At 40.3% G+C, this 264,884-nt stretch overlaps 4 protein-coding genes across 6 annotated transcripts; 2 read left to right on the top strand and 2 right to left on the bottom strand.

Annotated features, from left to right (window-relative positions):
* Positions 1-13,915: 13,915 nt before the first annotated feature.
* LOC134528224 (testis-expressed protein 10 homolog) lies at positions 13,916-37,097 on the bottom strand. Of its 2 annotated transcripts, none has more exons than XM_063361644.1 (8): positions 36,830-37,097; positions 35,332-35,541; positions 33,654-34,227; positions 24,730-24,842; positions 22,872-23,103; positions 19,742-19,949; positions 18,284-18,441; positions 13,916-14,538 (listed from the first exon to the last, which is right to left on the bottom strand). In XM_063361644.1, the coding sequence occupies exons 1-8, from the start codon at positions 37,010-37,012 to the stop codon at positions 14,348-14,350; spliced, it is 1,869 nt and encodes a 622-aa protein (XP_063217714.1). In that variant the 5' UTR covers positions 37,013-37,097; the 3' UTR covers positions 13,916-14,347. The 2 variants fall into 2 exon arrangements, with proteins under 2 accessions (XP_063217714.1, XP_063217715.1); XM_063361645.1 differs by having other exon boundaries at positions 18,284-18,438; positions 36,830-37,091.
* Positions 37,098-67,376: 30,279 nt separating this feature from the next.
* Positions 67,377-187,036, top strand: LOC134528222 (insulin receptor-like). Its single transcript, XM_063361640.1, has 6 exons — positions 67,377-67,632; positions 160,113-160,626; positions 166,640-166,952; positions 168,961-169,313; positions 179,285-179,525; positions 182,819-187,036. The coding sequence occupies exons 2-6, from the start codon at positions 160,547-160,549 to the stop codon at positions 186,008-186,010; spliced, it is 4,179 nt and encodes a 1,392-aa protein (XP_063217710.1). The 5' UTR covers positions 67,377-67,632; positions 160,113-160,546; the 3' UTR covers positions 186,011-187,036.
* Positions 74,967-79,151, top strand: LOC134528220 (myb/SANT-like DNA-binding domain-containing protein 3). Its single transcript, XM_063361639.1, has 3 exons — positions 74,967-77,630; positions 77,911-78,131; positions 78,278-79,151. The coding sequence occupies exons 1-3, from the start codon at positions 77,330-77,332 to the stop codon at positions 78,719-78,721; spliced, it is 966 nt and encodes a 321-aa protein (XP_063217709.1). The 5' UTR covers positions 74,967-77,329; the 3' UTR covers positions 78,722-79,151.
* Positions 186,932-254,494, bottom strand: LOC134528223 (ammonium transporter Rh type A). 2 transcript variants are annotated; one of them, XM_063361642.1, is made up of 10 exons: positions 254,456-254,494; positions 243,626-243,807; positions 240,347-240,536; positions 237,676-237,826; positions 233,471-233,639; positions 231,947-232,110; positions 230,426-230,563; positions 227,840-228,098; positions 191,005-191,171; positions 188,153-188,268 (listed from the first exon to the last, which is right to left on the bottom strand). In XM_063361642.1, exons 2-10 carry the CDS (start codon positions 243,801-243,803, stop codon positions 188,263-188,265), a joined length of 1,422 nt encoding a protein of 473 aa, XP_063217712.1. In that variant the 5' UTR covers positions 243,804-243,807; positions 254,456-254,494; the 3' UTR covers positions 188,153-188,262. The 2 variants fall into 2 exon arrangements, with proteins under 2 accessions (XP_063217711.1, XP_063217712.1); XM_063361641.1 differs by lacking the exon at positions 191,005-191,171 and having other exon boundaries at positions 186,932-188,268.
* Positions 254,495-264,884: the final 10,390 nt, after the last annotated feature.

Below are 264,884 nucleotides of genomic sequence, written 5' to 3'. Positions count from 1 at the left end.
TTACGCTATGTAAATATCTACGGTATATTACGTGAAAGTTGAAATGACAATGATGTTTCTCTAGCGAGAGTTTATTTTGCCGAAAGAGTCAAGACCACACCGAACCACTGGATCAAAACTTCTCGTAATCAGCTGACTGATGTTTACGTAACCCCAAATCGTATAAATAATTGCCAAAGCATGGCAGACCATGTTCCTGGCGACCTAACAGACACATTTTTTTAACTGTGTAATCTTATTTACAGCCATACGCAATACTATACTGAACTTTTTTTTTTTTTTTACAGATTTGCTATAATTATAAAAAACACTCTCAGAAGTCTATTGTGATCTCCAACAGCACGTAGACAAAGCTAAGCCCTTTGATGTTTATGTCAATGGATCGAGTTGCGTTACGATCATACGATGGCAGGAGGTTACCATGTTTGTATTACTAAATGGATACTGCCTGACGCCAATTTTTGTCAAGCTTGTGGTTTGCGCCATGTTCGCGGTACAACGTGAAACACAGGCTGAAATGTTGTGTTTGCATTGTGGAAAAGGTTTTGAAGGAATATTTGACGTGACGTCTAATAAATCGATGAACGCCGGCTGCACGCTCGAAAGTGTCCCGTTACGCACATTGTCCCGTTACGTTCATTGTACGCTTGCGCCGCATCTATCTCTCTTACACTCGATTGGAACAACCATCGATTTGACTTTTTCGATGCATATTAAACTTGAAACACTCCCATTCGTTTCCTACTTTTCCTATCATCGTCCTATCCTTAACAGAATAACACGGATTGGAAGAAGTTAAATAGCAAACATGTATAAAAGTTATAGTTAAAATAATCTCTTCGTTAAAGTAATAAACATATTTGAATTAATGAGTGCAAATAAAAGTAAATTTATCAATTAAATTGTAGATTTCATTTCACTCCTTCTTTGTATCAATACAAAATAGTGATAATTCAATAAAAGTGATTCAATTTTATTCATAAAAGTATGCAATCATTTCATCAATGTTTTTATGACGTCACGTTAAACTTTCGTCCGTAAACCGACTTTACAGACAACCAATTATTTAAAATGTTTATTTTGTTTTGTTATACAAACATCTATGTTCCCAGCTCGGACATGGGGTATTTCAGAACTGAATTGTTTACAAAAAAAGACAACCCCTCCCCCTACCCCCTCCTTTTCCATTTTTACATCTCAAATCCAATGCTCGCGGCATTAAGCAGCGGTCGTTAATTTGATTTGTAATCTTTACTGTTGTGCTCGAACAGTTCCAGGTACAGTAGTAACTGGGATGCACGCCCCGTCCATTTCTTTCCTCACTTGGTCATATGCCTTCTCTCGCGTCCTCTCTTCACGGATGCAAAGCGATCAAAAGCAAGAAGAAGAAGAAAAACAGCAAATGTTTGCTCGGACTGTTGGTCCAAGAGGAAGGCGGAACGTCTTTTGGCTTCTTCTTTTTCCTTGTGTGTCAACAGTGCTGCGACGCAGTTGATTACTCTGCGGATACGCGCGGTTAACCGAAGGACTATTAGCCCAGCGAGTGCACGAACGTTTATGTGCTGGCAGACGTTTCGACATCGCTATCACCAGCACTAACTCAGTAAACACAGTCTGCACGCGTTGAAGATGCGGATGAACGGTGAAGTGAAGGTCGCGTGAAAAAAACAAATCATTACAAAAACAAAACCAAAAAAGTGCGTGTGCTCAGGTACGCGCGTTTGAAGTCATACTTATTTTTTTTTTAAATTAATAGTTACAAAATACTATCGAAATTCGGTTACATAACCTTTGGCACAGAAACATATTTTGCAGCACAATGGATAGAGTTAATTATATATGATTAATAAATATATAAAACTGAATTACCCAACATTACCTCGGCTTTACGCAGTGTAAAAAGGTTTTTTTTTTTTAGATAGGTATAATCTAATACAAAAAAAAATTTTTTCAAAGATTTTACTTTTTACTACTGGTATATGGGGAATGGGAGTAGTTTCTTTTTGGCGTGACGTCTAATAAATCGATGAACGCCAGCTGCACGCACGAAAAAGGATTACTTATTGTCCCGTTACGCGCATTGTCCCATTACGCTCATTGTACGCCTGCGCCGCATCTATCTCTCTTCCACTCGATTGGAACAACCATCGATTTGACTTTTTCGAGGCACATTAAACTTGAAACACTCCCATTCGTTTCCTACTTTTCCTATCATAGTACTATTCTTAACAGAATAACACAGATTGGAAGAAGTTAAATAGCAAACATGTATAAAAGTTATAGTTAAAATAATCTGTTCGTTAAAGTAATAAACATATTTGAATTAATGAGTGCAAATAAAAGTAAATTTATCAATTAAATTGTAGATTTCATTTCACTCCTTCTTTGTATCCATACAAAATAGTGATATTTCAATAAATATGATTCAATTTTATTCATAAAAGTATGCAATCATTTCATCAATGTTTTGTTATGACGTCACGTTAAACTATCGTCCGTAAACCGACTTTACAGACAGCCAATTTTTTTACAGTAATTTATGTCTTATTTTGAATATCAAGTGTGCTAAATTCATCAATAAGTACCATAATTTCGCTAAAAAGGATGCGAGTTGGGGATGAGATAAAAACAACATATAGGTTGAATGCCCACCTAGTGTAAAATAACCAAACCAACAAACAATTAAATAAATCTAATAACTAGTTAAAAGTAACATAAAATATGAGGAAACTTAGCTACAAACTCATAATTTTAACAATTATTGAGTTACTTAAGGTTAATTAAGACTAAATATTTATTCCATACAAATAAATTAATTATAGAAGCTAAGACTTCTTTAAAAAGGTCGAGGGTAATATTTTAGTATGCGACAAAATGCGCGCGCGTCATGCGACGACAATTTTAACAGGATGAACTTCAGAGCGCATGATCCTTTCGTCCAGTTGTGTTCAAATGCAAGTTATACAACGCAGCACGTGGTTTATTTTCAAACGAATGAAAAAAAAAATGGTTCATGTAACAAAATAATTAAAAAACATAAGCTCATATATATATATATTTTTTTAGTTTTTGCACTAATATGTACGATTACTAGTGCTATTTTTAATGCTGAAACCAGCGAACACAATTTATGCTATTTGGTTTTCTTAGAGAAAACTGTGTTCGAACTCAAATGGCGTCGATGATATTCACCACTTTGTTGGTTCTCAATAGTCAAACACTGGGCTATCTCTTCGTTCTGATGTTTATTTATCAAACTAAAGTTTGCATTCCAAAGGTCACGCAGCAAGAAGAAGCAATTGAAGTAGATGCAATACCCACCGTCATAAAAAGTTTTGATACCTATTAAATAAATTAATTCTATTTTATATAAAAATAAATTATGTAATATTTTAAGACTTGATTTTTAAAAAAGTATTTATTTAATAGAAGTTTATTAATTGTATTTAATACCTCACTTCACTCCTTTTATCGTTCTCTTGAATAAACATTTAGCCAGGGGGTGGCCACATCTGTCTTATACATGGTGTCCATTTTTTACTTCAGTTTTTTTTGCGCCATATTTGTTAGACCCCCAAAACATCGGCTGAAGCGTAGTGTTTGCATTGTGGAAACAGTTTTAAATGACCATTTGTATGAAAGTGACTGTTTTTAACGAGATTCTAATTCAGACTTGCTTACCATCATCTGACGCTATCAAGCATCATTTTTATTTACGCAATGTTTTGGGGCGGGACAATATGGCGATGTCAAGGTTAAAAGGGACTTAAAACTACGTCACAGCATTCCGTCATCTGGCAATTCCTAACTCCATGACTTTATTGACTCCCAGTACATAAGTACGCACGTTTTTGCCTTTTGTTTTTTCTATTCATATATTAGTTTTAGTCCATTGGTAATTTTCTAAAGAACGCGTAATGATTTTGACAAAAACGAAATAAGGCGGAGCAGTGCTAAAGTACTGAACTTGCATTAGAGAGGCCACGGGTTCGAATCTCACGGTCAAGCTAGTCTGATTTCCATTTTCCGAGAGCTCAACGAAATCACTCCAGATAAATGCTGGCATAGTTCCTTGTGCCCAAACTCTTGTAAGTGCGGCGCTGGTGAACCTCTATTAGGATTGGACGCAAATGCGGGATAAAAGAGATGAATTCTCCCCTCCCTACCCCGCGGCCACCTTTCCAAAGGTATGAAAATATTTGAGAGTTTATATGAAGGTGATAGGTTATTTTGGGTGATGCAAGGCGAGATGTTACAACAACTGGAAACTACAAACTACACAAGAAGTGACGCACGTTGAGAATTATAGCGTAACGGTTTGGCGTAGGTTTTATGAAAACAAATTTTTTTCCCCTATTTATTTCAAGTGCCCTCACCCACTAAAAAACAATTTAATTGATAAATTTACGTTTATTTGCACTCATTAATTCAAATATGTTTATTACTTTAACAAAGAGATTATTTTAACTATAACTTTTATACATGTTTGCTATTTAACTTCTTCCAATCTGTGTTATTCTGTTAAGGATAGGACGATGATAGGAAAAGTAGGAAAGGAATGGGAGTGTTTCAAGGATGATGTGAAGGAAAATGGCTTACCCAACACCAAGATGCAGTCAAAAATAATATATTTGCGCCACGGACTCTGCAGCAATGCTAGGAGGAACGGGTTAGCAAAGAGAAATGTAAATGTTACATTGAAATGCATTAAAACAGAATTACGCCACGGCCTCGGTCGCAATGCTAGGAAGTTCAGGTTAGCAAAGAGCAATATAAAATGAGCGTAACGGGACACAGCGAAACGGGTCAATGTGCGTAACGGGACACTTTTTCGTGCGTGCAGCCGGCGTTCATCGATTTATTAGACGTTGTCACGTCAAAAAACTGCATTCGCCACTGCCTTTGATTCGTCCGGAAAACCCCAGGTTAGGGTAGGGTACGAATAAGTTCGGTAATCAATCGACAGTTCAACGGCCGAATATCTCTTTCCAGGCCACGCGAGGAGAGCGCAAACAAAGCAGCGGCTTCGTCACTGTGACGGAGACGAGACGCGACAGCACGCGCCAGGCACGACGAGAAGACGAGATTTACCGAGCTTTGCCGAGCTTTGCCGAGGCGCGGGCATGTCGTCGCTGCTCCGGGCAGAGGTCGCCGGCGCAAGAGACCCGGCAACTTCGGGAAACGTTCCTCGCTCTTCTTCCCCATTGTAGAAGCATGATGAGTGTAAACCAAGGGCGTAGCCAGGGGGGGGGGGGGGGGTTTACGGGTTCAACCCCCCCCCCCCTTAGCACCAAATCTTTAATTAATTTCTTATTCATCACTCAAACAAATTTCATATTAAAATTAATAAAATTTTTACCATTACAATATTTAAATATAAGTACCGGAAACTGCTAAAATAGCACCATTTTACTCCTTAAAATCCAAATTTTCCCGGGGGAGGACCCCCGGACCGTCCGCTTTAATACAAAGGGCCATGCTTCTTAACACCCCCCATACACAAATCCTGGCTACGCCACTGGTGTAAACTAACCGTAAAAACCGAGCGAAAAGAATTATTTATCAAAAAACGTTTTAACTTCAGGTTGTACGCCATTTTGTTGTTGTTTTTTTTTCGTTAAGTTGCTTAGAAACGTAAAACGAGATACCCGATAATGTAAATAAAAATTTTAAAATTTGTGCAGGCATGTCGATAATACGATATACGTATTAAAATCTTAGTTAAATTTTCAAGACTTATGTATATCGAAATTCCATTAATATACATTTCCATTAAACTTTTATCATGTAGGTACTTATAAAGTTATCGAGTAAAGCCAAAATAAAAATATCTATATAGAGCAAGCCTATCGTGCTGGTTCCTATGTATTACCATGTGAACCAGATGCACCAGACACTTGAATGTGGCACGCTGCTGCAGAAAAGTATAAAACGTGGCACGGTCGGACATCACGGCCAGACAGACCATAGAGAAGGGAGGGAGATAGACGCGACTGCGCGAATGTGGCAAGGGCTTTAAGCTCAGAGTCGAGTTTACACAGTGCCTTCCGTGAAGCGAAAACATTATCGCAACTGCGACGCCCGTTGTCCCATGCACGAGCTTGGCAGGTATTTGCGTTTCTACCTCCTCCTCCCGTCCTCCCCCCCTTCTTCAGAGAAGCCATCCCCCCCCCTCCTTGTGACGTCATAGTTTACTCTGGCACGCGGAAGGCCTCCTGTGGCGTGCAAGTAAACAAACCTCCGTGCACGAAGAATCAACGCGAGCCGTCCACACGTGGTTACTGCACGAGCCCGAGAAGTGCAGTTTACGCCCCGTTATACAATGACACGAAATCGGAGACGGATCACGTAACCGAAGACGGATCTCACGGAACAAGAGGTTTCTAAAACGGAGACGGACCCGTACGGATTAGCTTTGCAATGCTGAGCTCTTCCGTTAACGTTGCTCCGTGCGAACAATACCAACACAGTTTTTTTTTCTACGGTGGTAGCCATGTTATTAATGTTCTAAATACCTTTAAAATTGTTTCAAATACAAGAATACTTTGTGTTTTATTATTACTTTGTGGTTAGTTTTTATTATAGACATATGTAAATTCTGCCCTTGCTATGATCTCGCAACATAAAGTTTTTTTTTTTTTTTAATTAATATCTGGTAACCTTGAAACACAATATCATTGGTACCGATTAGATACGTTTCGTCGCATTGTGAAAGCAGCAAATGTGATAGTGAAATGTTCCTGGAGATCCGTCACTGTTTCTGAGCCTTTGTTTTATTATTATTTTAAGAATTTTGCTGCAATATTTTACTTGTTCTTGCTCATGATTTAATGTAATACTTAGGCCGAGTCCAGGAGCGTGCACAGTGATTCATTGGGAGGGGAGGGGGGGGGGGGAGAGAAAGATTTACTTATTCCACTGTTTACTTTAATATGCTTTCAAATTATTTCCAAGTGTTGGTGGGAATGATAGATATTTAAAGGATTTTTAGGGAGGATATATCTCCCAAATCTCCCTCGCCCCACGTATGCCCCTGGTTGTGTCCGAATTCAAGAGAACATTTGTGTACTTACGACCTTGCGTACTTCACTTGCCCTTATGGCGTACTTGACGAATATTACTGTGTTCAATTTGTGTTAGCACCCGAACAGGTAGTTTTAATTGTATTTTCTGAACAAATACATTTCACGGAAAAATAACATCATATAAAATTGTAAATTTTAACACTTCATTTGTGTCGCGCGAATTTACGGCATTTTACTTTATGATACTACCTTCGTTCCGTAGTTATGATCGGTATGCATGTACATGTATTTATTGAAACTTCCTCATAAACTTGTGTACTACATGTTTATTTTTATTTATTATATTAATAGCAGTAAAATATAAAGAAAACAATATTTAACAAGCTTTTAATCTACTTAAATATTACATAAATTACAACCCACAAAAGTGTTATTTTTCAAATGGTAACGTTTCTCTAACGCGAGGAACGTGAGAAGTGCCTACACAGATAAGTTTGCTCGCATACTTGCATTCTTCACTTACAGTTCGGACAGTCTTTGCGATACCACTTCCGGGGACACGTACGTGTGTGTAGCTAGCTATACGCCAGGCCAATTCGATACAACATTACTATTAAGTTTGTGAGTGTGTTAGTTTGTGCGTAAAAAGAGAACTCGAAAAATAACGGCACCAATTTCCAAAATTATTTCATTGTTATTAAGCTACATTGTTCCAGATGACCGTAAGACTATAATACGAAGAAAACGACTAAGGGGTCGTCCATTAATCACGTGATGTTTTTTTAGCAAATTTTTAACCCCCCCTCCCCCCTAGTGATTTGTGGTGAGGTTTTAGAATAAACACCCCCCCCCCCCCCCAATAAATCACGTGTATTATTTTTGGTACTAAATATTTTTAAAAATTTCAGAATATTATCTTTAAATATAGGTATAATCTAATTTAATTCTGGAAAATAAGCACAGCATGTATTCGGCGCCAAAATCACTGGCAAGCCGAGCTGGGTGGTTCATGGTGCGGCGGGCGGGGATATTGTTGCCTGGCTACGGCGAGTCAAGGTCACGCGTCGCTTTTCGATTTAGTAGAAATCGCGCGAAAAATTAAATACACATGATACATCTCTACACCCCTCCTCCCCCCTTGTGATATTTCGTGATTTTTACCGGAACCACCCCCCCCCCCCCCGCCCCTCTTTTCGAGCCTCACGTGATTAATGGACGATCCCTAAGTTGACTGTATTCTTGGCGGATTCAGGGGCATGCGCAGGAGGGTAGGTATATATTCACGCTGTGAATATTGAGATCGAACCCACGACGCCATGTCCCGTAAAACACAATTTTTACCACGGAGTTAGAAATCTTGAAGAGATGGCGTGCTCTGACGTAGGTGAAGTCACTTTTCAACCAAGCCATCGCCATATTGTTCCGCCCAAAACATTGCGGAAATGGTGCTTGATAACGTCTGAGGATGGTTAATAAGTAGGAATTAGAATTTTCGTCTTCAAACACAATCACTTCCATAAAAAAAAGTCTTTTATAACTGTTTCCACAAAGCAAACACTACACTTCAGCCAATGTTTAGGCGTCTAACCAATATGGCACAACAATTAGTTGCCATGGGGAGGGAAAAAAACAGCTTCACCCGGTTAGCATGTAATCATGCAGACATGGCCAAACCCTGACTTTTACAATCTTCTGGTCAAAGATGCTCTTGAAGATGGAGTACTGAACAGAATGGCAGGGAGTACTGAACAGAATGGCGGGGCTCACGAATGCTCGCGAGTATTTTGGGACAGGCGTGACAAGACAATCTTCCTCGCGGCGCGAAGGCCTGTGAGCTGTGACGGCTTCCTGTCACGAGGTGGCGAGTGTTGTCGCTCGCCCGCAGTAAGAGAATAAATAACTACTGCAGGGAACCAAGCATGAACGTGCCAAGCGGAAGAGACTCGTTGCAAATCACTGCCGTGGAGATGTTAAGACTCGGCCTGACACGTCATGTTGATTTCTTTCTTTAGTTTTTTTTTTAAATCGTTACTTTCTTTTAACGCCTGTTTCACAGTGGCACGAAAACGGAGACGGAGCTCCCGAATCATTCCACTATCGTGTCTGCTGCTTCCACAATGCATGGGAACATAACAAATGGCGACCAAAGTTACGAAACATTAATTTAATTTTAAAATTATATATATTATCTATGTTTAGAGATCATAGCACGGGCATAATTAACATATATAATAAAAAATAAACTACAACGTAATAACAAAACACTAACATTCAAACATGTAAAAAAAAGTTGAAAAATAATTTTGTCTTTAATTTCAGAATTTTTCAGAAATTACTTTTTGGGCAGTTTATTTCATTGAATAATAAATGTAATATGAGTAAGACGATTGTGGGAGGAAAAGAGGGGAAAGGGGGGGGGGGGGGGCAAAATTTTATGGTTGTGTGGCTTGCACAATCGAGACTCCAACCTGGACACGACTCAAAATTTATAAGCACCAATTTGGTATCTTTGAGCCTCCATGCAAAACCATTAATTGTAGAAACTACATCTATATGTTTAGCCTAATGAAAATTAGGATGGATGAACCATTGTGTTGCCTCGCTCTGTACGAGTAAAGTACATCCCAAAGTAGCATTAGGAAATAACATCACTGAATAGCACACAAAGCGTATGAACGTGCAACGAGTGTGGAAACACTAAGAGTTCTCCATCAATGTGCCTTGGTAACTTAAGTGTTTGGAATGGATGGTCTTACAGGGGAAATAAAAACAATGCATTCACAATAGGTGTATTTTGATGTGTAACATCTCTAGATCTATGTATAAGGCATTTAGTTGAGTGATTTCGTGAATGTGACAAAAATAAAGGAGCGTAAATGTGTAACAGATGGTACTGCTATCTATGGTGAATGGCGCTAACCAAACCTCACAAAGCCAATGGTAAACTTCATAGTATTAACTGTTAAAAGAATTTTTATCAGATGGGCAGTATTCATTGTCAAAAGTCAGGTACAAAACTTAAGTTTAATATTTTTCCAAGACTTTTTTCACTTTTATTGGATCCATTTCATCATTTAGTTTTAAATTTCTCTCTGGAAATATGATTCGATAGTTGACAGTGGCTAATTCTGGCAGCATTCTGGAAGGTGCAGAAACTATACATGATTCACGTTCAGAAATGTAGTTGGAAAATACAATTATTGTAAATTTATTATCACCTCGACATTTTAAAGCATTCTATGTTAAATTTTGTGTGCGTTTTTCGTATTATAAGTATATTTGCAACATGAGCACAAATGAATTTGCTTGTTACCGAGAGTGGATATTACACATCTCTGGCCAGTAATGAAAGACTCCCTCAGAATTTTTTTTTTTAAGTTTAGAAAACCTTTTTTAATATATTTTGCCTCTCAAAAAATATACTATAGTCCTTGAACCTAGCTTAGTAAAAACTATGTCCACAATACGAGAGAGGACTAATAATGAGAAGTTGAGACTAGTGTGAACCCCAAACAATTGTCTTATCATAGTAGCGTGATTGGGGCGATGCCATTTATATTGTTATATATTGTTTAATTGTTAATATATTTTTTAATAACTTTTTGTACCAATGCAAAAAATTGTCACATAATCAAATTGAAAAAAAAAAAATAGATTTTAGGTTCTTTTGTTTTTCCCATTCATTCATATTGTCAATGCTGCATTGACATCACATCGCCCTTCATCTTTAATGGCCTCACAATGTCAACGAGATGTTAAAGTGAATCATGACCCGCCATCTCGATTAAAATTTTTTTTGCCAAAACATGCTGTACAGATTAAATGTTATGGCTCAACAAATTGCAGGACTGAGATACAATTTAAGTTCGCCTTTGTGTCTTGTCATTGAGGTCATTAAGACTATATCAATCGACACAATTAAGATATTTGGGGAAGAAATCGGCCATGGCCTGCAGTCACAAACCATCCCTGAATACATCTGGAGTGATTTTGGGAAACCAAAGAAAACTGAAACCAGGACTAAACCTGGGTACTCTGGAGTGAATTGTTCAGTGTCCAAGTGTCTTACCCCGCTGCGTCACTTTGCTCCATACCGGCAGTTACACAATGGAGCTTGTTAATTAAAATCAGTTGATAATGCCATGAAATAAAATGTTTTAAAAGTTATTTTTCTTTTCTTGTTGTGCCAATATTTATAATAAATATTTCAAGGGAGAAATTGTAATAAAATAAATTACCACACCTAATTAATTCCATCGCTGAACCATGCACTGCAGATGCATCCAGCTGACGAGGCAAGAAGTTTACCTACACCTTCACATTGCACAAGCATGCTAATATATCTGTGCTGTGCTTGCATACACTATTCATGTATGCAAGTGTATACTAGTGTGTTTACAAAGCGGGCAGAGGGCGCCAGGAAAAACAAACACCTGTAAGCTGGAGCATCGTTGCTCCCACGCTCGCTCTCCATCGATGAATTGAAAATGTTGCAGAGCTGCATTCCTGGAGTGTACTGCCTTATGCCAAAACACGGCAGGGGAGCGCTAACAGTTGCGTCCTTGACCGAATAACCAAAAAGCTTCAGTGAGTTACGAGTAAGGCCTGGTTTGCAAGATGCATGTTTTTAAACTACGCAAGTTGCTAAAAAGCATCGCAAGCATTCTCCAACATAAGCTTCTTTTTTTTTTATATATAGCAATCTATCACACACACACAATTTCACTTATAAAACTACATTGACAAAATGGGAAAAAAAAAAAAAAAATGCTTTTAGTCAAATTAAGAATTTCACATGTTTTCATGAAAAACATTAGTTATGACGAGAAGCCAACTGAAGAAAATTTTTTCTTCAGTTTTAAAATTCTAAGTTGCAGGGTTGGTGAAGTCCTGCTACTTACATTTTTTTTATAAATTACCATAGTTATCTTGTGTTTGTTTCATGTTTTGTTCTTACCTTTCTTGCAAAGTTTGTAAACCCAGATACCGTGGGAATCTAGCATGACCTTGCAGCAAGGTGAATGATTTCAAGGTCAACTGCACTTTTTCCTCTGTACCTGGCAATTTGCTTTTAAGAAAATCGAGATGTGATAATGGGGTATTAAGCTTGCATTTATGTACCTTGCAAGAGATTAAATAAAGGTTGTATTCCATTTTTTTTACATCATATTTTGTTTTATATTTAATGTTCACTTGGTACACAGAATTTTGCAAATGTTAAAAAAAAAAAGTTTGAATACAAAAAAAAAAAATATTTCCAACAGCCCTAGTGACATGCTTTTTTCTCTTTTCCTCATAAATCAGGGATGCGAAAATTTTAAATGTTTTTGTTAGTTGTGAAAACTTATAAAGACCTGTACATGACAAATTTATGAAGACCAGTACCCGACTTTTAAGAACCTCATGAACAACAAGAGAAACTACTGGACCAAATTACAAAATGAAGAGAAGAAGCGAGTTAGACAGAATGTGAAGGAAAACAAGCATGGCAAAAATACAACCCTGCATGATTAACAACAATACACAGGTCCAGGAACCGACGACAGCTGGCACAGAAATATGTGAGGCTACTACTTTCAAAGTACTTGTTGATGAGCAGTCGATGGATGCTCATGCTGGAACTACAATAACGCGACGCGATGAGACAGCAAAATATTGCGTTACTGTAAACGTACAGTTTTCACCCGCACGACAACCAAAAATCAACAATTGTAAATAAAATGTTTCCTGCTGTTACAGACGCACCTAACATGCAACAGCCATCAATGTTTGCAGGTTTTTTTAATCAGAATTTTTGAGAGGAATTAGTTTAACATTCAATTGTAAAAATCTATGTGCATAAACACATCAGAGATTTTAGAGATTAATTTAGTAAACAAAACCTTAAAAATACAAAATTAACACTGCACCATTTGAACCATCTTTCAAAAAAAATAATTCTGACACACATTTTATTTTCAGTAATGCCACGGCAGCGACGCAATGGAAATAAAAATATCTCTACCAGGGAAGTCTGTCGCATCCACTGTATTTGTCATGCTGACATCACAGATTTATCCAACATTATTGGTTAGAAACCTTGCGTCGCCGCCATCACGCTATTGTGATCCCAGCATCAGAGTGTGGTTTCATTACATGTAGGACTGCCAAAAGTGGCCAACACGAATCAGTACAATAACTTAATTCTTAATGCCAAACCAAATTGTGTTACTGACTATGCACAAAAGAAGTCAAGTATGTAATATGTATTGTGATGCCTATACTACAAATACCTACTATACGAGCAAGTGATGGGCCAGATTTGGCAGTAATTTTATGCATATCCTCTCCTCAAGCAGATTTAGTTCCAGCCACTTTTGACTCTTTAAAAAATTAAAACCCTGTACGCTAAAATTGGCTAAATTATTTTTGTTCAGTTATTTTGTAAGTGAGAATTAAATGATGTTTGGCCCAGCTCTTTCATATTCCTCAGCAAATAGATGACGGTAGAAGATACAAAAGTAATATCTTTATCAACATTACACAGTACCTTTATTGGCTACTTAAATGCAGGTTGACATGGTGCCTACTACACTGTGTTACCCAAGTGGCATCTCTTGGCTGCATTCATTTGAGGAGTAGTAACAGCTTCTACTACCTGAGAATGGTGGATGCTATGGAACACTGACTTGTTAGGCACTTCGATGGGTCAACATATAACAATTTTGTTCAACAACATGAGATCGGCACATTGAGTGCAATGTTTTGATGCCGTGCCAAACGTCTACATATCACAAGGCAAACAACAAAATGCCAACACTAACACACTGACATTTAGTATATTAAAAAATATATAATGATTAGAAATTTTTTTATTAGTAGTGTAAAAAATATTGGTATTGTAAAAATAATTTCTTTTTTTCTTTCCATAGGAATTTAATTATTTAAATAGTATACATAGTGCCAAATTTTACATGGCAATCTCATGTCTTACACACAGAGAGTGACATGTCAGGGCCCAGATGTCAAAGTTTTACTGACGTAAAAAAGATGTTAATATTCAATTCAAATTTAAAATGTCGCACAGCCGTTCTTTAAAAAAAAAAAATTACTTTCTAAACATTAGTCACACCCCTCCCTCATGATGGAGGAAGGAAAGTGACACTTTTTTCTTTCTTCCCCCCATCCTTCACTGGTTTAAAAAAATTTGGGAACAGGAAGGCTAGTTTTATTACCTACTCTATACTTCTGAACCATAGGCTGCAGCCAGAAGAGGAAGGCGAGGTGAAGTGCAGTGAAACAAAATGCACAGCCAAAAGGGAAGGAGCTTTACTTCGGCGTCCTCACGGGACGCTCCGCTGCAAGCCGACGATCTGGGCCACGTAGCCGGCGAGGGCCGAGTCCCATCCCTGAGACGCGCGACGCAGGAGCTCTGCCCGCTCCCCGCCGTCCCAGCCGGGCACCCAGTACAGCAGGCCGGCCAACCGCAGCCGCCCGTCCTCGTCCCCGTGCACCTTCACCGCCCCCAGGTTCTCTGGAACCACCACGTGTGCGGCAACGCGCTTGTCAGAGCAGGGAGCGGCAAGGCGCACATGCGCACATGCACACATGCATACACAGATTTAAAATGAAAAATGAACCAGAACACAAGCACTCATGCTCACAAGTTGGTATTTGAAGAAAGAAAGAAAGAAGAAGTAGAAGAAGAAGGAAAAGAAAAAAGAAAGTAAAGAAAAACATGCGATTTTTAAAGGTGATGAAGAAAGAAAGAAAGAAAGAAGGAAGAAGAAAAAGAAAAAAGAAAGTAAAAAAAACCATGCGATTTTTAAACTACTTTCAGTATACATACTTCCACCAAGAGGCTTATGACTAGAGATGCTAGTTTGCCAGAAGAATAGTACTTTTGGGAAAAATTTCCCAGTAATTTACCGGAAAATTATCAGACTTATACTTTCACAAAAACACACAAAACAAAATTTAACAACTTTTTTTTTATAAAAAACTTTACCAATTAAAACTTACTTATTGTCTTTTCTTTTCCCATCTAATGGATCACTTAACATTTAAAGAGTTGAGTAGGACCCAACAGATAGAAACAAAAATTATTTTTTTAAATACATAGTACCTACCAATCTGCGGAAAATAAAATATTGGAAAGTGTTTATCAACCTATCTTAAACTATTGCAAATCTATGTTGGCATTGGAAAAACAGTCATTATATTATTCTAGAAAACTATTTGAAAGGAAAATTTTTTTCACTTACATGTCTACTTGTGACAAATGGGACATAAGCATGCATTAATCAAGGCGAAACTGTTACTTAGTTGGAAAAATAAAAATGCTGCCAAAATAAACAATTTTAGCTGCCACCAATTTCTAAAACCACCACTTTTTGTAGGACATCACATCCAGAAACTATTTTTCTTGACATGCTAGCAATCTAACAAGGTTTTAAACAAGAGTGTGAAAATTTTCTTTCACTCACAGTTTACAGGCAGTGATTTTTTTTTATAACTGTGACTTGACGATTGGTGGCAAATCTCAAATCCTAATCCCAAATTTAATTATTAAACGAGTGTTAAACTCAAGAGTCAGGAATAAAATAATATATGAGCAAAAAAAAAGAAACACCAAGTTAAAAAAAATGTTAAGTTTACATATTTAGAATATGAATTTTTTTTCTTGTGCCAAACATATCCTCTGAAGGGCTAAAAATAAAAATAAAAAATTACAAAAGCATTGTCGTTAGTGGCAAAAAGAAACATTTTTTGATAGCTTCAGTAGAAATAAATAATGTTGTCCTCGTCAACTCAACAGTGATGGTGTTTGAATTCCAAATTTCCTTCCTCAAATATTTTCTTGCAAATATTTTTTTTTTTTTTGTGAATAAAATCTTTCAAAAACTAAAGATTTTATGGGATTAGAAGCTTTAATTAGCCCTACTGTAAATATACATCAAAAGCATCAACCATTTTTTTCTTCTGTCAACCCACATATACACATAAGTGCAGCTAACCTCATCAAGAAAATGAAAATGGAGTAGAGGTTACAGAAAAGTTGTGTATAAACTAGTGATGGGTCAAATCAAATCCCAATTTTCTCAAATCCGAATCCCAGAGAGTACCTCGAATATGCCCCTCTAATCCGAATGTAGGTGTAAAGAGTCAAAAATAAAATTATGTAGGAGCTGCTTGGCTTCTGGGTTGTAGCCGCATCGAAGGCAAAGCACCGACATTTTGGACGTTGCAGTCGCCATCATCAGGAAGCAGTTACCTGCTGATGGCGATTGAAACGTCGACAGAAACGTCTGTATATCTTCACCTTCGACATGGCTACAACTTAGAAGCCAAACAACTTCAGGCAAAAGAACCATATCTAGAAAAATGGTAACAGGATAGGTATGACGAAAAAAATTTGATATGGTAAACTACATACGTACATTATGAATGTTGAGTTTTTAAATTTACTTTATTTCCTTCAATATTTTTCTTAAAATTTTTTTTCTCGAATATTGAATCATTAGAATAAATACTAAGGATTTTGTGGTACAGTCAAACCTCAATAATACAAAACTTAAGGGACCATAATTTTATCACTTTGTAATGAGGTTTGCAATAATAAAACTATTACTACATTTAATTTTTTTATATGATTTCTAAATCAAATTCAAATTAATTTAAATTTTGTGCTCAGAGTTATACTGCTGCACGAAATGTACTATTTTTAGGGATCATTCAGTACAATTTCAGATCATTTTGTAACGTTGCAAGACCCTGCCCTCCTAGCTAAATATTTTTCTTTTAAACTTCTTTTTAGTATATGTAAGTATTAATAAGTCAATGTTTTTTGAGTGATGTATATGTTGTGAAACAGTATAATCAGATGTTAGGGATATTAATATATGTTATTTTCACTTGCTGAGGGTTTTAAGAATGTATTCTGTATTTTATTAGACATTTTAAATCATTACTATTTTTTATGTAATTATTCACAAGTTGCTGTACTAGACTTTTGCCTGTTTTGGCCTACTTTTCCAGGTTTTTATAAATAAGTACATAGTTGAACTTTGTCAAGGAATTTGTATGTTGATTGCTGTTCTTAATTTTCATTAACGTGTTGCATAATAATTATAGACCATGGGACTGTGTCTGGTGTGATGATTAGAAAGAGAGGCATAAGAGGCCTGTAAGTGCGAGTGAGAAAGAAACAGTGGTTCCCCACCAACAGAGATAAAAGATGGGATTCACCACGGGTCGTGGGAAATGTGTGATAACTGCTATCTCACGGTGTGGGAGAGAGAAGGAGAATGTAAAGTCCCTAGCTCTATGGAGAGAAAACTGTTTTCAATGTGTGTTCTGTTTTCCTATTGGCTTGGGAGGTGTAGTGTGAATGAAGAGTGCATGCGATTGGTCGGTGAGGTCATGTGACTTCTCCTCCCTGCGTGGAGGAGACGGTGGCAGGACTTCAGTCAGTCGTCGGCCGATCGCTGCTAGGCAAGGCCGCGTTTCGGCGGCTCGCGGTTTTTCGTTGGGTGCGGCCCTGTTGGAGGTCGCACTGATTTCTGTTACGTTCAGCTTACCGTAAGATTTTACCGAAGAACTTAATCTACGTTATTTTTTTTATTAATTCTCCTCGCGCGAGCTGCGAGCATTTCTCGACGGGTGAATGTATGTGGAATGAGTGAACAACCTCTTTTGGAAGTGTTTGGATTCGTCAGTGCATTCTATTGTGAAAAAATAAAACAAAAACTAAAATTGGCGGAACATCTTTTTATTTTTGTATGTAACGAACTGTTACAATTTGGAAGAATAAGGTATTTAAATGAACCAAAGCAATGGAATCAGCATTATTTTAGTTGAATCTTCACACTGTTTCTTTTGTACCAACCGTTCTTTACTACATGTCATTGTTTACCCCTGGAACCAAAACATCTTTGTATTACAAATACTTTAGCACTACAACTCATATGTAATTTCTAAGGATTGTGAAAACACGTTTTATTAACGAGAGTTTTGTATTAACAATATTTTTATTAATGAGGTTTCACTGTATTTTAGGATTTGAGGATTTTATTTGCCCATCCCTAGAACACACAGATTTGTAGTCCCAATATTGAACACCTTGCTTGCCAACAGAGATGGAAAAAAAAACATTAACAAGACACGCCCATATCCACAAAAACACATTAACGTGGCATTTTCTTCCTTCACGACATCCGATGGCTCGACAGCGCGGATTCGCGCTGTGACCTGCGGGCGAGAGAGGGGCTGGCACTCACCCATGAAGTCTGGCAGAATCGACAAGAAGGCGTCCCAGAAGGCAGGCGCGCGCCGGCACGCCAGGCGAGAGAGGAATTCCACGGTGGTGCTCGATATCTCTGGGCGGGTCAGTAGCTGTGGTAGAGTTGCCAGCCACGGTGTCAGAACCTCAGCACTGCTGGAGCGACACACATTAGACATACCTATTACAAGACGTCTCTAACGTGCATCATAACCTGGCAGCAGAGTTAACTCCATAATGCAGGAGAGTGTCACTTTTTTTTATAGGCTCCAGTCAGATCACGGTTTCTGTCCTCGTTACACTTGAATGGGAAACACGTTGTTCACAAGATTTTTATAGTCTTTTTTTTTTTTTTGGGCATGTTAAATAACCTGCATTCGAATAACGGATGTCATTTAACTGTATAACAGATAGCAGTCCAGTCTGTTGCCAAAAAATAGTATGACTTTTGCAAGCCCCTACTAATGAGTTAACGTTATTAAATATCACAGTGTGTTTCTAGACCTTCACAGTCACACCTAAACTACTGACACAAAATATAAAACATCTGCCATTATTTTTAGATTACCTCCTTAGCGAAAACGTTTTGTTTCTAGTAACCCAAACCTACCTAGTACTTTAAAATAAGAAGTGTAGTAAAGACAGCACTCTTGTATCAAAGCAATGTTTAAAAATTATTTATCTTGAAGGAATGTAAAAGTTTCAAACTAGAACATGTTTTATGTGACTCAATAAAAATCAACTTAAAATTAAAAAAAAATTTTTTGGTAAATTTTTACAACTCTGACATCTGTTGAAAATTCTTGTGCCAGAACAAGAAATGCAAGAGAGGCATAGAGTTAAAATTTTATAAGTATCCCTTGGGAAAAACAAAATTAACAAAAAACAAAATAGAATGGCACAGAAGACCAAGTCTTAAAGTGAGTCAAACTTGGGCTTAGTAGTAACTCTGACAGAGGTTAGTACATAAGTAACATGCAATGGTGGCCGCACAATGGCCAACTGGAAACAGCTTCAGCACTAAGTCATTCGAGAACAGTATAGCAAAGTAGGTAAAATTTTCATCACTGAATGCATTCGGGAAGACACTGGTTCGAATCCTGGTCCATCCATCTTAATTTTGGAATTCCGTTGTTTCCTGAAACCATTCCTTAGAACAGGCCACGGTCGATTACTTCCACAAATTCAATTTTCCTGACTTGCAAATATGGGTTTGTATTTCTCTAATGACCTCATCAATGATGAAATGTAAATAATAATAATAAATGTTTGTGTGGCCACCACATGCATTAGAAATGACACAAATAAGCTAAACAATGAAAGTACACAATGGCAGTTCACAATTATAACAAACGTGGTAATGAAAAACAAGCAAAAAGAAGTCTTTAGGATTTGTCTGACTCTACACTGTGTTCGTTATTCCCTCTCCCACTCCACCAGTGTGCGCCTAACTAACCCGGCGGGGCCGCGGTGATCGGCGAGCTCACACAGCAGCTGGGACAGCCTCGCCTCCTCGGGCTGCTTCAGGCAGGCGGCGGCCAGCGCTCGCAGCGTCGGGGAGGAGTCGATGCCCACGCGGCGATCGTCCAGCAGCAAGCACGCCACCACCCTCAGCAGCTGCTCGCGGCTGCGCTCGTCCAGGGAGTGCCACTGCGCTAGGCTACCTGGAGCGATCCCCCCCCCCCCCCCCCCGGCGGTCACATCTGTCGCACACACTGCAACTTCGTTTGCAAAGATCAAATACTTAGGTTTGTTAGACAGAAGAGATGGACAGTTATTAGGGACAAGATTGTAAGGCGAACTCCAATACTACTGAAACGACACCGCGAAACACGCCAATACAACTTGAACACTTGAAATGCAAAGGGCACCGACGTCAGTTCCCCCCACCTCAACACCCTATGTGCTCACGGGACCTTGCAGGCGCCTGGAAGCCAGAGCAACCCGCCGCACAGCTATCTGCTCGCCACCCCTCTTGTGCAACGAGAACAGGGGTGAGTCAATCTAACCCGAGGCGTGCCGACCGCCACTGAAGACCTTCATCCCTCTCCTGCCACCGCTCGCCCTGCATCCCCCTCCAGCCAGGATCATATAAAAGGCCGCGCTCAGGCAGTAAACTTCGAGTCTGGGTCTCACCCTGCAGGCTGCCACCACGTACCGCAGTCTTGCGATACAGTGTGAGCAATGAGGCCTCTGTATGGAAGCCACCAACTGTGAACGAGTTTATCCTGCAGGGGGCAGACGGAGGTGTCCAGCTTGCTGAGATAACTGTGAATTTAATGAATAGCAGATCATGGACCAACCTCTATCAATCGGCATGAAAAGCAGCCTGGATGAAGATTGACATGTAGTTGACGAAGGCTCGCAACGGGATCTCAATGTGCACAAAGAGATGTGAAGAGTAGCTAACTGCAGGCTGGAGCCTGCAGACTGCGGAATGATGCATGCGCAAGAGCCTTTTAACCACTGGCGGATCCCGAAGGGGGGAAACAGTGGCATAGCCCCTCCTTGAACCCTGAATAATTTTTTAATTTTCTCCTAAATCATTATCATTGTTTACCAAACTTATTTAAGTATTATTTTAGTGCTGTGCTTCATATAACAGGACATTTATGAACCAAAAATAAAATGTATTAAATATTTCAATTCTAAATGTACTAAAATTGTTTTAGAAAATTAAATTTGACCCTCCCCTGAAACTCTGACTGTACAGCAGCAGAGAACTTTGGTTGGGGGCCAATGCAGGAAGAAGTGGCAGCTAAAGTGGCGTGCAAGAAAACCATCTCGGAAGATTTTGGAGACGAGGGTATGCGCAGCCCCCTCCCCCCAACAGGCTGTTGCCACTGGCCAATGGGAACACAGATCATCGCTCATTCATCTTTCCACATGCTTCACGCACGTACAAACAACTTCCTACTTCATCCCTACTCTAACCTGTAATTTACTGCAACTTATTGCCGCTTTAATCAATGGGCGATCTGTCACATTGCTTTTCCCAGTACCCTACTCTATTGTACTGGATGGCCATAATTCGTGCCGCATCACCAGACAGCCCTGCTAACAGCCGTGATGCATGCAAACTTCTTACAACTGACCCGCGAACTAGAGTATATAGGATTTGCTCCAAAATGGACTCAAACCCAAATAAACATAGCTATTAAAATGCATGTTGGAGGGTCCACAGAACTGTGATGGGGCTCAAGATGGCATAGCCCTTGAAGTCTAGTTAGTCGTTGAGGAGAGCTCTGCCTTTTAGATCACGGATGTCACCGCCACACTATAACCAGAGGCACGGCCGGCCACGCGACCTAGCAACAACCCTGTCGAAGAAACCTCTCCTGCGGTAAGCCAGCCAAGCCAGCTGCCCCGTGGGGGAGGACAGCACAGAAGAAAGCCGCCTAACCTCCACTCATTCACAGAACACCGACACGAGGGGTGAGAATGCTCTCCCCGAGAAACAGCTGCTGCACCCACGGAGTTGGAAGAGTGACAAAGTCAAACACCACTTAGCACTGAATTGTAACCAAATACATACAAAAATCAATCAGCAATTTGACAAATCTTAACACCTTACAAAAATTTTATCTTTAAATAAGGTAAATTAATTTAATGTGATTTATTTAGCAAGAAATGGATCTGAAAAAATTAATATTACATTGTTTGAACTTGCACATCTTATAAGTAACAGGTTTTTAAAGTAATTTTGTTGGCACATTTTCAGACACACAAAATTTGTTGATTTTTAAAAAAAAAAAAAATGAATACATAATATGTTTGCATTTAAAATGAGTTGTAATAAGCAGTTCAATAGAAAGAAAAATCCAGAGGAGCATTACTTTTTTAAAAAAAATGTCTAATATCATGTTGACACATTGAATGTGAGCTCTTCTTTAAAAAATCTTTACTGTAAGTACCTTGAAACATGAAATATAATTCACTATAAATTAGGAAAAACTGTACTGAAATGAAAACTAAAAGTAACAATAAACTCCGACATTTTTAATATAGTGCACAGTGTAAATTCATTGTATTTTCAAACAAGTTGTAACTTGAGAGAAATGAAAATACAGACATTGTGCAACGAACATATTAAAATGAAATTGGAAAATGAATCAGCATACCATCCCACCCCCCCTCTTCCTTGAGAGATTTTAGGAAACCATTTACAGACAGAGAACCCCGTCCTTTGAAATGTGAGTTCTATGTTTTATCATTGCACCAACCGGCTTAATAAAACATTTTGCAGCAACAAAAAAAAAAAATTAAAAACTACAAAAAATTCTTATTAATCCTATTTTTTACTATTGATAAACCTGGCCCCAGAGTTGTAGGAGGAGGGGGCAAAGTGCAAGATTAAGAACCAAAATTGCTGCGTAAAAATATCATAAAACAGACTTAACTGCTGTGATACCTCAAGATGTTTGTTTGTAATTCAGAGTTAACAGCTGGAAACTAGAGTTGTTTAAATGAATCGAAAGGAAAATCTGACAGGCTATAACATATCCTTTTGTAAAACAGACATAAAAAGTTACAAGTTTTCAGCATGCATAGATTCTTCCAATCATCATCAATACATGAATACTCACTCGTTATACACTTGGAGACCTTCCTGGCTGCCGGCCTGCTATGGACGGTGTTCAGGACCAGAAACAAGTAACAGACCATTAGGTTAGCGAGCCGCATGCTCGCGGGAGCATCCTTGTCACTGCGTTGCTCGTCTCGCCCCTTCATCGCTGCCCGCTCCGCTTGCGCAAATGGGAAGTCTGCCACGATGTAACGGTTGACGTCGTCTCTGTAGGTCGCAGCAAACCACTTCCTCTGGGCAACAAGAAACAATTTTTTACAGTTGCCTACATTATAATAGTCTAGCATGCGAACAATGACACTTTACTGACAGATTTGTGTGTGGTATCAACTATCAAGCCATTATCCCACATAAACTATTCCACAACATAAATAATTTGTTTTTCTAAGAAGAAGGTTATCCAACCATTTACCAAAGTTACCTGACATAAAAGTACACTTTTTCGTGAGCTGTACCAACTATAGACGTTTTTGTATGAATGAGTTTGCATGTTCGTGTGCATATAGAGAGATAAGTGAAATAGACAGCTATAATGGAAGATTTTAAAAACAAAAGCACTACAGTCATTCAGAGTATGACAGTTTTACAAATGGCTAAATGCTACATGTAAACTGACACCACTTAGAAAGTCAGAGAATGGCACAGTGGCAAATGAGGCTCAACAGAACAACTGGCAGCACAAGCAGCTCTAAGCAGACAGCAGTCTTGAGCAGATTAATGTGATAAGACGAGACTGTGCATTTAGAGGACTGAAATCAGAGTGGAAAAAAAAAAATTGCATCATCAATGTAAAAATTGTAAACATAATTTTTAAAAGTGCAGAAAGATAAAATCATAAATAGTGCTGATTATGGCACCCAGCCATCCGTTTGCTTAACCAAGATGAATGCCAGATATTTTAATTTAAAATTTAAGGTCATCCTATTATTATTATTATTATTATTTGCCCACCTGTTAAAGGATGCCCACCTGTTAAAGGCTCTGACTGTTGGTAGGCACTCAAATAATTATAATTTTATAATAAATTACGTATAATAATTATTATTATTATTAAATATTATTTTTCAACCCATATACTTATGGCCTTATGGGCCCTGAGCACCTGCATTGTGCAGAGCTTCAGAAGAAATCATGTGATTTGAAAACTGCTCAAGATATCCAAGTGGTGTCCATTTACGAAAAGCATTTAAGATTACGCTAAATGCATTTGAGTAGTTGTTTCCATATATAGCTTTTAAACTGTAATTTCAGAAGAGTGAAAAGGACTAAAACAAGTGTTTTCAGAATAATTTTTAGGTATGAAACAGCCGACAAATTCTTGAAAGCAATCAAGGGACTTGCATTACACCTTTATCTTCATTTCTCACAGTTACCATATGCACGACGAGAAGACTGCACACCAGTTCAGAGCCCTGAGCTTAGAGGAGATATTAAGCTAGAAGCACCAGTAGGCATCACACTTATAATCCTGCTCCACTAGCACATATATATCCCTATCTAGGTGGTAATGGAGAAATAAGTCCCTACAACTTGATTTTTCAAATATTTAGCTTTAGTTTGGATACAATTTTATATTACGTTTTGAGAACTGGAATGACACAGTACCTTACCTTTCACACTTATTGAAGGAAAATTTGTAACTGGTGTCATTATAATGATGGTTAAAGTCACTGTGTGAAATAATGTTATTACTTCCCAGTGGTGACTGACTGGAGAGTTCTGTTTAGTGTCAGATTGAAACAGGGCCTTATCAGGTAATAAATTTTGATAAATATATCAAAGTTTAATTTCAGCAAAAAAAAAAAAAAAAAAAAAAAAAACAATTAAAGGGTACTTAAAGGTAAAAATTTGATGCTTACCATTTCCTTACGCTTTGAATCTTCATGTTCCCCCAGTGACATGAAGTCGTACATTAGCAGCGTGATTTCAACAATCGTGATCACCACTTGGCTAGCTTCTTCATTAAATTCCGCTGAAACATTCACATCAGCACAGTCACAAACCATAACTACAGCAGTTGCTAGATAATCTTTATATTTAAAAATCATACTTAAATAGTAAGTAACTTGAAAAAAACCGATAAAAACACAAACTGTCATTTTTATGTATTCTTTAAAAGTTTATTGTAATGAGTAAATTTGTAATGAGTTATCACCGCCCATCACCGCAGAGCATACAGCCACGGACAATAATTTTAGTGTCACTAAATTAAAATTTTGGTAGGCCATGGTTCAGTCTCTGTACATTGGTTGCGCTGGGCCTACTTCCACTGGCGAAATGTGACCCACTTAGCTGGCCTGAATTATGATTATGAAATTTGGATTAGGAAGCATTGAACTGTTCTGAAACGACGGGCTTGGAGTTTCAAGCAGGTGAGAGCAATTGGGCAGGGCTCACTTGAGCAGGCCATGCCCCAGAGCAACGAGTCGGTAAATTGGTAGTTCGCGAAGCTGCAAAAGATGTTGATGTAAAGTACAAGTCGTAATGTTGAACAAGTGGAGTTAGGCTCACTTAGGAGAGAAGACAACAGTGGCAATGTGTTGGCAGTATGCAGAGGTGCAAGATATACCGTGCTTATTAAGCTCACTCAAGAGTGGTAACGTGTCAGTACAATACGGTATAGTTGAAGTTTGTTAGGGAGGCCAGTAACGAGTTGGGGATGGCAGATGCATAGTCGAAGATCTGTAGTCTGTTAGGATCACTCAGCTAGAGGCAGTTCGTGGGAATAAGTTTGTGTTTTAAGAGTTATGTTGTAAAGTTTGTTTGGCTCACTCAGGCAAGAAAGACCCCTGTGGTACTGAGTCTGTGATAGGTGTTTCAAGGTCCGTGGAGATGTTGAGTTCAGTTAGGCTTACTCAGGTGGGAAGGCTGTGGCAATACAGGCCACTGCCCTCCCCAACTTTGCAGAGCATTCTTATGATATTATATTTTCCAGTAAGGCTTATTATGTGATCGTGGTGACCTAGTTTCGTATATATACTTTACTGTTGTTAATAAGTATTTAATAGTCTCTGCTATCTAATTATTTTTATTTAGAAAAGCTATTTAATTAGGTTTTTACTGGTTTTCACATTGTTAGGTTACTATTTCTTATGCAATCATAAGTTTGAATATTTTATTTCACTTATATGTTGTTTTTATAACTGTATTTCTGCATGTGTACTCGTGCGCAAATTTTTATTACGTTTCTAGAACATTGAGAACTGTGCTGGTAAAAGAAAAGCCAAAAGACAGGTGAGCGAATTGGCTGCGCCAATTTTGCAGACACATTTTTAGTTGCCGAGTCGATCTGGCACTTTCTGCATGTATTCTTATGATGGAAAAATCGGCAAGTGTTAGCTCCCAAGGGAGGCCGCAAACTTATCAAGAGTTTTGTGCCAGCCAATCAGAAAGAACTTTGTGATTTTCATGTTAGTTTTTCTACAGAAACACCTTGATGCGAGGGTGTAAGAGCTGTGAAGCGAGGTTACGCAGCTGCTACTTCTCTGCATGGTTGTAGGTGATGCACAGCCTTGTCAGTCGTTGTTTAAGTGCTATGCCGAAAAGACGTGTGAGGCGGCGGCTCACCAAAAAAATATTATGAGAGTATAGAAGTGGAAAATATCACATCTGGGTGCCAGGGCCATGTCATAGTTAACTTGTACCTTTTTTCTTCATTTTTTGGATGTTTGAAACATAATTTTAGGCTCCAGGCGTGTGGCTAAGGTCTGGGTGGCCCGTTGGTCCATCAGGACTTAGTTCCCTCATCTTCAGGACCTGAACGATGAAGTCACTACGGACATTTCTTTCGTAAAGGCACAAGACTTTAAGGAGTGAGCAACAAAATTAATTTTTTTTTTTTAAATTTTCATTACGATACAGTATGGAATCGTATGATGGACAAGTTTTTTCGTTGGAAAAAGATCAAAATTAATTTAAAACTCTTTAATTAGAAATATATAACCATAACATTTTGAGTCATAGGAAGAATTTTACACACTACAGCATCCGATGGAATATTTTCAAAGTTTTTTCTGCATGTGCAAGGAAAGATTGACATCTTAGACAGACATGACTGTGTCTTGTCACAAGGCTACTGGTAACGAGTCAGAAGTAGCAGACCTGTAAAATGTTGAGTTAAAGATGTACACGTTACGTATGTTAAGTTCACTCGGATCGGAGGAGGCCTGTGGGAACGAGTACATTAGACAAATGTGTGTTCGACACGTAATCTGGTTTAGTTCTTAAATTAAGTTTTGATTTTAAAAATTATGATTCCCTCTTAAGATAGTTGATTAACTAGAAATTAATAACAAAATCTTACGTTGTAACCAGCAGCATATACAGAATTTCATTTCGGAGAGGGAAAGGATGATAGGACCACTTTGCCGGCTGTTTTTCTTTCAATATATATATATATAATTTTGTTAGGAATGATCCCCTCTCCCTATACCCCTGGTTGTAACAGAAAATCTGATGAATTGTAATTTTAAGCATTAGGTAAATTTGTAACAAATTATTTATTTTTAACTTAGCTTGCAAGTTATTTTAGATTAATGGAAATGTGCTGATCCTGCCAGACCTTAATTAGTGATTAAATAAGTGGGCGATTAACTCTCACATAAGTTTTTGTGAGTTAAGCAATTGTTCTTCCAACATAAGTTAGTCTTTATTTCTTTCAGACACCTCTTTAATTATTTCCCAAATTATAATGTTTACAATGTACCATCCCTCATGTCATGACCTCGAGGCTGATGGATTATTTCAGTGTTAGTAAACTGTACAACACAATAGAATACAATACAATACACAGTTCATACTTTTTTTTTAAAAATAAAAATTAAGGTGTTATTAAGGTTTTGAATGTTGTAAAGATTTACATGAATATCACTATTACAGTAGAGCACCCTGTATCCGGAATGGTCGGGACTTAGACTATTCCGGATAGTAGAAAATTCTGGAAATTAGAAAGTCACTATAAGGCCCCCTAATTGAAAAAAAAAATTGCTCCCGAAGTTTGTGAACATCCTGTAGCTGTAGATGAGGATGACAAGGGGGGTGGGGGTAGGGTGATGACAGCTACATCCGGTGGTGTGACCTTGCCACGGGCACGCTTATCAGACCTTGCCTAGAAGCACGCTACAGCTACGTGACTTTACCATGATGTCCGCGCGAAGCAAGCAGACGTAGGCGAGACGTTTGACATTCAATGAATTGTGTTACAATTACGTAATTTACATACAGTTTGTACAGTCATTTGGTGTATCCACATGTTGCATAAATAAAATATAAAATAATAACACATGGTACAGTTAGGTACGGTATATTACAAATAAAAAAGCACTTACCATGACTCACTGTAGGCTACACATGTCCCGCGAATAAAAAATAATGTCCTAGAACTTAGATAAACTGCATTGAAATAATCACTGTATACGGCCCCACTTGTCTGTGTGTAAGAAACATTGTTTAACAGTCGCATTAATTTAAATTTAAAAAGCTAAACAACAAATTACCTAAATCGTCACACATTGTGAAAGACAGGAGAAGTTAAAGTTAATCAATGTCACTGTCACTCTGAACGTAACTGTTTACGTTTGTGCCACTGGTGCCAGGTGTTGGATCGTCAATGTTCTCACTCGTAGTTGAAGCAGGTGTGGAAACAGGAGCTTTTTTGAACATGTCACTAATGCGTTGTTGCCGCACACGTTTCTGCTTCTCTTCAGTCAGCTGTTTTTGAAGCATATACAAATGCATAATTTGCTGGTCGTTGATATAACTTCGTTGCTCTAGGCCAGCTATTAATCGTTCAATGTGGTGAAGGCACTCATCTTGCGAGATTTTCTCCTGTGGTTCATCTTCATCGCTACTGCTTTCATTGTTTCCGTCGTCTTTGTTACACTTAACAGAGTCTAATATCTCCTTATCTGAAAAGTGATGCACAACGGGAACATTATCATCAACACAAAACCATTCCACAATGTTTTGTTCTTGCAATTGTAAGTCTTCTAGTTCTGGATTTGTTATGTTCTTGGCATACTCCAGCAGTTCGTTCACGTTTTTTTGTTCAAAACCTTTGAAGTCGGCTTCATTTCCCTTGTCATGAACCTCGTCACGATAAACCAAAGTCGGCCACAATTTAAACCATGCCTTGTGAAATGTTGACACAAGCATACCTTCCCATGCACGAGCTAGTGACCATATGACATCCTTTATGGTGTATTCCTTTTTAATTTCTGAGATCGTTTTGCCGCCATTCAGATCAGATAAAAAGTGCTTCATGAACTCCGTGCGATAACGACATTTTAGGGAGCGTAATATTCCCTGATCTTGCGGTTGGATTAGTGCAGTGCAGTTAGGGGGCAGATACATGACAGAAACATTATCCCTGTCTAGTGTTTCAGCTGCAGGATGCGCGGAGCAGTTGTCTAGCACAAGGATAATCTTGCAGTGCGGGTCTAAGCCTATCTTGTTACAGTGTTGCCGGCTCTGGCGCACAAAACTGTCAAACCATTCTGTGGTTATTGCAGATGTTATTCACGCGGTTTTTGTAGCTCGGTATTCAACGGGTAACACTTTAACACCTTTTAGCGCCCTTGGGCGCAAGCTTTTGCCAATTACGAGTAGCTTCAGCTTGTGGGTACCGGCAGCATTTGAACAACCAAGCACGGTCAATCTGTCTTTAGAATCTTTCATCCCGCTGTGAGGATTATCTGCAGTGCACAGCGTGCTTCGAGGCATACAACGCCAGTACAAAGCAGTCTCGTCCGCATTGTAAACTTGGTCTGCTGTTAAGTTGTTGTCCAACACATATTCTGCGAACTCAACAACAAACTTTTCCGCCGCCGCTGTATCTGCAGAAAGCTTTTCACCGCTAACTTTGAAAAAATAAATTCCATGGCGTTTTTTGAATTTATGAAGCCACCCTAACGAATAGTCACAATCGTATGTTAGATTCAGTTCGGCATGAAACATTTTTGCCTGTTCTATCAGCATCTGTCCAGAAATGCTAACACCTTCACTTCGCCGCAAACGAAACCACTGATAAAGAGCATTATCGAGGTCACATTGTTTTTCTGTTTTCAATTTCTCTCTTCGTATCACTGTCCGAATAAAATTTACACAGTTCGTTCTGTTGTTTCTTTATGTCGTAAATCGTCGAAATGCCGACATCATACGATTGGCTGAGATTTTTAACAGAAGTCCCAGCATCTAGTTTCTTGAGAATCTCAACCTTTTCTTTAATGGTAAGAACTTTTTTCCTTCGTTTACTACTCTTTTCCTCATCACCAGGAAGTTTATGTTTTGAAAACATCACGTGTCTGCAGAAACGTACATACTAGCGATTGCGCACCACAAGCAAGACTGACATTGAACGCACACAATACACCACTCCCCCTCCCCTACAACGCGTTATCACGGCGCGCTCACGTGTAGGCGGGGCCGCTGCCGCCAATTCCTGATATGCGCTCGACGCCCGTGCACTGCAGTCGCGAGACCGGTAGCCTTGGCTTCCATCATAACTCGCTGAGTGTTTATAAAATCAAGTGCACCCTGACTGACTAGACGGGGCGTGAACTGCGCAAACAATCGGTATTTACTTCCGCGGGAATAATATATATTAATATATATATATATTATAATTCATTTAAAAATATATATATATTTTTAAATTTTGTAAATTTTTTTTAACTCTCGGAAAACATCCGGATAGTAGAAATTCCGGTAAGTAGAATTACGGATACAGGATGCTCTACTGTATTAGTTTTTACTCATAGTTTACCGTATCAAAATAATAAAAAAATTATTTGAAAAATAATCCGCTGCTTCACAGTGACAAAATAAATGTTGGCACAAAGTGTATTATCAGAGGAGCTAAATAGTAAATACCACTTTGAAAAACACAAAGTGCATGTGCGAAACATTTGTTGACTGCCAGAGTCCAAATGTAAATAAGAAAAATACACAAGACACAATGTATTTTTATTTTGTATGAAACTTTAATAAAATGTTTATTAAGAAAGTTTATAGGATCCATAGTGAAATTTAAGGTCATTTAAGGGCTCCTGAGCAATAATAAAAATAAAATTAAGGAACTTTAGGCAATTAAGGATATATGTATATTAAGAGGATACACTACAGAACTTTAAGATAATATTTATTGGGCCTAACATCTTGTGGACAGTGCGGTCATTAGAGGAAGAAACAACATAATTGCAAAGTACACAGGAATTTTGGGGGAAGGAATTGGGAAATGGCCCATAGTAAGGAAACATCGAAAGATTTTCCTGTAGTGTTTTTGAGAAACCATGGAAGAATGAAATCAGGAAGGCCAGACCGGGATTCCAAAACACTGCATCCAGTGGCTACACCATCTCATTCCAAATAGTGTACTTAAAAAAAAAAAAAAAAAAAAAAAAAACATATACCATATTTACCCGTAAATAATGTAACTCTGAATATAACGTGGCCCTGAACTTTCCGAGAATCAGTTTATGAAAAAGTCTTCACGGATTGGAAATTGCAGTTCACTTGCATAGCACCAAAAATATTTAAATTATTAAATTCATTCCATATTTAATAGATGCTTTCTGGTGCCAGTTTTGTCAGTAGAGTGATTTGCATGGTCTCTTTTGAAACACCAAGCTGCAGTTAGAAAAAAAATATTGTTTTTTATGACTATGTTTCAAAACCGACAGCTATTCAGAAAACAAAGAATGGGGGTGATATAATGTGGTCGGGAAGGTGAAAGAGGAGGGGGAAGGAGTGACTTTGCCAGCAGCCACAGTGAAGAGAAGCAGAAACAACCCAGTGACAACACCATCTGCATCCTCTCCATCCTGCAGCTAGCATTTGCCACACTTTTGCTGAGGTTCAGACTAAAGTGGCTTAAGTGAAGCAGTTTACAGGCTGAGCCTGTAGTTTTTGAAGTGAAACTTCTTTGGACTTGATGGGAGTAAAAATTCAAGGTCGAAATTTAATGAAACATTTTTGGGAAACATTATTGTGAAACGATTGCTGACGCTAACAGGTTGCGGACGGTGCAGAAAACTAGTCGGACCATATGGCGGCATGCGGCTTAGGTTGAACCCTGCCACGCTGCAAGGATAGATGGGTCACGGCAGTAGGGACCCAACTGTGCCTGATGCCATCTGACTTGCCGTCATCTAGTAAGGGAGTATTTGGGCAGAGGGAAAAACAACGGGGTTTGAGCTTAGTCTTGTGACACGGGCCATATTCACCAGAAAATGGTATTCTTTCAAGTACGTATTGTTTTAATTACTTGCCTAATAAAATATTGTTAACCAGTGTTATATGAGTATTGTTTCAGCTGTGTAACTAAGTATTTATGCTGGTACTATAATGCTTTTCACGCTTTAGTTTGACAGGGTAATTATTTGTCACGAATTATCATTTGATTAACTAAATAACACCCCGTATTATAATTATCATCCCACGAGCGTGTAAATATGTTAAGTCCAACTAAGAATATTCTAGTTAAAAAAAAAGTTAAAAAAAATACTGTGCGTGGAATATTGTTTTTATTTCCACTTTGTAGCAATATGGTTATAATGTAAAGCAATACTGTGAGGAAGGTCCGTGCCGTTTAGTTTTCCGGTTGCGGAGCGGCGGACATGTTGTCATTGTTAACTGATTCGAAGGCAGAACATTATCAATGCCTACGAATGCATTGCAGTATTTCTATGTAGCCTATTGACAGCATCTGTTGCACTATAACTCAATGAAAGGTTATATTTGCAGAACTAAAAAATTAGATTTGAATCCTCAATCATATCTTTGAATATATATACTGTATAGAAGTCGCCAGCCCAGGTTAAAATTTCTAATACGGTTTTGAGGTAGTTGGTTAATTCACCACTGCAATCGCCACCATCTCTAGGGCATCGACTTGTGGTGGTCCCTAGCAGACAAGTGTCGAACTCTTCAAACACCCCTTCCCCCTCCTGTGGAACGACGTTGAGCTGCAGTGAATGATGGATGAGGGGTGCGGGGAATGACAGCGGGCGACAGCGCTGCGCTCTAACGTGTAAATAACAACTAAGACGATACAGGGCATTACGGCAGCGCACTGCAGCGGTGAAGTTCCCAAGCTGCTCATAATACGCTTCTGAAAGACGTAGAGTAAATCCTATCCACTCGCGACTTCTATACAGTATATATATTCAAAGATCATATCTAACCTATACATAATATAAAATTAAATTAATAACTAATTACTTATAAATAATCCTAGCTTTGATATTTACTAAACAAATATTCTTAATGGTGTAAGTATTTCAACATTGAGTAATTTTTATTGATAATTAATCATTATTGAGTGATCAATAATTATAGATATCCTGAGCAGATACTTAAAGTGAGTAATAATATTATGTTAATTCATGTTTATTCAGAAAATTGTCTTATTTCTTTGTCTGTGCTGTTTTACCCCTTACGATATTCTTATGGTTGGAGATTTGAATTGCCAAAGAAGTTTCACTTCTATCACATGTACTGAGTTACATGCGCTCTTTTTTTTACTAACCAAGTGGGGGTTCCGGAGGGCGTAATTTACAGCGGTCCAGAGTGGCATAAGTGACACACTAAAAAGGCAGAACCTGTAGTTTTTTAACTAAGCTCTTCCCAATAACAAGATACTGTACAAGTTTGCAATTATAATGCACCCTTATACTTTCAGTTTCAACAGTTTTGGTAAAAAAATCATGTCATATTATTCAGGTAAATACGGTAAGTAGGTGCATGAAGCATAAAAACCACGACACCTTGGGAGCAGCTCACAGACCTTTCTGGCCAACTGAGGTGGACGGCCGCACCTCCAGCCAGGTCTCGAACAGCAAGGGCATCAGCTCCTCTGCATAAGCCCGCGGGTTCGAGCTGGGTCCCAGCCCGCTGCTCACGACTGTTCTTCGGAACATGCTCGACAGATCGCACGGCGGCGACGGGTGTCGCGGGAACGCCGGGGCGTGCAGGGGTCTGTCCCCACTCCAGCGGTACACGGGGGCCCCCACGGCCGTCTCTCCGTCACGCGGCTCCCCGCCACCCTTCACCGCCGCCCGCAGGAAGTCCCGCATGCGGGCCAGCACCTGCCCCCTCCACCGCACCGTCGTCACGCTGCCCCCGAGGTCCAGGGTGAGGGTGCGGCCGGGCCGCGACTCCGCCCGCAGACGGGAGATCATGTTGAGGAAGCTCGGCAGGAGGTCCGGCACGGCAGACGCGACGAGGGACGGCGTGCAGGCCAGAAGGATGTCGAACAGGAAGAGGGAGTCCTCCTGGATCTTGGTGTTGATGTGCGTCATGGCGCAGGTCAAATGCCAGAGCAGGACTTTGAAGAAAGGGGCTATCTTCTCTGTAGACACCTAATGCAAGAACTTTGGTATTACAAACATGAATTAATAAATTGTTAATGTCTTGTTGACAATTCAGACACTAGCTAAACAATGAAGGACGGTAAGATTAAAAAGGAGCATGACAGAGAAGCAAGTTTTCGAGAATAGTCATCCTAAAAACTAAAATATATCTTAATTTTAGTAATTATGTGAAGTAGACTATTAAATATTACCTAAAGTTTGTGTAAGAAAATTTTTTTATTTCTTTTAACTTGATATTTTCTGAAAGTATTGAAAAAAAAAATTATTATAGGTACTTACATGTATTATACTTTTTTTTTTATTATAAATCCAGCCCTGAGAAGCTGAAATGGAAGGGTGCAGAGTATGTAATGGAGTCAAATTGTAAAATGGGGATTCCATTCAAGCAAAGCTAATTATCTTACAAAGAGTTCTGTTCTGAAATTAATGTTAACCAAATGATAGTAATTCTAAATCTCCAAAGTCACACAAACTTTCTTTAGAGATTATTTCGGCATGTGCAATAGGTTCTGTGAACCTTAAACTACCCAAAAATACTATGTCATTAAAAAAATGTACGAATTACATTAAAAAATAAAGGCAAAATTTGTATAATTTAGAGGTAAAAACTGCTAAAGTATATTTAGTTGCCAGATCAGTTTGTTTGATGTATATTGATTTATTTTATTATTTTTTTAGAAAAGCAGCTAAACTTCAGAATTAACCAGGTTTCACCTCGCAGGAAGTGAGGAAAAATAATTTTGTTTTTAATAGCTTTAATTTTTGTAGTCAGCAAGTCATAACAGAATAGACACAAAAAAAAATTATGGGAATAAGGAAGAAATAGGTCCTTTGGTAATAAACTATGACGCACCCGGGTGGCCGGATTTGAGTCAACTACAGACCAGTTAGATTTTTGAACCATGAAAAATGGAAATCCCAGATTAAAACCTAAGTCCACCAGAGAGTGAGTTCAGTGATTTGATCAGTAAGATCTCCCAAGGTCCGAGACGTTATTTTTGACATCTTGCGGAAGGATGCATTTAAGAAATCCAATCACTGCTTCCAAAGGGCCCAACCACACGAGGCCGACAAAACTGGTCCGCGACGTACCTGCGAGAGGACAGCCTGCAGCAGCTTGAGCGCCTCCCGCCTGATCTTGGTGGTAACCTCGACGACGATCATCCCGGCGAGGGCTTGAGCTATGGTGAGGAAGTGGGGGCCCAGCGCTTCGTCCGAGTGCCGTGACACCACCTCCCGGAGGCCGGCCAGGGCCCCCAGGCGGGCAGAGTCATTGTGGTGCTTCAGACGGGACGTCAACTCCTGAAGAAAGAGCAGTTGCTAGCACGGTACCTCAATGAATGGATTTATGGATTACTTAACAATTAAATAACAAATGAATGAAATCTTTACTGTTACATCAACATTGAGGTCGTTTTAGACAAATATGAAGTGAAATGTTGAGATGGATCTGCGAAACATTTCATTGGTGGGAGAAAAGGGAGAAATATGAGAAGCCCCGCCATAAATGTGCTTAGGACGGATCAAGTAACAATTGCAGCATACCATACAAAAAAAAAATTTTTTTTTTAATTAAAATAATTATTCTATTTATCTTCAAAAATTCACTGTTGGGTAAACATTTCACCCACTGAGATACAACACACTGTCCGTGATTCATCTAGCCATAAAAAGGCTAGCATGTGTCCCTTCTGGTTTATCTGTGTTAGCAGGATTAAATAATCTGTGTTCACCTGTCTCATCGTAACGCGTACATGACTGTTAGGTTAGGTTAATAGTGGTCCCTTGTGTTACACCCATGACTTGGCTACATTAGAAAGCATGCAAACATATAAAAATCTGGTTAAGTTATATTTAAGTTCAGTAAGGTAATTTTTGAGAGTAACTGCTGTTCTGAAAAAATATTAAATAAAATTCTGAAAATTGTATTTTTGAGTTTATATCAATCTACAGTATTACAATTTTACAAGTATTTTACTGGTAATTTACTGTGTTAACAGTTGGTTAGGTTAGCTACATTTAAAATACTGCACATTATTAAACAGTTAATTAACTTAGGTTAGTGACCTAAAATTCTTAACAAGAATAATTCAATACCATTTTTTGAATTTTAATTATTTAGAATAGCAACTACTCCAGGAAATTACTTTCAGATTACCTTCAGAAACAATAATCGTCAGTTACCCACCCTATGCTGGTTAGTTAAGGTCTACTACATTAAAATACCAAGGTGTCGGATTGTGTAGTATAGAAGTTGAAAAAGTAATAATGGAGGAGCTAAGTAGGAGCTTTGAAAGGTTTATTAGCCAATGAAATAATATTTATTAGCATCCAAATTAATAATTTGCTAAATAATTCTCTGTGGTGCAATTTCTTACAAGTTTATTTAACCTTTAAATAATTTTATATTCTGCTGGTTTATCTTATAACAACATATATTTATAGCCCTTTCAACACATGGTACATATTAGAACTGTTTTTCATGTTTAATGCCAATATATTCAGTTTTGTTTCGCAAATTTTAATGTATATTTATAAATACTCATTTTATCATCAGTTATGACTCAAGACATAAATGACAATAACTTACCTTAATATTCAGTTTCCTCTTAGAAAGAGGTTCGTTTTCAGACACTTCTTTCAACTGCGTAGGAATAACAATTTTCCTAACTTTAAAAGAAGTGTCGGTTACATTCTGAGCTTTCAACAGTTGTTTCTTTTTCAACTTTACTTTAGCTTTTTCGATTCGTTGTCTCTTTTTCAATTTTCCCATTTTCTTATGTAATTAATTTGATGCAGAAGTACATGTGTTTAATCGAATTTTTAATTCAAGCAGCAGACACCAATAATAAAAAAATAGCTCCAGTGACGCCACATCTGTTCAGTAGAATTTCTTTCAATCACGATATTCCCATTTTTGGTAAGGTTTTGTTAAAAAGATGAAACATGTATAAATTATAGCATGATGATGATAATGATGATGATGATGATGATGATGATGATGATGATGATGATGATGATGATGATGATAATGTACATACACATTACGAAAATGTATTAAAAGGCTGTTTTAAGAAAAAATATTTTGTTAATCACAAATGGTACAAAAACAAATATACACTAGTTACCAAGAGAACTTTTTCTCATGATTTTGTGGTGTTATTCCACGAGATCATACAATGTCATAATTTCAAATGCATATGTGCTCCTCTTTTGAAGATGATTGGCTCACGTTCTGTTCCTTACTCGAAAGTACGAACATGGAACATGCATATTCGGGTAAAATTCTTTATCAAACTATTTCCCTATACTATGACGTCGTCTGGCCGACGACCACCCCAGAGCCCGACCTGCACCCTCCAGTATACGCTCCCGCTAACGGAACACACCCCTGGCCATGGCTCACCCGAGTCAGGCGAGCCGAACAGCGATTAAAGGCAAAACCGCGAAAACCTGAGTAGACAAGAGAAGAACCGTACCCATTCCTCCTGGAACATTAAATTATGATTTTAGCGACAATAAAGTCTCTTCCAGACACACACGTTTGGAGTCTAGCGTAATGAGGTCAAGCCTGGCGCGAGAGAGGCCGAGCCTCCCTCGGACGCCATGCCAGTTCGGCAGTTCAGCGCAGCTCACGGACCGGGGCGGACCTACGTCCCACGGAGGGGCAACAGCCTTTGTCTTCATCGAAAGTAACGTCCGGTAAATATAGTCACTAATTAACAGAACCCCTTTTTTTACTTAACCTCTCCGTGAGTACCCGGTCCCTCTTTTCGGTCCAGGACCTAATCCGACCGCATCAATTTAAAGACACCCCGCACCACACTTGGTCAGCGGGGTTGATCTTTAGTATACGGCACGGGCCGCCTCCCGCAACTCACAGAACTTTACTTAAGGTCACGCGCACGGCGGTGACCACAAACCCGCAAGGGAACTTGGACAAACTTAATTGCGGTGCGTGTTTCACCACAGTGGGCACAACACCTGCGCAGAGACATTCGTATACGGGATTGGCCGTCTCCAACCGTCCGCCCCCTTAATTCAGTGTATTTTTGTGTCCCGTATTTTGTATTACTAACTTACGTTACCCGAGTAACGAGTGCCACGTAACTTGTGCGCGCCCCCTTAATTCAGTGTATTTTTGTGTCCTGTATTTTGTATTACTAACTTACGTTACCCGAGTAACGAGTGCCATGTAACTTGTGCGCGCCCCCTTAATTCAGTGTATTTTTGTGTCCCGTATTTTGTATTACTAACATACGTTACCCGAGTAACGAGTGCCACGTAACTTGTGCGCACCCCTGACGCCACCGTCAGTGCTCCCTCTGAGAGCACAGGCCGTTATGTGTCCTCAACACCTGATAAGTGCCGCGCCCCGAACGCGCCCGCGCGCGCAACGTAGTGCAGTGCCCCGAACGGCGTGACGTCAGTCACGGCCTCCTACGTGTGCAAAGCGCCCGGCCGGGTGTGGCACTGCGCAAGGGTATTGTTTTTCATGCATTCGAGAATATAAACAGAAACTAATAAATCTAAAACCATCAATAATCAATGTTAATGTAATAATCAGTTTATAAAGGGTTATAATTCACAACGCTGGCCGAAGTCATCTTCCCGCGCTCCGCAGTTTTCCCGCGGAATTTCCCCCCTCCCTGGCCCCGGCGGCCAGGGAGGTTAGTCAGTCGCCATCCAGCACTCGCCCGGGCCGGCAGCCCACGCACGGGGAGCCTTCAACTTTCGCGCCAACATTCTGTAACTGCAATAGGTAATTATAGTCCAATCGTTTTTATATCAGCTCCCCGGTCGGCCCAAACCGGCCGTTAGCGATCTCGCGCGGTCTATTAATAAAGTGTGTAGTCCATTCACGGACTTTCTATTTCCTACGTAATTAATTAGGTGACCCCTATTGGCACCCGCGCCTCACGCTATTACGTCCCACCTCGGGACATAGTTCTTTGCCCACGCAGGGCGGCACTGCGCCAAACGCGACCACAAACATTCGGACGAGTCATCAACTGGGACTTGCCACGGCCACGTGTACGATATCGTTCAAGATTCCCACGTGTCCGTACCCAGCTTAACGTGGCCCTCGCCACCACGCGGACTAGCCGCCTGTGCATATCCTCCTGTGCGGGACGTACCACAGTGATTTAGTGTAATGTGTTTTCATAAGTAAATTCGCGGGACCTACCGCCCTATAGTGTAATGTGTTTTCATAAGTAAATTCGCGGGACCTACCGCCCTTATAGTGTAATGTGTTTTCATAAGTAATTGGCGGGACCTATCACTCACGTACCTCGCGTTACGTCCGCGGACTTTCGCATAAACCAGGACAGGTTCATCGTGCGCGGAGCTTAGGTCGACGATGAAGCGGCCAGTTACGTGATCGTGCGACATGTAGAGTGTGCTACGCAATAAAACGACTACAAGTACGTGTGCATTTCATTAATCAGGCGTCCTGGGAGGCCATAACAGCCCGGGGAGTCCTTTGTCGCCGCATCCCTGCCTGCAGCCACGAGGCCAGGAACCCCACCCTTGAGATTCAAAATTAACCCACTAGTGTAAATTTACGTAAATTCAGATCAGGCAACGGGGACGGCGTCACCCCCTTAATTCAGTGTATTTGTGTGTCCCGTATTTTGTATTACTAACTTACGTTACCCGAGTAATGAGTGCCACGTAACTTGTGCGCGCCCCCTTAATTCAGTGTATTTTGTGTCCCGCCTTTGTGTTACGAAATTACGTTACCCGCGTAACCAGTGAGACGTATGAGACGTAACAGCGTCCGAGGCCCACGTAACGCGGAACACAAACAATACGGCGCCACGGAATAATGAGTAAACCCCCCCCCCCCCCCCCGGGGACCTCTGTAGAGTGTTGTATTGTGTACGACTCGCTCCTATGAATAAAAGGTACGACACCGCCACCTCAACTCCACGTCTCTTATTTAAACACCATCTCACGCAACACCGCCGCCGGCCCTAGTGGGCCACGCAGGGGCACATACATCCACGACCCCAAATTCACGACTAGAACTGAGCTAGTCTGGCGCCCACCCGGACAATACATATCAAGAACCGCCTTTTCCCACTAGGAGCCACACCGGGACTCGAGCCCGAGACCCTGGACGACGGCAACTATTTCTGCAATATTTTTTTCTAAAATGTTCTTCCATAATTTACGGCGTGCTTTGATTAATTTATTTGCACTTTTTTATTAACTAGCTACACATTAACTTATTACATTAGTGACCGATAATTAACTCACTAACCTAAAAGTCGTTTTGTTCTCGCCGCAAGTTTGTGTCATGTGACATCAATGCCCGAATTATTTTCGCTTCAGAATTGGTGCGAATGATGCATGAGGCTGACCGGAAGTTAAATGACATAGCACTTACATTCATTCCCTTATTTGAGTTATGGAATGCCTACCTCTAGGCAATGTGTATACTCATGTAGCGACGAAGCCCAGCTCTTGTTGTAGATATAGAAAGCCAAAATATGCACCACTCTGGACTATGATGTCTGTACATAAACACCATAAGCATAAAAGGCCCATCCATTTACCTGCAGCTATTTCCCCCCAATGTTTTAAAATATTTAACAGCGGAGAACGTTTATCAGGTATACCTTTTGCTTTATCCTTTGCGCTTTTTTTTCTCTCGCTCAAGTTAACACAAATGCACATCATGTAGACAGCAGATTTTTACTTGATCAGCCAATGTCTGCCAGTCTCAGTATAATCATAAAAACTTGCTTAACAATTTAGTGAAACAAAGCCTTTAATATCGGTACTCAATCTTATACTTATATATATATATATAATACACTTATATTACCTATGTATACCTATGTATCTAATGGCTTTTTGTATAACATGTTTAGGTATATTTCACAATTTTTGTGTAATTATTTATTATAATTTAGGCGACTTCGTTTGTAGAATATATATATATATAATTTAAAACAGAAATCTTTTCGTACGACACTAACTACAGATGTTTAAAATGTTTTAAAATATAATTTAAAAAATACAACATTGATACAAATGAGCACCAAAGAAAAAAATACAATCAAAACATAACCATTTTTGTGCATACCTTAAATTTTTTTTTGGACATAACTATGCCGGCACCCGACCTCTGATTAAGGCCTGGGAGGTACCTGACGGGCGCTACGGGCGTCGTGGTGCTGCTGATGTCCGGGGGGGCGCCAGGCTAGTGCGATACTAGGCCGTTGATGGTGGGTCGTGGATACTCTGCCCCCGCGTGCCCCGCCAGGTACGCGGCTTGAAACCTATCCTGAGTTGCGGCGCTCGGCCGTGTGGAGGACTGAAGGGTGCAGAATGACGGTAGACGACACAGTTTATATATTAAATGGTGTTTAATTCACGTACTTTCTGGTGGTACGTGTGGGTACCTGGTACGCCCTACACGTACACTACGCGGTACAAAGTCGCTACACAAACTGCGCTAATGTACTGAGCGGCATCTACGCTGTATTACATCTACACTTTAAAGCAAAACACAACACTACAACAACCCTTGGGTTTTACCGCGGCAGTCTCGCGGGAACGTGATTAATGTTTGCTGGAAACGGCCAGCGCCGAGAGTTAACGAGTCTGGGAGGGCTCGACGAGCTTGACCCTAAATTAACTGTAACATTTACGTGACATTGGAGCCGGCAGGCGTATGCGCGGCGAATTAACTAATAAACACTGTGAATGGAGTCGGCCAGTACCGTAAGTGGCATGATCCGCGACGCGGTGCGGAATCACTAAAAAGACGGTCGGGATAGGCCCGGTTCCGCAGAATACACGCCGAGTCGACGTGAGCAGCAGCGAATTAGAAGGTTACGTGATTACATTACTTACAGAAGGAGCGATCGGTGAGCACAAAGGTGAAGGCTTCTCACGGACGAACACATCTTGACCCGGCGCGGAGTGGTTCGAGACTGCCGAACATGGCCGCCTCGCAAGGGGGGGGGGGGGGGAACGTTCACTTCCCTTGTGAGACTGCGCCAAAAACTTATATTATATTAATTGGTTGAATTATAACAAAAACCACATTCCAGGAGCTTAAATAAAATCTAGTACCTGGTAATTGGGTGCTTAAGGCTTAACAGCTTTTTTGTATTATTTAATTATTTGAAATGTCGAACCAAGTTGGCGACTGTCAATATAGTGACAAATTGTCTCAATGTAAATTGTTTAGGTTGGATTTCTCCTAACCTGACTTGATCAGGTTCACAGGCACTGTAATTAAGGCCAGTGCCCACTCTGTGCGTGCAGTGCTCGCACGGATTACCTACGAAGCACTTGCTTAATGCTTATGAATAATTACTATTGTTCTAGTGTCTCATTCATTGATTGTTTTATGAAATCTAGTCCCCGGGGTCCTGTGTCCTGAAGTTTATTCGAGTTTATTGAGGTCACGCCCGGGGCGCTCGTTTGACTCATTCCGGCTGGGCTAGGGGTGCGCTTCGAAAACGGGATCCGGTACTGGTGGTGCGGAGCACGGGCTTAGAGGCCATGGTCGGTACGACGTCAACTATACATAAATTACCTATATTAAGGAGCATTACATGGCCCAACCCCATCTGTGGCTGAAAATCTGTTAGAAATCCTCTTCAAAAGAAAAAAAATCGGCACCACAGCATCTTATTGTTACGATTTACTGCGGGTTCGTAAAGGATAGATAAATTAAAGATTTTTATCACACACAGTTTTATTTATTGCCACTATTTGCATTACTAGCTTATAATCTAAAAATGCCAATTAATCAATTGTACTTGAAAAAAAATGTTGCTTCCTCCAGTCACTTGTTTCTCACAATCCACACGCTTCGCTGGGCCGCACCTCTGGCGCACCTCTCGCCACAGCACCCCTCGTGGTCCTCCGTCGCAGGACTCCATCGCCGCACTCCACCACCGCCGTCGCACTTCCCCTTTGCCGGGATCCCACTCGACGCCTCGCTCGTTACTCTGCCGCGCCCGCGACACTATCGCCCGGAACTGAACTCTTCGCCCTGGAAACTTCGTCCAGGGACTTCGCCACTCTACCGCCCGGAAACTCCACCGCGGGAACTCTCCCGACTTCACTCTGAACTCCACTGACTCCCGATCGGCGTCCTCGGGCATATATAGGCCCCGGCGCAATTCCAGAACTCACGAGAGCGGCCGGGGCCCGTCGCGTCATTCCGCGTCGACACGACGGTAGAAATCTCTCGAAACACGTGTCGGCGGCTCGCGTAACTCCCAGCTGTCCGGTGTCAGTTACGTGTCAAAGGCAGCGCGCCGTGTAGCGAGTGCCTGGGAGGGGGGGGGGGGGGGGAGCGACAATCCTTGTTATCTTCCCGGAGCGCGCGGTGCATCTTATGTTGCGGCAGATGCCAGCCAGCTCTGCACCTGCACGTGTTCCGGCCTTGCTCACATTCGTAACATTATGTACCAGAGGAAGCATGGTAAATTATAAAAACAAATTCCTAGAACAAAAACCGTTTGTCACTTTCGCAGAGAACAAAAAATGCTTGATTGCAGATTAAAACAAGCTTGCCATGACAAGCCATCAAGCTTGCAGCAACAGTTTTTTTTTCTGGCTAGTATACTCGCTTGCAGCAAATTTGATTCAAGCTAACTAGTCTCCAAGCATAAAATTCGCACGAAAAGACTTTCTCAGAAAGCAAGTCAAATTCAAACCTTCGGCAAGCTTACAGAACCTATGTTTGATTCAAACTTTAAATGTTATGTTGGAATAATAATAACGCTAGGGCGCAATGCGAAGATGGCGATGCGACAGAAAAATATGCTGTTTTAATCCACGCGACTACAAAAAAAAACTATTTTGTATAAAATGATTCTTGCTGTTACATTCCCAACAAACATACGTAAGTCATCAAATATTGCAGTTTTTTTTAATATATATGTTTGAGAGCGTATTTTTTTTAGATTAATTTTAAAATTAAATTGTAAAGATCACTACGCGCAAACATGTTTCAGAGATTTCACAGATTAATTTGGTAATTAAAACAGGAATAATAATAGACTTACCAATGCAACAGATTAACCATCTTTAAAAAACAAAGTTCTGACGCGCATTTCAGTTACGCCGCGTCTGCGACGCGATGGAATAATAAAAATAAAAATAAAAAATATTCGAGAAGTCTGCGGCGTCCACCATTTTTGTCTTGCTGACGTCATAAATGTGTCGAACGTGATTGGTTGGAAATCTTTGCTTCGCCGCCGTCGTGCTATTATGGTTAACTTTAGGCTTGCACGGCAAGATATATGACAATACTGATGCAAGCTTTCATCAGGGCATTAGCGAGGATTCTGTGAAGGAGGGGATACAGTAATACCATTTAAAAAAGTTATGAGTTTTTTTTAATTGATTTGTTTAATTGTCACACTAATATGTCAGGGAACAGTACACTTTTAGAAGTCGAACGTTCACACATATAAATTTAAGTAATGATTTTTCTTAAGGAAAGAAAACTGAACATTTCATATTTTGGTTTTTAATTGTTTTTAATACTTTTTCTTAAGTAAATTGTGTGATGTTTTCGGTGATGCAAGTCATTAAAACATTCTATGTGTTAATATTATTTAATACACGAAACACATGTCAAGTTTGTATGAATGACATGCTTAGAATTAACACGTGTGCAAACTGGCATTAAATATAGACTTCTCACAAAAACAATTCCTGCCACTTCTATGCATGCGGCATGTTGGGCTGGGTGCAGGAGGAAATGCATTTATTGTAGCCCATTGTAAGGTTTACAATAATCCTTTCAAGCGGTACCTTATGTAGCTAAGTTACTGTCATTTCCTCATTGTCTTCACTATTTTTGACGTGACAACGTCTAATAAATCGATGAACGCCGGCTGCAGGCACGAGAAAATGTCCCGTTACGCACATTGTTCCGTTACGCTGTGTCCCGTTGCGCTCATTGTACGCTTGCGTCGCATCTATCTCTCTTCCACTCGACTGTTTATAAAGTGAAGTGAAAAGTTAATGTGGTTTTCATTGCTTATTACAACAACAATTTCGGCAATAAAGGTTGATTATAGGCCTACTTGCATTTTAAAAATCTGATTACTAGTATAATTTCAAGTATTTATTCTTTTATTATTAAAATAAAAATGATTCAATTTCATTCATAAAGTATGCAATCATTTCATCAATGTTTTGATATGGCGTTGTCACGTTAAACTATCGTCCGTAAACCGACTTTACAGACAATCAATTTTTTTTCTCGTTTAAAGCCTAGAAGGTGGCCGCACCCTACTAACCTCCCCCCCCCCCCCTCCCCTTAGTCAACGTCACCGCATACACGCTATCCGGGATAGTGCTAATGATTTTCAAAACCAATTTAGTTGAAACTTATTTATAGGAATGTAATGTATGTATACATCTAAAATAAGGGTTTAAAATATACCATCACTAGAGTTATGTTCAAATTTTTAAATTTACTATTTCTAGGAAACAAAAGTATATAAGATTTTGAATTAAGCAGTGAGTTAGTGAACAGACGAACTATTAGAAAGTTTTTATATAAACCGAAATTATAGATAAGTCATGATTTATCTGCTTCGCAGAAATAACACAAAGCTTTGCAGGGATTTACAGGGTTCTTCAAAATATATAATGAGAGGAAAAAAAATTACTTGAAAATAAATTATAAATTTACCATATTGATATTTTATAGCAATTTAGCCACCGAATAAAATACGAGAATGAAATTAGTGGAAATCTACAAGATAAAAATTATTTGCCTCCGAAACTGCGCATGCGAAATAAAAAAAGCGTTAATAGAATAATTACTGAGAATTTCTAACAATTTCATCAACATAGTCATTGGTGGTCTACAACTTCGAAGGTTTACAATGAATGTCAAAATCAGCTAATGTTAAATGATTAGACAGCATAGAAAATTCCTAGGAAGGTATATACTCAGAAAATAAATAAATAACATCACATATAAATACAGTAGGCTAACAACCTGACAGTTGCAAAAATAACAGTAAATACAAACAACAACTGTTTTGTCGTAGTTCGATGCGTTCAATGGCGGATACACGTATTTATTTCATGAGGAAATTTCGGGAAAAAAATATAATAATTTTTGAATTTAACAAAACCTACGTCATAAAAAAGGAGTTTGGACATTGTCATTCTCAACGTGTATTACTTCATTTGAAGCTTGTGATTGATTTTCTGCCTAGGTATTTAACATTAGAAGAAATCAGTTGATTTTGGCTGTTTTCCTTGTGATTATATATCGATATTTGTTGATCATTCTTGAAGAATTTCTGTAAACCAGCAATGGCATATTTCTATGAAATAGTTTTAAATCAATCTTTCCCATGGGAAGAATTACTCAAAAAAAATGCTATGAAATATTCTAGGAACCGGCATACTGGATGGAATTAATGTATCTGCCTTGATCCATAACTTGAGACAACTTTATGAAAGATCGTCCCATTTCTCAATACATAATTTTTCAATGCCATGTATCACAGTCAGTGATTAAGACATTACAAATGTTTGGAGGAATCTTCACACGTGCAAAAATCTAAACCTCGGAAACATATATTAATGAAATTAATCCCCGATTCTACGAAATATGTACACATTAATATTAAATAACTGATCTTCGCAACGACTTACAACCATTCACAACATCCACATTTCAAACGACATACGAACGTCTTGTTCCAATTATATACGACATGGTGAAAATCATATTCTTCCATGAGCATGCAAGGAAACAATGCAGTGTTTTAGCTTTGTTATCTTGCAGAATGATTAGAAAAATGTCAGTAAGTGTGAAATAAAAACATTTTGGGATCATCATTGGCTTTTATTTTCGCATGCACCTCTCTCCTAAATGAATACAGTATAAATTATATCTTAATACAAAGAAGCAAAAAAAAAACCCAGATATAATGGTTTTTAGTTTCGTTGTGGTTATTGAATTTCATTAGGATCTTTCATTTTAAAATGCTAAAAGCTGGTCTCAAGTCATCTCTCCGGGACACTGCCATTCTGGAAAACTACCATAATGACAGAATTCCACCTGGCCTCTTCGAAAAAGGCGAAAAAGTACCATAACAGAAAACTGCCATAGTGAGACGGAATTCTGTCATATTTTCTTATACACTCTATGGAATGTGTACTGAAGCATTTCTCTAAGTTGTGTATAGAATACTCGGTAGGTAGCGCTGTCAACCCTCTAGCTGTTTCTCAGGTTAACTTTAAAGCCTACAGATAACGCGTCTGACTGTCATAGTTGCAATCACAAATCACCGTATAGATCGCGCACTAGTAGAAACAAATGTTTCCAAAAATGTGTTATAGTGAGCAGGACTGTATTATTATTACGATGATTTGTAAAAAAAAGTGTAGTTTTCCATTATGGCAATTTTCCTTTTGAAGGAGGAGATGGAAAAGTACCATAATGGAAAACTGCCATAACTTAAAAAGGACAAAGGGGAATTCTGCCCAAATTTCTTATACTTACATTCTACGGAATGTGGAAAACGGCCTTACTCGTAAAATCGTAATGTAACTAGCTTAATAGAATTTACATTATTGCTCACTGGAATAATTAAAATAATTGTAAGTAGATCAATATTTAATGGGTGCAAATCCAATGCAAATATTCAAGGGGTTTCTTATGTAATGTTTTCATTATTAGGGTGATAGAATTCAAAAATTAAGGTTTTTAATATCTATATTAAATTATTTAAAGTCTACAAAATGTAATTTTAAGATGCTGAAATATGAGGGAAATATTTTTGTGTAGCGTAGAAGGCACAGGTCAAGCAGCACAGGTGCTTTAGGGGAGAGGCAGGCTCGTACATCAAATGTTGGTGGGCTTTCCACAGGCTTGCAGTTTTTCAAAAATAAACTCTGCTAAACTTGAGTATTTTTTATATTAGGAAATAAAAACTATTACTATGCGTAGCATATTATTCTGCTTCATTAAAACTGTCAGATCAAATTGAAATTCAGATTTTTGTGCCTTGCAGTACCTATAAACGAATTATGACACATAAGATAACAACAAAAAACACATTAACACAAGACATACACTGATACATATCAATAACTTTACGACAGATAGATAAAGATTGATAAAGTTCATGTTAACTAATTGGTTACTTTGGTGTATACAAAATAAATATGTATATTACAAAATTTAAAATAACTTTTTGCTTAAGTTTTTTTCCAATGAATGTTTCTAGATTATTCAGAAAGAGTTATCATTTTTTCACACATTTTATAGTAACTAATGATAGTAGTGTAGGATAGCCGGTCCGAGATCAGGATGCAGGATGTGGAGCCGGAGCCGAGCCACATCTCTGATTGTGATGTCACGGCGGCCATCTTGTATGAGCGTAACGGGACACAGCGTAACGGGACACATCGTAACGGGACGCATCGTAACAGGACAAGTAGTACCGTGACCTTGACCTTGACCCCGGCGGCCATTTTGGATCCGCCATTTTGGATGTCGTCATTTTGTTTTCTCGAACTTTCCGGCGTTGTGTTTTCCGCGATTTTGAATTATGACGTCACTGTTGCAAATAATGTTACGGTCGCCATCTTTAACTTTTTTATTTATTATCCGATTTTAATGAAAAAAATTTAAAATTTATAAAAAAATACACTTAACAAATTTTAATAAAAATATTAAAAAAACATACATTTATGACATGGAGCTGGGAGTCCTCGGTTCAAACCCAGTGAGGGCAAAAAAATAAAAATGGTGACCGATCCTTCCCCCGTGGTGGGTGCTGGCAGACTGACCCCCATCACTTATTTCATAGCATATATATCGTCAGTTAGCATGAAGTCATGTCCGCCATCTTGAAATTTGGTCACCATCTTGAAAATCTTTATTTATTATCTGATTTTAATGAAAAAAATTCCAACATTCATCAAAAAATTAACTTATTTGAATTCTGTTTGATTAGATCGATTTACATCCTTGGTTCGACTCCCGGTGAGAGAAAACGGTCGATCCTTCCTCCATGAAAGCTACCTAGACTGATCTACCACCACCAATACCAAGGTACATATATCATCAGCTGGTATGACGACATGTACGCCATCTTGTCTTCATCCACTGGAGACCACCATCTTGTTTTCGTCCGCTAGAGTGTGCCGATACCATGTTAGTATAATTACCTGGTCACCATGCCTTTGTCCTCAACTGTTGACCTTGAAATTTGACCTTGACCTTGAACTTTGACTTTGACTTTGACCTTGAAATTCTGCTAGCTTGTGAACTTCTCATTGATGTGCAAAGTTAGAGTTCTAGTACAAGCCAGCATGTTTTTTTTTCGTTTTTATTTTAAAATTTTTTATTAATTTTATATCAAAGAAATCTTGTGGTGGTTTTTCTCTGTGTGCTCCCAATTATTCTTATCAATATTATGGTGGATTTCTCTGTGCGCTCCTGATTATTCTTGTCAATATTTTGATGGTTTTCTCCATGTGCTTCCGATTATTCTTGACAATATTATGGTGGTTTTCTCCGTGTGCTCCTGATTATTCTTGACAATATTTTGATGGTTTTCTCTGAGTGCTTCTGATTATTCCTGACTAGACATCTGATGGTTTTCTCCGAGTGCTTCTGGTTACTGATGAGAAATTTATCTCTGCATGAAGGATTTTTTTACTTAATGAGGCATGTCATTTTATTCAAGGTTGCATTTAATTAGTGAACTTCTGCTTCTTAATCAACACTAGTAATATTTTTATCAGGTGGAAATTAAAAAAAAATCATTATTCAGTCGAATAATAATAATCTTTGAGAAATCTAAGAAGCACTAACAGGAAGGACGAACTTCCTTCTCCTTGGAGTCTAGCGAAGCCAACCTTCCTTTGCGATCGATTGTGAGCATTCCGCATCCCGCATTAATGAAATATACATTATTTACCTGCAAGCAACATGTGGCGACATCTGTTGGTGACAGCCAGAACTACTTGCATCAATTTGCTTTGCATTAGATAACTTAACTCTCGCTGATGAAATATTTAAAAAATTCTATTTAAGAAATGGTTTCAATTGGAGAAAACTGACAGTTTGTATCTAACATTAGTCACAGAAGCTACCATGGATCATGGGTTGTTATCTGCAGCTGAATCGGAAGGAAGCCGCTGTAGATACTGTGGCAAGGATTTTGTCATGAGAAGGAATGCTAGACGTCATGAGAAGAATGATTGTGCTAAAAACCCACTACGCAACATGTTAAGCTGTAATCGTTGTAGCAGGTTGTTAACACGAATTGACAGCTTAAAAAGACATGGTAGAACATGTAAAGCCAAGACTACTTACGGCATAGAGGACATCGATGGATCCACTAGACTAAAGAAGAGTGATCTGCATTACGACAATAATTTTCCTTGTCCTGAGCGTGATGGTATTAGCATTGAATATGTATATACATATTCAATGGTATTAGCTCACCCGATCGTGACGAAGAACATAAATTGAAGGATGATGATGGCTTCGGGAAGACTGAAACTAATGGAAGTATCAACACCGTGAAAAGTTAGAATACATTCAAGCCTATATTCAGTAGATCCTCCATACTTTGTAAAAATGATGGACTCCTAAAAAGGAAGCATGAAGACGATGAAGACACTTCGACATCAACGATATCGAGTTCTTATGGAAATCTGGGTTAAGATTGCTACAGTGACTATGAAACTGGTGACGTAATCGAAGACTGTGCTGAAGCATCTAAAGAAGGCAAGATCGAAGACTGTGATGGTGTACTAAGACCGAAACGATGGAAACGTCGTGTTATAATAAATAAATCTGATCAAGCTTGTGGTGATAGCTGGCTCGATGATGAAAGTTACCCTGAGGTTGGTGTTAAAATGGAAGACACCAGAGATCATAATATTTATTATAAACATGCAAGGAAGATGGTGGTAGAAGAGATTGGTTACACATCATGGAAAGATCCAAACATATTGGTTGACCAGCTAAGACTGTTGGTGGCATCTGTTCGTAGAGGAAACTACTAACATATCGAGGAAGTATCGTCCATACTTAAAGAACTGCGGAAAGCTGGCTACATACAATAATCATTTGTTTAACTGTCATGTGTGCACTATTGAAAAATAAATGAATTATTTATATTAAAAAAAAGCATGTTTTATTTCTTGTATTCTGATTTTCCAACTAAGCCTGTGTGTTTCCGCTACTGTATGTGTGGTGATCATTCCGTTTCCTGTGTGTACTGTGTGTACGTTCCGTTTCCTGTGTGTACGTTCCGTTTCCTGTGTGTGTAAGTTCCGATTTCTGTGTGTACTGTGTGTACATTTCGTTTCCTGTGTGTGCGTTCCGATTTCTATGTGTACGTTCCGTTTCCTGTGTGTACTGTGTGTACGTTCCGTTTGCTGTGTGTACTGTGTGTTCATTCCGTTTTTTCCTGTGTGTACTATTTCTTCATTTCGTTTCCTGTGTGTACTGTGTGATCATTACGTTTATTGCACGTAAATTGCATGTATTGCACGTACATTGCGGTTTGGTAGCTGATGGAACTTTTGGAGCCGAGTAGACTTGTATTCTTGTAGCTTCAAAGACATGTAGTTTCGTAGCCACGCGGTCTTTTAGCTATGCAGTCTCGTAGCCATGAATAACTCGTAACCAGCTAGATTTTTTAAGACTCGTAGCCTTCTGGCCTCATTGTCTCTTAGACTCGTAGAATTCTAGCCGAACATATTTGGAGTTGATGAGACAAAAGACAGTTGGAGCCTGTGACTGTAGGAGCCAATGACTGATGGAGTCACTAGACTGATGGAATCAATAGACTGATGGAACCAATGAATATTGGAGCCAATGACAAATGTGCTGCCTTTTCGATGATGGTGCTGCCTTTTCGTTTTCGGTGCTTCCAAATGTGCTGCCTTTTTTATTATGGTGCTTCCAAATGTGCTGCCTTTTCGTTGTCAGTGCTTCCAAATGTGCTGCCTTTTATATTATGGTGCTTCCAAATGTGCTGCTTTTTCGTTGTCAGTGCTTCCAAATGTGCTGCCTTTTTTGTTGGATTCTTGGTCCTCTTATAAGCGTAAAAAACATGATACGTTGGTTCAATTGAATATAATTAGCTGACGATGAGGAAGGTCGTGAGGTTCGGAAATAACTGGTCTATACGTCTGACATTGATTATGACCTGGTCTCTCGGTCCGAAGACGCTTGGTCTATATGTATGTATGGCTTTTTACATGAACGGTTTAGAGGTTATTCAGATTATCGAAAAACTAGACTTTCATGTTAGGCTTATCGACAACGTATTTAATTCGTTGAACATTGTCATACATTGACTTTTTTTTTTAAAGAGAGAATGATTTATAAACTCCGCGAAAGGTAATGGAAAAACAGAATATTGAATTTATTTAATATTTAGTTACACTTGTCACTGTTCAAGTATTGAATCGAGGGCAGGAATCCAGCGATTCAATATGTAAATTAATGAGTGATTTTTTTGATGAATTTTGGATTTTTTCCCGAATTTCTAGCTAAATAATTACACGATTTCAAGATGGCGTCCAAATTTAAAGATGGCGGGGGCACCTCGGTAATAAATGTTTACTGCACTGTAGCGGGTTGGAATTAAAATATTCAGATGGAAATGTACTCTATAAGACGAGTACATGGACAAGATGGTGTACTCCAGCAGGTGGTAACTCTTGGTAGCATGTACTGAACTTAAAATGTTGGATCCATGATGGTTAACAAGGACAAAGTCAAATTAAAAGGTCAAGGTCAATGTCAAAGTTCAAAGATCAAGGTCAAAGTTCAAGGTCAAATTTCAAGGTCAACAGTTGAGGACAAAGGCATGGTGACCAGATAATTATACTAACATGGTATCGGCACACTCTAGCTGACGAAAACAAGATTGTGGTATCCAGTGGATGAAGACAAGATGGCGGACATGTCGTCATACCAGCTGATGATATATGTACCTTGGTATTGGTGGTGGTAGATCAGTCTAGGTAGCTTTCATGGAGGAAGGATCGACCATTTATTCTCGCCGGGAGTCGAACCAAGGTTGTAAATCGATCTAATCAAACAGAATTCAAATAAGTTAATTTTTTGATGAATGTTGGAATTTTTTTCATTAAAATCGGATAATAAAGATTTTCAAGATGGTGACCAAATTTCAAGATGGTGGACATGACTTCATGCTAACTGACGATATATATGCTATGACATAAGTGGTGGGGGTCAGTCTGCCAGCACCCACCACGGGGGAAGGATCGGTCGCCATTTTTATTATTTTGCCCTCACTGGGTTCGAACCGAGGACTCCGAGCTCCATGTCATAAATGTATGTTTTTTTAATATTTTTATTAAAATTTATTAAGTGTATTTTTTTATAAATTTTAAATTTTTTTCATTAAAATCGGATAATAAATAAAAAAGTCAAAGATGGCGACCATACCAAAATTTGCAACGGTGACGTCATAATTCAAAATGGCGGAAAACAACGCCGGAAAGTTCGAGAAAACAAAATGACGACATCCAAAATGGCGGATCCAAAATGGCCGCCGGGGTCAAGGTCAAGGTCACGGTACTACTTGTCCCGTTACGATGTGTCCCGTTACACTGTGTTACGTTACGCTGTGTCCCGTTACGCTCATCCAAGATGGCCGCGGTGATGTCACAATCGGAGATGTGGCTCGGCTCCGGCTCCACATCCTGCATCCTGATCTCGGACTGGTTATCCTACACTACTAATGATTTTAAAAGTGTTACTAATTCTGTAATTGCAAGTTGGAATTCTTAATCCCGACCGAGACATGTCTGAACCACCAAAAATGGTAATAAAATGTATATAATCAAAAGTGCATCACTGATTGAACGTCTAATAAATAGAAAATGTAAATTAAGATTATATAGGAATATATCATATTCAAAAGGAATTTATAAATCTGAAATTTTTAAATATTAATTAAAGAACCTTTTCTGCATACTTTCAATTAAATTCTAATTAAAATTAGTTGATGCAGAGAAAGTTTTAAATTTAATAAGACCTAAAGATATTCATGTGTTGCTATAATATTATCTACATGTTAGTGAAAAAAACCATGGCATCCAATATAACTCGAAGGCATAAAAGTGGACATCACGTTTAATGTCATTACTTACTGTGTAATAATTTTGATTAAATGAATTAGTTTTTTACTAAAGGTTATACAATAAATGCTATCATAATTCAGAGACGTTTGTTAACTTGAAAATTATATCTGGACTGATGAAAACTATTGCTGAATAGTTTCACAAACATATATCCCAATTATATATTTTTTCATCAAAATCTTTTCTTGATCATTTATTAAATATTAAAGAGTAGTTGAGATGAACTACAGCTTTGCGGAACACCTAATACCATGAAATTGCATTTGCAAATTTGACCGAAAAGCGTCTATTTGTAAGATAATTAAAAATATATACAAAATATACCACGCATTGCTTGGCAATGCCTAAAATTAATAATTTTTTAATTATGAGATTGTGTTGGAAAGTATGAAATGCTTGGCTCAGGTTGAAATACATATAATATTGTTACGAACGTGAGCAAGGCCGCGACACGTGCAGGTGCACAGCTGGCTGGCATCATGTGGCCGCGCAACATACGTTTCGCGCGCACCTGGGTCGCTGCTTCCCCTCCCTCCAGCCCTCCGCTCCCCGCGCGGCGCTGTTAGTTTGACATCCGAAACCTGACAGCTGCGGAGTTACGCGAGTCGCCGACACGTGTTTCGAGATATTTCTGCCGTCGGGTCGGCGCGGAATGACGCGACTAGCCCCAGCTGCGCTCGTGATTTCTGGAAAGCGCCTGGGCTGATATATAAGACGAGGACGCCGGCCTCAGAGAGAGAGTTCAGGCGGGAACTTTCCCGCGGCGGGTGCGGCAGAGTGGCGAAGTCCTTGGACGAAGGTTCCAGGGCAAGAGTTGCGGCCCAGCGAGGTGTGCGATGTGTGTAAACGAGTGACTGGGGAAGCATTATTTTTTTTTAAGTACAATTGATTATTTGCCATTTTAGAAGATTAATTGTATGTGACCATCAATAAAACTGTGTAGTGTGTAGTAAAATCTATTAATTTGGCTATCCTTTACGAACCCGGTAAATCGTAACAATATTTTATTTATGTCTGGATGGGTGGTGTTTCAGAAATAATTAAGAATAATATTCATGTACCTATAAATATATTTTCCTGGAAAACTTCTAAAATACCACATAACAAAGGTATTGGTCAATTGTGACTAAAATTTAACTGTCAATAATTCTTCAAGAAAATATATACCAATAAATGGTTGAACACACATCAGTATACAACCATGTCAGTATACAACCATGTCGTAGAAAAATTGGCACAGCCTACTATCGCCTGAATCCAAGTCCTAAATAAAAACGTACAAATTAAAAATATTAATGAAAACAAGGCACCTCTTAGATTTAAGTGAAAAAACTGAACTAATATATTAAGCTCGGCCTTTTCTCTAAAAAAAAAAGGCCTCAGCTGCTGCCACCCAGTGAAAAATAAATAAAAATTGTTGCTGCCACATTTTTAGTGTGCTGGCGACTACCCTGGGAGGTATATACATCTTTCAATTATTACATATTTTCAAGCAAATCAATGTGGTATTTAATTATAAATGTTTTAAAGTATGAAAACCCAAACAAATGGGTGAAAAGGCAAAGTGCGATTTTTAGTGTCTGTAAGCAAAGTATACGATAGTTTAATTTTTAATATTACAGATTTCATGTCTGTAAATAAATATAAAGAACAAATAACATATAAGTAAGCTGTTTATATAACGATTTGTGTTTGAAAAATTGAAATACAATTTATGATGCAAAAAATGTACAAAATTTAAAAATTATATTGAACTGTAATCGAAAAGCTTTATTAGTTTTAGAGAAATGAAAGTGGAAAGGCCTGGGTTTAATTTCACAGGTGGCCTCCCTGCGTTTTTGATGTCAGTGTCCTTTCAGCGAAATAATGTTTTTATTTGCCAAAATATTTACTGAAATAAAAAATTCTTGAATGTTGAAGTAGATTTTTTTTTTACATCAATTGGCCTAGCTTGGAACTTATAAATTTTTCACTACGTTCGAGCACTGAACAGTCTTGCCATGTTTTAAATGTTTGTTTGAGCTTTATTTATAACACATTGGAATGATAATGCTACAGTTACTAAAAACTAAAACGCTACAAAACTACAAAAAATATTTTTGCAAAACTCCGTTCCCCCGGAGAAACCCCCGGAATGGCCACCGCGTGGGGAGCCCAAGAAAAGAAACGGGCTCCCCATTTGGAAGCCACCTGGAAGGTTTTTTTCTGTTCCACCCACCGTTTCTTTGGTAGCCTGACTTGTTACAAGGGATTGTATTCCTACCAGAGAAAATGCCACCATTTTGTCTGGGCAATCCGCCTTGGAGGAGCCGGGGCGCGAACCCGGGTCCTACAAGTCACAAGGCAGGCGCTCTACCCCAGAACCAGAGTGGTAGAGCGGATACTTGCAATCTTCTTAACACTGACATGATGTTATTCCACAATTTACTGTAGTTTCGTGTGCCATTCATTAACACGTGCAGTACGTTCAGTAACATCTAACCTCGGTAACGAACAAATGTATGTGTTCTTATGTTCAGCATGAATTATGCAATTTCATAACAGTGAAATATAATTTGTATAGCTAGTCTGGAATTTTTTTTAGTTAATTTCCTGCAAACAAACTTACAGTCCCGCTGTACAATAATTATATAGAAATATAGACTAGAAAAAATTATGTAAGCTTGCACTGTCGATGGGAGTTATTTTTAAATAATAATGTAGACATTAAAAGAGCGTGTTCAGTTAAAATATGTTTGTGCTTACGATCATGAAGTTATTGTACAACCATTTTATTTATTTAGTTTTATAGCCACAGAAAAGTAAACGTTTATTTCACTTTCGGCATTAACACCTAACTTTACGGAATTATCTCCTTGGGTCAACTCAGTCACTATACACTCACGTAATAATTTAAATGCTATTGCAATTTTGGTAATTTGTAAACTGTGAGTTTGTGAAGCAACTAAAATGTGAAATATTTATACATAAATATCTCTGAACTCTTTCAATGATAGTATTGTGTATTTGCTATTTGATTAGATCGTTGTTTTGGCTGGTTGCAGTGACAATCTCAGAGTTTTAATTTTGATCTGTTTAAATGATGAAAACATTTTAACTTATGAATTTTAAATTTTTAAGTAATTAAAACCAAGATTAGGAACGATATTATTATGAGTTGTTTCTCTGTAATGCTAATTATATGAACACTATTATGCATTTATGTCATACATCGTTGGCTTAAATAACTGGTCGCAACTGCCTGAGGTGTCTGATGAGTGTAAATTTGATATATTTTCGTGTTTCAAATAGGCGTTTTCAAAATATTAAATTAAGTACTAAATATATCATAGTTTTGGAGATGTAAAACTAAAAGATACATTTTCATACTGACATCGCCAGAAATTCGGGTAATGATAGTAGTGACCTTAAATCGATCAGTTTGTGAAGAACTTATATTAAACTAGTTTTGTGAGATTGGCTTACTTATTTAGAAATATTCACATTATTTGAATACAACTATATTTTATTGGAACTTGCAGTGCTCCTGAGTACAGAATTTTTGGTAATAGCTTACCTCAAAAGTTTAGCAGAAGCATAAATGTTTTATTTTATACAATGAAACCCTCAGAAACTTAATTAAATCATCGAACTTCTTTCAGTACACAACCACAGAAAGTTTTTTTAACATGTTTGCACATCGCAATGATATCGCTAATTAATTATTTATAAATTTACTTGTGTAATATTTCTACGTGTAATAGTATAGAACATGTATTATGTTTTAAGTGTTACAGTATCAAAAGTTCATTTAAAGTTTGTGTATGTTATTTCCGTCCAAACAAATATTTTGTACAAAGTAAAATATCCTTCAATAAGACATTGTTGTTGTAAATTATTATGTTCGAAACTTTCCTTCAGTTTAACCACTTAAGTAGATATAATAATTTCGCTACGAAAAAAAATGTTATTTTATTATAAATACTTTTTTTTTTTAAAACGTAGGGGTTTCAAATACCAAACATATTTCTTTTCTTAATGGTTCTTGCAATTGGGAAGATTGATTATATATAGTTTAGGACATACGCCATTTCTGATTACAATGTATGACATAAGAAACCTCAATAACAGACAAGAAAGATAAATGTGCAAACAACTCACAGAATTTAATTTTCAGTACTTTTACAAAATATTCTATTGAAAAACAGTTAACAAGGAATTGTTTGCAATACTAAAGGAAATATATTATAACTTTGTACATAACAAGGATTTGGTTATTTTTGCATATATGAAATAAATAGGGTTTATCGCGGTATAAGTATTTATTACAAAAATTAACTAATAATTTAATATATTAATTGATGTGTACATTCTGCATAGTTTTTTTTAAAAAACATGGAAAAAATAATCTATTGTATATTAAAAAATTTGTCTTTCTTTTGTTTTACCGTGCTTAATATGCACAGCTAATACTGGAAAGATATTCAAACCACTGTTTGCAAATAACTTCAAATATTGGAGGTACTGGGGCAACATAAAGCTTAAATGGTAACACTAATTAGTAGTGATTCTGTTATTTTAATGTGAATGTACAAATTAACAAATGTGTAAGTTTACATGAATATTTCTGTTCTATTTACAAAAAAAAATTATGGTGCACAACGGCAAACAGAACAACTCAACGAATTGAAAACACAACGGCTACACAGAGACGCACAGGTGAACCCAGCGATGTGAATAAACAGTGACGACAACACAGACAAACACAGTAAGCAACAGTTGAGTGAAAAAAAACAACAGATATTTGGAAAACTATAACTATCATAGCGCAGACTAACAAAGTATCTGTTTTCTAAGACAACAGTTGGACGTTTCGGGAAAGAGATCTGTTACCTTCTTAAGACACAAACAGACTGAGGTTTGTCATGCCATACAGTTTAATGAGTAATGGACAATGGTGTATTTTCTAAACTACATCTTGAATTAATTTACTTATTATTTAAAATGTTGTCAGTTGAAATTTTATTTAATGAAATACACTGAATTTGTTGAAATTCACAAAGATACTGACTTTCTTTAAACAGATTTGTGTTTTGTTTGTTTTATGTGTATATTTGTTTACACTTCTGTTAACAAGGCACAGGTATTAGTGCAGAAAAGCTTATTCAAAAGAGTAAAAAAAAGTATAAAAAAAGGGGGGGAAGTAGGGTTGCCATATTTATTTAGACAAAGAATTTTATTTCACAAAATATTACAATGGCAGGAATTTCAAAAAGCACTTAAGGGATCGTGAACTAGCCTAAAAATGTATTTTCAAGTATTATATTTTTAAAAGAGTTTCCTGAGGAGGGACTGGCTTCTCCCCTCCCCTTCCGCAAATACTGGATACACCTATGGTAAATGTGTAAACAAAATCACACGTAGTTACACGCAATAGTACACTTTATACTCCAAACAAGTGAATTAAAATTTGGGTGACTGTAATTTTTGAAGAAAAAAATAGTAGTTGTATTTATAATATATGATATACTAATTTTTCAAGACATGTGATGATAACCTACATGGAGTACTGTAGTCTGAAACTTTGTATTTGCACTGTTATACAATGATCGTACACGCACGCCTGTAGCATGGGGCATCAATACAAGGCAATCTGAAGATGAGAAAAAATACACTATCGAAGGTTATGGACCGAGTCGTAAGACACTAGATTCATATTCCAGAGAACACAGGTTCAAATCCCAGCTGGCCATTGTCATATCGTCTAAAAAGTCTTAAAATTAACAGCGAAACATATAGGTACCAGAACAGTCGAAAATGTCTGTAGCATCTTGCTTTAATATTGTCCTAACTATATAGGCTTCGGCCTGAGACGCATTTAAGAGTCTTACCTTCCTAGACCTCCAAAGTAGGTAGGCCTACACTTAGTTTTAATTTAGGCTAGGAAAAAAATTCTGCTCAGTGTAGCTCCCGACTCAGACGTGATAGTGCGGTGATTCGTGTGTTTGTGTGTGGAGAACCGAACACACTGGACAGTACAGATTGAACGTTCACAAAAAAAAAAACAACTTTAATGCTGATATCATGCCTTCGAAAGCTCATATCACAGGCCAATGTTAAATACAATTTTCGTCTAATATTAATGTAAATGAATAGTAAGCTACTATTTAGTATCGGTTTTAAATTAAAATTTTTTAGTAAGTAGTCACTGACTCGTTTTTATTGTTTTTATTTTAAACCATTACACTAAAAGCTACTCCAAGCGAAACCAACGGCCGCGAGTCCCGATACAGCCCCACAGGTTTTTTTCTTCTGATTCCTGAAATAATTCTAGAAAATTGGTAGGATGGTTCCTTGCTGTAGATCATGGCTAATTCCTTTCACATTGTGGCTCTACTGTGGCGTTGTGTTTTGCCGTCTGCATTGACATAGCTATTAATCCGTTCACGGACAAGCAAGCATTTCAGAATAAGAAGAAATATAATATCGGAAATAGGCTATTCCTCTAATAAACATACATAAGAAGTATTTCAAGACTTTCATAAATTAATATTCTGAAATATTTTCACTTGACCAGCTCATTTGAGTATATCTAAATGATTTCGTAGTCATTGACGCAGTTAAAATATAGGCCTAATTTCACAACTAAATCAATAAATCTTAAACAGCAAACGTGAATCGTTCTCAAGTAAAAGTATAACCGATATTCCATATACACAGTTCTCAGAATGGAAATGTCGTGATGGTTTTTATCTATTCTTAATGGCAATTGTTTTTCTTTAGATCTATATGTTAAAATACTCTTCTAGTGGTTTTCTCAACACATGCTTAAAACATAATGCTGGAATAACTATACTCTGTGACAGCCCCCACACGACAAAAACTAAACCATGTTGTGGCAACTATAACTAGTTGGAAAACGGTTAAAGAAATTAGAGGCAGGGGTATGCAACCACAGTTTATTAGTGATAAACACAACATAGCTATCAATGGCAAGTGTTTCAATAGTACAGGTTGCGAAATGGCTCCCCTAGGATCCTGGGTAGGCTTGTACTGCAAACATACATAACAAAAATTACTGACACTGCAGAAACTGTCAACAAATATAATTTTCAGTTCGTTAAAATTAAAAAAAAAAAGCGGACCAAAACGTTAAGTCAATTATGGATAAACCTTAACCCGCATAAGAGTGTAACTGAAATATCGTTAACAGGGAAAAAACTAAACAACTAGACCAATACATTGTTTATATGACTAATCACAACTAAATGGCTCGCTCAGGGCTCAAACTGTATTATAGTTTATCCTCGTGTACTGTGCACTACTCCCGCCCTGTCTGCAGGGCGTAGATGCTAAGTCGTCACTCGCCTCAGTCGCGACGTCTTCTGCGTCCGGGCGGGTCGCCGACGACGAACCCCCTGATGACCCCCCCCCCCCCTCCCCTCAGGCTGACCCGGACACGTCAGCCGCGTCTTCGCCGCCGGAGTCGCGGGATCGGGACCCGGTGGCACCTCTTCAGGGGGTCGATTCCTCGCTCTGTCGCGACCAGGTCTCCGATGTGACTTTGAATATATATACTGTATAGAAGTCGCGAGTGGATAGGATTTACTCTACGTTTTTTCAGAAGCGTATGATGAGCAGCTTGGGAACTTCACCGCTGCAGTGCGCTGCCGTAACGCCCTGTATAGTCTTAGTTGTTATTTACACGTTAGAGCGCAGCGCTGTCGCCCGCTGTCATTCCCCGCACCCCCCAATCCATCATTCACTGCAGCTCAACGTCGTTCCACAGGAGGGGGAAGGGGTGTTTGAAGAGTTCGGCACTTGTCCGCTAGGGACCACCACAAGTCGATGCCCTAGAGATGGTGGCGATTGCGGCGGTGAATTAACCAACTACCTCAAAACCGTATTAGAAATTTTAACCTGGGTTGGCGACTTCTATACAGTATATATATTCAAAGGATGTGACGTCGCACCTCCAGGGCTCGAAGTCTCACGCGTAGAACAGGAGTATGTGAAGCTTCCATCAGGGGCACCAGAGTTCATCCTGTTTGCCCTTCCTCGAGGTTGTCCTGTAGGGTGACCAAATGACGAAGTCCACCCCCCCCCCCCCCCCGATACCGACGGCGTGGCTGGTGATGACTATGGTCGGGTTGTGGCGTCAGCGGGGCAGCATTACTGCCCCCGTCAGCCAATGTTGTCGTAACCGGGTATGTTCTCTCCTGGTCCCTCCGAAAATGTCCGACGTCTGCCTTGGGGGTTCCACACTGCCCCCTTATAAATGTGTTTAGGGAGTGATTCACTAACTCACGGCGAGGAACTGCGCTACGGATTCATTGGGTCTCGCTCAGGGTAGCTGTTTGTCTCGAAAAAAAAAAAAAGTTACCGAATGGTAACACCGGTAACAACCACAGCCATTAAGAAGTAAGGTCGTAGTGAAATCAGCCCACGAAAATAGAACCCCAACAGCTCATCAGAAACATAATGTGGATATTATTAATGATGTAATGTAAACATTTTTTTTTTGTGAAATCATTTATGATAAAGTTTATTTTAATGTTCTTTTGATAGACATGACGTAAAATCAAATCAAAGGAATTGCCACCTTAGTACCATAGATGGATATACACCTGATGGTGACAATATGTCGTGGTATTTTAAACATATGACATAAATCATGCAATATTTTACTTATTTAACCGTTGGTTGTCAGGGAATTGTGATTTTTGGTAACTACATAGATTGCATTTCATATACAACTAGTGACCTGGAGTTAACACATGAATTAGAATCACAAGACTTTGAATGCTGCTTGTTTCTACTAATTCTTTCTAAGATAACATACATAATTTATTCATGTCGTTCGAGTATTAGGACTATATTGGTTGCGTTTAACTTATGGTAGTTCTCCATTATGGCACTTTTCCGTCGCCCCCCGTCAAAACAGGAGGAATAGTGCCATAATGGGAAACTACCATATTTTTTTACAGATCGTGTTTATAAGTATACAGTGCTGTTTCCCATAACCCATTTTTGGAAACATTTGTTTCTACAAGTGCGCGATCTGTTGAGTTGATTTATGACGAACTACATTAAATCACCATCAGAAGTGCTATCTGTAGCCTTTTAAGTTAACCTAAGAAACAGCTAGGGGTTTAACAGCGCTACCTAGCAACGTATTCTATACACTACTTCGAGAGCAAAGCAGTTGTTCTCATTCCATGGAGTGTATAAGAAAACATGACAGAATACCATCTATTTATGGCAGTTTTCCATTATATTATTTTTCCACCTTTTTCGAAGAGGCCAGGCGGAATTCTGCTATTTTGGTAGTTTTCCATTATGGCAGTCTTCCGTCGCCCCATCTTTCCAGTGAACTTGACGGATGCCTACATCATGGAAAGGCTGTGGATGAAGGGAGTAGAGGGAATTGGGCGGGTCTGTGTTGGTATGTCAGAAGAGTAAAGGGGGAAGAGGGCTATCAGTAATGAGGGGTAAATATGGGCAGGAATTTCTGGGGGATCTGGAAAAGGAAATTAATATATGTGCAATACCTGTCTGATTTTGGCTGCAACATCATCCAGTAAAGTTTCAGCAGAACTGGACACACACATTAGGAGAACTACACGAGAGACTTCACACTCATTCACCATTGAAGTTTTGCACCATTTGTCATAGCTGATTAAAGCTTCTCTGTGGGTACGTATATGTTTTCATTTTTAATTCTGAATTTGAGTTCTTGAATTTTTTCCATGACAAACAGTGCAAAACTGCAATGGCGTATGTACAAGATATTGTATTAAATCAAAGTTCCCCATTGCATGAATCGATTAAAAAACTACATCCTCCTTTTCAAAGAAAAACTACATCCTATAATGCAGCGGTTCCCAAAATGTGTCACGGGGGTACTGAGAGACAGGACGAATGTCATATAAAGCAGCCACAATTATTGTCAAATAACTTTCTTTGAAGATGTTGGAGTTCAGCTAAAAAAGGTATGGTATTGAGCACAGGGCGAGAAGCCAAGGGGAGAGAGAGACCTGGAAATAAAGATAGAGTAGATGATAAGGGAGGTGGGTAGGCTAAAGGGGAAGAAGGCGGCTGGTCCCGACAGGATAGGAAACAGCGGGAAGGAGGTCTGTAGATACTTGAAAGTACTATACATGCAGCCACTGGAGGAGGGACAGCTGCCAAGGCAATGGAAGGAGGCAGTGGTGGTGCCTATTTTCAAGGGAGATGGAGATAAGGCAAAACCAGAAAATTATAGGCCTGTCAACCGAACGTCGAGGGCAGGAAAGGTGATGGAAAAACTGATAGTGAGTTATATGACAGGAAAAATTGGAGAGCTGGAATGGATGGATGAGAGACAACACGGCTTTAGGAAGGCTTTCTCCTGTGAGACGCAGATGGCTGGACAGCTGGAAGACTTGGTGGAGAAGTGGATGAGGGCAAACAGATAGAACCGCAATCTTAATTGATTTTGAGAAGGTGTTCGATAGGGTGCCATACAAGAAGGTGATGGAGAAGGTTGTTAGTCTCATAGAGGACAGTAGGGTGGTGAATTGGACAGGGGACTTCCTGAGAGATAGGAAACAGCGGGCGAAGGTGGGAATGGAATGTTCAGAAGAGGGGGATGTGACATCAGGGGTGCCGCAGGGGAGCGTTATGGGGCCCCTGCTGTTGCTTATCATGACGAACGATTTTGGAGAGGAATTGGATAGCAAACTGAGACTGTTCGCTGATAACTGCGTGATCTATGAAACTGTGGGGAAACTGCAGGAAGACTTGAAGAAGCTGGAAGTTTGGTCAAGGGAAAATGAAATGGAGATAAATATAAACAAAACGAAGGGTGTCATTTCACAAGGAGAAGAAAGGTTGCTAAGCAAATATATAGTTGGAAGAGGCAAGAGATTCATGAGGTAGGGGAATACAAGTACCTGGGAGTAACCCTACAGAGTGACCTAGGTTGGGTAAGCAGGTGCAGCAGGTGGAAAAAAAGGGGAGGAGGGGGCTGGGGCTGATTGCTAGGACCTTGAAGGGTATAGGACGGAGAGTAAAGGAGAAGGCGTATTCAATGTTGGTGAGGCCAATGCTTGAATATGCAGCGGCAATTTGGGATAGAAATTAAGGAACTGGAAAGGGTGCAACTTAGAGCGGCTAGATGGACGATGGGTATGTGGTGGAGTAGAGAAGGGGCGAAGGGTGAGACACACAGACCATCTGTGAAGATGAAAGAGCTGGGGTGGGACACACTGCACAGAAGGAGGAAAGTAGAGAGAATGGAGAAGTTTTTTAGGGTGACAAGCGGCGAGGGGGCTGGGGGACGCTCGGAGACAGGTTGAACAAAGGGGTGTATAGGGGAAGGAGGCATCATGGATGGAAGATTCAGAGAGTGTGGAGAAGAATGGAAAGAGGAATGCAAGTACTCATTGTACGGTAGAGGTGTAAAAGTAACGAAAAAATGTGTACCCGTATGTATTCGTTACTATAACAATTAGTACTCGTTACTTTCGTATCGTTACTCGTTACTTCTGATACCGCATGACATGGCACATGCTATGTTATGTAACAGCATCGAATCGAGTCGTATTTCGTACGCGTACAGTATGACGTCGCGTAAATAAAAATAAATCGAATATAAACAATTAAAAATATTTGATAATTAACAGCAGAAACAATAAACTCTCATTAGAGCGGCTTTATTATAATATATATTTTAAGATAAGAACATAAAACGTGAAAATACGCGATTATAAAAAACAAAAACATACATATTTATAATTTGTAAAAAATACTTTCTTACGTTGTTTCTGTTCGAATCTAAAACTTTGTCTACACACACAATACCTTTAATAAACAGTAAAAAACTTGGACGACGAATTTCCAAATTATACTTTTATTAATAAACAAACATCGTTCTTTGTAACGAATACGCGCGCGCATGCGTGAAACATACGAAAGATGCGAGTAACGAAATGCATTCGTGTGTAACGTTTCGTTACTCGTTACTAGATGCCGCACCCGTTACTCAGTAACGAATACATACGGTTTGCTACAGCTCTATTGTACGGTCAGGGCGGGATTGGAACAGGATTGAGGGAAAGATACTGGGTGTGAGAAGAGGAAAGGATTTCAGGCAGAGGATTCTGAAATTGGATGAATTGAGGGGGGGGGGGGGGGACTTCTTGCCATCGGGCGGAAACCCAATCGCAAGTCAATCAATTAATCAATCAATCAAAGACGGAGACGTTCTTAGTCACTGTCTTAATTTAGCATGTACTCGCCGGCTATAAAATAAGCCGCGGCTATGCCACATAAAATTCTATTTCAGTGCACACAACGGAAGAACGGTATTCAGACGATCTTCGTAACGGCCGCCTTGTGATGATTGCTTGAAGCTTGATATTGTTTTGAGCTGAGTGTATTAATTCTAAACAGAATTTTATTATAATGGATAAGAGCATGAAAAGCTTGTAGTTAACATTCCAGACGTGCAGACAATATAAATTCTGTCCCCTGACAGAATTAAATATATTTTTGACATTACAGCTTGTTGTTAAGTTACCGTAAGAAATTTTCTTGATTAAAATTGTAAAGCAAATTTTAAGTTAGTAGATTTTTAAATACAGCATTTAGTGGTTATCTTTTAAGAAACATAATCTGTGTGATATGAGTTGAATTTCATGATTTAACGGTGAAATTCATGTGTTTATTATCAAGAGTAACAATAATTTCTCTGACTAAGCTGATAATTTTCTTTTACCTTAACTTCAGCATTTTCGAAAACGTTTTTACGTGTAACCTTTCTTAAGAACGCGAACTTAAGTTCCTCACTAAAAAAATGAGTAGTTAAAACACTCGGCGAAATGTCGCTTGGTGTTTTTAGCGTGGCATTCCTCACATCGCGCCGGTGGAAAGTGAGAAAGGCCGATAGCTCCGGCGGAGGGGAGAGGGTTCTCGCGACGCCATTGGTCGAGATGTTGCGTGGCTTTGGCAGCGTGACTGGTGCGGCCAGACATCAGCAGACTCAGTCGAATGTTTGGAGTTGGCGCGCGCGTAACGGTTTGTTTACAAAACAGGCGGCGTATTATTTTTTTTTTTGTCGAGCGTGCTGACGCGTGTTATGTTGTCTCGTAAAATTACGTTCATGTACGCTCGTTGACATTGCAGACGTGGTTTTCTGTTTTGTATTTTTAAGTCAGTGTGATACATCCCGAGGACAGGCCACACTTGTTTACATTACAAGAGTTCAAGGTAAAAAAAAAAAACAAGAGCTAAAGTCTGTGTTGTAGGCTAACTTGTCTCAAATTTGACAGTTCTCAAAATTAGTGTTATCCATTTTCCAACCATTTGCAAAGCAAAGTACGATGTTGTTTAATAACACTGGAAATCACATGAAGTTGTTTACAAACACTGTTGACAGAACCAACAGTGGGAAAAGTATTCGTAGACCATTGGTAAGTACCTATTACGTTTGAGAACTGTCAAATTTGAAACAACTTACATTATTTATCGAGCCATTTTTCGAACAATGCATTAGTACTACAAATGTTAAATGAAAAACTCTTGTTCGATAACAGTACATTTATATGCACATAATTAAAATTATAAACTTTTGCAGTGTTCGGCATGTGACATTAGTGTGTGTGTGTGTATATACATATATATGTAAAAATGTCACGCGTGAAATATAATAACAATTAAAGAGAAACAGAAATATTTTAAAATTACTACATTTTAATAAACTGCCGGGAATTCGACAGGTAAAATAACCGATCTACTGCAGAGTTTACTTTAATACTTTAAAACAAACGTTTTGGATGTGTAGAACAAATGGAAAACTGCTTCTGTGTATGTAATACTCAGCGAAAAAATATTAAAATATTTATTTGCTGTAATGCGTCTTAACGGGGCTAATTGGGATCTAAATCTATTAATGTTGATAATAAATATTTTTTTTTGTGATCTTCAAAAGTTACTCGCAGTTGGTGTAACAAATTGATTTTTTTTCAGTACTATATTTATATATGTATATATATAATGTATATTAAATGCTATATAGGTGTATATATATATTTTTTTTTTGCTTCATTATTACTTAATTTGGAGTAACACACACACACACACACACACACACCTATATAGCATTTAATATACGGCCCGGCTTTGTACATTTGATCAGAAGTGTTTGCTGTAAAATAACGAGCAACTCCAGTTACTCCAAATTAAGTAATAATGAAGCGAAATGTGCGAATGAATAAGGTTCAAGTCCTGTAGTCATTGAGCTCGTTAGAGACGGGTGAGAGACGACAGTATGCGAATGGGACAACTAAATACAAACGTCCGCCACGTTTCCTACCCGTGAATAATTCGGGCTTGAATCCACTGGGAATTAGAATCTGGATCGGCAACATTATATATATTTTGAAATGGACTGACAAACTTGGTCTGCCGGTTCATAACGGCAAAATAGCTGAAAACATAACACACGACTTATGGTCTAAAGTTGTCTTTGAAGATGGGGCTGAACAACAATTTTATTGTCAACAATAGAGATAGTATTTATGATAGAACATTGATCGTCTGAATTATGTTTAACTGAATGATTTTCTACTGCTACCGCACATTTTGCCGCTGTAGTAAAACTTTTTTTTTTTGGAATAATGGTGAGTAACGCCTTTATTTACTACATATGATTGTTACATAATAGTACCTTTAATTATGTCAATGAAATAGTGGCAAAATACGTGGGGGATTTAACATAATCCAGACACTGTGTGTTCCATCTAAGTACTTTATTATTTACACAATAAAAATGGTGAGCTTCAAATTCAAGACTTATACCAATCTCGGGAGGCACTTTAAACCAAAAGTTATATTATATATATATATATATATATATATATATATATATATATATATATATATATATATATATATATCAACTTGTGATGAACCTGCAGTCGAAGTAAGTTCGTTGTTGGCTATCAGAGATACAGGATACATAATTTAATTTTAATTTATTACCTATGGTTTATTGATATTCATATCGAGTTGTTCATTTCACTTTGTCACTACCATTTAATTGAGGTATTTTCCTGTAAAATTATTTCGATAGCTCTTTTGCATGTGTTGTTGAATAATTTTGTTGCCTCCCCCCTCCCCATTGCCATTAGCTGTTATTCAAAGTAAAATTGTTTCAAATCCAAGCTTAAAAAACGGTAATTGTTCCTTATGGCATGTGCAATTTTATAACAAATTATTAAAACAAAGAAGTTGTGTTTGTTATGCAAAGCTGTATAATTCCCAAATTATTTTTGATTTTGAAATTATATATACAAAACTTTGAGGAACATTGTTCCTGGTAGCAATTGTTCTGTGCAACAAATCCAATTTTATTTTAACGTAAATAAAGTAAGCAGTTGAATGTGTTTGTGATTTGAAACTGTACAGGTATATTTTTGATTTTAAATATATGCATTATAATAATCTGTAGTATAAACTGGATACGCGATAGGGAACATTGTCGGTCTTCAAATAACAATAGATAATGATAAAAAAAAATGAAATAACCAATATCGCGAAATGATAGGTAACTAAATAGGAGTTGGCTGATCTCACCTTGCTCATAACAGAAGTGCATCGAATTTTAAATTTGGAAATATCTGTTACAAATTCACTTATTGTCTACTCACTATCGCGTCGCTTGAAAGATTGAGCTGATTATTAAATTCTGTCTAATTTTATTAGATGACGTTTGAAGGTTACAGGGGAAGTAGGTGAGGAGATCATGGTAAACAAAATTGTTTTCCGCGCACGAAGGATCGCCATTATAACATTGTTTACATAAACTTTTTTTTTCTTTACGTCTCGCCGACTGGAAGTCGTTACGAAGCACGATTCGGCGATGTCGGGTGAAGAATTGGCGAGAATCTGTGTGGCAAGGAATTTTCAGAAAAATTGAAATCAATGTGGTCTGGTCGGGAATCGAACCCAGGTGCTCTCCCTCATTTACGAGCCAGAGAATGGATGGCTTAAGGGGCCCGCCTAGTCAGGGGTGTATTTGCGTTGTGTGAGCCAGGATTGTAAGTGCGACGCTTACTGGTACTTCAGGCGCGGTGTCGCCTCTAAGCGCGAGGCAGTCCTTCCCGTCATGCGAACCACAGAATAATTTGTGTAGTTCGTCAGTCTGATACAAATGCAGGACAGTTCTAATATTTTTGTGTGACAAACCTGACGTCACATCAATCCGATAAAAGTAGAAATGTTTATACAAATTAACTGTGAAAACAAACGTTCAGTGATTCTAATTTCCTAATAGAAATGCAAAATACTTGTCGCCTTGTAGTAAAATACATTATATTACTGTTTGTTTAAATTATAGTGTTGGTTGAATAAATGTGTCAATTTTAAGGCCAAATTTTAAAATAGATTAGTTTGAACCTGACACTAATTTAAAAATAAGTATTTTAATGTTGATTTTTTAAAAATAAAATATACTCATTTAAAAATCTTTATATATCCGTGCGAAACTGGTTACATCAGTTATTTAAAAATATATAAATTGTTTTCCCAAATATCACAAACGAAAAAAAATATATGCTATAATAATATCGTAGGTACTCACATTTTTAAGGACGTGTTGCTTCAGCACATACACCTATAGAATACGCTAAAATGCGAGAAAAAAAATCCGTTCAGCAATTGCAAAGTTATGTTATATGTTACTATTTCACATGAACTATACATTTTTTTTTTCGGGATGAAAAGTTTCCTATGTCCTACTACAGAACCTAACGAAACTAACTATACACAAAATTTAATTTTCATGAAAACCCGTTCAGCCGTTTAAGGAGCTGATTGTGAGTACATAGTGGTAACAAACATACATACACACACTTTCGCATCTATAACATTGGTAAGGTTATTGCAGGGTCATACATTGCCGTTGGGTCATTTGAAAGCATGAAGCTGCTGCCATGCATTTGTTTCTGTAGTGTTTTGGTTCCCAGCCTTTAACACATTCCGTCTACGCCTACGCGGGGGGGGGGGGGGGGGGGGGGGACTTGCTCCCAGGGTCTCCAGGCTCGAAGCCAACGAACAGGAAGCCTGTGGACAAAATAACAGAAAAAAAAATCCGTGCGACCCCTTCCCCCTCCTACTTCCAATTCTTCCCTTGCCTTTCTCCTGTACCCGTTCACTAGCCCCTCCCGTATTCCATCCCCGTGAATCACACGGCAGCTGTTGCGCTCCTCTCCAGCCCACAGTCCTCCTCCCCTCTTCCCTTTTACCCCATTTTCCCCTTTTGTTCTCCGCCAGGCATCTGGGGAGCCTGCACCCCTCCCCCTCCTCTTCTCTACTCACACACCCCTCCGGGAACCTCGGAATGAAGTGTGCCAGGGACTAAGGGTCGTACAAAATACAGGTTAGTCGGGTTGTTCGTTTGTGCCACAAATCTTAACCCACCAGCTATTTACCAAACGTTATTTTTTCGATCTTTAGAAGGTAACACTGATCGTGATTATTATGAACACTTAATGATACTAGATTACATTAAAATAATAACAATTAAAAAATTGTGCACGCGGAGTCCACGCACGACAGAAGTGAAAATTCTTGCTTTTTAGGTAGGTATAGATACAGATGAATTATTTCCATTTTCGATCAAACTATCCACATCCAAATGAATGATAATTATAAACTCAATTGCACAATTCAATAACTCTTTTCCACACGAATAAATAAATTGTAGATTCTTTAAATAAAATGAAATTATTATGGCAGCTTCAATCGTTAGCCGTTTACGAAAACCGAGGAGTAGACAAACACAAGCAGCGTTACGAGAATTCCGTAGCATCACCGCTGCGTCATTTCTACCTCGCCCCTTGCCGTCTTCTCTTCCGGCCGTTACAACTAGCATTATGTCATGCTACGCTACGTACCTATCCCCCATTAGACCGCTAGCGCATGCGTTGGAGTGGCATCGCCGCCGACGCATTCTCCTCCTGTACCGGTTCTCCCACCACGTACCTACCTGACTGCGATCGGAATTTTCGTAACGCTCGAAAATTGTTGTCCCCTCAGTAGAACAGTTTCACTTCAGAAATAACATTTATTGAGAAGATTTTAAACGGAACTCAAAATGCAAGAGTGCTATCGTAATTAATTTACAAAAATAGCCCTTAATTATAGTAATGACAAGAAAATGAAATAACAAACGTGGCTGGTGAGACGGAGCCTTATAGGCAATATTAGTAAGTTATTTGTTTAAATGAGCCATCTTTTCAAATAACTCTCTAACTAGCGCAGTAATTTTCTTTACAGTATGAATAGTCAATTTTTTTTTTGCCGCATAAGTTGTGTAAATAATTCCCTCCCATGTTTGATTTTTAAATTTTTTTTATTTTGAATTGTTATATTAAGGCTATTCATGATTGCGTGGCAAAATTGTGGTCACAGCTTCTCATGATTTGGTGCAGGGTTGGAATTTTAAAACTTTTGAAAAATGCCTTTAACTCATTCAAAACTATAATTAATTGGCACATAAACAGTTCTCTGCTTAAAGTCGAGTTCTGGGGCATTCTGTGTGATTTTTTATTTATTTTTGCTATCTGTGATGGAAATACAGGAATGATATAATGGAAATAATATATTAAATATAATGAAATATATTTCCTCAAACCACTTGATATTATATTTATAATATTCTGAAATTGTGCGTGTGTTGTGTCCGACGAAGAGGCTACAGGCAATACACTCACATGATAAACGCTTGTTAGTTATTTCAGTAGATCTTTAATTTGTATGGGTCTAATTTGTAAACATAAAACAATAAATAAAAAGTTGAAACTTAGACGAAATATGTTATTTTTAATTACGTTTGCTATATGTACTCTTAATGCAGTTAACACACATGATATGCATGCATTAAAAAAATCTTTGCAAAAGTTTTGGAAAAGTTTCGTACTTAATAGTTTAAGTACTTAATTGCTATAACTGAAAGTTTTACAAACTATGTTAGTTTACCAAATAACCCAAGTACGTATTCAGATGGACAGCTCAATATGGTTTTATAGTGACTATCTGCCTCGTGGGTTTCACACAATTTCAGAGTAATTTTAGGTTGCTTAGCTCAGGGAGTAGAACAGAAGATTCTTGTAGTTCAGGACCTCTGGCCCTGTCCCTCGTTGATTCAGGACATCTGGAACGAAGCTAGGAAGGTGACTATACCACTTCGACTTAGGTGACCAAGCTATAGTCTTGAAAACTGCGGTCTTCTTTCGGATTGGCTGAAAACTCCTAAAATAGGATAGGTCTCACCGACGATGACATCAGGGAAATGTCTCAGGTCTGAAGAATTCTTGAGGCACTTAACATCGACCAACGCAGTACGCGGTTGTATATTAGGACCGTGACGACTACCTAAGTATGATTAAAATGCATACAGACGTCCTACACTTGGACTCCAGATGAAATCTAGTTTAAATAGTGGTCGTCGCTCATATTTCCTGTCCCTGGACCATCGGGACCGCCCCACGCACGGGAGACCGTCTTGCCACGTCCGAAGCCTAATTTAATTTCATTCGCTGGCCAAGGAACAACCATCCTAACAGAAACCATGGAAGACTCGGAAATTCCTACTTGGCGAGCTTAGCAAAGGTGTAGGTGAATATAATGACATGTGGATTGCTGCGTAGCATAGCTGAATACGTAATATTTAATCAAACAAGAAAACTACGCAGAGTAACGAAAACCAAAGATAAATAATCAAAATGGAAAGTTTTAGATAAAACTTGTCTGGCTAAGTACTGGGTCGCTCAAATACAAAAACTCAATACTTACTGTGGCAATATAAATTGACAAGTTAACATATTCAAGATGCAAATAAACACAGATTTATGAAGTACCAATAACAAAAATAACACGTGAACATGTCCAATGTTTACATATTTCAAGATCTTTATGGAAAAAAAAGTTTCAAATGGGACGAGAGAAGCAAATTTGTATACATTACCCAACGTATAATGAGTGAACATGACACAGTTAGTCGAGCAAAAATTTTAATTATGAACTATTTATCTGACTTTTCACAATTAGCAGATAATTTGTTCCATTCACCTTGTGCAAAATTTAGCAACCACCTTGGAGTCCTGACAGTTAGACCACTGTAAAATAACTGGACATAAATGTTTCTAACATTTATGGAGAAATACATCTTACCAAACTTGGGCAAATGTCCTCAAAAATAATACTCATCTGAAATGAAAATAAAAAGTAATAAGATCAAATCTCACACAATGCAAAATTGGTTCTTTCAATGCCAGATAGGTTGAATTAATGAAAAAAAAAAAAAACTGAATTGTGTATGCACGCTCTTCGAAGATCGAAGAAATACAGACTGCATAATAGCTTTTTGAATTGAGAACGTATTTTCTACACATTTAGAGGGAAATGTTTTGCCATATTATTTTTTTTTATTTTCGTGAAAAACAACGAAAAAATATCCACAAGTTTGTTAACTTATTTAATTTAGAAATTGTTAACTTTTATATATTTTTTCTACGAACATATGTTCGTAAAACTTAAATCCAACTGTGAAATGATTGTGTCGAATCTTTGGTGAAATCCTGCGTGATGTTTTTATGCTGCGTAGTAAATAGGTCGCCGTCATTGCAAAGGGTCAGCGGAGGTTTTAAGGTCAAGTAGGCCAGGTCTCCGTGTCAGTAAAAGTATATTCGACTGGCTTTCCAGTCGTTGACTGGAGGGGGCGAAAGGTTAAGTGGGACGATGATGAATGCATTTGTTCGGAAACCTGTATCTCACGGTTGTTAAAGTACACGTACGTACTGTAATCGAATTGGACGATGAAAGACTGCACAGCGGGGCGTTGACGAAGGTACCCGAGGTGACACCAACCGCGAGTAAACCCAATGATGAACCTAAACAGGTATTACGGACAACACAGACCAACACATACAAACTTAAATATCGGACAGCGTAAGAATTCCATTGAAGGAATTTAATCATGAAAAAAAAAAATAACAGCACAGTGGGCTAACAACGACGATACAGTTTCAACAGTAAATGTAGGCAGACAACAAAACCTGGAAAACGCAGCAAATATATGAACACAACGATGAATAAACAAATATTATGGACAACAACACAAACCAACATAGTAGGTTTCCTATGACAAAACAGTTTCAAACAGTTGCTTGCTGCCTGTGGGTTTATGTTTTAATTTTTATTTCTGAATTTTCGTTCTTGGATTTTATTGTATTAAATCAAAATTCCCCATTCCATGAATCATTTAAAGGACAACCTGTCAAGAAGCCAGACCCTAAATGATTACTGTTGGTGGTCCGTGAAGTTTATCAACAAATTCAATGACAATCATTTTGTAACCGTCACAAATTTTCGCAATGTTTTGGACTGTGTAAAATTTCGATGTTGAGGTAAAAATTAATTTCAACTACGTCGCAGCGTGGCATTTCCTGACATTTCCTAACTCAAATCACTTTTCATAAATACTCCCTCCCCCTTCCTTATTGCGTACCGAGTAACAAATACATGTTGCTGTACTTTGCAATAACACAGCAGATTAAGTAAGAAGTCTCATTCCTGCAGGCATTGCAGTTCATTTTTGTTTTCTAAATCATTCTTTGCAGAGAAATAAATAGTACCACCAATTATTATAAACATCAAAACTTTTATCAATCACCTCAACGGAAATAAAATCGAACGAAACATGCGAGATATTTAGTTACCGGTACTGCACATCACAAAGTGTGCGTAGTATGTTTTAGTAATTCGGTACCTACTCAATAAGGAAAACACACACAAAAAGTGACTTAACAGTCTTTTAGTTACGAAATGTCAGGAAATTCCACGTCATTTTGCAACAACCAAAACATCGCGGAAATGGTGCTTGGATCACATCTTATGAGGAATAAGAATTTCGGTCGTTAAAAAACCGCTACTTCCATAAGATACAGTCCTTTAAAACCGCTTACACAACTTCACCCAATATTCTGGGCGTTCCGCGAGCATGGTGCACACCATGAGCTGGACAAAAAGCAGTGTCACACCGCAACCATCTACATTGTTAGAAACTACAGTAAATCTACGAACTTTTCAACGTAGACCTCGAATAAACGAAGAGTTCTTCGTATTATAAAATAACAGAATCTTCTTAGAAACCACGCCGTATTTTGGTTTTCATTGTTGTATGTTTTGTTCTAAACAAAGATAAACTAATACGTGGACATAATAAGAGTATTCTTAACATGTTTCTGAAAGGTTTGTTAATATACCGAGAATTATCTTTTGTTTTCATGTCCAAAGACAGTGAATTCATTGATCGTAAATTTATGAAGATCCCTGGATAATGTGTAACCAGTGTTCTTCAGAAATTGAAGGTGAAAATTTTAAACAGTGCAATCACATTGGTTACAATACGAATCACAATCGTCCTTGAAGGAATGTATCTGGGATGGCTCTGATACTGTTACCGTGATGGCCTACCGTCTTTATTGACCAATTCCGTAAAACCTAATGCGGTAATGCGGATATCAAGGAAGACTACCTACTGCATGTGCAAGGTACCCATATATTCTCGTTATAAAGTTCCTGAAGTTAATTTACGAGTGCTGAGCTTGTCGGAGCTGTTTAACAATCGCGTGTGTTCGGGCAGCAAGAAAAGGTTCAGCTGGCAAAACCGTGACGTCTTAGGGCCGGTTTCACCAGTCGAGTTGAAAATCCCGATGATGTTATCGAGATAAAAAGTTAATCTTCCATTTCTATCTCGATAAAGTTATATGTGTTTCACCACATATTATCTTTCTCTGAGAAAATCGAGATAAGTTTAACTCGATCTTCTGAAATTATCGCGATTTTCTGTTTGTAAACACCTTTCGTTATCAAAGTTTGGCTAGAAATTTCGTAGGCTATTATGGCGAGCCAAGGCTGTAATTTGTCAAAGAAGCAGAGAAATAAAAATACATCGCAGCAGGAGAAATACATTCTTTTAGATTTAGTAACTGAACATTTCAATATCATTGAAAATAAAAAAACAGATGGTGTTTCACAGCAACAAAAAATGAAGCAGTGGCAAATACTTGCAGATACTTTCAATTGTATGTCTGGAGAACATCACAGGACTGCAGAAAATTTAAAAGCGGTGTGGGAGAATCTCAAAAAGCACACGCGAAAGACTTCTGCTGATCAACGAGTTCAAGTATTAACTGGAACAGGTAATATATTTTTTGTCTGTATATCCTGGTACATTATATTTAGGTACAGCAATAAATATTGTATGCATTTTTATCCATAATGCAATTTTACGAATTGTAAACATGTGCAATAACAATTTTTTTAGTTACTTGAATTAATTGTAATATATTAAAGAGGTATCTTGGGTGGAGTTGGAATCAGAACTATAACCTTTGCACTGTCAAGAAGACACTTCGCACTATACCACCAGTGGATATGAAATATACACCACATAACTAAATTAATTCTGTATTTTTTCAGGTGGAGGTCCTTCAAAAACAGTTAGTAAGGATCCCATTTGTGAGAGAGTGCAGAGCCTAATCAAACCGACTATCGATGGTGCCAAGAATCCCTTCGATTCAGATTCAGATGCAATAATATTACCATTTGATGCATCAAATAGGCCTACTGATGAGGATGACAGCATTCAACTGGATGTCGGAGCAGAAGTGGATGTTTCTTTCGTGGAGACGGCAGAGACAGTTAGTAGGCCTACACTTTATTTTGAGAAAACCTAATGGATGTGTCACTGTGCATAGTTATGCTTATTAATCATGTATAGCTATAGCCTATGCACTGTGTTAACTTTATTTCTCTCACATAATGTTCAAATTTAATTTTTCCACAGGTAACTCTTCCAAATGGCGACTGGACGCATTATACTCCAGCCATGCTCAGCAGTCCTGTGTGTTCTGCCCTTCGACACTCCAATAACAACTCGGCTATCACAAACACAGTGCAGACCAATACTACTGATTCATGCAGTGCAAGTAGTGGGAAGGCAATGCCTCCTAGCAGTAGGGGAAATGCTTCAGTGCAATCTCCCTTTACTAGCAAGCGGCGACCAACCCCGGCCACCAAAGTGAAAGAAGTAAGTGCTGTCAATGCAGCAAAAATCGAACTAATTGAACTTGCAAAAAAACATGCAATCGAGGAAAAAGAAGTTATGAAAGAAATCTGGGAACTGCGGTTACAACAAGAACGAGAAAAAGTAAAGCAGGAAAAGCTGCAAACTGAACTTTTATCTTTACAAATCTTGAAAATAAAGAAAGAACTAGAACATTTGCAGTAATTTAATTGTTCTTATGTATTAAACATTTGCTCAACTATCATGACATAATTGTTATATATTACATGTATATTTACAAAGTGATATTCATTGTGCCTATTAACAAACAGTTTCAAGTACAAATGTTAAGAATTATATAAAAGATAATACATGTTCGCTTATGTCACATTATTTTGTATGATCTAAGCAGTTGTACAATGCAAATGTATTAAAATATTCCATACATCTTGCTATATGTAGTTATTTTCACCAGCAAATCTTCAAGTTGATGGCATCTCTGTGTGACATATAGATCAGTATGACCTACAACAAACTGAAAATACACAGAGTGATAAATAATCGTATCTTAAATAAGTATTACAACACACACACATATATAGGTATTTAATTATAGGTATATGTAAATTTCATTTACCTCCTGAAATAGTTTTCAATCAGTAAATGCCTGACACTGTCATATCTGGGCCTTCTGTTTGCATTTTCGTTGTTCTGCTGTACATTTCCTTCCTCAAGCAACTGTTGCCAAGGGAGGTGGAGATTGAGGTTAGGGTCGTCTGGAGGGAGTTCTTCCCCAGTTTGTCGCAGGATATTATGCAGCACCCCAGTCGCTACAATGATGGCAAACGAATGTTCTAATGACACTCTCAATCCTAAAGATAAGACTGGGAAACGTCGCTTCCAGCAACCGAATGTTCGCTCTACAGGATTTCTTGACCTAATTTGCGACTCATTAAATAGGTGTTCCTGTGGACTTCTGGGATTATCTAATGGAGGCATTAGATATGACCTACAAGCATAGCCCGCATCAACAAGTAGTACAGAATCACCATACTCCCCTCTCTCAAAACATGCCCTTCTGTTGCTATTGTTGAATATGGTACTATCATGTGAGGAACCAGGCCATCGTGCAACAATATCTGTAATTTCCAATTTTGTATTACAAATTACTTGCACATTCACAGAGAAGTAACCTTTTCGGTTACGGTAGAATTCTGCATTGTTTCCACCTGCAACAAACATAAAACAAGCTTGTATGTGGATTGCAATGTTTAATAAAAAGGTAGCATAAAATCAGTGTTTAAACCAACCTGGTGACTGGATTTTTACATGAGTGCAATCCATAGCACCAATAGCCCTGGGAAATTTAGCAATTGCATAGAAATCCCTTTGTGCTAAATTCAGTTCTTCCATCGTCTCTGGGAATTTAATGAACTGCGGTCGAAGAGATGCAATTGCGGAGCTAACCCTATGTATTATTCGGTGAGCTGTGGGTTTACTAAAGCCAGCATAATCCCCAATGGTTAGCTGGTTACAGCCTGTAGCATAAAATCGAAGTGTAGCCAGCAGTTGGTTCATTGGCGACACTGACATATTCCTGTGAAAGACGAAAAAAGTATTTTGAAGGTTGTAATGTAATGTTCGTATAAATGAGTTTTATTTTACTTGTCTATGATTTCATATACATATTTATTATTCTACAGAAACAATTAACATTAGGAAATAATATTAATATAAACTTACTTTTCGGGAAACTGTAGTTGATTTTCTATAAGTTCCAAAACAAACATAGTCGACTGTTTTGAAAGGCGAAAATGTATTTTAAAGTCTTCTTCATCATACATTTAAAAATAATCGCTTCTATCTCGCATCCATCGTGGCCGACGAACAATGGCATCTTCTTCATCACTTTCATCTTCAAAAATCAAATTGTACATGCCTCGAGCCATTACAATTTTTAAAATCTCCTCTCGTCACTTCGTTTTACAATATTATCTCGATAATAAGACTTTAACCACGAAAATCGGTGGTTAAAATATTTTATCTCGATAACACTAAAAGATCGAGATATTCGGTGTGGTGAAACGGGATATTCAGTTAATCTGGATAATTCATTACTTTATCGAGATAATTTCGCTTGGTGAAACCGGCCCTTAGCAGATTCCATTTGCTCACGGAAACTTTGTTTGGGACAGCGAAAGCACCGAGGCGTTGATTCAGTGGCGGTCCTATGAGAGGTGATGGGGGCGATCCCTCTCCCCTCCCCTCCCCTCCCCTCTTCTTTCTTCATCAAAAACCCCTCACAATAAAACACCATAGAGAGAACGAACAACAAATAAGCTACTTCATAGCTTTGATAATGAATTTTTAAATGTGTCAGAAATGTAGCATATTGAAAATTTTTTTTGATGCTTCTACAATTTTTTCTAAAATTTGGATTTGCCATTTCACGGGGAGATATTTACATGCACACGCTATCCTCCAAGATTTGAAGCGTTGTCCGCCTTTGCGTTGATTGAACGCGAAAGGGCAACCCTTTCATATATTTTTTTTTATAAATAAGCACGTGAATAGTTTTGCAGGGAATGTTTTTAACAGTGACATAATTTTTATTGGAAGAGTAACATTGAGATATGGTCATCTTATATCCATTTCATTAAAGAAAATTTAAACATTCTACAAAAGAGACTCTAAGCAATAAACTTAAAAAACACATAGGGGAGAGATAGAAACCGAAAAGCGCCATCTTGGTTTCAAAGATGTTGGACCATAACAATAATTTTATATCCTTCGATTTTCAAAATTTGCCTTCAATAAAGCGTCCCATATAATTTTATGGGATTCCTGGAGTAATAACGTTAGGTTGCTACACGTAGGTTACCCTGGGAAGTCATTGGCGTTCAGTGTTTGAATGAATGTTTTGGGGATGGGTCACCGCTGTAATAATACCGTTGATAGGTGCTATGTTTTGATCTTTGTTACTCGCGTAGTGTGTAATCACTGCTTAAGGGAAACTTTCAATACTAAATGATAACATTTTGTTAGGACATAAAACTATTAAAATTTGTAAAGTCCTTTTGATTATTATCTCACCCTCATAACGAAAATTAATTTACGTAAAAAAGAAGTTAACCAGTTCCAGCAACTGGTGATCGTGCGCTCGTAAATATTCTAACACCGTCCACTATTCAGGCGATTACACAAGAGCTCTTAGCTTCCTCATTGCCACAGCGGATTATAGAAGCGCCCTCGAGATAACAAACAGTGTTTTCAACAGTTACGTTTCCACACCTGATCCACTGCTGTGGAAACAACTTCCTGGTCCGGAGTTTCTGCCCGCTCCTGTGCTGTACTTTTTTTTAGTTTCGTCGCAGTTTTCATTCTTCCCGAACTGAGTGAAAAGCAGTTGTATAAATTTTAGTAGCCATGCTTGCAGCTTATTGAATTATTTTTAAGGACATTTTTCAGTTTGTTGGAATGATAAAATAAATATTAAGTTGCGCGGCTCAGTATTGCCAGCATTTCCATACTTTTTTTTTTCTGAGATGGGCCAATAGGAATACTCGAACTCTCGAGTACTAAAGAATCTTGAGTATTTGAAGGGGGGGGGGGGGGGGAAATTGATATTCGAGAGAGAAGATTCCAAGAAAATGTCGGAGGAAATGTAATAAATTAAAAAATTCAACACCGACTACTATGAAGTTTATTACATGTTTTTCTTCGTACCTATTCGTTACATAAAAATTAACGCTATGGAAACTTATTTCATGCAAATAATATTTAAAGCCTTTAGTTCTTTTAACACTGTAGTTAATGTATTTTATATTTATGTGGATTATTTTATTTTTTACCCTTTAGAGCTAGATTTAGTTCGAGGGGTGTATTCGAGGTATGGATCCGAGAAAATGGGGATTGACCTAAACCAAAATAAGTGTCTTTTAGTATTTTGTTTCTATTTTTTTTCTGAGTTAAGAAAGACTTAATTGCGTATCAGACCGAAGCCTCTACGCCTAATAATGCTAGGTTTAACCCATGCATAAAACGTATCGTGCATAATTTGCTTCGTTTGGGGGATTGGCCAGCCACGGCAGCGATTGATGCCATGATTAAATCCCCTTCCTTAAACTCTAGATTCTAACCAGTTAAGTTGGGTCCAGGTAAAAATCTGTATGGACAAAAGTGAAAAACCCTGGTCACATTCATGCGGGGTTATAAACTATTGCAAGCATTAAATCAGGCAGGTTCAGGTACAGGACAAGGAGAGTGGTCCAGGAAGGAGAAGAGTTTGTCAGGGGGCAGAAAGTTTCAACCTTGCTGGGGTTGGGCGCTTGGGCCTTGCGGCCCGCATTCATGTTTGTGCGTGTCTGGATTGGTACCGGCGGCGCATGCGCCCCTGGCGGCGGCCGACTTGATTAATCGCCCCTTCGGGCTGGCAGCCAGCAAGTGTGCTTAGACCAGCGGTTCCCAATTTTTTTTTATTTTCCGGCCAGGGGACCCTATCATCGACTTTTTCTTTTTGGCGGAAATCCCAACTCCTTCAAAGAAAGTTATTTGACAGTAATAATCGTGCCTGCTTTGTATGCCATTCGCGGAACCGCTGCGAGACCCTGCCAAAAAACACCTTTTTGGGAACCGCTGACTTAGATTACGGAAAGGAAGCTATTGACGGGGCGGCTGACTGCGATAACGAGCTGCGCGCGGCGTTGCCTGTCGTCTGGTAACGAGGAGAGTGGATTCCTTGAACCGCGGCTTTCTCGCCGGTGGGCGGGGACTTACGAGGGCGTGCCGCAGGAGAGACGATTTATGGCGGAAAAACCTCGCTCCGGCCCGCGGAAACCCGTTCCGCGCCGCTTGGCTGAATACGTAAGGTCGTCGGCGTCCCGCCCGTGGTACGTACGATGCATCCGGAATAACGAACGGCACACCGATACGATACAATCGCTCGTTTATATTTAAAAAAAAAAAAAAAAAAAAAAAAAAATGGTTGACTGTAAAGTCGGTTTACGGACGATAGTTTAACGTGACAACGTCATAACAAAACATTGTTGAAATGATTGCATAGTTTTATGAATAAAATTGAATCATTTTTATTGAATTATCACTATTTTGTATGGATACAAAGGAGGAGTATAATGAAATCTACAATTTAATTGAGAAATTTACTTTTATTTGCACTCATTAATTCAAATATGTTTATTACTTTAACGAAGAGATTATTTTAACTATAACTTTTATACATGTTTGCTATTTAACTTCTTCCAATCTGTGTTATTCTGTTAAGGATAGGACGATGATAGGAGAAGTAGGAAACGAATGGAGTGTTTCAAGTTTAATGTGCCTCGAAAAAGTCTAACCGATGGTTGTTCCAATCGAGTGGAAGAGAGATAGATGCGGCGCAAGCGTACAATGAACATAACGGGACACAGGGTAACGTTTCAATGTGCGTAACGGGACAGTGAGTCTTCCTTTTTCGTGCGTGTAGCAGGCGTTCATCGATTTATTAGACGTTGTTACGTCAAAAAAGGTGAGCCGTCTTCAGGGCCATCGATAGAAACAGAGAGTCTGGGAGAAATTATTTTTGTTCACTACCCCCCCCCCCTCCCCAACCCCCATATTTTTAAAATTTTCAAACTCCACAATGGAGACTGTGGCCATAACTGTAAACGTGATTTTTTCGTATCGCATTACTTGTATAATTTTACTGTGAATTTGTTTCCAATAAAATTTTAATTTTCGTCCCAGTCAGGGTAAACTCAGGTATTGAAAAGTAAATAAAATAATGACGAAACTCAATTTGGGGTACCCCTGGGGATATTGATCCCCCCCCTCTTCACCGTCATTGACCTTGTCACTCGATGGCCCTGACCGTATTCGAATTAGCAGATTTTTTTATATATAATAAAAGGTCAGTGAACAGGTATTTTTGTACGAAAAACGAAGACTTTCATGTTGATTTCACAGTAGATTCAATTTATTGTCCGGGAGTGGGGAGGGGGGAAGGATTTGCAACTACTTTATTCCCGTGCGGATGTTTATTGTTTATTGTTTATTGTTACGCCATGTCTCGGAAGGAAACAATTTTGTAGTTTAAAACGTATAAACCCAGAACGCCAGACGAATATTAACTGCGCAGTTGGAATAAAAGCATCGTACCTTGATTGACGATGATGTCATAACATTCTGGGCCGGAACCTTTTGGCTCATGTGAAAAAAAAGTGTTATGTCGACTTAAACACGCGCATACAATAATTTATTTTGGGATGGGATTTGAAAAAAAAATTGTGACAAAAATTTACAACCAAAAAAAAAAACGGAGTTAGGACAGTTACATTATCGTTCTCAACATTCCTTTGTGATTTCAGGTCACCTTGCATCACTCGAAATATCATTCTGCATTCTTCGCCGAGATTTTGCATACTTTTTCATTACTTCAAGATGGATGTACCCCCTTATCCGTACCCAGTATCCGCCACTGGACGTTAATATGTTTATTATGACGCAGTCTCTACAGCGTAAGCGATGTACAAAGAAATAACGTTGTGTAAAAAAAATAAGTATTTTCGTACATGTCTAGAATTCGTACCATTTCTCAGTTTTTTTTTAAAAAAATATTCTCTGGTTTTGGTGGAAGTTGAAATATTGATATTGATATTCTTGTCATCGAATGACATGTGGTACATAAGACTCAATTAGGAGGGGGGAGGGTTACATGTACCATAGTGACGGTACGTCTAACAACCCTGAGGCTCAGCAGCGGATTGGAAAGGTAATTTGTTCTGCACGCGGGATGGTGAGGGGGGGGGGGGGGGTTGGTGGTTCCGCAACCCGCTCGCACCGGGGTCGAAGAACCTAATTTCCTCGGAACTGGTCTCTATAGCTGCGCCGTCGAGATGCGCAGATTACTACAGGGTGATTCGAAAGTCAAGGTGCGTAAGAGGTGTTTAAAAGTTACCGAACGTATCAACCCTGCACCAGATTAATTATTAGTTACTGTGACTAGAAATTTTTGTCACGCAATCGTGGACAATCCTACTATTGATAACGATTCAAAAGAAAATCACACATACCATACTTATGAGGGGAATTTTTTCCCTCAAAAGTTTAGCATGATTTATTTAATTTAATTTTTTTAATCAGTAGTAGGGTTAGCCATGATTGCGTGTCAAAATTTTTGTATTAACTGTACCTAAAATGTAATTTGGTGCAGGGTGGGGATTTTAAAACTAAAAATGAGCCTACAACTCAAAAATACGACATTAATTAATTAATTCTTAATTCATAACTAGAGGCATGTATATTTCGCTAGATAATAAATCGCACATTATAGACTGCAATGAGGTAGGCCCGAAGCCGTCTGCAAGAGAAGCCATCGCCCTATATGGTCGGACCATTCAGGACACGTTTGCTCCCGCACTGGACGGCTATGATTGGTGCGCTGACAATAGACATGCACCTGAAATAAACCCAGCCAACCACGAAACACAATGATGCAAGGTTTTAGTACACAGAGCTGGTCTGAAAATCTTTTTTCACGAAAAGTACATGACACAATTCAGAACAGTAATTAATTGGCCTGTTTTCGGCGTGACTTTGAGTTCTGGGATATTCTTTATGTTCTTTCATCCATAGCGCTTCTCAGCCTTCAATTGTAGTGTGCCTTTAAGTGAACATTTACTTTCTCTTTCCAATACACGTTATTTGCCATTAGCGCTGTCCCAATTTCCGCGTGCTGTTGCCAGATTTATACCATGTAGGGAAAAAAATTTCAGACATAACTTTGTAAATTAATAAAAATTATTTAAAAAGTATCTATATAACATTTTATTGTGTAAAGTAAAATTTGGAATAAGAAATTGGGAAATAAATTTTCCAGTTGTACTATTAAGAGAATCGTCTGATTATATATATATATATATATATATATATATAAAATATTTCTAAGGAGTCGTAATTGAAAGGCGCCATCTTGGTTCCATCTGTTTGTGTCATCAAACTTTTGTATAGCATTTAAAATTAAAACTTTTTTACTGACAGAATTGTATGGAATGCTCTTTTTTTATTAACAGTGACCGACTGCTACAAATAAATGTCTCCTGTGAAATAATAATTTATGTTTAGCATTGAAATTTTTTTCCATAATGACGAAATGTAATAATGTCAATATACACTAATTTATGGTCTTTAAAAAAAATCAACACATACTAGAATTAAAAAAAAAAGTGGCAGTCTGTAAAGTCGGTTTACGGACGATAGTTTAACGTGACAAAGTCATAACAAAACATTGATGAAATGATTGCATACTTTTATGAATAAAATTGAATCATTTTTATTCAATTATCACTATTTTGTATGGATACAAAGAACGAGTGAAATGAAATCTACAATTTAATAATTGATAAATTAACTTTTATTTGCACTCATTAATTCAAATATGTTTATTTCTTTAACGAAGAGATTATTTTAACTATTACTTTTATACATGTTTGCTATTTAACTTCTTCCAATCTGTGTTATTTTGTTAAGGATAGGACGATGATAGGAAAAGTAGGAAACGAATGGGAGTGTTTCAAGTTTAATGTGCCTCGGAAAAGTCAAATCGATGGTTGTTCCAATCGAGTGGAAGAGAGATAGATGCGGCGCAAGCGTACAATGAGCGTAACGGGACAATGAGTCATCCTTTTTCGTGCGTGCAGCCGGCGGTCATCGATTTATTAGACGTTGTCACGTCAAAAAAATACTTATTATATAATTAAAGATGATATACAAAACCAGATGTTTAATGTCAAGAACCCGGGTAGCGTCAATCTGGCAAAAAGTGTCCGCCATTTACTCTGTGCTGCCATTGAAACGTGGGACACCCTATATAGCTCGAACCTCTCCGTGGATGTCTCTAGCGAGCAGAACCCGAAGGGTGTTCACGAGACACGAAGAAGGATGCAGTCACGTCAGCATCCCTCCCAACCGCCATGGGAATAGTGTATCGTGACCGTGAACAGTTCATTTTTTTTTCCCTGTGTCTTTTTTTTTTTAATTTATTTATTCTCGACCGCAGGGGGGAGGGTTTGGAAAAGGATGCGAGACCATTATAGCCGTGGAGGTAATTTCCGGACGAGGGGACGCCGTGGAATGTGGCCGGCTCGACGGGGTCTGGAGACGCTTGTGCCGTCCTTGGAGGAGCGCCCAGGTTGTGCACAGAAACAAAGGAAAAGGAGGCAATCAGCGTTCCGTATCTCGACTCTCGTGTTTTGGTAAACACCACGGAGGTTTGCGATGGAATTCCCTGATTTCATTTCGTGCATAGTTGATCTTTCTCTAGCTCTTTTTTTTTGTCTTCACCCTATACCAAAGAGGGGCTTTATCCAGCTGAAAACAGAAATTTAAGGATTTTTTTTTAAATTCAATTCAACCTATGCAATACAGTAATAACCAATAAGAAAAGAACGTCGTCACACATGACGCGGTGTCACTATTTCGTAATCAGTTTAATTCAAAATTGTTGAAATACCAAAAGTTTTTAGTATACTTCTTCTTCTTTCCTTCCCCCCCGCCCCCCCCCCCCCCGGTTTTTTTATTTTTTTTTTCCTTTCTCCCCGCTATCTTGGATACGCCCTTGCCCTGGACTGATATTTCTTCATTTCTTTCGCTTGCTTTGTATTCATTGAACGTAAAATTAAACACTGCAATATTTTATTCTGTAGACTGGCTATGAATAATTACAAACAGTCGAAAAAGTTACAGAAACGTGCGAAAGAAATGTTTTTTGACAGTGATGGGATCACAATAGCGCGATAGACGCGATGCGACAGCACGATATCGCGTGATTTATGTGAATATGTGGTATTTAACCGCGTGGCAAACCTCGGAAATACCTGAATGACTGTGTACGAGTATCTGTACTCCAGTTTAACCATAGTCGGCAAACAACGTCCTGACTCTCTATTCAGTAACTACGTTCCCGCGACGCGAATTTTTTTTTATCTTTTCGTATTGACGTCATTGTTCGAACGTGATTTGATTAGAAAATTATTTTACTCTCTCCGTGTCAAATCGCGTCGCGATCTCGTCGCTTCAATGGCCGCCCGTCGCGCACCCGTTAAAACTGGCATTGTTGCACGAAGAAATCTGTATAGGTTTCTGCCAGTACTTTACCGTAATTGAATCGTTTAGTGCAAAAACCCGTTAAAAACCAAAAATGTAGTTTTGAGATAATAAAAAAAAATACATTGTATTAACTATAAATTTATTTCAATGTTTTATACAATTTGGTTGCTGGAAGTAACCATTAAATGAATGTTTGTTATTGCGAAATAAATATTTTTATATTACCCATATGTACATAAGAAATTTTTGAAATTATATTACATGACGGGTTTTTGCACTAAACGATTCAATTGATCGGAAATTATTCTCGGACAGCGTGTGTTGTTTGGATGTCTTAAGGGGCCCGCCCGCTTCGTCAGGGGTGTATGTGTGTGAGTGAGGCGGGATGATAAGTGCGACGCTCGATGGTATTTCTAGCGCGGTGTCGCCTCTAAGCGCAAGGCTCTGAACTGACGCGCAGTCTTCTCGTCGTCTCAGGATAGACTAACTGTGAAATTTTAGCGGTGACCGCAACATTATATGGCCGATAAATGAAGATAAAGGTGTAATGCAAGTCCCTTAACCCTCCGTCGGGCGCAACTGATCTGACAGGCACAGGTCATATGTTTTAGTTCGTTTAGATGCCAATAGATGGCAGTGTGGGTTGTGCTCCTCAGTAGCTGTATATTTTTCATTGTTCTTTCAGTGTGTATATGTGAGTTAGTGTTAAACCAAATATTATGCTCGCATGTGGCAAAGTGGCCTGAGAAGCACATTACGCCCGAACTCATCATAATTTGTGAAGTGTGTACTTTTCAATTATATATAGTAAATTGATGATTTTGTACATTTTATAAGATATTGCACTGAAATTTAGTGTTTGTTATGTTTATTACATGCATGTTTTTGCCCTGTGTTTGTCAGACACATTGCGCCCACATATGATATACATTTTATTTTGTGGCAGGTTTTCATGAAAAATGTCACTAAAATTCTATGATTTGAATAACCCTGATCATTGGAAAGAAATTACGGACTATTTGCTGGAGGATGATGATGAAAGTAATGAAGATTTTGGCGAAAAAAGTGACATTGCATCTGAAGATGGGGAGGAAGAACGCGATTCTGACTCGGAAAGTGAGCAGGAGAATGAAGATGAGGGTAGCAGTGATGAAGAAGATGACGAAGGTACTAATTTCTTTTGGGGGAAAGACAATCAGACAAAGTGGAGAAGTACTCCTCCTAAGAGACAAGTGCGAAGGCCACCACACAACATTGTTACTAGACTGCCTGGAGTAATAGGGGATGCCAGAAACGCAAAATCTGCTGTTGATTGTTGGGACAACTTCTTTTCTGATGACATGTTAGATGATATTGTCAGATTCACCAATCAGCACATTGAAAGCATTACAGAATCATTTTCGAGAGAAAGAGATATAAAAACAACAGACATAATAGAAATGAGGGCTTTCTTTGGACTCGTGTACTTAGCAGGAGCTTATCGAGGGAATCGGCAGAGTTTGGAAGAATTGTGGGGGACTGATGGTGACGGCATCGAAAAATTTGGAATAGTGATGAATATAAAAAGATTCAAAACTCTAGTTCGTTGTGTAAGATTTGATGATCGTAGTACTAGATTACAGAGAAAAGCAACAGATCGCCTTGCACCGATTCGGGAGATTTTTGAAAAATTTGTGAAGAATTGCAAGAGCAGTTATTCTCTTGGGAAGAATGTGACAATTGACGAAATGCTTCCAGGATTTCGTGGTCGATGTCCTTTCAGACAATATATACCTTCCAAACCAAATAAGTATGGCTTGAAAGTTTTTTCTCTAGTTGATGCAAAAATGATTTACACCCATAATATGGAAATCTATCCAGGAAAGCAGCCGGAAGGGCAATTCGCGCAAAGTTATAAGCCAGCTGATGTAGTGACAAGATTGGCTGAACCCTTGTTTGGTAGTGGACGCAACATTACGTCAGATAATTGGTTTAGTGACTTAACTCTTGTCCGCCAACTGAAAGATAAGAAACTCTCATATGTTGGTACCTTGAAAAAAAATAAAAAAGAGCTCCCGCCTTCTTTCGTCGCTACAAAAGGGAGGAAAACACATACCAGTGTTTTTGGATTTTGTGAGGGAATGACTATTGTATCATATATTCCAAAACCACATAAATACGTCATTCTTGTTTCAACGCTTCATGATGACAGTGCAATAGACCCAAATTCTGGTGAACAAAATAAACCAGAAATAATAACATTCTACAACTCAACAAAGGGTGGTGTAGATACGGCTGACCAGATGTGCTCAACGTACAATGTGGCTAGAAACACCAAAAGATGGCCAATGCTCATTTTGTTTTTTATGCTGAACATAGCTGGCATCAATTCCCAAGTTATTTACCTTGGTAATGGCCTTGCTGCAATGAGGAGAAGAATTTTTCTGAAACAACTGTCACATGAGTTGGTGATTGGCGAACTTCGTCGAAGGAGTGTAAAAACGATTGGCATGCCCTTGGATTTACAGCAAAGGCTAAAAAGATATCGACCATTGCCAGATGATGAACCTGATCCATCACCTTCAACATCATCATCATCGAAACGACGACGATGTTCTGCATGCACCGCAGAAACTGGAATAAGAAGACTGTCAAAGTACGAATGCAGAAAATGTAAGCGGGCACTTTGTCTGTCTCATGCAAATTATGTATGTGATACTTGTTTTTCAGCACTCAGTGAGTAACTATCATTGCCTTAAGATGATAGGTGGTTCATGATTGACTGAATATTTTTGTTTTCCTAACTCGCTTAATTTACAGAATGATTTTGTCAGGTAATATGTATTGTAAAGATTTTCTGCTCTATAAAAAGCATAATTTGGTAAAAAAAAAGTGATACATATCCCTATTCATTGCAATATAAGTCTTATGTAATGCATTAGTGTTTTATGATGAATAAAATGATTATGAAAACATTGAAAGTGAAAGACAACTTTAGAACTAAAATGTGTGAAATTTGGGTGCCATCATTAGTGACAAATAAACAGCCAAAAACTGCCTCAAATATTAAGTGATTAATTGTTTTCTTCCATGTATGTCTTATGTCTTCCTGTATTTTTTTTAAGTGAGAGGAAAAAACAGCAAAAACATAAAACATGAAAAAGAGAGTTTTTAGGAATTGAAATATGTAGATTGTGGTTGTTATATTTGCTGCTAAATTAGAAGCTAAAATATGTAAGTTAAGTGATCCGTTGTTTTCTAGTGTTACATAAATGTATTATGTTTTCTAGTAGTGCTTCATAATGAAATAAAACGTTAAAAAATTATTATATATGCAAGACAACATTATATAGATTTATTTAGGAACTGAATCCTGTAAATTTTAGGTGTCATCTTTGCAGATGTGTAGAAAGCCAAAACCTTTTTAAAAAATGTATTATAATTTTTTTGTGTAATATATGTCTTTTTTATATCTTCCAACTACGTTTACACAGCAAAGAATGTAGTTCAGAAATAATAAAATAAAATAAAATAAATGTTTATCAATTTATGGTTGTTGATTAAATTTGTTATTATGGCCAACTTATTTTACATCCAAGACTTGGCAAATACGCGTATACGCATTCTAAATATGTACAGAAACAGTTTTGTAAAATAAAAACATTTTTTTCACAGCAATTTATTATTTTTTTTAATGTGTGCCTACTGGGCACATTGCGACCAAACTCGCGACTCCCGACATTGCGCCTGACGGAGGGTTAAGTGCTTTTAATAATCTGTACTGGTTGTTTTACGCCTAAAAATTACTCTGAAAACATGCGTTTTAGCCATTTTAACTCTTCTAGAAATACAGTTTAAAAACATGATCCAAAATTAAAAGTACTTTTCGGGCCTCAGCGAACTCTTTAATTCTTTTCGTAAACATACCCCACTCGGATATCTTTAGTAGTTTTTAAATCGCGTTGTTTTTCCTGAAGCTCTGCACACCGTCTGTGTGACCAGGTAGGCGGGGCTGGTCACACAGACGGTGTGCAGAGCTTCAGGAAAAACAACGCGATTTCAAAACTACTCAAGATATCCGAGTGGGGCCTATTTACGAATAGCATTTAAGAGTTCGCTGAGGGCCGAAAAGTACTTTTAATTTCGGATTAAGTTTTTAAATCGTATTTTCAGAAGAGTTAAAATGGCTAAAACGCATGTTTTCAGAGTAATTTTTTGATGTAAAACAATCAGTACAGATTCTTGAAAGCACTTAAGGGACTTGCATAACACCTTTATCTTTATTTCTCCGCCATATAATGGTACGGTCACCGCTCAAATTTCACAGTTATCCTGAGACGACGAGAAGACTGCGCGTCAGTTCAGAGCCTTGCGCTTAGAGGCGACACCGCGCTAGAAATACAATCGAGCGTCGCACTTATCATCCCGCCTCACTCACACACATACACCCCTGACGAAGCGGGTCCCTTAAAGCTTTTTGTCTGCGTTGCTTTGTACGTACATGACTTAAGGTGGAATTGCAGTAGTCTGTCGCCTCCGTCCTCCATCCGTCATACTGTCACTTTCGTCCGTCAACGCCACGCATGTTGCCAAGCGATCTGCAACTTGACTTCATCCGTCCGTCGGAATATTTTCCCAACAAGTGTTGCCAACAATCCGTGTTTTTTTCTCTCTCTGAGATTTATTTAGATGTTGTTTGCTACTTTAGTCGTTTTTATGTTCATATTGTATATTAGCATTTCCCCTGAAAAAAAATTCAGAGTCGTTATTAAATTGTTTGAACATCAGCTTTAGCAGGGACGTCGGAACAGGTGGGGGGGGGGGGGGGGGGGGGGTCAGCAGGGGGGAGTCTCCCCCGTGCTGTTATGCATGGGGGCGAGAGTAGCATTTTGCCCCCCTTCCTTTTCCCAGAATAAATGTTTGGTCCTAGTAGTATTTTTCTCAACCAGTAGTTACAAACGTTAAAATTGGTGATCACATTGATTAGAAAATCAAATTTATGATTGTCAATATAATGTAAAATGATTGCAAATTCCTAGATGGTTTTTATTTAAATTGTATTAAATCTACTGTCAGAGTAGTATTTAATACATACTACGTCATCAAATTCTTGGAATGGTATATTTAATATTTTGGTTCGGAAACTCATTAAATAGCACAATTTTGCATCTAAAATTCAAAATTTTTCAAAACATCTGAACGACCTACAAAGGCCTGTGTTCTGGTAACAATCGACTGCCGCGGACAAACCCATAGATGTAATCCATCCGTCCGTCTGTCAAAAGTTATAGAGGTTTCCAAGCTTTTGAAGGACGGACGGATATAATTTTTCAGGCCATCCGATTGGCTGTGCAGGTCACTTGATCGACGGACGGAGGTGACGGGCTGTTGTAATTCCGACTTCATGTGACTTGTTTCTTCGATTCCACAGTGCATGGCCGCAGATTGCTGGCACTGTTAATACGACTCCCACGTTGCGACAGCAGCTTACATTACAGAACCTCCCTCACCAGCGCTCCGGATTGTATTTTAAGTCCCATGTTAGGCCTTGTCACACTGTCTAAACTTTCGCCTTCCAACTCCTTCCAATACGTTTTGTCAAATAAAGTTTGAGGATTATGACGTCACCGAGAACGTCACTAGTGTAGCCATGATCGATTCACACGTTGGATTACTCGAGTTTCCATAAAATATTTTGTTATAGCCTATATAGGACAATTTATAAAATATGTTGGAAGGTTGGATGCAATCAGCCAATCAAAATCGTGCCTAGCGAAAAGAAAATGACGTCCTTTTAATCACAAAAATGCTTTAAAATTGCGAAAATAGAAGTTATAAAAGTATTATAATATTGCTACGAGTGGGAAAACAGGTTAGAAAAGGATAGCAAAATTAATTAACTACTGTTTTATTTATTAGCTACTATTTGAACTATTAATTTTATCACATATATTTTCTATCCACAAATTAATCACTCTTTCATCTAGTCCACAGTGTATTCTCCCCACTGGAGCTCGACTCGACAGTGGCTTTCTCTACTGCTCGTCTCTTACCTCACATCTCTGTCCCAACACACTGCCTCGCATTGCTCACTCGTTCGTCGCACACAACTCAGTCCCGATGCACCAGTTTCTGTACACGAAGCCCGTCGCTAGTCGCCAGCTTTCGCTCGCCAAGGGACTCTCCACTTCACTTCCTCGGAGTCTGGCGTCACAGTTTCTTTTATACCCCCTCAGTATCCTTCTGGAACGGTCTCGCACCCCTTCGAAGTGTGGCGTCATCAGGGTCGACTTGACATCCGAAGATCCCAGAACAATGGCGTTATAGTTACGCTACTGCACGCAAGCGGGGCTCTGGGAACGTACCGATACCCTCCAGAGCTATGGAAAGGGGAAGCGTTGGGAAGAGGGGTAGCGAGGCGCCGTTGCTAATCCGATTAGGCGTGTAGTTCTAATGGACCAGCTGGTCTGTCACATGGCCCCGTCTGCAGTATATTCGTAACAATATGAATGAATGAGGTTTGCGAAATAATTTTATATGTGAACAGTAATTTATGTGGCTATTAAGAAAACACTGAAACGTTTTATTATATAACGTTTATCAATGCAAGTTAAATTTATAGATGTTTTAATTTTTTTTAAATAAACTAAAAGAATAACAAGTTTAAAAATCCATCCAGTAATGTGATGCGTAGTTTAATTTCAAATATAGATTAAAATTGAAGAGTTTGAGATAGCTCAGACCAAAATTAAACTTTGATTGTGATACATGATTTAAAACATTTTTAAGGTTATCTGTCCAAATTTATTTGATGGAGAAAATTGGATGCCTTTTCACGCCCAATACTACCCCATCCAATTCGATTGTCAAATATAGTAGTAGACAAGAATTTGACAGTGTGACAGGGCCTTTAGTGACAAAAACTTGTTCCCCCCCCCCCCCAACCCTGATAATCTTGAACAAATTCGGAGTCCTGACCGCTAGACCGCTGCACACGATACCTAAACGTCAAAGTTAATGTTGATTATTTTTAATGAATTATGAAAACCGCAATCTTGACGCATGATTGTTCATTTAACAGGAAAATAACTTATGGGAATACAATTTATAGATATTATTTCAAAATCAACGCAAAATACGCAAAAACTGAAATAGTTACAGTTCTGAGGTTTGTTCAGTTTATAAAAAAAAAACTACTAAGTCGCGATGAGGCGTTTTTTATTTGTACGTTTCGCGCCCAAAACACATTGACCTTGGGTTTTACAGATCATACACAGTAATCTCATGCTTACATTGCAGTACGCACAGAGTAAATGGCGACCACTGTTGGCAGATTGATACCACTCAGTTTGTTAACATTAAACATATTAATTTCGCATACTTTCTTTAATTTAATAGTTAAATTTGTGTTTATTGACAGTATTGCAGTTGTAGTCATTCTGATAAAAAAATAACTAAATGCTGAACACCAATTATTATTTCACAGGAGAAACTATTTGTAGCAGTCAATAAATTATAGTAACAGAAAGTTATTGTTATCTTTAAAAGATTTGTGCAATGGGAGTGCATGACTTGATGTAAGTTTTTGGACATACGCCATTGCTAAGAACTTTTTCTGTTGAAGAAAAACTAATAAATAAAATAAATAAATAAAAATAAAAATAAAAATTCTCAAAAAAAAGATACAAAAAACACACAAAATTAAGCAAACAATTGCTGTTGACAACAAGGATATGAACACCACAAAATATTCCGAAACAGGAATATGGTCAGCAAACAAAGAAAAAACAAAGAAAAATGTACTAAGAGAACGAAAAAATCCCCACAAATGATGACAACACAAAAATATTGAAACCCAAAATAATTCAGCACAACAGTTGAAGCGAGACAAAAAACATGACAAAACGAAAAAACAAACAAATACAATAGTTTTACCTAAACAGAAACAAGCGACGTTTCGGGAACTGCTATCTGCTCCCGTCCTCAGGCAGAGACGCACATGGTACGGAAACACAGGTGCGACTCAATATTTTTGTGTTGTCATCATTTGTGGGGATTTTTTCGTTCTCTTAGTACATTTTTCTTTGTTTTTTCTTTGTTTGCTGACCATATTCCTGTTTCGGAATATTTTGTGGTGTTCATATCCTTGTTGTCAACAGCAATTGTTTGCTTAATTTTGTGTGTTTTTTGTATCTTTTTTTGAGTATTTTTATTTTTATTTTTATTTATTTATTTTATTTATTAGTTTTTCTTCAACAGAAAAAGTTCTTAGCAATGGCGTATGTCCAAAAACTTACATCAAGTCAACAGAAAGTTATTACATAAAAATTATGTGGTATGCTCAAAATGATATAAAAATTGTTGACGAAAACAGTTGTAAACAACATGGCTGACAAAATCAGTTGTAAACAACATGGTGTTTTTCAATTTCGACTCCTTAAAAAAAAATTATCAGAGGATACTCATCTTGAAATACATTAGGAAAATATTGACGAATTTCTCATTCCAAATTTTACTTTGCAAAATACAAAGTTTCAGATAATAATAAAAAAAATTATTTCAAAGTTGTGTCTAAAACCATTTTATGGTATATATCCGGTAACAGATCACACCGAAACATTAAGCCAGTTTTTTTTTTCTAGTTGTTGGTCGCTTAATCGAACCTTGGAAAAACAACTAAAGTTGTACCAGCCACTTTATGATACTCATATTTCGACATTTTTTTTTTTTAAATATTTTCCTGGTTTTCTCCGTAAATGAATTCTCAAATTGTAATTAGGTACTTTAAAATATAAAACATGTATTTATTTTTGTTTATTTTTGATCTATAACATCTTAACTCTCGGTGTACGGTATTTGGTGGGAGTTATTTCGTAAATGCGATGAATGTAATGCGACGGGAATATGTACAATACTGCTGCTACCTATTGCCGACTGGTCGATCGAAATTTATCAATGAGAAAGGGAAACTTTATCGTATTAACGTTTTGACGTGACAACGTCTAATAAATCGATGAACGCCGGCTGCACGCACGAAAAAAGTGTCCCGTAACGCACATTGTCCCACTACGGATGTCCCACTACGGATGTGTCCTGTTGTGCTCATTGTACGCATGCGTGGCATCTCTCTTCCACTCGATTGGAACAACCATCGATTTGACTTTTCAATCATGTTTTCGTCGTTTGAATTATTAATATTATGTAATTTAACGATCGTCCACCGATTTTCAGCACAATCGGTACGGTTATAAATTTCCCGCCTACCACTATAAGAAATATAAATACGGCGCGCGCGACACTACAAAAGTAATAAATATATTTAAATTAATGAATGCAAATAAAAGTAAATTTATCAATTAAATTGTAGATTTCATTTCACTCCTTCTTTGTATCCATACAAAATAGTGATTATTCAATAAAAATGATTCAATTTTATTCATAAAAGTATGCAGAGGTAGTTTTTATCATACAAAATATAGAAAAATTAAAAAAAAAATCTTTCTCAAAGAATATAATATTTTCAATGCCTAAATGGTTTGGTTGCAAAAACCTATTACGGCTCAGTCTCAGGCCCAATATCATATTTCATTTTCTTCTGGATCAATCATTTCATCAATGTTTTGTTATGACGTTGTCACGTTAAACTATCGTCCGTAAACCGACTTTACAGACAACCAATTTTTTTAAAATGAATTTTAACAAGATGGGCAGTATTTTAAATAAATTCACTTGTCTAAAATTAAGTCCAAAGCTGCGGTTTGGTTTTAAACTTTTATCGGAGCCGTTTCATACTAGTTTAAAATTTCTGTCTGCTAATAGAATTGTTCGATGGTCGACTTAACTGCTCCGTCTGCGAATTCTAGTGGCGGGTGCGGAAACTAAGTGTGATACGCGTTCAGATATGTAGTTGAAAACACAGTTTGCGTATATCTATCACGCTCGGCATTATTTTTAAAGAAATTGACGTTAAATTTGGTGTCTGATTTTTGTATTATAAGTTTATTACCAACATGAAAAAAAAAACATGAATTTGATCGTTACCGCGGTTATATATGAAAGACTCGTTTTTTTTTGTATCCATCACATGTTGGACATGCATCGAGTAGTTGAAATGTTTGTGAAATAAATGTGAATTTGCATTGTCCTGTGTGTAATACACAATTACACAAGGAAAAAAAAAATATTGACGTGTTTTTCTTCTTACCTCCCACGGCGATATTAGTTAAAACAAATGATACCATTTAAAAATAAAATCGGGACCGACACTTTTAACTATTCATTGCAGCTTCATACATACAGTTATATAGTACATACATGCGTAATTAGTATTTTTAAAACATGATGACACTATGAAACAGCATTCACGTTTGATTGCAATTTTGCATAACGAAGCTGAAGTAAAAACAAAAATGCGAAGATTGAATATCATTTGAATGTTCTCTCTGTACCAGTGAACTGTATTTACTATGCAAACATCACCATCACCAAATGTGCTTGTTCCCGTTTGAAAGGCGAAGGGTGAGTGCGCTTGTGTGTAACGGGGTTGAGAGGGGCGAACCCTGACGATTACGTAACTAAACATGCAGTTGTTGAAACCGTCCGGGTGTGCGAGCGTGACCTAATCTCTCTCCCCCTTCCCTTCATCCACGTCAATGTCATAACTCTTTAACCTTCTTCCACTTCCCGTTTCCTGTCCCCTCCACCGCCCCTCCTCCCCCCTAGTTTCCGCGTGGCGTGTTGATTCTACGCCGCGGGACGAGAGAGAGAGCGCGCTAAAAATACCGGCCGCGCCGGCGAACTCCCGCGTGTCGCGTCGCGGCGCGACCCTGGGTGTCGCCGCGGCGCTGGCAGGTGTGTCAGACGTGCCATAATAGTGGCGCGAGTACCGTTATCGAGTCATAGCAGAGCACGTACGTACCATGATTAAGCAGCCATGGTACAGCCATGGTACGCAATTGTACCGTTATTGGACTGCAACGTTAATACACAGCGAAATAGGCTTTTGTGTGTGTGTGTATATATATACACATATATGTATATATATACACACATATATATATATACACACACACACACACACACACATATATATATATATATATATATATATATATATATATACACACATACATGCACACACACACACACACACACCAAACACACACACACTTTTTATTTGTAGATTTACCTGACACCAAAAATACAACTTATTAAAAACATACTTAAGAAGTAATATAAATTAACTTGAAATCTTGCTGAGTTTACAATTTTTTTTTTACAATAATTATTTTGAATGTCATGCATCCATCGTGTAAACGTCTCAAATTTGTCACTTGGAAATCACTCCCATGATGTTTTTGTTTACGGACACTTAAAAAAACCACACGAAGTTTCTTGCAAACACAGTTGCAGAAGTATACTGCAGTCCACTGGTACTGCTATCCGAGACCTGTAAAAATTAGAGACAAGGTACACGAGAAGGACTAGACACTTAACGACGTGGTCCCAGTCGCCGCCGCCGCCGCAGCTTTCGACGCAGCTGGGGTTAAGTCCCAATAGACTAAAGATATAATAGACTGCAGTAGACTAAAGTTGTAATACAGGACGATTATTTTCTTTGGCTCACATTTTTCCGTCAGAGCTGTCGAAATCAGCCGCTGTGAACGTTACACTTGTCTTTTTTTTTTTTTTTTTTACAAATTACTACAAAAGAAACGAGTTTTTTTTCCGAAAAAAAAAATGAATTTTAGGTTTGTGGTAATTTGACGCGGGCCCATTAAAACGTAGAATATCAGACAGTTCCTGATTTCAAACTTAGACAGGAAAACAGTTTACGGAATTTTGTAACGCCGGTACTGCCAACCAGCTGCGTCCACCATAATTCACAATATTTTGACAGCCATTTGATTCCAGGCTTAAAGCGGACGCACAGTAAAGAAAAACATAAGCGAGTGCATAGCAGACTGGGCATACGACCTGTGCGAAATCGGTTCAGAATTTGAAATCTGACTGTTAATTTTATGCAATGAAGTTTCGCGATGTATCCGACTGACATCTGACCAGTAATATGTGAATACAGTTTTTTTTTTTAAAAACATATCAGTTAATTTGGGTTACCTTTTTAAAGTTTTGAGTAACAATTCTACCCACAAAGCATTTTAATTTTTTATTTAAATTAATTGCTGATATTTTTTCATTAATAATAACATTAATTAATTTTTAAAGCAGGAATTACACTTCAGCATTATAATATCGCAACAAAATTCTTGCCACAATATGATCGATAAAAAAAATTCTATAGTCCTGCCAAAATTGCATCATAATCTACTCTCATGGGCTGTTACGCCATGCGTCCGTAACATATATGCGCGCGCGATCTGTCTCCTATGCACACGACCGTCCTAGGAGTTTTTGTGAATCAGAAGGTTAGGGAAACATGGTCGAGTTTTTTGCGCACGATCTACTTTTACAGTTGTGCACAGTAGAATGTAAATGTTTCTCCGAGCGCAGGCTTCAGGCTGTGGTGCCGGTAGTGTCGACGGCCATCTTGGTTTGTGACGTCACTGCGGTCATTTTTAACGACCTTGACCTCGATGGCCATATTTTATCCGCCATCTGGAAATCGAGCGGACATGTTGTTAGAATCGAAAAAAGTGGCTGTGGCATCAGATCCAAGATGGCGGACATGTTATTAGAATTCAATATGGCGGCCGTAACGAGAACTGCAACCAATGACGAAATTGGTGAGCTGGGCGGTCAAGGTCATCCAAGATGGCCGCCGTGACGTCACAATCCAAGATGGCGATTGGCACCATCAGTTTGAAGCCTGCGCTCGGAAGAACATATACATACTGCTGTGCACCCAGCTCAAGTATTTCCCAGTGCGCAGCTTGCGCGCGGCGGTCTACATGCTGGTTAGTCTACGGTCGAGAGCTGCAGAGACCCACCTGGCAGCATCGGGTGCTGGCGACCCACTTCGCTAACCCGTACCAGCGCTTCCCCATCTAGGCCAGTAAAATAAAGGTTTTGGTGACGAATAATTAGAGGAAAGCTGGAATCTGTTTTAATCGACGAAGTTCATTCGTAGTAAGAGTATCCTAAGTTTGCCCCGATTTACGAGTGGAGCGTTGGCCGCCATGTTGAAAAAACTGTAGATTTTTTCATTTTTTTCTGATTTTTCTCAAATTATCCGAAAACGAATTTTCCAATCAAAAAAATTGTTCCGAAGATAAATGTAGCGTATTAAATTACGATTCGAAAGAGTACAAAATACATTGAAATGGGTTATTTTGTAACTTAATTAACAATTTTTGAAAACCACCTTTTAAAAGTATTTTCTAATTATTTAATTTTTTAGTTTTATTACTAGCAATATATCCAAAATAGTCCATCCTAACCTAAAAAGTAATGAAATAAAAGTTGAAGAACATTTTATTATGCTTTTTACGAACACTGAGTTTTATTTAGTACACATACATTTGTATATATAAATTAATAATTGTAGCCACCATCGCAAAAAGGTTATGTTTTGAGAAATCTTTCTTTTCGAGTAGATTATTTTTGATAAGCTGATATTTATTTGGTCAAACATAACATTTACTATCTAATTATATTTAGTAGGAAACACAAACTTAATACAACATAGGATTAAAAATACTTTAAAAATTATCACACATGCTAAACCACTTAAGTGATATAAACTTTTCTTTTACTTCATCTGTTGTATTGAGAATAAGAAATGGTTTTGTGTCTTAATAAATATACATTAATCACTGAATATAAGGTAATCAAAATCAATGGAAGGCCTGGTGCCGACAAAGGTAAAAAATAAAATAAATGTTTCCTAATCCGAAATAATTTTGACAATCGAAAAAGTTTTATCGTTACTAAAATTTAAGGAATAATATACATACTTATTCGTTTACACACGATACATACAATCCATTGAAAGTTTTAGCACTTAAAAATTATCATACATGATGGATTTATTGGATACTCGTAACATACATACTACCGGTACCGAAAATATAGAAACACAGGGATTAATAACAGCATTAAAATGTTTTACCAGTAACTTTATAAATAAACACAACATAGTGATTATCAAATATAACATTATAATAAAACAAAAAGCTGGAAGCTGGTTCTTTAAAATATATTTAATATAATGTACTATGGCTTTATCAGTCTCATGACAACATTATCAGAAACTTGTTAATATAAATTAGCACTGTGCATTCGTGGAAATTAAACAGTTTCTCTTTAAATAATAACGATTCAAAATTAAATATTTATAACACAGAGAATACATTAAACACATATGATAATGATTTAAAGACTGGCCAGTTAACTCGACACTGAGAATATATGACATATTATTACTTACATAACCACACATGTGATTTAAACAAAACACAAACAATATGTTTACATATTTTCAAAATAATATCACATCAGACAGGTATTTGTAATACATAGTGCCTCTAACTCTGTAGATTTACCAATCTCCCTTCTCATCTTAAATCAAATCATGATAATCAAGAGACATTTCATTATCATTTATATTGTACAGTTATAACAAACAATTTTTACAAACAAAACAGTACATAACATGCGAGCTAATAAATCACTTTTTAAGTACATAATACACACACTTATGTTTTCTTTCTTTTAGAACAAGGTAATTCAGGTGGCTACTCTAAGATCTCATTCTCATAGTTTGATAAACACTTGTCTTCTTGGAGGTCTATATGCTCTTCGTTGCAGACGAAGTTTGGTTGAACAATGTCGTCTACTGGGGAATTGGCGCACGATAGGCCTTTGCAATTCTTGCAGATCGTTGTACATTTCAAATTACTTTTTCGGCAAGAGCAGACTCCATTACAGCCTTTGGCACACCTGCAAGACACAGTTCTGAGGAGCTCTTCGGGTGCTGCATCTCTATTTGTTGTAACAGGGACTAGACCATGTTTGGATGTCTTCCAGCCCAATAGCAGTGGATCGGTGTGGTTGTTGCTCCACATTTGCACTTGCAAATATGTTCTCAAGGAATGCTGGCGAGCAGCTGCTGGAGTTGGAGGCAAAGAAGCGGGGTTAAATTCATTTCTTTGTAACGATTTCTGAAACATCTCGTAGCGTATTTCATCTAGTGGTATATCACTACATCCAGAGTATATTGCCGCAATGAATTTCAGTCCTGCCACATCAACCTCATGTGCAGTAGTTTTGGCTTCGTTAAACACCCTTACAGCTTCTTGCAACTGACTCTCTTTCTCCAGAACCTTAACGAATTTCAGTTTTCCTTTTCTGAAAAAAGCTGATGTATTTTCGCAACCACTGAATGCATGAAGGAATAGGATATTATCCTTAGCAGGTTCGGATGAATTGAAATTGCGTTGACTGTAAAGTGCATTGCTATGTTGACCCTTTCCTGGCTTCAATAAATATATGTTGGGGGAGTCTGGAGCTAATACAGTCAAAATCACCAACAGGTCAGTGTCTTCCCCCACAATAACCACACAATCAGCATGCTGGGCGATGACAATTGCACTGGTCACAATTAGTGTCAGCATCCTCCTTCGCCTGCTTTGCAACAAACTGTTCTGCTTTAAAATTCTCAGTCAACATGGAGATAAGACGGTTCTTGTTATGTTCATTTGATAGAAATAATTCTTGTGGCATTGTCACCGACATTGTCTCATCAAACATAACATTTGCTGCTGCCAGCTTATTGCCTCTTTGAAGTCGTTCCGCAGATTTTATACCCTTCGCACTTGTTTCATCTGGATATCCATCGAAAACAATGGTTGCACCTTGTCCAAAGTAATGTTTAACATACTCGACATATTTATTTAATATTGACGAAAAGGTTTCTCGGGCCTGCCACAACACACGGTGTAAGAGGTAGCCTCCATCTATGACGTAAGCAGAGTTACTCATATCAATTGAATCCTTTTCAGGAGTAAACAGGTCGTAGAATGCTGATTTGCGTGTTTTACGCATACCAACTTCGTCAAATAAGGACAACTAATACGGAGCCAGCTCAAATTGAAAGTATTGTTTCAGTTGTTCATTTGATTTTTTATGAAATGAAATTCTGCGGAAAATCGTATCAGGGTTGACTGTAACTTCTTCCTTGTGAATTTTCACAGCAGAATTAACACATCGTAGGGGCATCACTCTTTGTTTTCGCTGAAACTTGTCAATACCAAAATTACTGCCAATCATCCTCGAAATGCTGGAATTTCCGGCTTCATAAGCTAGGTGGCAGTTAATCTTCTCTTCTCCTGTCAGTCCAGTACTTATGGACATTACTTCTTCCTTAACTGGGAATGGATCATGAGAGGTAAACCAGTCCAGCAATTTCTGTACATCAATGTCGTCTCTTAATATACGTCATGCCCTGGCATCAACATGCTGCTCAGTTGTCGCAAATGACACTCCACAGAATGTTTCAATTTGGTCTAAAATCTCAATAGCAGCCGGCATTGAAGAGATTAACTTTGCCAGAGTACTGTCTGTAATACCTCTTACTTGTACATGTAAATGGTTCCCTAATTCATAACATAATGAATATCTAATAAAATCAAATGTTTCATATACTTGATTTTAACCTACATATGTACGATGAATAAATGCATTCATTCTACTGAATTATCTATAAGTGGGAAAAAACCAAAATCATTCACACCTCAACATGTAAAATCTCATACACCTGTTAATGTAAAAAAATATTAAAATAATTAGGTTTTGCTAAATATTGAAATAAATTTCCTATAAATGATGTACCCCATTTTTTTTTTTTTTTTGTTTAATTATGAGCCACTTCAGAGATGTTGAACGTGCAAAACCGATAGATTTGGAATTTCCCACAAATCTAAATAAATGAGTAATTTTCAAATTGTCTTCTAAAGAAAACGCAATACCCCTTTTCGTATATATGGCATTCATTTGAAGCGAAATTCAACTATCTAAATTTAACATCTTTACATACTTTTTGATTGGTCGCTTCGTTTTGGAGAAATTTGAGAAAAACCTCAAAAACAAACAAAAATATTCAGTTTTTTCAAAATGGCGGATGAAGCTTCACTCGGAAATTGGGGCAAACCTAATGTGATCATACTAGAGGTATGCTGAATACATTAAAACAGTTTCCAGCTTTCCTCCAATTATTCGTCAGCACTGTCTTTTTTTAGTCTAATTTTACTGGCCTAATCCGGGTGGCGATTGGGAGAGTTTGCTCACGGCCCAGTCGCGCGGGTACGCACAATAACGCCGAATGCCAACTTGACTACAACGCCGACAGCTAGAAAACTGCTGTGTACCACAACGCCGAATTACCACAAAGCCTAAATACATTAACGCCGAAAAATGTCATTGCAGGACTGCCACAAAAGTTAGGTTAGGTTAGGTAAGGTTAGCACACAAATTCATTCAGTTGTTTTTCATTTTGCTCCTGTGGCGCCCCCCCCCCCCCTCCTCCTCGCAGCAACATTTTTCGGCGTTACTGTATTTCGGCGTTGTGGTACACAGCAGTTTTCTAGCTGTCGGCGTTGCGGTCAATTTGGCATTCGGCGTTATTATATTCGGCGTTATTGTACGTTCGGCGTTGTGGTATTCGGCGTTGTGGTAACGACCCCAGTCGCGCTCTCGGATATTCGCCTCCAGGCATATTTGACAACAAAGTTTGAATGGCAACACTGCCCCGGATATGGCTTTAGATTTCTCCATCAGTTTAAGTTCGACAAACAACTCGAATCATGTTTTAAATACTGTCGCACTATCATAGTTAATTATTTGATTGATCTAGCTCAAAATTTTTTAATTTTATTTTAAAATAAAACATTGCATCAAAAGTGTTGTTTGAGCATACGATCTTCGTATGATTTTTGTGCATTTCTTAAACTTTTAAAACATCTGTAATTTTAATTGAATTGTTAATAGAATGTTCTGCGATCTTCAAAAGTTATAGTCACGGTCATTTGCAGTCAAAAGAAATATGTTTAAATTACGAAATTAATACTACAATTATTACTTTGATTATTTTACCTTTACAACATTTTTTATTCATCCATGTTTCAGACGCCATTTTAAAGATATGCTGAGTTCGAATCGCAAGCTGTTTCCGTTTTTGCTGGGCATAATTCGAATATTCTGATTCCGTCAAACATTGAACGTATTTTAGAACCAGTCCTACATACGAAAGATTTTATTTAAAAAAATAACCAAGTTGTCCAATGTCTTTGATAAACATGGTTGCGATAGTGACGTTTTCGGTATACATCATAACCCGCCATAATTATTTCACCAACTTTATTGGAAAGTGAACTTGTTTACTGTATTAACTCAGCGGGTGTTAGATCACATCACACCGGGCGAGTATAACTCGTTTACTCGTTCAAAAATAAATTTTACATTAGATAGGTTTTTTTTATAGTAATTTCTTTGTCATAACAGGGTATATTTACGTCCCTGCATTATGCCGGGAAGGACACACCTTACAAAATCATTACATAAAAATACATTCCCGTACAGCCGACTTTCGTAGTGCAGTTGGTTGGACGCCGGCTTTCGGTGCAAGGGGGTCTGGGTTCGAGTCCCGTAGAAGGAATGGGTGTAAAATATTACGTCTAAATTCGTCGGTAAAATGTCATCAGAAACAGGAGGCGGTAGGTTCGTCTGATGAAAATACGAACGAGACAAACATAAACGAAAGAATGAGATGGGGCATGGATTCTTCAGAATCGTCAGGGATGTATGTGTGTTGGAGAGGCGGGATGATAAGCGCGACGCTCGCTGGTATTTCTAGCGCGGTATAGCCTCTAAGCGCAAGGCTCAGAACTGACGTGTAGTCTTCTCGTAGTCACAGGATAACTGTGACATTTGAGCGGTGACCGTAACGTTATATGGCCGAGAAATGAAGATAAAGGTGTAATACAAGTCCCTTAAGTGCTTTCAAGAATCTGTACTGGTTGTTTTACGCCTAAAAATCACTCTGAAAACATGCGTTTTAGCCATTTTGACTCTTCGAAAAATACAGTTTAAAATCTTAATCCGAAATCAAAAGTACTTTTCGGCCCTCAGCGAACTCTTAAATGCTTTTCGTAAGCAGATCCCACTCGGATATCTTGAGTAGTTTTGAAATCGCGTTGTTTTTCCTGAAGCTCTGCACACCGTGTGTGTGTCCGGGTAGGCGGACTAGTACACGCCGAAGGCGGATGAGTTTCCTTAACTGTGTCTTTAGAAGAGTGAAAGTGGCTAAAATGTCTGTTTTCGGGTTATTTTTGTAGGCCTGAACACCCGGTACAGAGTCTCGAAAACTCTCAAGGGACTTGCGTTACACCTTTACATTTCTCCGCCATATAATGTCCTGATTACCATTCGAATATCGTAGCTGGCCTATGTACGAGGAGACTGCTCGCCAGTTCAGAGCCTTGTGCTTAGAGGCGACACCGCGCTAGAAGCATCAGCGAGCGTCGCACCTATCATCCCGCCTCACTAACACACACACCCCCCCTGACTAGGCGGGCCTCAATTATTTGTCCTGTTGTTAGGGTGGGCCGTTTCTGAGGTCTCGACGGGCCAAAAATTGCCCACGGATTTGCTGGGTTAGCCACCACTGCCCTACAAGATGAAGGGACCTCTTCTAGATTTACACAACAGGTATTCATTTATGTATGTATTCATTCGCTCGTTTATTCATGCTTGATAGACAGTGTGTCAGCATCTTGTATACTAACGCAGCGCTTTTTTTATTTATTTTTTATTTTTTACTGCGCACCAGACGGCTTCTAGGTGCTGGGCCATCCGGGCTTATTGGGGGGTAGGGGGCAAAATCCCTGCTCACCAGGGAGGCGTGGTTGACTTTCGAGCTTTTATTTTTTTACCTGAGTTACTCTCATAGCAGGATGAAGATTACAAGTCTATTGCTAATGCAATTCATTGGAAACTTTTTAAGTAATGCGATAGGCGAGGATCTCAACGTTTACAGTCAGTCAACATTTTTTTGTAGGGTTTGAATGTGAGGGTCCCGTCACACTGTCAAAATTTAATCTTTAACTACATTTGACAACAAAGTTTGAGAGTTAATACAGAACGAGATATGGCTTCCAGTTTCCTTCATGAAATAAAGTTGGATAAATAAGCCTCAAAAATGATTTTAAATCCTTTCACACGATCAAATTTTACTATGGGAGTGAGATAGCTTACAGTTTTCATGTTTATATTATTTTAGAAATAAAATATTCTATCGCAGTGCTGGGTGGAAAATTTGAAAGTGTTATGATTTTTGTGTGTTTCTTAACCTTTAGAACATCTGTAATTTTAATTCGCATTAATAATCTTTGAATGGTGAAATTAATGTTCTGCGATTTAAAAGTTACAGACATGTAATTTTGCTTTTCACACATTTATTTTTTGACATAAAATAATTTTAGTTATTTTACCTTTATTACCTCTTTAATCTCCGGGTTTTTTTCCCTTCGCCATTTAAAAGATTCTTTGAGACGGAAATGCAAGCAAAAAATTGACTTGTTCATTGGGCATTATTGTGATTCATTGATTCCGTCGAACAGTAAACATATTTTGGAACCAGTCTTATGTACAAAATATCTTATGGAAACTCAAATCAAGCAACTTGTAGAATACACATGGGCGTTGTTACTAAAACCGTGGTACTTTTCGATCATTCAGAATAATATCTGATGTATTATTGCTTGGTCATTGGAAAAGTTCATTTAATTAATACGAAAATGCGTGTTGTGCCTAATATTAGTTTCTATTGTTTTTCACGAAGCTACGCTGTGAACATGAGGACGCATTTATCAAATGGGTAAATATATATTTATGCTTTTAATTTTGTGGTTTTTAATTGTTAACATTAATTTTTTATTATTACACACTGCTCAATACGGAAGAATTAATTTATTACGAAATAAAACCAAAAAATTAAACAAAAAAATGAGGTATAGTTAAGTCCATTGTAGTAGGGCGTTGAGCTTGTTTTGTGCTGTGTAAAGTGCTTATCGCGCTCATTTTCCATGTGTGAATGTTTGTGTCGATTGTATTGCAGCCTTTAGTTGTTTGTGAATTGAGGTTATTTGAGAAAAAGCATTGTAACTTTCAACTGATGAAGTAATCTTGTCGAGTTCCCAACCCTATTTATTCGGCATGTAGTGGTTCTGTGCTCGTTCAAATATTTGTAGGCCTCTTCGTCTTTCTGCTGGAACAACCATTTTGCGTTCAGGTGCACAGAGCTGTGCTGATAGTGGTATCGGCACCAACTTCCTGCTGTTCGGCAATCACATTTTTTAAAGGCAAAGAGCGAGTGGTGGTGGTAAGGAGAAATGGCATTGCCGGAAACGTACTAGCTCACGAAGATTTATGTAGATGTTCCTAGTCAGATAATGATAAAGAGTGGTATTACGTAACCAGTTACAAATGCGTGCTACAACTTCAATCCACCATCATCATCGCTAACGCTGTGTTGATTCAAATTTATTGAATAAAATGTGGGCATTTCAGGAATGCGCATTTTCATTATTCTGCACTATATATGGATTGTGGGCGAAGGGGCGTCGTTACTAATTTACAAAAAAAAAATAAAGGCGTTAGTGACCGTGGTCATTTTTTCTAATAAATTATTATTTATATATTTGTTTTTGTAGGATAAATCACCAAGGGTTTGCCCTAAAACTGAACTCATGAACGTGTAACAGCGGATTCCAAACGGGACGTGTTTACACGGTCTGCGATAACAATCGAGCTTCAGGAGCCATCGCCGTGGTTTTCCAATGCGGTTTTATTCATGGTCGCGGGGGAGCCTTGACTGAGGGGACGGAAGATAAATATCGGATCGTTACTCGACGACGTGACAGACTGGCGCGAGGTGATGTGGGGGTCACCTTGCGCCTCAACGAACACACCTGACACACAGTCCGGACCCGACCCTCGTTTACGCCCGCGCGCAGATGCTTGCGAATGATAACAAAATCGGGTGGATACAGTTTGGTGTTGCAGCTACATATCTATCATCTCCATACAAAATTTAATTACACCACTGGATAGCTAAAGGATCAAAGAGTTCGTTACGCTAAGTGAGGACTGTGACGCATCGCGCTCTGTGGAGGGGGGAAGCGCTGCCATGTTGAGGTCATTTTGCTGCGTTTCGAGATTTCCATTTAGTATAGCTTTCGACTCGGAGAAGCTACGACGTTCGTTTACGTTTCAACCGTCAGCTCTCGTCAAAATCTATCGATTGCATATATAAAACATTGGTGTAAAATAGTTACAGTGAATATATAAGGCGTTAAAATAAAATAGCGTATTTTATATTTTGTATAGAAAATATTACCGGTTACATACACGCATTCACGTACAACACACGGTCGTGTCTCTAACACAGCCACACCCCATTTTTTTTATAGTCTTTTCGTTCTTATTTTTTTAAATAACTATTTATACAATTTTAACCAGACCCCTTCCTTTAATTTGTTTTGCCACAAAAATTTTCTACAGATATTCATTTGTGTAAAAGGACACGCAAGTCTTCGTAATATCTTCACTCGTGAGACACTTGAAACTTTGTGTTTGCGCTCTATTAAAATAAAGTGATATTAAATGAAATAATAATTATAAACGGTGTCACTTGCCACGCTAGCAGCGAACTTAAGAGGCCGTGTCAGTAAATGTTTATTTCCAATATTCTACTCTAGAAGTTCTCTCTTTTAACAGTGAGATTTAGTGGCTTTTTCAACCGAAGGAACTGTAGCCGCAGCGCGTGATAAAGCTACTATACTCTTATCACAGGATTAGTGGGAAGGTTGACAGCTCGAGTTTACTCGACGAAAAATGTATCTGGTTCCTCGACAATCTGAGAGGATGACAATCTGACCGGCGCACAGTGGAGTATTTGTACCGAAATCCTGGCCAAAAATATATTTTTTGATTATTTGAAGTCAAACAGTTTAGACGACTTTTTGTGAACTATTTTTGCAATAAAACACTTAAATGAAGCTCTTGTGCACCAAAGAACAACTGGATTCAGCAATAAAATAAAAGCAAAGCCTATTAAGTGGAAAGCTATTCACATTGCTGATTCATTTTACATTTACTTCTGTATTCATACCAGTCTTTATAGATGATAAGTTATTTACAAAAATGAGTTCAGTTTATTCTCAGCCTTCATTGTAATTTCTTGTGTCTGTACGATGAACGCGCGCTGTGTTAATCCGAGTCTTCGGAGCTACAGCTACGGTTCTCCTCTGCTTCCTCGTAATTACATTCAGCTTCTTCATCGCACCCATTTTCGCTTCTTTTGGTAGAACGAATTTCAGCCATCTCTGGCAGAAGAAGCTCCAGAGTCTCGCTGCTATATGGCTTAGTTGTTTTCCTTCGCCTCTGTGTAGAGCAGCTCAAAAAAGGATCACTGGTTAACAGCAGCCTATTGAGGACATCTCTGTTGCACACTTCTCTGCTAAATTTTCGGGAATACTTCGTCCTGTACATCCGGAAATGTTTGTTCCTAGCCTCAGCAGCTTCTTCTGATAGCTGGCCTATAGGCAGAATAGCTTCTTTAATAACTGCAGCTCCGTGAATCAATACTTTGTGCATTGTTGGACTCATGGGATGCCAACTATAGAGGCTCACATATATCTTGGCTGTTTCATAAGCATACTTATGAAATTTCGTCTCATCAATATGGTGCCCACTTGAAATAGCTTCCAATATTACTTTTAATCTTTTAATAAGTTCAACATTCACGCCAGTAATTCGTGATGCAGTGTCTGGTTCTGCAAAGAAGCGTCTTGATGTGTTCCCATCATTCGTAGTTCCAAATCCTTGCTTTGGAACATCAACCAATAATCCAAGTTCGTCTTTAAGCATTTTTTGAATGTTCTTTTTAGTATCCGCAACAATTCTCTTCTGTTCTTTACTTCTTGCTTGCCAAATGCTAATTGGTATTCTGTATGACAAACGCAAAATTGATTCCAAAAACCTGATCCGTGTGTGCAGAGGGGACAGTCCAAACGTTAAAGTATTGGGGTTTTCTGTGAAATCCTTACATAATTTATTAAAATCTTTTGATGTAGATCCACAGATGTAACACCTCATTGTCGATGTCGTGCCAGTTGCAGCATTGCAGACTTTTCCGTCAACCATTGTTAACAGTAAAGTGTGTCGAATCTTCACAGCTCCATGAAAACTTGGCACTTCTGTTTCTTTCAATGTTTTTATTTGTTCCTGAATGTACTTAATTTCATCAAGAGTAACATCTGCAGTTTCATGTACAAAACGGATGCGAATTGGCCTACAGAATCTTGTGGAGGAAGGTGTTGGGTTCTGCCATATAATTTTTTTCTCTGTATGGTTATTAGCAATTAATTTTATGGGCACACATGAACTTTGAAAAATATTGGCATCACTATCAGCTATGTTTTCAAATTTTTGTTTGAACTGTGTTTGCTGAGAACCATCGCACCCCCATTTTGAGATTAATTCCAAATTTTGTTTTTCTTCTGACGACAGTACCTGTAACACTTCTTCTAAGTATTTGCATAACCTTGAAGAGGTGTGATCCAATAAAGACTGTAACTTAACTTCTGCTTTTGTTTCAGAAACGACAATGGAGTCTTCGCTTGGGTAACATTCTTTTTTTGCTTTTGTGAGCAGTGAATAGCAAGGGTAAACATTTTTGTTTGCACTATAAATTACTTGATATTGCTGTTTTGTTAATTCCGCTTGAACAAAAATAGACAATGCTTCTGAAGGGTTGTGTTTTTTTACTGAATTTCTGTTTGACAATAGATTTGTTTTAAATTTACTAGCCCTTGTTGGAGTCTCAGTGATTTTTTTCATTAAATCAGCAGCATCAGAATTTCCTGAAACTCTGTGATTCATTGATGCAGCATATGTTAGTTCTTCAGGGGTGAACTGTTGTCTGAGTTCTTCTGTTTTCCTGCGTTTTGTCCTCTCACTTGACTCAATGAAGTCCTTCGTAGGACGACCGCGACCTGAGGTAGTTGATGAAAAGTTGGGCACCTTAATGGTATGCGATAACCATTTACCATTGTTCTGGAGAAACCGTTCCTCTTTGTTATTAGCTAAAGACCACCTCTTCTTAAAATCAGCTTTAAAATACCTGAGTAAGCGACTTAATGACTTTCTCTCATCTTCTGGGCACTTTGTTATGTCAGCTACTCTGTGTTCCATAAAATGAAGCTTTTCAACAATGGACCTGTTTGGAGATTCCCGGAGTAGTTCATATAATGACATTCTTGTAAATTCCTTTTCCATGTTCTGAACCTAAAACAAAATAAACTAATATTTATGACTGTAATTAATTATGAAATAAAGTTTATACTTACATATTATTTAAAAAAATTATCTAAATCTTATTTACGGTTTATATTAGTATAACGTAGGCAATCACTTAAAAACCGATATCTTAAATCTTATCTATATCACGATAAATATAAATGTATAAGATTTTTAATAAATCTGTGTTAACAAAACCACATTTCCTATCACATTAATATCTGGATAAGAAGCATGATTGGGACAAAGAAAATAGTAAACGCACAGAACTTTGAAAGTGAATGTTGATGGGAATATGTCCACTCCGAAATTAAGAGAGGAGCATCACATAGGGTATTTTCCTCAATTTATTTTCTAATTCCCAGTCTCCAACACGTGCATATCTCAGCACTGATGAATCAACTGGCTCATAATATTAATTTAAGCACAAATATTGAATAGCAACTTGTACCTAGTTCTGTAATAGTTTTATTAGAATTTACTAGCGGTGGAAAACGTTTGGTAGGGACTGTAATGTTATTATTTCTTATTTAATAATGCTGGCAATGTATTACAAATACAAGAGCTATAATAAACCAAAGTAAAATTAGTTTTTCCGGTATCCTTTGATAGGCAACAGTCAAATTTGTTAATCTGAAAACTATTGTAAAAATCCACACCAATGTTTAAAATTAGTGTTAAATAAAAATGGCAACTACATGCGGGAAATTTATCTTCTGGTATTGAAACTTAGTGGGCAACGTATTAAGAATATGTTAAAACGACAGCCCGACAAGGCCCGACACACATTCAAAAAGTCTCTTGAAATCATAAATTTTTTCTAACCTTTCGAACACACATTTTGTCCTAACATTGTTATTTTTTATTACGGCACTTAAATAATTTTTCACAATAAAATATACATTGAAATGAAACAGTTACCTTATTTAACAGCTGTACGAAATTTCATGACAATATGTCAATCCTAACAGCTAGTAGAAACACGTATGTTGAAGAACACGAACGGTGAACTCTCTAGCACAAGCACGTCCGCACACATAGACATCAACTCTTCAACTAAGCGTAGCAGTCACCGGATATGACTCATGGTACCAAAATAGACCCTGCTCGACGCGCATGTGATTAGGCAACAAGAAAATACCATTTCTGCTGTGACTAAACGAAATATTTTTTTTTCTTTTTTGGCCAGGATTTTGGTACAAATACTCCACTGTGCGGCGGCTCACTAGGAAATTGCAGATGCAGGGATTCAGAATCAAGAAACCTCACTTTAACAAATGTAGTATGAGTCGTATCTAAAACTAAAACTAAAAATTTTAATACTTTAAACGTATCGGAATACAATTAATCTTCAAACATGTGGTAATTATTCTTTATCTGGATGTAATAGTCCGTGAAAAATAATGTTAGTTGACATTAAAAAGTATACGAAATTCATCATGTAACGTTTTAAAAGGATAATAACATAAATGCATATGCTTAGATATTGCATATGCATCACACACAATCTAAATACAATCTCACTTAAGTCAGACTACCTAATTTTTTACAATGCACCATCATACAGTTTAACAGAGGTAGGTGAACCTCTTATCGACGTTGTTTCAAAGAATTTAAATTTACAAATATTACTATTTATCTTAATACGATATGTAGCCTACCTTTATGAATACGAACATACAAAAAAAATATTGAATTTATCACATTACACAAGACTAAAACACTAACAAAACTTAATTTTATACATTGCTGTAGCATATTAGAAGACGAAATAACTCACAAGACTAACATTAAGAGGGCTGCATTACAAATTTACTTTACAGAGAAGAAAATATCCTTTCAGGATATTTCATTACCTCATTGATTACATAATACTGCCGTTGATGTGATCGTAGATATAAAGTATTTAAAAAATATATTCCATTATGTTTATGTAAATATTTTGAAAACGTTATTGCTTAAAGATGCTCATTATTTAAATAATAACGAATCTTTTACTTTTATGTACTGAACAAACAAAATACTTATAAGTTAATAAGAATAAGCTTAGTTGAGTAACATCTTCAATTTGTATTGAATTCAATGTACATATCGAAAATCATGTACAATGAATGCAACAGATTGAATTCAATAAATATTTGATCTTGTGAAACGGCCATAATATTGATGTAGATTAGGGACCGGAAAAATTCGCGGTTTCGACGGCCTTCAGGATAGACTGCACATTCCCCTGTACACTCGGGCAAATAACGGCAGTTCATTTGCTGCTGACTTGTTAGTCGTCTCAGCTTGTTTGTCTGTGATTCGATCCTTCTTTGGTTGGTGTTTTATAATTGGTTGAGATTCGTCCAGATGAACAGTAAGCCAATAGCAAAATCATCTAAAAGGTATATGTATTTGACTTCTAGCCTATCGCCGAATGAATCCGCGAATTTTTCCGGTCTCTATTAATTATAGATGCTCACATGCATCGTGAGAGTCCGTATAAAGCCTATTACAATTCTATAAGTATACATTAAAATGCTTTTAAAATATACATGTGTAATATAATTAAAACTTGTTTAAGTAAGATCATCACAAAAAAAATGAAAATCCTTCAACAGTAAGTGATGTTTTATAAGATTTTAACAAAACACATCTTACAATAAGAGAATACTAATCATACCACATAATTCAACACAAAATATACATTCCAGTAGGCGCTACGTAAAAACAACTTCTATTTTTATGCTGATTACTCTGCATTGTTTTATATATATATCATTATTTCTAACTTTTAATATTCTCTACACATTAACTGAAATTACTTATTTACAGAGTCTTAGCTAATGTTGGTCTGTACCACATACAGTTCGTACGATATCTCTACGCAAAACACATACAGTTCATTATTAGTAATATCAATTATATTTCATGAACATAATGAAATTAGTATAGGCCCTAGGTTGTTCACTGTTAATTGAGTACTTCTGAAGTATTTTCATTGTGAGTTAACATACATACCAAATGCCATTCTTCCAGTAAAGTTACAAAGAAGACAACAAGATAATATAAATATGTATGTAGTACCATATTTTAAACTCCTATTAAATGAATAATAACTCAATCTCTATTCTGGACTATTAAGTAATAATTTTTATTACTGTTATTTATAACTTAAATAAAATGACAACTAACAAATTAGTAAAAAATAGAATTACGTGCGATATAGTGTGACATTTGTACTTGGACGGCAAACGAATATAATAAAATGTCTATGACAATGTTAACTTTACTCATTATTATGGAAAGAAACAAAATGGGCAGATAAGCATATTCTACGCTGACATTTAAAAATGCTCAATTCAAAATGAACATTCCCTAGCAAGAAAATTTATTTTATATCACCACAAAAAATCAAACTGCGGCGTCATTTTCCCGATGACAAACAAAAAAGTTGTATGGTCGCGAATAATACATTCGTATAGCGTCACATCAGCGGAATATTCCCTTGGCATAAATGTGTGAAGTCTGTGGCACTTATGGAGAAGTAAACCTTCGCTCGAACACAAAAACAAATGAACGAACAGCTTTTTTTTTTTTGATAAGATGTGCAATCGGAGACCCCTGGGGTGGTTGAAGAGTGTCAGGTCCGTCGCCAGACCAGATAGTAAAAGCTCAGGGGCTGAGGATAGAAAAGGCATATCTCCAAATTATTAAGTATAAATGTTGTCATGCAATTGTTAAAGACTTGATTACACCCAGGTTTATAAACCCATCATGATCATGAAGACACTGATCGGAAGGTAATGTGCAATACATTTCAATGGCGTTTTCAGTTTTTGCTAAATAATTATAAATATAAGCAAAATTTCAATGTATCTGGACAAATCAAAATATTGATAATATTATTTTCATCACAGAAATAATATATGATATGATAACTAAATTTGAAAAAAGCGGTTATGTTAAATGTATTGTATACTTTCAGTAGGCAAAATTTCCGGCCCCTACCTCTTATAGACTTTGAGAAAAACTGCCTTTTAAAATAACATTGATATAGATAGGAGCGCAAATTTGTGACACGGCCTCTTAACACAGAGGACGGCTTTAACACAGGGACCACAAAGGAATTCAAACCTGCGTCGTAAAGTTTCGAGACTGGCGCGCTGCCATCATGCGGGTGAAAAAAAAAAAGGGGGGGGGGGTAGGACCCCCTCCCTTCCAATCTTCACCCGTGAGTATCAACACTTTATTTATATTTAGTTGGCACCGGTGACATTGTGTGGGCTTTGTTTAAGAGAACTTAATTTCACGCAGCTTGGAAGAGCTTTATTGTCGACTGGCGTAAAAACAACCTCACCTACACATTGTTCCAAGTCGAGTAATTTTATGCACGATAGTATATTTATTGTTTGAAAAATTTACATGTTTAGTTGCCAAATTCACAATTCTAAATTTTCTGTGATGTACAGTTCCATTCTTCACCTTCCCTCCCTCCCCCCCCCCCTCCCCCCCCAAAAAAAAAGAACTCTTACACGAATGTCGATACACGCCTAAGCTGTAATTATTTATTTGGAAAGGAAACAGAAATATTCATGTAAAATTACAGATATTTGTATAAAAACACTCTATCGCTACTAAATAGTGTTAACAGTAATATTGGGTTCGGTTTCTTACCTGGGGATTTATGTTTTGTGTTGTTGCTGTACCTCCAATAGTTTTTTTGTAAACCGTTCACTGAATAGCTTTCACTATTAACTGCGCCCACAATAATCATAATATAACAAAATTAATCCAATTATCGAATATTCGATTACCTTTTACATTGTTTAAAAAATAATGTTTTAGCAAAACATCAATGAAAATATAAAATTATGCGCCAATTTTTCGTATTATCTCTAAAAAACGTATTCCACGTATGCAAAAGTAACCAAAGCCACGTGTTTTACAAAGTTACAATATATTTCTTGCAGTATTACAAACTATTTCGTAGCGACTGGTTTCCAAAGTACATATTTTTTTTTCCTTCTCTGTAACGCTTTACAATTGTAACCATAATTAGGATGACCATCAGAACGGGGATTAGGGTAAATTTGTAATAAGCGATGGATTTTTTTTTTGTTGCAAACCACCAGTGATCAACTGGCAAGTCAAAAACCTTGGCCTCTATACCAGTAGTATGTACTGGCTCTCGTGAGTCAGTGAAAAGAGTAATCAGAGTTTATGCATTACAATAAACCTGTAATAATTATGTTTGGCGTTTGTTAAAATTATTAAGTGATTTTGAGACATCATGTAAATGCTACCAAATTATTACATAATTAAAATTTTATTTGAATGTAATTCTTGATGGACTAAGTTATTAGTAGTTGTGAACATTCGCTGAGACGATTTTGAAAAAGAAATTAATAAAAAACTTGGAATTATATTCCAGGATATTATCTACCCGGAAACAAAATTAATTAATTAATTTCTGAAAATTTTTTTTCTAAGTAATTAATTATTTTTTTTATTTATTTTATTTTCTCGCACGAGAAATAGCGAATGTATCTCATTCTTTATCAGTTCCAGAAAACCCACTAGAGAATTCTTTACACCAGCTAAAGCTTTGATTTTTAATATTTTATCTGCAAAGGGATTTACAAAATTGTAAAAAAAAAAAAAAGACAATCGCAGTGAACTCTCTAACTAAGCTTGCGTCACGAAGAAAGCTTCATTGCTATATTCCAAGACCACAGGTACGGAATGGAATGTTATGTAGATATCTTAAGGACCCCGCCCACCTAGTCACACATATGTTATGATATTGGATATATTATATATATATTTAATGGTTATGTAGAGTTTCAGAAGGCAAACAAAACACAGGCGATTTGAAAAATTCAAGATATCGGAGTGGCGAAATTGTTATTTTACAATACTAGTTATTCTAGTTATGGTTCCAATTGAATAACTGGTTATTTAGTTGGTTAACGGAGCCAGTTATTGGACATGACAGTCTGTTTCCAATTATTCCCTATTCCATTGTATGCATAATTACGAAGAAATTTCTACTGATTGAACGAATGAAAGACACATTATGTATAATTTAGCTCATATTTCGCTTAAAGTTGACGTGCCGACACTATAGCGTATTGACGCACACATGAAAATACCACTTCCTGATACATGCCAAATAACCGAGAATTGGGTTAAAATTTCGATCGCGAGCAGAAAACCGATTCCCTCGATCGAGAACACACAACTGCTGAAATCAGTCTGTAAATATTTCCTACAAACAAACATTTACCTTTTTGAGCATATTAAACATTAATATAAATTTTAATTATATTTTAATCTTATTAAAAATGTAATTTTTGACGTGACAACGTCTAATAAATCGATGAACGCAGGCTGCACGCACGAAAAATAATGACTAATTGTCCCGTTACGCTCATTGTCCCGTTACGATGTGTCCCGTTACGCTCATTGTACGTTTGTGCCGCATCTATCTCTCTTCCACTAGATTGGAACAACCATCGATTTGACTTTTTCAAGGCACATTAAACTTGAAAGACTCCCATTTTTTTTCTACTTTTCCTATCATCGTCCTATACTTAACAGAATAACACAGATTGGAAGAAGTTAAATAGCAAACATGTATAAACGTTATAGTTAAAATAATCTGTTCGTTAAAGTAATAAACATATTTGAATTAATGAGTGCAAATAAAAGTAAATTTATCAATTAAATTGTAGATTTCATTTCACTCCTTCTTTGTATCCATACAAAATAGTGATAATTCAATAAAAATGATTCAATTTTATTCATAAAAGTATGCAATCATTTCATCGATGGTTTGTTATGACGTCACGTTAAACTATCGTCCGTAAACCGACTTTACAGACAACCAATTTTTTTTCTAGAAACGAGATTTGAACCAGGCTGCTGTGCCACTGAGACCAGTGATGTAATGCAAGGAGAGTATGTATTATTACCAATGTAATTCCGGTTTTATTTTATGTTTTAAAACTTGAGAGCACTTTTTACTATTGACTATTTTAGATTACCAAATATATTCCAGGTGTAGTTTCACCATCATAAAAGTTTCATTTGGCACATACCAATACGTTTGGTATGCACCATAATGTTTACGAAAGTGTTTAAATACGGGTATATGTTGATACACGCGGGTGTCACATTTCAGTTCATCGACTTGAATTCCATTTTCACGGAAATTACTCATACCAAATGCCGTATACTGAGAGCTAAGATATTTACACATAAAAAAAAGAGGAAATTTCCCCGAGGAAGTCCTAAAATTGGTTCATAAGCTATTTGTAGACACCCAGGCATAAAATAAAATTTGCAAAAGTTGGGGGTATCGTGTGAACACATCGCGCAGAAACGTCCGGGGTCCTTGTTTTATAAAGGCTCGGGCAGCAGTTGTGTGGGGAAGCTTTCTATCGGAGAGTCTGTGCAGAAACAGGAGTCTGTGGCACTGCGGGCTTCGAGCAGGTCACTGACACTCTGTGTTTGTGTTTGCCGTCTGTCTGCGCAGCCCCGGATTAGCCGCACCCGTGTTTACAACCAAGGGCGCCCATACCCGGGGGCAGGGGGGGGGCCGTGGCCCCCCCCTAGCTTTCAGGGAAGGAAAAAAATATAGTGTAGTCAGGTGTTTTACTTTAAAGAAAATTATTTAAATTCGGTATTATGTAGAAGTGATTCAACACGAAGATATTATTGTATATCGTTTTTTACATGTCTATTTCATTTGTTATGTTAGTTCAAGCATTAGTTTCTGCTGCTGCGATATAAGGTGTTGTGTACAGGGAGAAAACGCTGTTCAAGCGCAACGCCCGTGGCGAGTCATTCCCCTTCGTATTCCTACCCAAGCTCGCGCGATAACACAACACAACAGATTTAGACCAGTCAGAGTTAGACGACGCGACAGTTGACATGTGCTTGTAGACGGCGAAATGTTTTGCTACTTTTTCGTCATAATAATGTGTATGTTCACAAATAACATCTCAAAACAGAGATTTTTCAATAGTCTTTAGGTCTACCTACAGTTTTATGCATCTGGTCTAGATTTAGTTTAGTGTATTCAGTCAGTATAAATAACTTAAGTGCAAATAAATAAGTGAAAAGTGTAAAGATAAAAACCATTGTTATTATGTAGTGTTTCTTAGTTTTCCTCATTCGTCACATCCGCTCAGAATATTCACAATTTTTAAGGTAAGCTAACACCTTTAAAGTTACTCAAATAAGAATTATTGTTCAGAAAAGTCTACAACGTAAAATTTATGTTGGAATTTTTAATTTAGAGGAAAACCACTTTTTCCCTTCAAAAGTGTTTAAAGGGATAAGGATTCCGCTACCTTCAGTAGACTCGAAAGCAATTTACACTGGAATCTCGATTTTACGTATGCTCACAGTCGCTTGGATTGCATTCGTAAAATCGTTATCTTCATAAAATTTCAAACACCCCACCCTGTGAAGATACATGTTATAATTTATTGAACGGAATATATATAATATTAAATAGTAAAAACAATGACTGCTGTCTGCCCTCTGCCCTCCCCTTATTTTTTTTTTTAACATTCCACAACTTGCTTCATTGCACGAGTGATATAAAAGCGACATCACAGCGACTAAACACAGTTGCACCACGCATTGCATCATGTTAACTTTTGTGTGGTGACAGTAGGTTGTCCGACATGCCTTTCTTGGATATCTTTCCTTTTCGTAAGACGCGTGTTACTAAAATAAATTTATATTTGAGTTTGCAAACTTGTCCACTCCTTGCCAGAGACGACTGAACACAGACGAGACTATCCAGGGTCGGGTTGATGAGCTGGAAGAATTCCCTGCCTTGCATTTTTATGGACTTCACCTTATCATATTTATCAGTTAATCTTTAACAAATCAGCTTGAAAAATATTAATGAACGCACTTTTAGTAACATAATCGAGGAGAACAAGCACACAGTTCAGTGTACACCTGTACTGTTTCATAAAAGTGATCATAGGTAGGGACTGGAAAAATTCGCGGTTTCAATGACCACTAGGATAGACTAAACGATTCTCCTATGTACTCTGGCAACTATCACATGGTCATTGGCTACCGACTCGGGGAAACTGTTTACTGCGATTCTTATGATTCGATACTTCTTTTGTTGAGTGTTTGCCATTGGCTCAGAGTCCTTCAGGTAAATTGCGGTCCAATCACTGACGCAGCATTAAGCTAAACGAGTTTGGATTCCAGCCTGTCTCGAAAGGAATCCGCGAATTTTTACGGTCTTTAATCATAGGCTTATTTGGTGAAAAAAAACGCTGCTCTTTAACGACAGACATTCATTAAAAACACAGTACATTTTAGTGCGAGAAGCCCTTGAATTTGTGATAGCCATAGGGAATTATTTGTTTGTATAGTAAGTTAAAAAAAAGCTTAGTTGAAAATCCGCTCGTCACGTCTACTTGCTGCGTCACTTATACCATTTTTGAGCGTTTTTTACTGGGAAACCGATGCAGCGAAGGTAATTAATGCGAAAATTGTCAAGATAATGCCTAATGGCTTGGGTTGCTGGATATTAGCGGAAAGGAGAGGAAGTAGCTACTCAATATCGTTTCTTTCTCTCACGCTTCTCAAGGTTTCAAGCTCAGTTGCTATGTTCACGAGCTGGAAATGTTGGAATGGGTAAGGAATGTTGAGTATAGTTCATTTGCGGTAAAATAAATATTTTTACAGCCTTGGCATAATTTTTCAATCTAAGAAATTTCGAACTTTGCGACAAATAAAGTGTACCTAGTCCATTTTTTTCTTTTCGATTTTGAGTTTGATGCCGCAATAACTTATACAATATTCACTAACGGTAAATGGCTGTTGTATTAGCTTTAAAATATGAATACGCTGTGCATTAAAAATTAATATCTTTATATGTTTTCATAGTGTTTTTTTAATTTTTTTAAAAATATATTTTGGTGTCAAATTTTCCGAATTTTAGATGGTTCCTGAAAAAAATGTATTCGTAAAATCGCGGCTTCGTTCAGTCCGGGCTCCGTAAAATCGAGGTTCTAATGTACTCTTAATTCTGAAGTTAAGTTCTGAACATGTTATTTAAGGGTTTATCAATGCCGTATTTACGCGCAGGCTATCTAGGCTGTAGCCTATGGGCCCGCACCACAAATGGGGGCCCGCACCACACGACACGAAAAAAAAAAATTATACTGCGATGTGGATCTTCTTATATTCTTAAAATACGCGTCGACATAGTATGTCCAGTTGTTTTGTGTGGATTAATTGCGCCGAACTAAACTCTTCTGTGGAAAGCTGATATATGAGTTATGTCAGCATTTAGAAATTTTCGATTATTTTCATTGGTTTTGGTGTCACTTAATTCCTTAACATCTAAATACTGTTTGGTTAAATAGTCTAGTTTAATAATAAACTAATTTTTTCTGTGCTTTACTACTGAATCCATCTGTGCTAATTTTAAATGATAAGCAATTATGATTCATATCGAAACATAGTAATATTCATTTAATTGTGAAACAATTTTTGACTGTAATTATAAGCGTAGTTCAGGTGTTACATTTAAAAACAACTGTTTTCTGACTGTGATAACATACTCAAATCGTTTCTCTCCCAAAGTTGAATCTTTTGATCAACACGTTTTAAACTTTATAATTATTTTAATTTAATTTGTACGCGACATTTATTTAGGGGTAAAGAGAGCAATTAGTTGAAGGACTGTATTCTTGATATCCGTGTACCCGAGACGCTTCAAAAGTATAAGGACTCTATTCCTGCATTTGTGTTTCTAAAAATTCATTTGTTTCAATAAAATAGTTAATATTTAATTAATAAAGTAGCCAATAAAGATTTTTTTATGGCGAATGAGTACTGTGGTCTATTATTTTAGTAACAGGACAAAAAATTTTAACAGGGTCAGAACTGGAACTATTTTATGGCTAGTAACAAGCCGCAGTTAAGTCTTCCAAAATATTAAAAATACTTAATACCCCTAAGTCTGGCCCCCCCCTACAAATTATCATATGGGCGCCCTTGTTTACAACCTCTCCACGAGACCCGCGCGCGCCGAGCTACGTCAGCGGGCGAGTTCGCTTCATTCGCTCAAGGTCAGCTGGCTGCTTGCGCGCGCCTCTTGCTCTGTAGTACCGGGGTCTCCACTGCCGGTACTTTCGCACTAGATCTAGTACTTTTAATAGAATTTCAGTGTTTTTAGTACGTTTACCCTCATAACTTTTACATTTTTCTTAAAGTGGGAAAAAAAAATGGTGCCTGCAAAGTCGGTTTACGGACGATAGTTTAACGTGACAACGTTATAACAAAACATTGATGAAATGATTGCATACTTTTATGAATAAAATTGATTCATTTTAATTTTAATAATAAAAGAATAAATGCTTGAAATTATACTAGTAATCAGATTTTTAATATGCAAGAATAATTAACCTTTATTGCCGAAATTGTTGTTGTAATAAGCAATGAAAACCACATTAACTTTTCACTTCACTTTATAAACAGTCGAGTGGAAGAGAGATAGATGCGGCGCAAGCGTACAATGAGCGTAACGGGACACTTTTTCGTGCGTGCAGCCGGCGTTAATCGATTTATTAGACGTTGTAACGACAAAAAAAAAAGCTGTAGCAGAGAAAATGCTACCTCTTTTAAGGGGGGTATGTCCCGTTCAAGGTAATTATTTTATTTTTTACGTTTAGCTCGGTTAAACGTAGCCGGGTTTTGAGTAGCCGAACTTACACACACACACGCGCAGGCACAGAGAGAGAAAGAGAGAAAGAGAGAGAGAAAGAAAGAGAGAGAGAAAGAAAGAGAGAGAGAAAGAAAGAGAGAGAGAAAGAGAGAGAGAAAGAAAGAGAGAGAGAGAAACAAAGAGAGATAGAGAGAGATAGAAAGAGAAAGAAAGAGAGATAGAAAAAGAGAGAAAGAGAGAGAAAGAGAGAAAGAGAGAGAAAGAGAGAAAGAGAGAAAGAGAGAGATAAAGATAGAGAGAGAGAAAGATAGAGAGAGAGAAAGATAGAGAGAGAGAAAGATAGAGAGAGAGAGAAAGATAGAGAGAGAGAGAGAAAGATAGAGAGAGAGAGAAAGATAGAGAGAAAGAGAGAGAGAGAGTGAAAGAGAGAGAGAGTGAAAGAGAGAGAGAGTGAAAGAGAGAGAGAGTGAAAGAGAGAGAGAGTGAAAGAGAGAGAGTGAAAGAGAGAGAGAGTGAAAGAGCGAGAGAGTGAAAGAGCGAGAGAGTGAAAGAGAGAGAGAGAGTGAAAGAGAGAGAGAGTGAGAGAGAGAGAGAGGTAGGTAGGTATATATAGCGTACTTTTTGCATATTAGCTGGCAAAATTCAATTTTTAACTTTTATTGTGCAGTGTAAATAAGGAAAACCAAGTGGAATAAATAACTGAAAATTTTTGTGTTTAAAGGTAATGCCGATGGCTACTGCGTGGTATGATTTAAAATTCTTTCAGAAATTTTTATTTAATTTTATTCAGGTTTTTAAAATCATAAATGTTCTGATGATTTTAAAAGACCAGATAAAATTAATCATTTTTTTTGTGAAAGAAATTAGACCATATCACATAGGAGCCAATAAAATTGACTTGAAATTAAAATTTTCCAGTTTAATATTCCACTTCAGTCTTCTTATCCATTCTGCAACAAAAAACGTTAAAAAATGCAACTTTACCAGGTAATAATGCAAAAATATGCGTATTGAGTATTTTTCGTTTCAGCCACTCAAAAAGTCGGCAGGTTTAAACTTGGTACGTAAATATAAAATAATGACCTGGAACGGGTAATACACCCTTAACAACGTTAGTCAAAGCACTTCTGTGCTTTCCTCTTTCATAAAGAGGCCAAACGCTTTCTTCAACAGTGACATTAAACATAAGTAAATTACAAAATAAACGACAATCTATTTTGGTCATATTTACTACTTAAAAAAAACTAATTCAGTGAGCTCAAAAAATTACTTTTCGTGTTTTTCTCCTGAGTTAGAGCTCTATGAAAGAGTAAATATAATATGCATTTTAAATTATTTTAAATACTATAAAAGTATTATTTTGAATATTTAATGCAAGAATTTCAGTTGGGACATTTGTTTCCGAGAAAATCATAGATATTTTCAATTCGTAAGTTGAGTTTTGACTTATTTATTTTAATGTTTGTTGATAGTCCAGTGGCTTTATATTTTGAGATCATTTGTACGAGCATAGAATTACCACAAAATTGTCTAAATAGTGTAAAATAACAGAAAATAACAATCTAGTACTTTTTCTTAGGATCTAGTACTTTGTCCATGCTTAAGTTGGTACGAAATATTTTTTTTTTTTTTGTGTGATGAAGACACTGCTTTTGGCGATGTCGCAGCCGTGAACCAAGGTGGTTCTCAACAATTTTTCTTATCAGGGTTCTACGCGTCACTTTTATTTTTGACGTGACAAAGTCTAATAAATCGATGAACGCCGGCTGCACGCACGAAAAAGGATGACTCATTGTCCCGTGACGCTCATTGTCCCGTGACACTTATTGTCCCGTGACGCTCATTGTCCCGTGACACTCATTGTCCCGTAACGCTCATTGTCCCGTTACGCTCATTGTACGCTTGCGCCGCATCTATCTCTCTTCCACTCGATTGGAACAACCATCGATTTGACTTTTTCGAGGCACATTAAACTTGAAACACTCCCATTCGTTTCCTACTTTTCCTATCATCGTCCTATCCTTAACAGAATAACACAGATTGGAAGAAGTTAAATAGCAAACATGTATAAAAGTTATAGTTCAAATAATCTCTTCGTTAAAGTAATAAACATATTTGAATTAATGAGTGCAAATAAAAGTAAATTTATCAATTAAATTGTAGATTTAATTTCACTCCTTGTTTGTATCCATACAAAATAGTGATAATTCAATAAAAATGATTAAATTTTATACATAAAAGTATGCAATTATTTCATCAATGTTTTGTTATGACGTTGTCACGTTAAACTATCGTCCGTAAACCGACTTTACAGAAAACCAATTTTATTTTTTTACTCGGGCTTGATGTATTCTCGACAGCAACCGAGGAAGGAATCGACAATATTTGTCATGGTATGGAACCACTCCGTATGGCAACGTCCGTCATGTTTCCCACTTGCAAAATAAAATTTGCTGTCGACACCATCGCCCATGATTGATTTGCACCCGGATATCGTTTCATGGGAGGTACGTGAATCAGCCACTGGACCCTCGTCTGCTGAGAGGCAGCATACACACGGGGTTACACGTGCAATGTCCCAAATTGTGTGCCTTTTGGACACTGATCGCAGATTGGTCCACGCGACCCTCTGACGTCACGGATGGTGTGGGCGACGGCCCGAATCTCCCTGGTCCGAATACATTCGTCAACTTGAATGAACTTTTTTTTTTTTTTTTTTTTTTTTTTCCAATCTGTGTCCTTTGGTAGGATAGAAGAATAATTATTTCCGATTCCCGTTTTCAAAAAGGGTAGACTTTCAAAGGCCGAACACTCGAATTGTTTTTTTGGCTGTGTGCTTAGAGTTCATTAATTAGCATTTACTTTTGCCCTAAAGAATAAACAAATATTATTGAACTCCCGTAACCTTCACAAGTTATTAAATATTCAATAACTTAGCTGCGTACTCATTCATAATGCATGAAAAAAATAAACAAAAACAAACAAAATTATCAGAACACGAACCGCCCGCAGGTAGGGAATGTTGTAGACGGGCCTTTATGCACACAAAGCTGTAACCCAGTTTTTTTTACAACCACCTTCAAATAAGGCACGTGTATTCTCAAACATCGTGAAACCGTATGCGCATGTACAACGTAAACAACCCGTAACAACACACTCGAAACATGAGTATTGGCTCACGTTTATGCAAATAAATATTTTTAGTAATTATGTTTCAAGAAGGGGTTGAAGTCATAAGAGTGTGTTGAGGGGAAGAAGATCGGAAGAGATGCACACCACTTCTTAAAATTTATGGCACAACATATATTAAGTACACGTTACTTAGTTTACATGGAATAGTAGGATAAACTGCTTTGAAAATTGGTATGAAATTTACTTAAATGAATAATCATACACACGCACACACACACATATATGTATATGTATATATAAGTATAAATGGCAATAGGTTCTATCAATTTATAGCTTGCCTGTTTTCATTTTATGAATTGCTTTGGTAAAACATTTTTTGATGACGTTTTTACAAGTATGTTTCGACAAACGTACCAGTTTTTAAAATAAGTAAAAGTTTTCAGTAGTAAAAAAAAAAAGCTCTGTAAAGCTTTCACGTCGTGCTACAGGCGCAGGTTTTGCTAACTCCGGAATCACACCTGGCTTAATTTAGCTGTGAATGAATAACTTTCGGTCGTTAGGTTCGTGATTTGTACGCATGGCTGCATTCTGTGAAAGGGATCGTTGATCCTCGATGTACCGCCATTGTTAGCCGGCACCATTGTTTGACCTTGGGAAATGGTTCCATTACGTTTGCAAATGATATTCCTGTCAGTGTTGACGTCAGTGACAAAACGCCGGAAATAGTTTGGCTTACATGCACTTGCAATATTAAGGGCCTTGCCCACCTGTACACACAAGGTGTGCAGAGATTCATAAAATACCACGCGATTCGAAAACTGCTCATGATATCAGAGTGATGTCTGCTTACGAAATACGTTGAGGGCGGATGAATATTCCTATTACCCTATTTAGTTTTTAAACTGTATTTTTAGAATGGTGAAAATGACTAAAATACTGTTACGAACGTGAGCGAGGCCACGACATGTGCAGGTTCAGAGCTCGCTGGCGGCTGCCGCAACATGATATGCGCCGCGCGCGCCTGGAAGATAACAAGGATTGTCGCTTTCCCCCCCCTCCTTCCCAACACTCCCCGCGCGGCGCCATGCCTTTGACACGTAACTGAAACCTGACAGCTGCGGAGTTACGCGAGCCGCCGACACGTGTTTTGAGAGATCTCTGCCGTCGTGTCGGCGCGGAATGACGCGACTGGCTCCGGCCGCGCTCGAGAGTTCCAGAAATGGCGGCTTATATATAAAATGAGGACGTCGGCTTCAGCAAGGGAGTTCAGAGGGAGAGTTCAGGCGGAGGCCTTTCCGCGGCGGAGCTTCTGGGGCGATAGTGCCGCGGGTGCGGCAGAGTGGCGAAGCCCTTGGACGAAGGATCCAGAGCAGGGAGTGAGAGAGTTCAGTGATGTCGGGAGCTTTCCCGCGGCGGAGTTTCCGGGCGATAGAGTGGCGAAGTCCCTGGACGAAGGTTCCAGGGCGAAGAGTTCAGTTCCGGGCGAAAGTGTTGCGGGCGCGGCGGAGTTCCGAGCGAAGCTCCGAGCGAGGCGTCGAGTGGGATCTCGGCGAAGGGGAAGTGCGACGGCGACGGTGGAGTGCGGCGACGGAGTCCTGCGACGAAGGACCACGAGGGGTGCTGCGGCGAGAGTTGCGCCAGAGGTGCGGCCCAGCGAGGCGTGTGGATTGTGAGAAACGAGTGACTGGGGGAAGCAACATTTTTTTTTAAGTACAATTGATTAATTGGCATTTTTAGATTATTAGCTAGTAATGTAAATAGTGGCAATAAATAAAACTGTGTGTGATAAATATCTTTAATTGGGCTATCCTTTACGAACCCGCAGTAAATCGCAACAATACTTTTCAGAATAATATTTAGACATGGAAAGTCCGGTACAGATTCTTGAAAGTACTCAAGGAACTTGCATTACACCTTATCATCATTTCTCATCTTTAACTCTATGCACACCGAGGAAAATGCTCTGCAGTCCACAGCAATGTGCTTAGAGGCGATACTGCGCTAGAAGCACCAGCGCGCGACGCACCAACACTAATACATCCCACACTAGGCGGGCCTTTTAAACTGTGATATTTTAATCTTTTTCATTTTGTTTTTACGCCTCTTCGACAAGACTTTAGCAATAGCCAGAGTGTCCAGCACCAGGGAAAACAGAGAAAACCCGGAGTAGTCTGGGAATTGTGAATATTTGTAAAAAAAAAAAAAAAAAAAAAAAAAAAAGAGGAATAGTCAAGGAATTTTGAATTTCTGTAAAAAAAATCAGAGAATATTCAGGGAATTTAAATAAAATGATTATATAAATGTTCAGCCAGTATAGCTCTACTAATTGTTCAGTGCATATCGTTTTTGGATTCAGACTTTTATCTATTGCAATGTTGGTGTGCCAAGTTTTTTTTGTCGGTGATGGTGCCTCAGATTATGACGTGAGACAGTACTTTTTTTGCACATTTTCTACGCTTTTTGTTGTTGTGGTGTCTTCAGCAGTAGTGGCCCTATGCGTTGCTGTGTCTTCAGCAGTAGTGGCATATACGTCGCGGTGTCTTCAGCAGTAGTGGCATATACGTCGCGGTGTCTTCAGCAGTAGTGGTCCTATACTTTGCTGTGCTTCAGCAGTAATGGCCCTATACGTTGCTGTGTCTTTACCCTTAGTGGTCTTATACTTATAATATACCTATACTATACCTATATTTATATTATAATTTACTTTTATAAAGGAACTCCCCCCGGAAAATTTGAAAACAATTTACTCTTTCAAACTACATTATTAACCCAAACTGTAACTTAAAATTCGACGATGGTTTTGCTAATTTATCTTATGATGCCATATTTTTTGAGGAGGTGATTCTTTTCGTGGACGGTATAAAACTCTCAAGTCTACAGGATTTGCGCTCTTCATACCGCTAAATAAAGAGGTAAACATTGAGCAATCGCAGTAGCTAAGGACAAAATTATGAAATTGTGCGAAGCACTTGCCCAAATTTCCCACCCCCTTCTGGTGGGTGATATTGTAAAACAAAATAATCAGACCAATTCTCTATTTTCAGTGTAAAATATGTTTGCAAAAGTTCACCTTCTACCGCTTCTGTGGATTCGGTCATACACGTTGCCTGAATAATGTAATTGAATCTAAATGCTTATTTAGTGACCAACTTTTGTGCTGGCCCTAGGTCTCCGTCGCTGACAAGTTCGTACATAACTGGTCAAACGCCCCAATAGGGAGTAGCCTTAGGGTCATACAGAGAGTGTAAGGTTCATTCCCTCCCAATTATTTTTATAAACAAGGATACACCGGCAATGCAGGTCTTGGTCAACGCTAGCAATAATGAGTTGGAGGGGGGGGGGGGCAGGGGACTAGATAAAGATATTATTTCGCTGGAACCGCTTATACCGTGACGGTTGGCAGTAGCGGTGGGAAGTTAAAGCTAGTATTAAATAATTGTTAACTTTGTTTTTCGCCATTATAGTACATTTATGTTTATGTATTTATTATTTGAACCATATCTTTGTGCGAACTCAAAACACACACAGTAAATATATATTAATAATGTACCATACTAAACTAATTAAAAATTCAAAAGCGTAATCCTAGAATCTTGCACAGACAAATTTTTTTTTTTTAAATTTTTGTTTGCAAATGTGTTGTCACTGCTCCACTTATTTCTGTGAATTTCCGTAGTTGTATATCATTTATTGAATTTCAGTGCTTTATCAGCGATTTCAACTGATTTCGCAGTACTTTGAAAGCACAGATTTTACTGGTAAATTTCACTAATACACGCTCGAGTCAGCAACAACTAGTTAGCAACTTTTTTTTTCTGTTGTCATTTTATCGATTAAAAATACCTTTTCAAAATTAAAGAGCAATCTTAAGTCAAAGAACTGAATGTACATGTCTTAGATAAAATTCTAGCCCGCAACCGTTCGATATTCAAGGGAATAATTAGGACCGAAGGGTGCAATTTTGGTTATATTTAAGCTATTTTGTAAAGTTAAATACTGAAAATTTGCCTTCGTTAAAGCATTTTACACAATTAGAGATTTTCAAAGACCATGTAATATTCTCTACATGTAATGTTATTCCAGTTGTAATCATTCCCAAATAGTTAATTAAATACTAAATGCCAGTGACTTAAGAGATAAATTTATTTGTCAACTTAAGACATTCCATTAAATTATATGCTGTGCCCTAACAAAAGTCAAATTTAAAAAAATTAACGTTATAAAATAGTTAATGGCCTAAAAACTGTTTGAACCAAGATTACATATTTTGATTCCTATCTATCTCCCTGTTAAGGCAACCATAATCACGAAATAAAATAAGTTGTGTTTGAAAATTCGCTCGTTTCAGGTATACTGACATGAAACCTCCATTGCTACTGCGAAGGGAGTGGTGTTGGTTAAGTACTGCATTGAAATACTCGCATGCAGCTGTGGTTACCGATAGCGGTCCGGCAGTAGGTCAGAAGCTTCATTATGGGCGGCACTTAAACGAGTTTTATGTGCGCACTTAATTATTCGTGGAAGGTCGCCGCGCGTTAGTGTAACAAGAGGCCAAACGTCACGCGGAAGAAACACAGCGGTGGTCGTACGGCATAACCGCGGCACAACAAACCTCAGTCTTTAACAAAAAAAAATTGGTTGTCTGCAAAGTCGGTTTACGGACGATAGTTTAACGTGACAACGTCATAACAAAACATTGATGAAATGATTGCATACTTTTATGAATAAAATTGAATCATTTTTATTGAATTATCACTATTTTGTATGGATACAAAGGAGGAGTGAAATGAAATCTACAATTTAATTGATAAATTTACTTTTATTTGCACTCATTAATTCAAATGTTTATTACTTTAACGAAGAGATTATTTTAACTATAACTTTTATACATGTTTGCTATTTAACTTCTTCCAATCTGTGTTATTCTGTTAAGGATAGGATGATGATAGGAAAAGTAGGAAACGAATGGGAGTGTTTCAAGTTTAATGTGCCTCGAAAAAGTTGTTCCAATCGAGTGGAAGAGATATAGATGCGGCGCAAGCGTACAATGAGCGTAACGGGACACAGCTTAACGGGACAATGTGCGTAACGGGACACTTTTTCGTGCGTGCAGCCGGCGTTCATGGAGTTACTAGACGTTGTCACGTCAAAATCTTACATAACCTCAACATCCAATATCATAAATTGTCACTGCTAATTATTGTTATCTTTAGAAATGACACACCTAGGTAAGTTTAAAAAAAAATTAATGAAATAGTACGGATATGCAAACTGCTGTATACACGTAAGACATCGTGAGGAATATCTACCAATGAATAGGATTTGAGGTTCATGTGTTCCTTTCAACATAGATTCCTTGTTAGTGACTCCCGATTTAACTTTTATTTCAAAATATGTGATTTACAGGTACAAGTACTCTATAATAAGTATTTCTGTGGTTCTAATTATGTGCAAATGAAATTTTTTTAGGGGTTAACCTTATGCGCTAGTTATAACCATGTACACAACTGAGATAAATAAGACTAACAGTAATCGTGTATACCATCAAATCGTGATAGCACAAACGACCGTATACAAATGTTTGCCACATGATCTTGAAGTACAGCAAACGAACCATGTCTATTTATACAACACACTTTATGGGAAATGTATTAAACCAGTGCTTGGTATGGACAAGCATGCACCCTCTTTAATGATAACCGTAAGTTCGTAAAGCGACAGTGGCGTGTTGAAAAAAGTAGAAAAAAAAAAGCTTGTGGTTTTAGTGAGAACTTTTTGGCAATAAGTTTCAGAAGTACGTAAATTAGTAAAATTAATTCAAAGGGAATTTCATTTGTGGAACCAACTATGGTGCAGATGTTGCGATAACGATAATATTTACAAAATGTATCCGTTTATATCGAAAAGAATAAAAACAATTTCTTCTACTGTGCAGCTTGCGCGGGTTTTGTATCATCCATACTCGACTTCAAGTACACAGTTGTGTACTTGCGACCTTGCGTACTTCACTTTCCCCTGAGGCGTGCTTGTCCTCTTCGAACGATATTCCCCAACCGAACAGGTTATTTAATTTTTTTTAGATAAATACATTTTGAATGAAAAAAAAATGTTAACTGAAATTAGTATTTTTTAACCCTTCATTAGTGTCACCCTAATTCACGAACATTATATAACTTCATGATTATACCTTCGTTTTTGTTGCGATCGGTATGTATGTGCACGAATTTGTTGAAAAATTCCTTATAAACATATTATAATATGATTTTTATTCAATTTATTAATACCAACAAAATATAAAGAGAAAAGGATTTTACGAGTCTTTAAATTATTGAAATATAACCTACTTTTTTTTAATGGCGACGTTTCTTCAACTCGAAGTACACAGATTCAAGACTACCACTTCCAGTTCGTACAGCCACTATGATGTCACTAGAGCTGTAGCAAACCGTATGTATTCGGTACTGAGTAACGGGTGCGACATCTAGTAACGAGTAACGAAACTTTACACACGGCTGGATTTCGTTACTCGCATTTTTCGTATGTTTTACGCATGCATGCGCATATTCGATGAATTTACAAAGAAAGACGCTTGTTTATTAAGTAAAGTATAATTTGGAAATTCGTCGTGCAAGTTTTTTACTCTTTATACGAAAGTATTTTTTTACAAATTAGAAAAATGTATGTTTTTGTTTTTTACTATCGCGTATTTTCACGTTTTTATCTTAAAAGAGATAATATAATAAAACCGCTCTAATAGAGATTTAATTGTTTCTTGGTTACCAAAAACTGTTAATTATCAAATATTGTTAATTGTTGATATTCTATTTATTATTATTTACGCGACGTCATACTGTACGCGTACGCAATACGACTCGATTCGTTGCTGCAACATAACATAGCATGTTATGCGGTATCAGAAGTAACGAGTAACGATACGATAGTAACGAGTAATAATTGTTATAGTAACGAATACATACGGGTACGCTTTTTTTCGTTACTTTTACACCTCTAGATGTCACTTCAGGGGGACAAGTACGTGTGAGTATAGTTGCCAGGTTAATACCGTGCTCCCAGGCGTCTCCAGTTTTCGCTGCGCCGTTGTTTGTTTTCACCGCGCCGTTGTTTGTTTTCACCGCGCCGTTGTTTGTTTTCACCGCGCGAGACTCCTCGCCCTGCTGACCCGACTTCACGGCCGCGCAGTGCCGGAAGGCGCCGGGCGTTATCTTACGTTCCGTGTCGGGTTGCCTGCGGAGCCAACGCAGCTTCCGCTCGGACCATGAGCCCTCCCCCTCCCTCCCTCCTCCCCTCCTCCCCTCTTCCTCCTTCAAACTTCTCTCAGTCGCTCTGGAAGCGGGCGGGGGGGGACATTGGGGAGACCTAAGATGCACATAAAGTTCTGCCATTCCCGATTACACCCGAACAATTCACCTTCGGCCAACTTCGGGATTTGTTTGATTTTTTTTTTTTTGCGCAGGAAAAAAGAATTCAAACATTAAAAGTGGGAGGTTAGGTTAGCTACATTAAAACACTATGGACGGTTAGTTAGGTTAGTGTAGCTACATTAAAATAAACAGAGAAATATAAATATATATAAATAAACCTGAGGTTGGCCGAAGGTGAATTGTTCGGGTGTAATCGGGAATGGCATAACTTTATGTGCATCTTAGGCTTCCCGGGACATTGTTGCCAGACGTACACGCACACGTACCCACATTACTATGTATGTGCCGGACACCCAACAGACGATCCGCCCGGCTACGCAAACGTGCCCGAATTTAGGAGAAAGAAACAAATTAGAAGTTAAAAAATAATATTGAACAATATTCACTTGGAATGGAAAACTAATTTTGGGTGGAAAAAACATTCTTTACCCTGATAATGTTCGCAGACTTTCACGGTCAATGTCTGAAGTAGCTTGGCTTCTGGGTTGTAGTTGCGTCCTTGACGAATAATTCTGCTGATGATGGCGACTGCAATGTCGACCGACACGTCGGTGAATTATTCGCCAAGGACGCGGCTACAACCCAGAAGCCGAGCTACTTAATTCTTTGCCCTGGCCATAACGTACTGACATTAAGTTTTTTTTTTTAAACACCCTCGGCTACGCCACATCCCCAAGTCTGTGGAGAACCACGGGATCAAGTTGCAGCTAATATCAAGTAAACAGTAGAGCGGCGACGATCGGATCAGCGATATCTCTCGTTGAAAACAGTCTCGGCTACACACTATTAAAAGCACAACACAAAATTTAAGTCATACTTTCATTACAGTAAATATTTTACAATAATTTTACGCCAACCTTTAACCTGAAAATACATTTATTTTTTCACGTGTGGCTGGAATACTGGAATAGTATTCAACGTTTGCATTCAGCCCTCTCTCTCTCTCTCTCTCTCTCTCTCTCTCTCTCTCTCTCTCTCTCTCTCTCTCTCTCTCTCTCTCTCTCTCTCTCTCTCTCTCTCTCTCTCTCTCTCTCTCTCTCTCTCTCTCTCTCTCTCTCTCTCTCTCTCTCCCCCCCCCCCCTTAAACTCCCAATTCAACAAATGATGCATTTTTAAAATCCTACGCACGAGGGTTTTAGCAATAGCCATTGAATATATATAATGTATATAATATATATGTATATATGTATGTATATAATATAATGTTATTATAATTAATAATAATTAATATAATTAATTAATAATACTCAATGATAGAGCTGATATTTCACGTTGCCACGCTATCATGAGATTTAACAGAACAGTGTGTATAGTATTTGTATTAAAGAAGACAGCAATATTTTTGTTTTCATACTTTTTTTTTTCGTGTGTATGCACCTGAATGACACCCGAAACTGAGAACTTCTTGCACCCGGCAGTACGCGACTGCAGAGGCGAGGGTTCGCCCGAATTGTGCGCACCGACTAGCGGCAACACGTTGGGCGGGAAGGGGGGGGGGGGGGGGTTGGATGGTTTGCTGCGTGCACGGGACGCCCACTCGCGAGACGAGAACTGCGAGAGACGCGGCCTGTTGTGTCAGCAGCGCCCTTCACACGCGCCCTCTCTCCAACTGCGTCACGACCCAGCGATGTCAAGCGCGCCTGTTCCTCTCTCGGTGCTGGGGCCCCGCCACGGCCCAGTTCGTTTGTTTCTTCCCTTCTTCGTCTAGTTGATCTGTTACAAATATGGACATTAAGGAAAAAAAAATTGGTTGTCTGTAAAGTCGGTTTACGGACGATAGTTTAACGTGACAACGTCATAACAAAACATTGATGAAATGATTGCATACTTTTATGAATAAAATTGAATCATGTTTATTGAATTATCACTATTTTGTATGGATACAAAGAAGGAGTGAAATGAAATCTACAATTTAATTGATAAATTCACTTTTATTTGCACTCATTAATTCGAATATGTTTATTACGTTAACGAAGCGATTATGTTAACTATAACTTTTATACATGTTTGCTATTTAACTTCTTCCAATCTGTGTTATTCTGTTAAGGATAGGACGATGATAGGAACGGTAGGAAACGAATGGGAGTGTTTCAAGTTTTATGTGCCTCGAAAAAGACAAATCGATGGTTGTTCCAATCGAGTGGAAGAGAGATAGATGCGACGCAAGCGTACAATGAGCGTAACGAGACAATGTGCGTTACGGGACACTTTTTCGTGCGTGCAGCCGGCGTTCATCGATTTATTAGACGTCACGTCAATAAAAAACTGTTACTGGCGTGTAATTTAAAGTACTGGCCATTACCTATTTCACAGATAGAAAGCATTATTTATAAAGCTAACCGGAGGATAGTTGGTCAAGAAGGAGTATCAATTTGTTTTTAACCGACTTCAAAAAATGAGGAGGTTATATGTTCGACTGTATGTATTTTTTATTCTGTATGTTCACCGATTTCTCCGTCAATTGTGGATCGATTTTCGAAATTCTTTTTTTTTTTTATTTGAAAGGGTATACTCACGAGGTGGTCCCATTGTCACCAAGTTATAATCTGATGCGGGGATTACATGTAAATCGAGGAAAATCCTGAAATTTTTATTGGAATGTACACTCTGTTTTTTGTTGAACTCTCTCAAATAAAATGAAATATATTAATGATTCAGGTGTTTAAGCCAAAGAGTCATCTCTTCATGCTGCTGAGATGATGATGGCAGCCACAGCACTCCTTAACTGTTAGGAGTTATGAGATAATACTGTAATGTGTCGACAGAAACTAATTAGCAGTTATTGGATAGACGTGGATGTGTAACACAATAAACAAAACACAGAGTCACTACAATAAAAAGTCAAATATAACAAAATAAAGATTTAATCCAAAAGACAACAATGCACATAATTCTTTTAATATATTTTTGTCTTATTTCGTTTAGTAAACAGTATTACAGTTACTTATTAATTGTCTTAATCTTTCAATTTCTTGTAATGCTTTTTCATCATGTGGTCGGTTAAGTAATTTATTTGATTCTATATCACAAAGTGTAATACCGTCTAAAGTTTTCATTCGACTAATGGCAACATAAACTTGACCTTTGGCAAAGGTTTTTTTTTTAAGTAAATGACGGCTTTATTTAAAATGGTACCCTGAAGCTTATGCACTGTTACAACCCAACTTAGGAATAATGGAATCATTCTTCTTTCTACATCCCTATAGCCATTTTTGCTTGAAATGTTACTGATACAGGTGCTATTCCAATTAAGCCGGCCCTCTCTTTCACTTAAGTGCCAACAGTCTCATCATCAAATTCGATACAAACTACCTCAGGCAGTTCACCTGCTTCTAATTAATCACGACGAAGAGCAGGCCACCTAAACTTGCGTATGACTCCCATAGCACCGTTGACGAGACCTTCAGTAACTGATATGTTACGCCTTAACAATACTCTCTAACCTATGTCCACCTTTAGCTCGTGCAACAAACCACCACAGTTATTTTCATCAGCAGGAATCATATTAGATGGAAGTCTTTTTCCCTAGGTTGCGGCCTCTCTCGACTCATCGGTAGCGTGAGAGGTATAAACGCGACTTGACTGGTGTAGTTGATCAGTCATTTTAGAGTTATAGTCATTCACCAATCTGATCGTTGGAAAAATTCTAACTGCAGCGCCATCTGCGAAATCATCAACCTGTTCAACTCGCCGTCTTTCACACAAAAGTTGCAATTGTGGGATTGTAAGCTCTCCAAACAGCAAATTATTTAAAAAATCGACAAATTCCACAACGCTATTTTGACGCATATTGATTGTGAGTTCGCAGAAGGAGAACCGTTGCCATTAATGAATTTCTGCATTTAACCAGGAAGGTTGTTCGAAGCATCAACGACCTTTAACTGGCGGTAACTGCATAATATCGCCAAATAACAATACATGGAAACCTCCAAAAAATAAACTATTGTTTTTGAACTCCTGCAGACGTAAATGGATTATTCACAAATTTTCGTAGGATACCATGGATATTTAATCCACTGCAAAACGTTTTATGTAACGCCACTTACGACTTTCCCGTTACAATGGCTGTCCACTCATTTTACGATAAGTCATGGTAGTGCCCTTTTCTACTGGAAGAGAAAAAAACCGAGAGTATGGTTCTACCAGAAATTTGCCGTGCCGCAACACCCGTCAAAGCCGCCACTTTAGTAGGCCTGTCCATGAAGCTAAGTTAGCGACAATTTAATTGGTATAGGTACTTAACTAACCTATATATTACTTACCTACCTACCTATATTCACACTAAAAATGGAAAAATAAACCAACTTTAAAAAAAAAAATTAACAGACTTCAAAAAATAATACCCTACACTATAAAGCGAAAAATAAAAAATACAGATTTAATCCAAAATACAACAATGCACGTAATAATTTAATTTATTTTTGTCTTATTTCGTTTAGTGCACAGTATTATAATTACTTATTAATCAATCTATCTACATTTATGATTTATTTATACAATTACATTGTGACAATTTTTGTCCAAAAATAATACCTATAATTTTATAATAAAATATTATGATTGGTATGTGCTACCTACTGATCGGTTTGAAGTCGGTGCCAAGCCCGAAACAAAATAAAAATTAAAGATATAAACAGCTTAAATTTATACCGGAATATAACTCTAACGAAATACCTAAATAAATATTTTGTTATTGATTAAAGATCAATCTACATAAATAAACCTAAAGAACTATGTGTAACTATATAAACAGCTTAAATTAATACCGGAATAAAAATATAGTGGAATACCTAAATATTTTTGGTTATTGATTAAAGATCATCCTATAAATAGCTATGTTCAACAGTCATATTATGCAAATCTATCAACTACGTTATAACGCATCTAATATGCAATCATTCGAGACGACCGTCAATGACGTCTGTCTGTCCGCTTGGGTTGTTTTAGTTACGACGAGACCGCCATACACGCTTACGCTCACACGCGCGGAGGGACTTGCAATGTGGCGGGAGCGGACTTAGTCCAACTACCTACTACCTATTTGGCTTGGCACCGACTGCAAACCGATCAGTAGGTAGCACATACCAATAATATGAATTATATTTTTTGTCATATCAGTATCTTTAGGTTTTTTAAAACTTGAAATTACTCTTTACTATGGCTATTTTAGTTTACCAAATGTATTCCAGGGTAGTTTCACTATCATAAAGTTTCATTTGAAACAAAACACGTTTGGTATGTCCTCTAATTTTAACGAAATTGACTATGTATGATTTTATGTTCATACCCGTGGGTCCGCCATTTTCCTGTGAAAATTTTGTTGCATGGTGCGCGCGTATCGTAAAAAAATCATAATTTTTTTCCATAACGCGCCTAAAGAAGTATACCTTCAAAAAGCTGGTCATATACAGCATCTTAGAATCCTTTGAAGGTCTTCATTCCCTCTCAGCATACTCTCTCCGCATCTATAGACGCTCGACATATTTGGCGACTACTTGTTATCATTTTTTTAAATTCTCATGGCAGTGGTTTTATTTACGAGAGAGATATCACTTTTATCAACTTACGTAAACGGTTTTGCGAAAACAAAATAATCCTGTGGGCTTTAAAGAGATTAGCTAGGCATTCGAAGAAGAAGCAAAGTTAAGAATTGTAGTCAAAAGAACAAGCTGATACTCAAAAGGTAATTAACCCTACGTCTCTGATAGATATTGTAACTAGAGAAATAAAAGTTACGCTACATATTTTCTGGAATAGATAAATATATCAATTGTCTTCATTTCTGACACTGAGTTCAGTATTTCCGCACTCAGAACTGAAGGATGGATATGTTTTGCAAGTCGAGGCAGAACTATTCAGATCTGTTTTGTATGCGAGTTATCAAGGTCGAAATGCGTCTGAACCCAGTTTGAATCTGGACAGTTAGAAAACCTGCTCTAATTCGCTTGCAATAATTTTTTGTGAAACTATAAATATTTTACTGCACTAAGTTTCCAGTTTTAAAATTTTTTGAAAAAATATTTTGGGTATTTAATTTGTGAACGAGAGACTAAATTTTAAATTAAAAGATAATTTAAAATTCTGTTAATATGCGTATTCATAACATGATTGAGTGTGGCCTTGCGCGTTTGCTGTAAAATAAATTCCGCCAAAGAAACATAATTTTATTTTTACCAGGAGGATGATTCACCACACTTTTCTGCAGATATATACATGACTTAATTCTGAAATGTATTTAAAACATGTGAAGACGTGTTTAGCCCAATTTTGTTGTGCCATGCTGGATCTGTAACTAACATGTTGTTCGCAACCTACCAGCGACGTAGCCCCGAAGATAGGTGAGTATAGAGATTTTTAAATGTAACATATAACATTCCACAACATGCGAAATAATGTAAACACAGCATTCATGTCCTTAAGACCTGATGTTTATTAAAACAAGCTAACTTAGTATTACACGTATAATTTTTTTAGACGTTCAGAAAACTTTCTTAATGTTATTACTCTTGTCATCCTCATTTAGAGTACAGTGGGTTGCATTATTATTATTTTAAAAGCTTATGGTATATTTTCGGTTAAGACTATATTATTGCCTAACACTGTTTGGGGGCGTCCATTAATTATGTAAAACGATTTTGGTGATTTTTCGACACACTCACCCACCCCCTAATCTCACGTGAGATTTTTCAAAATGCGTATTTTTAGTGTAAATACATTAATCTGTGCCTGATTGTGTTAGATATATTAAAAAAAAACATAATTTGCTTAATTATTTTTATTTAAGACTATTTAAAACTAGTTAAGACTAGTATTTAAGACAGAACGTAGTCTAGAATCACATTGAGAAAATCGAACAATAAAATACTTAAATAGTAACCATTAAAATTCGTAAAATATCATTCATTCTAATCCCGTCCACGGGGACTAATGTGTGGTCGTCTCAAGAGTGACCTTGTGGCGTTCGCATAACCGCGATAAGTATTATTGTTTAGGATTTAGCGACATTTCAGTGGAGAACCCAGTTTCCTCGCAATTTTACACTGTTTCTTGCGGGAAAAAAAAGTTACGTGATATTTGCCGAGACCTCCCCCCCCCCCCCCCCCCCCCCCGCATTTGAGATTGGGTGAGATTGGGCTCGACCCCCATCCCCTCTCGCCTAAACGCCCCAAGTAAATTATGAACGCCCCCTTGGTGCCCCACCTCTTACTTCCCGACCCGAATTCTTGGCTACGCTGCTGCAACCTCTAGAGACCGCAGGTCCTTTTCTGTAGTCAGCAGCTGACGCCACTGACAAGCGTTCCGTTATATCCCGAGGCTGCTGAGGAATGATGCTAATGGTGTCTGGGTTGGAGGCTACACTCCCTGCTGAAGCTACTGCAGTGGGAGAGGTTTTGTCAGTCTCGGCAGAGGCAGACGACGCTATTTTAGACGCGGGGATGATGACGCTGTACTGCCAAGTATTACGGGTTTTCAGTAATAATTACTGATTTAGACTTTCAGTTACGGAACTAGGGAGTTATGTATTGATTACGAAACAGAGTAACTAAATGACGTCTTAAATTCAACGTTTAGTACCATAAATATCGGCCACGTAGTCTTTGTAATAAGAGTAAAGTAATGTAAATTGTAAAGTAATTCACATAAATATGAACTGAGACTTTTTTTAGCTTTTTAACTATTAAAAGGTTTGCAAATCTGTTTAATTTTTAAATTACTTTGCGGAGGGATAATCTCGTTACTGTATAGTTTTCGAACACTGACAATTATTTGTTTACAAACACACTTGACATAAAAAAAAACAGTGACCGAAGGCTTCTTATTGGTAATTCTTATTGGTAATATTGGTAATATTTTTGATCAGGGGCATCAGTTAAACTGAAATCAGTACTATCTCATAAACTCCGTGTTACTTTTTTTTACCGCAGTAATATCCTTACTCCCAGTTCGGACTGCTCAGTCCGAACTTACAGTCTGGACTAAACTGAAGCCTCCCCCCCCCCCCTCACACACACACACACACACACACACACACACACACACACACACACACACACACTATCAGTCTTGTGGTTGCTGTTACAGTTGGATGCATCGTTTCATCGGAGAATATGGAAGAAACTTCGCATCCTGCAGTTGCAGTTGCATTTTAAGTTAGACAAAGGAAAAAAAAAAAAAAACAAACAAAGATGTGTGCCACTACACTCAGCTGATGGACTGATTGTTTGGACTGACAGTTTGGACTGGCGAGACGCTGTTCCCGTACATGGCAGTTCGGACAGAGGGCTCTCGAGCTCACAGTTCCTTTTTGATGAGAAGCCATCAGTTCGTCAGTCCATCAGTTCCGAATGATCAGTCCACCGTCCTTGCTCACGCACGACAGTTCAAACTGTTCAGTTCGAACTTATAAGTCCGAACTGTCAGTTCGGATTGATCGCTCGTGCTGGGGACCGTAACAGAAGTTGTGGGCGGCAGTCCGTCGCCTGGGAATCTCCGGGGTCCCGCAGTTCGAAGCCCGTAGGCCTATTTGGCAGTTGGCCCACGAAGGCCCGCAGCTGCTGTGATGACAGTACATTGCTTTGAAACATTTCTATGGACGTATGCAATTGCTGGTTTTCACGGCGTGTTATAGAGAAACCACAAGAACGGACAAGGAAGACGAATACCCTAAACGCACAGAAAAAAACAAGCAAAAATCAGCCGATTTCAGTCAGTTTGTGCCTGATGACGGGAACTGTTAACCAGTTTCCGAAACGCCCCAGCTGTTAAGTCTTAGGAAGCCTACTTTGTTAGTCTTTTTGTCATTGTGTTGTCCAAGGTGTTGTTTATCTGCTCTTGTTACAACTGTATCGTCGTTGTCAGCTCGCTGTGTTAGTCTTTGTCGTGATGTATGATCCGAATACTTCCTGAAACGCAATTTTTTTTGCTGCCAATTCATTTAACATCTTACATCGGCTGATTTTTGGCTTGTTTATGTGTGTTTGTGTATTCAAATTGCTTGTACCTCCTTGTGGTTTCTCTGTGACATAAGTAATAAACCAGCAATTGTGTACGTCAATAAAAAAATGATTCAAATTATTCTTTTCAATTGGAAGAATGAATTGAAGAACGCAGTAGTTAGCGGCACACACCTGCGGTGGTATTGTATGTAGTCTACAAGCAACTGTTCTGAGCTGTTATAAGAGCGGGATGCGGCGATGTGAGCTCATAACCGTTGAAGTACTACTCTTGCAATGGAAATTGAACCCATGTTTGGCGCGACATGTCACGCTATCTGTCGGGTTGGCCCATAACTACTTGCAAAAACCACTCGGGCGGGAGGTTCAAATCCAAAATGTTAGTTTTTTAAATTATTATTTAACTACTTGATTAATTGCTTAGTAGAAGCAATTAAAACTGTGCAAAAATAAAACACGCAATACAGTTTTGTAATAAAATACAATGTTCTATATAAATGAGTAGGAGATGAGGTCTTTCTGGAATGCCACACTTCAAAATGTATGACTACCATTATAAAGTGAATTAATTTTCGCTGGTTTGTTTGCGTGATAATAGCCGATGCAGCACTTCTTGCATTCAATGTGGCTGTGTTAGTAATACATTTTCAAAAGCTACTATCTAGCGGATGGGCCGAAACTTCTTCGAAAAAAATTGATTGTCTGTAAAGTCGTTTTACGGACGATAGTTTAACGTGACAACGTCATAACAAATCATTGATGAAATGATTGCATACTTTAATGAATAAAATTGAATCATTTTTATTGAATTATCACTATTTTGTATGGTTACAAAGAAGGAGTGAAATGAAATCTACAATTTAATTGATAAATTTACTTTTATTTGCACTCATTAATTCAAATATGTTTATTACTTTAACGAAGAGATTATTTAAACTATAACTGTTATACATGTTTGCTATTTAACTTCTTCCAATCTGTGTTATTCTGTTAAACATAGGACGATGATAGAAAAAGTAGGAAACGAATGTGAGTGTTTCAAGTTTAATGTGCCTCGAAAAAGTCAAATCGATGGTTGTTCCAATCGAGTGGAAGAGAGATAGATGCGGCGTAAGCGTACAATGAGCGTAACGGGACACAGCGTAACGGGACAATGTGCGTAACGGGACACTTTTTCGTGAGTGCAGCCGGCGTTCATCGATCTATTAGACGTTGTCACGTCAAAAACAAGTGTCTAGTGTCGGCGATTAGAGTTTCTTCCTCATGAGCTCGGAAGACTGGCCCGAACATGTGCAAGCCGGCAAGCCAGGTGTAGTTCTGCGGGCAGTCACGCCGCAGCTGTCATCCGGATGGTGTAGAAGGAGGGAGGGAGGCGAGCTAGCGCCGCGGGGGAATGAGAGGTTCGCCCGGACTGGACGTCAAGGTCACTACTTTGCCGAGAAGGAGCGGTGCGTGACCTACGTACCTCCGCAGCTCAGACGGAAGCACGCTGGCTTTCGGTGCGAGGGGTTAACGGGTTCTAGTCCCGGTTAAGACGTGGGCGTGAATATGTATCGCCTAGAAATACATATATAAATAAATGTCAATAAAACTACTAAAAAAAATAAAACAATATGTTAATAAAAAAAATCATACAGGGGTAGTTGGCGATGAAAATTAACAACTAACCAAACAGAAAAAAACATAATTGAAAAAAAAAATATTTAGTAAATAATAATACATAAAAATATCAATAGGCGTGGTTGTTAGTTGAAATCACCAACAAGCCAAAAATTCCATAAATAAAACATCGTCTCAGTTATAAAACAGTTGCTTATCTGTAAAAAATTATCTTACGAATGTCAATAAATTCATATACCTACAGGTTTTTGGTAGTGAAAATTACCGAGACAAAAAAAAATGTTTGAAATATACATGTAAATATGTAAAATTAAAATAAACAAAGTCAATAAAAATATAATGTATGGACTGTTTGTTGGTGATGATTACCAACGAACCAAAAACGTTATAAATAAAGCAAATGTGACTCACAAGGGGACCACCAAGTATGGTACAAACGGATTTTAATAGGTCATATATATATGTTGTTGAGGGAGGCTCCCAGAGTACTAAGATAAAAGGATTTTGTCCAATGCGCCTTAGTTTTCGCGAAAATGGTGGTTAAAGTTTTATACGAATGTTTTAGGCCGGTACATTTTCCGTCGCGCCAGGCCTAGTTTCTTGCCTAGCAGCCGGCCGGTCAGGGTTTGCTTCCTGCTCATAGAAATTTTGTTTTTTGATTATTTCATAATTTTATAATAATTCTTATTTCAACGCTAAAATAAATAGTTAAAAATATTTTATTTTTGCGTGATTTATTCTTTTCAATCATATTTGGGCAAAGATTGCTACCTGATTTTGCCGTTCCCAACCTTTCTTTTAATAATCTATCTTATGCTTTAGTTACAGTAGGCGAATCCTAATGGTATTATAATCTTTTAAAGGGGAAATAAATGGTCAGGAAGTAATGAACTATAACACATTATTCACTCATTGTTATATTTAATGCTATTCAATGTGATTGGGAACGGCAATTATTATGATGTTGCGCCACTCGATGTTAAACGAAATGTTTGACATATCCAAATTAAATTTTTAAATAAATATTTCTGGGTTTTTACTATAATTGTACATTATTAAGACATTAGATTAAAATGTTCATTATATATGTATACGTAAGTTGACAGAAGCTGACAATTTACATTGTCTCATTTTTCTAATTTATGCCGGTTAGTTTATCTCGTGTGAATGGCTTACTAATAATCCTTTACCGTATCTTACAACTAAAAACCTCCTAAAACATTCGTGGCTTAATTGGGATTCTAACTTAGAACGTTAGAACCCATTGAACCAGAGTTTGCTTGTTTTAACTATCTACACTACGAAAGTCAACCGCAATATCGATTTTTTTTCCACAAAAAAATTATAGCTCTGTTTACACATAAAACTATTTAAGATAATTTACACCACGGAATTTACTGTAAATTAGTATTCAGAAACAATTAAAAATTAAAGGGAAGAAAACAATTTCAAAGCTGTTCGGTGACTTGTAGGGAGACGGTGTACTCACCTGGGATGGGGACGAATCGACGAGGTTAATCACCCTGGACGAGCGGAGACGGAATCGGACGGAAATAGACGAACGTTGGGTTTGACCGCAGGCCAGCGTCCGCCCCCACCCCTCTCTTTCTCGTTCATCAGGGCTGCACACGGAGCTCAGATTTCGGACCCAGGTGCTGTCCCTAGATAAGGGCATACGCTGCTCTTATTGTGCAGTAACGATTCCTTGTACACCAACATCAGGGTATCATTCACACGCGAAATTTATATATACATATAGCCCCTTTAAGCAAAAGTGGTGCAACTGACGTTATCTTTGTTTGGAAATATTTTATGTTTTATTATAATTGTTATACAATTGAGCCATTGACTGCAAAAACTTTTGCTGCTACCTGTGCGGTTGGTAGGTGAACTACAACTTAGCCCGTTAGTGCAGTTAACAGAACGATTTTTTTTCTGAACAAGATTCTAACGCTAACTAAAAAAAATATTGGAGTTACACTACTTGTGCGTTAAGGCCCTCTCTTTATATATATATATATATTTATTTATTTATTTATAATGAGGTGACTTGTAAGTAAACTGTAATGTTACTTTCTAAATGTATGATTAATAATTTAACTTGTTCAACATTTTACTGGTGTGGAAACCAATTTACAAATGTTTTTAAAATAAAGGGGCAAAACAGCAGATGTTACAACGTCAGGTTGGCGTCCTTGTTTATTTAAATAACGCCCGTAAAAGATCGTTCGGTACTGCAATTGTCTGTTGTAAGTATTTAAAATTATAAATATAATACACAATGTTTAAATGTGAAGGTATCAGGGATCTGTGTACCTAAACTTTTGTGCTCAAATACAAAAATTTATGTTGACTTGTTCGCCCATTTGTGCTTGCTTGAATGTAACATTAGATTCTTTAAAGACTCTGTTTAAGTCAAAAATTGTACATAAACATATGCGGTATTTATAGCCACCACTTTAAAAGATTCTTGTCTGTGTGTATTGTATGGGAATGTATGTGTGTGTATATATGCGGTTCTTTTTGTGAAGTATTTAAATTTATGCATTATTATTTTTATATGTACATAAATTTCCTAATTCCATGCTCACTTGAATTATTTTAGGATTCTGCGTTTGGATTTGTCTAGAATACCGTCGTTTTCAGGGGTTAAAGTGCTTGGTTTTTTATGGATACGCGAAGTTTGGTTTGGATCTATTTTATGTGGAATTACAACCAGGGATCAACGAGGTTGTTCGTCTTCGCTGTTAGTGTTGAGACACCTGCAGGGATGTAACATCCTTATGAAGCTCCCCCTTTTTTTAAATAATGGAAGTACAAAATACACACTATTTTATTATATAGACCTACATATTATATCCCGAGTCCGGGGAACTCTGTGGCGCTTAGACGCGACGTGACAGCAAACTATCTAGTTGTAGTGAACATGTGGCTCTCACCCACGTGACGCACCAAAATGGACGATTGAAAATGAAATGTTTCTTTCCATTGCATAAACACAAACATGCGACAGTCATCAACGCCTGGAGTTTTTTTTTTAAATCGACTCGTTTGAAAGAAAAGTTTAATTAAAATGTGAAATCGCATTTTTGGAAGGAAAAAAAATCACCCTGCGTGAACGCATTCGAGGTATATTTTATTTTTCACAAATAAAGTTAGTTAACAAAAACCCTTAAGAAATAACGCGACGAAAACGGAAGAGCTCAGCATTGCCGAGCTAATCCGTACGGGTCCGTCTCCCGTCCGCTGTAGAATCTCTGTAGTTTTTTTTTTTTTTAAATCGACTCGTTTGAAAGAAGTGTTTAATTAAAATGTGACATCGCATTTTGGAAGAAAAAAAATCACCCTGCGTGAACACATTCGAGGTATTTTTTTTCGCAAATAAAGTTAGTTAACAAAACCCTTAAGAAATAACGCGACGAAAACGGAAGAGCTCAGCATTGCCGAGCTAATCCGTACGGGTCCGTCTCCCGTCCGCTGTAGAATCTCTGTTCCGTGAAGGGGCGACTGAAATGCTGCCCCTTGGGACAGCCCTTCAGGATTTTTCTGGCAATGGTTTGTTTGTACAGCGACTGGAAGGGCAGCCCATCCAATTTCTGAAAACATGTTTCTTTAAGTGTTTAAATAATCCTGATGGGCTGCCCTTCCAAGGGGCAAGTTTTCAGGATTATTTAAACACTTAAAGAAACATGTTTTCAGAAATTGGATGGGCTGCCCTTCCAGTCGCTGTACAAACAAACCACGGCCAGAAAAATCCTGAAGGGCTGCCCTTCCAAGGGGCAACAATTCAGCCTCCTCCTCCGTGAATTCCGTCTCTTGTTTACGTTTCACAGCAGAACGGACCAAGAGCGGAGGAAGACGTCGGAGCAGTTGGCACTTGGCTGGCTTTCTGCCCGCCTCTGCCGCACAGCTGTCACTCCCCTCCCCCCCTTTATTCCTCTTCTTCCTGCCGAGGCGGGGGGCTTCCTGCGTCCGCGTCTCGACGTCTCTCCCTCCCCATCACCCCCTTCCTCACCTGACCGGGGTTGTCGTCGTCCCGCGGCCGTCCGTGACCCTGTCTCGCGTCTCTCTCTTTTTTTTCCGCGCTGACGCGCGTCTGTCGTGTTTCGCGCCCGGCCCCGCCGAACGCAGCTCCGGGTGTTCACGCTCCATTCACAGACCGCTCTATGTTTCTGTGGGTACACATCGTTTGCCCTACAGGCGTTTGCCCTAAACGTAAGGCAAATGCCTGTAGGGCAAACAACTTTAGGGCAAATGCAGTTTAGTGCAAACGACATTAGGGCAAACGCCTGCAAGCACTTATGTTTTGGATTAACGAAACCACGCAAACTTTTAGGGCAAATGCCTGTAGGGCAAATGACTGTCGAAAAACTTCTTTTAGGGCAAACGCCTTTAGGGCAAATGCCGGAACTTGGTCCGAATGGGATTATCAAACATTTTGTGCAAACGCATGTAGGGCAAACGCCTGTAGGGCAAACGCCTTTAGGGCAAACGCCTGTAGGGCAAATGACTTTAGGGTAAACGAAGTTTAGGTTATTTTGGGTAATGTAGGTTTTTTAAATTATGTATCGATTCAAACGGTGTTCTTGTAGTTTATATTTTCTCCGCAGGTAGCAATATCTCAATAAATGTTTTCCCTCTAAATGCAAAGTTTACAAAACCGTTGCTAGATGGCACTTATGTAAGCCTATATCGAGGTTTGGTGGGAATTCATGTGGTATGAACTTCCTAGATTCACCAACAGATGGTTCCCTGCCCTAAGTTCAATGTTATCGAATACTTTTTCTGTAAAATATTTTGGAACATTAGGTGATGTAAGGTCTTTGACCAAAACAAAATAGTATAATAAAAAAAACAGTATTCGCGATTTAACAAAAATATTGCTGGAAAAAGGTTCAACTTTTTTCCGGGGCTTTGCTTATTTCAATTTCAACTGTCAGACGCGCATTACGCTATGATTACTGAAAATATTACGAGCATATAGGTAAATAATGCGAATACTAGCTGTTAAACATTTTCTTAATTAGCATAATAGTACTAATGCGGTTAAACTCCTACATATTGTTCATACTATTTTATTCTGGAATGTATACACAACATACAGCTAAAGTACACAATGAAGAAGTATTCCAGTTCGTTTTGTTATGGGTTTTCCATAATTTGCATTTAGTTTGTAATGTTTGTGTTAGATCACTTTGACGTTCAGTTATAAGAGTTGGCCGATAATAGTCATTGGTTGGCATGATTCTTAAAATAGGCTATATCCGTAATATAATATATACCTATTAAAATATATCCATAATGATTCCCATATTTCCCATATTTCCACTTATATTCCCAAAATAAAATAATGAAAAAAACGTAATGGTATTTCTCAATAATAATAATGTGACTTTAGTCCACCGCACACAGAACGACTTTCCTTGCGGGATTGTATGCATATTTGTTTGTTCCACAATATTCCTTCCTTCTTCCAAAGTGACTTTTAGCGACGCGATTTAATGTTCACACTTACTTAATAGTTCATTTTCAGGAAGATCACACCCTTGTACATCAGTAACTTGCCCTGATGAGGATCCATAGTCAACATTTGGTTTAGTCGATTGGAGTTCACGCCGTTTTCGTATCAACCGACTATCTTCTTGGTAAGCCAGTTTACGCCGAGTTGTGCCATGTCGAATCTTTTTACGAATGACTTTCTTGTATATTGAACCAGGGCTCCTACCTGACATTTTTTTGAAAGGACTCTTCTCTCAAGCTAAACCTTTCTTGAATCTTGTCCTGCCATGTAACATTTACGCTGAAAAGAGCCTCGCTGTGTCTGTGTGTAGGTAATTTATTATACTTCACTTGTTCCCATAAAACTTATTAGGGGTTAAGCTATAGATGGTCTGGGCGAATTAGCAAAATATGCACACTCTCGATGGAAGTATTTTCACCGCATTCTAGAAACATATTAATAAAACGACAGATTCAGTTGGGTACACGTTATATAAAAATTGAAAATAGGCATGAAGGTCACGGAGGCTATTTTAACAGTAACTTTTAAACACTATAAATGTTTTTATAAATACATATGTATAATCCTCTGCCTTAAATTATTTTAGGGTCATCGTTTTTAGGACGATTTTAAGTGAAAATTCCAGCAGGCAAGGATAGTAAAATTTTGTAAGCTCCTTTTATTAACACTTGTTTTTATACATAGCAGCAATATTAAATTAAGTTAATTCGTTCGCTAGTTAACCCCCCCCCCCCCCACCTTGGAAAATATTACATCAACCTCTCTGTTAAAAAAATTATTTAAAAAATACAATCCAGTCACTGAGATTGGCGCACCACCTGTTGTAAGGTTCAATTACCAGCTGCATTCGTAGACTTCAACGTTGGGAAAGCAAACTGTATGTGCTGCCATCTAATTTGTGAGTTTTTTACTTTGTACTCATTTGAAGAATGGTTCCAACATTTGTTAACAGGGGCGACACACGTAAGGACATCTATCTTTGAAAAGGTTCGTAGGGCAAACGCCTGTAGGGCAAACGACTTTAGGGCAAACGCCGGCAAGTATTAATTTTCGGATTATTGAAAATTCGCAAACTTTTAGGGCAAACGCCTGTAGGGCAAACGCCTGTAGAGCAAATGACTGTCGAAAAACTTCTTTTAGGGCAAACGCCTTTAGGGCAAATGCCGGAGCTTGGTCCGAATGTGATTATCAAACATTTTGTGCAAACGCCTTTAGGGCAAACGCCTGTAGGGCAAACGCCTGTAGGGCAAACGCCTGTAGGACAAACGCCTGTAGGGCAAACGACTTTAGGACAAGCGCCTTTAGGGAAAACGCTTTTAGGGCAAACACCTGTTTGGAATGAGGAATGCGAGAATATGCTTCGAAAATGCGTTTAGGGCAAACGCCTGTAGGGCAAACGACGCACTCCCGTTTCTGTTATGATATCAAAGAAAAGTGAGATGGTTTTCTCCGCGCGCTCCCGATTATTCTTGTAAATACGATTGCTCCTGATTATTCTTGTCAATATGATGGCATGATCCTGTTGGCTTGATCCTGGGGTACATAATGCTTGCTGTTTTAATTCAGTAATGTACATCGAAAGATCCTGATGGCATTAGCTTGTTGGCTTGATCCTGTGGCACATGATGCTTGCTGTTTTAGTTCGGTACGTCGGAAGATTATGTACATAAAAAATAGGTCATATAATAATAAATTATAGTCGTAAGTCAAATAAAAAGGATATTTTGTAAACCACAATCATTTTCTGTTTTGCAATTTCTTGCATGTGTAGTATCTTCGCTTCCGTCCCTGGTCAAATATTCCAGTTCTGGATAAAAAGCAAAGCGGACCACGAGTCCAAGTGCCCTAACCCCGCATGGTAGACTCTTTTCTACTCTGTTCAACACTTCATCCAGACCATCCTCTATCTCCTGTAAATTCCTACACGTAATGCATGCCAAATTGCATCCCGCATGAATGTGCCCAGGGTTTTCCCTGTGTCTATGCAGGTTTTACCTGGGCCCAACCTATCTCTAGTTATAGTCTAGATTTAAGAGTGAGGGGAGTTATTCATGGCGCCAATCGTTGCCATGGCTGGCCAATCCCCTCCTAGCACATGATGCATGCGACCCTCTCCCTGCATGACTAATCCCAGCATGACTAGGCGTATAGGCTTCGGCCTGAGACGCACCTAGGTCACTCCCTAACCCGTACCCCTCCAAAATACACTTTGTTTTAGTTAGGTTAGAAAAAAATAAAAATACTCGATGTCGACTGATAAATGGATAGCACAACGTATGTATTTTAATTATTGATCTTGGGTTTCGTATTTACGGCACATGGTAGGAATGACTGGAATGTGTAATAACCACGGTGCTGCCGTCTGTGGCGGATGGCGCGAACCAGAGTTCACAAAGCCAAAGGGAAATTTTATAGGACTAACTGTTTCATTAAATGTAACACGATGGTGAATATTATAACAAAATTTTATTGTCGAAGATCTGATTGAAAGCCGGGGTTTAGTATTTTTTTTTTCAAGTTTTTTTTTTTTTTTTTTTTTTTTTTTTTTTTTTTTTTTTTGCTTTTTCGAGTTTCGTATTATGAGTATTTGCTACGTAAGAACACATGAATTCGCTTGTTACGGACGTAGAAGTTACACATCCCTGGGGAGTACTGAAAGACTAGCTCACATATTTTTGTTTTTGTTCTGTGGATCCCAAATGGAGTTTATTTAGAGCTCCCAGTAATAAAACAAGTAAATTTGATTATATATTTAAAGATAACATAAAATTTTAGTTCAAATACTATATAATACAGATTAAATTTCACATTTCATAAAAACAGTGGGTACTTAAAAATGGCATAAACTGAAGTCTAGATCTCGTAAAATTTACTACAAAAAAAACTTTCCCCCCACTTCCCTTAATTTTTTGCTGGCTTTAAGTTAATTTAACCATATTTTCTTATCTTTATTAATTTAAAGAATCCTTCACTTAGTATTAATTATTAATAAGAGATTATTAATATTAATAAGAAAGAGCAAGTAATGTTTGAATTATAAAATTTTAATCCGGGTGTTCTTGAAAAACGCTATTTTTGTTTTTCTTTGCCGACAACCACACACAGGTCACGCAGTTGGGTGGATACCACGACAGAAGCACCAGTGAGCATCGCACCTATCATCCCGCCTCACTACCACAAACACACCCCTTATGGCATAGATCACATATTAAGAGATTAAAAAAAGACCAAAAAAAAGTGTGTATTAACGATTAAAAGTTGTAACATTTAACAGTCCTAGTCATAAACCATAGACATAGACGCCAATGATTTATCAGGGTAAACGTTTTGTATCATAAAGTCGTATAAGTTATGTGCTATGTTTTAACGAAGGCAATTTTTGAAAATTGTCTTGGATTAAAGACTGTTTACACCATCTTTCGGTTTCTGTATGTATCCTTATGATTGTGGACGTTTTACTAAAACAGCGTTTATCCATGTTGAGGATGTTAGCCACAAAACTAAAACCCCTTGCATCCACGTGCTTTTTTCCCGATTGCCCTGCCGTCCGAACTTTTACTAGGGTTCAATTATTTGCCTAAGCTGCGTTGCAATTCACCTGCCGAGCCAGCACAAGCCCCTTGAAAACTGCATCGAAAGTCGTGACGTTGAAATGTGTTGTGTCATAATCTACCCCCTAGGGACACGAGCGATATGCACTTTCTCCATCACTAGGTCGTTTGTTGATGCTCAAACGAACAAGGGTGTTCCTATCCACAAGTCTAACGTTTATTCATTAAGGGATTAAATGTGTCAAATGAAGTGAAGGGATCAAAGAGAAGTCGTCTCGACCACATGTACTTACTTAATTGATAAGAACACAGCTCTGATTTTCATCCTTAAAGGTAGGTTACCACCGGGAAATACGCTTGTTAAGTGGGAATCGAAATATGTAGGGCGTATGAGGGAAGTTCTCTGATTAAAAACGTTGTTAAACATTATAAACCAATTTACCTTGTATTTTGAATAGATTCTCATCACTCATCCTCATCTGTCGGCGGTTGATGTTCGATTGAGGGGTCAAGTAGTTCCTCTTCTTCGGCTTCAAGAGGAATACCATTTTTGCAGTCACCATGGCAACTCCGTCTGTGACAAAATCGTCCAATGAAGTTTTTACTTAGTTATTAAGTTTTTAAATCAAACGAACCAAACTGATAGTTTGTCATGTAACTTGTCGCTAATAGTATAGTTTCTAAAAGTAGTGTGCCAAAGGTCTAAATATCCTTCTGCCACTGTTGTTCTGTCAACAGTTGTTTTGTAAACAACTTCATGTGGTTATCGGTGTTCGTGAACGAACATCTTGTGACGTTATGCGATTGACAGTCGGGGAAATAAGGTGTACCACAGTTTCTACTTGTGACAACTGTCAAATCCGAGACGGATTATTCCGACCTTACGGCCGGCGTACTCGCGTTCCCCTCCCACATATGCGCCCTAATAGGGTGGGGTGGGAGTATCATTCCAGTTCTATTTGATTAAACATTCCAGAGCTTTTAATAAACAGAACTGTGAGGGATCGCTCCCTGTTGATCGGGAGGGTATTAGAGCTTTGGCTCCGACCAGCGGCTGGGGCCACCAACCCAACATAGTCACCGTCTCAGCCCCTCTACCGCACTCAGCTAACCAGACAGTTGGCTGTGTCCTGAGCCCTAAGACTTTCTCAGCACTGCTGGCGCCTTCCCCGATCTCCCACATCACGCCGGGACCCCTGAAAACATCCAGTGAACCCGTGGTCCGGTGGAGGCCTTTCCAACCTCTGTTAGCTGTCCAGGCTAGTACCGGAGCTGTGTCGTCGCTCACCACGTCGACTCCGCATCAGGCTCAAATCCGAGACAAGTCGAATGACCAGAAACTATCGCCATTCTGTAATCGAGGGAATGAATATTCGTCGGTGACCTTGAGAGAGTTGCGTCGCCCCACGCGGTCAGTTATAGAAGAGCAGCGGGTCAAGCTGCCCGTTTAGTGCGCGTTCCGCAGCGCCTCGGGAAAAAAAAAAAAACATTCCATCGAGTGGAACTTGGGCACTCTTAACAGAAACCTTCTTCATGACTGGGAGGGGATGGAGGGCTACCATACCACATAACCCCCATGGCGCTGCGGGGGTGGGTTACGGAGTTATAACGGCACGCACGGACAAACCACGATTAGATTTATTATATTGTTACGAATGCGAGAGACAAGACCGCGAAGCACGCTTGGTTCGGAGGGGGCTGTGGGCTACGCACGGCCACTGACGTCACGTGCCGTCCATTGGCGTAATGCATGCCACCCGTGCCTGGCCGGATTACAAGAGATCCTCGCTACCCCCTCCTCCCTCCGCGCCCCGCGCATCGTCCCGCCTCGGGCTAATATCACCTTTAGAGGCCTGGGAATCCCGGGCTGTACAGAGGCCGCCCTGCGGAGTGGCGCAAATAAACGCCGCCTTTCTCGATGTTTCGGGCGTCGGGTCGGCTCGGGATGACGCGACTCGTCACAGCCACTCTTGTCCCTTCGAGAAGGGTGCCACAGGTATTTAAGCAGCGACGCCGGCCTCCGAGGGAGTTCCGAGAGTTCCGCGAGTTCCGCGAGTGAAGGGAAGTGCGACATCGGCAAAGAGGGTGACAGACCCCCTCGAGAGTGGCGCGACAAGGAGCGACGGGATCGAGAGAGTGCGACTGAGTGGCGCGAGACTGTGTGTGTGGACAGGCGCGAGGTAAGGGGCGAACCACTGTTGAGCCTAGCTCCAGCGAGGAATGCGAACTGTGGAACTTGACAGACATTGAGTGACTTGCGAATAAACATTTTTAAGTGTCAGTGATTTTTTGATCGCTGCTCGGACATGTTTAAGTAGGTACAATTATTTATTAGTAATGTAATGATTAATTATTAATAATATTGATATAAAACTGAATTGGGGTATTCCTTTCGAACCCAGTTACCCCACATTATATAAATCGTAGCAATATATAATGTTTTTGATGTTACAGACGTATGTCTTCAAAACGCTAGCACACCATTCATTGTGGCATGCAAATAGTATGGACCAGCACGGAGCCCAAGGCAGCATAAGCAGCATTATGTATCGTCCTATTTTACCCAGGGCCATCACCCTGATTAGTGTAGCGTTAGGTACTAATGATGACCTCGTCGAAACGTAAACTTCCTCTAAGTCCCGTTCTATACAGTGGCACGGAAACTGCTTCCACGATGCATAGAAATGCAACAAATGGCGACCAATGAGATTGAATTCCGATGTTACGAAATATTAATTTAATTTAAAAAAATTGGTTGTCTGTAAAGTCGGTTTACGGACGATAGGTTAACGCGACAACGTCATAAAAAAACATTAATGAAATGATTGCATAATTTTATGAATAAAATTGAATAATTTTTAGGTATTGAATTATCACTATTTTGTATGGATACAATGGAGTGAAATGAAATCTACAATTTAATTGATAAATTTACTTTTATTTGCAGTCATTAATTCAATATGTTTATTACTTTAACGAACAGATTATTTTAACTATAACTTTTATATAAAGAAGGAGTGAGATGAAATCTACAATTTAATTGATAAATTTACTTTTATTTGCACTCATTAATTCAAATATGTTTATTACTTTAACGAACAGATTATTTTAACTATAACGTTTATACGTGTTTGCTATTTAACTTCTTCCAATCTGTGTTATTCTGTTAAGGATAGGACGATGATAGAAAAAGTAGGAAACGAATGGGAGTGTTTCAAGTTTAATGTGCCTCGAAAAAGTGAAATCGATGGTTGTTCCAATCGAGTGGAAGAGAGATAGATGCGGCGCAAGCGTACCATGAGCGTAACGGGACAATGAGTCATCCTTTTTCGTGCGTGCAGCCGGCGTACATCGATTTATTAGACGTTGTCACGTCAAAAAACAAATGCTTGGAAATCGTAGCAGAATTAACATATATAATAAAAATAAACGACAATGTAATAGTAGAACACTATAGATATTCTTGTACTTGAAACAATTTTTAACGTATTAAAAACATAAAACAAACATGTCTATCACCCCAGCCAAGTACTCGGCTTCTATTGGTCACACGGAGCGACGTAAACTGAAGAACTCAGCACTGCCGAGCTAATGCGCACTTAATCTGCGCGCTATATTGTAGAAACTCTGTTCCTTGAGATTCGTCTCCGTTTACGTGATCAAGGAATGAAGTCGTTATTGGCTCGATTTAACGTGTGACACTTGAGCTTTATTTCGTTTTTGACGTGACAACGTCTAATAAATCGATGAACGCCGGCTGCACGCACGAAAAAAGTGTCCTGTTACGCAAATTGTCCCGTTACGCTGTGTCCCGTTACGCTCATTGAACGCTTGCGCCGCATCTATCTCTCTTCCACTCGATTGGAACAACCATCGATTTCACTTTTTCGAGGCACATTAAACTGGAAACACTCCCATTCGTTTCCTACTTTTCCTATCATCGTCCTATCTTTAACTCAGAATAACACAGATTGGAAGAAGTCAAATAGCAAACATGTATAAAAGTTATAGTTAAAATAATCTCTTCGTTAAAGTAATAAACATATTTGAATCAATGAGTGAAAATAAAAGAATATTTATCAATTAAATTGTAGATTTCATTTCACTCCTTCTTTGTATCCATACAAAATAATGATAATTCAATAAAAAAAGAATTCAATTTTACTCATAAAAGTATGCAATCATTTCATCAATGTTTTGTTATGACGTTGTCACGTTAAACTATCGTCCGTAAACCGACTTTACAGACAACCAATTAAAAAAAAAAGTTCACTATGTTACGAATTTTGGTTTTGTGTTTTCAGGGGGACAAGTCCCGTGAGCGCACCGGATGAAGGGTCGCTGAACCTTCGCCAGATGGAGCGCCGCTGCGGGAAGTTGCGTCCTGCAGGTGGCGTTCTCGTCGCCTTGTGACGGCGGGTCTACTCGGCCCCCGCCCAGCCATCCCCCCCCCCCCCCCCCCTGCACACGTCACCAAGGACCGCAACCCGACGACGACGCGCGTGCCCACACACGCAATTAACCGCCCGCGGGGAATGCGGCCGAAGGCCAGAACTCTCCCTGGCGTCGGTAGTTTTCCGCGGCGCCGGTAGATGGCGGCAGTCGACGGCCTAGCCCGCCGGTGATTGAACCGCTGCGCCCCCCCCCCCCCTCCCACGACAGAGCGGTGATAGGGAGAGTTTTGGCGGGAACAAAAAAAAAATAATTCCCCCCTCTCTGTTTCTTGCGACCGGCAGCCATGTTGCCGAGGGTCGCGGCGACCATTTTGTTGCTGATCTGCTGCTTGCTGGTCCCGGCGGAAGTGACGACTAAATCCAGGTAGGTGGTGCATCCGGGTTCTGAATACCGGTGGGATCAAATTTTGATGTTCACTCGGTGGATGATGAGAAGACCTGGTAGTTTTCTTTGGGGTGTTCCCGTTTCCACCACGAAAGCAATTCCATTATTTCTCCATGTTAGGGCCTCATTTTCCTCATCACATCACATTAACGAGTGACTTATGCATAGGCCTACATAATCCCCGTATTTTGGGTGGATTTTCTTATCAACTTATTTTTACAATTCAGCCATCAAAGTGTGAAATATGCTCTGGTTGTAGCACTTGGTGAAATGGTTCAAATTCTGTATCATGTGTATCAAACCATGCTTGATGCGTTTCCTATATGACCTTATGGTTACTTATGGTGACCTACAGACTTATGGTGACATACTAAAACATTTTAAGCTGCCTTGACATTTACAAACAATACTTATCTGTTTGTTTCCCATCTAAAACATTTTTATATACATAATTGTATAATCATTGAACAGTGTTTGGGGTATGCTTGGTTGGAGGGGGGGGGGGGGGGGGTAGAGAGAGAAAGAATAAGGGGGATATATCCCTTTCTGAAGTTTTTAAAAGTATGTGATATTTCAGTGAAGGCAGTATGTTATTTTTGGTGTTGCAAGGGGCTGTTACAACACCTGATACTACAAACCACACAAGAAGTGATGCCTGTTGTGAATGAAAATGTAACTGTCTAAAATCCTAGTTGAAGTAAGTTTTTAAAATACACAATTATAATTTTTTTTTCAACTGCCCTGTTGAAAAAAATTTCCTTTATCCGTCAGTACTTTTCATATAGCCTACCAATTTTTGAATTTATTGTAGAGTGCATTATTTTCTCTCTTTTTTTTAAAATTTGTTGCATTTGGATATTACTGAACTGTTACGCTCTCTTAACTACTATCATATTGAGAAATTATATATTAATAAAAAAAATTTGATTTCAATTTTGTTGTTATTGTTTCATTGTAATTTTAATGTGTGTCACATTGTGTCCAATGTATTTGTGCAAATTTGTACACACAAATTATTCTTAAATAACAAATGTGATTGTTATGTATAGACCACGCGGACATGGCGGCGGCTGATGCTCGACTGACTGAGTGACGCATCGGTCTATGTTGCCAACCTGAGTCACCAAATATCCTCATCCATACTATATACAACACTTCCCCCCATTTAATTTGTCACGTAATCATCTAACTTTCTTGGTGGCACTCGATGTCTCCTCGAGGACCTGTCCTGAGTACGGCCTAGTACAGAACTGGAAGGAAAACCCCTGAATGGAGGAGATCCTTGGGAGATCCCCGGGCTGTTTCCATATCCAGGCATCTCGGAAGCTGATTTTACGGGTGTCCCTGCTGCCGCTGTGGACTCATCTGCAGTCGTCCGACCCCGTTCGCCAGTTGGTTCTGCTGCTGTTATGGCCGCCGCTGCTGGCTGCTGCGTACCTTCACTGCTGGGGCGAACTCCGGATGCAAACTGGTGTGTCCGCTGCAAAAACGTCTGCTCCCTACAGGACACTGCCTCCCCAGGACACTGTCCCCTGTCTGGCTGGCTACTTCTTCGACGTAACTGATCGACGTGCCTCCTGTGTAAGCCTCCTTGCTCATCTTTGACCCCATATATCAGCAACCCTTCTACCCCAGAGATCCAGCCTGGTATCCACTTTGGGACTCTTCTATAATTCCGCAGCCACACTGCCTCACCTTCTCTGAAGTGTCGAACCCGCGTTGCTACCGTATTGTCCGCCTGACTTCTCTGAACTGTACCTGTTGCTGGATGGAGTTTTGTCAAAGCTGTCTGTAATGATCGCCCCATCAACAACTCCGCGGGAGTTTTCCAAGTGTTATTTTCCCCTTGTCTTGGCGTAGTGCGCCATGCCAACAGCGTCCGTGCTATTCGAGTTCGCCAGTCACCCAATACCAGTTTACGGAGTTTCACCTTGAAAGTTTGCACCGTCCTCTCCGCCAACCCATTACTCGAAGGATGATAGGGTGGTGCGAAAACCATGTCAATGCCATTATTTTTTAAAAACTGTGCCATCTCTTGGGATCGGAAGGCTGTCCCATTATCTGCCACCACAGTGTCTGGCAGTCCATGATAACTGAATATGTCTCGTAATTCTTGAATTACGGCTGTTGCAGTCATACTTCCCACTTGCCTGACCTCTGGCCACTTGGAATACGCATCGACTACAATGAGAAAATTAGCTCCTTGAAATGGTCCCGCAAAATCTATGTGCAATCGAGACCATGGTTTGTCAGCTGTGGGCCAGGCTACTGCTTTAACCTTAGGTGGATTATTTTGACACTGCTGACAACTTTTGCATTCCTTCACAACCTGTTCAATTGCAGCATCTAGTTTTGGCCACCAAAAGTAACTCCTTGCCAACGCTTTCATATGCACCACCCCATCATGGTTTGCATGAAGCATGCTCATCACCTCTGTCCGTAACTGTGGTGGGATTACTACCCTGGATCCCCACAACAAACACTCCTTGTGAACAGACAGTTCCAGCTTCCGTCGAACATAGGGCTGCATCTCCTCTGTCACTTGATCTGGCCATCCATTTTGTGTATATGTCAACACCTTGCACAGTAAATGATCCTTCCCAGTCTCTCTTGCTATTGTCTGTGGATCGACAAACACTTCCCCCGCTTCTTCCAGCATGAGAATTTCACTGGGACCTGGAACTGGGAATGCAGGTGACTGCAGAGGCAATCTGCTAAGGGCATCAGCATGCTGTATTTGGGTCCCTGGTCTGAATTCTAGTTCAAAATCATACATTCCTAACATCAAACTCCATCTCAACAATCGCGGTGAAATGGTATCTGGAACAGGCTGCTTGGGATGGAGAAGGCGCAAGAGTGGCTTATGGTCAGTCACAATCTTGAACTGTCTTCCGATCAAATATTGTTTAAATTTGGACACCCCAAAAATGACAGCCAAGGCCTCTTTGTCCACCTGCGCGTAGTTTCGTTCGCTCTTTTGTAGTGTCCTAGACCCAAATGCGATTGGAGCTTCCGTCCCATTACCCAGATCATGGGCCAGCACCGCCCCTACCCCATACTCAGATGCATCACATGTTAAAACTAAGGGTTTGTTTAGGTCATAGTGTATCAAGACTTGCTCCGATCGTAAAAGCTGCTTGGCCTCTTCAAACGCCCTTGCGTGTGCATCTGTCCAGCACCATGGAGTGTTGGCATCCAGCAGTCTGTGAAGAGGCTCTAATACATCTGCTTTGTGACAAAGAAATCTCTCATAAAAATTCAAGAGACCCAAAAATGCCTGGAGCTCTTTTTTGTTACTAGGTTCTGGCGCATCGTGAACTGCTTCAACCTTACTTGAAAGTGGATGGATACCCATCTTGTCAATTCTGTGTCCCAGGAAAACAACTGAATCCACCCCCCAAACACATTTTTCACTCTTTAACCTAAGCCCTGCACTTTGCAACCGTCCCAGGACTTCACGGACACGACTCCAGTGCTCATTGTCACCTCCTCCGGATATTAATATATCATCAAGTAATACTACTGTACCAGGTATGCCAGCAAGCAAGGTGTCCATCAACCGCTGGAATATCGCTGGACCACTACTTATGCCAAATGGTAATCTCTTAACCTTGAACAACCCCTTCATGGTATTTACCGTAAGCAATTTTGCTGTGCCCTCATCTACAGTTACCTGCAAATATGCTTCCTCCAGATCCAGTTTTGAGAACAGCTGTCCTCCCTCTAGTACTGCTAGTGCTTCACTGACAGTGGGCAATGGGTACACACTAGTGTCACACACGCTGTTTACAGTGCCCTTATAGTTCCCGCAAAGCCGAATGGACCCGTCTTTCTTCAAAATGGGTATGACTGGAGTCGCCCAACCCGAAAAGTCCACTGGTTCATACACTCCACGCTGCACTAACCTATCTATTTCCTGGCTCACCTTGTCTCTCAAAGCAAATGGTATTGGCCGGCTCTTTTTAAACACAGGGTCACATTCTGGTGGAACTGTTATTGTCACTTGTGGTCCTACATATTTTCCCAGCTTATCTGCCTTAAACACATCCGGAAACTCCCTAACAATCCCTGCTGCCAAGTCTTCCCTAACCTTGTTCACCCCCACTAACTTAATTCCCAGAGGTGCAAACCAATCTCGTCCCAGCAAATTCGGCCCTTGTCCTTCCACCACTACCAACTCTAGGAGTACCGCTGACTCACGCCCCTTCAGTTGTACAGCAACTTCCATAACCCCCATCACCTGTAGATATTCGCTGGACCAGGTGCGTAATAACATGTCCTTCTTTGTCAGTGGAGGTTCCTGAGGCCACAGGGCCTTGTAAGTTCTCCCGCTGATAATCGATCGACCTGCCCCCGTGTCAACTTCCATCATCGCTGATTTCCCATCCAGCAACACTTCCACACACCACGGTTTCCTGGGCTGTTGTTCCCGCATATTGTACAGCGTATATTGCGTGGCAGCACCTTCCGAACAATCCTCTTCAAAATGCTGTACTTCCTGTGCCACTTCTCGTTGCGCTAGGTCGTTTGTTTTCGAAACTCCCTCATGCTTTTTTTTTGTGATACAAGCCCGCTCAATGTGTCCCCTCTTTTTACAGAACCGGCATACAGTGTTCCAATGTCGGCACGTGTCTGCTGCGTGCTGCCCATTACAGCGCCAACATAGCTGGTTCTCGTTGTCTCTTCCCTTCCTTATCGCTTCCCTTTGTCTTCCCAGTGATATAGTGTTCGACTTAACCGAACCCGCCGGTTTTGAATATCTTGACACGCCATTGTTCACTTTGTGTACACTCTCTTCCACTATTGTACTGTCTCTCAAGTCCGCCATGTTCTGTCCAGTCGCCTCTGTTGCCATCGCAATATCCACTGCTTCTTTCAAGGTTAGTTTCTCTTTAACGAGGAGAGCCTGTTGCACTGATTTATCCCTTACGCCGCAAACGAGCCGGTCGTGAAGCATTCGGTCGAGGTCCGAGAAATTGCAGTGTGTACTCAGCCTTCGAAGCTCTGCTATGTACACGGCGATCGTCTCCCCATCTTTCTGATCGCGCTTCAAAAACTTAAAAGTTTCCACAATTTCACTAGGCTTCGGGTGAAAGTGATTATTTAATATGGTGAAGACGTCCATCAAGGAAACCGACGCGGTCGACTTTGGTGATACTAGCGACGTCACCAGCCCGTACAAATCGGCGCCGCACACGGTATAAAACACTGCCCGCTTGGCCTCATCCTCCGTGATAGTGTTCGCGATAAAATAAAACTGTAACCGTTCGCGATAAGAATTCCACGATTCTTTCTCGGGCGCGAACTCTCCGATGGCTCCGATTAAGGCCATATTGTACACGAAATTGTTATCCGTTTTAACCTCGTCGCCAACTGTTATGTATAGACCACGCGGACATGGCGGCGGCTGATGCTCGACTGACTGAGTGACGCATCGGTCTATGTTGCCAACCTGAGTCACCAAATATCCTCATCCATACTATATACAACAGTGATGTTTAATGGGATTTAGCTGGCCAGCATTATCTATATGTAAAGAAGAAAATGCGAGAAAAGATGCACTAAACACATCATTTACAAATGCATGTTTAATTTATCTATTGTAATACAAATATCCATGTTATATACACATAATTGTGTAGGTTCATTAAAGAACTGTCTGTTGGAGAACCTCGTTTCTTAGTACAGGGGCGCAACAACAGGGGGGGGCAAGGGAATTTCCCCCCCCCCCTTCTGAACTCTTTAAGTGGGGGCAAACGGGGGCAAAGAAAGTGCTGTGTAATCAATTTTTAGATGATAAAATTGCTTAAATAGCACCATTTTCCACCTTGAAATACAAATTTTTCCCGGGGGAGGACTCCCGGACCCTAATATCCATATCATATGTACACATTATTTTGTTGGTTCTTTAAAGAACTGTCTGTTTGAGAACCTCGTTTCTTAGATGTTAAGTACCAAGGGCAGCTCGCCGTGCAGATCGCTTGTCTTCCAGGCAGCGGATGAGCGACGGGCGCGAGATCTGCGGCAGCGTGGACATCCGCAACTCGGTGGCCAGCTTCAGCCAGCTGGAGAACTGCAGCGTCGTGGAGGGCTTCGTGCAGATCGTGCTGATGGAGAACGCGCGGGCCGGCGACTTTGCCAACGTCAGCTTCCCCAAGCTGGTGGAGATAACGCACTACCTGCTGGCGTACCGCGTGCACGGGCTGGTTAGCCTCGGCGCGCTCTTCCCCAACCTGGCCGTCATCAGGGGCTACGCGCCGTTCATCAGCTTCGCCCTGGTCGTCCACGACATGCCGCACCTAACAGTTCAGTACCGAGGGGGAAATCATTCCTTATAGTGGCATATCCGAGGGGGAGGGGGGTCCCTTCATTCGCTCAGTCTTATGGGAGGGGTGATGGGGGCAATCCCCTCCATTTCTCATAAGTACCTATAACCAAACAAAAATGCAGAGATAGCAAATAATCTCCTCAAGTCCTTACATGACCTTTTGAAAATGATTAAAAGTTTTTAATGCATTTTTTTAAAAAAATTTTTTAGTGCTACTCTACAGTATCTCTTTTTTATTTTTGTTTTAGTTATAGAAATCAGATAAATACGTAGTTTTCAAGGTAACTTTTCTTTAAACTAGCGTTTTAAGGGAGAAGCTATTAGGTTTTGAAATTCCAGACTCCCCGAAACCTTTGTGGTGGTTTTTTGCCCTCCCCAAAATTTGAAAAGGTGTCTTGTCACTGGGTCCTTAGTGGTTGAAACTTGTCTTCCACTCCTCACCCGTTATGATTGCTGTTTATACTAGATAAAATAACATCTTACAATAAAAAATGGGGAAAAAATTAGATTCTGTGAACAAGGTTTCTCCTCTATGATTTCATGTAATCTAAACAAATTGAAATATTTATTTTGAGTCAGTAAGATATAAAAATATTAAAAAAAAAACTAGTTAACATGATACGTCATCGTCAGTTGGAATATGTGTAATCCAGGCTCACCATGTTTAAATTTTTGTGCACAAGCAGGGATAGTTGTGAGAATTTTATTTAAAAAAGTTTTCAAATTAGCTCGAATGTATTGTAGTACTTTGTGCTTCTTGAAGCAATGGAATATCGTCTTAGTGCTCATTGATGGAGTCATGCTGGTGGTTGGGATTGAGCAACTGACCCCTACCCTCATGAGTAGAGAAAAGATTTTATGATATTGTTTTTAACTCTACTTTGTTTTAAAAATACAATATTTTGTGTTATTAACTTATTTTAAAAGTGTTGTTTATTGATTGTGAAATATTAAAAATTTATTTAATAATAAAGTAATTACTAAAAATACATTTTTTCACAAAAGTTATATAATTTCAATCACTATAAATATATTTTTGTGAAATAAAATAATTTGTGACACTTGTGTTGGGCAATGATACATCGATCCACCCTGGATTCCTATGGAATTTATATATATATATATAAATAAATATATATATAAATATATATATACGTATAATATCATTCTACCAACAAAAGGAAAGATTTTGAAAGTAAACAGCTGGAAAAGCAGTTCGATCTGCCCCCTTCCCCCTCGACACCCCTGAAATGTAATTCTATGCACACTTCTGGTGTTGGATCAGCTTTACTTGGAGCAGGGAAAAAAATTTTGACCTTGAGAAATTGTCTGCCCTGAGTATGGCAACCTATGACTGGGACAGGCTGGGTGAGTTCATTCAGTCATGAACCCGAGAAGGAGATTCTCACAAGTGAGAAGTTCACAACTTGACTGGGAATAGAACCCAGTACCATAGGCTCATGAACGAGAATTTCTAATAATGGAGCCAAAGGGTGGAACCCGTAGAGTAAGTATGGCTGTTGACCACTTACACAAGATGGGCTCAGCAATTAAACTGCTTATTTGCCAATATAATTAATAATACCTATAAAAAATGAAACTGTGTCCTTTATAAGGTTATATAATGTTATAACACTATGTATATTTGTTTCAATACAGTAAGGGTGTGATATTTTCATAAATTTCATCACTAGTGCATTTGAATATCTTCTCCTTAAAATTACTATTCAAAATTATAAACTTATGTATGATTACAGTACGTAGTACAGACTTAAGATAAATAACTTAAAAAGAAGAAGAAGAAAAAAAACAGACAAAACACAACAAAGAGCACTCAAATTTTCAACCACTGTGCAGCTTTTGTCAGGAGAAGCCCAAGAGCTTATTTTGACCATTCTGTTGGCAGTTAGTGTGAAGAAGACAATCATTAGTTTACGTTTGGTCCTTCCTTTACGCCATGCTTGTGTGTCTTGTTCCGGAATCAGGAGGTCGGCCTGTGGAGCCTCAAGAAGATCGTGCAAGGGTCCGTGTACGTGTTCGGCAACGCGAACCTCTGCTTCGTGGACACGGTGAACTGGGCGTCGCTGGCGTCGTACGGCGGCAACAGGATAGGGCAGAACGGTGACAACTGCCCCGCGCAGCAGAAGGGTTGCAAGGAGGCCTGCCGGGACTGCTGGGGCCGGGCGTGGCGGGAGAAGTGCGGCACGGGCTCGGAGGGAGCCGGCGGGTGTGGCAAGCTGTGCCTGGGCGGCTGCACGGAGGGCCGGCCCGACCACTGCAGCGTCTGCGCGGGGGTCCTCTCGGGGAACGTCTGCACCCAGGACTGTCCTCCGGGGAGGTAACGTCTCACTGGTCACTCGGTTTTTTTCATTACTAGCTGTGGTACCTACCCGGCTTCACACGAGTGGAAAATTTTTTTTTGACTTATCTTAATTAATATAAAAAAAACTTATGTACATATCTGATTCAATTTCAAGTTTCGTGTATAAGATACAAGTTATGTAATTTTTTTATTTAACCCAATTAGACTTCTCTCTATGATTGGAGAGCTTATTTAGACACTTTTGAAAAAATCTGTTTTAGTTATAAAATAAACTTCAAAATATGCCATGATAATACCAGATTAAGAGTTCCCAGTTTCATAGTTGTTTAACGTTTACTTTATGTAAACTAAACATAAATAATGATATTATTTTTGGACTAATAACTAATTACAATAGTATCAACTTGTAAGTAATTTTACTCGGTAATTTAGTTATTCTTTTTTTCCAGTTATGCCTACTTTGACACTACCAATAACACAGGTCTGCAATGAAACAGTTTTTTAAATAAATTTATCACAAACATGTAGATATTGGTCTGTATATAGCAAATATAAACTTTGTTTTAATGTATCATGTCACATTCTTTTTGTATATAGATAAATATATAATAGTTCGTTAGATCGGTAAGTTCGTTTTTTTTATATAAAATTGATTCCATGATCTATATTTATATTCTATACTCTATGACCGACCATCCTATAGTCTATTGTTACTAACCTGCCTTTCCCCTGTGAGAAAAAGTATAAACAAAAAGTTTTATGTAGGTAGTCTATGACTGATCATAGTGGTTTAAACCAGGGGGGGGACACTTCATAGGGTATAGCAAACGCATTTTTCTAGTTGCTATACAGCTTTATCCAACATCTGAGCACAAAAATTATAATAAAAATACCACGTTGATTAAATAATTATTACATTTGTTTTAACATTTTATCAAATTTATGGCATAAATTGATATTTTTGAAATGAAAATAATATATTTACGTAAAAGAAAATAAACGAGTTTTCGTTGGCACATTGAACCACTTGTTTATCCATCAACACCATAATTAATGGCGCCGGCGTTGAATTAAGTGATATTAGGTTAATAAAAAATTTCTAAGGAAATTTTGTTTCAATCATGTTGAAATAGTAATCTCGTTAAATAATATCAATGATTTCATGAACTGCTTTATAAATCACTGTTATGAAACATGCCTGATTCAGCTACGTGTTGTGTTAACTACTGCTACAACAAGAGAAGAGATAATAATAATTAACTTTACTTTAAGTTTCCGCTTGACGAAACTAGGTATGTGTAAATTATTAAAACGAAACAAAATAAAAGTTTTGTGTAATTAAAATAGTGATGAGCATTTTGTTTTCATGCCCTACAGAATTTCCTCTTTTTAGGTAGTGTGTAGTCGCACATTGAGGACAAGCACACAATACATAAATACTTAGGTACTGTTCTAAATGTCACTGAGTCTCAAATTCTGCTCAAACTTGCTGCTTATGTACTTTAATTAGTCTAAATGTTTTGTATGAATTTTATTTTTAGGTCGAGAGGGAGGTGTGGGTAAAAATTTCGTAATGCGTATCCAAGTCTATCCCTTGATACTAATAAATGGCATGATCCTGAATACATTGATCCTGTGGTAATGATGCTTGCTGTTTTAACATTAATTAAAACAGCAAGCATCATGTGCCACCGGATAAATCATACATGATCATACCAACAGGATCAAGGTATATACTTGGATACGTGATACGGAACAATTACCGAGGTGAGGGTTGCGAAAAAATTAAGTGTCTTAAATTTTTATGTTGAAATTAAGGTTTTTTTTTCCTTAATTTATTGCTACACACGTGTCTTCAAGAAGTGAAGATACGATAAAGATTTGTACTTTCACCTAATCCATAAAGAATTAGATGCCATTGGTAACAGCTTCATTTCAGTTTTTGTGGAAAAATTGTACATCATAGGCAGTTAAATTTGCCAGAAATACACATTGCCTGTGTTAATGATTATATACTTCTGCACGTTTTTTTATGCATTTTGTTTGCGATTTGTAATGCAATTCGGTAGGTACCTACGAAAATCCTAACCTTAACTTCAATCAACGTGATTCTACTAGAACAGAAATTATTTCTTGGACATAAAAAAAGGCAGCGATTTATTATAATCCGAAAATATGTTACATGTTATGCATTTTAACAAATGTTATGCTACGTAAAGAAAACATTTTTAACCGAAATGAGGTTAAGTCAAACACTGTCTCAAAGGTAAGAAATTTACTTATTGTTTTAAAAATATTGCTCTCATAAATCATTATATGTTACGTTTACCGATATTTAGTTAAATGATTTGCTTATAAGGGGGAAAAAAAATAAAATCAATATTTTTATAAATATTAATGCATGCACGAAACAAGTCAAAGGCTTGCCAACATTTAGTTGAAGCTGCAAATTTCCCTACTATTCAAATTATTGTTTTAAGCATATTAACTGCAAATTGTACTTTCTAGGATCAATGTTGTATTTAAATTAAAATGTACTTATAATTTGAAACGTAAGTCTTACTCCAGAAGGTACTTTATCTCGGTTTTAAGCCATTGCAACTTCGTTTTAATGTTTGTCAAGTTTGCGTTTTTGTATAGCAACTAGCGCATTTCTGAATAAAAAAAACGTAGAACTGCAATAGCATTGAGTGTCCACTCTGTACTAGTACTTTATTTACTCTATGGTTTAAACTGCAAAAAGAAAAAGTGTAATAAAAGATTGTTTTATTAAATCTGTAACAATGGCTCCTCGGAGTTGCAAAAATAATCCAAATGTATTTTGCTATATTTGTGGACAATATACAATAGTTAAGCAAAGATTAAAATTAACAGACTTTGTAAAAATTGCTTATTATGCTTACTTCGGAATGAGGTTATGTTACCAAGAGAAACAGTAGGGCTGTATCCGAATACTGGCCTAATGGATCCCTTAGCTAAGGGATCCACTAAAAGTGCATCGTAGTGGACGTGGCCATCTTTGTGTTGAATCCGAATTCTCACAAGGGATGCCGATGCATCCCTTCACGCATCCACTAATTCGAGATTTCTAGGGATGCGACACTCGCATCCACTAACGCGTCCCTACATCCATTAGCTTCGGAATCGGGTTTTATTTTGTCTGTGTATAATATTACTTCAGATTTTCAGCATAATATTTGTTTAAAACATAAGCGAAAGTGATAACTTAAACAGAGACAAATGAAGACGTTAATAAATATAATAAAAATACGAATTTAAACTTAAAGGATAATTCAAAACTCATAAGTATTTTTAAAGTTTACAATTTATAAAATGTATTTTATTTGGATCGCTAACATCTATAACATACACGTTACATTATTTTTTAATTGGTAGGTATTTATTATTTACTTTTTGCTGAATATTCGTAGATATTACTACACAAAATGGCTGCGTGAACATTAGTACGACTGACAGTCAACAGGTGGTGCTAGTAGTAAAAGTATTCGGATACAATCCATCCATTAGAAATGCGTCCTCTACATTGTGGCTGCATTTGCTAAGGGATGTAGGGATGTGTGTGCTAAGGACGCATCCCTATGTATTCGGATACAGCCTAGGTTCCGCATACAGTATGCCGGCTATGTGTTGAAGTGTTAAGACAGTGGACTTACGGTAAATCAAAATCATTGTCATTCGGTATTCTTATGTTGTGGCGGGAACAAAAATATCATACAGATGATTGTTATTTTTGTTTGACCAATGTAACAGGATATAATTCTAAAAACCTGCACCAAAATTGTGTATCCTGATGTTTCGTCTGTAACAAAGCCAGTTCCGCAAAGACCCGAATTACCCATACCAGTTCCTACTAACACTAACAGCTTCGAAACGCCTTTATCACAAAACTCAGAACAAATTGATCATCTGCAAAGCAGTTGTGAAATTTTTCACCCTACAAATGACCCTCGACCTTTAAAACAGCAAGAACTGAATGATTTGGTACGGGATTTCAGATTACCTAAGGACGCTGCAGAACTTCTCGGTTCTCAACTAAAAGAAAACAATTTATTAGATGCTGCAACTACATTTTACTGGTATTGAAGCAGAGAACAAGAATTTGTGGAGTATTTTAAGAAAGAGGACAATTTAGTATTGGCTCATTCCATGAGATCCGGGTGTGACATTTGTTATCATTGTACCAAATAAAATAAGATATGTGAAAAGACTAACTTTAAACTGTTAATGTATGTGACTTTTCTCGAACCTCTATAAATGTCTGCCAAATTTTATGAATAAAATGTGGAATAATTTATTGGGAAAAATTGGTACATGTAATTCCAGGTGTGACATGAAATGAGCCTCTGTTCCCATGTATACTACCACAAACAAGAAATTATGTGAAGTGGATTGAGCTAGTGATATTAAATAATCATCGTGTTACAGTGTACAGATTGTCTTTTTACATGGACTATCCAAAAGTTAGAAATAACTTAACTCTTTTAATTCACAAATCTCACAAAAATTTACGGGTGTGACATTTGAAAGTTCGGGGTGTGACAGAGTGCAACACACCAAAGGTATTACAGTATTTTCTCGAGTCTTATACAATGACAGTAACCTATACTTGAAAATCTACTAAACCGTATAATATTATAAAAATTTTTAAAAATTTAACTTCATTTAAGTCAAAAATATAACACAATATTATCATAATTCAGAAGAACAAAAAAGTCAGCAAAATTATTAAATAGGTACTATAAAAACCTAAATGATTACTAAACTAGTCTACTTAAGAGATATAATTCTTGTGACTGTTGTCAAATAAACTGTAACAGGCATATAATAACTACAACACAAAAATATGTACTATCTTTGAAAGATTTGTGCAATGGGAGTGCATGACTTGATGTAGGCTTTTGGACATACGCCATTGCTTAGCACATGTATGTCTGCAGAAGAAAACTACAAAAAAACACAAATGACAAAAAACACAAACTAAGCAAAATTGCTGTTGTCAGGATTTAACGCCACACAATATTCCACAACAGGAATATGGTCAACAAACAAGGAAAAAACAAAGAAAAATGGACTAACAGAACGAGAAAAACCCCACAAATGATGACAGCACAAAAATTCCGAACCCAAAAAAATTCAACACAACAGTTGAAACGAGACAAAAAACACAGCAAAACGAAAAGACGAAACAAACACAATAGTTTTCCAAAAAAACAAAAAAACAAAAAAAGAAACGAAAAAACCCCCACAAATGATGACAGCACAAAAAAATATTGAACCCAAAAAATTCATCACAACAGTCAAAACGAGACAAAAACACGACCAAACGAAAAGACGAAACAAACACAACAGTTTTCTAAAACAGAAACAAGCGACGTTTCGGGAACTGCTATCTGCTCCCGTCCTCAGGCAGAGACGCACATGGTACGGAAACACACGTGTGACTTTTCAAAAAATAATTTTGCAGACCTGTGTAATTAATTAATTTTTATGTTACCAACTTAAATTTTTTGTTTTACATACTTTCAACCATCTATACTACAATAGTTATGTATTGTACAACTTACGTTATTCTAACTACCTTTTCCTGAAGGATTTGGATGTTTGTTTCTGTCCTTACCCATTGTTTGTTCTTTGTGTTTTGTATCACTATTTATAAGGGTAATTGTTGTTTTTTGTCATCACACCCCTGCAGTCTCTTAAATTCAGTGTTGGTGTGCATGTAACAATTGTAAATAAATAAATAAACAAAATAAATATACTGGTGGCCACAAGAAGAAAAATGAAATGGGCTGTGGAATTGTAACGGTTGGGAAAGAAGGATGGGGTAATTTTTTGTTTGAAATTTGATGTAGAGTGATGGGCAAAATCCCAGGCCCCCTAGAATGAAAAAGAACATCACTGGGGGGATGGGGGGCCGCCCCTCTTGCACTTGCAAAATTATAACTGCAAAATGTAAATAATTAAAAAAAAAAAATTGCCCCCCCCCCCCCCCCCCCCCCGCCCACCACCGGCCCCACCTTTCTTCCCCCTCTGGAAATCTTATAGATTTCAACCCTAGACAGTAATTTTCCTCTTATTTTGAACATGAAGTGTGCAAAATTTCATCAAGAAAGTACCAAAATCATGCTTGGGTGGTAATAGGGGAAGAAGCCCAGCTCCGATTGGCCAAATCCACCAGCCAACCAGAAGAATGGAAGGCTTGATGGCTATGATATTGTTACGATTTACCGCGGGTTCGTAAAGGATAGCCCAATTAATAGATTTTATTTCACACACACAGTTTTATTTATTACCACTACTTGTCACTTACAAATAATCTTCTAAATTGGCAAATAATTAATTACACTTACAGAAATGTCAATTCCCCAGTCACTTGTTCCACACACCTCGCTGGGCCGCACCTCTGGCGCAACTCTCGCCGCAGCACCCCTCGTGGGTCTCCGCCGCGGGACTCCGTCGCCGCACTCCGCCGCCGCCGATGCACTCTTCGCCGAGATCCCACACGACGACACACTCGCAACTTCACTCACGACTCCGCCGCGCCCGCGACTCTATCGCCCGGAAACTCCGCCGCGGGAGAACTCCCCACTCAGACTCTCTGCCCTGGAACCTGCTTCCAAGGACTTCGCCACTCTGCCGCACCTGCGGCACTATCGCCCGGAAACTCCGCTGCGGGCATGTCTCCGAGATATTGCGCGACCTTCGCCGTCGAAATGCCCAGAAACGCGTCGTGAGTCCTCGAAGGACGCGGCGGCTGCTCAAAGAACGCTGATAAACGCAACAAGCATCGGGTTCCCACAAAACGCGCTGATAAACATGTCTGAGTCCTTTTATTCCGCAGTGCGGCCTCTTTAAGTAACTCGATCTGAGGCAGATGCGCGCTGCGACGGTCAGGATCTAGCGAGATAGTATGACACAAGATACCAGGGAGAGGATGCGGGTGGAAGGGGGCGCAGACAGGCCGAAAGAGCGCGGCGACGCCAAGCAGTGCAGCAAAGTGCGATCGTAACAATATATTAGAGTCATCACTTCATATTTTTCAAGTCTGTAGGAAATATACGCGAAGAACTGGAAATTTTAATCTTTAACGTTCCGCATAAATATGTAGAACTTATTGTTGAAATATATGAAATTTAGAATTTTAACGACCCTGCAACCACTCTTGGGAGCTGATTTTTTGAAAACCACGTTCTCAGTTATTGGCTATGTAAAGCAAAGAACATCACTGCAAAATTTGAACTCTTGAGGGCATATACTTGAAAAATCAGAAATTTTTATGTTAAACACATGAAATTGTGGGGAATTTACGCAATTAATTATACGCATTATGGAACACGGACATGGATGCCACAACGTGGACCCGGCTTGCGACTCAGTCTCTGGGCATTATGTAGTCTGTATGGGTGCTAGGCTCGATTCTCCATATACTGCATTAAAGACTACCCTATCAGACCGCCCTGAGCGACGGGTACGCTTTTACACTACAAAGTGATGGTCGTCGGTGGGCTCTTAGGACGTCCCATGCCCCGGTCACCTTTGCAGGAAGCATACGTGGTCACACGAATAAAGTAATCACAGGTCTGGTTGGAGGGTTTTATTGTGGTCAAGTCGTACACGAGCGTACACAATTATGTAAGGAACTTTACATCATAAGCTGCGAAAAATGCCAACGACAATTCAACTGGTTTAGGGGCGGACCAGGACACTGCGTGGCCTGGCCTAGAAGCTAAGACTTGTTGTTTGATTAAAAATGTCCTCTAGAACTTATATGATTACTTAAACGGTCTACTACCCAGGGTAGGCCTCAAAGATGAAGAAAAAGGTTTTAAAAAAAAATTAATGGCAGCAGATGCTAAGAGATCAGTTGAACGAAAATGGTGAATTTGACGAGGTGCGTAGGTTGCGTCCTACCCTGGGCAGCGGATGAAAGAGATGGGTTTTGGTCCAGGTGTCAAGGTGGCAGGAAGCAGTTGAATTAAGTTAGGCTGTTTATATTTACGTGACGAAACAGAAGATAACACAACAGAACCTCTCGAGCACTGAATAATAAATTATAATTAATATTAAGTGTTAATAACATGTAATTGTACCGGTAATTATTAACATGTAAGGGCACGTTCCGAAATGTTTTTTCACATTGCGCTGCTCCGTCCTTACTTAAGCTGAAAGAAAACAAAACTAGGGGGAATTTAAAATGTAAGTAAAATTAACAATTATATTGATTAAAATATTATTTTAGGGGTGCGTGGCACAGATCTACTCGTCTCTTGTGGGGCGGACACACACACACACACACACACGTGCACACACACTCGGTGAGAGGTTTGAATAGAGGGTGATGGTGGGGAGAGAGGGGTCTGAAGAGGGGTGAGGCACATCAGGTTTAGGGAGGGTGTAGCCCTGGTCAACATCCCACTGTTGCGGGCTTTGATTAGCTTAATTTTCACAAACTAAAATATAGATAATTTTGACCACTAGGTTTTAGATACAAAAAAAAAAAAGCCAAACTTAATAATGAAGTTGCTAGTAGCATTTTCCCTAAACCTAAAAAGGTTTTTTTTATTAACCATTTAATTTTCCTATATACATATATTGCAAATGTTGTCCTGGAGACGAAGAAATAACCAACAATGCAATAGCTTTGAAAAATAGGGAAATTTTGATCTTTAACGCCTCCGCAACCCTCCTTGGGAGCTGCTTTTTTTTTTTTTTTTAAAAAGTATTCTTAGCGGATGTATACGTAGCAAAAGGAATACACATATTAATTTCAAACCTGTAGGTCTTTTAGTTTCCTGAGAATTAGTGATGAGCGAGTCATTGAGTGGTATTTCTGTTCATTCAAACTTTAACACCTCTTTTTACCCCTTAAGGGATGAATTACAAAAAAATCCGTCCATAGTTTACTACTAAGGTACTCAAGGATTATTTTGTCCAAATTTAAAATCTCAGGTCCACCGGTTTAGGCTGTGCGTTGTATGTCTGTTGGTCAGTGTTAAGAGTTTTATTAAATAGATACACCCATACAATTTAAATTTAATTAATACATCCACTAATCATTTTAATACTCATCATGTTAAAATAGCACTATACTTACTTTATTTAGCACTCTGTTAATTCATCTTTTTGTTGCCAGAATGTTTCATTGTCTTATCTAATGTATCAAGATTCATAATTTCTACAACTAGCATAACCTTTGTTTAATGAATAAAACTAAATAAAGTTTAGCTATTAAAATGAGCAGGGTTCTCACAGACAGGAAAAATCTCATAAATAGGGAAAACGTAAGGAAGTGAAAGAGAGTCTTCAAAACAGTGAAAACATAGGGAAATTGCCAATATCCAAGTACAAATCAGTGTCAGTAACTATTCAAATTTTCCAGTATTTTCATTTCTTAAAACTGAATTTTACGAAATGACTAAAAAAAAACTATGTATTAATTTTAAGCACAATCAAACAAATTTGTTTTTCAGAATGGCAGCGATTGTCAGGTAGTGATCATGATAATAAATTATAACAGTGCAAACTGCATATTGGGCATTTATAGTAATTCTTGTATTTTATGTGTCTTTGTAATTTGTATTGTAGTACATATATATTTTATCTTACTATATAGACCAATATTCCAAAAAGGGAGTTGGGGGGAGGGGGGTGTTAGAAAGAATATTGATGGGCTAGGGAAAACTCGAGGAAATTGGTGGAAGTAAGCATGTTGGAATGTTGAATGAGATTAAATTTAATGTTTTATTATTATTATTTAATTATTAAATTTTTTTGTTCTAACCATCATTATCATTAATATATTGTGTATAGGCATATCTATAAACACAAAAAAAAGTATTGTAAAAAATTGTATCATATGTAAAATATTTAACTAGGTAGTCAGTAAAGATTCAGCTTTTTGAGCTCTCATTGTATTCCAGTTTTGAACATATTCTATTGGACATCTCTTATACTGTCTGTTGCAGCTATGAGTTTCTTGGTCGTCGATGTGTGACCGAAATGGAATGCCGGCAAATGGAGGTCACACATCCCACAGCTCTTGACTTCAGCTCAAGCGATTATGTTGATAAGGTCTGGTGGCCGTATAATACATCATGTGTGCATTCGTGCCCAATGGGGTTTGACGACAACAGGACAACAGGCGACGGTGGGAGCTGCAGACAGTGCCACAGCGGCAAGTGCCATCGAGTATGCAATGGGACCATAGTAAGTTTCAGTTGGATACAAAAATTAGAGACATGACATTGTGGTCGACAATATTATATCCTAAACACACACTTATTTTATCTAAGGTTAACTGAGTGACAGTGTTTGTAGGATTGTATGAATAATTTGACCAGATATTATCTTCACACACTTGTTTCTTTGATTTTTTCAAGATGCTATTGCAGATAATGTGAATAATTATTAGATCATATGAAAGGTGGTTTTAAGAGATTAAAATGATAAGATACACACAAAGGAATTATTAACAGCTTAATATGTAAGACATGCTTTATCATATTGGTTTCATAGTGTCGATATGAATTTAATTATTATTTAAGTATTTATATTTCTTAATTTATTCTGTTAACTAGAATCAGGCCAATGATCAAATTATAAGAAAAAATAAATAACTAGCAGCAGTTACAGTTAAGTCATTGTCCCTTAAAAGGTAGAGTTAAACACTGAAAGATTCCATCTTTGTTTCAAAGTTTTTTTTAGGTCATAGCAATTATTTGTTATTACAGTTATAAAATTTTGCTTCATTAAAGCATGGTACATAATTTAGTGGAATGTCTAAAGTAAGTGAGTGGCAGCTACAAATAGTTTCCCCTGTGAAGTCTTTGGCATTTAGAATTGAATTGATTCCTGTGAATAACTACAGTTACAGTAATACTTTCAATAGACATGTTACGGTCAGGGTCGGCTTCAAGGCAGAGCAAGCCCGTGCCGGTGCTTTCAATTTTTATTTATTTATTTATTTATTTTTTGTTTAATTTTCTGTTAAATATGTGGACATTAATGGGAAAAGGAAAATTAAATTTTTTATATCTTGTAACTGAACTTGCTGGCCAATACTTATTTGAATTCATGATTTTGTATTAGTAGGGACAGGAAAAATTCGCGGGTTCAATGACCTGTAGGATGAACTCCACTTTTTACTCCAGTTCTACGTACTCGGTCAAATGCCACTACCTCATTAGCTGCTGTCTTGTGAGACGTCCCAACGTTGCAGCCTGTGATTCGTATAAAGCTTTGGTCGGGCGTTTCTCATTGGCGCAGTCTCATCCAGGTGAGTTGTGAGCCAATAGCAGAGGCAGCACTGAGGTATAACTATTTGTATTTTAGCCTATCGCGAAATGAATTCGCGAATTTTTCCGGTCTCTACGTATTAGTTAAAACTTTCAAAGCTTTTATGATGTCATTATACCGGAAATTTGATCTTAAAGATTTATAAAACAGACCAGAGGATAATTTATAAGGAAATAATATCAGAATAGCCTAAGATAAATGAGTAAAACCATCATCGAAATTTAAGTTCCAGGTTGGGTTAAAAATGTTTGAAAGAGTAAATGTTTTGAATTTTCCGGGGGAGTGTCTCCAAAAAAGTAAATTGTTCAGGGCCCCGCAGAGCCTAGGGCCACTACTGGTTATGGTCTTTGAAGTTATCTGAATGTGTGATCTCTGCCTTAACTAAGGCAAATTTTTAATGTTAAACTGACGTGACCGGGAGGTTTGTGCGCGATTAAGTGTCTAATTAATTGGCGTCACCATGCATAGGGGCACACACCCGGTGGAGACACTCGATCTAGGGTCGTAACGTCGTCCGTGTGTGGCGTGACTCGTGTCCCCGTGAAACTGCAAACTGCTCAAACTACCAGGACCCTGCCCGCTCTCAGCGTCGGGCACGCTATATAGTAAGGAACGCAGTGGGCTCTTAGGGCGTCCCTCACGCCGGCATGCAGTGGGTGTTCCACACGTGGGTGGCTACAGACAGAAACACTTAGTTAAATGCACAATACTTAGTACACGCCATGGCACCACTCCTCGTACAGCAGTTACAATTAAACACATAAGTAAAGCGGATAAAACGTCTAATGGCACGGCTGGTTTAAGTGAGGCCAGGGCCACCTCCGTGGCCTAGTGAACTAATTTGCGATAATGTCCAAACTCCACTATGCGGATTACTATTTAAATTAATAGAGCAGTCGTGTCCCCGAGATAATTTCCGGGAAAGACGAAAAGGATTTTAAAATAATTAAGTGATGGAATGAACAATTCAGTGAAAACATGTTGAAGTCCGAGGAGTGCTAAGAGCGTCTTACCTCAGGAAGCGGTGATGAGCGACTGGGAAAGACATGTCTGCTGAGGTGGTTCGTCAGAGCCCTTGTGCCAAAAGTGACATTTGAGTGCTGTTAACGTATTTATGCTTAATGAATTATTACATTAAAATTTATAACAGCATCTCCACCACATAAAGTATAATAAGTTTATGCATCAAAATTTACAAAGTAAAATATTAAAATGTGTGGACTTCGGCAAGTCTGGGTCTGTTCTGGACATTTAATTCCAACACAATTAATCTTATACTGTTTAAGGGGTCCTGAAAAACATGTACACTATGGGAAAAGTAAAAGAAAAGGTTAACAATGTTAAATTAATGTTTATGGGCATGGAGCACTGACTCTACCTGCGTCCTCTTGCGGTAGTCCGTGGCATGCTATTGAAACAAGGCTCATGCATGTTGCTGGCGGGAGATTCAAGTGCCAGAGGATAGGAGGGGTTGAGGAGTGGTGGCATATTGGGTTTCAGTTGGGTGCAGCCCCAGACGATGTCAGAACGATAGAAAATTGTTATGTTCTGAAAGCTGTTGAATCCATATGGCTTCCTTCAGTTCCTATATCCCCTCCCTAATTACAGTAATCACCCCAAGGCCAACTTGCCCAAACTGTAAGAAAAATGTAAGCAAGTTAATCATATTGAGTAAGATTTCTTTTTATAAAGTCACGACTGTGCGAGCTGGCCTGAGTCTCAAATAAACAGTTATGTCAGACACCACCCATAAAACCAAGCACATCAATTCCATTGGTGGTTCAAAGTGACAAAAGTCTCCATTAGCTTCGAAACATCCTCGGGTCTTGTAAGATCCTCACGTCTTCCTAAACCGCATGAAACCTGGCTATCTACAATGGTTTTAAAACTTTTCAGAACTCAAAACAACTTGAACTTATCAGTTTTAAGAATCCTCTAAAAGGATCCACCCATGTAACCATTCAGTAGTCCATAATGTAGCATGTACGGCTTGTGTCAATCAGCTACATTAATGTTTCCCAACCTATTTTTAGAACACAGTACCTACTGTAAACATAAATTACTGAAATCTGCAGCACTCGGCATAAATAGTTATGCCATTTTTACAAATTGGCATTTTTTTATTATTTCTTCTGGGTATTAAATTAGTAGAACTGTCAGTGGTTAGAATTATTGAATGCAGTTATTTCTTTCATTTGTTGCAGGTGACCAACATCTTTTTGGCACAGGTGTTCAAAGGCTGTACGTACATAGCAGGTTCTCTTGAAATTCAAATCCGTGGTCGTAATGCTGTTCGAGTGTTGGAGGAGAGTATGTATTCCATCGAAGAGATTGAAGGCTATCTCAAAGTATCTCGTTCGTTCTCGCTCCTGAATCTCAATTTCTTCCAGAACCTAAGGATTATTCACGGAAAAAGTTTAGACCAATTAAAATATGCTCTGGTCGTAATGGATAACCAAGATTTGGAAGATTTGTGGGACTGGAGTAGTCGCCGTCACGGGATGAAGATAGAAAATGGATCCTTATTCTTCCATTACAACCCTAAACTCTATTATTCAAAAATTGAAAAGTTGAGAGAAATTTCAGGTGCTCCCAATTTTAATAACACTGAAGTAGATCGTAAATCAAACGGTGACAAAATGGCATGTGAAATCAAAAAGATTAAATCTTACGTAAAGGCAATGACTTCAAGGGGTGCTGTGATTGAATGGGAACCATTCACAGATATTGATAAAGATGATCTCATAGGTTACATTGTGTATTACATAGAAGATCCTCGTGCAAACGTAACATATTTCCATGGTAGGGACGCATGCAACAGTCATGGGTGGCGAGCCATTGACGTAACTGCAGATGATGGGAAGCCGAGCCAACTTTTAGCTCAGCTGAAACCCTTCACCCAGTATGCATTTTATGTCGAAACTTATTCCAAAAAAAACAAAGGTGATTGCAGTGAGATCCTGTACTTCACAACTTTGCCAGATAGACCGTCATTACCAACGAAAGTCATTTCATTTTCTAATTCAAGTTCGGAAATTGTTCTTTGCTGGGAAGATCCGATTCATCCAAATGGTATTCTCACTCATTACGTGATCACAGGGGTTTGGCAACAAGATAATCAGAAATTTCTGGACTATAGAGATTATTGTGTTAATCCACTTGAGTCTGAAAGTGAAGATTCACTGCCTATACCTTCAGATGGGAAAACTGAAAATCAAACTGAACATTGTTGTGCAAGCCTGTCCGAAAAGTTTGAAATCTCAGATAAAGTAGTATTTGAGCATATGTGCAAAAGTAAACATCTTTTACATTCCAGATACATTGAAGAATCGCATGTTAGTAATGAAGTCGATGCCTGTTACAATTATTTCCATACCTACATGCATGAGGATATTCGTTTGAACAAAACGAGACAAGAATTGCAGCTGGTCAGAGTGGGTGAAAATGAGTGGCGAAGATATCCCGAGTCATCAGATGTTGATCATTCTCAATCTTTAGGATTTGTTAATTCTGCAGAAAATTTGATTGATTCTGAGGATGGTATTGTCACGAATTTTACCTATTTTGTTGATGCTAAAGAACACACATTTACACTGAAAAATCTTCGTCATTATGCTTTATATACTATTAACCTCTTTGCATGCCGCAAACCCCTGTACTACTTATATAAAAATGGAAAAAATGAGTCAGATTACAATTTCTGCAGCTATGCCAGCGTGGTCAACACAAGAACTTTAGCCGAGCCTGCTTTGGATGAAATAAACTTCAAACAGATGGCAGTTGACCGCTACAACCACTCATTAAACGATGTGTACGTAAGTTGGAAACAGCCTAAAAGACCGAACGGTGTTATTGTATCATACCAAGTAGAGTACAGGATGGTGGACATTGAGAATTTTAAGCCTGGGTTGGAGTGTGTCACCAGGAAGCAACATGAACGAAATGGGGGTGGATATGTGGTCAGGAACCTTTCTCCAGGAAATTACAGTTTCAGGGTGAGGGCGACATCATTGGCAGACGAGGGACCATTCACAGATGTGATATATTATAGGGTGGTTGAAAAGCCTGGGGCAGCTGGCATGACCAAGACTTTAATTATCATCTTTGTTTGCCTTGTTGCCTTTTCGCTTGTTGCTGTGTCCCTGTACTTCAAAGCAGTGAGTAAAATAAGGAATGGTCTCCCCCTTATTGCTTCAGTCAACCCAGACTACGTTAGTTCAAACGGACTCATGTACGTTGAAGATGAGTGGGAGATGCAGAGAGAGCGAGTGACGTTGCTGCAAGAATTGGGTCAAGGGTTTTTCGGCACAGTGTATGAAGGTACACTCGATCCAGGCAAGATGCGTTGTGCGGTGAAGACTGTCTCTGAGAGCGCATCCCCCAGGCAGATGATGGAGTTCCTGAATGAAGCATCTGTGATGAAGTTGTTTGCAGATGCGCACCACGTGGTGAAGCTGCTGGGAGTAGTGTCCAAGGGTTTCCCGCCGTTGGTCGTTATGGAACTGATGACAAACGGTGACCTGAAATCATTCTTGCGAGCTGCCAGGGATAGCAGTCTCGAGGAGCAGCCGAGCCTCAAGCAGATGTTGCTGACAGCAGCCCAGATCGCAGACGGCATGGCCTACTTAGGGGACAACAAGTTCGTGCACAGGGACCTCGCTGCTAGGAACTGCATGGTCGCAGAGGATTTGACAGTGAAAATCGGGGATTTCGGCATGACCCGCGACATTTACGAGACAGACTACTACCGGAATGGCACGAAAGGGCTGTTGCCGGTGAGGTGGATGGCCCCGGAGAGCCTCGGCGACGGGGTCTTCACGAGCCAGTCGGACGTGTGGAGCTACGGCGTGGTGCTGTGGGAGATGGCCACGCTTGCCGAGCAGCCGTACCAAGGTATGTCCAATGAGTTTGTTCTTCAGCACGTGCTCGCGGGGGGCAGCCTGGAGTCGCCGATCCTGTGCCCCGACATCCTCCGCCAGCTGATGGAGTCCTGCTGGCAGCCCAAGCCGGGCAAGAGACCCACCTTCCTAGACATCATCGGACGGCTGGAGAGGGTCACGCAGCTGGGAGCAGTGTTTCAGGATGTGTCGTATTACTGCAAGAGGGAGAGCCGCGGTAAGAAGCCCGCGCCCGACGCCGCGCGGGACGAGTCCGAGTACGTTGAAGCATCCGTGGGCAGGCCCAACGTGTTGTTCTACCACAGCAATGACGGCGGGGAAATCGTCGCACAGTGGAAGCAAGACGGCACTGCACCAGAGATTGAACCCCTGTTGCAGCCCGCAGACGAAGGCTATGTTGAACACGAAGCTTCGAAAAGAAACTCATCCACTGTCAAACCAGACTTTCAGGTTATGCCAAATGGCACCACGAAGGGTTGCAAACAAAACTATTGTTGATTACAGAAAGTGGACGGTTTTGTCAGTCAGGTGTGATTTGAATTCAGAAAGATCATAATGGGTCTGTTATTTTAGCAAGGTATGCAATTTATTGGTAAAAAGAGTTTTTTTTTTTGCTGCTAATGTTTTACATCAGTAATGCCCAATTTTTTCCTCCCTTAAACATGTACTTTGTGTCATTTGCAGATGAATACCTTTTATTTTTTTTTAAGTTCATGGGAACATAAATGTTTACTCGCATAGTTTAGTAGGTCTGTTAGCATGAATATCAGAGATTTTCTGATTGCCCATAGTCAATAAAGTTCCTCATAAGTTTTTGTTAGTGTAGAGTAATTGAATTTTGATCAATAATTTTTACTGTATATATATGCCTACTTTTTAAATTATGAATATCTTAATAAGCTTAATGTGTTAAATCTTTCTGTTATTCTTTGTTTTTAGATAATAAATACTAATTTATCTTAACAGTATTAAGAATTTTTGTTAGCCTGAATATACACACATTTATTTCTAGTTCTGAAAATGAAAATAAGTTTTATCTCAATTTTATTATTTTGTCATTTTATTTATTATGTAGATACCTGTAAACTATCAATGACATACGTAATTAGCCAGTTAGTTTGGTATTGCTTTTTTCATTTTAGTTGAAGAGCATTTTTAATTCGCAAGAAATTTATAATCATAGTTCAAATTTGAGATAGGTACATGTTCTTCTTCACTTCAATTTTATTCCAACTTGATTTATGGTCCCCCTGTGAATTTCATAGTGAAGTGTGCAGCTCTTGATATCATTGTGTCCTAGTATGTATGTGTTGAGTTAAACAGGTCGTAATCTCACAAATACAGTTCATGCAAGGCATTTCAACAACTTATTTTTTCAGCTTACAATAAACTCATTATAATCATCTGTCAAAACCAGGAAACAATGAAATCATGTTTATTTTACATTAGTTATAATACATTGTAGAAACATATTTGAAATAAAAACGGTTATTATAGCCTTATTAAATTAGTCTTCTGAAAAATGAAAACATTGTTCTGATAAAGTTTTATTTTATAGGCAATGTGTGTTTTAATTTTTGCTTGCTTATTAGCCATATTTAAAAATGATATAAAAACAAGAATTCCCAAAAATCTTCACGGAAATTTTTTGAGAAACATCAGAGCTTAAAAAAATGATCAAGAGATTGAAAACTAGCTGGTTGCAATGAACAATGAACTAAAGCATTGTCTTTTTCATGAATTAGAATAGTGTTGTGGTAACAGTGATACATTTTTAGAATTGAAGGTAACTGGAGGACATTTGGAATGGTAATTTTGATCACATCATAAATGTTTTAGCATAGATATGATCTTAAAGATGTTGCTCAATATTTTTATACTTAAGACTGTGTCTGTAGTTTGTTAACTATTATTTGAGTTGGTATCTGTACAGTTTTGTAACTCATAAGCTTTATGTACAAAAAGATGACAAAGTTTGTAAGAAGTAATTTTTGTATAAATATATTAAAGATAACATTTTTTAAACTCTTAAGGTTATTTTTATATTGTATGATGAATGATTTTTGTGTTTTATAAAAGTATGCATTTCCAACAAGTGTCCAAGATACTACATTTGTACCACACTTGACTTTATTTGAAGTAATATTTTTTGCACCATATTTTTTATTTGTATTGTATATTTTTCCTAAGTTATTAACATACTAACAAGCGCTTGATTAGGAAAAATTAGTTCAATTAACTTTTATTAAATTCTAGTTACACATTCAATATTACACATTTTTGTGAGGAAAAGTGATAAAAATAGGTTTGTTGCAGTACTGACAATTTGTGGTGAATTTGAGTTTTGAGGGAAAGAGAATTTTGCAGCCATTTTCTCTTTATGCCTTCAGACGGAGCTGTTTAAGATATAAACCTTGGTGCTCCGACATATTCCGTGGTTAGCGTTGAGACCCCTAGAAGCACATTGAGGTCATTTCCACCTGCATCCAGGACAAGACGATAAATTGACCACGGCGTAAACCAACTGGTGGTTGGTATGATTGTTTACGATGTGCCCTGGTTGTTGAGCGGAATGTCAGAGGATGTTATTACTTTGTCGCGCCCAGTCTCTACCTCGTTGTTGTCATCTCCACAATCTCCCTGATCTTTCTTGTGGCTGCTGCTTGAGCTGGCTTCTGGTACGTCCCAGTACAATTTGTCGTCAAAGAAACATTCTTGGGGCACGTCTGCAAAGACTTGTGTTTTGAGAATTATACCTGGAAATAAAAAATATTTCATTACATAACTGTTGGGTATATGCAGTTTAGAAAATAATGTGTTGGTCAATTAGAACTGATTGTCTTTTACTACAAATGATAAACATCACACAAACGTCAATGGCAGCGACATACACACGCTAACCGGATTCAGGAAAAAAAAAGCAGGAGTGGGGATACACCACTAAAGTCAAGACACAATTTACTAACCAACAATAACACTTCAAATACATATGCTCTGATGTCTATTCATGAATTAAGTATAAGAAGTCATCAGTTATCGTCATGCTACAAAAACAAACTGCATGCTGGAGGGAGGTGGAAGTATTTGTTCTATAGAATATTGTATTGAAAATGAAAATTCTGTATATGTAAGTAGTTCTCATATAAAGGCATATAAATTATTATCAGCATATAATGCATAATGGTACTTAATTGTAGGGACACTATGCCGCAATTTTCAGCACACAAGTGTTGTATTGGTTTGCAGGCATACGGTTTGAGCTTTAAGTATGACAACAACGATAAGGGAAAAAATTTTGTACCAGTTTTAGTTGCACAAAGGCAAGGCAGGCTGAAGTTTAGACAATGGCCTTTGCTTACCAAGCATGACATTAACAGTTTATTAGCAGTCAACCTGAAAATGTATCACGGGGAATATGGGGAACATTAAATCTGTATAAATTACCTGAAATATCAATTAATAAAATATTAAGTTACTTAAATTCTTAAAATATAAAACTTATTGTTTACAAAGTGTATGGCTATTGCTTATCTCCACACAAAAAATCAATTTATTTTAAGTTAATGCAAATGAACAAGTTCACTGCCTGATAAGACAGTTTGTTATCAATGAGCCAAAGGCAAATTGTTCATTGTTAGGCCCCATTAAATCTTAAAATTTTTAATTCGTGGCGACTGAAATCGGTTTGTTTTTTTTCTGTACTGGGTAGAATAAGAATTGGTGAAATTATTAGTATGTATTGCAGTTTCTCTGTATAATCAACACGTGGCTACAAGCTCGGCAATTGACACTAATTTTGATTGAGGTGGGCTCAGTTGATTATTCAACTGAGAATTGAAACTAGGTTGAGAAATATTTACATTTGCATTTAGAGAGAGCCACTGTGTTATATTTAGATGCTCTGTGTCGACACAGAGGTGACCGCATTTAGTATATTGTTTCATGCTTCCACAGTGTTGTAAGTCATGACAAACCAGAGAGCAGACAAGTGTACACTTTATAAAGCCTCATGTTTCAACCTGCACACTGACGCTCCAACAGCATGAGACAGAGTATTGTATTGTGTATTAACGGGCTAATAATTTTGCTCGGTAGTGGCGGTACTGGACCATGTACTTTTGCAGGGCCCTAATGTTTGGGAGAGGGCCCTTTCGGGATGCCTGGGAAGGCACTAGAGAAAGGGGGTTTTCTAGGCTCTTCCTCCAGAACATTTGAAAAGAAAACCCTATAAAACAATGTTTTCTTCGACTTAAATTATCAAAACCGTTTTCTGAATATATCTTAAGAAATTTTGTATTTCTACCTGGTTAATTATTTTTGGTCTGATTAATAAATGCTAATAAAATTCCAGTGAAATCACAATGAAATATTTGAAGACCTTTTTTTTTATACAAAATCATGAAAATTCAATTGAAATTGAAAGGGTATTGACCAGCAATTTAAATTATATGGTAATAACAATTTTACTCTTCCTTTTCATGATAATGTCAAAATCTTTTAAAATACGAGACAAACAAGGGAAATAAAAATGAAAAGAGCTAGCACGGGGCTCCTGGTGGTTAAGTCCTGTCGCTCAACTTGCTAGCTGCTACAAAATTCAGTGCTTCTCGGGACCAACTGTCTTTGTGCACACAAATTTTTGTTTTGTATATCATCCCACCGTACTGCAATTCCCTTTGTGTACGTTACTTTTTTGGTTTTACTATAAGACTCAACTATTTTTTTGTTGGATGATTTATGTGTTTCGAAATCATACTTCATGAGTATTTTACTACGTGAGAATTGTTTGAAAAAAAAGAAAAATAGAATGTGAGGGTGACGAAAATGAGCTCTGTTTGTAGTTATTTTGTCAAGATTAAAGAAGACAGAATGGAAAGAAACGTTTGTTCCACTTATCCTGTCAACTGATTAATCTGTTTCATAAACACTCACCAGTGTATTGGTAGTCGACACATTGTTTTGCATCAGCAAGCTTTATTGTTTCAAAATGACACTTTGCCAATATCTAATTTTATTCAGTGTATAGTGCAGGTGGTTAAAGCTGTATACATGCCATGCTAGCAGTGGCGTAGCCAGGATTTGTGTAAGGGGGGTGTTAAGAAGCATAACCCCCCCCCCCCCCCACCGTATTAAAGCGGGGGGTTCGGGGGTCCTCCTCCGGGAAAATTTGGATTTTAAGGTGTAAAATAGTGCTATTTTAGCAGTTTTCGGTACTTAAATTTAAATATTGTAATGGTAAAATTTTTATTCATTTTAATATGAAATTTGTTTGAGTGATGAATAAGTTATTAATTAAAGATTTGGTGCTAAGGGGGGGGTTTGAACCCCCAAAACCCCCCCCTGGCTACGCCCCTGCATGCTAGTATAAACCACTGAGCAGTTAACAGAAATGACATGACATGACATTGCTACAAACACATAGTGCAGATCGGCTTCAAGGTAATACAGTCTGTGTAACATTGCAACAACGGATGGAAAAAACCTGCCTTTACCGGAATGGAAATGCTATCGCTACTTGCAGTCGCATGGTCTTCTGGGAGTCTGAATACTGGACTCTGTTTCGAGATTTGCTCATCTTCGTTCACAAGCCAGAAAGATGCATCACTGAAGAGTTGACGAGTTGGAATGGATTTTAAACATCCAGTTCTCACAATAACGCCTGCACAAGCACAGCAAATTTTGTGTGGACTTGTTTGACAGCATAGCAAATAAATTGAGCACTATCTGTGTTAGTGATTAATAATTGTAGGGTAAATATGTACAGTTGCGGTAGATGCCAAAAAAAATGCTAAAAATCTGAAAATACTTTTATTCTGTGCCCTTTCACTTCCTCTTTTCAAATCAACCGGCGGAGGTAAGAAATTCCAAATACTTTAGGAGATATCGAATTTTTTAATTTTCATCACAATACCTGCGTAGTATGCGGCGATCACCATTGTTTCTTGTCATATATAATAAGGTTTCTTGTTTACGAGTATCATGTTTCTTATTGGACAATTTTGTCACATGACTGTTCCGTGATTGGCCAGTATTCAAATTAACTAATAGGTGATTATTTATTCCGTGATTGGTCAGTATTCAAATGAACCAATACGTGATTATTTATTCATTTATTGTTCAATACAATGTTTAATTAATTGGTCAACTTCTGCCGTGAACGACTACATCATTTCCTTATAGTGGCAAAGGAAATGTACCCGCCTCCAACTTAGGTGAGTTTTTTACGTTTCTAATTTTAAAGTATTATTTTTTTATTTGGATATTGTTGCGCAAGTAATAAGTAAAAAAAAATTACGTGAGTTGTTAATGTTCATCATTTGTCCGGGTTTTGTTAGGTCAGGTCAGTTACATTATAAATAATTTAAAACTAAAGAACCATTAAATTAAATTCACATTATTTTTAATGTCCGCTTAGTTTGAAAGTATTTATAATGTAACTGACCTGACCTAATCGACCATTTTATTTACTACGCATTCACTAACACACGTAAAAATAAAAATGGCGACGTTCGAAGGGTTAAATAGGCGTTGTATTGCTAAATTAAAAAATTTGATATCTCATAAAGTATTTGGAATTTCTTATCTCCGCCGGATGATTTGAAAAGAGGAAGTGAAAGAGCATAGAATATAAGTATTTTCGGATTGTTAGCATTTTTTTCCGCATGAATACGCAGGTATTGTGATGAAAATTAAAAAATTAGATATCTCCGAAAGTAGTTGAAATTTCTTATCTCCGCCGGTTGATTTGAAAAGAGGAAGTGAAAGAGCACAGAATAAAAGTGTTTTCGGATTTTTAGCATTTTTTTTGGCATCTACCGCGACTGTACATATTTACCAATTGTAGGAACTAAAAAAAAGTTGTTTTTTTTACTCAAGGTAAGTTCACAAGTGTTAAGATGTACTAAAATACGAACAATTGATCTCTAAAACATTTATGCAGATTCTAGTTATAATTTTTTACAATTGTCCAGAAATATGCTTAATGATATTTTGTGCAAATCTAAATAGTTTCAGCAAAGCACATTTTTTTTATTAAATATATAATTTCACAATGTAACAATATTGGATTCCCATCTTGCAATGATACAGGTCCAAATCCCAGCTTATCTTTCCGATTTCCATTTTCTGTGGTTTTCTGATACACTTCAGGCAAACGTTGGAATTGTTCCTCACTGAGGTAATTTTTTCAGTATTCCTGAAATGAGGTTTTTGCGTTTGTGTGCTTATGACTATTGACCTCACTGATGAGACTTTAAATAAATAAAAATTAAAAAAAACCCTTACATGGGGGCATAGCACAACCGCAGTAAATGCTTATGGTTCACAGTAAAAAAAAACATTTTTTGACCCCAGTGGCAGCCCTAGGCATTGTGTGGTCCTGAACCATTTACCTGTGCAAGGCCAGAATATTCTGGAAAGAGGCCTCTCAGGGGTTTAGGGTGTATGGAATAGTCTCCAGAGAAAAATAGGAAAACTAAGTCCTGCCTGAAAATTTTTTTAGAGATAAAACTTTTAAAACAAATTTTTTTAAAGCCACTGGAACTTAAATTTTGACAATTGTTTAGTTAATATATCTTAGGTTTTTTTATAATTTCTAATAGAATTTGAATAAATTATGTAATAAATATGGATCTACAATTTAATGCCTAAAATTTGTCACACCAATTTTTCTTTTTCAAATAAAAATCTGCAATAATTAGTGAATAATAAACAAATATAACATGTCGAGTTGAAGCCAAGCCTTACTAATTACTAATCACAATGACACGGAAATGTAAAAACAGAACTGTATCCGGACCCGCATAATAAATACTTTTCACAATATGAATCTCACTTCTAAAATGCATGGAAACATAATAAACAGCAACCAACGAGATTAAACTAACCGCATTCGAATTAAAAATTAAAAATTTTTTTTTAATGATCTGAGAACAAATCAGTCAGATTTACAATCGTAATAAAAATAAACCCCAAAGTAATGATGGAACACTAGTTATTCTTTACCGTAACTTGAAACAATTTTTTAGAGCTGTAGCAAACCGTATGTATTCGTTACTGAGTAACGGGTGCGGCATCTAGTAACGAGTAACGAAACGTTACACACGAATGCATTTCGTTACTCGCATCTTTCGTATGTTTCACGCATGCACGCGCTTATTCGTTACAAAGAACGATGTTTGTTTATTAATAAAAGTATAATTTGGAAATTCGTCGTCCAAGTTTTTTACTGTTTATTAAAGGTATTGTGTGTGTAGATAAAGTTTTAGATTCGAACAGAAACAACGTAAGAAAGTATTTTTTTACAAATTATAAATCTGTACATATGTTTTTGTTTTTTATAATCGCGTATTTTCACGTTTTATGTTCTTATCTTAAAAGATATATTATAATGAAGCCGCTCTAATGAGAGTTAATTGTTTCCTGGTTAACAAAAGCTGTTAATTATCAAATATTTTAAATTGTTTATATTCTATTTATTTTTATTTACGCGACGTCATACTGTACGCGTACGAAATACGACTCGATTCGATGCTGTTACATAACATAGCATGTGCCATGTCATGCGGTATCAGAAGTAACGAGTAACGATACGAAAGTAACGAGTACTAATTGTTATAGTAACGAATACATACGGGTACACATTTTTTCGTTACTTTTACACCTCTATCAGGAACGGCAAACGAGTACACTTGAAAAGTATCAAGTACTTTAGTATCAGTTCAGAATTCGCCTGGAACAACACACGGCCAATGTGCGCAGAACCCGATCGCAGATGACGGTCACTTGGGCGGAGCTTGTGAAAGGGGAGGGAGCAGGAACAACGAATAAGGGATAAAGAAGGGAAATAATGTAGGGGAGGAAGCGCAGGGGAAGGCGTTGAAGGAGAGGCGCAAAGCGAAATTGTTACGAGTCATTTGGTTATTGTCCTACATCAAAGTACGCTCAGTGCGCAGTGAGTGCACAGTCTCGTTCAATAATAAAACTAATGACATTTTAATATTAAAAAGTACATTAATACAAGATATATTTATATTTGTGTACCTAACAGCTATGAAAATGCAAATAAATTCTCAGTTGACACTAATAACTGATGCAATCAACATATGGACTTTTTTTTCCGAGAACAATTAGTAACTAGTGTTTTCATACATTAAAAGATTACGATTTTATCAAAAATTAAAAATAAAAAAAAACAGATACGTACATTAGTGAGCATACTATATCAATGTTTACGTTTCAAATGTTTCTTCAGATTAGTCGATGATGATTTATAACTCAGTTTTTGTTTACACAAATTACAATTAGCAAATTCATTATTTTCCGTAAAAAAATTCCACACAAATGAAGTCTTTTTCCTGCACTTATCCATTCCTTATTTCACTATAAAGATACTAACTACAAAGCATGACAGCCCGCAACAATGTACATGGTGGTAATTAATACACAGCCACTGCAGTGAATGTTGAACTGATTGATACTGGCTGTATCAGGCGGGCATGAGAGTAACAGAGGTAGAGAATTACCGTGCGTGATGAATAATGTATCAGAAACACCGATACCTTTTTACGCTGGTGATGACGGCAAGGAGGATGTGTACCCTGTAACGAGAATGCTGATACCTTGAATCTTCCTAGGACCGCTAATGCTCTGATACAAAAGTATCAGATACTTATACCTTGGTACATTACTGTATCAGTATCAGGTTGTAACAGATACCAAAAATTGCTGTAACAACACACCTCTACCAAAGAATAAACAATTGGTAACAGAAGCGACAAATTGTGGTTTTATTCTTGGTTAGTGCGTACCAGCCATCTGATTGGCCAGTTGCTCTCGGGGCGTACACGAATGTAAATAAAAGATGTTTTCCCATTAAAAGTAAGAGGCTTATGATTTAATGAACAGTTTGTGTGGTAGTAAATACAATAATTTGTCGTAATTTCACAAATATGTTTGAATTCATAGTATTTAGAGTATCCATGCGTGATTCCAATCAACATTATTATTTTGTATTGGAATAAATAAGCTAGTTTGTGCGCATTCTAGCCTTGTGTTCCGTGATTCAGGGAATTGTGCAGTAAATACGGAACAAATTTATTTCAGAAAGAATGCATAATTTTTGGTGTAACTCGACATGTTATTAAATAATGATTGAAAGCCAGTAGGCGTCTTCGTGTCCGTCATCTCGTTTGCTGGAAAGAATGTGTGATATTTCTGTACCTAACTGAAGAAACTTTTATGTCTGTAAGTTTTAGCTCTTAATGGGAGGACAACATATCATTATGTCCTTTTGTTTAGCTTATTTTGTCCATCTTGTCAGATCTTCTGTGTGTACACGTTTGTAAAAAGATAGACTAGACGTCAATACAAAACAAAACAAAAAACCTTACATAATGTTAATCAGTGTACGCAAATGTGAAGCCTACATAATTAAATCATTTACAATGCCAGAATTCACTCGCAATCACTAATACAGTACTTAATTCAAATCCGACTAAACTGCTATCCCAGCATTGGCTAAATGCGCCCCGAAAAGATGGCGGCCGAATAGTAAACAAACAATGAGCGAGTACGGGTATAAACCCACTTTGTCGCTTCTGTTACCCATGGTTTATTCTGTGATTTTTTTTTTTAATTTGTGGTTAACGGCTTTCGCCCACAACCAGAACTAAATCATTCGTATCTTCATCATATCATAGCATAAAAACCTCTTAATATAAATTAACACCCATGCCTTACCCAGGACCCCTCGCACCGTAAGCCGGTGTGCATCCGACTACGCCAAATACTGTTCTACACATCTACAGTATTTGACTACGCTACGGAGGTCGGCGTTTATTCTGTGATAAGAAGAGCTGTAGCAAACCGTATGTATTCGGTACTGAGTAACGGGTGCAACATCTAGTAACGAGTAACGAAACGTTACACACGGCTGGATTTCGTTACTCGCATTTTTCGTATGTTTTACGCATGCATGCGCATATTCGATGAATTTACATTACAAAGAATGATGTTTGTTTATTAAGTAAAGTATAATTTGGAAATTCGTCGTCCAAGATTTTTACTGTTTATATGAAAATATTTTTTACAAATTAGAAATATGTATGTTTTTGTTTTTTATTATCGCGTATTTTCACGTTTTTATCTTAAAAGAGATAATATAATAAAACAGCTGTAATAGAAATTTAATTGTTTCTTGGTTACCATAAACTGTTAAACATCAAATATTGTCAATTGTTTATATTCTATTTATTATTATTTACGCGACGTCATACTGTACGCGTACGCAATACGACTCGATTCGTTGCTGCAACATAACATAGCATGTTATGCGGTATCAGAATTAACGAGTAACGATACGACAGTAACGAGTACTAATTGTTATATAGAGCTGTAGCAAACCGTATGTATTCGGTACTGAGTAACGGGTGCTCCGTCTATATACGAGTAACGAAACGTTACACACGGCTGCATCTCGTTACTCGCATTTTTCGTATGTTTTACGCATGCGCGCGCATATTAGATGAATTTACGTTACAAAGAACAAGGTTTGTTTATTAAGTAAAGTATAATTTGGAAATTCGTCGTCCAAGTTTTTTTACTGTTTATTAAAGGTATTGTGTGTGTAGACAAAGTTTGAGATTGGAACAGAAACAACGTAAGAAAGTATTTTTTACAAATTAGAAATATGTATGTTTTTGTTTTTATAGTCGCGTATTTTCACGTTTTTTTTGTTGTTATCTTAAAAGAGATAATATTAAAAAGCCGCTCTAATGAGATTTAATTGTTTCTTGGTTAACAAAAACTTGACGCCGACCGCCAATGCTCCTCTGTCGCATAGACCGCTATGCCTCATCAACGTCTCGCAAAAGCGTGTGCACCGAACGCGCCCGTGCGCGCAGCAAAGTGCAGTTCGTGCGACGAGGCGAACGCCATACAACGAGTGCTACACCGGCGCAAGGATCCGGCCGGGTGTGGCATATCCTTCCGCCGCACTACAACAAATTATTTTGATTATGTTTTCCACAGGTTTTTATTAAACATTATTTTTCAGTAATTAATTATTAAGTCTTTGCTAAATCATGTTTCACTGTGCGATTTGTCCCGAACCTGGCCGGTTCAGTTTCCCGCGAAATTCACACGTTTCCGCGGGAGGGCTGGCGGGGGAGGGGGGTCGCGCGCGCCGACACCGCTAGTGTCCTTCGAGAGCTCAACCAGGCCGGCAGCCTGCGCGCAACGCAGAACCTTCAACCTTTGCATTAACCGACATGTAGTTTTCCATAGTGTAATTTCTTTTCAACCTTTTGTACAGTTCCGCGGTCGGCCTAAATTTACCATGAGGTACTTAACTTAATTCAATCAGTGCTCCGAGATGAGTGTTTTACGTCATACGTAAGTACTGTGGGGAGAGTATGTGTTTTTACGTCGGCGCTTCACGCCCAACCTAGCCTACAGGCTACTTAGTTTTGGCCCGCACGGGGCAGCCAGCAGGCGACACGTGCCATCCAACTTAATAACGATTCAGTCCCTGGGACACACCTAGACACCACGTAGAGTCGCCGGAGACACGGGCCTACGTGTTGCTAGCCCAGTTTATCAAGTGTAATGTGTTAGTGGAATAGTTGTTCGCCTAAGTGTAATTCGTCATGTCAGGGCTTATGTATCACCGTCGTACGGCAGTGCGCCACCAAACTTAATAACGATTCAGTCCCTGGGACACACCTAGTCACCACGTAGAGTCGCCGGAGACACGGGCCTACGTGTTGCTAGCCCAGTTTATCCAGAGCTAGGTATTAGTGTAGTGTATTGTGCTTCAAAATATCGTGTGCCATGTCAGTGTCTTTTGTAACTTTCGCGTCACGTATACGAGTCTGCCCCTCACGCGCATGAGAATCGTGAGCCGCCACTGAGGAAGTGAGCTGCGCGTGTGACTAGTCGCGTCGGGCAAACCGTTACGGCCAGAACGGGCAGCACCATGTATTGGGCTGTGCTGTATTAAATTCACCAACTATCTGAAGAGGTTTTGTGTTATTGTTCAGGCGTCCCGAGTGGCCTCAACAGCTCGGGGGGCCCTACTGCGTTGACCCCTACCTCTAGCCACAAGGCCGAACCCTCCCTGAGAACACAAACTGGACAAAAATTACGTTTAAATAATCAGAGGTAGCGGGAACGGCGTCAAATTGGCGCCCGACTAGTGTGGCTTTCATTTTCTAAAAATTAATTTCCAAATTTTGTTTCAAATTTTTCAAATTTTTTCTCAAATTTTTCAAATTTTTTCTCAAATTTTTCAAATTTTATACTTCAAATTAGTGTACCAGTAAGGGCTCGCGTAGGAAGTCGGGAATCGCGCGGAAACGGACGCGACGCGCAGACAGCCAAAGGAGCGGGCACCTGGCGATAGGAGCGCGTCAAGTTACACGCCAGACGCGCATCAAGTTACGCGCCAGGCGAGATAACGGCTGTGGGAGCTGAAGTCCGCGCGCCTCGCACACGGATCAGGTGGCGCAGCTGCGCAGCTGCTACGCGCCGAACAGGAGCACGAACATGAGCCGTGACGGAGCGGTAAAGATAGACATGGAAGGGGTATGCCACGCATGCCTTCTGCCAGGGTTGCCAATAAATCATGCCGCGGCAGGGGTTTTTGCCACCTGTACCTGCGACACAGATAGGAAGCACAAAACAGACTTTGACGACAGAAAATCAGGGCCGACGTCTACAATTCAGTGCGGCGCGAGGGGATGTCATCGGCGGCCCGATGAGGTGGCGTTCTGCCACCAGTGCGGCACCGTGAGGCACCGCTCGTGCACCGAGGCCCGGGAGTTCCTTAACTTCCGGAATGGGCTATTCATGTGCCGCGCGTGCGAGCTCGCGCTGGACAGACCGTCAGCGACGCCGGCGGCCCCTGTCGCACCGCGCCCCGCACCCTCAAGCTGCCGGAGTTCGGAGGGCAGGAGCACGAGGACCCCGCAAAGTTCCTGCGGACATGCCGAGACAGGCTGGCACGATACGCGGTGCCTACAGATGAGTGGACGGAGAAGGCGTGCGATCAGCTGAGGGGGTGTGCCCTTGACTGGTGGACCACAGCCGGAGAATACGGCATGGAGTGGGGTGACTTCGCCAACGGACTGGAGGAGCGTTTCAACGACGCCCGTGCCCGGGCCCGGTGTCAACAGTCACTGTTCTGCCGGCCTCAGGAGGCGGGGGAGAGCGCGGAGGCCTTCATCAGGTCTAAGGCGCGGCTCCACCGACGGCTGGCGGAAGGGGAGGACGACAGCAGCATGCTAGGGGTAGTCGTCCAGCTGATGCTGCCCGAACTGCGGCCATTCCTTAGGGCCGCCACCGACAAGGGACTGGAGACGTTCGTGCGGTTGGCGAACGAGGTGGAGCGCGACGTGCAAGTTGTCCGTCGCAGCCGCGAGCCGCCCACCCGACGGCCAGGAGCGTCGCCACCGATGTTGGCGGCCCCCGAGGTCTCCAGGGCTCTGGTACCGTACGTGGAGCCAGTGCCGAGGCAACAGGGGGAGCAGCCGTCCCGACGTGCCGCACCCAGGGAGAACACCGGGGCACCAAACCAGGGGGCTCCGCGCTGCAAGTACTGCCGTGAGGAGCGGTACCACTGGCACGACGTCTGTCCCACGCGGGCAGCTGTCTGGCAAGCCCGTGGGGCGGGCGGCCCCACGTCGGGAAACGCCCGCTAGGGGGTAGTGCCATGGCTGGCCACTGTCCCTGGAACCCTAGCCCGGCCTCCACTGTCACCCCGGCGCGCCCCGTCAGGACGGACGGGCGCGGCGCACCCGACTCGTCAGCGGCCTGCACCGGGTCGTCGGCGAGCCGCACCGGACACCAGGTGGCCCCGGCGACACCGGCAGCACCTGCGGTGTCCGCTGACACCCTGGCACGCCCCGTCAGGACGGACGGGCGCGGCGCACCCGACTCGTCAGCGGCCTGCACCGGGTCGTCGGCGAGCAGTACCGGACACCAGGTGACCCCGGCGACACCGGCAGCACCTGCGGACCGCCTGATGGCAGCGGCAGCGCCCCGGGAGCAGTGTGGTGAGTCGTTCCAATTAGGGCAGTTGGGACCTGGGGCGGGGCATTTACTCCGGATTCCCGTCAGGATGGATGGACAGCCGGTGCATGCTCTTGTCGACACGGCCGCCAGCCACACGTATGTGTCGGCTCAATGCTCGAGCGTACGGGACATTGACTCAGGGGCGGAGGAGGTACAGTTAGCGACGCAGGGGGCGACAGCGCGTATTGTCGGCCGCTCGAACATCACCCTCTCCATCAGGGACCATGTTAGTCACACAACAGCACTAGTAGTAGAGGGACTACGGGAGACGCTGATCCTAGGTCTGCCTTGGCTGGTGCAGGAGGACGCCACTGTGGAAGTCAGGGAGGGGAGGTTGCACGTTAGCCACCAGTTTACAGCCTGGGCTATCGCCACCCGCCGAGCAGGGGACACCCATCACGCTCGCGGACTTGAGGAACGGTGTGCCCGCTGCCCATGTAGAGCTCATAAACAATGTCTTGTCTCAACAGCCACAGGTGTTTGCGGCCACAGATATGCTCCGCCGTACCACAACCACGGAACACACCATCCCCACCCGACCTCACCAACCCCAGTTCGTAAAACCATACGGGTTCGGACCCACTGAAAGGCACGTCATCCAGACCCAGATCACGGAAATGTTACGCGATGGAGTCATCGAACCCAGTGAGTCGCCATACAACTGCCAGATTGTCATGGCGAACAAGAAAGATGGCTCCATGCGTTTTTGTGTGAATTTCAAACCAGTCAATTCAGTAACCATACCCGCCCCACCACCGCTCATCAACATAACAGACGCTTTGGCGGGGCTGGGCGACGCCCGCATCTTCACGTCCCTGGACCTCAAGTCCGGGTACTGGCAGGTGCCGGTACGTCCAGAGGACCGCCCGAAGACCGCGTTCACTGCCCCTGACGGCCGGCGTTTCCAGTTCTGTGCCATGCCGTTCGGGCTGATGGACACCCCCGCGACCTTCCAGGCCATGATGGTGCGTGTGTTAGACGAGTACGCGGGCGAGTTCGCCGCCGCGTACCTGGATGACGTCATCATCTGGTCACGGTCGTGGGAGGACCACGCCTGGCACCTCGGCCTGGTCCTTGAGCGGCTGGCCAGACACGGCCTCACGTGTGCCCCCCAGAAATGCCACGTGGGCGCGGCTGAACTGGAGTACCTAGGGCACATGGTGGACGCGGAGGGTTGCCGCCCTCTGCCAAAGCACCTGAACCTTATTGAGTCCAAACCCGCCCCTCGAACCCGCAAGCAGCTGCAGAAGTTGATGGGCCTTCTCAACTGGCTGCGCTCGTTCATTCCGCATTTTGCCAGCATCACCGCCCCGATGACGGACTTGCTGTCACCCAAGCTCCGGTTTCAGTGGACCAGCGAAGCGGACGCCGCCCTGGATGCGGTGAAACGGCAGTTCCGCGAGTGCCACCAGCTCGCCCGTCTGCAGCCTGACCTTCCCCTGTTCCTTCAGACAGACGCCAGTCAGGAGGGGATGGGGGCCGTCCTATACCAGGTGGGGGACAAAGGCGTGCGCCGGGTGGTGGAGTACGCCAGCGCCAAGTTCGGCCAGCCCGAACGGCGGTACCATGTGAACGAGCAGGAGTGCATGGCCGTCGTTTGGGCTATGCGCCGCTACCGCCACCACCTGGAGGGCCGCCGGTTCACGCTGCGGACGGACAGCCAGTGTCTCCGCTGGCTGGACTCCGCCCAGGGCCGCAAGTCGAAGTTCACGAGGTGGGCGTTGATGCTCCAGAACTTCGACTTCGCGGTCGAGCACGTCCCTGGACGCGACAACCAGTTCGCCGACGAGTTGTCGCGCCATCCCGACCCACACAACACGTTTCAGGATGACCAGGACTGGGAGGGGCTGTTGCCGCCAGGGGGAGTCGCGCCGCCGGTCACTCCAGGGGAGGCGCCCGCAACTTTATTCCACATCCCAAGGGCCCCCGATCATCCTGCCGTCTTGCCTGTGGAGACCCTGAGCGGATTAGTGGAATTCGTGAAACAGGCCCAGCGGACAGACGACCCCACACAGGCCGAGGTGCGGTCATGTGGGGAGCAGGTTCACTCCTACCACAGGTGCGTGGACGGGGTGTTGGAGACCCGGGTACCAGGGGACATGGACGCCTGGCGCCTTCATGTGCCGCTCGGTGCCCGCGAGCAGGTCATGGGCTTCCACCACACGCACGAGCTGGCGTGACACCCAGGTGCGCACCAAACCCAGTTAGACATCCGTAAGACCTTCCATTGGCCGGGGGTGACGCGGGACGTACGGGACCTGGTGCGGCGCTGCCAGCAGTGCCAGCAGAGGAAGACGAGGCGGTCTGACGGGGTGGAGCAGCAGCGCCCCCGACGGCCCCGCGACCCGTTTCACACCCTGGCCCTGGACATAATGGGGCCCTACCCGCGGACCACCCGGGGAAGGAGGTTCTTGGTCGTCATCACAGACATTTTCACCCGGTGGGTCGAGGCCTTCCCGGTGTCCAACGTGCGCGCCGGAACCATAGCCGCCCTGCTGGACCACGAGATATTCCCGCGGTATGGTTTCGCGCGCGTGCTGTTGACGGATAACGGCTGTCAGTTCAGCGGGAGGCGCTGGAGAGCTGACTGTCGCCGTTGGGGTCTCGACCACCACACCACCCCCATTTACCATCCCCAGGCCAACCCCACTGAGAGGCGGAACCAGGAAGTCAAGGCGCAGCTGCGGCTGAGGTTGGGGGACGACCACTCCAAATGGGACGTCCACCTGCCGAAGCTGTTGTATTGCCTCCGGCGCCGCACCAACGCTGTCACCGGTCATTCCCCTGCCGAGCTTCTGTACGGGAAGAACTTGGCTTTGCCCGGGGAAAGCAGGGTGGCCGATGTTGCCATGGGCACGGTGGCGCGCCCCAATCATGAGGAGGGGAGGGAGCACGCCAGACAACGGCAGGCCCAATTCCTGGCGGCCCACACGCCCATGACTAGTCACCCCCCACCCCCCATCCAGCCAGGTCAGCTGGTATATGTCAGGCAGCACCACTTGTCGTCCGGGGCGCGTAACTTTTGTGCGGGGTTGGCGCCCCGATGGTCGGAGCCGCGGGAGGTCCTGTGGAGGACGGGCCCCTCATCCTATGCGGTCCGGACGCCAAGGGGGCGGCCCGCTAAAGTGCACCGGGACGACCTGCGCGTAGTCGCGCACGGGGTCAGAGTTGGCCCAACGACCCCCTCTTCACCATCCTTCACACTCCAGGAAGCCACAGATACGCCGCGGGAAGGAGCAGCACCTGAACCCACCACCCGGGGGGACATGCACACGGGCGACACAGACGTGGGTAGCCCTGATCAGGCACATGAGTGCAACCAACCCGACCTCCGGGACACCCCGAGCAGGTCCCCGGTGCCGCTGGCCACCGTTCCGCACGTCACCGAGGAGGTGGGGAATCCGTTGGTCTGGTTTCCTGACGAGGAGGGGGAGGAGGTCTGTGAGGAGGAGGACGACGAGTCACTGTGGCCGCTGGACCTCAGCCTGGCGGACGCCACGTTCCGGGTGTCCGTGGACGAGCCCGAGGAGGGGGAGGAGGAGCCGGACAGTAGGGATAGGCGCCCCACCCGCAGACGTCGGGCCCCGGTCAGGACGTGCTGCGCGGACGACAGCGAGCCGGTAGAGTTCGCTCCTGTCCCCGCCGTGGAGGCGAGCTGCCCGACCACCCAACCGGACACGAGGGGACCTACCACACTCGGCACAGTGGAGACCCCTACCTTCACAGTCCCCACCACACGACCACAGAGGGCCCGCCGACCCCCGGTCTACCTGGCGGATTACGAGTGGTCCAGGTCCCCGTCGAGCTACTCCACCCGGGCGCGGCCCGTAAGGGGCGATCCAGGTGTGCCAACACTCGTAGCCGGACCCCTATCATTCCCCCCGCCCACGTCATCCATTCCACCACCCTGCCACACCCCGACCACACTGACCCCCCCACCCACTTGTCACCATATTGAGCTAGAAGAGGCGCACGTCGCTGCCCAGTCCCAGGGGGGGGAAAGGTCACGGGTCAGGGCGTAACCCCTTATCATTCATTGAGTGGGAGAGGTATTTAGGGCAGAATGTTTACATCACAACACACCACCACTCCGCCGCGTAGTGTAGGGCTCGCAGTGCGGCAAACGTCAGTGAAGTGCTCAGCGTGTGAAGCGAGGCGTTGATGCACATAGAGGTCTCAGAGAAGGGGGGGCATTTGACGCCGACCGCCAATGCTCCTCTGTCGCATAGACCGCTATGTCTCATCAACATCTCGCAAAAGCGTGTGCACCGAACGCGCCCGTGCGCGCAGCAAAGTGCAGTTCGTGCGACGAGGCGAACGCCATACAACGAGTGCTACACCGGCGCAAGGATCCGGCCGGGTGTGGCATATCCTTCCGCCGCACTACAACAAATTATTTTGATTATGTTTTCCACAGGTTTTTATTAAACATTATTTTTCAGTAATTAATAATTAAGTCTTTGCTAAATCATGTTTCACTGTGCGATTTGTCCCGAACCTGGCCGGTTCAGTTTCCCGCGAAATTCACACGTTTCCGCGGGAGGGCTGGCGGGGGAGGGGGGTCGCGCGCGGTGACACCGCTAGTGTCCTTCGAGAGCTCAACCAGGCCGGCAGCCTGCGCGCAACGCGGAACCTTCAACCTTTGCATTCACCGACATGTAGTTTTCCATAGTGTAATTTCTTTTCAACCTTTTGTACAGTTCCGCGGTCGGCCTAAATTTACCATGAGGTACTTAACTTAATTCAATCAGTGCTCCGAGATGAGTGTTTTACGTCATACGTAAGTACTGTGGGGAGAGTATGTGTTTTTACGTCGGCGCTTCACGCCCAACCTAGCCTACAGGCTACTTAGTTTTGGCCCGCACGGGGCAGCCAGCAGGCGACACGTGCCATCCAACTTAATAACGATTCAGTCCCTGGGACACACCTAGACACCACGTAGAGTCGCCGGAGACACGGGCCTACGTGTTGCTAGCCCAGTTTATCAAGTGTAATGTGTTATTGGAATAGTTGTTCGCCTAAGTGTAATTCGTCATGTCAGGGCTTATGTATCACCGTCGTACGGCAGTGCGCCACCAAACTTAATAACGATTCAGTCCCTGGGACACACCTAGTCACCACGTAGAGTCGCCGGAGACACGGGCCTACGTGTTGCTAGCCCAGTTTATCCAGAACTAGGTATTAGTGTAGTGTATTGTGCTTCAAAATATCGTGTGCCATGTCAGTGTCTTTTGTAACTTTCGCGTCACGTATACGAGTCTGCCCCTCACGCGCATGAGAATCGTGAGCCGCCACTGAGGAAGTGAGCTGCGCGTGTGACTAGTCGCGTCGGGCAAACCGTTACGGCCAGAACGGGCAGCACCATGTATTGGGCTGTGCTGTATTAAATTCACCAACTATCTGAAGAGGTTTTGTGTTATTGTTCAGGCGTCCCGAGTGGCCTCAACAGCTCGGGGGGCCCTACTGCGTTGACCCCTACCTCTAGCCACAAGGCCGAACCCTCCCTGAGAACACGAACCGGACAAAAATTACGTTTAAATAATCAGAGGTAGCGGGAACGGCGTCAAACTATTAATTATCAATTATGTTAATGGTTTATATTCTATTTATTATTATGACGTCCCTCGGCTTCTGGTCCCCGTTTTCCCGTTGAAATAAATGTCCTGTTATGCCCGTACTGCCCTCGTCGGAGAGGTGTGGGTCCAGGCCAACGTGGCCGGGACCGGGAAAGGCGGGACCTGGAGGGAGAGTGAAGTGATTGCGAGGAATGTTGGTAGGTTGTCGCAAGCAGAACACGGCATTAACGAATTTCACGAGCCGTCTTTTATTAACGCTTATAAAGACCTGCCGCAGCCTGGCGGAACCGTCGCGGAACAAGTGCCCTACCACGGCGACACGGACTCCCTGATGACTGAGCGGTTCTCAAATACGTTTCGGCGCGAATCGTGAAGTTTATTAATGCTAAGCTGACCCAGTGAGAGAGGGCCCGAAGACGGAGCGCTGTACGTACGCGGCCCGTTACGTAATGTTCCGTGGACGGCGAAAAGTTCAGAGACTCGTAGCACCACGTTCGCGTTGTAGAAACTGCCCGCTAGACACGTCTCCCGATGACTCGTAAGTTAACAATGCTAAGCTGATTCGCGGTGGCAGCTCAGCTGCCGTGACCAACTGCGGACTGAGCGAACGTTCAATCCCGAGCGCAACGTGCGCGGCTCGCGGAGCAACGAACACGTCTGTCTCCGCTCGAGACCAGGACGCGACTGCCTCTCCCCGCTCGCCCGCGGGCCGGCGCCCGCGGGTGGGGGGGAGGGAGGGGAAAATCGGCCGGCGTGGGAGAGAGCTCCGTCCCGCGGCGCGCCAGGCTGCAATTACATACTACGGCGAAACCCTTCAGAAAGTTATTGAATTATTTACAAAGACATACACGAGACATTAATGAATAAATAAGTTATTTACATTTAAGACCCTTGATCGTTTGCAAATATATATACACAGACATAACCCTCACTGGCATGCTAGGGCGCACGCGGGTGCGTCCCTGGCCGTCGCACTCCACTGGGGACACACAGGGAGGACGTTGACGAGGCATAACGGCCTGAAGGAGCCGAGGAGACACTTGGGTCGACGTCAAATGCCCCCCCTCCGACGAGGCCGTTATGTCCGTCAACGCCTCACATTTATTCAAATGGACATGAAGCACCGGACCGTGGCACTGGAGAACTGACCTGCTGAGTCCGGGACCCTCGTGACAGATGGAAGGGGCGTGGCACCTTTCGCGACGCGCGCGGCAGCAGGCGACGGCATCGCGTCCCAGGTGGCCCGCGTGACAGTTCGAGGGGGCGTGGCACCTTTCGCGTCGCGCGCGGCAGCTGGCGGTGGCGTCGCGTCCAAGGCGGCCCACGTGACAGGTGGTGGGGGCGTGGCACCTTTCGCGTCGCGTGCGGCAGCAGGCGGCGGCGTCGCGTCAAAGGCGGCCCACGTGACAGTCCGAAGGGGCGTGGCACCTTCCGCGTCGCGCGCGGCAGCAGGCGGCGGCGTCGCGTCAAAGGCGGCCCACGTGACAGTCCGAGGGGGCGTGGCACCTTCCGCGTCGCGCGCGGCAACTGGCGGCGGCGTCGCGTCAAAGGCGGCCCACGTGATAGTCCAAAGGGGCGTGGCACCTTCCGCGTCGCGCGCGGCAGCAGGCGGCGGCGTCGCGTCAAAGGTGGCCCACGTGACAGGTGGTGGGGGCGTGGCACCTTCCGCGTCGCGCGCGGCAGCAGGCGGCGGCGTCGCGTCAAAGGTGGCCCACGTGACAGGTGGTGGGGGCGTGGCACCTTTCTCGTCGCGCGCGGCAGCAGGCGGCGGCGTCGTGTCAAAGGTGGCCCACGTGACAGTCCGAAGGGGCGTGGCACCTTCCGCGTCGCGCGCGGCAGCAGGCGGCGGCGTCGCGTCAAAGGTGGCCCACGTGACAGGTGGTGGGGGCGTGGCACCTTTCGCGTCGCGCGCGGCAGCAGGCGGCGGCGTCGCGTCAAAGGCGGCCCGCATGACAGTCCGAAGGGGCGTGGCACCTTCCGCGTCGCACGCGGCAGCTGGCGGCTGCGTCGCGTCAAAGGTAGCCCACGTGACAGTCCGAGGGGGCGTGGCACCTTTCGCGTCGCGCGCGGCAGCAGGCGGCGGCGTCGCGTCAAAGGCGGCCCACTTGACAGTCCGAGGGGGCGTGGCACCTTTCGCGTCGCCCGCAGCAACAGGCGGCGGCGTCGCGTCAAAGGTGGCACACTTGACAATCCGAGGGGGCGTGGCACCTTTCGCATCGCCCGCAGCATCAGGCGGCGGCGTCGCGTCAAAGGTGGCCCACTTGACAATCCGAGGGGGCGTGGCACCTTTCGCGTCGCCCGCAGCAACAGGCGGCGGCGTCGCGTCAAGGGTGGCACACTTGACAATCCGAGGGGGCGTGGCACCTTTCGCGTCGCCCGCAGCAACAGGCGGCGGCGTCGCGTCAAAGGTAGCACACTTGACAATCCGAGGGGGCGTGGCACCTTTCGCATCGCCCGCAGCAACTGGCGGCGGCGTCGCGTCAAAGGTGGCCCACTTGACAATCCGAGGGGGCGTGGCACCTTTCGCGTCGCCCGCAGCAACAGGCAGCGGCGTCGCGTCAAAGGTGGCACACTTGACAATCCGAGGGGGCGTGGCACCTTTCGCGTCGCCCGCAGCAACAGGCGGCGGCGTCGCGTCAAAGGTGGCCCACGAGACAGTGGTCGCGGCACGCCCTTGTGTGTGCAGAGCGGTTGTGTCAGCACAGCCGGTTCGCACCGCGTAGGCCCCTCGTGAGCCCCTACGGCAGTTGGGGGCGGCGGCGTCAGGGGCGGCGTGTCTGAGTCGGCCTGCCGTATCCACCCGGACGTCGCGTGCCAGTCGTACCACAGGGGCTGGACGGGCGCGGCTTCCTCGGTCTTCAGCGATGTCCTGCTCGGCGTCTCCACCCCATAGGGCGGGGGCTGTGTTGGAGGCGGTGTCGGAGGCAGCGTCGGCGGCGGTGTCGTGGGCAGCGTCGGCGGCGGCGTCGGTTGCAGTGGCGTTGGGAGTATCGCCGACTCCTGCAGCGTGATGGCGCCCGCCCAGTGTGACCACTCGACCTTCGCGGTCGAGACACTTGCGGCACCACGCACGCCCAGTTTCGCTCGGCACTGGTCACACGTAAAGCAGGACATCCATTCCTCTTCTCGCGCGACCAGTTGTGAACACTCCCTGTGCCACAGATTCCCGCACGTCCCGCAGATCCGCCCATCCGATGTCCCGCCGGGGCACGAGTCCGCACCGCACATTGTCCTACCATACGCCCGGTACTCAAAGCAGAAACCGCACTCGTAATCTGTGAAGTGCTCGCAGCACTCGCCGGGCTCCGGAAAGTCTGCTTCCGCCCATGTCTCGTACGCTTCCTGGAAGTCGTCCATGTTTATCGGGAGTCTCTCTGTTCGGTAATTCAGTCCGTGTCTTCCTCTCGCGGCGTTATCTTGAACCGAAGATCCCTGCTGCGTCGCGATCTCAGGTTCGTGGCGCTCCCACAACACGTTATCTGTCGCGCCACCGATCCTTGTCGCGTCGCCCGCCGTCTCCGGTTCACACCGCTCCCACGTCGCGTTATCTTACGCCGAACGTCTCGAGTTCGCGTCGCTCTCACGCCGCGGTATCTCTCGCCGAAATGTCTCGTGTTCGCGCCGTTCCCGCGCTGCGTTATCTCCCGCCGGCGCGCCGGCGCACCGTCTCGAGTTCGCGCCGCTCACACGCCGCGCGGTCGCACCTGCTTCCGTCCTGTCCTGCATCTGCGCGCTTGCGTGCGCTTGCGTGCGCTTGCGTATGCTTACAGCCACACTAGTTGGGCGCCAAATGACGTCCCTCGGCTTCTGGTCCCCATTTTCCCGTTGAAATAAATGTCCTGTTATGCCCGTACTGCCCTCGTCGGAGAGGTGTGGGTCCAGGCCAACGTGGCCGGGACCGGGAAAGGCGGGACCTGGAGGGAGAGTGAAGTGATTGCGAGGAATGTTGGTAGGTTGTCGCAAGCAGAACACGGCATTAACGAATTTCACGAGCCGTCTTTTATTAACGCTTATAAAGACCTGCCGCAGCCTGGCGGAACCGTCGCGGAACAAGTGCCCTACCACGGCGACACGGACTCCCTGATGACTGAGCGGTTCTCAAATACGTTTCGGCGCGAATCGTGAAGTTTATTAATGCTAAGCTGACCCAGTGAGAGAGGGCCCGAAGACGGAGCGCTGTACGTACGCGGCCCGTTACGTAATGTTCCGTGGACGGCGAAAAGTTCAGAGACTCGTAGCACCACGTTCGCGTTGTAGAAACTGCCCGCTAGACACGTCTCCCGATGACTCGTAAGTTAACAATGCTAAGCTGATTCGCGGTGGCAGCTCAGCTGCCGTGACCAACTGCGGACTGAGCGAACGTTCAATCCCGAGCGCAACGTGCGCGGCTCGCGGAGCAACGAACACGTCTGTCTCCGCTCGAGACCAGGACGCGACTGCCTCTCCCCGCTCGCCCGCGGGCCGGCGCCCGCGGGTGGCGGGGAGGGAGGGGAAAATCGGCCGGGTTGGGAGAGAGCTCCGTCCCGCGGCGCGCCAGGCTGCAATTACATACTACGGCGAAACCCTTCAGAAAGTTATTGAATTATTTACAAAGACATACACGAGACATTAATGAATAAATAAGTTATTTACATTTAAGACCCTTGATCGTTTGCAAATATATATACACAGACATAACCCTCACTGGCATGCTAGGGCGCACGCGGGTGCGTCCCTGGCCGTCGCACTCCACTGGGGACACACAGGGAGGACGTTGACGAGGCATAACGGCCTGAAGGAGCCGAGGAGACACTTGGGTCGACGTCAATTATTAACGCGACGTCATACTGTACGCGTACGCAATACGACTGGATTCGTTGCTGCAACATAACATAGCATGTTATGCGGTATCAGAAGTATCGAGTAACGTAACGATCGTAACGAATACATACGTGTACGCATTTTTTCGTTACTTTTACATCTCTATTGTTATAGTAACGAATACATAAAGGTAGGGATGGGGAATATTTACTGTCACGGTGACTGCAATGTCACGTGTCACGGCGGTGACTTTAGCTATAAGTAACAGGGCCAATGTCACGTCTCTTCGCGCTTGTCGCTGCGATGCGTGTCACGGGTCACGTGTCGCTACGAGTGTGTCACCGCGGTGCGAGTCGCTGCGGCATGGATCGCAGGTCGCTAAGAGTAACGGCGCGGTTGGCATGTCACGGGTCACGTGTCGCTGCAAAGCGTGTCACTGGCGCGAGTCGCTGCGGGCGTGTCACTGTGAAGCGAGTCGCAGGTCCCTAAAGCCCGTGTTCCACGATGGAAGGTTCCGTACATACTCCTCTAAAAGCTTCCTACGAAACTGCTAGCCAAGCCTCCAGGGCAGCAGGTATGGATGTTTTCGTGGAAGAAACTATTACACGTAGAATCAAGGACGACTGTGCCTGGTGTAGGCCTAGCTTTACAAAGAACGATGTTTGTTTATTAATAAAAGTATAATTTGGAAATTCGTCGTCCAAGTTTTTTACTGTTTATTAAAGGTATTGTGTGTGTAGACAAAGTTTTAGATTCGAACAGAAACAACGTAAGAAAGTATTTTTTACAAATTATAAATATGTATGTTTTTGTTTTTTATAATCGCGTATTTTCACGTTTTATGTTCTTATCTTAAAAGATATATTATAATAAAGCCGCTCTAATGAGAGTTAATTGTTTCTTGGTTAACAAAAGCTGTTAATTATCAAATATTTTTAATTGTTTATATTCGATTTATTTTTATTTACGCGACGTCATACTGTACGCGTACGAAATACGACTCGATTCGATGCTGTTACATAACATAGCATGTGCCATGTCATGCGGTATCAGAATTAACGAGTAACGATACGAAAGTAACGAGTACTAATTGTTATAGTAACGAATACATACGGGTACACATTTTTTCGTTACTTTTACACCTCTACAATTTTTCACGTATTTAAAATGTAAAAAAACCATGGTTCCCACCGCAGCTGAATACTCACGCTTCTGTCAGAGGTGCCCACCCCCCCCAAAACACTGTGACTCACCCCCCCCCAAACCTTATAATGCGCCCCCCCCCCCCCCGAAATTTTTTATGCCATTTTCTCAATGATTTACTCAATTATTTTATAATATTATACTTTTTTAGTATTATATTTTATCACATTTTGCATTAATTAAAACTGATTTTCTAATAATAATAATTTTGGTCATATCAGGTAATATTTCCATCCTGAACCGACAGATGCCAAACTTTTTTGTTGATGAAAGTGCGGGGTTGCCAATTTGATTTACAAGATCCCTTTCAATTATCAAAGCACCAGAAACGTATTTTCACATTAGAAGCTATAATTATGTAAATAATATATACATTTTTCTCGTCTTTTAACCACCCCCCCCCCCCCCTAAAATTTTAATGACGCAGTCTGCGTCGTTACCCCCTCTTGTGGGCACCCCTGCTTCTGTAGTCGCACGAAATACATGAACGAAAGATTTGAGCAATGTTGAGCTAACCCATACACAGGGCCGCAAATGGTAGAGGAGGGGGGGGGGGGGGGCGGCAAGCGGGGCATACGCCCCGGGCGCAAAGCTGTAGGGGCGCAGAAATCGCTTGCATTGTTATTAATACTACAACTGGTGCCATCACCCGGGGTTTTGAACTCGATACCCGGGGTGAGCCTAGTAGTTGCTGGTGTGTCTGTTGAGGTGTTTGTTCTCCGGGAGGGCGCCAGGCTAGTCTTAAGCGTCTAGCCGTTGTTGTGGTGGGTCGTCGGCCCCAGCGTGCACAACTAAGCTCCTAGGCTATATGGTGGCTGAACACAATGAACACACGCACGTTTTTGAACGGATGGGAAACGCGGGGAACGGCACGTCCGTCCTAGTTGATGACCCGTTGTCGACTGCCGTTGACCGCGGCCGGCCTAGGAAGGGGGGCGGCAGCGTCAGCCTGCATAGGCTAGGCTAGGGGTGCGGTATCACAGCGGGGTAAGGTACTGGCGGGGTGGAGACCGGGCTTCACTGTCACAGGCGGTACGACGTCAAACGCCCCCCCCCTGGAGAAGCCCGGTCTTTCCCTGCGAACGGTACCCCGCAGCATGGTTGCACCCCTAGCATTGGCAGCAGGTCCAGGCTGGAGGCACTTGGAGTGGCAGCAGCTGGTAGGGCCCGCGCTCTGCTCACAGGTCATCCCGCTGTGTGAACACGGGGGCTTCTTCAGCATACCGGGCGCCCCGGATTGTTCCCAGGTGATAGTCTGCGAGGTATCTCGGTGGCCGTCTGACCCGTTGTTGGGGCCGTCCGGTCAGGTTGTCATGTTGGCGGAGGTCAGTTTGGGTAGCCGACGTGGTCTCTTCACTTTCTGGAATCCCGGGTGCTGCCACTCGACTGCTGGGACCACTCGAGTTCTGGTTGGTTCGGTCCTCCTCTGGTTCCATTGCGGGTGGTGACAGCGCGTGGTCGCTGCTCCTATCAGGTGTGGTGTCTGCGCCTGTGAACAGCCTTGTTCTCATTTTTCGATGCATTTGTCGCTGTGGGGTCATTGGCTCATTGAGGCCATTATCATCCAGGTGACACGGGTGCTGGGATGGCCGGCGGGGCTGTTCATTAGCCTCGTCGTTCGGCTCGATCACATGGACAGTGAATTGGGCATCCTCCAGGGATGCCAGGTGGCCCCAGGAACCCCGGGTCAGTGACACAGGTGCATCGGGTTCAGTCTCGTACGGTTCGGTCACGACCGGTGGTGTACTTGGTGCCTCGTCTGCATCGAATGTCGTTTCATCCGCCGAGACATCAGTGATAATTACTCGTGGTAATCGTTTGCGTCTGAACCGTCGGCGTGAGACTTGCCCACTGTTCTGGTCCTCGTCCCCCTCACCCTCAGGGGTGGTCGGATCGTCCAGTTCTCTCCTGGGTGCTGGGTGTTCTGGTGGAGTCAGTGTTACAGGCGATTCTGGGAGCCTGTCTCCCGGGAGTTTGGCAAGGCGCAGGTCATCACGATGAATCTTCTTCACCCGCCGTCCACCTAGGCGCACGAGGTATGTGGTCTGGCCCAGGCGTCTCTGTACTGTGTAGGGGCCTCCCCAGCGGGGGGCCAATCCTGCGCAGTAATTACGTGGTGTGGCCGACAGGGGATGGACACGCACAAACACTTGGTCTCCTGCTTGTACGGTGGGTGGCATGTGGTTCGTCGTTGGTGTTATTTCCATCGCATAGACTTTTTGCCGCTGGCGTGCTTCTTCATGTGTGGCTGTGCGGCGGCGGTCTCGCTCTTCCGGTCCTTCTGTCGGGTGTGGTACTCCATGCGTGGCCCATTCACCGGGCAGGGGTAGATTGTGTCCCTGAACCATCTCGGCGGGTGTTCTACCAGTTGCCGCATTCACCCGACGGCGCGTGCAGAACAGGGCATCTGAAATGTGCCTGTCCCACTGCGCATGGTCTGAGCTGAGGCGTATGCGCATCTGTGCCTTCAGCTCCTGGTTGCGGCGTTCGGTGGAGTTTGCCCGCGGGTGGTATGCAGGTGTGGTGTGGTGCTGTATTTGGTGGTCGTCGCACCAGGTCCTCCACTGTCGGCCCAAGAACTGGCTGCCATTGTCGGAGAGGGCTGACTGCGGGTAGCCCCAGCGCGGCAAGAACTCTTGTGCCAGGATCTTGGTGATGGTGGCGGCTCGCACATTTCGACAGGGATAGGCCTCCGTCCACCGGGTGAACAGGTCAGTTACTACAAGCAAGAACCTGTTCCCCCTCGGTGTTCGTGGATATGGGCCCATCACATCCAGTGCTATTGTCTGGAAGGCTGTGGTGGGTTCCCGAAGCCGCTGCTGCTCCTCCCCATCTCGCCGTCTTGCCTTCCGTGATTGACAGACTTGACATTCGCGCACGTACTCGCGTATATCGCTGGCGACTCCGGGCCAGTGGTAATATTGGCAAACAGCCCGCTTAGTCTGATCGGTGCCGGGATGGCCGGCTAGGTCGTGGTCATGGTAGAACCGTAGTACAGCTTCCCGGGCTTCAGGTGGTACGTACGTCTTCCAGTCCACTTGGTGTCCAGGTGTACGGCACCACACTGTCCCGTCTCGTACACACCAGGTGTCATGTTCTCCCATCGTCGCCTGTTGGCGCCGTCGATTGGCCTCTGGTGACGTCCCTTGGGCTTCCAAAACTCGGCGGTGGACGTCGGCTGCTGTACTCGGTGGTACGTTGTCTTCCTGGGCATCGGCTGTAATCCGCGTGCATGTTGCATCTGGTTGGGCTTGCCTGTTTTGGTGGCTGGGTGGCAGCATATACTCCCAGTCTTCATGGTCGGCTAGCTCGCTGTTCTCGTCTGGCTCGCGAGACAGAAGGTCGGGCAGCTGGTTGTCTGTTCCAGGGACATGTTCGACTTCAAAGTCAAAAGATTGCAAGAACAATGCCCACCGGATCAGCTTGCCCTTCCTTCCCTGCATGGTGTGCAGCCAGGTCAGGCACCTGTTGTCGGTGCGGAGCGTGAATGGTTTTCCTTCCAGGTGCGGGCGGTACTTCTTCACAGCCCACACGACAGCCAGGCACTCCTGCTCGTTACTGTGGTAACGACACTCTGCCGAGCCGAACTTCGCACTCGCATAGTCGATGACTTGTCGGTCTCCATTTTGGTCCAGATGGAACAGCACAGCTCCCACTCCTAGGGCACTGCCATCGGTTTGCAGGTACAGGCGGCGCTCTGGGTTCACCCGTGCCAATGTGTGGCAGCTCGTGAATGCGGCCTTGATGTGGTCAAAGGCATTTTGTGCGATCGCATCCCACCTGTAGCGCAACTGTGGTGATAAAAGGTCTGTGAGTGGAACAATGATACTTGAAAAGTTGGGTATATAGCTCCTTAACCAGTTAACGAGTCCCACGAAACGTTGTAGCTGTTTGCGGGTCTTCGGCACCTCAGCCTCCGCAATTTTCTGCAGGTGGACTGGTTGTGGGCTGTTGCCTGCCGCATCCACCAAGTGCCCTAAGAACTCGACTTTGAGCGCCCCGACATGACACTTGGCTGGGGCTGCTGTTAGGTGATGTGTCGCGAGCCGCTCTAGGACGAGGGCAAGGTGGCGGATGTGGTCCTCCCATGTCTCGGAAAACACAATGACATCATCGAGGTAGGCTATGGCAATCTGTCCCACATACCCCTCTAGCACCCGCGTCATCATCTCCTGGAAGGTGGCTGGTGCGCACTTTAAGCCGAATGGCATGGCCCTGAATTGGAAGCGCCGCCCATCTGGTGTTGTAAAAGCAGTTTTACCTCGGTCCCCAGGCCGTATGGGCACCTGCCAATAGCCAGCCTTGAGGTCAAGCGTGCTGAACACTTTGGCTCGTCCTAAGCCTGCGATGGCGGCCTCGACACTGATCTGGGGCGGAGGTGAGCTGATGGTGATGGCATTCAGGGGCCGGAAGTCCACACAAAAACGCAGCGAGCCGTCCTTTTTCGGGGCCAACACCACACATGAATTATAATGGCTATTGGAGGGCTCGATGACGCCATCCCGTAACATTTCTGATACCTGCTCTCTGATGGTGCTCTGCTCTCGGAAGCCATATCCCCTGGGTGGTTCATGAATGGGTTGATCATGCATGGTTGGGATCCGATGCTCTGCCACTGTGGTGCGTTGCAGGGGGTTGGCAAGTGCAAACACATCCTGCCTCTCTTGCAGCACCTTTTCCACAGCTGCCTGATACTGCGGGGGTACATCGTGATGCAGTTGCGCCAGTGTAAGCGGTTCGCCAGGTGGTTCGGGTGCGAGCCCCGTGGCATACACTGTGTATCGCTCCCGGGTTCCCACGTGGACTCGTGCAGCCTTCAGCTCCACCACAGCATCATGCTCTGCCAGCCAGGGCTGTCCTAATACGAGGTCTTCATGCAGGTCCTCCACAACAAGGGCAAGAACTGTGGTCGACATTTCCCGAAGGTTTACCTGGAGTTCGGCTTGGCCCACTGTCATCCCTGGCCGTGTAGTGGTCGCGAGGCGCAGCTCGGCACGGTAGGGTTGGAGTGCTCCCGGGGGTACCAGGCTTGGGGCGACAAACACATGGCTTGCGCCTGTGTCGACCAGTGCCGCCGTCGGCTGGCCATTCACCTCCACCGGGATGTGCAGCAGGTGGTCGTGTGGCCGGAACAGTTGGCCCAGCGTTGGTGTGGTACCTGGCATCATCCTGATAGGTGGTGGTGCAGGTGGCATTGAGGGCATTGGTCCTGTGGCCAGTGATGCCGTTGGTAAGGATGGTGCCAGTAGCACTGCTGGTGGTGCCAAGAGTGAGGTTGCAGCAGGTGGTGCCCTGGCTGAGGTCATGGCAGGTGGTGCCGAGAAGGGAGTTGCGGCAGGTGGTGCCGAGGAGGGAGTTGCGGCAGGTGGTGCCGAGGAGGGAGTTGCGGCAGGTGGTGCCGAGGAGGGAGTTGCGGCAGGTGGTGCCGAGGAGGGAGTTGCGGCAGGTGGTGCCGAGGAGGGAGTCGCGGCAGGTGGTGCCGAGGAGGGAGTCGCGGCAGGTGGTGCCGAGGAGGGAGTTGCGGCAGGTGGTGCCGAGGAGGGAGTTGCGGCAGGTGGTGCCGAGGAGGGAGTTGCGGCAGGTGGTGCCGAGGAGGGAGTTGCGGCAGGTGGTGCCGAGGAGGGAGTTGCGGCAGGTGGTGCCGAGGAGGGAGTTGCGGCAGGTGGTGCCGAGGAGGGAGTTGCGGCAGGTGGTGCCGAGGAGGGAGTTGCGGCAGGTGGTGCCGAGGAGGGAGTTGCGGCAGGTGGTGCCGAGGAGGGAGTTGCGGCAGGTGGTGCCGAGAAGGGAGTTGCGGCAGGTGGTGCCGAGGAGGGAGTTGCGGCAGGTGGTGCCGAGAAGGGAGTTGCGGCAGGTGGTGCCGAGAAGGTTGTGGCAGATGGCGCCATTCTCGTGGGGGGTGGGCCCCTCAGTCCCGCACCCCCGGTGGTCCATTTCCCGACTGCGGCACTGTCTGCTGCTGGCGTAGTGGTGGGGGAAGTGGGCATTCACTGTGCCAGTGATATGCCCCAGTGGCGCAACCCCGTTGGCACTGAGGTGGCCGCTCATGGTTGCGTTGCGATTGGTTGTCCCGGCGGCCTGGCTGCGTGGTGATCTGGCGTGACGCCAGTGCATCCTCGATGGCCCGCTGCCGCCTGGGTGATGATTGAGGCTCACTCGGCCTGGCTTGGTGGTTGGTCACTGGTGCGCCCGGTAACGCTAGGCTGTGGTACCCCCGGTCTGTCATTGATGGGTTTCGGTGCCACACTATCTGTAGGTACCTTTCAATGGCCACTGCCTGTTGCACATAGTCTTCTACCGAGGTGTGTCGGTAGCAGCGGAGGAAGGGCTGAAGCTCATCACGCAGCAGGGTGGTGACAGTCGGCAGTGCTGCCATTGGTTCTGTGTTCGGCATGATCCGCCGAAACAGCTGCAGTTTGTGGGCGACAAACTGCTCCACTGGTTCCCCGTCTCGCTGCTGTCTCCCGTAGAATTGGGAGGTACACTGTACTACCGCCTCTCCTGTGTCAAAACGCTGCATGAACTTGGTGGTGAACTCCGGCCACAGCATTCCGAACTGGCCCCAGAGGCTCCACCAGTGACGTGCCACGCCCCGCAGCTGCTCACTCGCACGTTCTGCCCATTCGTCAGATGGTATTCCCGCCCTCGCTAGGCGCACCTCGCATTGCCGTAGAAACTCGCCCGGGTTCTCCTGCGGCAGTCCACTGAACTCCGGTAGTGTTGCTCTACCCGTGTTCGTCACCATTCGCGGTGCCCCCCATGTGGCGCTCAGGTCGGTCAGTGATGTGTGTTCCCGTGCCTGCCTTGGTTTCTGCTCGCGCTGTGCGCAGTTTGCACACTCTGTTGTTTCTAATTTATCTGATGGGTTTCCCGTGGCGGTGTGCGTGATTGGTGCTGTGGTCACTAGGGCAGGCGGCGCAGTTGGTGGTAGCCCCGCTTCGTCCTTCCCTGGCCACACAGGATTCCATTGCATTTCCCATGTGGACTTTACTGTTTCCTGCTTGATCGGGAATTTTAAGGTGTCGGGTGCGCATCGGCATGTGTTATGCCATGGTAGTGTCCCTGTTAATAGGTCCATGCCCTTAGGTAGGTAGCAGTTTGCACAGACTGTGGATGAAATGTGTGGTAACATTTTACCGGTGAGCAATTGTGTTGTTGATGTCACTGGTAGGTGTCAGTTAATTTGGTGTAGCTAATATAATTTAGAAGGATTCGGTCGCGTAACAATTTTTACCAATATAAAAGAAATTCACACACAATGTCCGGTGCTGTTTGGTGTAGTTGTGGTGCGGAATCGTGCGCGCGCACTGGAGGGAGGGGTGGCGCGGTAGGTCGCTCCCGGACGACCGCACAAAGAGTAGAGCGATAACTTCGGCTGGTGGGAGAAGCAGGGTGGGCCGTAACGGAGTTCTCGGGGTGCGGGGGGGAGGGGTGTGGGCCGCTGCCCGGACGGTCGCACAAAGAGAAGAGCGTTAGCTCCGGCTGGTGGAAGGGGGAGGTCGGTCTCGCTCCTTTGGAATGTCCAGAAGTGAAAGGGAGGGGAGCCCTTTGTCCGCTGTCCTGGTCGCGCCTGTCTGTCTAACCCCAATTCATTCACACGCACGAGATGGCCGTTTCACGCGCACTGGTTTCCTTGGTGTTGGCGGATCGCGGAAAAACACTGGAATTATTAATTTTTGCCCCACGTTGGGCGCCAAATGCCATCACCCGGGGTTTTGAACTCGATACCCGGGGTGAGCCTAGTAGTTGCTGGTGTGTCTGTTGAGGTGTTTGTTCTCCGGGAGGGCGCCAGGCTAGTCTTAAGCGTCTAGCCGTTGTTGTGGTGGGTCGTCGGCCCCAGCGTGCACTACTAAGCTCCTAGGCTATATGGTGGCTGAACACAATGAACACACGCACGTTTTTGAACGGATGGGAAACGCGGGGAACGGCACGTCCGTCCTAGTTGATGACCCGTTGTCGACTGCCGTTGACCGCGGCCGGCCTAGGAAGGGGGGCGGCAGCGTCAGCCTGCATAAGCTAGGCTAGGGGTGCGGTATCACAGCGGGGTAAGGTACTGGCGGGGTGGAGACCAGGCTTCACTGTCACAGGCGGTACGACGTCACTGGTAACTGGTAAAACGTTATTGCATGGAAGTTACAGTAGCACAGAAACTGTTCCATGTAAGTATGGAAAATGCTTTGACGCCGACCGCCAATGCTCCTCTGTCGTAGACTTGTGTAGTTCGCGAACGAACTAGTTCGGAAGAGCGCTCCCACAGACGAACTACGCGAACTAGTTTCCAGATCCCTCGCTCCTCAGTTCCAGGGGGGGGGACACTTCATAGGGCAAGGCAATCGCATTTTTCTAGTTGCTATACAACTTTATCCAACATCTGAACACGAAAATTATAATCAAAATACCACGTTGATTAAATAAACATTACATTTGTTTTAACATTTTATCAAATTTATGGCATAAATTGGTATTGTTGAAATGAAAATAATATATTTACTTAAAAGAAAATAAACAAATTTTCGTTGGCATGTTGAACCACTTGTTTATCCAACAACACCATAATTAATGGCGTCGGCGTTGAATTAAGCAATATTAGGTTTAATAAAAAAATTTCTAAGGAAATTTTGTTTCAATCATTTTGAAATAGTAATCTCGTTAAATAATATCAATGATTTTATAAACTACTTTATAAATCACTGTTATGAAACATGCCTGATTCGGCTACGTGTTGTGTTAACTACTGGTACAAGAGAAGAGATAATAATAATTAAATTTACTTTAAGTTTCCGCTTGACAAAACTAGGTATGTGTAAATTATTAAAACGAAACAAAATAAAAGTTTTGTGTAATTAAAATAGTGATGAGCATTTTGTTTTCATGCCCTACAGAATTTCCTCTTTTTAGGCAGTATGTAGTCGCACGTTGAGGACAGCACACAATAAAATAATACCTAGGTACTGTTCTAAATGTCAATGAGTCTCAAATTCTGCTCAAACTTGCTGCTTATGTACTTTAATTAGTCTAAATGTTTTGTATGAATTTAATTTTTAGGTCGAGAGGGAGGTGTGGGTAAAAATTTTGTATTGCGTATCCAAGTCTATCCCTTGATTCTAATGGCATGATCCTGTGGTAATGATTCTTGCTGTTTTAACATTAATTAAAACAGCAAGCATCATGTGCCACCGGATAAATCATACATGATCATCTCAACAGGATCAAGGGATAAACTTGGATACGTGATACGGATTAATTACCGAGGTGAGGGTTGCGATAAAATGAAGTGTCTTACATTTTTATGTTGAAATTAAGGTTTTTTTTCCTTAACAATTGCTATACACCTGTCTTCAAGAAGTGAAGATACGAGAATGATTTGTACTTTCACCTAATCCATAAAGAATTAGGTGCCATTGGTAACAGCTTCATTTCAGTTGTACAACTTAGGCAGTTAAATTTGCCAGAAATACACATTGCCTGTGTTAATGATTAAATACTTCTGCACGTTTTTTTATGCATTAGTTTTGTTTGCGATTTGTAATGAAATTCGGTAGGTACCTACGAAAATCCTAACCTTAACTTCAATCAAAGTGATTCTCCTAGAACAGAAATTGTTTCTTGGACATAAAAAATGCAGCAATTTAATAAAATCCGAAAATATGTTACATGTTATATGCATTTTAACAAATGTTATGATACGTAAACAAAACATTATTAACCGAAATGAGGTTAAGGCAAACACTGTCCCGAAGGTAAGAAATTTACTTATTGTTTTAAAAATATTGCTCTCCGAAATCATTTTATGTTACGTTTATCGATATTTAGTTAAATGATTTGCTTATAAGGAAAAAAAAAATAAAATCAATATTTTTATAAATATTAATGCATGCACGAAAAAAGTAACAAGCTCGCCAACATTCAGTTGAAGCTGCAAATTTCCCTACTATTCAAATTAGTGTTTTAAGCATATTAACTGCAAATTGTACTTTCTACGATCAATGTTGTATTTAAATTAAAATTTACTTATAATTTGAAACGTAAGTCTTACTCCAGAAGGTACTTTATCTCGGTTTTAAGCCATTGCAACTTCGTTTTAATGTTCGTCAAGTTTGCGTTTTTGTATAGCAACTAGAGCATTTCTGAATAAAAAAAACGTAGAACTGCAATAGCATTGAGTGTCCACTCTGTACTAGTACTTTATTTACTCTATGCTCAGTTCATTAGTTCGTTCTTTTTCCGATCTCCTTCTTTTAGTTCTGTGCACATGATCTGGTTCTTATCAAAAGTCGTCACTCGTTCTCCCTTTCGGGTATTAATTACGGCTTTGTCGCTGGTCTTTTTGGCTGGCTATCGTTATCTGCTCGGGTCGGATAGCTGACATTTCGGACGTCTAATGAATACTGACTTTACAAAAATGTTGACTCTTGATCGCTGCAAATGTTTACTGCAATGAAACATTTTCAGATGATAGCTTTATACTCGTGTCCGAGCACGGTAAGTTAACTTCGCGGTGGGGAAACCGTGGTGTATACTGAGAACAAGTCAGACATAATTACATTAGGTAGTTATATCAGTGTTTACAAAATGATTTCAATATTCATAAAATAATTTTGACAGCTGATAACTTTAATATTAAAATTTTGACTTATATAAAACCATTGTTAAAAAAAAACTTATTTTTGACGTAACAACGTCTAATAAATCAATGAACGCCGGATGCACGCACGAAAAAGTGTCCCGTTACACACATTGTCACGTTACGCTTGCGCCGCATCTATCTCTCTTCCACTCGATTGGAACAACCATCGATTTGACTTTTTCGAGGCACATTAAACTTGAAACAATCCCATTAGTTTCCTACTTTTCCTATCATCGTCCTATCCTTAACAGGATAATACAGATTGGAAGAAGTTAAATAGCAAACATGTATAAAAGTTATAGTTAAAATAATATCTTCGTTAAAGTAATAAACATATTTTAGTTTGACGCCGCCGTCAGTGCTCCCTCTGAGAGCACAGGCCGTTATGTGTCCTCAACACCTGATCAGTGCCGCGCCTCGAACGCGCCCTTGCGGGCAACGTAGTGCAGTGCCCCGAACGGCGTGACGTCAGTCACGGCCTCCTACGTGTGCAAAGCGCCCGGCCGGGTGTGGCACTGCGCAAGGGTATTGTTTATTCATGCATTTGATAAAAGAAACAGAAACTAATAAGTCTAAGACCATTAATAATTATTGTTAATTTAACTACCATTTTATAAAGGGTTATCATTCACAAAACTGGCCGAAGTCATCTTCCCGCGCTCCGCAGTTTTCCCGCGGAATTTCCCCCCTCCCTGGCCCCGGCGGCCAGGGAGGTTAGTCAGTCGCCATCCAGCACTCGCCCGGGCCGGCAGCCCACGCACGGGGAGCCTTCAACTTTCGCGCCAACATTCTGTAACTGCAATAGGTAATTATAGCCCAATCGTTTTTATATCAGCTCCCCGGTCGGCCCAAATCGGCCGTTAGCGACCTCGCGCGGTCTATTGATAAAGTGTGTAGTCCATCCATGGACCTTTTATTTCCTACGTAATTAATTAGGTGGCCCCTAGTGGCACCTGCGCCTCACGCTATAACGCCCCACCTCGGGACATAGTTCATTGCCCACGCAGGGCGGCACTGCGCCAAACGCGACCACAAACAGTCGGACGAGTCATCAACTGGGACATGCCACGGCCACGTGTGTGATATCGTTCAAGATTCCACCGTGTCCGTACCCAGCTTAACGTGGCCCTCGCCACCACGCAGACTAGCCACCTGTGCATATCCTCCTGTGCGGGACTTATCACAGTGATTTAGTGCAATGTGTTTTCATAAGTAATTCGCGGGACCTACCGCCCTTATAGTGTAACGTGTTTTCATAAGTAAATTCGCGGGACCTACCGCCCTTATAGTGTAATGTGTTTTCATAAGTAATTGGCGGGACCTATCACTCACGCACTTCGCGTTACGTCCACGGACATTCGCATAAGCCAGAACAGGTTCATCGTGCGCGGAGCTTAGGTCGACGATGAGGCGTGTGACGTGTAGATTGTGCTACGCAATAAAACAACTACAAGTATGTGCGTGTTTCATTAATCAGGCGTCCTGGGAGGCCATAACAGCCCGGGGGGCCCTTTGTCGCCGCGTCCCTGCCTGCAGCCACGAGGCCAGGAACCCCACCCTTGAGATCCAAAAATAATCAAACAGTTAAAATTCACGTAGAATCAGACCAGGCAACGGGGACGGCGTCAAATTAATGAGTGCAAATAAAAGTAAATTTATCAATTAAATTGTAGATTTCATTTCACTCCTTCTTTGTATAAATACAAAATAGTGATAATTCAATAACAATGATTAAATTTTATTAATAGAAGTATGCTATCATTTCATCAATGTTTTGTTATGACGTCACGTTAAACTTTCGTCCGTAAACCGACTTTACAGACAAACAATTTTTTGTTGATTATTTCTAAAACTTAAAAAAAATTAAAATTTGTATTTTTATAGGCATAAAACGATACTGTATTCACTAAAATAAACACATTTCATAAATAATATTTCTTAAACTAGCTAATAAATAAATTCTTTTAGAAATTAAAATTTTTCGATTATAGTGTATGTTAAGTGTTTTGAACTTGCTAAATTTAGTGAATTATATAAAGGTCCTAATGAACATACACATTCTTAAGCAATATTAACATACAAACTTAACTAAGAGTTTTTATTAGTTTTTCTATGTCTAATTGTAAGGTAACAAATTAGAAGACTAATGGGTCTTTTTTCTTAATAATTTACGTAAATTTGTAGCCTGTACATAATAACGCATTTTTTGTTGATTATTTCTTTAAAAAAAATATAGTTTGTATATTCAAAAAACGGTATTTTGTTCACTAAAATGAACGTATTTCATAAATAATATTTATTAAACTAGCTATAAAATAAATCCTTTTATAAGTTAAAATTTTTCGATTATAGTGTACGTTAATTGAAGAATAAAAACAGAACTGTTATATACGCCATTTTACCCAATTATGTAAATTATTGTTTTATTTACTCATTTGATGTATAATAACCCAAAAAAGGATAATAATCTAGGCGTTCACAACACTGATCATTATAAAAAATAACTATTATAACATACAAAGAAGATCGCCTGCAGTAGCGGTAGCAAAGCGAACGAACTATCTGTGACCTGTCTTCTTTGAATTCGAGATGGGAGCGGACGAACTAAAAGAGCGACCTAGTTCGCCAAGGAGCTGCGAACTAAAAGGAGCGCTCCCGGTCGCGAACTATTATGCGCAAGTCTACTCTGTCGCATAGACCGCTATGCCTCATCAACGTCTCGCAAAAGCATGTGCATCGAACGCGCTCGTGCGCGCAGCAAAGTGTAGTTTGTGCAACAAGGCGAACGCCATGCAACGGGTGCTACGCCGGCGGAAGGATCCGGCCGGATGTGGCATATCCCTCCGCCGCACTACAACAAATTAATTTATGTATATTTTTCCACAGGTTTTTATTAAACATTATTTTTCATCAATTAATATTCAGTCCTGTCAAAATTATGTTGAAGAATGGCCACATTCTTCTAGTCCGTTTTCATTCCTCCTCCCTACCTTCCCCTCCCTTCACTCGCCCTCCCCTCCTTTCCTTCCTCTCCCCTTCCCCTCCCTCCTTCCTCCTCCTCCACCGACCTTCCAGATTCTTCCGGCCTTCTAAACCTTCCTTGCCTCCCCTCTCCACCTCCTCTCTTCCCCTCTCCCGGCCACTTGTTTACCGTGAGTAAGCAGGCCGCTTCACTCGTTCGTCGGCCGGCAGCGGTCCTAGTTCTCTTCGCCCCTGTGTCTGGTAAGGCGTATTTGCTCGTCATTCCCATTTGTTTTGCGCCTTTCGCCCTGCGGCCGAATGTGCGTTGATTAATTTTGATTCTTGGCCACTTGTTTGGCAGCATGATTCAGGCCTTCTGCCCTTTTTGATTCATCATCTCGTGTTTTTATTGGATTGTTACCACGCCTTACCAGGTACACAGGGGCGACTCGTAATTATAATTTGTCTTTTTTTTTTTTTTTAAATGTTAAATTACTATTGACTTTACAATCTGTTATACTTGCTTGTTTTAATGTTATTTAAAGCACTCCTTTCTTATAGGAATGTGCCATTTCAGTATTAATTATGTATTCAGTATTTTTCAGTATTAACGAATGTACTAATTAATTATGTTCAGATTATACAAAGAGATTTCTGCTATATTTATTTATTTATTTATCTCCTTTGTCTTGTATTAATTGTGTCTTGTGACGTCCGAGGCAGTCAGGTGGGTGACTCTTGCCCCACCTGGTTCAATGTATCACTGTGCGTATTGTCCCGAACCTGGCCGGTTCAGTTTCCCGCGAAATTCACACATTTCCGTGGGAGGGCTGGCGGGGACGTGGGATGGGGGGGGATCGCGCGCGGCGACACAGCCAGTGTCCTTCAGGAGCTCCGACAGGCCGGCAGCCTGCGCGCAACGCGGAACCATCAACCTTTACTTTCACCGACATGTAGTTTCAATAGTTTAATATTTTCGTAATCGTTTACGTACAGTTCCGCGGCCGGCCTCAATCTACCATGAGGTATTTCACTTAATTAAATCAGTGCTCCAAGATGAGTGTTCTACATAATACGTAAGTACTGTGGGGAGTCTACGAGACTTTACGTCGGCGCTTCACGCCCCAACTTAGCTTACCAGCTACTTAGTTTTGGCCCGCACGGGGCAGCCAGAAGGCGACACGTGCCACCGAACGTACTAACGAATCAGTCCCTGGGACACATCTAGGTATCACGTAGAGACGCCGGAGACACGGGCCTACGTGTCACTAGCCCAGTTTATTAAGTGTTATGTAGTAGTGAAATGTTTGCTCGTCAAAGTGTAATCTGTCATGTTAGAGTTTAGGTATCACCGCTGCACGGCATCGTGCCACCAAATGTACTAACGAATCAGTCCCTGGGACACATCTAGGTATCATGTAGAGTCGCCGGAGACACGGGCCGACGTGCCACTAGCCCAGTTTATTAAGTGTTAGGTAATAGTGAAGTGTATTGTTCGTCAAGATATTGTTCGTCATGTTAGAGTGTATTTTTGTAACTGTCGCATCACGTGTACAAGTCCGCCCCCCACGCGCATTAAAATCGTGAGCCGCCACTGAGGAAGTGAGCTGCGCGTGTGACTAGTCGCGTCGGGAAAACCGTTACGGCCAGAACGGGCAGCATCCTGTATAGGGCTGTGCCATAATAAATTCATCAAATATCTTCCAGAGTGGCCATAACAGCTCGGGGGGCCCTCTAGCCACAAGGCCGAACCCTCCCTGAGATCTCGAACCCAAGCAAAAATCACGTAAAAATCATAGGATGTAGCGGGGACGACGTCAGCTTAAATAGCACTTTTTTTCCGAGGGAGGGCCCCCGGACCCCCCGCTTTATTGGTGTGGATGGTGTGGTATGTGCAAAAAAAAGAGGGAGGGGGGCATGAATCCATTCATGCTCCGGGTGTCAGAGACTCTAGTTGTGGCCCTGCCCATACAGGTCTGAGCCATTATGGATACTTCGTTCCGCGAGATCTGATTCCATTTCCGTGTCACTGTAGGACAAGCCTGGTCGGCTCGTCTAAGTAGGTACTGGTCTGCCAGGGGCCAGCCGGACCTGTGGCGGCGCCGCTGACGCCGGCGAACAGCGCGCTGACGCCCAACGCCAGCAGCTGGTAGCCCGCCTGGGCGCCGGCAGTGCGTCCCTCGCCCGGTGCGCGGGCCGGGAAGACGGCGTGCAGGGCGCGGCCGTAGTCCCGCTCGCCCGCCGCCGCCGCCGCCGCCGCGCCTGCCGCCCCCGCCAGCACGCCGGGCAGTCCGTGGAGGTAGTGCACCCCGCACGTGTCGTGCAGCTTCACGCTCCTCAGCAGGAAGGGCTGCGGGCAGGGGCGCAACAACTAAATTTCCAAAGGGGGGGGCAATATACCTTTTTATAAAGAATCATCGATCCCCCCTATTGAAGCGGGCGGTCCGGGGATCCTCCCCCGGGAAAATTTGTATTTCAAGGTGGAAAATGGTGCTATTTAAGCAGTTTTATTATCTAAAAAATGATTACACAGCACTTTCTTTGCCCCCGTTTGCCCCCACTTCAACGTTTCAGAGGGGTGGTGGCAAAATACCCTTGCCTCCCCTCCTGTTGTTGCACCCCTGGCTGCGGGCAAGCAGGCTCCGATCAGACATACATGCATGGCCAGCGATGGATGCAAGGGAAGGTCCCGTCCCTACTGAAGTCATAAACAAATTTATCAATATGTAAGATACTTCCTCAGGGGGTCATTCACTTCGGCATGACCGTGGCCGGTGTGATATTGAATGGAGGGGCCGGGAAGTCTTGTCGGAATTTTCTGAAATCAAATGGAAAAATAGATAAAATTACAGCTTTTGCATTCAAATAGGCCTAAACTTACGTCAACAACACGGGTGTGGGGTGGTTACGTGCAATACTTCAATTTACAATGTAACATACATGTTGATATATAATTTGTTTATGACTTCAATGGGGACGAGTGCTCGGACGGGACCATCCCTTGCATCCATCACTGGCCATGCATGACCGTGGCCAGTGTGATATTGACAGGAGTGAAATACTCTGCATGGAAAATTATACAGGCACATAGTTATTAGCAACATGTTTAGTACAAAGAGGCAATAGTTTATGAAGAATGCCATCCAGCATGGCATTTGTAATTGTTAGATTGATTATATTTGAAAAGGAATAGAAGATAATTTTTTTGCAATTACTAATGTCCGTACCTCCTCTTCTTTGGATAAAAAAAAAAACCAACACTAGCAGAAGTATTATTACTGATCACTGTCTGTAAATAAGTTACGCCTTTTTTTATCAGTCTTTTAAGAATTTGGTAATGTTGACAATGAACGACCGGTTCGTGTTCAGGTAGTTAAGAGATCGAAAACAGAAATTCTATAAAATAATAATACCATAAAGTATTGTGATGCGGCTATTCTGAAAATTTTCTCAAAAATATCATGGCCCCTACCCATAACATTATTTTAAGGCAATTTTATTGGGGGTAGGTACAATGTTTGATGCATATCAAGCAAAGCCTACATTACTTTCTATGCCTCTGCAAGAAAATTCAAACCATTATTTTTAAAATATTCCTGGGGTGAGGATGAATAGGAAGTGGGGTGGGAATGAAAACATTCTGGATAATTTCTTGGAATAAAAGAAACTTTTGATACTGGATGTGTTCCGGTTTAGGGTTCTGAGTCCCAAAAATTTGCAGTGTCACTAATACTCATTCTGATTTTGTACAAGATACCTCAAACTGCTGTACTTCCAAATTATGTTTGTATTCCTTTCAAATTTGGTTGTAGTTCTTAATTATAAAATATTCGGAATAAAAATTTTGTTTATAAAATTTTACTGCTAACAGTTTATTCATTCATAGAGTTATGGTATTGTCATTAAACATAAGGAAATTAAAAGGATATTGTTACAAATAAAACACTTAAGATACACAAAATAAAAGAACTTGATGCAAGATAGGTTTACCGTGGGAAGGTTTAATTCAACATTGTCTCTACAATGAGTCATGCATTGTTGTGCTGTAAAGTGATCAATGCGTGTATATATGTGTATGCAGAGACGTCAGAACAGGGGGGGCAGCAGGGGCGAGTCACACCCGTGCTGTTATGCATGGGGGGGCGAAAGTAGCATTTCGCCCCCCTCCTTTTCCCAGAATAAGTTTTGGTCCTAGTAGTATTTTTCTCAACCAGTAGTTACAAACGTTGCATTGGTGATCACATTGATTAGAAAATCAAATTTATTATTGTCAATAGACTGTAAAATGATTGCAAATTCCTAGATGGTATTTTATTTAAATTGTACTACACCTACTGTCAGAATAGTATTTAATACATACTACGTCATCAAATTCTTGGAATGGTATATTTAATATTTTGGTTCGGTAACTCATTTAATAGCACAATTTTGCATCTAAAATTCCAAATTTTTCCGGGGAAGGACCCCCGGACCCCCCGCTCTAGGACTGAGGTAAGTGTAATACATCTTTTCGCCCCCCCCCCCCCCCCCCACTCATGAAAACGTTCCGACGTCCCTGTGTGTATATGTATATATGTATGTGTGTGCACGCATGAGTATGTGTGTATATGTATGTATATGCATGTGTGTGTTTCATGAGCATGTGTGTGTGTGTGCGCGTGTGTCTATATATATTACCTGGATGTAGTGGTAGCCAATGACCGACAGAACACCTGCAGCAGCACCAATCAGAAGAGCTCCATATGGGTAGACCATCATGTTAGCGACCGTTCCTATAGCAACCCCTCCTGCAAGCGTTGAGTTTTGAATGTGGACCTGCCATCACACATAATTCCAATAAAGGTTAAATTAATTTTTTATGAGCTATTTTAAATGTAATGTAAATGTTCAGAGATAAGTTTACATGTTATCAATTTTTTTTATTGGTGGCAAGTTTATCTAATTACAATGATTTGAGGTGTTATTGGTTTTTAGATGTGACTAGAAAAAAGAATGCAGTTATAAAGCATTTGTAATATATATTTTATTAATCTTAGCTTTAAAAGTTTCAATAAAATTTAGAGATGCTCATTGAATATTATCTTTTGATCTGAATATATGAATGACTAAAATGATCAAATTTTCAATAGTATGAGAATCATACAAAATTAAAATGTAGATTTAATTTTGAACAGTGATTTAGTCCAGTACGGCGTTGTAGTCGCTATTTACTGTTTGTAAACAAGACTTGAGGTGACCATCAGCATATATCTGAGACATTAATTATCATAAATTATTTCTCTGATTTAGGGTTTTCATTGTAATGACCTAACAAAGCTCTGCGTATTGCTTCAAACTGTTTAGTTCTGTCTGAGAAGTGCTGCATATAGTTTAAGGGGCCCGCCTAGTCAGGGATGTATCTGTATTGGTTGAGGCAGGATGACAAGCGTGACTCTGCTTCTAGCGTGGTATTGCCTCTAAGCGCAAGCGTCGTGCATAGAAGAACTATGAATATTTGAGTGGTGACCGTAACATTGTATGGATGAGAAATGGAGATAAAGGTGTAATAAAAGTCCCTTGAGTGCTTTCAAGAATTTGAACCAGTTGTTTTATGCCTAAACAGTACTCTGAAAACAAGCCTTTTAGCCATTCTAACTCTTCTAAAAATACAGCTTAAAAACTTAATCCGGAAACAAAACCACTTGTAGGCCTTCAGCTAATTCTTAAATGTTTTTTTCGTTAAAAAGACCACTCTCGGATATCTAGAGTAGTTTTCAAATCGCGTTGTTTTTCCTGAAGCTCTGCACACCGTATGTGTGCCAGGGTGTCCACAAGGAAAAAATATTTCGTACAAACTTAGGCGAGAAAAAAGTACTAGATTTGAAAAGAAAAAAAAATACTAAATTATAATTTGTTATGGTTTTAACAATTTAGGAAGTTATTATGACATTGCAATACTCTAACTTAAATATCACACCACACACATACATTCCATAGTTTTTAAAAATAATAACGCTTGATAATAAAACATATTGGAGTTACTGTAATAATATTATATTAAAGAAAAAAGTACCAGATCTGAGCGTAAATGTACTTGACCACTAAAAAACGTGTAAAAGTACTAGATCTATTACGAAAGTACTAACTGTGGAAACCCTGATGTGTGCCCGGGTAGGCGGGCGGGAAGGGGGGCTCCTTAAAACATGCACTTGAACTCACCATGTTCAACTTGTGGTCCTTGCCGAGAAGGGCAGACGTCGCGAAGGCGACGACACAACAGCTTGCCAGAGAGAAGTAGGTGTTGATCACCGCGCGGTGTCGTTCGTCTCCGACGCACAGGCCAGCGTTGAAGCTGGGCCAGAACAGCCACAGGAATATAGATCCTGTGAAGACGACAGGACGTCACGCTTGTTGCAGTTCGGCAGCAAATTAACTTAGTGTTGCCTGTGTAAGTTGTGAGTTTGCAGATGTATAGCTACTGGTTAGTTGAAACCTTGTAAAGTTACAAAGTGTCTGTAGCAGTAAGACTTGTGTGAAACAGTACCAAAGTATAGGTTTAGTGTGAAACGTATTGGTAACAATGTGAAAATTTACACTCAGATCTGGTACTTTTTTCTTTAATATAATATAATTACAGTAATTTATTTTAACACAGTTACTAATTCATCAAACTAATAACATAAATTCAAAAGCTAAATTATAATAAAAAATATCTTCAAAAAATGTAGGCCTATACACCTAAAATGTCTTTATAGTGTTATTTTTTGTTTGTAAGTACTCAGTACAAAGACTTTAGGCACTGCTGACATGTCAACATTACCGGGCACCCCTCACATCAAACGATACTAGTTAGTGACAAGATAATGTGGTTAATTGTGAACTAGACTGCGTCACTTCTGATTTAGCTATAAGTAGTACCTTATTTTCGCCATAACTTGAAAAAAAATTTTGCTGGTGATCTCAGCGTTAGAAATTTTTTCCAAGAGAGGACAATTACTAATTTTCTTTATCATTTTAGATTGTACGTTGAATAAATCTTACAACAAGAATTGGCCTACATCATGTTTAGTGCATGGTTTAAGGGTGCTCAGACTGTTTGCTTAATCAGACAACACTGCGACACAATGTGCCGCAAACTGTATTGTCATCACAACTTCAGCGGGCCGCGTGGTCCGGATGCCAGAACCCAGCATCGAACAAAGGGCCCGCGAAGAGTTCCAGGCTGCGGAATGCCTCCCACTACGGGAAGCCTGCGATTCACTCGTCCTTCTGGACATACCCGAATACTCACTTTGGCAAGCCTTCTTTTCACAGACGAGAGAGCCAAACCCGAAGTTCCCCGAAGTTCATGCTCGCGTTTTTTTTCCATACCACCGTATTTATTTTGGGGAAACCGTTTACATGATTTCACAGTATCTTTAATGTAGCTATCCTAACCAAATCAACCGTCCACAATGTTTTAAAGTATTTATAATGTAGCTAACCTAACCTAATTGACCATTAGTTATCATGAGTTGTACCTATATTTATTTACAATGAACAAAAAAAAAAAAATAAACGAAGATGCACGATCGGTCGTTTGGCTCTCTCGGTTGTTGAAAGAAGGCTTGCCAACGTGAGTATTCGGGTATGTCCAGAAGGACGAGTGAATCGTAGGCTTCCCGCCCACTTACCTCTTGTTGTGGAATAGAGTTTATGTGCGGATGTCTGTGTGAAAAAGGGTGCGAGCAGTCTGAAACTGACCGATCATGGCGAACGTGTCCGAAGTGTACGAGGCTCCCTCGTTGCTGCTGCCCCCTCCTCCGCCGCTCTCCGCGGCCAGCACTTTGCCGTGCTGCAGCGCCAAGCTCGCGCCGAGGCCGAAGTATGCGCCGAACACGTGGACGTACATGGAGCCGCCGGCGTCGACGGCCTGCGGCGAACAACACCACCTTCAACACCTCGTCACCGCCAGCGGCGGATCCAGAGGTTCACCCAGGCCCCCCACATCGTTCTGTGGGCCCCGTAGCTAGAGGTCATGATGATCCCCCCCCCCCCCCGCCACATTTTTTATACTAAAAAGATTTTAAAAAAAATTTGGCTTCTATGTATATTGTTTTAGTTACATTAATTCTTAACCTTAATCACAATTATTTTTCAAACCCACATTGAAACTAGTTTTAAGTCAGTGTTTAGATTGTCAACGTAAATTTATATGTTGAATAATGGCAAATGAATGAGTGTAACATGTTGCCACGTCGGATGTTGGTGGTATTTGTTGCTCACAGTTGCAGATTCAGACACGTTCTGTACGCACAGCGTATTCCGAATCACATTACTCTGGTGTGATGTTTCGTCGGTAACTAAAATTAGGCCTGATTGTTTAATTGTTTTCTATGATTTATTTTAAAATTATCTACTTTTTTTGTTTTAATTTTGTTTCTTCTTTCCTTCGCGGGGCCCCTAGACTCAGGCTCCCCCCCCCCCCCCCTAGACCCGCGGGCCCCGTTGCCGTAGCAACGGTAGCACCGACCATGTGGGGGCCCTGGGTTCACCTCGGAGGGGGCACTAGGATTTCAGAATAGCCAGAGAAAAAAAAATGTCTTAAAATTACTAAATTTGTATTTAATCTACTCGCACTACACATAACATCCAACCACCAGATTTTATGATTCTACAAGAAAATCATTAATCATTTTTAAATATTTTGTTGGTTTCAGAAACAATAATTTTTGTCGGCAATATTAATGTAGCAGACAACTGGTTTTTTTTTTTTGGGGGGGGGGGGAGGGATGGGGCACTTGCCCCTGGTGCCCCCCCCCCCCTCCCTTTTTGGATCCGCCACTGTCATCAACACCAAGGCATCGAACAGTTAATCGGCGACAGGCACGTACTTGTATACAAGCAAAGGGCAGAGTAACAGAACGATGGCACAGGGGCTGACGCAGAAGTTAGGAAAACAAATTGGCCAGATATCAATAAAGTCAGTATTTTAACTGTGTGTGAAGCCACGTTGCCTACGGGTACAACAGCAGGCCCTAATGTCAGTGTGTTATCGTCAACAGTAATGTAAGTTTTTTTTTAAATAGGATTACACATGTTTTAATTAAATTTTTTTCTAATTTTTTCAATTATATCCACCCCCTCTGAAAAAAAAAAAAATTCCTGTATCCACCACTGCAACGGTGCGTGCATTTAAGAAGGGTGACAGCGACAGCGGTTACCCTTTCTGAAGTAGAAATAAAATAAAACAAGGAAGGATAAAGTATCTACCTATAGTTAGAGAAAATTTGTAACTAATCACAACAAACAATTGTTAATTATTTATAAATGATATTCTTCCTTTGTTAGTGTTTATAATGGCGTGGAACCTCCTCGCCCACTAAATAGGTTGAATAACAAATTCTGTATTGAGCTGGTTAAGCCCTTGCACCGGAAGGCACAAAATTATGCAATAAGAGAAATGGGGACATGGAAATGTTAAAGTTTTGTTAATAGAATTAAGAACTCCATAGAATAAAACAATATTCTGTATGCTGTAAAAAAATATAGAAAGGTTAGTAATTTTACTTCTGTCTCATGTAATTTTTAAAAACTAGTTCCTACAGTTAGTGTGATTTTACACAAATGTTTTAACAAAAAATCAAACTGTGTTACAGTACAGGATGTGGTAAAAACACATGAATGAACAATTAACAACTGTTTTACTATATATATGTATATGTATATATAACTAATGTGTTAATTTACACATTTGGATGTATTGTGAAATTACACATACCGTACAACAACTGTTATAAATTAATCAGTGTCCGTTTTTTTTTGTCAGCACACTGTTCGTGTAGGCACTCACATGTCATTGTAAAAATTTAAAATACTTGCCAGAGCACTGCCAGAGCACATTTACTTACAAGTACTGAAGAACTGGGGGGAAAAAACCTGTAACGAGGATAGTGGATGCGAGGCAACAAGGCAGGCCAGCTCGCCAATCAGCCCATGTGCTTGCGAGCGCTTGGGGCGCGGTCCATTACCGTTACAATGCCTCCACCCCCCCCCCCCCCCGCTTCTCATTCCTCAGCGCTTCCGGAGGGGTCGGTACGTTTCCAAACCCCCGCCTGCGTGAAGTGGCGTAACTAGAACGCCACTGTTCTGGGAGCTTAAGAGTGTCAAGTTGGCCCCGATGACGCCACACTTCAAAGGGGTGCGAGACCATTCCAGAAGGGGGCTAACGGGTATTAAAAACGGCGACTACAGCCTCCGAGGCGGTGAAGTGAAGAGGTCGGGTGACCTCTTGGTGAACAAAGTTCGGACGACGGGCGAAGGGCTTCGTGTGCGGAGACGTGCATCGGGCCTTGTGGTGCGTGTGCGACGGACGAGTGAGTAGTGCCAACGGGGAGACATAAGATGCACATAAAGTTCTGCCATTCCCGATTACACCAGAACAATTCACCTTCGGCCAACTTCGGGATTTGCTTTATTTTTGTGCAGGAAAAATGAATTCAAATATTAAAAGTGGTCGGTTAGGTTAGCTACATTAAAACACTTTAAAACACTATGGACGGTTAGTTAGGTTAGTATAGCGACATTAAAATAAACAGAGAAATATAAATATATAAATAAAACCGAGGTTGGCCGAAGGTGAATTGTTCGGGTGTAATCGGGAATGGCAGAACTTTATGTGCATCTTAGGCTTTCCAGTGCGAGGCAGTGTGTTGGGAAAGAGAGAGATGCGATGTAAGAGACGAGCAGTAGGGGGAACCACTGTCGAGCCGAGCTCCAGTGGGGAGAGTGAATGTAGACTTAATGAAAGAGTGTTTGATTTGTGGACGGACATTTTAAGTTTGGAAATTTAATAGTGTAAATAGTGGTTCAAAAATAAAACTGTATTTAATTAATCGGCTATCCTTCTAAAGTCTCTTTCTCCCAATTAACAAAACAATGCATTTTGTAATTTTTATTTCTGACAAAACCTCACCTAATCTATATTAGATTTCGAAAGTGATATTTTCACTACTTAATGCACGACGATTAAGAGGTTTGTCACTCCGTTAAGTGAATCAGATTGTTAGAAGTGCTTACTTGAACAATTGGATAACATTAATAATCACTCTATAGTACCTACACATTGTACATTAACAGTTTTAAGCTACAAACAATAAAATATTTTTGGAAGCAGCACAAATTAACATGTTCATTGTTAATGTAAATTTGTCCAATGATACAGTAAAATTAATTTACAGTTTTAAATATACACATACATGCATACAAGCATTTATACGTAAATATTTATCTATCACAGAGTAAAAAAAAATACACCGTAAACTTCTGTATCACATCAAGAGTAAAAAAAAATACACCAACATCTATGACGTTTATCAAACAATAGCAACTGCACTTTTACACTTTTACTGGAGCACAAGAGTAGAAATACACCAACACTTGTAGGTGTAAAATTACACTAACATCGGCGGAGACTCTACTGCTACATACATTTAGTATAAAATTACCCCCCCGGCTCAAACGTAATCACATGCAAATTATGGCATGTTAAAACATCAGTCTGCGGCACTCAGGAATTATTTCTGTGGGGCACTTTCCCTTTAATTCAGCTTAGAATCATCTGGTGGCTGCACGTTTCGCAAGTTATTAGTAAAGACCTGCAAAATTCGCGGTTTCGATGGCCTTCAGGATAGACTGATCATACCCCTGTACACTCGGGCAAATAACGCAAGTTCATTGGCTGCCGACTTGTAAGTCGTCTCAGCTGGTTTGTCTGTGATTCGATCATTCTTTGGTTGAGGGTTTATAACTGGTTGAGATTCGTCCAGATGAACAGTAAGCCAATAGCAAAATCATCTAAGAGGTATATGTGTTTTAATTCTAGCCTATCACCGATTGAATCCACGAATTTTGCAGGTCTCTAGTTATTAGTGACAGCCAGACACAACGACCGCAATCTATTTTAGCACCTTAAATATATTCACTCCAATGTACTCGTTCGAAGTGAATGCCACTATTTCGATTATCCCCATCACCAGGAGCTGCAGGGGGGTTGTTTTACCCAGGACAGCACCCATCGAAATCAGGACTGCCGCCACAGCAATATCTGCATTCAACAAACTGAAAAAAAAAAAAAAAAAATGTGTGTTTGGTTAGCGTTCACGCACTTACGGTAAAATAATTTTAAGTTTGAAAGTAAGTAGAGTTTCGTATATAGCCTATTACTAAAATCAGAAACTATATATTTTAGATTTACGTTGTATCTACTTGGCCCTTAATTAAAGCCTGGGTCCCAACCCTGTCAGTAGTGCCAGCCGCGCGCCGCGCTAGCGGAACGCGCTCGTAAGAGAGGCGACATCGGACACCGCCGGAGTCAGTGTAATGAGTAAATAAATGTACAAATCTGTAAACAATAACTTTGCAAGGGAAGATGGACGGAGCAGGTCACCTCAAGACAGACTGGTGGTGATATTATTTTTCAAATTCAGTCTTTGGGTGACGTCATTTCCGTCGTGGCGTTCCTTGAGCATCGACTTTAGTCCAAGTCGGGCCAATTTCGGGGACGGATGTTGTTAAGTGCAGCTCCTTCAAATTCTGTTTTCAGTCACTAATATTACTAGCGCCAATAGTGTAATTTGTTCTTAAATCCGTTTACGTAAATCTCCAACCAGTCATCTGACATGTTTTGAGCGGGGGACCTAATCCCTCACCCTCTAACTGCATAGTCTCGCAGCATACGGTCAGGTGGTCTCGTTCGGTAACGGTCGACTCCGAGAGAGATCTTTTCGTTAATTAGCCACGTCTGTGCGTCAACAATCGTTTTCGTACTGAAATTTTGTGCCAGGCAAATATTATCCAAACTTTGTTCAGTGTTAATTGTTGGGACATTGGTGTAGCGTATTTCTCAGGGTACATCCACAATAATTAATCCCGCGATTTCCATCGGCCGAACTGTGAGTATCGTTTCAGTGTAATTCTCTTCCCGGTCATTGTTGCAGAGACAGGCGCGGTGTGCAGTAAGCGTAAGGATGGATTCACAAATTAAAAAAAAAAAACTTAACGGTAACAATTGGTCGTGTACACAAGATTTGACCGCTATGTTTTCAAATCTACTGATTCACAACTACACAGAACGATCGTGTGCATGGGACAGATGTAGTGCGCATAGTAGGGAAAATAAGATGTTATTTCTGTTGCGGACGCGTGGTGCAACAGCCAATGAGAGAATAGAAGGGTGCCATTTTGGCGGGACTTGAGAACAGCATGAATCATAGCATGGTAAGAATTTTTCGAGATATTACAACGCTCAGGCAATTCCAGCTTTACTTATAAATTAATGCCATTACTTAACACAACATGTAAAAAAAAATATTATGGTGATAATTGTTAAATAAAAATTTTACATCGCTGAAATTAATTTCTACGTTGAAAAACTGTGTTCAGAAACGGCTGGTCAGAATGTCATGGGCTAGGTATCTGGTAGCTTATATAGTTAGTAAATAACACTAAAAGATGTCGGATGCATAACGAAACTAAATTTTCTAAGATTTAACAGTAACGTTTCAATTGTGAACCGATTCCGCACACGTACTCGCTTGTTGTTGTTATTATTATTTTTAATTGTGAACCTAGCCTGAGGGCGTGGTCACGGGCCCGAACACGTGTGCTAACTGGTGGTGTTCGTCTCAGTAGGACGCACTTGCTCCGCACGCGAGGTTGCTCTCTTCCAGGACGAGCTGAACTACGACCAGTGGCGGATACAGGAATTAATTTCTATGAGGAGGGGGGAGGGTGTGTTTGTTTAAAAAAAAAATAACTTGAACACGTGTTTAAAAAATGGTTGTCTGTAAAGTCAGTTTACGGACGATAGTTTAACTTGACAACGTCATAACAAAACATTGATGAAATGATTGCATACTTATATGAATAAAATTAAATCATTTTTATTGAATTTTTATTTGAATTCCTATTTTGTATCGATACAAAGAAGGAGTGAAATGAAATCAACAATTTAATTGATAAATTTACTTTTATTTGCACTCATTAATTCAAATATGTTTATTACTTTAACGAACAGATTATTTTAACTATAACTTTTATACATGTTTGCTATTTAACTTCTTCCAATCTGTGTTATTCTGTTAAGGATAGGACGATGATAGGAAAAGTAGGAAACGAATGGGAGTGTTTCAAGTTTAATGTGCCTCGAAAAAGTTAAATCGATGGTTGTTCCAATCGAGTGGAAGAGAGATAGATGCGGCGCAAGCGTACAATGAGCGTAACGGGACACAGCGTAACGGAACAATGTGCGTAACGAGACATTTTTTCGTGCGTGCAGCCGGCATTCATCGATTTATTAGACGTTGTCACGTCAAAAAAAAACATAATTTAGGGTAGGCCTATCCTTTATCTCATCTTTCAGATGACATGATAAATTACGTGTTCCGTAATTTGCTAATTACACTTAGTATGGGAATACGATTGCCTGTATGACCAATAAGAAACAACAGAGGTAAAGCTCTTAGATATTTATGCTTGTTGGCTGCATTGATTTGGGAAAATTTTTTGCCGGGCGGACGGACTTAATTCTACGTTTTGTACATTGTTATAATATCAGGATTTACAGACTTACGGACTTACCTCTCAATGCCGATGTGAATTTTGTGGTCAACCGGGTCTAGGTGGAAGAACCCTTTGCAAAGCACGGCCCACTGGACTAGCATGGCTCCAAGCAGCAAAGTGAAGCCTGTCGCGCTGTAGCAGTACTTCTTCAGGAATGTCATAAGGAAACCGAATCCTATGTATATCATAACGTGGACATCCTGAAACACTGCAAAATCACACGCGTGTTCTTGAGGACAGTCTCAAATGTCAGAAATTATATTAATACTTAGGTACTTACAACATAAGTAGTTGTTTTATAGCAATTTTCGACCACGTTGCCCGATAATTTCCTTGGCAATTTCGGGTCTTAAACTAGTATTTCTGTAACCATTGTCTTTCCCACCATATCGTCGCGGTATTGGTTATTTAAATAAATGCGAATTCGAAGATCCCTTAAAAATGGTTACATCCAATTTGGTTTATTATTACTGTTTTTGGGTAGTTGTGATATTTTTTTTTCTTCCGTTATTTGATTTTTGAAATTCGATTTCAGTTTTTTCTTCTTTTCGTTCGAGGTGCGGCAGTGGCGTACCCACGAGGAAGGGCATATGTAATGAGCAGTGTGAAGAGTGCTCTGCCTGTAAACTTCCGTAGCGAAGCACGGGCGCATCAACTAGTAAACATATTAAATTAATATGCACATGTTAACTGTCATCGCGTATGTTATGGGACCTAATAATAATCTTGACGACTAGAGAATGTGGTACTGCGAGCAGCAGTCAACTCGACTTTTCACTCCACGAGGATTTATATTTTGCTGGAGAATACAAACCGAATGATGAGACTTAGTCCGCTCTTCGCTCGTGACGCAGAACATTCGACCGTTGCGCGGGCACGAAACCGAAATCAATGCGTCGTCGAGTAAAAGACCCGCAACTCAAGAGGAAACTAGTCCTCGGGGCACTGACTAATTCAGTCGCGGGAGGCGTTCCGAGCGCTCGTACACCGTCTGAAATTCCCATAATAAATTTACGAAAAACACTGGCTACAAATTCCCCAGGAATCTTGAATAATTTACGAGTTCCAAGTTAACTCACTTTGAAAATTAACTCACGGGAGGAAATAATATTATTTTATTATAACAAAAATCCTTCAAAAACAAATAAATGCACTTTTCTTCCTTGCACGTTCACACTAAGGAACACTGAACTTGGAAGTTAGAAAAAAAAATGGTCTGGAACTGCGATGAAACCTTCGATCACTTCAGGCGCATTATTCTTCATCGAAAATTCACCGCAGTTTCCAACAGTGTAAGGAACTAACCGCAGCTCGACCTTCGACGCCGTGAATAAATAAACTTGTTTGTTTCTCCGCGCTAGCTGAACCAATCTATCTCCAGATGCGCAGCGCGCTGTCAACTGTGACGGTCTGGTCGCGGGTGGAATAATTTATTATTATTCATGTGATATTTAAAAAAAATTTTTTTATAATAATATATGATTTGAATTATATATATTTACTGATACAATAATTATTTTTATTATAGTATCAATTCATATGAATAATCGGCAGAGAGCTGCAACATTCGCATTATCATTTTGAGACATTATAAAATGAAAACGATTGTACAGTTAAATAACACTTTTTTTTCACATGGTTTTTAATGACTCCATTGATTTCTCAGTGATTTCTGCTACACGTAGCATGAATTACCAACAATGTCCAGTTATTCAGCAGTCGTAAACAGAGCGTTAATAAATTTTGTTTTTTAATTATTCAAATCACCGGTCAGGATTCATTCGTAGTGCAGTGCCTTGCGCTTAGAGGCGACACCGCACTAGGTTCAGCAGCGAACGTCGCACTTAAAGCATGTATTCACTAGGCAACAACTGAGGCGCATCACGTGACGCTCAACATGTTTTCTCGATGTTGCACAACAGCGCGCGACGTTGCCAGATGATGGGGGAACACTATGGTCATGGTTGTTGTTTCCGCTTACCTGTGGCTGCGCATCGAATGGCATGTGTAAACGTTCGCGCGATAGTGTGGCCTAACGAACGTGTCGTCATGTTGCACGACTGATCATGTGTAGACAGACAAAGTTGCTAAACAAAAGTTCCTCGCTGGGCTACAAGTTCAGCGACATTTTGCGCGTCAGTTGTTGCCTGCACAGAAAAAAAAAATTCTGTACTTTTACCAAAGATTCCTTTGGAAACCAGTTACCAAGAAATAGTTTATAATACTACAAGAAAGTAACTGTACACTTGTACAACAGATGGCTATGTTTATTGTTCTATATGTGAGATACTTTTTTGAGATAATACTGGATATTTCTCACGGAAATTGGCGCCTATTTTTGTATTTAAATTTAAGGATATATTTTTAAGGATGTATTTTTATTATGGAAAAGATAATTGAATATTCAACAATTTTACTTAATTTTGTTGTATCACGCTCGTTATGTGCGCAGTTAATACTGGAAAGCTGTTCAGGGAACGGTTTACAAATAACTTTAACACTTTAACTATTGGAGTTATTGGAACAACGCAAAGCTTAAAATGCGCGGGTGAGACTCCGAACCCAGTATTACTATTTTGAAGTGATGCAGTTGTTTACATTAAAATTTACAAATTTACAAATATCTGTAATTTTACATGAATATTTCTGTTCCATTTACAAAAAAAATTGGTTGTCTGTAAAGTCGGTTTACGGACGATAGTTTAACGTGACAACGTCATAACAAAACATTAATGAAATGATTGCATACTTTTATGAATAAAATTGAATCATTTTTATTGAATTATCGCCATTTTGTATGGATAAAAAGGAGTGAAATAAAATCTACCGTTTAATTGATAAATTTACTTTTATTTGCACTCATTAATTCAAATATGTTTATTACTTTAATAAAGAGATTATTTTAACTATAACTTATATACATGTTTGCTATTTTAACTTCTTCCAATCTGTGTTATTCTGTTAAGGATAAGGACGATGATAGGAAAAGTAGGAAACGAATGGGAGTGTTTCAAGTTTAATGTGCCTCGAAAAAGGTCGAATCGATGGTTGTTCCAATCGAGTGGGAGAGAGATAGATGCGGCACAAACGTACAACGAGCGTAACGGGACACAGCGTAACGGGACAATGTGCGTAACGGGACACTTTTTCGTGCGTGTGGCCGGCGTTAATCGATTTATTAGACGTTGTCACGTCAAAAAAAAAAAATACAGTGTAGTGAATGCACGTCATTATCGTCCCGCCTCGCCGACACACGACTGCTGGACTCTGGGGGGGGGGGGGGGGGGGGGGACTCACTCGGGTAGAACTTGTCGACGACGTCGTCCTCGGCCGTGGAGTTGCCCGTCGACCGGCGGGAGGCGTCCGCGCCGCCATCGTACGTGCCGTACACGGCCAGCAGCGCCGCAAAGACGCCTTGGATCGCCAGCGTCGCCAGGGCGTCGCGGCGCTGCGACGCCGCCGTCACCTTCCCCATGCCGCTGCAACACGGCCCCCTGCGCGTGACTGCAGTCTGTGCCGCGCGACGTGGCTCAAATCGGGTCTCTCAGGGACGTCGGAACGTTTTCATGAGTGGGAGGGCGAAAAGCTGTATCACACTTACCTCAGTCCTAGAGCGGGGGGGTCCGGGGGCCCTCCCCCGGGAAAAATTTGGAATTTTAGATGCAAAATTGTGCTCTTTAACGAGTTTCCGAACCAAAATATTAAATATACCATTCCAAGAATTTGTCGACGTAGTATTTATTAAATACTACTCCGACAGCAGATGTAGTACAATTTAAATAAAATACCATCTAGGAATTCGCAATCATTTTACAGTATATTGAAAATCATAAATTTCATTTTCTAATCAATGTGATCACCAATGCAACGTTTGTATAACTACTGGTTAAGAAAAATACTACTAGGGCCAAACATTTATTCTGGGAAAAGGAGGGGGGCGAAATGCTACTCTCGCCCCCCCCCCCCCCCATGCATAACAGCACGGGGGCGACTCGCCCCTGCTGCCCCCCCCCCCCCCCCCCCTGTTCCGACGTCCCTGGGGTCTCTACCACAACGCCGAATACCGTAACGTCGAATGCCAAATTGACCGCAACACCGACAGCTATAAAACTGCTGTGTACCACAACGTCGAAATACAGTAAAGCCGAAAAATGTATGCTGCGGGGAGGGGGGGGGGGCGGGGGGGCACAGGAGCAAAATGAAAAACAACTGAATGAATTTGTATGTGTTTCTTAAATCTATCTTAACGCCGAAATACCACAACCTAACCTAACCTAACCTAGGCTAGCCAAACCTAGCCTCACCTAACCTAACATTTGTGGCAGTCCTGTAATGACATTTTTCGGCGTTAATGTATTTCAGCGTTGCGGTAATTCGGCGTTGTTTTACACAGCAGTTTTCCAGCTGTCGGCGTTGTAGTCAATTTGGCATTCGGCGTTATGGTTTTCGGCGTTATTGTACGTTCGGCGTTGTGGTATTTCGGCGTTGTGGTGCGTCCCCCTCAAATCTGACAGCTCTCGAAAGCAGCACCAGCGGCCAGGACCATCGAGAGAAACCAACGCTTTCCCTTGGGAAAAAGGGGGGGGGGGGGAGGCAGATGATTTTTATTATGTAACATCATTCAATGTGAGCGAGTCTTTCAGTACTAGCCAGTGACGTGTGTAAACAACATCTGAACTCGGAAGCCTTAACGAGCAAATTCGTGTGTTCTCGTTTTGCAAATACACTTACAAATACGAAACTCGGACACGAAATTTAACGTAGGGGCCTACTTATAATCCTTTGAAACAATGCCGAGCGTGATAAACTTACGGAAATAGTGTTTTTTTCAATTACATTTCTTTGACGCGAATCACGGGTAGTTTCCGCACGCGCCGGTAGAATTCGTTGCTGGGGCAGCTACGTCGACTATAGAATCATTTCATTAGCAAAACGAAAGTTTAAATTATAAAATGAAACGGCTCCAATAAAAGCTAAAAAAAAATTTTAAAAAAAACTTACTAAATCCGTGATTTGGATCTGATTTTGACAGGAATTTTGTTAAAATACTGCCCGTCTTGTTAAAATTCATTAAACAGTTAATACTATAAAATTGGCCTTTAAAATCTGTGAATTTTGGTTCGCGTCATCCTCCACAGATAGCAGCATCGTGGTTACTGATTCCCGTCCCATGCGACTTCCGTTACATTTACGAAATTACTCCTACCAAATGCTGTATATCGAGAGCTCTGATGTTTACATATCAAAAATAAGACTATAAAATTTACTGTGGCCATACCTGTAACTGTAACGTACTTTGTGCATTTAACATTCCTTGTAAGGTTTCCTTTGAATTCTGTTTGCAATAGACTTGTTATTTTCTTAGCTTTGGTGGTTGCGTGTCTGTAGCTATGGTGGTGTGGGAGATATGGTGGTTGAAAGTGTTCGACCTCCGGAATTTTCATATATTTCGACTAAATTTTTCTACAAAATGTTCCGAATGTCCCATAATGTTCGGGATTTCTCCAGTTTGGTGTGTTTGTGTGGGTCTGCGAGTTGACCACCGAACAGCTACAACCGACCGCCAGTCATTAAATGTATTAGAATGTTCTCGAATGTTCTAAAATAAACCGGTCACCGGACACAAAACTTCATTGGATGTACTACAATGAGTCAGAATGTACTGCAATGTTCTCGAATGTACTAAAATGAACTGCATAGATGTACCAAAAAGAAACCCTGCTAATTGGTTTATCCTCAGCTAGTAAAAAATTAAATATTAAGTCCGAGATGTCCGACTGTTATTTTCATTAATCTTCTGAGTATGAAAGTGCGTCGAAAAACCCTATAAAACAAACGCTACTCGCAACTCAGTATGATTTCAAAGGCGCTTAGTTCCATTACTATGTCGCGGGTTGAAATTTTGCAGGGTTGTTGAAATCAAATTTAGGGACTTTACTGACGGGACTCTGGGCTGGCTGCTCTGTTCACTCGTCAGCGCAAGTGGCGTGACCATGTAATTGGGGCACGGGGCCGGCGCGGCGCGCTGCGGGCTTGCAGAATTTTGTTTGTTTGTTTGGCCGCGCGCTGGCGCAGCCACGGGCCGCAGTTACTGGGGCGCGCTGTCGTAACAAGCCGCGCGGTGTGGCCTGCACATTGGGGTAGAGGGGGGGTAGTCTTCCCAGATGTTCTAGTTAGTTGTTTAGTAAATTTGACTTCAATAACGAGCTTTTGTTATGGTAGGCGCGGCAGGGCGCGCGAATTTAAGCGCAAGTGAGTGATGACTCGGGGCTCACTCAGGCGGAGGCTATGCGTCTCACCTGTGGTCACGAGTTGTTAGTTCGTTCGTGATGTAGGAATTCAGGCTCACTCAGGCGGAGGCTATGCGTCTCACCTGTGGTCACGAGTTGTTAGTTCGTTCGTGATGTAGGAATTCAGGCTCACTCAGGCGGAGGCTATGCGTCTCACCTGTGGTCACGAGTTGTTAGTTCGTTCGTGATGTAGGAATTCAGGCTCACTCAGGCGGAGGCTATGCGTCTCACCTGTGGTCACGAGTTGTTAGTTCGTTCGTGATGTAGGAATTCAAGCTTTCGGGCGGAAGCTATGGTCGACGCCAGAGGCCACGAGTCGTTTAATTTAAGTTAGGTCATAATGTAGTCGTCAAGCTTTCGGGCGGAGGCTATGGCCCTCGTCAGGGGTCACGCGTCATAGTTTTTAAAATGTAATGTTCGTTCGGGATTTCAAGGGCAGGAGAGGCCCCTACGTTATTTTTTTAAAGTAATCGATCAAGAAAGGCTTTTCGGAAAATGTGAGTATGGACTTATCTTTGTTTTAATTTTAAGTATTAATTATGATTTGAGGTATTCGGAAGGACTAGGGAAGTGTTTAGTGAAGTTCTCTCATTCTCTCTCTTGTAAGGTCGTTCAATCGTTAAGGAAGTAAAGAGATTATTGTTTTAAATTGTAATCCCGCTATTTAAATGTTCTTTAAAATGATGTTGAGTATTTGACTTTAAGAATAAAATAATTTTAATTAAGTATTATGTTATTTTGCAAAATCTCCTTAGTTCAGCTCTCACCAGACATCCTGTACGGGATGACGAACCTATGATCCTAGGTACAGTAAAGTATTTTATGAAGTTAAGACTAGTTGATGCCAAGCGAGTTGTTTCTATGTAAAGAGCTACGATTCTCGCCCCCCCCCCCCCCCTCTGAAGGTGGATCGTGACAGAAATGGCGGTGGCACCGGCTAGGTGCACGTGACAGAAATGGTGGAGGCGCCGGGTAGGTTCTATTTCTGGAGAGAGAGAGAGGTAGATTTTTATGTTTATTATTAAGTTAGTTTCAGCTTCTGATAGCAGGTTATTAAGAGTTTACTTGAGGAGAGGATTACGGAATTTAATCTAAGAGGAGGAAGCCTTTGAGATTTTTTTTTTGACGTAACAGATGTTTATTTGAGGATACTTGTAAGGATAAAGTTTATAGTGATAAGTTGTTTTAAGTCGTTGAATTTATTGTAGATTTATATCGGGGATTATTACGTGAGGAGAATACGTTATAAGTTAAATGCTTATTAGAGATAATGCAAGTGGTTTAATTTAATTGAAGTTCATTTTAAGATTGTAGGTTAAGAGAATTATAATTTAAAATAAAGTTTTTTGTCGTAAATAGGAATTATTTTCAAGTGAAGTTTGTTTTGTTTTCGTGCGCGTAGGAGACGAGACGTACGAATTAAATCAGTCGAGGGAAGGATAAACGTTAGAAAGGAATTAAAGAGAAAACGAGAGTTTATGTAAAAGAGAGTTATAGAATTTATAGTGATGTTTTGTTTTAATTAGAAAAATGTTGAGAGTTGTTTCAGAACGACACGTCAGTGGACGTGGCAGAATGAACACGTGACGGGGAGGTGCTGAGACCTAGCGGAGAACGGAGGAACCGCAAGCGAGGGTTGGCGCACCTGATGGAATTCGGTGACGTCACGGGCTCATAAGGAGACGTGGACAGGCCGTGACCTTGTTTTGATCAGCTGTACGGTAACTTAGCGATAAGAAAATAGACTATTGGTTAAATAAATTTAAATTTAAGTGTGTTTTAGGAGAAGAGGAACTTTCAGTATGTAAGTAATTTAATTTAAGAAGTGTATGATGTATAGGCTAGAAGTGTTTCGTTGTAAGTTGTTTATGTTTTTGTTAGTTAAATTCTACCTCGGTTTTAAAAATATTTTTTTTGGGATTTGTAAACATTATTAAGGAGGTACACTATAAAATCGATAAGCATTGAGAAAACTGGGAAGGCTAGATTTTGTGTGTAGAGGGAATTTACTCCAAGGGAACAGAGAGACAAAATTAATGTTTTCATTAGGGCGAGGGACCATAAGGTGAGGCGTTGTGTCCCTGGGAAGAAAGGGAATTGTAGCGCAGACCATAGGAGATGGGCTGACTACGGAATTAAGGGTCAGGAGAATCCTGAGAGTTGTGAGTAGTTTGGGGCAGGAGTTCCCCATGGTAGTACCGAAGTGGCTATCCTGTATGGGATAGGGTACCATTTCAATGAAGTTTGTTGGTGGGGTGAGAGCCCCCTGTGTAGTGGGCCTATAGCAGATAGGCACTACAGTGAAATTTTTGGTTATTTTGTGAGGTAAATTCCCTGGAGGTTAAGTAAGATTGGATTCAGTTAGGAAGGAGGGAAATGAGAAACATTGCTGTAGAGAGTTAGTGTACTTGCCTAATGTGAAATTGAATTTTACTAAATTAATTTAGGAGAAAGTTTTGTTCGGTAAATAAATAATAATGGAAGATAGCTAGATAATTAATTAATTTTTTTGAGTAAGGTGTTTTAAGTAATGAAATAAAATAAGGTGAAGTAATTTGAATAATTGGGGAGGAGTTTCTTTAAGAGTTTAGATAATTGTTTTTGAATTTATTGAGATATTCAGCCAGTGAAGTTTGAGTGTGAGAGATACAGTGAGATTTTAAGGAAATCGGTTGTTTATTAATTAGGACAAATGAGATTTTTTGATTAAGAGTCAGTAAGCATAGTTAAAATTTACGACATGATATTTGTTGACAGTTTACAGTTATTAAGGAGAAAACAGAGTAATCTATTTATTTTTATTTTAATGGTTTGAAGATAAGATTATGAATTTTTTTTTGGAAGTTTCTTTGGCATGTTTGAATAATTTTTATTTGGATTTTAAGAAATTACAGAGAAAATTTAATTGATTTACATTAGTTTGGAAGTATGGAGGTTTAGTGTTCGATTAGCCCTAACTTGATGGTCGGATCCCAAAAGAATGCCGTAAAACCGATAGCCAATTGAGAGGAATGCGGTAGGCGCTTGTGTAGAAAGGGGTTGTGGGAAAACTCCTTGGGACTGATGGCAGATCAGGGGCCCTAAATAGTGTGTGATGCTGTAAAACCAGTGCAGAGAAAGCCTGGTATGCTTAAATTTTTGGGCACAGGTTATGTAAACCTGGGGTTCCATGGGATTTAGTCATGTTAGCTGCTGTGAGACATTAAGATTTCCAGGCTCCATAGTAAATTCAATGTAAATTTTTGTTTTCTTAAAATAATAAATTTGTTTTTAATTTTATTTGAGATATTTGATTTGGAACAGTGAATACAGACCCCGAGGAATAAGAGTTGTCATGCTGTGAGAGGAGAAGGTGGTAGGCCTAAAAGGGTACAGGCACCACAGAGGTTATGTGCATTGCATAATTTAAATATAAGGAAACTTGAGAATTTGAAATTTTGTTGTTGGGTTGGACACCCATAAGAAGAGTATAGGCAGAATTTTTATTGTTATGAGATGTCTAATTTAATTGAAAAGAAGAAAGTTTAAAGATGCAAGGTAACATTATTATTGTAATAATTGAAAGAGATTAAGAGGTAGAGAGAAATAGGCAGTTTTTGTTTGTAAGTACTAAAGTTTACATATAGAAATTTAGTAACTAAGAATGAATAATAAGTTAAGTCTAGTGTAAAAGTTTTTTTTAAGTTTGTTAAGTTAAGAGTCACAAGTAAATTTTTTTTTTAGAGAGAATGTCTTTGATAGGAAGTATTAGAAACTTATGGGAATTTTAGGGTAACATAAATAATGTAGGTAATGAATAATAAATAGATGGTAGGTCTTAAGTTAGGATTAACATTTGAAGCAGAATTTAATTAAGAAGAAGGAAAATAAATAGGCCTAATGAAAAGAACAAAAAAGGATTTTATGGTAAAGCATTTTTTTTAAGTAATAAACAATGAATAATAATGTTGTTTCAGGGTAATGTGTACTAATAATACAATTTTTTTTTAGGACCAAAGAACAGGAATTATGTAATTTAAATTAACATGTATTTTTGAAACTGTTACAGATTCCTTAAGATGAGCTGAGCAGCAGTCCAGTTTACAAGATGACAAGAGTTCGAGAGACAAGATACAAGATCACTGAAACAAGAGCCAAGACTGAAGATTCAAGAGAAGAGAAAGCTGGCAGCCATGGACTTACAAGTGGAGATTAATAAGGTCATGTAAAGTTTTATTTTTTTATGGAAGACAGTAACTGGAGTTTTTTTTGTTATAAACATTATTTACAGAACTTTTTAGGTTATAGTAATGTAATGGAACTAGTGAGTTGTGGTAGCTGTCAAAAAGAACTAATACCTTAAGTTTAATTTTTAAAGTTAATTTTCTTAATTTACAGAGGGATTAGTAGTTTTTTTAAAACCTTATTTAGGTTGGAATTTCAATACAATAGCTTATTATAAATGTGTACGAACAGTTCAAGTTCACAGTACTGATAGGTAGGTCAGATGATCTTATTGATTTTGATGATTTGTTGTTTTGAGTTGATTTTTAAGTGTTTTGAGTTAGACAATGAAATAGTTCTGAAAACTTAAATTATTTCAAGCTAAGAAATAGTAAATTTAATTGTAACTCGAAGGACACCAGAATTTACTTTTTTTTGAATTAGTAATGTTTGAAAATTTTATACTTTACAAGAAAGGTTATAAACAAACAGATCGGATGGAACAAGGATGCAGTAAATCACAATTTCATTTAGAATTATTGATTAGCTTTTGAGGTTATGAAGTAAAAGTAATTATAGTTTAAAAGTTTGAATAAAAAAAAAAATGTTTTTTTTTATTTGTTTGAAATAGAAAGTTTAAAAGTTAATTAGTCATGATCTAGGTGGGTGATGGGGTGGGAATTGGCCACTCTTTTTCCCTATAACCTCCCTAACATGGCCTTCTATTACAACTAACAGAAATAAAGAAGAAGAAAAATGAAGAATTATTAGTTAGAATGTTTCTTTCATGAAGATACCTGATGAACTTTTACTGTTTGGAAGAATAGAAGCAAGATTAATCAGATATTTTTACTCAGAAGAAGAAGAAGATAAAGCAGTTTTATGACTCGACAAGCCAGAGATTGGTGTTTCCCCTCTGCGCTTCTATTGACTACGTTGTTTACTCTCATGGGATAGCTGGTTCGGCACCATGGAGAGAGATTGGTGGGCATTGTGGTTGCCCCCAGAAGAAAAGAAGAGTAGAAGAGGTTATGGGTGGGTCATGTGAACTGACCTTCAACCCAGTTACTTCGTGGGGACTATTTGCTGTATAGAGAAGATCAAGACTCAAGAGTTAGGGAAAATCATTGGAGGTCATGTTTCCCTTCCTTAAGTTTTTCCTATCAAATTATTTGCCTGATTAGATTATGCTAAGGGTGGGATACTTTATGTTAGCAGTTGAATTAATTAATTTTATTTTTTTGTGTGTTTGCATCCTTGCCCATCGATTGCAGTTTAGTAGTTAGTTTTGTATTTGTCAGGCGTGATGGTAATGCCTGTTGATGATGTTTCAGAATTGTAATCTGTTCGTGATGAGGATGGCACAACTCCGAAGCAGATGTGGGGAGAAGTTGTGAGCTGCCCTGGAAGCCAGTCCAGTAGCTGTTGAAGTTGAGTGGTGTTTGCTGATGGCCAGCCCAGGGAGCTACTCTTCTCGACAACACTGACTTCGAGGAGTTGCACCAACCTTCACGAGATAAGAGTTTAATTAATTGAAACACTGTAAGGACACTTAATTTTTTTTGAAGAACGAAAGAAGTATGGTAATAAACGGAAACCGAAAAAAAAAATAATAATAATTATCAAGAATTTGCACATTGTTTAACGAATACTGAGAAACTAAGAACAGTAATTTAATTTGTAAAGAGAGCTTCACTAACAGAACAATTTTTTTTGAATTGAGAACTCGAGCCTCTGAAGGTTCCTGTGAGAACAAACCAGATAAAAGTTTTACCTTTAATTTTATGAATACTTGTTGTTTTAAAATAAATCTTATGCAGAATCTAGATGTATGTTCAGACAGCAAGGAACTAAGAAAATTATTATTTTTGTGAAATGAGGAATTTATAGTTATGGTTTAATGGAAAAAGACAATTTGTAATTTTGAGGTAGCTCGATGGGGCTCGAGCTCTGTGAGGGGAGGGTTATGTCGCGGGTTGAAATTTTGCAGGGTTGTTGAAATCAAATTTAGGGACTTTACTGACGGGACTCTGGGCTGGCTGCTCTGTTCACTCGTCAGCGCAAGTGGCGTGACCATGTAATTGGGGCACGGGGCCGGCGCGGCGCGCTGCGGGCTTGCAGAATTTTGTTTGTTTGTTTGGCCGCGCGCTGGCGCAGCCACGGGCCGCAGTTACTGGGGCGCGCTGTCGTAACAAGCCGCGCGGTGTGGCCTGCACATTGGGGTAGAGGGGGGGTAGTCTTCCCAGATGTTCTAGTTAGTTGTTTAGTAAATTTGACTTCAATAACGAGCTTTTGTTATGGTAGGCGCGGCAGGGCGCGCGAATTTAAGCGCAAGTGAGTGATGACTCGGGGCTCACTCAGGCGGAGGCTATGCGTCTCACCTGTGGTCACGAGTTGTTAGTTCGTTCGTGATGTAGGAATTCAGGCTCACTCAGGCGGAGGCTATGCGTCTCACCTGTGGTCACGAGTTGTTAGTTCGTTCGTGATGTAGGAATTCAGGCTCACTCAGGCGGAGGCTATGCGTCTCACCTGTGGTCACGAGTTGTTAGTTCGTTCGTGATGTAGGAATTCAGGCTCACTCAGGCGGAGGCTATGCGTCTCACCTGTGGTCACGAGTTGTTAGTTCGTTCGTGATGTAGGAATTCAAGCTTTCGGGCGGAAGCTATGGTCGACGCCAGAGGCCACGAGTCGTTTAATTTAAGTTAGGTCATAATGTAGTCGTCAAGCTTTCGGGCGGAGGCTATGGCCCTCGTCAGGGGTCACGCGTCATAGTTTTTAAAATGTAATGTTCGTTCGGGATTTCAAGGGCAGGAGAGGCCCCTACGTTATTTTTTTAAAGTAATCGATCAAGAAAGGCTTTTCGGAAAATGTGAGTATGGACTTATCTTTGTTTTAATTTTAAGTATTAATTATGATTTGAGGTATTCGGAAGGACTAGGGAAGTGTTTAGTGAAGTTCTCTCATTCTCTCTCTTGTAAGGTCGTTCAATCGTTAAGGAAGTAAAGAGATTATTGTTTTAAATTGTAATCCCGCTATTTAAATGTTCTTTAAAATGATGTTGAGTATTTGACTTTAAGAATAAAATAATTTTAATTAAGTATTATGTTATTTTGCAAAATCTCCTTAGTTCAGCTCTCACCAGACATCCTGTACGGGATGACGAACCTATGATCCTAGGTACAGTAAAGTATTTTATGAAGTTAAGACTAGTTGATGCCAAGCGAGTTGTTTCTATGTAAAGAGCTACGATTCTCGCCCCCCCCCCCCTCTGAAGGTGGATCGTGACAGAAATGGCGGTGGCACCGGCTAGGTGCACGTGACAACTGTATAGTTTTCCAACGAGTATTTTTATAACAAATTTTCAAACGGCTCACAGAAAACTAATTTTAATTACGCACCTGCCAAAATATGAATGCAATTGAATTTTGACGTAATTATCAGCAGTTAAAAAATTATGTTTTTACATGACGATAAATGACGAAACTTTCAAGTTAAAAATAGTTTAGAAAAAAAAAGCAAACAAACAATTTATTACATACCTTTACAAATTTGAAACTGAAGAAAAACAAATCAACATTATGTCTACGTTGGGAAGCCATAATCCGAATGTTAACGCTTCCAATTCTCTACATACCTTCGAGCTTGTCGCTTCGCTCGTCTCGATCAAACTGACCCGCGCTACCAACGGCAGATCTTATTTTGAGAAATAAACTGAACTTTGTTCTGTAGAGACTGGCCACGGAAAACATTCAAGATAAGTTTCACATAGGCCTCAACTTGAGCGTCTTCCGTAGTGCTAGCTCCAGAGACAAAAAATACTGCTGTTTGTATCGATCTTGTAATTACTTGAACACTATTGTAGCTATTGTGACGAAATTTGTTTTCACACAAGTAGAAACTAGTCTTCTTGGACTACCATTTAGATTTTAATACAGTAATTCTAAATTTTTATTTTAAAATTAAAAAAAAAAAATTGCGCATGCTTTTCACATTACTAAAAAAATATTACTTGAAAATAAGGTCATAGCAGATTAGGCCATAGTTTTATGAAACAAAATCAGACCAAAAACGGTTGAGAACAAACCGTGAATTTTCACTAGTTTACAGAAAATTATTGTTAAATTCCCCGTAAGTTCGCGTTCAACCCACCTTGACCTTGAACCCTACCGAACACTACTAAGGTACTAGTTAATATCAAAATGGTAAAAGTGTAAAAATCTTTGATATTTATGTAAATTTTTAGGTATGAACATTAATTATAGTTGCTACAGTCATTCAGGTTAAAAATTCCTTGAGTCCTTTAGGTTTCCCTGAAAAATAAGAACAAAGAATTCACATTATTTCTTATATATAAAAAAGTTTTTATTGCACTAAAATGTAACTACACGCATATATAATTTTTTTTTTTTCGCTTGACTACTGTATACCTATATATTCATTAAGACCGTGTTTATTTAATAAGTAACTAGTTTTATTGCACACAAATATATTTATTACGATGGTTTGTATTTGTGAGTAAGACGGGCTCTCTAACGGAAGGAACTCCCAGGCAGAGTGTTTTTTTTTGTTTTTTTTTTTAAAAGGTACGGTCTGTGTTGAAGTTTGCTCTTCGGCGAGTGAAAGCGTGCTGTGACGTCAACGGATGCGGTGGAGCAACGCGAAACTAACTGTCGGTCAGGCATCGATGTTCACCAGGCCTGTTTAAACTAATACTGTTATTTGCATCGACACGGAGCAGAAGTGTACGAGGGTTCATGGTTACCACTGGATTGACCTTGTAATGGGTCGTGGGTACCACAGGCTATCACGAGTTTTCAGACTTTCCATACAAGCACGCCCAGTTAAGCCCTTTTCACAATACCGCGATGCGACACGACGCGGCGCGATGTGACGTGACGTCATACCAAACTAGCCAATCACAACTACATCGCCCGCGATGCGCGACAGATCACTTGGCGACGAGGCTGTTTCGTCGCTTCAGCGATGTCGCTGATGACGTCAGAAATAACAGCCAATCAGAAACAAGATTGTGGTAAAGAAGAAGAAGAACTGAAAACAAGAGTTAAGAAACGATGTATTAATGCATCTAAGTAATGTTAGTAAACAACACGTGAATTTTGTTCAATTGAAATGAGTTTTGAAGAACGTCTGATTGCTGAAGTTCAGAAAAAGCCGTGTTTGTACGATGTTTCTATAGCCCGTCCCACTCTTAGATTGCAGTACACGGCTTATGGCGCGCGCTGTTGCCAAATCTCTAACACATTACGAATTTCAGGAGATGCGTGTATTTGTAATTTGGATCGAACAAGAAGCATTTAAAGAAATCATATCGTAATTTATATTATTTTATACTATTACACATATAAAATTGTAATAATACCACTTTTATGTAAATTTCAAATAAAAACTACCTATTGTAGACGAAAATTTCTTATAGTTCTTTTCTGTTCTAAAAATCCCATATATATATATATATATATATATATATATATATATATATATATATATATATATATATCAAATTTTCATGGGCCCGATAAATGCCGTATTTTTGGACAAGTCATGTCCAAAATGATACATAAAATACAGTAATGGAAATTCTCGGTCGAGTAAGTTATGGGAAAAATCCGAACAATTGGTTCGAAATGGGGAAGATTTTTTGAAAAACAGAAAAATCGCAACAACTCCCATAATATGAATAATATCGAATCCGTTTTAACGTATGATAACTCGGATTACCTAATGCCGAAAAATGTTTTCTAAATACATTTTTGATACCTACGACCAGCCATAACTGCATGGGTTCGAAAAAAATTTTCACCGGACAAAAAAACGTAACTGCCTTAGTAGACACCTTATCAAATATGTTTAAATTGTTTGTAATAATATCATAGTTATTTTCCAAAACTTTGTCTAAAACAATTTTTGATAAGATGCTTGGTGTTGAGAAGGATAGAAAAGTAATTCAAAATTTTGTACCATGATCGCTATTGAATTCCTTCGTATTTATTTCATACATTTTACATATTATGTTCAAGAATCGATTATAATATTTTTTGTTGACTAAGGAAGCCATGTATTTGAAATTGCTTGTAGGACAGAACCCCACTTATCTAAACACACGACCCTGTTTCTTCTTACGACGGCAGCGCGCGCTCTTGTACTGATAAGACACATCTTTAACAGCTATTTCCACGGAAACTGTACAAGCAATTGAGATGGGGCTGCTTTTAAAAACTAATTCAATTCATTGTGAACATTTTTCTCGCTTTCGTCCCCCATCTATCTTTAATAGAAAAAATGTTTTCCGCGGGTCAACTTTTTGATGTTTCAGTTTGTGAGAAAATGCATTTCAATATATTAAAAAAATTATTTAAGTGAAACCTGTACAGTTTTTGTCTTAACATTTGTTCGGTGGCGTCCTAAGGCATTAATTTACTAATAAAAAAAATCTGAATGAAATACACATGTAGGTTTTCTTTTTTTGATGTGAAACATATCGGAATACTTCAAAACAGTTCGCAGCGAATAAGTTATGTTTTTTAATTTTTTCGGACACTTAAAATATTGTTAAGTATTCAAAATAAGCATTGCCTGATGCGTATTTTGATTCTATACAATATGAAAAAAAGCTTGGTCCAAAAATTAAAATTTTAAATTTCGTTTGATATTTGGCAACAACGCACGAAGAAACAAGGACAGTGCTAACGGCAATCGGCGTGTGTTAGAGAGAGAGAGAGAATGCGCCCATTTACTTCCACACTGCAATCTAAGAGTGGGATGCTCTATAGTACCTAACAAATATTGAAATTAGACGGAGAAAAATAATGCTTGGTTAGAAATATATTATGGGCTTCGCGATTCATATCCATAATTAAATGCTTCTACCAGTCAGTCAGTGTACAAATATAATAACAATCTGAATATTACCGCCAAAAACTTTTGTTTACAACCATGTTGTAAAATATCCCCAGCAGAGTGCAGGCTGGTTCGGTTTTTTTCGCCAGCTGCATGGCGATCGCGTCGCGCTAGGAAGACCTTTTGTCTCAGCGCGGCGGGACCTGCGCGCCCCTCGTGTACCCTCGGCCACTTGGCGCGCGACGCGACCAGTCTCGAGGAGTTCGCTTCGAGCCTTGGCCGAGGACGGACGCATCAAGCGGAGCTGCGAGATTCCAGGAACAGCCTGTTTACTCGCGTACAGGCCAGGTGGTATTCCCAGGTTTTCTAGGAAGTGTAAGCGTGCAAAACAACCCGGGTTGTAGCTAACCCTACAGCCTAGCCACAACCCGGCTTAATACTGGGTGCGTGGTCAGTGGGTGTTAGTACGTTGTAGGGTGTACACTAGCGACATGACGGAGCAGTTAAGTGACGAGCAGGTGATGCAGGAGTGCATCGATGTGCCCTTGCCGAGCGACGACGAAATCGAAATGTCTAGCGACGACGGTTTCACTACAGTCGTCTCAAAAAAACAGAAAACGGGAGGAAAGAACGAAAGACTGCGCCCCCCACTGACGAACCCCGCGATCGCCAGGCAGCAGGCCGAGCGACTTCGCAAGCAGCCCGTCAGAAGGGCAAACAACTCGGCCAATCAAACGGCCGCCAACACGTCCGCAGGTTCGAGCCCTGCCCCGCCAAACCCTGCCCCTCAGGCAAAGAAAATGCAGGTGAAACCCCTGTATGTATTCGTGGATTCTGGCCACAGCTACCCGGCCATTAAAACAGTGCTGGATGCAGCACTGCAGGAGCGCTGGTCGTGCGTCAGTCGCGGCCATGACCAGCTCATGATTCACACTGCCACTGTGGAGGAGTACCACAGGGCAGTGCGTGCACTGGAGCAGGCCGGAGTGCAACACTCTGTGCTGCTGCAACGGGACGAGATCCCGAACAAGTTTGTGTTTTGTCGAGTGCATAGCAGCACCGACAAACAATTCATTCAGGCTGAGTTCGCCGCAATGGGGCTTCCAGTGCAGAACTTCTGGTTTCTGTACAACAGACAGACAAGGCAACCTATAAATAAGTTAGTTGTAGAGCTCCCGAAGGCCGTAAATCCAGAAAGGATTTACGACCTGAAGTCATTCGGAGGCCTCAGCATTCGTGTTGAGGACTATCGACACCCCAAAGGCCCCCTCCAATGTGGCAACTGTCAGAGGTTTGGCCACCCCGCAAAAGGCTGCAGAGCCTCCCCTGTGTGCCGATGGTGCAGCCAAGGGCACAAAACCGAGGTTTGCCCCCAGGGAGGCGACAGGACGAAGGCAAAGTGCGCGTGATGTGAAGGCCCGCATTGCGCCAATTACAGAGGCTGCATGGCCTACAAGAGGGAGAACTGGCGTCACCTCCCGCAACAGGAGCGCAAAGACAGAGAGCTGCAGTCCAAACGCGCAGTGCGTGAAAACAAGCGAGCAGCTGCCGCAGCTCAAGTCCGCCCGCCCCCACAACAAGCCGGCCCCTCAGGCTACTGCCCCCAGCCCCCAAGGCAGCCGTGGCGAGCCCCGAGCTACCCCGCCCCCCCGCAATGGCAGAGCCCTAATCAATATTCATTGCTGAGCGATAGGCATGAACTGGAGTATCCTGTCTTGGCAAACCCACCCAGGTCTAGAGGCCAGCCCCTGCCCCAGAGGCCCCCGAAGAAACACCATTCGGGGCACAAAAACGGTAAAGGCCGGGCGCAAGGTCAGGTGACGGATCAGCCAGGTACTAAGGCGCCACCCAACTCCACCCCTCCCCCCAGTGATTCCAAGAAAGTCGCGCAACAACAAGCCAGCCCGTTGCAGACAGACTCACCAACAGAATTGCCAACTGCTTCACCGCAGCTAAATCCCGCGGAGAAGCCAGCGATGAACGCGAGCGACTTTCTGAAGCTCGTAGGCCAATCGGATGCCATTACACAGGACCCTAACCTGGCACACGTCCTGGAACCAATGTGCATTTTAATGGCTATTTGGTGTAATCCGTCCAAGTCAATAGAGGACAAAATAAAAGCCACCACGGGCTTCGTGACAGCATTAGCGGCCAGCTTTAATGCCGCACACCCTTAATTTAGGTTCTGCCATTAATACTACCCCCGTAGACAGTAGATTAAGTACCATCCTTTACTGGAATGCACGAGGAATTAGAAATAAAATAATCGAATTTACCGATCATTTAATTAAACATAATATTAGAATCGCGGCGATAAACGAAACACACTTAATTCCAACAGATCGTCTAACTATCTTAAATTACACTATTTATAGGCGCGACCGCGATACCAGAAGTGGAGGGGTTGCCCTACTAATCCACAGAAGTATACAACATAGTGAATTTCATTTACCTGAATTTAATAAATTAGAAGCTGTGGCAATTACTTTTAAAGTCAATAAACAACAAATTGTGCTTATTTCGATGTATGCACCACCGGGCAGGTCACTAACTGAAAACGAGCTGGACATCTTATATGGCTCAGCTCCCACATTCCTAGCAGTCGGCGATATTAATGCCAAACATAAAGACTGGAACTGTCGGAGCAATACAGCCAATGGCCTACTGCTGCAAAGACACGAGTCTAACAAAAATTATCAAGTACATGCTCCCTCAGAGCCCACTCACGATAGCGGAGTACTAAGGCACAACCCCGATATTTTAGATATTGCATTAAATAAGAGAGTTCAAACGGGATTCGAACTCAGAGTCTTTCACGAAATGTCGTCTGACCACTTTCCAGTACATCTACTATTCGATGACGTGGACACTGACATCAGTCCTCCGAGAAAAATTAAAGACTACAAGAAAGCCGACTGGAGAGGCTTTCAGACGTATTTAGTCGATAATTTGCCTGCAGCCGATGCTGCCAACTTCGAAACAAAAGATAACATCGAATCAGCAGTCACTGAACTTACAGTTAAAATTCAAACTGCAATTAACTCGTGCATCCCAGAAAAGGTGGTTAGATTTAAGCAAGATGAACTGCCGGTGTATATTAGGGATTTAATTTCTCAGAAAAATAGATTAAGGCGCGAATATACTCGACGTAGGCAGCGCGACATTAAAGCGAGAATTAATGAATTACAGAAAATAATTTCCGATGAAATAACTCTATGGAGGAGCAGCCAATGGGAGACGAAAGTCTCTCAGCTACAGGTGCAAGATGGTAGCACCTGGAGTATGACAAAGCGATTCCTTCATAAGATAGATAAAATACCTCCGCTACAAACACGCACTGGGTTCGCTTTTACACCGACAGACAAGGCACAAGCCTTCGCGAATACCCTTGAATTAGCCTTTCAACCTAATATCGAACCCTGTGACCCGCAATTTAATGCCAGAATATACAGAGACCTTACAATTAAACTTAATCAGCCTTTAACCTCAAAACCTTACTTAACTCAATCTCAGGAAGTTAAACAGGCTATCAGGCGTATGAAACCACGTAAGGCACCGGGAAACGATGGCATTCAGGCAGTAGTACTTAAGAAACTGCCCGATGAAATTTTGGAATACCTAGCTCAATTAATAAATGGAATACTTAAACTACAGTATTTTCCATCGCAGTGGAAAGAAGCGAATGTGATAGTTTTTCATAAATCCGGAAAAGATAAGACACTGCCCCAAAATTATAGGCCCATTAGTCTGCTGAGTACATTGTCAAAAGTAGCTGAATGCATAATTCTACAGCGACTAAATGCTCACATTAAAGAAAATGACGTACTGCCGGACGAACAATTTGGTTTTCGCAGCGCGCATTCAACAACGCATCAACTGGTCCGTATGACAGAACAAATAATAACTGCGTTCAATCAGAATAGCTATAATCTCGCAGCGTTTTTGGACATAGAAAAAGCCTTTGATAGAGTACTTCATGAAGGCTTAATTTATAAATTATATAAAACTGGCTTCCCCGATTGTTATATTAAATTACTGGCCTCGTATTTAGAAAATAGATCGTTTAGAGTCACGACAGAAGGAGCACAGTCCGATTTAAAAATAATTAAAGCAGGAGTCCCACAAGGCAGCATCTTGGGGCCGGTTTTATTCAATATTTATATCCACGATATGCCTAAGCCCGCACACCGATCAGTTCAGTTTGGCTGCTACGCGGACGATACGGTATTGTTTAGCAGATCTAGTATTCTAGAACTCGCAGCAGACAGATTACAAACCGCGTTAAATTCAATAGAACAGTGGTGCACAAAATGGCGAATTAAGGTAAACCCTACTAAATCAGAAGCTATAGTTTTTACGCGTAAACATCTCCCGCCACTTGAAGATAGACCACGACTAACACTCTTCAATGAGCAAATTCCTCACAAAAATGTGGTTAAATATTTAGGCGTACACATGGATAGGAAACTACTATGGCGCGATCACATAGAGGCGAAAAGAAAAACAGCTTTCACTAGGCTCATGACCCTCTACCCCGTCATGAGCAGACGTTTAGGTAGCTCTGTTAAAAACGGAATAATAATTTATAACGCACTAATAAAACCAATAATCACGTATGCAGCGCCGGTGTGGGCAACAGCAGCGGAATCTCACTTAATCAAGCTACAGAGAATTCAGAATAAGAGTATTCGTATTGCGACAGATGCGCCTGTGTATTGCCCCGTAAGGGCTATGCACAGAGAGCTCAAACTCGAACTTTTAAAACATTATTATTTCCGAACTGCGCAAAAATTCTATGATAAATGTGTCATAAGCAGAAACCCATATATTTCATCACTGGGCGAACAAGATCCAGAGTTGCATGGAAAATATAAAATGCCAAATTCAATCTTGGCTCACAGACCTCCGTAGTGTGCTGTGGCTGGTTGAGCGATCGGCCAATCAGTCTCCCGCGAGTTGAAACTTAAATTATAGACATTAACGAATAATTTGCTTATTCAAAATGGTCCGAAGCACGCAGGTGTAGGTTCGGCTCCCGGGAGTTCACTGCCTGTTGTGTTAGGGCTGACTCCCTATGTCCGATGGGCATGGCCCGCCTGGCAGGCTTCACCTCCAGTGCCGGTTGTGTTTCTGAAAGACATGGGATTTTGAATTACAAGCTTGCAACAAATGCCAGAATGCGAATAGGTCTTGACTTAATTCACCTGTAACTTTATAGGTACACCGACAGTTCCTCTATATTTAACTAGTATTATAGTAGTAGATATTAGAGATTTGTAAATTAGTAATAAGTCCTAGATACTAAGTAATAGCCATCAAAAATATATATATTTCTAAAATAATAATAAAAAATCTATAAAAAAAATAAAAAAAAAATTAAAAAAAATATATATATATATTTTTAGTTCTTATTTTAGTTTTATCTTAAGCACTGCACGTCCATCCCTGATTTGGGTGTTTGCATATTTCTTAACGAAATGCCTAGTTTGTAAGTCATTTATCTTTTTTCTGTTTTAGTTTCTTAGTTTTTTTAGGTGCTGACTGGCGGCGGAGTGAGTGGTCAGTGCAACCACTCACCACCAGGGGCGCTTGCGTCCCTGGTCACTAAATCCAGTCCTGGATAAAAAGCAAAGCGGACTACTAGTCCAAGTGCCCAACCCCCGCATGGTAGACTCTTTTCTACTCTGTCCAACACTTCATCCAGACCATCCTCTGTCTCCTGTAAACTCCTACACGTAATGCATGCCAATTTGCATCCCGCATGAATGTGCCCAGGGTTTTCCCTGTGTCTATGCAGGTTTTACCTGGGCCCAACCTATCTCTAGTTATAGTCTAGATTTAAGAGTGAGGGGAGTTAGTCATGGCGCCAATCGCTGCCATGGCTGGCCAATCCCCTCCTAGCACATGATGCATGCGACCCTCTCCTTGCATGGCTAATCCCAGCATGACTAGGCGTATAGGCTTCGGCCTGAGACGCACCTAGGTCCCTCCCTAACCCGGACCCCTCCAAAATACACTTAGTTTTAGTTAGGTTAGGAAAAAAAAAAAAAAAAAAAAATCGCGTCGCGCTATTATGAAGTGCACTAGCTGGCGACATATATTTACGTCGCTGCCTTCGCTACATCGCGTCGCCAGATCGCGTCGCATCGCGGTATTGTGAAAAGGCCTTTAAACGGGGGAAGCGCGGAAAAGCGAGTGACGCCAGAGTGAGTTGTGCAGGAAGAAGGCTGTCCTGACCATTGCGGGGAGTGACCGAACTCCGTATATTCTTAGAAGAAGAAGAATAAGAAGTAGAAGAAGAGAATTCTTTGTGAGGTGTACCCCGCGCCAGAAAATACCATACAAGTTGTATAGAAGGTAGTATGTATAGTGGCAGACATGTGCGTAAATAAAGAAGGGGGACGGGGTCTAAGGGAGGATGCTGCCAACCCTTCCTATGCGGGAAAGAAATATAAATCAGAAGAAAAAAAAGCAAGTCGCTGTAACAAATCCTCAGAAGCTATTGTTAAAAATTGTTTTAGTTCTTCTTACGTAATTGTTAATAACTATGTCCCTATGGACCCTTCTATACTCTGAAAGAAAGATTGGATTCTGAACCACCACCCCCCCCCCCCTCCCCACTGTTTTCTGTTTTGAACTGGATCCGCCCACGGTAGCAAGATTTTTTGATAAAGAAGCAATTTGTGTGTGGCCATTAACTGTGTGATATTCAAATGCGTACCCAACCTTTGAATGGTTTAAATCCCCCCGCGGAAATATTAACTTTAATCGCGAGTCATATACAGGCTGATTTTTAGAGGGTTAGACAAACTGAACGGGCATGTTGGACAACCCATTTATAAAATACAGATTGAGCGAAAAGGCCCTAGGTTTCCTAAACATTTATATTTTTATTTTTTTATTTTTTTCTTAGGTTTTATCGAAATTTGACTTCTTAACCCGTATAGTTATTTTTCTCGCGTGTTTTTGATTGGATATTTTTATTAACGTTTGTTCCCTGATGCATCCTTCGTCTATGTCATACAGTGTTAGATGCAAAGAACGACTAAAGAATTAGTTCTGAATTCATAAAATCATAAAAATGGAAACAAACAGGCAAAAACTTAAACTTAAACTTAATTAAAAAAAAAAAACTAATAGCGCTCATTAAGTTCAAATGCTTTTAGAAACTTCCCTAGTTTTGTTTATTACAACGGTGTACTAAA

The sequence above is a fragment of the Bacillus rossius genome, chromosome 1 (genome assembly GCF_032445375.1).
Source record: "Bacillus rossius redtenbacheri isolate Brsri chromosome 1, Brsri_v3, whole genome shotgun sequence".
Taxonomy (NCBI): Eukaryota; Metazoa; Arthropoda; class Insecta; order Phasmatodea; family Bacillidae; genus Bacillus; species Bacillus rossius.
This window is presented reverse-complemented; position numbering and strand designations above follow the sequence as displayed.

What these genes read in the sequence shown, in the direction of transcription:
- LOC134528220 (XM_063361639.1), top strand. Translation starts at nt 77,330, where the DNA reads ATGGCGAGCCAAGGCTGTAATTTGTCAAAGAAGCAGAGAAATAAAAAT. An exon ending in TCAAGTATTAACTGGAACAG is followed by an intron (nt 77,631 to 77,910) that starts GTAATATATTTT and finishes GTATTTTTTCAG; the next exon opens with GTGGAGGTCCTTCAAAAACA. An exon ending in TCGTGGAGACGGCAGAGACA is followed by an intron (nt 78,132 to 78,277) that starts GTTAGTAGGCCT and finishes ATTTTTCCACAG; the next exon opens with GTAACTCTTCCAAATGGCGA.
- LOC134528223 (XM_063361641.1), bottom strand. Translation starts at nt 243,803, where the DNA reads ATGGGGAAGGTGACGGCGGCGTCGCAGCGCCGCGACGCCCTGGCGACG. An exon ending in ATTCACATCGGCATTGAGAG is followed by an intron (nt 237,827 to 240,346) that starts GTAAGTCCGTAA and finishes TTTTTTTTTCAG; the next exon opens with TTTGTTGAATGCAGATATTG. An exon ending in CGTCAGCGGCGCCGCCACAG is followed by an intron (nt 188,269 to 227,839) that starts GTCCGGCTGGCC and finishes TTTTATTTCCAG; the next exon opens with GTATAATTCTCAAAACACAA.
- LOC134528224 (XM_063361644.1), bottom strand. Translation starts at nt 37,012, where the DNA reads ATGGGAAAATTGAAAAAGAGACAACGAATCGAAAAAGCTAAAGTAAAG. An exon ending in AGAGGAAACTGAATATTAAG is followed by an intron (nt 35,542 to 36,829) that starts GTAAGTTATTGT and finishes CTCTTTCTTCAG; the next exon opens with GAGTTGACGTCCCGTCTGAA. An exon ending in ATTCAAAGCGTAAGGAAATG is followed by an intron (nt 23,104 to 24,729) that starts GTAAGCATCAAA and finishes CTTGTTGCCCAG; the next exon opens with AGGAAGTGGTTTGCTGCGAC.
- LOC134528222 (XM_063361640.1), top strand. Translation starts at nt 160,547, where the DNA reads ATGTTGCCGAGGGTCGCGGCGACCATTTTGTTGCTGATCTGCTGCTTG. An exon ending in CAGGACTGTCCTCCGGGGAG is followed by an intron (nt 169,314 to 179,284) that starts GTAACGTCTCAC and finishes TGTCTGTTGCAG; the next exon opens with CTATGAGTTTCTTGGTCGTC. An exon ending in GAGTATGCAATGGGACCATA is followed by an intron (nt 179,526 to 182,818) that starts GTAAGTTTCAGT and finishes CATTTGTTGCAG; the next exon opens with GTGACCAACATCTTTTTGGC.